The 257299-nt window shown below is 42.3% G+C and overlaps 1 non-coding gene and 1 pseudogene across 1 annotated transcript; both read right to left on the bottom strand.

Moving 5' to 3' along the window:
- Positions 1-56690: 56690 nt before the first annotated feature.
- On the bottom strand, positions 56691-243604 carry LOC133055034 (mitochondrial import inner membrane translocase subunit Tim29-like; annotated as a pseudogene).
- On the bottom strand, positions 69886-69992 carry LOC133055278 (U6 spliceosomal RNA). Its single transcript, XR_009692577.1, has one exon. It is a non-coding gene; the product is annotated as a U6 spliceosomal RNA (small nuclear RNA).
- Positions 243605-257299: the final 13695 nt, after the last annotated feature.

The following is a 257299-nucleotide window of genomic DNA, read 5'->3' as shown; positions in this document are numbered from 1 at the left end:
GGTGTGCAGTGTGAGATAAAGATCAAACCTTTTACTTCTAGCAATGCCCACAGGTTCCTTTTGTAAGCTGTCCATTTTTTTCTCCACGGTTTGAAAGATAACCTCTGTTTAATACTATATTCTGCCTATATATGTCTCTGGATTGCCAATTCTCTGGAATATTCTACTTGTCCAATACTACAGCATCACACTTTTTACCATTATAACACAAAAGTGAGCTTAAAATCTTATAATTAAAAAATAATCTCTATCAGACACTCTCATATTATAAAAATAATATATATTATAAATAGATATAATAATTATATATACATAAAATTTCAAAAGATATTTTAATGACTTATACATTTGCTTTTTCAGATAAACATTTGTGTCAATGTACAAATTTCATGTAGAAATTCCTTTGGGGTTTCAGTTGGGAATAGATTGAATTTATAGTGCAATTTAGGGGAAGGGATGAATCTTTCTAACCCTTACTCCTTATGATATCTCAGAATAACACCTCATCAATATCTGTTGAATGAATGAATATGTGCTTTGTTTTGGTTTTATAGACAAGGAGAGGGGGTAAATACTTGTTTTTTTTTCTAGATAGTTTAAAAATTCTTAAAATGATCTATGTCATTAGATTTTAAATTTATCATCGTGAAGTTCTATTATACATAGTATTTTCACCTAAAACATCTTCCCCATATTTCTAACTATGTACACTTTCTTAATCCAAATATAGTTTACTTTGCTTTCTGCACTTTTTATCTTTGTCAGACAACAGTTTTACTTTATTGGTCTATGTATATAGAAAATTTGACTTTATTGATATGCTCTTTTTCACTTGTTTTCCTTTCATCTTAATTCTTCCTTTTACTTGTTTTAGTTTATATGATTGACTTTTTCCTGGGTCTTTTGGCTGAATGTATAGTGTGTTTATTTTTTCCTCTCTGTTTTTAATATATACTTTTAGGCTATAAATTTTTCTTTGGGTTTTGCTTTGACTGTGTCCAGTAGTTTATATATATATTGCTTTCATTGTCTTTCTTAACTGAATAGCTTATAATTTTACACTTTAATTATTTTTTAACCAAAGATTTGTTTTGAAAATAGCATTAAAAAATAAGTGGTTACAGCAGTATTTTGGGGGGGCATAGGTAAAAATGAGAGAGCTATCCGTATATAGTTTATTTTAGGTTTCTTTTTTTTTTTCATTATAGGTTGAGAATAAAGCCTGTATCATTTGCCCTTTGGGTTGTATGTTGAGATTTCCTTTGTAGTCAAACAGTTCATTTTTGTAAACATTCTGCATATTTAAGGAAATATGCCTTCTCTCTTTAGGAAAAGTATCTTTAAGTTTACTTATTAAATCAACTTTGTTAATTATGTTTTTCAAATACTCTACATTCTTATTTTCCACATATCTTAACCTGTCAGTGCCCTAGAGCTTGTAGTTTTAAAACTTCTCCTGTATCTCCAATAATGTGTTTATATATTTTGAGGCTGTGTTGTTTCATAGAGTAAAGATTTGTTTCCACTGTATGTTCATGGTGGATTGTGCGTTTAATTGATATAAAATTTCTTTGTTCCCTTTGATTACTGAAGGAAACCTTTTCCCCAGTTTGGTGCTCCTTGTGATTTTTATTTTTTTTGAGAGTCCAGAGTTATTTCACATTTTTCCTGCTTCTCCCTCTGCTCCAGACCTCAACAGTGAGCCTTCCCCAGGCACACTCCTCCTTCCATTTGGTGAGCAATTCTCAGTAGCACACACTGTTGCTACAGTCCACAGTACCTGTGAGTGAGGGTGAGTGAGTGTGGGGAAAGGCTGGCACTCGGGCAGGCCAAGGGAGGCCCCGAGGGTGCAAAATTGAGGTGATCACTGTCAGTGACTGCAAAGTCAGGCAGACCTCGCATGATGCTGAGAGTGTGTGCTTTCCTGAATTTTGCACTCTAGGGAACCTCACCTGCCTCCCCAGAGTCCTTGTCCTGCTAACAGAATCTACTGTTCCCCAGATGGGCCTTTCAGTGACATTGAGAGACTGCCCATCACTCACTCTGGGTCTTTCAAATCTGTCATCTCTGAGCTTGCTCCATTGAGAGGGACAACTTCATTTCCATAGTAGTTATTCCTATACCTGTTTACAGTGTGATTTGGTCTGGAATTTCTATTAATCTATTCCTGTCTTTTTAATTTTTATTTTCATCAGGTTAACAATGATGAATTAGTTAACAGTGAACTAGCACTAGAAGAAAAACAGAAGGTCTTCACTTTGCCCTTCTTCATTCCATTCTACTCCTCAGAGATGACCCTTGAAAAATTTCCAGCTGTTTCTTCCATTATTTGCCTTCACATTTCTAAATCATATGATTTCTGCTTTGCTTATCAGTTAAAGGAGTGCTTTACTGACTTCCACTCATGACATATGAATATATGGTTTTGTTAGTTTACCATTCCTATTGCTCTAAAACTTTATTCTCCTAATATAATTATTGGTTAAATTTGCTTTTTACTGCTGGGCAACATAGTGTAATTAAACCTCCCTAATCATTTACACTTTTTTCCCTTGATGCTAATAATGGACTTGTTTCCATATTTGATTAATTTCCCTTTGTTCCATCCATTATTCACTATCAACAGTTTCTAAACAGTTAGATCTACCAGATAATAATTTAGCAATTCTCTTTTGGTTATTTGGTTTTTCTTTTCTAGGGAACTCTCTCTCTGGAAACTTTCTTTCCCTCCTCCTCCAGTTTGCATTGATTGCTTTCTTGCTTTGCCACCTGGTTGTCATCCTGAAACTTATATTTCTGCTGTCCTGTGTTACAGTCTGTGTTTTCTTGCTTTATATCTTCTTCTTTCTTGCTTCTCATTTTCATGGAACATATCCTTTCACAGATTTCTACAGAAGTATGGAAGGAAGTAAAATATTTTCATGTGAAAATGTCTTTACTGGAGGTGTAACACTTTTCTAAGAGCTCTATCTTATACCCTAACTGTTCTTGTTCTTTAACTGCATATTCTTGTTTCATTGATACAATATCTTCTCTTATTTTTCTGAGGTTGTTAATAACTTGATTTTCAGCACTATTTCCTTTGGTGCTCCACATCCCAGCTTCCTCCAGATCCCATTTTTTTATATGTTTAGGTGTTTTTCTTTTTGTTGGAGGATCTCCTCAAGTGTCTTGTGGTCATTAGCTATAATATTTAAGAGAAAGGTACTCAAAAGCTGATGGGAAGCTGTGTCTACCTTTGTGAAGCTTTGGTGGATGAATTGGAGGATCAAGTGGCAAGCCATTCTTGGCTCTGAGGAACCCTTGAACATCTTGAAAGTCTCCCTTTCTTTAGACTTGGGGCTTGAGAGGTGAACCTACCAATCTCCCCTTTAGGAGGTCTGATTTAGTGGCTGACTTGGGCTTTCCTGATGGCTTAGTGGGTAAAGAATCTGCCTGCAGGGGCAGGAGATACAGGAGGCTGGGGTTTGATCTCTGGGTCAGGAAGATCCCCTGGAGAAGGGAATGGCTACCCACTCAAGTATCCTTGCCTGGAGAATTCCATGGACAGAGGAGCCTGGCAGGTTACAGTCCATGGGATCACTAAGAGTTGGACACAACTGAATGACTGACATTATCACACTTTCTGGAAGCAAGGAGGAGAAAGGGCCCAGGGAGTATGCTTTAAAAAGTATGTGGCAAAAAAAAAAAAAAAAAAGCATGTGGCGGCTTTTTTAAGCCCCGTGTCTTGCATAGGTCTTCTCTCTGCATAGAATCTCTGAGGCTGGACCCTTTAATTTGATGTCTCCTGCCCCCGACCATTGCCTGGATACATAGGAGAGGGGAGAAGATCTGGGAGTCTTACTGCTGTGCACAGAATTTGAGCCTATCTCCACCTTAATCCTCAGCCCCCACGCTCCACCATACCTGCTTCCTCCCATTCCTGAGCCTTTAGATGCCAGGGGCTTCATTCTCATTTTCACTCCCCTTTGCAGAATTTAGATTCTAGCTTCCTTTGCTCTTTAAAGCCAGCTTATCACTTCTCCACACTCTCTGCTTTCGAAATTGTTTTGATGTCTTTGAAGATGATTTTGATATCTTTCATGCAGTCATGTCTTCCTTCTTTTTTCCTTACATACTTGCGTCCTCTTTGCCTGGAATGGAACCCTTATCTCTTCCTTCAGGTCTCAGCTTTACTGTCACCTCATCAGAGATCCCTCTTGGGGGTGTCCCCATTTTCTCCCTCTTGTATTGTCTTTTGGCCTCTCTAGGCTGAAAGTTCTATCTTTTATTACTCTTAACGCAAATCCTGGCACCTGTGTGATACCTATTTGCTGAGTAAATAGACACAGCAGAAATAGGTTGTTCTAGACTGCAGGAAGCACTCCGTTTTCCTTCCGCCTGGCCTGGAGGAGGCTGCCATCAGAGGCACCCATGTTGTCTTTCAAGTGCCAGATCTGGGACCACATACTGCTTTACGAAGGAGTGAAGCTGGATCCATGCGGAGAGGAAGATAATGTCTGCTCCTCACTCCCTCACATCTGTGTTCCAGCTGTGATGACTTAAGCCCTGTCCTTTTTGGAGAAGAGTGTGTATGTAGATCAGTGCTCTGGGGTTGGGAGTTGATTCATTATGTTAATAATGAGAGCTCACATTTATTGAGCACTTCCTACGTGCTGGGCACCATACTGCATGTGCAACATTTTGATGTTGTTTAGTCACTAAGTTGTGTCTGACTCTTTTGTGACCCCATGGACTGTAGCCCACCAGGCTCCTTTGTCCCTGGGATTTCCCAGGCAAGGATACTGGAGTGGGTTGCCATTTCCCTATATATCATCTCATTTAATTCCCACCAGGGGGTAAATTATCTCTGTTATTCCTGTTTTTATAAATGAAGAAACTGTGACTCAGAGAAGATGAATTGCTTGCTCCAGTCCACGGGATTCATGAATGAGAGAAGTCGGACTTGGACCTGGCTTTGTCTGATGCCAAAGCTTCTGTTGGTGTCATCATGTTCTACCGGTTTCTGTGATGCTTTCCTCTCTCTACACTTAAGCATCACAGAATCACTGGCTGGAGTCATGACATCTTAGAGGAAGACAAGATCACAAAGGTCATCTATTTGGTCTAACTCCTGTTGGCATTGAGGAGAAAATGTATGCCTGACACTTCCGGTCACCCATCATTTGCAGGGTGAGCACTGCATTTAGCATTGATGCCTCACAGGAAACAGCAGGACCAGACTCTGTAGCTCACCAAGGCACAGAAGGGCACAAAAGTGGGCCCCAGGTCATTCTGGGCAAGTGCACACAGCCCTCTGTCCACAGGCTAAAGGAAGCTATAGTCTGATGGAACTCAAGTAAATACAGTGCTTAGCCTGAGAATGGCACCCTGGGAATCTGCTCTGACATCGCCTTTCTTCTGACTTATAATTAACAAAAAACACCTATTAGTCAGTTTTCCAAAACCCCTGTGCCACCCCACTCATGCAGCCCAAGACTGCAGACTCAAAGGGCAATGCGGAAAAAAAAAACACAGTGGGATATGTTCCAAGATTCACCCAACAATACAAATTTTGGACTAAAATCACAGGCTGTTTCTCTCCACTCTTCCCCTACAAGTTTACCTACTCCCATAGTTCCCTAGGTTTGCAAAGATTTGAGGGTAAGGGGATTACCACTGAGGCAAGTAGATTTCACATCCTGATGGTGTTTTTGTAACTGCCACATGTGGCCCCGCGTTAAGTAGCTGAACATTTCTGTTTGCTGGCAGCCAAAGTCAGCCCTCACCTCCTAGGGAGCTCCTTCTGACTTCAAAAAGCATTCCACAGGGTTGTAGAGAACAGGGAGTGGGGGAGCGGGTTACCACTTATGCTGCCTGAACTCAAGTTCCATCTTTGTGCTTCTTGGTTATTAAAGCCTCTCAGGAGACAATGAAAGGCCAGAGGATTTAGAGGGGTTTCTTCAGATAAGGTGCTAGAAACCCCGATATTTGAATGAGAGATTGCATTCTTTTAGAAGCAACTTTTTATTGTTTAAAAAAAAAGCATAACTAAATATTCAGTTGGGAAGGTTCCTATCACAGATGTGCAAAGTATACTGAATCAGTTAAGGGATCCCTTGCTATCCATGAAAGCTCATCTTTTTGCATCTCTCAGGGAAAAAAGCAGTCATTTAGAATGTTTTCCACAGTATGGCAATTCTGCTGGTGGCAAGTGAAGCCAGCCTGAGGAGGCACTGCTTCCAGAATGGCATAAGAAATGTGTCATTTACAAACTGTCACTGTGCATACCGGGAGAGTATAAATGAAGCTAGAATAAATATAAGCTGGACACCCCTTGACTGGAGTCATCTCTTTTTCTGTTTGTTGATGTTTTTATTTTATAGTGACTTCTGACAATTTAGCTACCAACAGACTGTCATGAAAAGAATAGCTCTCTTTCTCTCTGAAAAGTATTATTCTTTAAAAAAGTTATTAACTAATTTAATATTGGGATTAAGCACAATGAGTTTCTAAATTATGGCATCATCTTAACAACAGCCTGCCTGCTGAATTTTTGAAAAAAAATTTATTTTTGCCTCTTAGAATTTCTTAAAGTTTGAAGAAGTCTTTAAAGTTTTCTAGATTGTTTTCACCATTGAAAATAAACCCACATAATTCTTATTTTGTTCTACTTCATATTTTGAGTGAAATTTTAAAGTAACGTAATAATTCTTTTTTAATTTACCAACTTTGGGCAGAATCCTTAACACAGTACAATAAGTTGCTTCATGAGCCAGCTTCCTTCAACAGATTTAATAGAGATGTGAGCATACTTTGTTCAATCGAATGAAAGTAATAGGCTGATTTTTATTTTGTGAAATGTAGCCAGTCAAAAGATACTTATTGCACATCCCTGTGCATAAGGAACTGTGCAAGATGCCATAGGCATCACATGTTTGGGATGCAATGACTGACTTAGAACATCACGCATCTTCTCTTATCCTTCTGCAGTGATACGGATTGAGTGTGGACTGCACATCTGTTGTGATGATCTTGGGGAGAAAGGGGGCGGGGCTCCCTCAGCAGCACCTGCCCTTTGGTGCTGAACCTGACTTGAGTCAGTCACCCTGTCCCTCTGGGCTTCTGTTTCTTTCCTCCCCCTAACTCACAGGGCGGACTGTAGTTGGAGTGGAGCTGGAGGTTTCTCTGCATGAAGCTAATTGGCCCATTTGGGGCTTAAACCCAGATTCTTAGACCTCTTAGCACCTTACTTTAGACAACTGGGCTTGGCACTTTGGATGCAAATGCTAATTGTTAATCATTAGGAATAACTTTCTCCATTGGGTTTACAGAGGAGAGGGGGTTGGCTGGCTACTGCATCAGCCTTGACTCACGCTTACAGTGGGAGCTTTGGTCCTCTGTGTAGAAACAAATGAAGTTCAGGTGTGGGGCCAACATGTCCCCTCTCACATTCCAGGGCACAGTTCAGTGGGTGACACATCCCACGACCTGGCCTCCTCCAAGATAACATGCGATCATCAGGAGTTAACTTAAACAGTAACTAGCTAGAGATTGATGCAAATATGTGAACCCCATGCCTATTTGTTGGTGGCAGCCTAAAAGGCTACCATGGTGACTTCTGGAGGAAAAACTCTCTTCCTCTTCTGATTCCATGGATTTGTCGGCTTGAGAAACCTGCACAGTGATTAGGTTGATGGTCTTTGTTGGCCCGAGGCAGTGTTCTCCTTATGTTCTTAAGTAACAAAGCTTAAATGTCTCAAGAAATAGATGTATAAAGGAAAATATTTACTTTTTAGTGAATTCAGAACTGCTGACTTACAGAATTGATATGCATTCAATATGCATAATAGCCTGAATCTGATAGGCCGTAAACTTAGAGTCAGAAGGATCCATCAACCAATTTCCAGCTCCAGAATAGTAGCTGTTTCTCCCCTTGTTCAAACAGCCATTCCTAATCCACCTGGCCCTCTTCCCCTAGCCCAGATGTGTCATTAGAACCTTCCTTAACACAAGTTTAAGGCAAGTGATTGGAACTGGTGCTTCAGGAGACATTTATAGACCAGCTCTGATCTAGGTAGCTTCATTCAAGGAAATGTCAGAGTTCTACGTTTTCTGGGAGTCTACACTGGTTTATGTTTGGATATTCTAACTCTCTTTCTGTCATGACTTTTGTGTATTACTCTCCAAATGGCATCAGTTTCCAGCCTAGACTTAACTACACATGCTGCGTGTAGCTACCAGGCATAAAGGAACTTTCCAGTCACATGCAGTTTTAATATCATAATAGGATGCCATATAATAGTAACTGATGCCATGTAATAGTAACTGACTTTCAATCAGTGTTAACTAGACTTAGTTTGAAAACTGAGCTATATTCAGTCTTTTAATTTTTTAAACGATTTCTCTGTTTATAATTTTATTTATTTTTGTCTGTGCTGGGTCTTCATTGCTGTGCATAGGCCTTCTCTAGCTGTGATGAGTAGGGTTTACTCTCTAGTTGCAGTGAGTGGGCTTCTCATTGCAGTGGCTTCTCTTACTGTGAAGCATGGGCTCTAGGGCACACAGGCTTCAGTATTTACCACATGCAGGCTTAGTTGCCCCATGGCATGTGGAATCTTCTGGGACCAGGGATCAAACCTGTGTCCCCTGCATTGGCAGGCAGATTCTTAACCACTGGACCACCAGGGTAATCCTTAGTTTTTTAATTAAACATCTCATGAAAAGTCTATTGTTTGGACAAGAGTCATTTTTCAGATTATGTACCTTAGGATACATGCCCCTTAAGTCAAAACAAAGGCTGTGAGTGTGTGTGTGAGAGTGAGTGTGTGTGTGTGTGTGTGTGTGTGTGTGTATTCACAATTGAACTAATAGTAAAACCATTTACTGAGCACTTACTATTTGCTGGATATTATAGTAGTTATTCTAAATATATTTGAAATATTTTTCAGGGCTGCTATAACAAATGCCACATTAAGTAGCTTCAAGAATAGGAATTTATTTTTCCATACTTCTGGAGGCTGGGAGTCCAAGATCAAGGTATTGGTGAGTCTGGTTTCTCCTGAGGCCTCTCTCCTGGGTATGAAGACGGCTGCCTTCTTGCTATGTCCTCACGTGGCTGTCCTCTGTGTGTAAGCCTCCGTGTGCCTCTGTGTCCCCATCTCCTCTCCTTATAAGGACCCTAGTTAGTTAGATTGGATTAACTAAGGGGCCACCCAAATGGCCTCATTTTATAACTTAATCACTTCTTTAAAGGCTCTATCTCCAAACCATTCCTAGAGATTAGGGCTTCAATATATAAATTTGGGATGGGGGAGAGGGAGACACATTCAGCTTCTAACGGGTGTTGAATTCTCACCACAGTTTTTATAATAAAGGTACTGTCATTATCTCCATTGTAGAGATAAAGAAACAGTGGTTCATAAAAGCTGAGTCACTGGCCTGATGACTTCCATGTAGCAAGCCAAGCATACCACTTACATGCTCTGTATTTCTTTTTCAGTGTGTGTGTCAGAGATATCATCTAGGTTTTGAAGTGAGTTTGAAAAGGCCCATTGAAATTTCTGGATTCCTTTAAAAGAAGGCGTATGTAGCCATGTTGCTAAAGGAGTTTCTGCCACTTTGCAGTGGTGTGACCTCTGGCAGGTTACTTCACCTCTCTGGCCTTTGGTTTTCTAGTCTACAAAATGGGGTGATTAATCAAACCTACTTGAGAGGGCTGTTGTGAAGAGGATGTGAGATAATCCATATAACATATGTCTGCACATAGCAGGTATTACGTAGATGTTAGTAGCTATTATTATACATGATTATCGTCATTCTGAGAAAGATGCATTCTCAGAATGGGACCAAATGATTACTATCATTCCATTTTAACATTTGAAAGTGATATTACCTGCTGGTTATTTGGATCTATATATTATCATAGTTTTAAATATTATCATTTTCAACACATTATGTCATTTTACATCAGTAACATGTCAGAGGCTGGTATAACGTGTCAAAAGGGATTTAACTCACTGGCTGTGTGTCATCACTGTGACACAGCTCTGAGGATCAGATCAACAGTACCTGCTTTTAACACACATTGGACATACCTGGGTGGTTTCCTTGGAGGCAGGTGACATGCTCAGCTGTTGCAGCACCAATTTTCTGGGGAGTTCAGAAAGACCATAAGAGATGACCAATAGTCCCTAAAAGCTAACTTTCAAGTAATCCCATTGCAAAATGGCTCTGCAGTCACTCCATCATGCAGAGGCCTAACCTAGGCAAATGGAATGCTGCAGAAAGAGTCCCCCCAGAGCCCAGCTGGTCCACCGGATGCTATGTGGCTCCTGTAGTCTTCTTTTGTTGGGTTGCATTGTCATGGGTGCCAGCTCTCTGGAGTGATGCTCCTTGTAGATGCTACCAGACATCCAATACTGCAAGTCATGCTGCACTGCAGGGCCTCATCCATCTCGTCTAAGGTACTTTGCAAGTATTCTTCTAGGTTAAATTCCTAGCAGTAGAGTCGCTGGATTAGAACTTATATATATATTCAGAATTTGGAGTGATACTACCAAAGTGCCCTTATAAACAGTCAGACCAATACATTCTCATCTACAGTGGATGAATGCACCTCTTTGATGTTATCAACTATTTTTATCTTTGCCGACACGATAGGTAAGATCCATTCTCCCATAGTTGCTTTGATTTGTCTTTAACTATCAATATCACTGAGCACCGTTTCATGAATTTGTTCCCTGTTTGTATTTTTTACTTCTGAGTGTGAATCACCTATTCATATCCTTTTTCCACTTTTCCACTGGTATATCTTTCTCCACCTGAATTATATGGACCCCTCTTCAATCAAGGAAATGAGCCCTTAAGGCAAATATTTCCTTCAGTTTACCCTTTGTCTTTTGTCTTTGTTTACAGTATTTCAGACCATCCTAAGTGTTTACACATTTTTAAATTTCTCAACACCCAGGAAATTTGTTGAGAGTTGGACTACATCCCAAGATCCATCCAAGTCTAAAGAAGATGCCACAAATACCATCAACTACAAAATGAAAGGACTGTGAGTCCAGTGGTAGATTTTTGTAGACTTTAGCAGATGAGTGAAAGCCACTTCTGTTGTCTAGGCCTTTCCAAGGATTCTGACATCTCTCCTGTAAAATACTCAACTCTGCCTTGTATTAGCAGAACAGTCAACATTCCAATCAAAATATGATTTTTCAAATGTTTTTATTAGCTATAAAAGTAACGTGGTTCACTACAGTGATTCAATTTTTTAAATCTAACAATAGGTTCTGGATTTTTAATATTCAGGCTTTACCCTTCCACCATGCCTACCCTTCAGGAATGTGCTGGACAACTGTATCAATGTTTGGGGTAAAGGAAGATGATTCATGAAAAGGATGAATCTCCCTTAGAAGGCTTGATGAGTTCAAGGATGCTCTAAGACTTTTTCACGGGGAGGAAAAGAAAGTAACAGCTTTAAATGAAGATACTAAACAACTTGGAAGCAGCTTTATAGAATTTATGATATAGTTTTAAACTTTTTGGAAAATATGGATCCTCTTACCTATAAGCTTTCTCCTCTCTAAAACTTAAACTATGAAGGTGAAAAGTGAAAGTGGCATCCGACTCTTTGTGACTCCATGGACTGTATAGTCCATGGAACTCTCTAGGCCAGGATACTGGAGTGAGTAGCCTTTCTCTTCTCCAGGGGATCTTCTCAACCCAGGAATCAAACCAAGGTCTCCTGTATTGCAGACAGATTCTTTACCAACTGAGCTATCAGGGAAGCTCAACTATTAAGGTAAAAAACTCAATCATCTAAATTAGAGATCCTCAAAACTTTATGTGCATATGGATCACTTGGGGATCTTGTTTAAACGCAAATTATGTGGTTCTGTGGGGGCAGGGGAACAGTGGTTTGGGCAGGACTGAGATTCTGCATTTTTAACAAGTGCTTTTTCCCAAACCTCTCAGTAGCTGGGCTCTAAAATACTTCTGTGAACACATTCCCCTTACTCATTGTAGTATTCTATATACATATACACATGCTTTATATATATCTTTATATTCTTGCTTTCTAAAACATTAATTGAGAAATAGGCCATTGTTACAGAAACCACAATGCACTTCATGAAAAAACATTGGGTACAAAGGCAAAACAGTGACAAATTGATACTTTCTTGCTTGGTCACGCCTGATTTAAGGAAATGAACCCCAAATAGGCTATGTGAATTGGAAATTGACTTCAACCACATTTAAATTGTTGTCTTTTAAAATATTAGCAGTTGAGTGTGTAAACCAATATTTATTTTCTAATCAAAGATTTGTGGCAAATGGTTTATAAATGAAAGAAATGAGGGAAGAATGCTTTGAAATGTTTCTCGTAATAGAAATGGAAATAGGATATTTTATTTCTTTAAATGGCAGGCACAGGCTTCAGCTAAAATTCATCCTGTTCTTGAAAGAGGAAATTATATGAAAAACTGATCATAGTATAAAAGCCCAGGCCAGCACCTCTCTGCCAGCGATCATAATAAATATCTTTCAGCAGAAAAAAAGTTGAAGATCCAGCTACATTAAGGAAGAATCTATTAACAGAATAATTGTATACTGAGGATCCCTTTAAGAAAAGCTTCCAAAATTCCATTATCTTAACTGTCACTCGCCACTTTGAGTTGTCTCAGCGCTGTGTGTTTTCATGAATTACCAGAGCTGTTTGTTTTTTCCTTTATCAGTCATCACCCTGTCAGCCGGGCCATTCATAACAACTTTTGGCAGCTCATCAGGAGAGTTCAGAGCTTGAATAGGACCCTATCAACTCTCACACCTCATTGTGTGAAACTGTTTACCAGCATTGCCTTTTTCTGTAAATATTACAAGCAGAGCCCTGAAAAGTGGAGATGCGTGAAAACAAAATGGACAAATCTTGTAGCAGTTGGTGGAGATGGCAGATGGGGGTGGGGTGGGGGAAGTGACTGAGAATTTACAAGTACTCATGTTTCCTTTATTGGGCTGAATCCTACCTAGTCACTGGGCTTGAATTCTTGTGTATGCTGGCTAATTAGACGATATTTAATCTGACTTAACATTGGTGTCAGTTTGGTGAAAGTGAGGCTCTGTGATTAGGGAGTACAGACCGGGCGTCTGCCACAGTTCTGCTCACTTCCTCTAATTTAATGCCCCCCTTCCCAGTGTATTGTTACCCTGGATGAGCTGAGCTCCCCGCTGTCTTTTCTGCTTGACTGGTAACAAGGTGGCCCCCGTGAACACCAACAGCAAATGGACCGACTCAAGTCTCCTGGTCTTAACAGCCTGAAGTTCTGCCAGATTCACCCATCAGAAATAATTTCCTCTTGAAAACCAATGGCAGTAAGTCTCTATGGAAGCTAATATCACCAACTTGCAAATGGGTATGATTTTTTGGTTATTGTTGTTGTTCTCTATTTTTACTGAAGTTATATATGCACAGATTTTTGAAGGGTCAAGTAGTTCCAGGTTTTGTGATTAAAAAATTAAAAAATTAAGCCTTCTCCCCAGCCTCCCACCCTACCCACCAGAGGCAACCACTTTCAATTCTTACAGCAGATTATTTAGAAAATAATGTCACAGGGAGAAATAGGTTGTTTTGCTTTACCAGTGTTGGGATGTTACATAAATGAAATCATTGCTGTGACTTGCTTAAGCCTTTACCATGAAGGTGGATTTTCTTTAATTACTTTTTTAAAACCAAGGTATAATTTATATAGAGTGAATGCACAGATTTTCAATGTACCATTCAACACATTTTCAGTTCAGTTCAGTCCCTCATTCGTGTCCAACTCTTTGCGACCCCATGGACTGCAGCTGCCAGGCCTCCCTGTCCATCACCATCTATATTTTAATGAAAGAATATACTGACATAACTGTACATCAAACTGCAGAACATTTGCAATACCCCCAAAAGTTCCTTCTAGATCCTTGCAATCAGCCCCCTTCTGTAAAGCAATCACCTTTCTTATTTCTTTCACTGTAGATCACATCTACCTGCTCTGGAACTTTCTGTAAGGCATTATATATCATGTACTCTTTTGTTCCTGACTTCTTTTGCTCAAAATAATATGTTTGAGATTCATGCAGAAATTCTTTTTAACTAGCAAGTAGTGTTCCATTGTATAAAAATACTGCTGTTTGTTTATCAATTTTCTTTATTAATGCTCATTTGTTTCCACTTTGGGGATGTTTTTATTATTGATTTATGGAAGTTTTATACATTCTAGACAACAAGCTCTTTGTCAGAAATTGACTTTGCAAATCTCTCTCCCAGTCTGTATTTTATCTTTTCATATTCTCAATGGTATTACTTGATGAGAAATTTTACATTTTGGTTATGTCCATCTTTTGATTTATTTTATGATTTGTGCTTTTTGTATCTTATCAAAGAGCTCTTTGCCAACCATGAGATCATGCAAATACTCTTCTATGTTTTCTTTTAGAAAACATTGAAGCTTTCTAGTTTCAGATTTTACATGAAGGATTCCTTTCCTGTCTAAATATAATTTTTGTGTATGGTGTGATGTAGAGGTCGAGGTTCTTTCTGTTTTAAATATGAGTATACAATTGTTCTAGCATCATTTGTTGTGAAAACTTTCCTTTCCACATGGGTGTGTGTGTGTGTGTATGTGTGTGTGTGTGTGTGTATTTCAGGACTTTATTCTGCTTCACTGACTTTTTTATCTTCCTTACGTAAGTAACAGTGTCTTAATTATTGTAGTTTTCAGCACAATTTAAAAGTACAGGTTTTCAAAATTTGTTTTTCTTTCTCAGGTTATTTTTACTATTTTTTTAGCTTTTGCATTTTCATATACATATATAATCAACTTGTTAATTTCTACTACAAGCCTCATGGAATTTTGATTGGGACTACACTGAATTTATAGATCAATTAGGGATAAACTGAAACTTTAGCAGTATTGATTTTTCCCATCCTTAAACATGTTATATGATTTAAGTTTTTATTTAATAACTTTCTACAGTATGTAGCAGTTTTAAGAATGTAAGTCTTATCTATATTTTCTTTGAGTATTTTATGCCTTTCCTACAAATGTAAATGAATTGCTTTTTAATTTCATTTTCTAATAATTTGCTGGTAACTTTTGAAATATAAATTTTGTATATTGACCTTAATTCTTGTGACTAAATTCACTCTTCAGCTCTAGTTGTTTTGGGGGGGGGGGTAGATTCCTTAGAGTGTTTTCTATATACAATCATGTCAACTGCGAAAGAAAAGACTTTTGCTTCTTTTTAATTTTTATACTTTTATTTTTTTCTTACATTCTTGTGCCAGATAGGGTTTCCAGTATATTGTTGAATAGATGTGTAGACATTGGGTATCTTGTTCCTGAACTAAGCAGCATTCACTATTTAACCACTAAGTATGACATTAACTGTTGTTTCTTCGTATATGCCCATTATCAAGTTGATGAAATTCCTTTCTTTTCCTAGAGTTCTGAGTTTCTTTTCATGAATGAGTATGCCATTTTGTCAAAAATGTTTTTGCATCAATTGAGATTTTTCTTCTCTTTGATTCTGTTAATGTGATGAATTACAACTATTGATTTCATAATGTAAAACCAACCTTTAATCCCGGCATAAGCTCCATTTATTAATAACATTTGTTCTTTTCATATAACACTGAATTTGATTTGTTAATATTTTATTGAGGACTTTGTATATTTATTCATGTAAGATATTGGTCTATAATTTTCTTTTCTTGTAATGTCTTTGTCAGGTTTTAGTAACAGGGTTATGTTGGCCTCATTAAACTACTTGAAAAGCATTTCCTTCTATTTTCTCAAAGAGTTTATATAACACTGGTATTAGTTTTGTCCTTAAACCTTTGATAGAATTTGTGAGTAAAGCCATCTGGACCTGAGGCTTTCTTTGTTGAAAGGTTTTTAATTATGAATTCAATTCTGAAAATGGATATAAAGCTCTTTGAATTTTTCTATTTCTTCTTGTGCTAATTTTGGTAAGATGTGCTTTTTGAGGGATTTGTCCACTTGTTCTAAGTTGTTGAAATTATAGGCGTAAAGTCATTAATGTTTCTGTCTTCTTGGAGAATTGAATCCTTTTTCATCAAGTAATAAGCCTCTCTATCACTGGTAATATTTCTTGTCCAATCTTGTTTTGATATTAATAAAGCTACTTCAGCTTTCTTTTGAGCAGTGTCTGCATGGAATACCTTTTTTCATTCTTTAATCTATTTATGTCTTTATATTTAAAGTGGTATTCTTGTAGCCAGCATATAGTTGAGTCTTGCTTCTTATCTAATATAACAATCTATCTTTGAATTAGTGTAGCTTACATTTAATGTGATTATCAATATGGTTGAATTAAAATCTACCATCTAACCAGCTGTTTCCTATTTGTTCCATTTTGTCTTTCGTTTCCTTTCATTTTGCCTCCTTTTTAATTAATTGAACATTTTCTATGATTCAATGTTATTTACATTATTGAATTATCATGTACAATTCTTTTTAAAAAATTGAATATTTTAGGGTTTACCATGTACATCTTATCTAATCAGTCTACTTTCACATTATATCCCATTTCATGTCTGCTATAAGGGTGTTCATTGGAAGGACTGATGCTGAAGCTGAAACTCCAATACTTTGGCCACCTCATGAGAAGAGCTGACTCACTGGAAAAGACCCTGATGTTGGGAGGGATTGGGGGCAGGAGGAGAAGGGGACGACAGAGGATGCGATGGCTGGATGGCATCACCGACTCGATGGACATGAGTTTGAGTGAACTCCGGGAGTTGATGATGGACAAGGGAGGCCTGGCGTGCTGCGATTCATGGGGTTGCAAAGAATCGGACATGACTGAGTGGCTGAACTGAACTGAAATGATAAGGACAATATATCCCCAATTTCTTCTCTCATCTCTTGTTCTGTTTTTGCCACATATTTATTCTTACATATGCTATAAATACACAATATTACTCTTTTTGCTTTAGGTAGTTATCTTTCAGAGCAACTAAAAGCAACAAAAAATTAAATTTGGACTTTGTTTACCTTTAGTTATTCCATTTCCAGGGCTCTTAATTTCTTTGCGAGGATTCAAATTTCTGTCTGCTATTATATGCTTCTGTCTAAAGCACTCTTTAACATTACATATAACATTGATATACTGGCAATGAATTTGCTCATATTTGTTTTATGGTTTTGGTTCAGAAAAGTCTTTATTTCCTGTTCCTTTTTGAAAGACATTTTTGCTGGGTATAGGATTCTGACTTGACAGGTTTTTGCTGTTGTTCAGCTACAGAGACCTCATCCCTTGCATAGTTTCTGGAAAAGTCTACTCTAACTCTTTAATTTTCATTCCTCTATATGCTGTGTGTCTTTTTTCCACTGACTGCCTTCATAACTTCCTTTGTCTCTGGTTTTCAGCAGTTTCTACGTAATATGCATATGGTGTGGGTGTATCTTGGGGAGGGGAGTATTAATTCTGCTAGGTGTTCTTTGAGTTGTTTGGTATCTGTTATTCATTTTGGAATATTCTTGAGTATTATTTCTCCTTATTTTTTCTTCCTGGGATGCCAATTATACATAAGTTAGATCTTTTGTTATTGTTTCACATCTCTTGGATGCTCTGTTGTGTTTTTCCAACCACTCTCTATCCTTCTGCACTGTTCTGCAATCCATGTCAGAACTGGTATAAACCCAGTTTCCATAAATGTGAGGGTTTGACTGAAGAAACTTCATTGCTGTTATATCCTCTCTTATTCTCCAAATCCCTATGGGTTTATCCCTTTAAAAGATTGCTTTCTGGGACTTCTCTAGTGGTCCAGTGGTTAAGAATCCACCTTGCAATGCAGAGGGCTTGGGTTCAATCCTTGGTGGTGGAACTAAGATCCCACATGCCTTGGAGCAACTAAGCCCACATGTGGCAACTAAGACCCAATGCAGCCCAATAAATAAGATTGTTTTCTGCCATTTTAGTGGTCTTGGGAGGGAGTGAAAGTAGATGCACATGGGCAGTCTGCCATTCTTTACCTGAAGTCAACTGTGAATTTCATTATTTAAGTTAAACTTAGTGGTGGTAAGGAACTAAATTTCCTATTATCTTTGAAGTAAGTCAATCTGTTATATCATCTTTCTCATTTTAAATCACTTTTGCAGTCTCAAAAATAAGAGAAAAGAATCACAAATAATGATAGCTAACATCTATTATATATTTACCATATGCTAGTGTTATAAATGCTATTAACGAAATTTTATTCTCATAACATGTTTATAATATAGACAATCTGTTTTTTTTTTCTTTTCATTTTTACAGGTGAAGATAAACTGAGGCACAGAAGATTAAGTAATTTTCCCCAAAATTCATAAATAGAAAATGACAGAACTTGGCTTCTTAACCACTATATTCTAACTGCTTCCAACAGATGGGAAGATGGTGGCTTTTAGGTACTATCTCTGTTTCTGTTTTCTGCAATCCTTCATGTATTACTGTTAACTTTCCAAGAATCTTAATCTATTAATCAGCAAGTACATATTCAGTGCCTGTTATGTGCCCAGAATTGTTCTGCTCACTGTATAACAGTATAAAGAAATACAGCCAGGCCATTTCCTTCAGGGAGTTTACATCTCTCCAAGAGAAGGCCCCCACAAATCTGAAAATAAGCTTAATGTACAAAGTGAAACCATCATTCAGAAAAATGAGAGCTTGATTTGATCTGGGTGCTCAGAAGCCATGAAAAACTCATTAAAAACCCTGATGGTTATTTAAGAGTTTACTTAGCTTCTGGCTTACTTGTGCTGCCTTTCATCTCTTCCCTCACCTCCTTTTTTTTTTTTGCAGCCTAATTTTAGCTATTGTACTGTTCATAAATATTTCTTCCACAGAGCAAATTTTAAAAAATCATTTATTTATTTGGCTGCATTGGTCTTAGTTGCAGCACAGGGAACCTTTGTTGCAGCACGTGTGGTTCTCTCGTTGCTACACACATGTTGCAGTGTGTGTGGGCTCAGTAGCTGTGGCATGAGGCTTAGATACCCCACAGCACGTGGGATCTTATTTCCCTGACTAGGGATCAAACCCATGTCCCCTGCATTGGAAGGTGGATTCTTAATCACTGGACAACCAGGGAAGCCCCCACAGAGCAAATTAAGAGGATTGTTTATAAGCTCAAAACATCTTTGTGAAAGTTTAAAGTGGGAAGAGTCTCAAATTCTTGGTCATATATATGGAGATATATATATATATATGTGTGTGTATGTGTGTATATATATATATATATAAAGCTTTATAGATATATATACTTTTATCTCAACTACCTCCTTTCCTTGTCAAGTTACATAACTAAGAATGAACATGTGTTAACATTAGGTGTTCTCTGTTATTTCTGGAATGGCAGTGAGTAAACAAAGGGATCATTGATGTAATATTGTCTTTAGGTTGGCTAGCAGAGTAACTGCCTCCCAATAAAAACCTAGCAAATTTTTGTTGTTTCATGGATTGAATGCATGAAATTAAAGAAATCCTAGGGTGACTCTTTTTATAGATGATGAAGAAAATCCTCATGAGTTTGTATTATAATTTGAAGGGATTTTCCTAATGCAATACATGTCAACACACCTTAGAGAAAAAGTTGTCACTGATCTATTATCCTGACACCAAATCTCTTTTAGGATTAAGGGACAGGATTCATTCACAGTGTCAGACCACTCCCTCCCCAGTGCAATACCTAGCAGACATTAGGTGTTTGTTGGTTGGAAATATTTGTTAGGTGAAAAAATGAATCATTTGACAGTCTCTAGTTTGATGGTGAAGAAGTCTAAGTGCTCAATAACCACTTCTCCCAGTGGTAGGTTCTACACAAAACTAACAGTAACAACACAACAGTGTTTGAGGAGAAACTTGATAATGTAGCAGTCAGACCATGTACTTTGAAGCCAAGCAGACTAGAGTCTAGTCCTATCTCTGCCACTTAGGAGCTAGCATGTGACCCTCAGGGAGGTTGCTTAACCTCTTCAAGTCTCAACTTCCCAATCTTTCAACTGGGAGCAGTAACAGTATTCCATATGCTTGTTGTGAGGATTAAAAAAGATACTCTGCACTGTGACGCATTACAGTAAGTGCTCAACACACAGTAAATAAAGTTATTATTCTACAAGGATTTTAGGAGTTGAGGCTGTGGCCATTTGGATCTGTAAAGAATCTTGACAACAGTGGGAAAATCTAAAACAGAGGAGCTTATATACTTCCTGTGTTTCTCTTGTCTTGCTTTAGGAATTTTGAGTGATGTATGTTTGGTAGTATGAGCATGTGAAAGGACACAGAGGTACAGCGGGACAGGATCTAGAAATTCTTTCTACCTTTAGAGAAATGCCCTCTACCAAGGATTTATGCTAACAGGGCCCACAGGCCCACCCTATCAGCTGAGGATGAAAACAGCCAGAGACAATGGGATATGACACAGTAATGAGTTCTCATTTGTCAGGTGTCTACTTGCCGATATGGTCTAAGGATATGGTGTTCAATAATCTCTAGAAATTGGTAATAATGATACCATTTACACGGCAGCTCCTCTGGCAGTTTTCAAAGTGCTTTCACATACACTCTCTGTTTAATTTCCACCACCGTGCTATGAGGAACCTGAAATAAATATTATCATTCCCATTTTATAGATGAGTAAATATATTCTGAAAAATGAAATGACCACGTCCAAGGTCACACAGCTGCTCAGTAATCAACCTCAGATTTAAACCTGAGTTCTCACTCAGGGGTCATTAATTTTTTTTTTTTTTTCCATGAAACTAAACAGCTTGTTTATTCTACATAACTCATGTAGTATTTTGAATATTAAGTGTACTTGCACCCATGCTCCCTAGTTTAGTCGGTAAAGAATCTGCTGCAATGCAGTAGACCTGGGTTCAATCTCTGGGTTGGGAAGATCCCCTGGAGAAGGAAATGGCAACCCACTCCAGTATTCTTGTCTGAAATCCTATGAGCAGAGGAGCCTGGTGAACTACAGTCAATGGGGGTTGCAAGAGTTGAACACGACAGAGCAACTAAATCACCACCACGTACCCCGGCTAGACCTTTAAGGATTTGTGTTCATAAGGTCATTTAGTAATAAGAATCTGCCTGCAATATAGGGACGCAGGAGACATGAGTTCACTCCCTAGGTCGGGAAGATCCCCTGGAGGAGGAAATGGCAATCCACCCCAGTATTCTTGCCTAGACAGTCCCATAGACAGAGAAGCCTGGCAGGCTACAGGCCATGGAGTCACAGAGTCGGACACAGCTGAGAGACTGAGCATGCACACATGGAAGAATAGCTCACCTTCTGTGTCTTTTTTGTCCTACAGAGAACAAAATTTGTCATCCAGATACACCTAGTGTTTAATGATGTCAATAAGGAAACAGTCCACCCTTTGGTGAAAAGACTCTTGAGTCTGCAAGGACCACTGGTTGTCCAGAGGAGGCCATGGTTATTCTGGTGAAGCACAAGGGCATGGTCATTTTGATCAGTCACTCTACAGAGGGTCCAAAGCTGTGAAGCAGAGTAAACTCAGGACAGACAGCTGGAATCCTGGGAGTGTAACCTCACCAACAGATAAGGTAGTGATGGATGACTCCTGGTTATAGTCTTTTCCCTTTCCCTCTCTCAATTTATATTCTGAGTTGTTACCTAGAGTAAATCCTACAGCTTCTAATTAATGCACTCATTGTCTTTGTTTTGAATGGAAAAGGGAAAAAATATGTTCATACCCCTGCTGGCAGCATACGAAGTATGCCTAAAGTGGAATATCTTTCTCCATCGTGAATAACATTAATCTCTGTAGTCCTCCAAAGTAACTAATTGCCACAGAGTTGAATTTCTATTTGTATGGATGGGTGGTATCCTTTATGAGTTTCCGGGTGACAGTTTGTTGCAGGAAAGATTCTCTCCAGAAACCCTTCTTAAGATTATCATCAAATTCCTTAATCAAGAAGGAGAAGTCAAACCGGTTAGGCTAGATGCACAGGCAACCAGTTGGCAACAAACTGAGCTCATCAGTCCTGGATTCTTTTTTTTTTTCCCCATTTATTTTTTATTAGTTGGAGGCTAATTACTTTACAACATTGCAGTGGGTTTTGTCATACATTGACATGAATCAGCCATGGATTTACATGTATTTCCCATCCCGATCCCCCCTCCCACCTCCCTCTCCACCCGATTCCTCTGGGTCTTCCCAGTGCACCAGGCCCGAGCACTTGTCTCATGCATCCAGCCTGGGCTGGTGATCTGTTTCACCCTAGATAATATACATTCTTAACTGTCAGAGAGGATGGGTGGATAAAGCTACAGCGGGCTTGTTGTCCATTACAAGTCTCCCAAAGGAAGGGGAGCAGCCACGCCAGTTTTCTTCTATCCTGAGCCTGTCTTGTGTTGTTCTAAGTGTGTGAGTGTGAGCTGCCTGCACACACCCATGCCCTCTGATGAGATGATGATGGGAATGGTGAACCTGAAGATGTTCTCAACAGAACCTCCTTTTGTTCCAACAATAACAATTTTCAATAAGAAGAATCATTACATTTTACACATTTCTGTATAAGGGCTTGGAGAGATACCTTACTTTGTTCGAGGTCACGCAATTATTAAATGGCAATGTAGGAATTTGAGCCTGGGTCTGTCTGCCCCCAACTCAAGGCTTTTGAGCATCACTCTTATTGTCTCTACTGGGATAATGGCTTCCTTGTGGTAACTGTTAGAAGCTGGAAAATGTGGGCCTGAGGGAACTTTTCAATATGAAATGCTAACTCTTTGCCTACCAAGATTCTTATTTTTAAAAACCCAGAGGAAGTTCATATTAATAGATTTATTTAACATTTATGTACAATATTTACATTTACAAAATGCTTTGCAGTGTAACAGAATGGGCAGAAATTTTTATTGCGGCATATAATTGTCTTTTCTTTCATATTCATTTATTCCTTTGATTTATTTCAAATGTTCTCCACTTGGTCTTCTGAGATCATGTACAATGGTAACAAATTTAAAATAAGATTAATAAAAGATTATTTTGTATCACTCCTAGGGAAAACTGAGCAGGGCCATGCCATTCTCTGTTCTTGATAAATGTTATGCAAAAGCGCATAATATCGTCCCCAGCACACTGCCTGTAACACCAGCTGTGCTTTTCATGGTGCTTTGAAACTGTATTTGGTTCCTATTCCTCATTTATTTTGTGGAGTTTGTTTTCTGCCCTTCAGCTGGTTGGGGCGCTCCATATTTGGGATGATAAGCTGCTGTTTGTCATCTGAAGAGGCTGCACTATGGCCTTTCTTCACTGATCACCAAGGCAGAAACCTCTGCAGACTTTTCTTGCTGATGATTCCCTCTGCCTGGAAAGCCTTCTTCCCCAGATGGTCCCATAACTACTACCTTCTCTTCACTTGAGCCTGAGATCAAATGGCACCTCTCCAAGAGGCCCTGCCTTGACCCCAGGTCCCAAAGAAACTCCCCCATCAGTGTATCCTGGCATTCTCTTTTATTTTCTCTTTTAGCATGTAAGATTCTTTAGTAAAAACCCTAGAATTGGGCTTCCCTGGTAGTCCAAGAATGGTTAAGAATCTTCCTGCCCGTGCAAGGGAACATGGGTTCGATTCCTGGTCCAGGAAGATGCCACATGCCGTGGGGAAATGAAGCCTGGGCACCACAACCACTGAACCAGTGCTCTAGAGCCCGGGAGTTGCAACTACTGAAGCCCTCACGCCCTACAGCCTGTGCTCGACAACAAGAGAAGCCACTGCAGTGAGAAGCCTGCACACACAGTGAAGAATAGCCCCACGCACCACAACTAGAGGAAGCCCGTGAGCAGCAATGAGGACCCAGCACAGCTGAAAATAAATAAATAAATAATTTTAAACCCCTAGAATTCCACTGTTTGATAAGAATAAATGTATATAATAGTTATTGATAAGTTAATATTTTGTCATTTTTAAGTTGCTAAGGAATCTCTTTAATATAAAGTACTCTGAAGGCTTACAACACATTGCTTATCTTTTTAGAGTCAGACCATCACTTTGGAGGGCATACAAATATATGGCTAGGGGAAAATGTCTGTATTTGGTTACCTTTCAGGTTCTAAATCTAAATAACTTCAGTGCATGATCAGAAGATTAAAATTTTACTCTCAAAATTTTTTCTCATCCTTGTATATGTGTGTGTGTGAATATTAATTTTTTTTTTTCTTTAAGAATTGCACGTAGGGTGCCTAACTAAACTGTGGTTTAGAAAGACAAGTGTGGAGGTCTGCCCTGGGAGGGAGGGTTGGGGGACAGACAAGATTGGGTAAGTGGTTCTTGACCCTGGCTGTACGTTATTAACAATGATCTATCCTACCAACCAGAACCAGTAAAAAAATCAGACCTTGGAGGGTAAGCCCAGGCACTAGTGATTTTTTTTTTTTAGTCTTTATTGAATTTGTTATAATAATAACGCTTCTACTTTATGTTTTGTTTTTTTGACCCGAGGCATGTGAAATCTCAGCTCCCTGACCAGGGATCGAACCTACACCCCCCTGCTTTGGATCACAGATTCTTAACCACTGGACTGCCAGGGAAGTCCCGGGCACTAGTGTTTTTTAAACTGTGCCAGGCGATCTGATCTGCAGCCAGGAATGAGAACCCTGGATTAGCAGGCTGCTATAGTCCATTCTTGAGAAAAGTGAGTGACCAGGGTAGCCGTTGTCAGCCCTGCCTCTCCCACGCCTGCCAGGTAGAGGCGCTTGATTCTCATCCAGCTCTGACCAAACCTGGAAAGAACTTAGAATCCCCCTCTTACCTGTGGGCGCTTTCTGAAACTGGTCTTGCTGTCTTCAACAATGTCCAATGAGCCTGGTGGTGCCATCAGGGCTCTCCACTCTTTTCCTTGTTTCGATTTCCTTTTTTTTTTTTTTAAGCTGTGGGGCTTGTGGAGTCTTAGATCTTGGTTCCCCCACCAGGGATTAAACCTGGGCCCTCCGCAATGAAAGCACAGAGTCCTAACCACTGGATCACCAGGGAATTCCCCTTTTTTGATTTCCTGTTTGGTCTCTAGCTGTTCCCCTGGACCCTCAGCCCAAACCTCTGCCGACTCCTCTGTTTCTGGCTACTCTTTGCTTAGCTACTGCTGACTTCCGATTCATGGTGGCCTTATACCCCACGTCCAAGCTGCCAGCTGGGGTCTGGCTTCAAAGAGATGAACTACCCAGAACCACAGTGGAGGCTCCCTCCTGATTCATTCTAGCCTGGCAAACTCAGCTGCTGCCAAATCCCCAAACAGGGCAATCTCCTTGAACATGGCCCCTCAACATGGCCTTCGAATTCTTGGAGAAATAAACCCCACTCTCTGAGTAGGAGGCTGTGTAAAGCCATGTGCAAGGGGCCAGGACACAGGGAGGGGTGAAAAATGCAGGCCATTAATGAAGTCAGCCAACCACAGATGGAAAGCAAATAAGGGAGATATTGATTGAGCATTTCTAGGAAAGAAGCAAAAACTGTGTGAACATCAGCTCTATGGGGAGTTTGATTCCATCTGAGGTGAAAATAAGGTGACAAAATGACAATTGTGACCACGTTGCCATGAAGCATCCAAAAGTTTGGCAACTCGGATGTGAGTTGAGAAAGGTGTATGAATTATTTAGACAAGTTAACATGGCAACTTCAGAGTGCTGCTCACAAGCAGGAACCAGGGGACAGAATGGGCTCAGATGAGATCTTGGCAAAGACTGAGGGGCCTGCCATGCAAAGCTGCCTCCTCCCAGGAAAGGAATGGGGTAGTCAGGTCTTCAGCAACTACAGTGGGGTTCTTGGGAGCCTCTGTGGACTTGGTTGTATGAAGCATGCTCAGTTCATCTTTTTATTTCTGGTGTAGGGGCCTCAACTCTCTGAATCTCCTCTCTTTAATGCACGCACTCAGGCAGATTGTACCTCCCTGCCCCTTTGAGACATGAGAGGAGGGGTCATACATCACTTCCTTGTGGAAGCCATGAAGAGCCACCACTGTATTTTTGATGTTATTGTTCTCTTTTCCTCTGATGATGAATTGTCAACCTTGTGTTGAGATGGTGGCATCGAAAAATGGTAGAATCTTTGAGTCCCTGGGTGACTAAATTAAGCACAGCCACCTGCTGACCCACAGTGGACAGACAGCATGAAAGAGACATCAATCTTCACTATGTTAACCACAGAGCATTGGGGGTTGTTATTACTGCAGCAGAGCCTAGCCTATCCTGACTACTGCAAAGGTTTTCCCCATGAAGGTGCTCCTGTTAACTCCCTAGAACTTTTACTCATCTCCAGCCTGGTAAAGTAGAAGGAGAGGGAAAAGGTTTCTGGCATTACTTTTCTGTGCTCATCTATGGTGGGTGCACTCAAGGGGATGGAGAATGGAAGGGAAATAATATTTGCTGATTTCTTGCTCTATACCAGACGCCTTGCCAGATGCTATGCGTACAGTCAGTCTTCAGAACAGTGTGGCTAGAGGATTTTTATTTTTATATTATTGATAAGGAAGAAGAGCTCCAAAGAGGTTAAATAACTTGTTTAAAAATCACCTAACTATGGGGTCAGTACAGTGGTTAGGACTCTGAACTTCCACTGCAGGGGGGGGAGGGGATGGGTTTGATTCCCTGATCAGGGAACTAAGATCTCCCATTCCATGTGGTCAATAAAATAAAATAAAAAATTTTCAGAAAAAAAAATTTTAACCATCACCTACTAGGAACTGACAGAGTCAGGACAAGAACCCAAGTCCATCTGACTATAAAACCTATGTTCTTTTCCTGTACTATAAGCATACAAGTAATGGGCTTTAACCCTTGATGGTGTTTATCCAACATTATCTCTTTGGTTTAGTTAGATCAATCTACTATTCCAAGCTATTAATTCTTAGAATTATTTTCTTCTTTCATTTCACTCAGATTTTCACTGATCTTTGACATCCAAGGTGCTACAAATCTGCATGTTTGTTTAACTCAAACCAAATGCACTCCGGTTTGTTTTAAGTTGGAATATCATCACCAGGATATCTGGAAATTCCTCCACTGTGGCTCCAGGTTTTAGAAACTGTGAGGTTTGCCCTTTCTGGCAAGGCTCTTGGAGGAGGGAAATAGAATGAGATGGGATGTGGAGGGAGAAGGTTTATTTGTGAAGAGGAGAGCACGAAGGCTGTACTCAATTAGCAGAGGCCCTTAGTACATGGGATCTTTGCAGCTGCCTCTCTATGACCCTCAAAAACGTAAGATCCAGCTACTTGAGGAGAGCCCCCATGACTCCCACTGTGGGCGTGCATGCTCTGATGCTAAATCATGTCTGACTCTGTGCGACCCTATGGACTGCAGCCTGCCAGGCTCCTCTGTCCATGGGATTCTCCAGGAAAGAATACTGGAGTGGGTTGCCTTTTCCTTCTCCAGGGGATCTTCCCAGCCCAGGGACAGAACCTGTGTCTCCTGCATTGGCAGGCAGATTCTTTACCACTGAGCCACCTGGGGGGCCTGTGACTCCCACTGGCCTTCACCAAAATGAGGTGAAATCTTGATGCAAACCCATGACCCACCCTCGACGCACACATGAGATGATTCCCTTGGCTTTCAGAGCACAGCCATGCCGTCCCATTCAGAGGTCAGCAGAGGGCATGCCTCGGCCTGCGTTCTCCGACTCACGACATGACTTCTGGATGGAGAGCTAGGGTTTTTCTCAAGTGTAACAATATTAATTATCAACTCACTTTAACACACGTATGATGTATGTGTGCATTTATTTCACAGGAATGGTATAAAGATTAAATACTTAATGAATCCATTTTTCATATCAAGGATATATTTGCCCTCCGCCTAACTATATCTCTCCCTTCTGTTTCTCATGAGAAATATAGCTATCTTTATTATGTAATCAGTAATATATCATTCCTTCTAAGCAGGATCTAATTTTAGCAACATGATGAATGGCCGGGGAATGCATTCCACTGCCCTCTGCAGAAAGGAATATATATCAGACCTGCTCAGGTGTATGTCACTTATTTATATTGGGAGCTTTCAACCTCCCCAAGTGGCAGCCTGGGTTTTTCTGGCTGATAGCCCCAAGTTCTCGGTTTTGGCCGTGCAGAAAGCATTAGGAAACAGCCATGTGTGAACAATGACCAGGCATGCTTGCTCAGCCAATGAGATATGCATCTCTCCTGCACCTGGAATTATTGCACCAGCTAGAAAATGACCAACTTGGGCTTTTCTTTATTTATGGGAAGGATCTGTGTGTATGGGACCATCCTCAACTTCTAACCACCACCTCCCATTTTTCCCTCTTTTGCCTTTAAGCAGTGAAATTTCTTTTAGGAATCATTCCAGTTTGACTAGCAGCATGAGGAATTAGTCACTTTTTTCTGAGCTTTTGAGAAGAAAATGATCATTTTCTTTCATGCTGCCTGTAAGTTTTATAGCTGCTTCTGTCCATTCATAGCACCTTACAACTTGATAGATAACATATTAATTTTGAAGTTATTTTGAATTCATTTTTTGATCTGTAGGAAAATCAAAGCAGTACCTTATCTACATTTCAGATGTGAAAACTGAGGTGCAGAGTTAATGATCAAAACCTCCATATTAATGATTGCCTATGTTTAATTAAAAACTTTTTTTTGGTCACACCCCACAGGGATCGAACTCAGGCCCCCTCTATTGGTAGGTGGAGTCTTAACCACTTGACCACCGGTAAAGTCCCTTAATTTTTAATGACCTCTATATAAGATGGAAGATAATAGTTATAGGTGTTTGCTTTTGCAACAACTGTATAGGTGAAAATAAGAAATTTTTTGTGCAACTACTATATTTGCTGATTCTAAGATGTACTTTTCTCTCATACTTGTGTTCCCCAAACGGGTATAGAGTTGATAATTAACGAAGTATCATAATCTAATTGGTACTGTTTTTTTCTTTCTTAGTGGTTGCAGCAGATTGGCACTTAAAATATCTCAAATCTTCACCCCTCTCTGAGTCCACATGCTTCACAAAGATGTCACTTTGTAACTCCTGCAATCAGCCAAATCTATTCCTCCAAGCCTGGAAAATGGGTTCAGTTCAGTTCAGTCACTCAGTGGTGTTTGACTCTTTGTAACCCCATGAACTGCAGCATGCCAGGCTTCCCTGTCCATCACCAACTCCCTGAGCTTGCTCAAACTCATGTCCATTGAGTCAGTGATGCCATCCAACTATCTCACCCTATGTCATTCCCTTCTCCTCCTGCCCTCAATCTTTCCCAGCACCAGGGTCTTTTCCAATGAGTCAGTTCTTTGCATCAGGTGGCCAAAGTATTGGAGTTTCAGCTTCAACATCAGTCCTTCCAATGAATATTCAGGACTGATTTCTTTTAGGGTTGACTGGTTTGATCTCCCTGCAGTCCAAGGGACTCTCAAGAGTCTTCTCCAACACCACAGTTCAAAAGCATCAATTATTCTGCACTCAGCTTTCTTTATAGTCCAACTCTCACATCCATACATGACCACTGGAAAACCCATAGCCTTGACCAGACAGACCTTTGTTGGTAAAATAATGTCTCTGCTTTTTAATACGCTGTCTAGGTTGGTCATAAGTTTTCTTCCAAGGAGTAAGCATCTTTTAATTTCATGGCTGCAATCACTATCTGCAGTGATTTTGGAGCCCAGAAAAATAAAGTCAGCCACTGTTTCCACTGTTTCCCCATTTATTTGCCATGAAGTGATGGGACCAGATGCCATGATCTTAGTTTTCTGAATATTGAGTTTTAAGCCAACTTTTTCACTCTCCTCTTTCACTTTCATCAAGAGGCTCTTTAGTTCTTTTTCACTTTCTGCCATAAGGGTGGTATCATCTGCATATCTGAGGTTATTGATATTTCTCCTGGCAATCTTGATTCCAGCTTGTGCTTCATCCAGTCCAGCGTTTCTCATGATGTACTCTGCATATAAGTTAACTAAGCAGGGTGACAATATACAGCCCTGATGTACTCCTTTCCCGATTTGGAACCAGCCTATTGTTCCATGTCCAGTTCTAACTGTTGCTTCTTGACCTGCAGACAGATCTCTCAGAAGGCAGATAAGGTGGTCTGGTATTCTCATCTTTTTAAGAATTTTCCACAGTTTATTGTGATCTACACAGTCAAAGGCTTTGGCGTAATCAATAAAGCAGAAATAGATGTTTTTCTGAAATTCTCTTGCTTTTTCAGTGATCCAACGGATGTTGCCAATTTGATCTCTGGTTCCTCTGCCTTTTCTAAATCGAGTTTGAACATCTGGAAGTTCATGGATCACATACTGTTGAAGCCTGGCTTGGAGAATTTTGAGCATTACTTTGCTAGCATGTGAGACGAGTGCAATTGTGTGGCAGTTTGAACATTCTTTGGCATTGCCTGTCTTTGAGATTAGAATGAAAACTGACTGGAAAATGGGTGGGCCTTACCTTTATTTGTTCCTGAAGAGGGTGTTTTTGGGGTTCACCCATTTCCCTTGTTCCACAAGGCCTCAGCCTGCCTGACTTGCATAGGCATCAGCATTCTTTGCTTGAATCTCTTTGCCTGCTCTGATAGTTTAAAATAAGTTCAGTCTTTGACAAGTCTTCCTATACTCCCCTTGAATGTGGGCCAGGCTTCAAGACTCGTTTCTCTCAAATGGAAGGTGGTGGAGGTCATGTGACTTTTAAGGGGAGGTTATAAAAGCACTGTGGCTTTGCCCTCTCAGATCACTCACTTTGCACTAAACCCTATACCTTGTCCTGAGGGCATTCAAAGGGTCAAAGGAATAGAGGCTAAAAGCCAGCCCTGATAGGCCAGCCATGTGAGAGAATCATTGTGGAGGCAGAAGTTCAGCCACAGATAATGAAATTCTTACCAATTCCCTAAATTTCTTAAACTGCAACCTCACGAGAAAGCCCAAACCAGAACCAACCAGCTAAGCTATTCCAAAATCCATGACCCTAAAAAAAAAGACTTTAAAATAAATAAAAACAAAATCATTTCAAGATATGGAAAAAGGAATAGTAGTCACAAACCAAGAATAAAACTATTTGAAAATGAGCAGACTTGGAAAAGAAATTCCAAAAAGGAAAAAATATACTAATTGAAATGAAAATCTAATAGACCAGTTGGACTGTAAGGCAGAGATGGCTGCTGAGAGGTGAAGTGAATTGGAAGACACATTACAGGAAATTATCCAGAATATAACATACAGGATAAATGAAAAATATGAAAACTGATCAAATGATAAGGTCCTACCTATGTCTATTAAGAGTTCCAAGTGGAAAAAAAAAAGAAAGAGTTGGAAGCAAATAAATAGTAGTCAATAATTTCCATTATCTAAGACAGGAGTCTTTAAAGAAGCACACCAGTTCTTATGCAGTATAACTAAAAACAAACCCATTCTTAAATACAGAAGTTCAACTGCAAAGTATCAACCTTAAGAATTACCAGAGAGAAAAAATAAATTACCTAGAAATGAATGACAATTAGACTGGGGGCATAATATTCAAAGCAAGAATAACTAGCAGAACACAGCTGTTGTGTTATAAATGTAGTTACAAATGCACAGGAATAATGCATTTAAATTACTGACAGAAAAACTATCTTTCCAGAGTGAAAGTTGAATAAAGTAAATTCCAGATACAAATGACTATTTTGGCCAGCAGTATTTGGCGTGTTGTACACGAATATTTACTTTGGCCAGGAAGTAAATTACCTTGAAAAGAAGAAGTGGGATGCAGGAATTATTTTTTAAATGGATAAGTATCTAAACAAACACTTCATAGTATAAAATGAAATGGCTACTTTATGACTGTTTAAAAATAAGTGAAAATAAATTTCTAAGTAATAAAATCATGGAACATGGGAGAGCAAATCATAGTTAAAGCATATATTATTTAGAAAGAGATCAGTGATATTGATCGGGCTTCCCTGGAGGCTCAGGTGGGCTTGCCAGGTGGCGCCAGTGGTAAAGAACCTGCCTGCCAACGCTGGAGATGTAAGAGATACGTGGTCAGTCCCTGGGTTGGGAAGATCCCCTGGAGGAGGACATGGCAGCCGACTCCAGGATTCTTGCCTGGAGAATCCCAAGGACAGAGGAGCCTGGTGGGCTACGGTCCACAGTGTCACAAAGATTCAGACATGACTGAAGAGACTTTGCACACATGCATGGAAGCTCAGACAATTAAAAAAAAAAATCTGCCTGCAATGCAAGAGATCCAGGTTTGATCCCTGGTTCAGGAAGATCCCTTGGAGAAGGGAATGGCTACCCACTCTAATATTCTTGCCTGGAGAATTCCATGGATGGAGGTGCCTGATAGGCTATACAGGCCATGAGGTTGCAAAGAGTTGGACATGACTGAGTGACTAACACTTTCACCCTCTTTCAAGTGATACTAATTAACTCTAGATGTTAAGTGTGAATATGAATGTATGGGTGGGGCTTCCCACGTGGCTCTAGTGGTATAATAGAACCTGTTTGCCATGGTAGGAGACATAAGGGACCCAGATTTGATCCCTGGGTCAGGAAGATCCCCTGGAGGAGGGCACAGCAACCCACTCCAGTATGCCTGGAGAATCTCCACTCATGCCTGGAGAATCCCATGGACAGAGGAGCCTGGCGAGCTATGGTCCATAAGGTCACGAGGAGTCTGACATGACTGAAGCAACTTAGCATTCACGCACGCATGAATGTAAGGGTAGCCATGACAGAAAAGAAATGGAATGCAGAAAAAAAAAAAAAAAAGAAATGGAATGCATAATTTGCACACAAGTAAAAGAAAAATATAAAATTATGAACTTGAATACTACCCACCAGAACAAGACAGTAGCTTCCTGTTGGGAAAGACAAGAGATGATGGTGACCAGGAGAGGCTAAGGTGGGGGTAAAGGAAATGTCAAATTTATCTGAAATGTTCTACAGTTTAAAAAACATTTAGATGTTGAGGTATGTTCCTTCTATACCTCAACATCATAAAAGCTATATATGACAAACCCACAGCAAGCATCACCCTCAATGGTGAAAAATTGAAGGCATTTCCCCTGAAATCAGGAACAAGACAAGGGTGCCCACTCTCACCACTACTATTCAACATAGTGTTGGAAGTGCTGGCCACAGCAATCAGAGCAGAAAAAGAAGTAAAAGGAATCCAGATAGGAAAAGAAGAGGTAAAACTCTCACTGTTTGCAGATGACATGATCCTCTACATAGAAAACCCTAAAGATTCTACCAGAAAATTACTAGAGCTAATCAATGAATATAGTAAAGTTGCAGGATATAAAATTAACACACAGAAATCCCTTGCATTCCTATATACTAACAATGAAAAAACAGAAAGAGAAATTAAGGAAACAATACCATTCACCATTGCAACAAAAAGAATAAAATACTTAGGAGTATATCTACCTAAAGAAACAAAGGACCTATACATAGAAAACTATAAAACACTGATGAAAGAAATCAAAGAGGACACAAACAGATGGAGAAACATACCGTGTTCATGGATTGGAAGAATTAATATTGTCAAAATGGCTATTCTACCCAAAGCAGTCTATAGATTCAATGCAATCCCTATCAAGCTACCAACGGTATTTTTCACAGAACTAGACCAAAGAATTTCACAATTTGTATGGAAATACAAAAAACCTCGAATAGCCAAAGTAATCTTGAGAAAGAAGAATGGAACTGGAGGAATCAACCTGCCTGACTTCAGACTCTACTACAAAGCCACAGTCATCAAGACAGTATGGTACTGGCACAAAGACAGAAATATAGATCAATGGAACAGAATAGAAAGCCCAGAGATAAATCCACGAACCTATGGACACCTTATCTTTGACAAAGGAGGCAAGGATATACAATGGAAAAAAGACAACCTCTTTAACAAGTGGTGCTGGGAAAACTGGTCAACCACTTGTAAAAGAATGAAACTAGAACACTTTCTAACACCATACACAAAAATAAACTCAAAATGGATTAAAGATCTAAATGTAAGACCAGAAACTATAAAACTCCTAGAGGAGAACATAGGCAAAACACTCTCCGACATAAATCACAGCAAGATCCTCTATGACCCACCTCCCAGAATATTGGAAATAAAAGCAAAACTAAACAAATGGGACCTAATGAAACTTAAAAGCTTTTGCACTACAAAGGAAACTATAAGTAAGGTGAAAAGACAGCCCTCAGATTGGGAGAAAATAATAGCAAATGAAGAAACAGACAAAGGATTAATCTCAAAAATATACAAGCAACTCCTGCAGCTCAATTCCAGAAAAATAAATGACCCAATCAAAAAATGGGCCAAAGAACTAAACAGACATTTCTCCAAAGAAGACATACAGATGGCTAACAAACACATGAAAAGATGCTCAACATCACTCATTATTAGAGAAATGCAAATCAAAACCACAATGAGGTACCATTACACGCCAGTCAGGATGGCTGCTATCCAAAAGTCTACAAGCAATAAATGCTGGAGAGGGTGTGGAGAAAAGGGAACCCTCTTACACTGTTGGTGGGAATGCAAACTAGTACAGCCGCTATGGAAAACAGTGTGGAGATTTCTTAAAAAACTGGACATAGAACTGCCATATGACCCAGCAATCCCACTTCTGGGCATACACACTGAGGAAACCAGATCTGAAAGAGACACGTGCACCCCAATGTTCATCGCAGCACTGTTTATAATAGCCAGGACATGGAAGCAACCTAGATGCCCATCAGCAGATGAATGGATAAGGAAGCTGTGGTACATATACACCATGGAATATTACTCAGCCGTTAAAAAGAATTCATTTGAACCAGTCCTAATGAGATGGATGAAGCTGGAGCCCATTATACAGAGTGAAGTAAGCCAGAAAGATAAAGAACATTATAGCATACTGACACATGTATATGGAATTTAGAAAGGTGATAACGATAACCCTATATGCAGAACAGAAAAAGAGACACAGAAATACAGAACAGACTTTTGAACTCTCTGGGAGAATGTGAGGGTGGGATATTTCAAAAGAACAGCATGTATACTAACTATGGTGAAACAGATCACCAGCCCAGGTGGGATGCACGAGACAAGTGCTCCGGCCTGGTGCACTGGGAAGACCCAGAGGAATCGGGTGGAGAGGGAGGTGGGAGGGGGGATCGGGATTGGGAATACATGTAAATCCATGGCTGATTCATAGCAATGTATGACAAAACCCACTGGAAAAAAAAAATAATAATAAAAAAAAAATAAATTAAAAAAAAAAAAAAAAAACATTTAGAAACAAGCCTTTCCCCCTCTCTGCCTCTGGGAGATGCTCAGGATTTTCCGTGATATTCACGGTCCCTGATAACATGCCTCTATGTTTCAGCCAGCTTAGCTCCCTCTCTACTTCCCAATGCATATTTTTCACTTCCATCAGGCCAGTCTCCTCTTTTTACATACATCATCTGACTTATTTTAGGATTCATGTCTCTGTTGTCCAAATCCTGCCAGTTCTTGAAGACCTTTCTTTGTATCATCCAGTACTGACAACAGCAAATAGAGCTGTCTGTAGCACATCACACATAATTGCACTCTGTTTAGCTCTCTCTTATTTGTATGTAACTATCTTACGTTTTCTATTCCCTTTTAATTGCTTTCTTTTATTCAGTATTTCCCTTAAAAGATTATAGAATCTCAGAAGTCAAGAACTGTGGTGTTTATTATACCTTGCCCTGGGATCCCTCATGGCATGTTCCACAGCTAAACACATTGTAAAGAATATGTTTGTTAAATTGAAAGCAGTCTCTCTGACGGAAAGGCAATGAAGAAAAGAAAATGAACAAGCAAGTTCTGACCATTCTTTAGTGGATAAATTGCACCAATGAAACAGTAAGTCACTTATTCCAATGTTATTGATTAATCTCAGTGATCTGGAATGTATTTGAGATTCAGAAAAAGTTGGTTAAGAACATGGGGTTTGGTGTCAGATACACCTAGTTTGAGGATCAGTTTAATCATATAATTACTATCTTTATGACTATGGATAGGCAACCTAACTATCCATTTGAGTTTTAATTCTTCACAGGGGAAACTATTAATAGTTCTTACATGGAAATCACCTGGTTCAACACATGGAACATAGTAAAATACTCATGACCTTGGATTATTATTACCTAAAATAAGTAAAACCAAAGCCATGCATGAGATAATGTCCACTCTGTTGCCAGCCCATGATAGAACTGCATTTATGTGCCCTCTAGAAGTTAGGTACGGCTATGTTCTTTTGTGCTTGCCAATGAAATGTAAACATATAAGACATATGTGATTTCCTACAGAATTTATAAGGCCTCCTGAGCAATTTACCACTTCCTCTTCCCCTATAAGAGCACCCTGGAAGCATGTGTTGAGACAGAGCCTCCGCTTACCTGGGTCCCTGAATGGCCATGCTGAGGAGAGCTCCCCTGAAACCCAGTGGATGCATAAAATGAATGAGGAATAAACTTGTGCTGTGTTATTGCCTCTGAGATTTTGGAGTCTTTTGTTCCTGCAGCAAAACCTAGCCCATCCTGACTAACATAATGAATTAAAAGTTGTAGTTGTTTTTCATCTACCCTCAACCCCCCCAGAAAAAAACTGTCTAAAGTCATGCTTTAGAACTCATTTGGTCTTACTTTAAAATACTTTCCCCCAACTTGTTTATATGTTTTTTTCCATCTTACAGGATGTTTGAAGCAAAATACTAGAGGCAACATTACCAGAGGTATGCACTGGTAGGCACAACAAGAAGGGAGAACTGCTGGGTAATAAAAAAGAAAAGAAAGTTGTGCTAAGAAGATAAGGAACTCAAAAAGCATTATAACCTGGGGTCACTTTTTTTTTAATTTTAGCTTTGCACTTATTTTAATTTTTTTCCAGTTGTTAAAATTGGAATATCATTGCTTTACAATGTTGTATTAGCCTCTGCTGTACAATGCACTGAATCAGCTGTATGTATACAAATATCGCCTCCTCTGGGACCCCCCTCCCACCACTCCCCATCCCACCCACCTAGGTCATCACAGAGCAGATCTGGGGCCATTTTGGTTAGGTAGAATGAATTATGCTTACTCTAAGAGGCCTTTGAAGTCATCTCTGTATCATGACAATGCTTTTTCAGTTTATTACAGTTTCATTACATTTTTATTTTGCTTATTCCCTTTTAAAATTTCATTGTACAATTTAGTTTTTACAATTTTTTTTTTAATGCTTAGCATCATACTGAACACTTTTGAATGTGTAGCAGGTCACTTACACCCTCAGCATCTCTCAGAAATGGCAGGTTTTATCCCACCTCTATGGACGCACTTAGAGATCTGTAATTGCCCCAGGGTTTCGTGGTCAATACTGCAGAATTGGAATTTCATGTGAACCCAGCCTGTCTGATTTCAGAGTCCTTTCACCATCATGCCTCTCAGGCATTAGCATAACACCATATGATGACCCTCAACAAAGGCTAAATTATGTTTCAGGGAAGTCTGTTTTAAAAGCCTGGGAGACATGTGTAACATTTTGGACATTTTTCTATCAAGACTAAAAAAAAAAAGATTCAGTTTTAACAAGTGCTGGTGCTTCAAAGAGTAGAAAGCTTGGGTTATCAGGAAAAGCCACATGTGGGAAGCAGCTCTCTCCCTAACAGTGCAAGACAAATGATACAGTCTTGAATTTCAATGATCTTATAAATGCAACAGGAGTGATAAATATAAATCTATTAAAGCTCTTTCATTTAGAACAAGGAATCTGTATTCTGTGACCATATAACTTTTTTTTTTTTCAACTGCATCTTTCAAACAGAAAAAGTTGCCGGGCACAGATGAGTCACTTCCTTGGTTCTTTACAATGTGAGGAGAAAAGGACCCATGATGGGAGGTGGGGAAGCTGGAGAGAAGGTGAATTTCTCTTGCTGCTGTCCAAATGGTTGCCAGAAAGGCCTCAGCTTGCCATTTCATCTCTGTAGTTGTTTCCTTATGCGAAGGATGGCAGCTGACACCCAGGGGTCTTCCCCATAAGCGAGAAAAGCAGAAGACAATCAAGCTGAAAGCTTAGAGACATTTCCCGCGTGGACAGGCACTTGGCAGAGAGCGTTTCTTAAAGGATATCTCACTCTTCACTGCCAGGCCGAATGAACCTGCTCTGGAAACCCAAGTTGTCCCTGCCTACCACAAGCAAGGTTTCACTCTCAGTGGAAATTTTCATTTTTATTTTTGTATGACAGTTCAACAGGTAAGCGACACCTCTGTCACAGAACTGCAGGGCTATTGTTTAAACATCGCAGTGGCAATTTCAGTTCTCTGGAAGGGCTGCTAAGAATGTTGGGCCCCCTTCCCTGACCTGTGTTTTTGTCCCCTGTTACTGTGGGTGCAGTGTATTAAACATACCTTCAGAGTGGTTCAGAGAAGCCAGAAGGGAGGGTGACTGCAAATGCTTACTATCAGGCTACTTCTGACAATTCCTAATGTAATCCATATACTACACATACATTCTAGTTACACAATTTATGAGGTATAACAAGGGGAGAGAAGTGAAGCTGGGATATAATTGTGACTGATGTGAAACAGACATGTAGAATGAATGGCCTTACAACATTTTCTTTGAAGTTTGTTAAAAGCAGTAAAGTGATATTCACTATAAGTGAAACCTGCTGTTACAGATATCCACTGGCTTGAGGAACATTTTCTTTTGACTTGATTTCTTGAATTTTAATTTGCCACTTGAAGTTTTTGAAATTTTTTTTTTTTTGACGTGCGATGGGAGAGAAAGGGAATAAAAATTGTGGAGGACCTACTGAGTGCTCATCCAGGCCCTTGACATCAGGGCTGACTCGCAAGTCACAATAGAGCACAGTGCCTAGGGCAACAGGGATGTTTTAACGTCTTTTAAAATCAGATGAAAACAATGAATATAATAATAATATAATTATATTAATGCATGATTGAGTCATATAATAACATTAAAATGTATTTATATATTAATATGTTAATTCATATAAAATTTAAATTATTATAAAGAATATATTAATATATTATTGATTCATACAATAAATCAAATATATTAATATGTTATTGATTCATATAATAAAATTAAAATTATTATGATAATAATTTGTCTTTTAACCCTATTTTATGGAGGAAGGAGCCAACAAAGGCAATGCAGCAAGGGTCCACAGATTTCTTAATGTGGTGACCCTGCTTAATAGGAAATTTCCTCACTTAATTCTGGATAATCCTGAAAGACTGGAAGACATGGAGAAAGTGATGTTTTGAAGACTTAAGAAATTTTCCTAAGGTCCAACAACTAGGAAGTGCTGGGGGTGGGTCTTAAGACTACTATCTCATTTTTTCCACTGAAGAAGAGCTTAATGCATAGGCAATTCTATATTGGAGCACCTGGCATTAGGAATGAAAAATGTCATTTATATATTTGGTACCAAGGAAACGAATGGAAAAATCAATTCTGAGGTTGGCATGTGTTTTTCCATACAATACAGGAAGATGTCTAGAAATATATGTAACCCAGATGTCCCCAAGTTTACCAGCTTTAAGGTCAAGACTTCCTTTCAATACTCAAATAATAGTTTATGCCCTGACAGGAAGTCCAGCCTTCGTCCGATCAGTGTCGCCTCTCCCATCGTTCTCTTGGGACCTGTGATGACCACTGACGTGCTACTCTAACCAGTCCAGCTTAACGCTCAACGTCTCCACTGACTGCTTCTCACCACATCTGAGGAGTCACGTTTGAGGCAGGTAGCCACTGCTCTCTCCTCACACATGGATGTGTGCCCCTCCAAAGGGAGGGGGACTAAAGGCTCCCCAGAGCACAGCTTGGACCTCCAACCAGTTTTTACTGAAGTCTTGGGGGCATCGATAGTACAACACAAAGGGGAACATCTGATTAATAGCTAGGTCAGCCAAGTATCCTAATTTGCCCAGAAAATGGGGATGAATTAGGAGATCGGGATTGATAATATACACTCTGTTTATGCTATGTATGAGATGGTTGGATAGCATCACCGGCTCAGTGCACATGAGTTTGAACAAACTCTGGGAGACAGTGAAGGACAGGGAAGCCTGGCATGTGGCAGTTCATGGGATTGCAGAGTCGGACACAAGAGGCTGAACAACAGCGATAAGATAGATAGCTAATGAGAACCTACTGTATAGCACAGGGAACTCAATGTTCTGTGGTGACCTTAACAGGAAGGAAATCCAAAAAAGAGGGGAAATGTACATATATATATAGTTGATACACTTCCTGTGCGGTAGAAAGTAACACAACATTGAACAGCAACCATACTCCAATAAAAACTTCAAAAATTTTTCTTTAAAGAAGGAGTTCTCTGGAAATTTTAGTTTGAAAATTGTGTCAGTCTTGGGCGAACCTGGACCAAAAAATTATTACAATAATTTTTGTTGACCTTACAGATGTCTCATCTTGAACGCACAGCCTTGGCCTCACTTAGGGCTTCATCTTGGTTACTGGTCTAGCTCCACTTGGCTAAGCTTTTTGTTTCTAACCCTGCCACCTCCAAGAAAACTCTTTCCTTAGATCCCAGACCCAACTTGGCCTCAGAGAGAGGAAGATGTCTTTCCTCAAGTTTAAGACCATCCTTCATCCCTGCTCCAGCCTGATTACTAACAGGAAGACCTCTTCCCTTCCTGGAAAAGAGCCATGCTCCTTCACTAGCATAACACTAAATTCTCAAGGCCTGGACAAGACAAACCCAGAAGTCCAGAGGACTGTTCCCAGACTCAAAGTCATTTGGTCTTCAATGACACCATCTATGGGACCCTGGGCTTCCCTTGTAGCTCAGTTGGTAAAGAATCTGCCTGCAATGCAGGAGACCTGGGTTTGATTCCTGGGTCAGGAAGATCCCCTGGAGAAGGAAATGGCAACCCACTCCAGTATTCTTGCCTGGAGAATCCCATGAACGGAGGAGCCTGGCGGGCTACAGTCCATGGGGTCACAAGAGTCAGACACGACTTAGTGACTAAACCACCATGGGACCCTAAGAGTCTAACGTGGGTAGTCCTGTATCAAACCCATGCCGTGTCTTGTCACAATCTCTTGGCCTGACGATGAACGGGAAATTGGGTCATCCTCATAATTCGTAATCTCTTGTGAGAAATGTTTAGGTTAGATCATAGACACATCTCCCAGGAAGGGAAAAAACAAAGTGATTTTTTAGGCAAGTATCAGTCTAAATCCAGATTTTATGAGAAAAGAGGTTTATAACTCCCAAGGTGCACAGTGCTGTTCAAACACACCACATTATCACCAAGTGGAGCCCTCGGCCCCTCAAGAAGAAGTGTCTCCATTTTTGTTATTCTGTGAATGCAGTACTTATGCCAAGAACAATGGGTGTGTGTATGTCCTACGTACACTGGTGACTTACAACAACATTTAAATTGGACTTCCCTGAAAAAAAAGGGAAAAGTTCTTTTCCAACACCAATTCCATATCCCATCCTTGTATTCAGCAATGTTTGTGACTCAAAGTGATAGGTTTCCAGTTTCGAAAATTTTAAACTTGGGTCTACATAGAACCCTGTTACAGGAAGGATCTGAGATTACCTGGAGATTACAAAATTTGTAACAATGTATTAAGTGTCGTGTGAGTTGACAATATTTATCACGAAGCTAAGAGGCCATCTGGGGCAAAGTGACCAGAAACTTAATATTTCTGAGAAGGAAGAAAAATAAAGTAAATGAGACAAAATGAAGTTAAGAAGGCTGATTTCAGAAGACTTTACAGTGAGTTGGTAAGGCTGTAAGAAGGCTTCCACTAGAGTCTGTAGCATTAAATTTACCATACTTGCATTTAAAAAAAATTATCATTGTACCTTCTTCTAATAGATAGCTGGTGGGAAGCTTCTGTGTACCACAGGGAGCTCAGCTCAGCACTCTGTGATAAACTAGAGGGGTGGGATGGGGAAGTGGGAGGGAGGGCCAAGAAGGAGGGGCTATGTGCACGTATAGCTGATTCACTTTGTTATACAACACAATATTGTAAAGCAATCATAATCCAATAATAAAAATTTAAAAATTAAACCAAAGAAAACCCCTTATCATTATTATGCCACTTGTTTTGGTTTTTTGACCAAAGATTATATGTGTGTGTTGTGCAGGGGATGTTAAACCTGAAATTAAAAATCAAACCACCTGCTTTAATAATCTTGCTTCCACTCTACTTTTTAAGTATCACTTTCTCTTTTTTTTTTTCCCTCTGTAGATAATTTCAAGAAATACAGGATAAAATAGGTGTTTAACTAAAATTCCAAGTTGACTTAAGAAGTTTGTTGTGCTGAGGCTGGGACAGACTTAAGAACATGTGAATCCAGGGGTTAGGGAAGAGGAGGATCAAAAGGGAAAAGAGTAGAGCTAGTTTTTGCCCTGGTGGGAAGTTGGAACTCTGTAAGCTGCAAAAGTGAGGTATTAGAGGAAATCTGGATTGCCACAGCAATCAGACAAGAAATAGAAAGAATCCAAATTGGCAAGAAGGATGCAAAATTGCCAATTTTGACAGACGACATGATACTACAAATAGCTGACCCTTGAACAACACAAGGGCTGGGGAGCCAATTCTCCTCATACTTGAAAATCTGTGTATAACATTTGGCTCTCTAAAAATTTAACTGTCAATAACCTACTGATGACTAGAAGCCTTACCAATAACATAAACAGTCAATTAGCATATATTTTGCATGTTATATGTATATACACTGTATTCTTACAATTAAGTAAGCTAGAGAAAATGCTATTATGAAAAGCATGAGTGTCTGCATGCGTGCTAAGTTGCTTCAGTGGTGTCTTTTTGTGACCCTAAGGACTGTAGCCCTCCAGGCTCCTCTGTCCATGAAATTCTCCAGGCAAGATTACTGGAGTGGGTTGCCATTCCTTTCTTCAGAGGATCTTCCCGACTCAGAGATCAAACCTGGGTCTCTTACATCTCCTGAGTTGGCAAGCGGGTTGTTTACCACTAGTGCCACCAAGAAAAGCATAAGGAAGTGAAAATACATGGTCTTCCCAGGTGGCGCTAGTGGTAAAGAATCTGCCTGACAATGCAAGAGAAGTAAGAGAACTGGGTTTAATCCCTGGGTTGGGAAAATTCCCTGGAGGGAAGACATCGCATCCCACTCCAGTATTCTTGCCTGGAGAATCCCATTAACAGTATAGCACTGAATTTTTCAGTACTGTTAAGTCTATGTCATTCATTTACAAGATGAACTGCCAGCACCCACACCAATACTGGCTTATATGATACAAAACACAGTAAATATTACACATATTACTGATACCATGGAAAGGGAAAAGACAAATTCACATTTATTTTCAGGGATAACAATTTCTGCACTGATCACCAGGAAGCAGCAACATGATTGCTTTACGTTGGCCTAGTGTAACCTGTGCAACTGCTTCATGGCTGCCTAACCTATGGGGTTCCCCAGGTTGCTCAACGGTAAAGAATCTGCCTGTCAAGCAGGAGATGAGGGTTTGATCCCTGGGTCGGGAAGATCTCCTGGTGAAGAAAACAGCAACACATCCCAGTATTCTTGCCTGGAAGATCCCATGGACAAAGGAGCCTGGCGGGCTACAGCTGATGGGGTTGCAAAGAGTCGGACACGACCTAGCAACTAAACAACAAACAATAAGCCTGATCTATATATTAATGAATGAATTTTTACAAAAGTGTTATGGTATACAGTATTACAGTCATACTTCATAATGCAGTATTGGAAACATTGTTACCTTATTAAAAAAAAACACCTGGGATGATAGACTGATATGCAGTGTCTCCAACTGTAAGAGAGAGAAGTGCACTGTACGGTAAGGTAATCCTTTGAAAGAACAGATATGAAACAGTAAGAAAACTAGCACATTATTAATTTTATATTAAACATCATCGATGCCTGTGTAAGAACAGGCTATCCACTTCAATACAACTCTTGCACGTAGATTTTTGTACATTTATTGGAAAAAACCCACATGGCCTTGTGCAGTTCAAGCTCACATTTGTTCAAAGGCCATCTGTATAGAAAATCCTAAAGACATCACCAAACAGCTATTGGAACTAATAAATAAGCTCAGTACATGTGCAGCATACAAGATACACAGAAACATGCTGCATTTCCATACGCTAAGAGCAAAGTATCAGAAAGAGACATTAAGAAAATAATCTAACAATTGCATCAAAAAGAACAAAATACTTAGGAATAAATCTAAGCAAGGAGATAAAAGGCCTGTACTTGGAAGTTATAACTTTGATGAAAGAAATTAAAGACAACACGAGCAAATGAAAAGATATTACGTGCTTATGGACTAAAAGAATACATGTTGACATGTTGTTAAAATGACCATACTACCCAAGGCAATCCACAGATTCAATACAATCCCTATCAAAATACCAATGGCAGTTTTCACAAAACTAGAACAAATAATTCTGAAATGTGTGTGGAAACAAAGAAGACCCTGAATAGCTAAAATAATCTTGAGAAAGAGGAATAAAGCACAAAGCTGGAGGCACCATGCTTCCTTATTCCTTATACTACAAAGATACAGTGATCAGAACAGCATGGCACTGGCATGAGATCAGACACGTGGATCAACGGGACGGAAAAGAGAGCCGGAAATGAATTCATACTTACGTGGCCAGCTAATTTACAACAAAGGAGGCAAGAATATACAATGGGGAAAGGACAGCCTCTTCAGTTAACAGTATTGTGAAACCTGGACATGCAAGAAGTCAAACTGGTTTACTTTATCATACCATATACAAAAGTAAACTCAAAATGGCTTGAAGACTTAACTGTAAGACCTGAAACCATAAAACTTCTTGAGAGGAACAGACAGTACACATTTAGAAGAACTGGTTTGGGGTATGTCTTCTCAGTCAAGGCAGGCAAAAGCAAAAACAAGCAAATGGTGCTGTGTCAAACTAAAAAGCACTGCACAATGAAGGGAAACTCAACAACAAAAAAAAGGCAGCTTACCGAGTGGGAGAACATATTTGCAAACAATACATCTAATAAGGGATAAATATCTAAAATATACAAAGCATTCATACAACCCAGCATAAAAAAAAAAAAAACAATTAAAAACTGGGAAAAGGACCTGAACTGAATTTTTTTTTCCCTCAAAAAAAGACGTACAGATGGCCAATGGGTACAGGTGTTCAGCATCAATAATCATCAGAGAGATGCAAATCAAAATCACAATGAAATACCACCTCACACCTATTAGAATGGCTACTATTAAAAAGACAATAAACAAGTGCTTCAGTTTAAGTATATAACCAGGCATCAAATTACTAGGTCATAGAGTAAATATATGTTTAGCTTTACAAAAAATTTCAGTGTCTTTCAAATGGCTATATGATTTAAAATTTCCACCACACATGTCAAACTCTGATCATATTGCCATCAACATCTGGTATTGTCAGCATTTTAAAATTTTGTGGGTGTACAGTGATTATACCATTATGGTTTTAGTTAATATTTTTCTGATGACTGGGTGTTTTTGTGTGTTTTTTCCCCTCACTTGTATCTCTTCCATCTCTGCCTCAATGAAAAACAAAAGGCAAAAAAGAAAAAAAATTAGTAAAATTGGAATAGAATACCTTTTTTAACCTAGGTATAACAATTTATCATGCATATAATCTCAATCAGGAAGTCAATATCTGATCACTGAAACCCATTAGGATCTATCATTATAACTGGAAGCAAGATATACATGTCCTATTATAGGTGATATATTTAAACAAGATTCTGCAAGTGCTCATCAAAATAAACAGTGAAAATAAAATATAACATCTCTGTATGAGAAAGGAGGTGGCCTAAAATATTGTTACTTATAGTTATTGGAACAGTGCACCTGAAAAACCAAAGAAATATAGAGAATTATTGGAACCAAGAGGGTTGACCATCCTAATTGTAAAGCCAATAGCTTTCCTATATAATAGTAAACACTATTTAAAAAACATAATTGCTCAAACAATATTGTTTTAAAGATTAATAAAAATACAAAATGCCCAGGACCAATGTAAGCAAAGTTATTAAACTCTACTGATGAACATAAAAATCACTTTAATAATTTGAGGGTTTCCCTGGTGGCTCAGACAGTAAAGAATCCGCCTGCAGTGCAGGAGACCTGGGTTTCATCCCTGGGTCGGGAAGATCCCCTAGAGGAGGGCATGGCAACCCACTCCAGTATTCTTTCCTAGAGAATCCCATGGACAGAGATGCCTGGTGGGCTACAGTCCATGGGGTCGCAAAGAGTTGGACACAACTGAGCGACTAAGCCCAGCAAAAACAGCACATCTTCACATGGATGGACTCAAAATAATAAAGATATTGCTTCTTGTAAGTTCATACACATATCTAGAACAAGCAAATGCCAGCAAAGTTTTTACGAACTTTGAAAGAAAAAAGGTTCTAAAACTAATATGGACTCAAATGTGTAAGAATAGCCAGTAGAAGAGTGAACTTTCTTCTAGCATATATAATAATCTGTTTTTTTTTTTTTTTTTTTTTTGCCAGGCTACAAGGCATGCAGAATCTTAGTTTCCCAACCAGGGATCAAACCCGTGACCCCTCACAGTGGAAATGCAGAGCCCTAAACATTGGACTGCCAGGCAATTCCCCAAGAACCCATTAATTTATGTGGATGCAGAACTGGTACAGGAAGAGGGGTACCTTGATGGAGGATAATAGAGAACCAAGGAGAAAACCTGCTTAAAATTCTCCAAGCCAGGCTTCAGCAATATGTGAACTGTGAACTTCCAGATGTTCAAGCTGGTTTTAGAAAAGGCAGAGGAACCAGAGATCAAATTGCCAACTGGATCATCGAAAAAGCAAGAGAGTTCCAGAAAAACATCTATTTCTGCTTTATTGACTACGCCAAAGCCTTCGACTGTGTGGATCACAACAAACTGTGGAAAATTCTGAAAGAGATGGGAATGCCAGACCACCTGACCTGCCTCTTGAGAAACCTGTATGCAGGTCAGGAAGCAACAGTTAGAACTGGACATGGGCCAACAGACTGGTTCCAAATAGGAAAAGGAGTACGTCAAGGCTGTATATTGTCACCCTGCTTATTTAACTTATATGCAGAGTACATCATGAGAAACGCTGGGCTAGATGAAGCACAAGCTGGAATCAAGATTGCCAGGAGAAATATCAATAACCTCAGATATGCAGATGACACCACCCTTATGGCAGAAAGTGAAGAAGAACTAAAGAGCCTCTTGATGAAAGTGGAAGAGGAGAGTGAAAAAGTTGGCTTAAAGCTCAGCATTCAGAAAACTAAGATCATGGCATCTGGTCCCATCACTTCATAGCAGATAGTTGGGGAAACAGTGGAAACAGAGGCTGACTTTATTTTTCTGGGCTCCAAAATCACTGCAGATGGTGACTCTAGCCATGAAATTAAAAGACGCTTGCTTCTTGGAAGGAAAGTTATGACCAACCTAGATAGCATATTAAAAAGCAGAGACATTATTTTGCCAACAAAGGTCCATCTAGTCAAGGCTATTTTTCCAGTACTCATGTATGGATGTTAGAGTGCCGAAAAATTGATGCTTTTAAACTGTGGTGTTGGAGAAGACTCTTAGGAGTCCCTTGGACTGCAAGGAAATCCAACCATTCCATCCTAAAGGAGATCAGTCCTGGGTGTTCATTGGAAGGACTGAAGCTGAAGCTGAAACTCCAATACTTTGGCCACCTTATGCGAAGAGCTGACTCATTGGAAAAGACCCTGATGCTGGGAAAGATTGAGGGCAGGAGAATAAGGGGACGACAGATGATGAGATGGTTGGATGGCATCATCAACTCAATGGACATGGGTTTGGGTAAACTCTGGGAGTTGGTGATGGACAGGGAGGCCTGGTGTGCTGCGGTTCATGGGGTCACAAAGAGTCGGACACGACTGAGCGACTGAAGTGAACTGAACTGAAGATGAAAACCAAAGCATGATTATGAATCAGGACAAAGTAAAGGTAAATTGAAATAACTAGAAAAAAAATTGGACCAAAATTTCACCAAATAAGGTTAGGACAAATGATTCTCTATCATCACATAAAAATGAATTACCTATTACACATCTTACAATAAAAATTCATGATAGACTAAAGATTAAATGTAAAGACGAAACCAGAAAAGTACCAGAAAAAAAAATAGATAACTATTTGTTAATTTTGGTTAGAGAAGGAATTTAAGGAGGCTGTTTGAAGTATATCATCAAAGCTAGACACTGAAGAGGGAAAAGAATGACCCCTTAAAAACAGAAAACTGCCATATGACAGAAATCTCCTTAAGCAAAATTAAAAAACAAACAATTGGGGGAAACACTTTCTGCATATGTGACAGACCAAATGTTACTATCTTCAAAGTGTGATATTGTATGGTTGCTCTCAACTGAAGAGTCCTGCTCAGACTTGCTGAAACATACAAGGGGATTTGCTAGTTTCCATAACTGGAGAGCCCAGGGATGGAGTAGCCTGAGGCTTTCATCATGAAGAAGCCATGAAGGTTGCCTAGAGCCCAGTCCCTCCTGTCCTACCAGCCTAACGACCGCTCCAGCAGAGAAGGTTTTAGAAGGATTTTGACCAGTTTGGGTCACAGGTCCAACCCTGCATAACCCCTGTGGCTGAAGGAAAGTTTCTTTCTCTTTTGCTCCTGTCTCTCGCTTGTTCTGAGATTCTAGAGTGTTACCCACTGATGTTTCTGGCCAGGCATGGGTCATGTGCTGCCCTTGTGGTAGGGAAAGAGGTAGGTCAGTGCGACACGAACTACCTGGAATGCATTCTTCCTAACACAGAGTGATTCTGCTCTCAGAAGAAGGGAAAAGGAATGCTAAGGGGCAAAACCAGCAGATTTTCACTAACATATAAAGAGTTCTCACAAAGCAATAAGGAAGTATTTTCAAAAATCCACGAGAAGCCATAACAATTCACCATCAATTAAAATTCACTTTTGAAAAAAAAAAATTCACTTTTGCTGAGTCCTATTCTTTTATATCTCTGCTGAATGCTTTCTAAGGTTGTAGTTGGCTAATTTGACAAATTAAGCTGTTATAATTTATCACAAGATGTTACTATGTTATAAGAAGTTTTCTCTCCTCTTAGGTAACATATAGAGTATGGGGGTTTTCTGCAGATAACATTTTAATTCAATGGATTGTCTCCGTTGTGAGAATTTTAGGCATGAAAATTAAGAAACAGTCCCTCAGGCAGAATGAATGCTCAAATCTTTATTTCACTAGGGTTCAATAAATCTTTTTTCTTTTATCTTTGATAAGCAAGGGAAGGCCTTGTTCTTAAGGTTTTTCTTGAATAACCTATGATTTTGCAGTTATTTTATGTGTGTATTTCTTAAATGAATTCAGGAGCCTAAACTTTACTGATTTTGTTTCAAATTTAGTTTGTCACATTGCAAGAAAGATTTGATTATTACTTTCATATAATTAATACTTTTTATAAATTTTTATCTATTAGATTTCAAGTTGTTGCTCTTTTAAAAATATAGGCTGTTATGTTTTAGACGCAAAGGAGAGTATTCATAGACGATAAAAAGTGCAAGTTTTGAGAAAACAGAAAGCTTCTATTAAACTTAGAACCCTGAAACTCAAGAAGCCCATTTATTTTGTTTTTTTGGTTGCTTTTAAATTTTGCATAGTTTTAAAAGATTTTTTTTTAAATGTGGACCATTTTAAAGTCTTTACTGAATTTATTACAATATTGCTTCTGTTTTATTTATTTATTTTTTTGGCCATGAACCATGTAGGATCTTAGCTTCTTAACCAGGGATTGAATACACAACCCCCCTACACTGGAAGGTAAAGTCTTAACAACTGGACTGCCAGGGAAGTCCCTTGCACATGATTTTTATGAGACAAGGAGATAGAGAGGGAACTTATGGCAGGAAGCTAATTCAAGAGAAGCTCTCAAGGTTACATTCCACGAGTAAATAAAAGTATATGCTCAACACTTTATAAACTGTGTGCTCAGAGGCACTGCTCACCTTCTCTGTGGCTTGGACACATCATTTATGAACAGGGATTACAAAAGAACCAACCTCACAGGGTGGTTAGGTGCAATGAATTGAAGTGCTTTGAAAAGTGCCTGGCCCCAAATAAGTGCACCTATGCAGTTGGCCTAGACTATTGTTTCATGTCATTTCTAACCAGAGCCCAACCTACCAACAGTTGTGTAGCTGACGCCGTTCAGAAGTCCTTGGGAGGTTTCAAAGTACCTCCCAAATGACAGACTGCAGCTGAATAGGGTTGATCAGCTTACTTCCTTGAACTAGAATTCTCTGGCAATAGATGTTTCATCTAAGGATAAAAGAAACGAGCATTGCCATTAATCAAAAACATAAAGAGTTCTCAGAGCTCCTTGTTACCTCTCTGTAACCCTTATTCTATGATTTATCCACTGATGTTCCTATTGTTGCTATTAATCTGTGAACTCAAAGGCGAGCTATGACTTATTTATTCTGTGGGGCTATCACAGAGAGGGGTCACTGGATATTTGTTGAAGGAATGAATGAATGAATCAGCTAATGAACAAATAATCAAACCGGCATACAGCTCTCCAACCCTCTTATATAAATACCACTCTACTGAGCAGTGTACAAGCCAAGACTAGAAGCCCCAGCAGCGAACTACCTGGAGAGCAATGGGACAGGTTTCATCTACTTACAATCTATTAAAAGATCATCCTTCAAAAATCCTTTAAGGTGTCTTAGAAGAGGAAATTCCATCATTATAGGTGCTTCAGCCATGAATTTCACAATTTCTTCTTTGAGAAAACATGAAATATTGTACCAACATAGATAAAATCTTTTGACTATTTTTATTGGTCATTCATGCTTATATGCTATTTGTTCTTTTTTCAAGTAGATAAATTAAGATTTTTATTTGGAGTTTCAATATCAAACTCTCAAAAATTAATAGAATGAATATACAGAGAAGTAGAAGGATACAGTGGACCTGAAAAGCACTATAAACTAACTCAGCATAATTAAGATCTATACAATTTTCACACAACACTAGGATACGAATTCTATTCAAGTTCCCATAGACTATAAACTAGGAGACACTGGAACACATCCAGGGACATGGAACAAGATGCAAAAATTTCATGGTCTAAAGGTACTGAAATCATACAGAGTCTGTTCTCTTATCACTGTGGAAATACGTTAGAAACCAATATAAAAAGGTATTTGAAAATAACTCATATATTTTCAAGTACAATGTGACATTTACCAACTTCAACTTAGCCATAGAAAGCCTCAGTGAAGTTAGACTAAAGAAAACACAGAGGGTGACTGCAGAGAAGAAAGCATTTAAATGAGAAATTAGTACCAAATGAAGAAAAAAACATTAGCTACTTAAAACAAAATCCCACATATTTGGAAATTAAACATCCACACTTAAATGATGAGTGTATCTAAGAAACCATAACAAGAAAAATTAGAAAATATTTGTAAGAGAATAAAAATGAGACCAGAATTCACTGGAATTTGTTGCATGCAGCTAAAGTTGCTCAGTGCAATTAAATAAACATGCATATATACTATGAAAGATGAAACAGAATTGAAAGGTGGTAACCAAAAGGGAAGGTAACTTAACAGAGAGAAATTAAAAGGATGAGAGGGAAGCAACAACCATGGTTGAGTTTGCTGCATATTTTTCTATGCTGGGAAAAAATTACCTGATAGATATTCGATACTTGAACAGAATGAATTACCAGTTCGATTCAGAAAATGTTTTAAAGCTTTGATTTTCTTTTGATGCAGTAGGTGAGGTCTTTTGATTTTTTTAAGAAAATAGCTAGTTGAGTTCTGTCTGAATGATCCTTTAGTATCTCTCTGCAGACATCTTGTTTTATTGCATTTCCTTTTATTGACTTTGTAGATACTATGTTTATTACAAATTGACGGTTTGTGACAACCTTGCATCGAGCAAGACTATTGGTACTATTTTTCCAATAGCATTTGCTCAACTTGTGATCTCTGAGTCACATTTTGCTAATTCTCATAATATTTCAAATGTTTTCATTATTATCATATTTGTTATGGTTATCAGTGATCTTTGATATTACTATTGCAAAAAGATTACAAAGAACGGTTAGCAATAGTGTTTTTAAATAAATTATTTACCTTGCTCAGTGGTAAAGAATCTGCCTGCCAATGCAGGAGACACGTGTTCAATCCCTGGGTTGGGAAGTTCCCCTGGAGAAGGAAATGGCAACCCACTCCAGTATTCTTGCCGGGAGAATTCCATGGACAGAGGAGCCTGGCAGGCTACAGTCCATGGGGTTGCAAAGAGTTGGACATGACTGAGTGACTAAACAACAATAACTTTGTTTTTATACATAACACTATCACATACTTAATATATTGCCATATGATGTAGAGGTAACTTTTACAGGCACTGGGAAATAAAAAAATTCGTGTGACTCACTTTATTGTCATATTTAATTTATTGCTGTGGCTTGGAACCAAACCTGCAATGTCTTCAAGGTGTGCCTTATTGCTTTTTTAGTAAAACTTTGCTTATTTCAGGTTGAGTATGATAAGCAATTGGATTCGGTTCAGCTTGCAGTTCACAAAGGTTATATGTTTCATTCTGGTAGGGCGGTTGCTGTCACCCTTTGGTTTGGCTGATACCTCCAGCTACTGTGAAACTCAGGATTCTCCCCCAAAACCGTAAATGGATATCCCACTTCAGATCAAACGAGGCAGAAGCCCTATATCGGAAGTGTCAGCTGAAGAAACAGCTTTTTCCCTGGGTTCCTGCAGTGAGTGGTCCAGGAGCCCATCACTTAATTCAGAGCTAAAAGAATATAAGCAACATGTTGGGTTTTTAGAAGTGGCAAATGAAATCCTTTCCCTTCAAATTTCAGAATTAAGCAGGAAATATCTACAAGCGTCAGGTAGATGAAGATCAAAACGTCATCTTTATTGCTGGCCTCACTCGATTCGCTACCCACTCCAGTATTCTGGTTTGGAGAAATTCCATGGACTGTACAGTCCACGGGGCCTAAAAGAGTCGGAGACGACTGAGCGACTTTCACGTCCCGTCACATCACATCACTCGATTAGAAAATGTGGTTGGAATCTGTGGCTCAGTAATTGGGTTTTCATATCTTGCCTCACTCTCTCCTCCGAGACAAGGTCTTAGGACTGACTGCCCCTTTGTAAAGCAACGTTGACCTGCCCTAGGTCAACGGCAGATAGGGTCACCATCTCCCATCTGAGAAATCTCATGAGTTCAGACAAATAGAAATGGTTTTCCAACCTGTCTCCAGAAAGGAGATGCCAGGCCCCAGACAACTTGTCCTGTGGGTGCAAGAACAAGAGGAAATGCCCCCCTCCAGGCAGACAGGCCTGAGAGCGAGCCAGGAGCAGCCCAGGCACGCTCAGGCCAACCAGGCAGGTGGCTCCTTCCCCTCTGGGAAGCGAGGCGAGGGGAGAAAGGGACCAGCAGCATTAGGGAGTAGCTGTCCACTTTCACACATTCTATCCTTGCCCTTTCGTCTCACGGTTCAAAACAGCACTTTGAAACTTCCATCAGAATTGAGTCCCTGAAAAAGGTGCCTTTATCCGTCACAGGAGCCACTCTCCTTGCTTCTAAGCCAGGAAAGTCGTGGTTGACTTTTTCTAGAAATGTTTCTATCATGCCTACCCCCTCCCCAGAGGTCCCTGTCCTTGTCACTTATATCATCCTTAACAACGGAAACTCTGCTATTCTGTCCTGCTAAGAGTGGCCCCTTTCCTGCTTGCCTACAAGTCCACGTGGTTGTCATCCATTTCAAGGCATTTTTCTCCTTGTCCAAATGCCTGTCCTCTATTCAACACACCCATTTCAGAAGCTCTGGTCTCCACAAAAGCCTGGGACCACTTGGATAGTTTTCTGAGCACTTACTGTAGTCAAAGCCTGTCTCCGAAGCCTTAGTAAAGGTAGGGAATTTGACTGTTCCCTGTATATACTTGTTTTCTCTATACATATTGAATATAAAACCCGAAATGCTGAGGCTGTCATTGATTTTGTTGTCATGTTCTGTTGATCAAGTTGCCTGTGAGTTCCTGGGCTGCTAAATTCATGAATTTAACTCTTTCATTTATTTATTTACTTACTAATCTTTACGGAGTATGCTTGGCCCTCTGCTGAACCCTGGGGTTACCGACAGGAAAAATCCTCAATTCCTATCTTTGGGAATTCATTCTGGGGGGAGGAATGGACATATAGATATTTTACAGTATAGCCCAGGAAGTTGAATTGTTAGAGGCACATGGACTCCTGTGTTAGCATTCTGCCCTACGGTGAGAGATACTTGGATATCATTGAACCAAAGTCTTGAAGGAAGGTTTCAGGGTGAGGGGGGCCTCCTACGGTCAAGATGAGCCATTTTGGCAGGGTCTGGTCTTCCTCAGTGTGAAGAAGAGCAGTGTGTGCCCCAGGAATTGTGAAAAGCAGGTTGGGCCCAGTCTGTGGACAGCTTTGTAAGACAGAAGGAGCTTAAACTTCATTCTGTAAGCAACAGGAAGCCAGCAGAGATTTTAAGCAGAGGTGTAACTCCATCAGCTTTTTATTAGGGAGATAACTTCGCATCGGATGGATGGGATTCATTCTTAGAAAAGTTTATCCTTCCAAGGCAACAAGCACTTGGCTGCTGAGAAGCCTGGCTTTTCGCTTAGTGTTTGGAGGGTCTCGAGCGATATTGATGTAATTGAGCTTTTAGCAAAAAAGATGAAATCGTAATAGCCAATATGTCTAAAATGAAAAGAACGTGATTTGCCTTATAATAATGTACCCCTCTTAAAAAATAAATCTTTAATTCAACCTATGAATCTTTAATGCCAAGAACGCAGCATAATACTTTGAAATTGAAACTTGAGATACAGGCATGGCAAAAAATCAGTCCTACAGTGGGTTTGGGGCATACAAATTGAGCAGTATGAACTATTGACACCTCCTGGTGGCAGCAGATGTGTGCTGTTTGCTCGGTCAAAACAAGAGGGAAATGAATCAAAGGCATTAAAAATAAATAACACTGGCAGCCCAGAAGGAAGGGATGGGAGGATGAAATGGCCCGGGTCTGGGGGCCAACCTGGCGAAGACCTCTGCCTGTTGGGAGAGAGAGAGATGGCAGAGAGAGGCCTTGAGTGATCAGGGCCAGACGCCACTTCTCCTGGTGAGAGGGGCTGAGCAAGGGCGCTTCTGACAAATTTAAAACCAAAAGGTAGATTACTGAGATCGGTGTTCCAGAATTGTCCGCTGGCAGTTTTTAAAGGAAATTGTTTTCACTTTTCAGTTCTAATCACCCAGCCTCATAAATGCTTTCTCCATAGTAACCCCTTTCAGGTCTATAAGCACTTTTTAACCTTCTCAAGACCCTTTCACACAAAGGGTTGTATTTAATATAAAAGGAAAGAACCTGTCCTCCAGGAAAGAACCACCCAGAGTCACTGCATTTCTCACTTGTACATTATTTAAAAAGGCACAAAGACATTAACTGTGACAGCTTGAATAGCAAAACACAAAAGCCGATCAAATGCATCTTAGATGGACACACTTACCTACTCCCAGTTGGAAAAACATCAGAAGGGCCAAAAAGAAGCATCATGGTTTCTGACTCATTCCAGATATAGAAACGGTTCAGAACTGAGATGGGAGGATCCAGGGTCCAGGTTTAATTATCACTGGCTGGAAGACGTACGACACGTCCTTTTCTTTCTCTCAGCCTCAGTTTCCCTCTAGGTAAAGTGTGAAGATGGGCTACAAAAGATCTTTAGCATCTAGTGGATGTTGGGCAGGTTCGTGACTTACATGCATTCTAAGCACTTTTGTCTTCATGGTCCCTTTTTGCTGTTGTTTCATCTCCTGGTTTATTAACTAACCACAGGCCATGTGGGTGACAGAGTTCATCTCATTCCTCTAATATTTTAGAAGTATGATTATAACCCAGCTATGTACATCAACATATTCCTTTCCATAGGATTCTGTGTTTTCAGGATGATTGAAGTGCAACATGACCAGAAGCTTTGATTCCATACTGATTTCTGGATCAGAAAATGCTTTATCCCTCCAAGTCACTTTAACATCACTATCAATACACGTAAGGTAAAAGCAAGTTGCTTTTGCAAAAAGTTTCCATGTAAAATCCAAAGAGTCAACCCAATGTCCATCTCCTGGTTTGGTACTGCTGATATAAAAGGTTACCATTTGGGGGAAGCTGAAGGAAGGGTATCCAGGATGTCTCGATTATTTTTCCAGTTTCCTCTGAGACTACAATTATTAACAACAACAACAAAAATTTAATACGTTGCTTATGGAAATAGAGGGTAAATTTCAGTTCAAAATTTAAAACGAAAATCTGAAAGTTTTTAGGAGAGCTTGGGAGTCACCTATCATCTGTGATACCTCAGTCAGGAGAACCCTGGAGTCCAGTTAAAAAGGGTTTATTTCCCTCCAAGGCTCCTTAGGTCACTGGGGCAGTGGTAAATACGGCATGGAACATGGCTCTCCCCAACTCCCAGACCAAGAAAGCTCTGAACGAGCATCAGCTCATAAGGAACAAGTGAGAAGGGGCCCCCTAATTTTGTGAAAACCCAGGGAGAGAACATGGCACATGATTAATCCCATCACTCCGTATCTGAGGCTCACTCAACACCAACTGCGCAATCGCAGGCCAGCCACCTGCCCAGGCTCAGAGCCTGGTCCCGACCCAGGCTGGGGTGGGGTTTCTTCTCGCGAGCTCCGCTGGCACCAGAGGGTCAGCCTAGCTCAGGGCCAGCTGGTCCTTCTTCTTCTGCAAGACCTGCTCCTCCCACCGCGCCTGGTCCACGGGCGGTGAGCACCACAGGCCTGCACGTCTCTGGAGGAGGCGCTTGGGCGCAGCTGGTCGGGCTCCACGACGCACAGAGATACCAGCAGAGCTTGCCGACACTGAGGTCGCAGTCGCACATCTGGGCCCCGGCACTCACCAGCGGCCCACGAAGCCCACGTGCAGGACGCGGTCCAGGAAGTGGGTCCAGCGGGGCTGCAGGGAGCCCCAGCGGGCCTGGCAGGGGCCGGCCTGGGCGTCGAAGGGAGCCTCGTACACCAGTGAGCAGAGGCCCAGGGCTCACCGCGAGCCCGCGGCCAGAGCAGCTGCCGCTGGGCCACTTTCAAGTGGCGGCTGCGCGTGGCGGGCGGCCGCAGCGGGAGGGTGCCGGCCTGTGGAGGCTCGCCCCCTGGAAGGCCGCCTCGCTCAGCTCCGGGGCGCAGGCCGCAGCCGCGCCCGGTGTACACGGCCGCCGACCTGCCTGGACCCGCGCTGCTGCCGCCTTGTGCCCACAGACCTAGTCCTGGAGCAGCGCGCGGGTCTCGGCGCCCGACCGCGCCCACACGCCGGGCTTTATGGTCACAGCATCACCCTCCTCTCCGCGGCTTTGAACCAACATCTCTCCAGAAAGGCCGCCTCCCTTCTCTTCCGCTTGCCCAGGTAGGTAGAGCAGAAGGCCGGGAGTCTTTTCTGCGCAAGCGACAACAGTGGAATCAAAATGTCATAAACTTTTTAGTTAGGCAAAAATCCCTAAGTTTTCTAAAGTATTATACATATGATTTATAGGGCCTTTTAAAAAATTATATTTAAAAAATTAGATCTTAGAACTGCTTAGAAAAGAAATAGAGCCAGGTCTGGATTTTATGTCTTTCTACCAGTGCAGTGACATTAGGCATTTTGCTTCCTGCAAGAAGCAGAGGTTCTCCTGGCGCCGGCCGCATGGGAGCTGTGCCCAGAGCACCTCAGGGAGAAGTGGGCCCCAAGTCGGGGCAGCTGGAGAGGCCAAAGATCACAGAGGTGAAGAGGTGAGCGTCGCTTTTAAGGAACCTGGGATCAAACTGGCACTCAGCCACGTGCTACTCTTTGGCTTCAGGCAAATTATTTAACCTTTCTGAGCCTCAAGTTCCTCCAATGAAAATGAGGATAATACATCAGAGCAGCTCCCTAGCATTGTGGTAAGGGTCTTCCAGAGTCAGGCCTTCACGGTCGCTCAGTGTCTGACCTTCAGTAAGTGCTCTGTAAGTGGCGGCTGAGACACTTCTTATTGTGTTGTTATCATTGTCTTCCCTAAGGGACTGACCCATTTGCTGAATGTGGCTGCTCACTTGAGAACAATCTGCCCACCAGCTTCCTCCCTACCAGGTGAGCAAGGATCCTTCCTCCTGTGGGCCTTGGGACTAATTCATGGTAGCCTGGCTTTGGGTTCCTTTCACAAAGGGCATGTGGGCCCATCGGGCTGCTGAGCCAGCTGGTGGTGGTGCCCACCCCTGGGCCCAAGCTGAGGAGCCTCGCCTAGGTTCATAGTTTAGGAGCGCAGTGATGGTAGCAGCCACTGTCCTGGTCTGTGGCTACTGAGATTATCACCTTCTAGGGTGCTAAAAACGACCGTAATCATTGTTTAACACATTTGGTTGAGTTTCAAGCCTTTTTTTTTTTTTTTTCCCACTATGTGCACAGATGACTATAGCTTTTTTTAAAAAAATAAAAAACAAGATTTAAGTACCTGAATCTCTCCTTACGTGTTGTTAGTAGAGAGCAAAAAAGTTCCATGAAATTTGCATGTGTGTGTTTGGGTCTTTTGCTAGCCTCAAGTTTCCATAACTACATCTGTTTAAGATTCTGTGGGTATGGAAATCTCATATTGTTGATCTAGAAGGGCTATTTTTGCTTTACCAAAGGCCAATCACACAGGTCAGTGGCAACCCCCCCCTCCTTGCTCAATTGCTATTCTTTGGGCATTAATTTTAATGTTTAAATAGCAAGTGCATTTTCCAAAGGCTGCATAAAGCACTAGATAAGCAGAGGACCACTGGCTTGGGAAGAGCAGAGTGCTCAGCGAAGCTTTTCACATAGAGAGAATGCTGAATATCTCCACCATTATTTAGCATCAGAATCAGTTATGGTTGTCTGACTGATGGACAATTTTTTCCCGACCTGCTCTCTTTGCAAGTGACCTATACTGTCTAGACAGTTGCATATTATTTATACATTCATTTCAGATTTTATGGGCTTTTTTTTTTCAGCAAAGTTGTGCAGGTTTCATGCAGCCACTATTGGAAATGTACTTCACGAAAAGCCATATAATTGCACTAGGTGAATGCTGCTTTCTTAGAGTTGTGTCACCATTAAAATAAAAAAAGTTTGTTTTTTTGTTTTTTTTTTAAGGAAAGACCATTATACGAATTCCGAAAGAAAATGAGACCAAACTTTGCAACTTCAGCTCTCACACAGACACACAGACACAGGCACAGACACACACACACACACACACACACACACACACAAATGCCCCTCCTATCTTCAGAGTACCAGCAGCAGACCATGGAGAGAATTAAAGACAGCTAATTTCAAAGGTTCTTAATCAATTCAAGTTGATCCCATTTGTTGATTAGGGAGTCAAAATGCATTATTTGCATTCTGTTTCAAATTCAGAATTTTCTTGAGGAGGTTTGAGGCTGGAGAAATCTCTTTCAGAGGGATCCCCTTGGGCAGAAAGGGAGTTAATTTGAAAACTCTGGTGAGTCTGATGGGTTGTGAAAGTTCCACATGAAACATTTATAATGGCTCCTTTCAGGGTGGTGGATTTTGGGTGAGAGAGAGAGAGAAAGAATGTGTGTGTGTGTGTGTGTGTGTGTGTGTGTACTCGTGTACATGAGGATTCTTCAGGAGTCATGAACCAGTGCCTGAAGCTTTGTGTAATTATCTGGGGAGTGAACAAAAGGCCCCATTTCCATCCATATACTTGGTGTTGTGTAGACCTCATGGCTGGAGAGGGGAGATAAGTATGAAATTTAGGATTAAATGGAGGGACAGTCCCTTCCTGAGGTGTGTCTGAAGCTGGGGGCTAGTTCTGTGCAGATCTCAGAGCCTGAGTCTGACCAGTCTCTCTGCTGCAGATGCCCAGTTTGGAACTCTTGTCTTCTCCTGGCTTCACTGTGGGGTGATTTTCTATAAGAGACTAAAATTAGAAATCAGTTCCTTCATGCCTGGTGAGCTCTTGGAGAGGTGCCCTGACCAGCCTCACAGGAAGTGAACCCAAGGACCAGTGCCCTGGGGAGGACATGCTCGATGTAGCCAGAAGTGAGGGCATACATCTGGAAGTCCCTCCCCTTGGATTTCACCTCCCCTGCCGCCCCCACTCGAGATGATTTTCGCTTGAAAAATCCCAGGCTTGCTTAGAAAAGAAGCTTGTCAATATGTGTGCCCTACATATTGGAAGACACTATTTCTTTGGGGCAAGATTATACATTAACCTATTTACATCTCATTTATGTCAAGTGGAGATGGTGAGGGTGAACATTTCATAGGAATTACTTCAAGGAAAAAATGTAGTTTCAGCTGGATACAATTTGTTCTGTGTCTTTGGAGTCTCAACCTCTAAGCCCCTCAATACGTACTTGCTTCCTATGCTCCTTGAGGAGTCACAGTTGACACCTTAAAATTGACCCTGGCCACCAAATGGTCCACCAGGTTCTGTTTATCAGCCAACACCAATGTTCAGTTGTAAACCTTACTAGGTGGCTCAAGTTATTTGAGGTGTAAAAAAAAAATCACAGTGGAGAAAGCAAACCATCCTCACCACTCTTGTAGAAGGGAAAAAAGTTTTACCTGTCTAAATACCAATTCTAAAGCACACCATTTCCTTCGATAATGCAAAGGGTCCTTTTCAAAGGCTGTTTCTTTCTCAGCCTTGATTTTATTTTCCGTTCCGCTCCTACAGTATAAGATTAATTCCCACTTTCTGCATATTGCCTGGAGTTCAGCACACATGTTCACCGAGGTGTACAGTCCTCAAATAACTTTGGTGCCTCTTTCACCCACTGTTAGGAAGTATATTTAAAAGAAATTGCCTTTTATAGATTTAAATTACAAAAGTACTGATATCATGCAAAAGGCAGTTTAACTCATGCAAGCATACAAATAGGTAAATCTTAGGGAAAAAGATACCAAAGCTAATATGAATGTAAATAGGATTAGCCGCCTGCATTAGCAGCTCCTGTGAAATTTAAAGTCCTTTCTGTTAGGTTATTCTTTAAAATACACCTATATTTCATGTGTGCATTTGTAGATATTTGGGAATATATTTTATTCTGTTTTGGGCTTGAGTTTCGTAACAACTATAGACAACAGTCTAGACCTCTGCTTATTGACAGCCAAAGTAGAAGGGGAATTTAACTTTCTTGATGATTAAATATTCATTGATATAGAATTTTCAATCTTTAGGACAATAGGACAAACTGTGACCAAGAAAGCATAGATTCATGTTGCAAAGAAATTAGAAAACTGAGTATATTGTGGTTTTATTTTTCTTTTGAGAAAAGCCTTGTCTGTTCCCAAAGATGATTTCAGATGTAAGTGAGCAGTTTAGAGCAGGGAGGCGAACAGTAGCCAATGGGCTGGATCCAGCTTTCTGCCTGTTTTTGTTCATCCTCCGAGGTTAGAATGGTTTTTACATTTTTCAATGGTTATGAAAAAGTCAGAAAAAGAGTACTTCATGACACATAAAAATTATGTTAAATTCAAAACTTAGTATCCACAAATAAGCTGTATTGGAATATGCACGCTCACTTGGTTAAATATTGGCTACTTTCTCACTCTAGTAGCAGATTTGAGGAGCTGGGGTAGTGACCTTATGGCCTCTAGGGTCTAAAAGATTTACCATCTGCCTTTCAGAGGAAAAGTTTGCAAAGTCTAGATTTAGAATAAAAGTATTTTTTGCACGTTATTATTGAGAATCACAATTACATTGTTGGAGTTGGAAATCAGTTGTGAAAAGAATATCATATATCTGTTTTTTGTTTAGATTATTTTCTTAGTTGGAAGCATCAGAAACATTATAGGTAATAAGGCTTTTTTTTTTTTAATTAAGCCACAAGCTAACAGAGCACTTCCAGGCCACAGGTGTGAGACTTTTGGAGGAGGTATGGTCAGCTGAGAGGGAAGAGTCTGGATTTGGGGGCCAACTTACTGGGCTCACATCGCTAGTCTGTGACATAGAATATTGTATATTACTTCTCTGTGCCACAATTTCCATCTCAGTAAAATGGGGGTTGGACTTTCGTAGCAGTCCATTGATTAAGACTGTATGATACTTTCAGTGCAAGGAGTGGGGAATCAATTCCTTGTTGGGGAACTAAGATCCCACATGCTATGCAACACAGCCAAAAAAATAGAAACAAAATTAAAAAATAAAATGGGGGCAATGATGACAATTTGTCTCATGGGGTTGTTGTCAGAATTAAATGAGATGATGTATTACTGTGTGTTTAAAAGAGTGCCCAGTCTTTGCAAAGTTCAGTTCGTGCTGGTTATTTCATTCTTTTGAAAAATAGGGTGTTGGCATTTAAATCTTTGTGAATTCTGAGAGTTGACTTCCGTGTGAGAAGCACTTACTCTTTAGGTCACAATATGTTTTTTAAACTTCTGATTTTGTACTGGAACATAGCCAGTGAACAATCTTGTGATAGTTTCAGGTGAGCAGTGAAGGGACTCAGCTGTACTTACTTACATATGTATCCATTCTCCCCCAAACTCACCTCCCATCCAGGTTGCCACGTAACCTTGAGCAGAGTTTCATGTGCTATATAGTAGGTCTTTACTGGCTAATCCATTTTAAGTATAGTAGTGTATACATGTTTATCCCAAACTCCCTTCCGTTCATTCTTCCCCCTGGCAACAATAAGTTTGTTTTTCTAAGTCTGAGGTCACAATGTTTTGAAAGGGTCCATTAGGTAATGTCACTTGAAGGTTTTGTTAGCAGAACACTTCCATGTGATGTTCATGTCAGCTGAGGATAAAATGCTCAAAATGCACCTTCCAAGAGTCCTTGATCAGTTTTCTCAGTCTATACTGAGAAATGGATAGGGCCAACAGGATCACTGAATTGATTTGCTTCAATCCAGTCTGTCCTATATTACCTAATTTTAGATCTAGTTAAGGCTGTTCATTTAGCCTGTTGTTTTGACCTTGAGGACATCAAGGTCCAGGGACTGGAATAGACTCAACCAAGCCACACGATAAGGCAAGCCCAGGGCCATGAGAGAACTCAGGACTTTTAAACCTGGAGCCTAACAGTAGAAACACCTGCACTCCGTACCCCTTTTCTTAGACCATGATACCCAGCACAGTGCCCAGCTCTTAGTACATATGCAGTAAATACAAGAACAACAAAAATAACAAAAAGGAATGAATAGAAGATCTGTTTGAAATCCTCAAAGTCCTCTAAAACACACACAAATATGAGAAAGATTTATTCCAATGGTTAAATGAAGAAAACTGTCCACAGAGAACTTTTTATGATAGATCTGCCCTGATATCTTATACCTGAGCACCTGCTATGATCAGTAGAGTCGAGTCCTTCCCTTTTTTTTTGCCAGTAAGAGTTTGAATTATTAGTGATTCAGTCCATATGTATTGAGTTTATGCTTTTTCCTTTGCATTTTCACCTACTCATAATTTATATTATAGTGGTATATTTAATGAATCTCTGTAAACCACCTCCAATCCATATTGGAATAAAGTAAAATGTACATAAATAAATGAATGGATATATGGGTGGATAAAGTACATAAAAGTGAGATGGGGAGTAAGTGGATAAAAAGGGTAAAAAGAGATGTTCAGTTAACAACTGTTAATTCCTTGGATTGGTATGCAGAAGGTGCTTAATGAGTATCAATTGACAGGACTGCTAGATTGATGTATTTTAGAAAGCTTCTCAACACACACAATTGCACCAAATTGTAATCTGACCATTAACTTGACCTAACTGGGCACATTGTTCCAGAGCCCTTGAGTGAGATGAACATTTCTTTTGTCTGTCCTCCTTAGGAGCCTCGGAATAAAAGGGCACCTCCTTCTCAGACCAGATTTGATACGTGAAAATCCAGATTCCCAAAACAGATCAGAGAGGGATGCATCTCACCATTCATGGAGTCCCTACATATTTGCCAAACCAGTAATAAATGTTGGAGATCCAAAACATTTTCCTGACCTTCATGGAGCTTATAGTCTAGAGGAGCAACTGTCATTAAACAGATAATCACAAACTATTAGCAACATAATTAACACTTCATAAAAGAGTGTGCCACATGATATGGCATGTGAAGATTGGTTTGGCTGAATGGCAACTTTATTTAGCAAACCTTTAGTGGAGAAGAGCTGATGAAGGACAGATTTAATAATATATGTTCTCCTGGGGTTTAGTGGTGTGTGAAGTCCTTCCCCGCTGGTAAGATGTATGATCACAGTCCAACTATCAGCACTTTGGGGACATTTCTGTTCTCAGTAGAAAGTTTGTAAGACCAAGAGCCAGAGCGATTCATCAATCTAGAGCTACCTTGATCCATACAGGCCTCATCTAAGACTGTATGCACAAAGCCAGGGTCATTTGGAAGAAGCAGGAAAGAGCTCAACTTCTGAAGATGCATCAAAGATTAGACAGCCCTGTTAGTTGACTGCATGTCTGGCTCATCATTTGGCTACTGTCTCAATGTGATTATGAATATTCATCGCTCATAAATAATAAATACTTGATATTTTTATAAGCATCATTAATAATTTATGCACTTGATAAGCATGTGGTGGAAGCATTTGATGAATGCCTGGATTGTACAAAACATTGATCTACATGTGGTGGAGGTGGGGGCCATGAAGCTGTGTCACTCACCTCTCCCTTCCAGAAAGAACTTGCCATCCAGCTTCAAGGAAAGCAGTTATCTGACAGCCTCTATTGGCCTTCAGAATCTGCCTCAGCTTTCAGCCAAGACCATGCTCTTCCTAGGCAGTCCCCAGACCTTGGTCGGTTTTTGCCCAAGGCAGAGCTTTCCAAATGGCATCCTTTGTTCTGGAGCTTCCTGTTGAGTCGGTTAAGACTTTATAGGATGAACATTATGTTCTGAGGTGAGTTCTTCCTAATCCTGCTTCCTCCCCACTTTTCCTTTCATTGGCATCAGATCTGCATTGTGGTCCAACCTTGCTTCCTCCTTGTATCAGGCTCCCTCCTAAGATGACTCCCAGTGATTCTGGAATCTCCTCTCTTTCGCTATTGTCTGGATGTAATGACTCTCTTTTAATAAAAGGAAGTCAACAGTGGAAAGTTACTTCTGTGACTTTGGTCCCACTAGGACTCTCTGGCTGTCTCCCTTTTGCTCTCTGGTGAATCGGGCTGCCATATTGTGAGCTGCCCTATAGAAAGGCAAGAAATTTAGTGCAGACTCCAGCCAGTAGGCACGGGAGGGCCTCAGATCAATAGCCTTCAAGGAACTGAATCCTGTCAACAACCATAAAAGTGAGCTTGGAAGCAAAGTCTTCTCCTTTGAACCTTTAGATAAAACCAGAACTTCAGTTCTGACACTGGTTGCAGCCTTGTGAGAGATCTTGAGTCAGAAATACCCAGTTAACTCATGCCTGTATTCTTGACCCACAGTAACTATGTGGTAATTTGTTATACAGCAGTGAGTAAATAACACACCCACTTTTATCTTTCATAGGCATTACTCCCAAGAAATCTCCTAACTCCATTTTAGCCTCTCTTTTCTGGGCAACCCAGCTAGCACATAGGTCATGAAATCTGAGGCTTGGGAGAAAAGTCAAGGTGGGAAATGCAGACCTGAAGTTCAGCTGCATAGATGTGGAACATGAGAGGCTGTTGTTTTGGAGCATGAGTTTGAGAAGAGATGGAATCAGGATGGGATCTGTGCAGAGCTTCAGGTATTGGAAGATGAGCCAGTCAGGTAGACAGAGGAAGAGTCAGAAAGATTCCTCAGCTGGGACATCTTCTGGGACATTCTTCCCCAACTCCTCCCCATCACTCTCCTCCAGAGGCTGTGAGATGCCCCCTGCCCCCAGATGCAACTTTCATGGAGCTGTATCTTAATTGTTGATTTCGGTGTCAACCTCCCTAAGAAGCCCTGAGAGATCCTTGAGGCAGGACTAGTGTTGTCTTCATTGTTGATTTCCTAGTGCCTCACAAGGCTGATGCTTAGTAGGAACCCATGTCAAGTATGAACCAATGTATGATGAGAAGGCATGAAACCAGCAAAATAGGATGTAAGTTTGATCATTAAAATATAACTCAGTGAACAGTTCTATATTAGAAACTTAAGGAGACAGATCTCAGATTTCTTACGCAATTTTAAAAAACACCTAACTCCCCCCTGAAAAAACCCACTATAGCTCAGCTTTGTCAGCATCTGCCCTGTAATACTTGCAAATATATGCAATTTTCTCATTTAACTTTCCTAACTCTGTGAGACAATGACTGCTACTTCCCACGTCACAGAGACGAGACCAAAATGATGTACTAACTATCAGGCAGCAAAGATAGAGCTTGAATATGGGGATATTAAGGTCCTGCTCTGCATAGGAACTAAAAGTTAGATGAAGGCCCCCAGCCTTCAGTCTGGACTTAGACTCTGCTTCTCGTGTCCAGGAGTTAGTCTCCAGCAGTAGAATTCGCCTTCTCTTCTCCCTTCAGTCATTTGGATCCTTGGAAGTTTAGTCCCTTTGGGCTGAGATCTGTGGAGAAACCTTGTGTGGCCAGGTTGGGTAAGATATCTAAGTTCAGTTTTTTGAGGGGAGAGGCTGGCCTGTAAACAACAATAATATTCTACATACTTATCACCCAGTATATTCTGTTTACCTGTGGTTGGTTTCAGTGTCATAAAATACAGACATCATCTGTATTTATCTGTAAATACATCATCTGTAAAATACAGATATCATCTATCCTTTGAACTATGTCACAAACATTTGTCGCTAAGTAGAAAGTTTCATCAATAAGCAAGTCATTTTTCTTCATTTTGGATCCTTCCTCCTTCCCCTTCCTTCCCCTGCCCTAAATTGACAAGGCCTATGGCTGTTATCACTACGAACAAAGCCAGTGGATGTGATGGAATTCCAGTTGAGCTATTTCAAATCCTGAAAGATGATGCTGTGAAAGTGCTGCACTCAATATGCCAGCAAATTTGGAAAACTCAGCAGTGGCCACAGAACTGGAAAAGGTCAGTTTTGATTCCAATCCCTAAGAAAGGCAATCCCAAAGAATGCTCAAACTATCGCACAATTGCGCTCATCTCACACACTAGTAAAGTAATGCTCAAAATTCTCCAAGCCAGGCTTCAGCAATACGTGAGCCATGAACTTCCAGATGTTCAAGCTGATTTTAGAAAAGGCAGAGGAACCAGAGATCAAATTGCCAACATCTGCTGGATCATCGAAAAAGCAAGAGAGTTCCAGAAAAACATCTATTTTTGCTTTATTGACTACGCCAAAACCTTCAACTGTGTGGATCACAATAAACTGTGGAGAATTCTGAAGGAGATGGGATTGCCAGACCACCTGACCCGCCTCTTGAGAAACCTGTATGCAGGTCAGGAAGCAAGTTAGAACTGGACATGGAACAACAGACTGGTTCCAAATCAGGAAAGGAGTACATCAAGGCTGTCTATTGTCACCCTGCTTATTTAACTTATATGCAGAGTACATCATGAGAAACGCTGGGCTGGAAGAAGCACAGCTGGAATCAAGATTGCTGGGAGAAATATCAATAACCTCAGATATACAGATGACACCACCCTTATGGCAGAAAGTGAAGGTGAACTAAAAAGCCTCTTGATGAAAGTGAAAGATGAGAGTGAAAAAGTTGGCTTAAAGCTTAACATTCAGAAAACTAATATCATGGCATCTGGTCCCATCACTTCATGGGAAATAAATGGGGAGACAGTGGAAACAGTGTCAGACTTTATTTTTTGGGGCTCCAAAATCACTGTGGATGGTGACTGCAGCCATGAAATTAAAAGATGCTTACTCCTTGGAAGGAAAGTGATGACCAACCTAGATAGCATATTAAAAAGCAGAGACATTACTTTGCCAACAAAGGTCCATCTAGTCAAGGCTATGGTTTTTCCAGTGGTCATGTATGGATGTGAGAGTTGGACTGTGAAGAAAACTGAGTACCGAAAAATTGATGCTTTTAAACTATGGTGTTGGAGAAGACTCTTGAGAGTCCCTTGGACTGCAAGGAGATCTAACCAGTCCATCCTAAAGGAGATCAGTCCTGGGTGTTCATTGGAAGGACTGATGCTGAAGCTGAAACTCCAGTACTTTGGCCACCTCATGGGAAGAGTTGACTCATTGGAAAGAGCCCTGATGCTGGGAGGGATTGGGGGCAGGAGGAGAAGGGGACGACAGAGGATGAGATGGCTGGATGGCATCACTGACTCGATGGACATGAGTTTGAGTAAACTCCGGGAGTTGGGGATGGACAGGGAGGCCTGGCGTACTGCAATTCATGGGGTCGCGAAGAGTCGGATACGACTGAGCCACTGAACTGAACTGAAAGCTGTTATATGGGCCTCCCAAGTGGCTCAGTGATAAAGAATCCGCCTGCCACTGCAGGAGACACGGGTTCGATTCCTGGATCGGGAATGTTCCCCAGAGAAGGAAATGGCAACCACTTCAGTATTTTCACCTGGAAAATCCCATGGACAGAGGAGCCTGGTGGGCTACAGTTCCAAAGGGGTCACAAAAGAGTTGGGTATGACTTGGTACTAAACAACAACAACACTGGCTATTACATAGAAACCATCTCAATAAGCTAATTTTCTTGGCAGTATCAACAATATGCGATGATGTGGGGATTATACATATGCAGATACAAAAGCCTTTTTTTTAAAGATACAAAAATCAGTTGTATTTTTATACAATAGCAATGAGCAATTCAAAAATAAAATTAATAAAATGATCTCATCAACAATAGCATCAAAAAGAATAAAATATCTAGCAATAAATTTTACTGAAGGAAATACAAGACATGTACAATGAAAACCACAGAAGCTTTTGAAGTATCAGGATGGGAATGTTTTCCATGTAATATAAAATCTGCATGCTGGGTAAACATCTGCTGGTCACTGTCTATTCATATTTTGGCAATAACCAGAGAGTTGCACAATTATTGGGCACATTTTGATTAGATGCATGCCCTGTTTTTCCAAGAACAATTGAAAAATACCTGGAAATGCTCATGGGAAGTGTCCTTTGTTGATCTGACTCAGTTAAACAGTGATTTTTGCATGACTTTTAATCTAAATTTCTGTACAGGGCCTCCGAAGAAGCCATTTTGATGACAAGCTTTATCTGTTTCTAATTTATAATAGAGCAAAATGAAAATTTATTTTAGGGGCCAGGAAATACTTCCTTAATCTTGATGTGTCCTATCACTGCAGGGAGTAGCTTTGAAGAAGTGAAGATATCAACGCAGCAAAGGAAACCAGAATAAGGCAAGGATGCTACTTTGATGGAAGATGCTACAAGGCAGTGGGACAAGCATAAATTTAGGAGACTTGCTTCTCTATTCAAAGTTTGGCCCGTGGATCAGCAGCATAATATCACCTAAGAGTTTGTTAAAAATGCAGAATCTTAGGCCCCATCTTAGACCTATGGAATCAGCATGTGCAGGTTAACAAGAGGCCTGGGTGATTCTTATGCACATTGAAGGCTGAGAAACTTTTTTTTTCCCATTTATTTTTATTAGTTGGAGGCTAATTACTTTACAATATTGTAGTGGTTTTTGCCATACATTGACATGAATCAGCCATGGATTTACATGTGTTCCCCATCCTGATCCCCCCTCCCACCTCCCTCCCCATCCCATCCCTCTGGGTCATCCCAGTGCACCAGCCCCGAGCACTTGTCTCATGCATCCAACCTGGACTGGCGATCTGTTTCACACTTGATAATATACATGTTTTGATGCTATTCTCTCAGATCATCCCACCCTCGCCTTCTCCCACAGAGTCCAAAAGTCTGTCCTATACATCTGTGTCTCTTTTTCTGTCCTGCATATAGGGTTATCGTTACCAAAAATATGGAACGCTTCACGCATTTGCGTGTCCTCCTTGCACATGGGCCATGCTAATCTTCTCTGTATCGTTCCAATTTTAGTACATGTGCTGCCGAAGTGAGCACTGAGAAACTTCTAAAGCACCAGCCTTACCTGTAACTAGACAGACCTGAGTATTATTCTCTATCTTTAAAATGAGGAATTTGGCCCAGAGCAATGCTTTCTAAAGTAGGATCCTTCACAAGCACTCGTATCATAAGACAAGGGGAAAAGGATTCTGTGGTCAAACGTGTTTAACTGCATACAGTTAATGAACAAGGCTGTTTGCCTTTTAAAGGCTCTGATAAGTCCTGCAACAAAGGTACGTTTTACAGCATCACATTTAATCTCTAAACCAATTTTTTACTAAAATGAATAACAGCCTATGGAATTAGTGTTCCACTGAGCATGCTTTGAGGGAAATTGTTTTTAAAGTTCTTTTCACCTTCACGATTCTATAAAATAATATCCTCCACAAATTTTACTTAGCATCTATATTGTGAGCTGAACTTAGATATCTTACCCAATCTGGCCACATTAGATTACTCCACAGATCTCAGCCAGAAGGAACTGAACTTCTAAGGATCCAAATGACTGAAGGGAGAAGGGAAGGCAGATTCTACTGCCTGGAGACTAACTCCTAGACTCGAGGAGCAGAGTCTAAATCCAGACTGAAGGCTGGGAGCCTTCATCTAATTTTTAGTTCCCATACTGAAAGTTGGTCCTTTCAGTAATCTTCAACCAATTCTAAATGTCTCTCTTCTCAGCTTGTTTGAACCTTTAGAAGGCTTGACCTGGAAGCATAAGTCAAAGAAAAATAGTACAGGGGGCCAACCACCTTAGGACTGTCCTAGTTTTAGCACTGAAATTCCTTCGTCTTAGGAAACCCCTCAAACCAGGGCACTTGGTAATCCTAGAAACTGATCGGTCTTAACAAAATTGACAAATGGCTCATTTTCCATCCCCCATCTCTCCTCTTCTGTCTATCTAGTTCCCCTCCCTACCTAGCTCCCCTCGATATAATCAGCACAGGAGGAATTAGGTGGTTTGGTCAAGTTGAAAGACACATTTAAAAAGAGAAATAGGTGTTGAGTTTGCAAATGCAAACCATGTGGGTCTCAGTTGCAATGAATGGAGTTGTCCTGTTCAGCCAACCTTATACAAGAAGAACCCCCCCAGTTTAAGTTATAATGTGAGTCTTTGCTTCCCAAACAGATTCATCATAATGTTGAAAAATGAAGACCTACCTTAGAGGAAACATTAATGCTAAACATGTCAGGTGTATTTTTGTATCTTTTATCAGTTCTTGAAGAAACACAGTATCCCCTATGGTGATGAAATCTAGATCACTCAAGTTTCTGGGTATGGAAATTTGAGGCAGGAAGCACCTAGACAGCCCCTGCCCTTGAATTTTTTTTTCCTGAGGCTTTCAAATATATTACATTTGATTGACAAGATCCATGCATGCGTACAAACTTCCTAGTTCAGAGGTTTTTTTCCTTGCTACAGTCCAGCCTCTATGAAGTATTCTTTGTTAAAGACTTGTGGAGCCCTCCATCTAATCCCTGTAACTCTAAATTCTAGCCTTACCTCACTGTGCATTGCATTTTGGTAGTTTCAGTTTGACAGAATGTTTCAAAAGACACTGTTGCAACCAGAACTGGATGCCTTATTTTTTGCAAAAGCAGAAACAAGTACCAGCATTCTTTAAATAACAATATTTTCTGATGTTAATGTTGAATTAATCCAAGAAATGAATATGTATTGATGGTATTCTTTGGGGTTTTGAAAATCCTTACAACCACATAATTAAATGAGTGCCTTTAGAAATACTGATAAAAGCCCATTGCCATTCAAATATCTATACAAGACAATGGCCGTAAGCTGTGGGTTTGGGAGATTAGTTTGGCCACGAGCCAGTGTTTATCACAATATTTCCATCTCAGCTGATAAAATTTAATCATTCTTATTTAAATAGAAATCAGAATTAATGCAGGTTTTAAAGAGAAGGAATAATAAACGAATCACACTATCTTTATTTCAGAGCTCCTGGCATATATTGTCTTTGCAGAATGGAAATGCTGACGGTTGTTGTGTTGTGTTTCTACCTTGGACTTTCATTCCAGAGTCCTCCAAAATAATGAGCTATTGCTTCTAGAATATTTCTTTCTTCAGCTCTGCTTTAAATACAGTGGTTCCCACCCTCCTCTCCTGTGGGATGAACAGCGGCTGTGTGATGGGTGTGTGACTTGAACTGGAAGCAGCGCAGTCTGTACCTGGGCTCTTTCTCCCAGAGGAGCAATGGGTTTGGACTGTTTGTTCACATCCCTTGCCTGAGTCCCTGAAGACCAGGAAGTCAGGAGGCATCCAGTGTGGATGGAGTGTGTGGCCAGATTTGGACCAGAACCATTGTGCTGCTAGAGGTCAAGTCCAGAGTCAAGTCATGGAAGCAGTTACAGCCTGAAGAAACCTTATTGGTCATTGAGTTCAAACCACTGGTTTTGTAGAAGAGGAAGCTGAAACCCAGGGAGCAGAATTGACTTGATTCTTCTGGGTCATTCTTCGAGTTAACAGTGAAACCATACTAACTAGGCAAGTCAGGCACCCAGACCCCAGCCTGGTGTCCTTTTGACTTTGTATGGTCCTTTTAACCCAGGGCTAGATCTGTGTGGGTGCAGTTCAGTACCATTTTGTATGACTTTCTCTTGACATTTTTGGTTCATGTCTCAAATGGGGTGTGCCAAACCAAACCTGTTCAAATTTAAATAACTTCCTCATCCACAAAATTAATCAACTAAAGGAACCGTGTTTTCCCCCAGGATTTTTACTTCTTGAGTGGAGAGGTATAGACAACCTTATTTCTCTCCTTCTTCCTTGAAATAATATTTTAAAAATTTAAATGTCTTATATTTAAATACAAAAAGAAAAAAAGTTTTTGTGTCACTTCACTGCGTACATAATATGTCTAATACTAAAAAAATAAAATAATTCCAATAGTTAAAATTTACTGATCATTTACTATGTTGTAGGCACCTTGAAAGTGAAAGTATTAATTGCTTAGTTATGTCCGACTCTTTGTGACCCCATGGACTGTAGCCCACTAGGCTCCTCTGTCCATGGAATTCTCCAGGCAAGAATACTGGAGTGGGTTGCCATTCCCTTCTCCAGGGAATCTTCCCAACCCAGGGATTGAACCCGGGTCTCCTGCATTACAGGCAGATTCTTTACCATATGAGCCCTTGGTATCTCATTTAATCCATACAACATCCCCATGAAGTGGATACCATTTTTATTCCCATTTTACAGGTGAGAAAACTGAGGCTCAGAGGGATCAAGTGACTTTCCCAAGGTCACCCAATTAGCAAGTGGTAGAGTTTGGAGTCTAATACCAGGAGTCTGGCTATAGGTTCTGGCTCTTAACCATGATTCTATACAGCCTAAGAAATGTAGATTCTTAATTTAGTCAGCACAAAGGACTTACCTGAATTTTTAGTTTCACTTCCTTTTCATACTTCATAATGAATCCCATTGTTTCCATTATCATATAGTCTCTCTCAGTTGGAATGAGGCTCTCCTAAAGTCATTTGGTATAAACAGTTACATTTGTTAGAAAAAGGCATTTTGGAATCCATTTGACTCTATTGCTTTTGACTTTGTTATGAATTTCAGTTTGGGTTAAGGGTGTATCAGACTTCAAAACATCTGGTTAGGTCATTTAAGAACCTTCCTGAGACTTCACAACCCCTTAAGACTTCCTTTCAAATGCAGATACTTCCTCTGTCACCAGGCTTTTACAGATGCTTTGAGAAACAATGAAACAGTGCTTTATTCATTTGAGATAACGTAAAGAAGACCTCCTTAATCTGGTATCAATGGGAGTAATATGTTTCACATGAGTACAATTTCCAGACAATTCGACTTTAGACATATAAGAGCTGGGAAATTTTTTCTCAATAGTTTTTGATCATTACACATTCCTTTTTCTTTTTGTTTTCTTTCTGTTTGTTTTCCTTGGGTTTTAACCTTACCTTTCTTGATACCCCAGAGCTATGGTCATGATCATTAATGGTATACTATGGGGCTCCTCTGGTGGTTCAGTGGTAAGGAATCCGCCTACCAGTGCAGGAGATGCGGGTTTGATCCCTGGGTTGAGAAGATCCCCTGGCTCTTGGAGAGGAGAAGGATCCCCTCAAGAAGGAAATGGCAACCCATTCCAGTATTCTTGCCTGGAAAATCCCACGGCCAGAGGAACTTGGCGGGCTCTGTAGTCCATGGGGTCACAAAGAGTCATGACAACTTAGCAACGAAAACAACAGTAACAGCTACACTAATTGGAGTGTCTGGGGAAAATGCCCTTTTGGGATCTGAGACTTGCAGACAAGTGTCACTTTGTAATGGAAGCATCCTTTAAGTTATCTGACACCTTTAGATCTTAAAATATAAGCAGGATGATATAATTTGAGAGTCAGGCAATCGTTTGCATGCAGACACTGTGCTTGCATTTTGATAGGCTTTTAGAACTATGAAGACAAGTTGAGAGGGTTAGTTAACTGTCATGGTGGTCTGGACTCAGCATAATGTCCCTCAGGTTTATCCACATTGTTGCAAATGGCAAGATTTCCATCCTTTTTAAGACTGAATAGTATTCCACTGTTTGTACATTTGTCCATGGGCATTTAGGTTGCTTCTGTGTCTCCAATATGATAATGCTTCAATCAACATGGGCATGTAGATACCTCTTCAATATCTTGATTTCAGTTTATTGGTCCTTTTGTCTGTTGCCCTTGGCTTGTGTGTTTTAGTCTGTCAAAGTGAAATTTCAAACGTCATAAGTTAGTTGAGAAACTTATGAGTGACATACATGGTCATCTATTTCCATTATTTTTGATCATGTCTCAAAAATTAACCAGGTAGAGAAGAAAGTTACGTTTTGCATGACATTGGGGGCTGTTCCAACCATTTAAAAGGAATATTGCTCTAAAAAGAATATTGGTATTTAGATGTCTTAAGTGTCCCTTTCAAAGCCTGCCTGACTGAGAACAAGCAAGTGGAACCTTAACTGAGGTCCCAGCAGCTCTGTCCTTCCCAACCCAAGTCCCAGGGGGAACAGCAAAGACCTCCAAAGAGGCAAAAGGCACTGGGTCTGGGCTTCCCCGGCCATGCCTGTCAGACTTCAGCTGGATCGAGTTTCCTCACCATCCGCATCTACTTACTGTGGCTCTATGCTGGTGAATACCATTCAGGGATGGTTCTCCTTGTTTCTTACCATGCGCACTGGAGGGACACCCTCTCTAGTCCTCTTGTATTTCTTGCTGCTGCCAAAGTCACATTGCTCCTTCTCCACCACCTTTGTCTTACTTCCCCAGAGACAACCTTGGATGCAGGACTCTTGAGAACCCTCCGTCTCTCTCCCATCCCTCCTTGCCAGCTCTTCTTGTCCCTCCACTTACTGACTCAGGCACTTAACCCCCCTCTGCCCAGCTGTGTGCTCAGTTGCTTGGTCGTGTCTGACTCTTTGCAATCCCATGGATTGGGGCCCACCAGGCTTCTCTGTCCGTGGAATTTTCCAGGCAAGAATACTGGAGTGGGTTGCTTTTTCCTCCTCCAGGGCATCTTCCCAACCCAGGGATCGAACCCACGTCTCTTGCTTGTCCTGCAAGCAAGGTGGGTTCTTTACCACTCAGCCACCTGGGAAGCCCCTCTGCCCAGGTGTCCTTCTGTTATTTCCACCACTCTGTCATCTTCCTCTTCGCCACCTTCCTCCCATCTGCCGATTTGGACCTGCCACCTGCCAGTTCCAGTCCCAACCTGCCCTCTAATGCTGTGTGATCTTTGGCAGCTTGCTTCACCATGCATACATGGGCCCCATGTATGCATCTATACAGTGAGAGAGCTGGATTGGATCAGCAGGCCCAAACACAAGTGCAGGGTTCCAAAACAAAAAATAAGACTGATGCAGTTGCTTGCATATTGTCAATAAATGATACTTGAAAAAAATTCAACCCTTTCGCATCAATACCTACTTGCTTTGATTTTTTGCTGAAACCCACTACCCTTTGTCTCTAGCTTTCACCTTCCAACCAAGGGGAGAGATGAAGGGATGAGAAGTAGGTCACAGTTCTCTTGGCTCTAAGAACAAAACCACCCAAGTGTGATGACATAGATCTAGTGATGGCAGCCTCTGTGCTGGGAGGCAGTAAGGAGCAGTGGGGACTGTGGTAACTGGAAAATGGAGGGGGAAGTCCTGTTGTGCAGCTGAGATGGGTATAACTTGGCTCTCCGCTCCCGCAAAAGGATTTGGATATTCATGTTTTCCATATAAAATCTCTCAGTGTTTTATTTTGTTTTTAAACATTGGCATCTAACTTCAGCTCTAAAATTAAAAAAAAAAAAAACCCATTATATTGGTGAGCTCTGTGCAAGCCTAACATATTTGGCTTAGAGAGACCAGTTTGCTTCCCAAGCATCATAGACCTCTTAAATAAGAGTCCCAGTGTGTTTCCAGTTAATAATTCAGCACCTCTGAATCATGTCTTTACTCCATGGATTTTCAGCACTTGTACATTCAACTTGCATGAACCCAGCTGTCATTTCATTCATTGCTTTGCAGTTCCTCTACCACTTTCATTTCTGTGTTTTATCTCGTTATCTGGATCATTTGTTCCTGAGGGTTGAGCCAGACGCTGGACTAGACTCCAGGGAGGGTTGCTAGAGTGAAAGGCCCTGGTCTCTCCCTTGAAAGGGAGAAGATGGGATGGAGCGTAGCTGACCTGGGCAGAGGGTCCAGGAGGAAGTACAGCCCAGGATGGGCCTGAGGGTGAAAGCAGCCCCTCCTCAGGCCTTTTCATGATTCCAGGCATCATCTCTAGCCCGAGTTCTGTAGTTCTTTGCCCAGACCACTGCAAAAGACCCCAGCTGATTTCCTGGAGCTAGACTGGTTCCCTGTAGGCCTTTGAGTTCACAACAGCTAGAGTGAGCTACTGTATTCCTCTGGACTTTTAAGGGCTTCTAATTGCTCTTGGATGAAGCCCCCAGGCCTTAATGGGGCCTAAAAAGACCTGCCTGGTTTGGTCCCCAGGGGCTTCCCTGATGGTTCAGTGGTCAAGAATCCACCTGCCAAGCAGGAGATCTGGGTTCAATCCCTGGGTCGGGAAGATCCCCTGGAAAAGAAAATGACAACCCACTCCAGTATTCTTGCCTGGGAAATCACATGGACAGAGGAACCTGGCAGGCTATAGTCCGTGAGGTCAGAAAGAGTTGGACACAACTTAGTGACTAATCAACAACTCCCCTGCCTCATCTCCCACACCCCTGTTGTCTTCTCCAGTCTCACCTTGCCTTTCCATTTCCCAAACACACTCTCTTCCCTCCCATCACTAGGCTTTTGCACATCCTCTGCCCTCTGTGTAGACCATGCCTGTTCCCTGGTTAAACGTTTCTCAGCATTCAGGTCTCATACAAGGATCACTTTCATGAGGAAAGCTTCCCTGAGCCCCCAGGCTAGGTCGGGCTTCCCCGTGGTCTGTGGGAACAGAGGTCTGAATTGCCTTCTTCAGCATTAAATTCCTAGAAGATTGCACAATGCCTGGCACGGGGATGGGAGAAAGTAAATGTTCACTGAGAGATGAGACAGAATAAGGAACTTCTGAAAAGGGGTGATTTCAGGAGTACCGGCTACATCCCTCTGTCCTCAAAATATGAGGGTCAGATGAGGATCTCACTCTTCTATCACAAGCTAAGGTCTTTTGTTTACAGTAAGAAATATGGGTCAAAGAAAAGCATCCTTCTATGTCCCTTTCTGGGAGAAGAGTTTAAGAATAGGCAGGGTACAATCCAGGTTTGAGGCATGAGACAGGGTGCTCAGGGCTGATGCACTGGGACGACCCTGAGGGATGGGATGGGGAGAGGGATGGGAGGGGGGTTCAGGATGGGAAACACATGTACACCGATGGCTGATTCATGTCAATGTATGGCAAAACCCACTACAATATTGTAAAGTAATTAGCCTCCGATTAAAATTAATAAATAAAATTTTAAAAAAAGAATAGGCAGGGTAGACTCAGGAAACCAGGAATGTCCTCTGTGCCCGATAATTTTTGACCCAATTACTGCACCGACTACCACCTGCAGAGATGGTAGGTGCATCCAAGAAAGGGCAGTTTCGTTTATGAGGGTGTGGCATTTAAGTACTCTGTATCTGGTGCCTTATTACTAGAAGCATGATCTGTGGTCCAGCCACATGGGCATCACCTGAGAGCTTGTTAGAATGTGAACTTGACGTGGACAGGCACTTTTTCTAGTTCACTGTTATATTCCAATGGCCTGGAGTAGTGCCAGGTACACAAAAGGTATTCAATGAATGTGTGAATGAATGAGCAATGGAAGGACTGAAAGCTGGAGTGAAGGGATGTTTGAATGTAGGCATGTTGCAGACGAAGGAGGGGGTGAATGAATGCTGGATGAATGGACACGTGAGCATGCCATCTTAGGTGTGTCAGTGACGGGTTCCTTTCCTGCGGGCACAGGGCCCTGAAAGGGAGGTTGAAGATGCCCTGAAGGCTTCCCCAGGAGAGGGCGTGGGCCATCGACCACTGGCCCAAGAGGTGGAGCTTTGGCTTTGATGGAAGAAAGGGCCCCGGGAAAGCAGCTGGACTTCTTCAGGGACATAGGGCAAGCCCATGTTTGGGGATTAAAATAAAACAACCAGCCAAACTGTTTGGTCTGTGAAACAGTGATCCTATTATTCCCGACCTCGACAAAGCTTGCTTAACTTGAACTTCAACTGTTGTCATTATTCATCAAGACAGTACAGCCCTAATCCCTTGGTCTTAGCCAAGCCCCAGTCTTGCCTGTGTTCCCTGCAATGAATCCCATGAGCAGATCTAAGCTACAGAAAGAGGAAAAAGCAGAGCAGATGACCACCAAGAGATTGGTGATACATCAATCAGGGCCTGCACGTCCAGGTCAAACTTCAGAAGAGAAACTACATTTTCTTATTAATGTCAAATTTCAAGGAAAAATAGGTCTGAAATATTAAATGCCGAGTGTGGAACATAGTATTTTGTTTGGTAAATTTTCTACGTCACGATGAAAGCAACAAAAGTTCATATTTACATAGCACTAATTCTGTGCTAGGCAGTGTTCCAAGAAACTTATAGTAACTCATTTTATCTTTGTAACCATCTAGTGAAGAACGATTATTACCCTCCCATTTTACAGATGAGAAACTGAGGCACTGAGATATTAACTTCACCCGAGGTCACACAATCATTGAGTCAGGAGCAGAGCTGTGATTCAGTTGGGGGCAGTCAGGCCCCCCTCCCCCACCAAGTGTATGATCTCAAACTCCCTATTACACAGCCTAAACTGAAGTCTGAAGATTGTTAAATGAAAAGATGCACACATTCATTCATGCATTTATTTGTTCTACAGATCTGTAAGCATCTGTCTTTAACTGGGCTCTCCCCATAGGGATCCCAAAGACAAAAATAGCAATTCCCTACCCGAGTACAGTGTTTTAGGAAGCACTTCCTTGAGGATCTGATGATCATCTTCACAGATGTGGACACCTGAAGCCCGGAGAGCTGACGTGCCTTTCTCAAGGTCCCACGATTAGAAACAGAGTGAGTTAGACCATGAACTTGGATGTTCTGAAACCAGACCCAGTGTTGTTTCCACTCTAACACGCTTGTTGAAAATGGTAGAGGAGATCAGACACACAGACGTGTGATAGGAATAAAACAAGATAGAAATGGTTTGTGCTTCTACAGAACATATTAAATACCGGGGGTAGCTATAGATAACCCTTGGGTAACAGCCTAAACGCTACCATTCATTCTAATGGAAGGGCTCACCTCTTTTTTCAGCATTCCTGGAGAGGAGTTGGAGGGTGTTGTTTTATTCAGCCTTAAAAAGGAACGAGACTGTACCATTTGCAGAGACGTGGACGGACCTAGACACTGTCATACAAGGTGAAGTAAGTCAGAAAGAGAAAAACAAATATCACATGTGTGTGCTAAGTCACTTCAGTCGTGTCTGTCTCTTTGCGACCCCATAGACTGTAGCCCACCAGGCTCCTCTGTCCTTGGGGATTCTCCAGGCAAGATTACTGGGGTGGATTGCCATGCCCTCCTCCCGGGGATCTTCCCAACCCAGGGAGTGAACCTGCGTCTCCATGGCTCATACACTGTTGGGGGGATTCGCTGAGCCACCCGGGTCATTAATGTTAATAGGATATTAATTAATATTAATAGGGTGTTCATATCCTATATTAATGCATGCATGTGGACTCTAGAAAAATGATATAGATGAACCTGTTTGCAAAGCGGAAACAGAGACACAGAAGTAGAGAGCAAACGTGTGGATCCCAACAGGGGAGAGAGAAGGAGTGGGATGAATTGGGAGGTGGGATTGACATATATAAATACACTACCGTGTGTGAAATAGGTGACTTATGAGAGCCTGCTGTGCAGCACAGGGAACCCTACTCAGCGCCCTGCGGTGACCTAGATGGGAAGGAAAACCAAAACAGAGGGGATATATGTATAGAGTGACTGGTTCACTTTACGGTATAGCGGAAACTAACATAACGTTGTAAAGCAACTAGAGTCAAAAATAAAAAGGAACACATGTAAACCATCTTATAAAATACACAGTTAAACAATTTCCATTCCAAACAAAGTATTGTCCTGAACCTCCTACTATTTGCTGAAAAACCCTACTTGCCAGTTTATGAAAATAATTTTGGGTCCACCCTTTTCCCCCTCGCGGCTTGACTTGCCCACTTAAAAGGTTGCCCTCTTGAAATGAACTCTCATTAAAATGCTCAGCTAGTGACATCGATAAGTTTATCCCTTGGCGAAGGCAAGCATGCTGGGGCTATAATGACATGGTCTTTCGGTGATCTTAAGACATTGATTAACCCTCACCTGCCAGAAATCATTAGCAGCCAGATTGCTATTTTCTGATAGTTTTGAAAGGAGGATAAGTTTTAGTAAATAATCATTGGCTACTGTCCCAGGGGGAAAACCAGGCTGGAGCAGCCCTGAAACGCCACATTGGTTTATTTTTTAGTGGGTGTATTTAGGGAGGAATGGAAATTGCATTCCTAGCAGCTAATTATAGGATAAGTGTGCCTACTTAACCAGGCAGCAAGCATGTCAGCTCTGCACAGAGCTCTCACATTATATACATTTTCTTTTCTCTGGATAATTAACAGGATCAAAATATTACTGTCAGATTCAAGGGGAAAATTAACACATTATCTTAATTGTCTTTTCTGCTCAGGTACAAGGCATTACCATTTCAAAAAGGACTTGTTTAATACATTGGAATTTTAAACTGCAATTCCTGAAGATGCCGTTAATCCCATTCCAAACTTTGATCTACTGTTGTGATATCTTTGGATCCTGATTTCTCTGTTTTACTTTTGAACTTTTCAAAAAGGTAAGAGAGGGTGCAATGACACCTGGACCTGGCTTGTACTGCAGGTTAGACATGCTATTAAAAGTCAGCTTTATAAACTTACAATTAAAGTGATATCAAGACAAAGGAAGTAAATACTGTACTTAAAACGTACATATCACTTTCTAATGATTTCACTACATGTTACTATTATCTATGTTATTATAGTTATCGTGATGGTATCTCTATGGTAGAGACTATATATAATGGGGAGCTGGTGCTTAATCCTTTCCCAGCTCTGCATTCAGTGACATTATACTAGCAGCTTGCTATCAACCATGGTGCAAGTACTTATGCCTTGGAAATTGGCAGATAACTACAAATCAAGGGCTTTGGCAAGGGCTTCCCTCGTGGCTCAGTGGTAAAGAATCCACCAGCAGTACAGAAGCCACAGGAGACACAGGTTCGATCCCTGGGTCTGGAAGTTCCCCTGGAGGAGGGCATGGCAACCCACTCCAGTATTTTTGCCTGGAGAATCCCTTGGATAGAGGAGCCTGGCGGGCGACCGTCCATAGGGTCGCAAAGAGTCAGACACTACTGAAGCGACTGAGCGTGCACACATGCAGGGTTGGCAAACTATAGCTTGTGGGCTGGATGCCTGTTTTAGTAAATACATTTATTGGAACATAGCAATTTCCGTTTGTTTCTATATTACCTATGGTTGCTTTTGTGCTACAGCCGCAGAATTGAGGCCTTCTTACTGAGACTGTATGTTCTATAAGCCTAGAGTATTTACTGTCTGGCTCTTCACAAAATTGTTGCTCTGGTCTATATTAAGAAAGTGATGGAGAAAATATTGATAATGAAGCTGCAATTTGTGTTATGTCTGTAGTCATGACATTTATGACTAGCTTGTGTAACTAAAGAAGCCAGGAATCTTGCCTTCAAATGGTTGCATCTAGGATTCTAGATGCCATTGATCTCTCAGCTTGGTTCTCTTCTCTATTAACTATTTTCAGGTAGGGTTTACCGTGATGTGATACAACAGCTTCTCAGAATCGCTGACTAATATCCTAGCTATAGTTAAGTGACCTCAGCTAAGAAGACTGCAGCAGCAAAAGCCCGCCCACGGGTACATGGTCAGGTTATAATAACCTGCCATGGGCCACATGATCACATATGAGCCAATCACAGAAATGGAGTGCCCTGATTGGTTAGGCCTAAAACATGGGCCCATTCTAAGAATTAGGGTTGAGGGTCAGCGTCAGTCCCATCTGGGCGCCCTAATTGCTAGAGAGTGTGTATGCTTCCCAAAAGAAAATCAGGTAGTTGATGAGAGAACAAAGATGCTCTAATCCTTGGATGCTAGAGATGAAGCAGCAGATGTTCACTGTAAACATCGTCTAAACCCTTGCGGCTCAAAGAGTGTGGTCCACCGGCCAGCATTATCTGGGAGCTTATGAGAAATGAAGAATCACAGATCCTTTCCCAGACTTCTCAAACCAGGATCTGCATTTTGACATGATCTCCGGGTGATTTGTCTGCATATTATGGTCTGAGAAGAGCGGCCCTAGGACGGAATTCTCACTCGGCAGGAAACCTAGGCTCAGAAGTTTTGGTGACTTTTCCGATGTCACCCAGATTAAGTGCTGATTCTGCCTCAACCAGCCCACTGTTGTCGCCCGTTCCCCAACACACCTGCCAACACATGATTCGCTAAACAGAACCTCTCCCTGACCTCTTAGTCTGAGGCTGTCTTGAATTCTATACCCTATCAAGAAAGAGGCTTTAAGACAAGACCAGGAAAAAAAAAAACAAAACAGTGTCTCCACAAAAAAAAAGAAAGAAAGAAAGAAAGAAAAAAAGGCCTGTCTTCACCTCTCCATTGGCAAGGAATACAAAGTTAAACTCCCAGACAGTTACTTAGGCACACGTTGATAGCGTCCCATTAGTCCCAGGCACCAGGTGGTCTTGTTTTATTTATGTTGGGCTAACAGGGAATCATGTGTATTTTCCTCATCATTACCATTATCATAGAAACAACAGCAGCAATGGTGATAAGAAATGCATACTTTTAAAAGCCAACAGTGTCCTTTGGCATCCTTGGAGCTGGAATGGAAATGCACAAGTGTTAGGTCTCTCCCATATTTCCTTACATGTTGACATCAGGAATGACACACATGGCTAACAGATTTTCCACATGTTTTTCTCCTTGGCTGACATCTCCCCACTCAATCAGAGTGAAGTCTGTGATCAGAGAGAGTGTTGATTGACTGCTTAGAGGGCATGAGCCTTCATGAAAACACCGGCATGACAGTTTATATAAATATCCTGACACTTTTTTTCTTATTCTCTCCTGTCCCTTAAATTCCCATTTTAATTTTTTTTCTTTGAGCTTAAAATTAATATTTTCTTTGTGGACATGTAATATCCCGGCATGCCTCAGAGCTCACTCAAGGAGCTTGTTAGCATTTCCTATTTAATTGGATCTCTTTCTCCCTCACCCATGTGGAATTCTCCCTCCATGGGTTTCCAATCGATCTAATGTCAAAAGAAAAAAAAGGAAAAAAAAAAAAAAAGACCATCTCCCTAAATTACAGAGTATAATATATTGTTTTCTTTAGTAGGATAACCGCAAAGATTCAGACTTAGGCTGATTTATTTGGGGGGTCTAAGACTCCAAAGTTCCAATTATTTGGGTAATTTGGGCATACAGACCCTCTCTCATTTGTCCAAATTAGTTGGCTAATTGCAGCTGTTTGGTTCTAACTTGGAGGGACTTTGGCTGCTTCCAAAGTACAGGGAAATAAATGATGTCGTTTCCTTTGGAACAACATTAAAGTTGGAAAGATTTTAATACGTGCAATTTTCCCACTGATAACATTTAACTTTCTGGACACGCTGGGGTGGAAGGAAGATTATACTCGATTGACAGAGGTGAAATTTTTTCAGTTTGTGATCTCAGAAATCTATCATAATTATGTAGTACATGTTCCCCAAAACTCCTTCACCGGGGGAGCCCAGTGAAATACTCTCTTCTAGTCATCCAGATAATTCCAGCTGGCAGCCAGCTGACCCCAAGCTCTGTCAACATCCACCCAAGATCTTATGGGATTCAGAATTCTCCCCAGGTTGGTCCTGGAATTGGAATTGTCTGTGACACTCTTTCTGTCCCAGGGCTATACTTTTCCCCCGGGGATAGAGCTTCTCTGTCCTTTTTCTCTGTCTTTACACTAAATGTGTGTCTCAGTGGTGCCATGGTCCCTGACATTCCGGGGACTTAATTACAAAAGGTAGATCCTTCTATCCTTTCTGAATGTGTGTTTCCTAGGCTTACTCACTCCTTCTGAGAGACCAAGAGGGCTGTCTCTTTGCAGTTCCTGATACCTGGGGAATCACATGACCCAAAATCAGCCCTTACTAGTGAAATTCTAAACTGCTCCCCCCATCCCTACCCCAGACCCAGGATACTTGACAGATACCTCTTAGTTCACCTTGCTTAGACACTACAGGAACAAATCAAGTCAGTAACTCTGCTTTCAAATCCCAGTTCTCACTGTCTTGCTATTTAACCTTGGGAGAGTGCATTTGTTTCTCTAGGCCTCAGTTTTCCCCATCTGTGCAATGGAAGGCATTAACTAAAGTCTAGGTTAAATCTAAACCCAAAAGATGAATCCATTTTAAGAGATTATCATACCTTAGAATTTAGAAGATGGATTTTCCCATCTCTGAAAAGGTGTCAGTTTTTACGCATCTATAAGAGCTTGCAAAATTCTGACTCATCTTAAAAAACCAGCAGTGTAGCCATTGCCCATAACATAAATAGCTGCTATGTCTTCCCTCTGCAGTGAGTGTTTTTGACTCTGCTCCCATGAATGTCTAAACACTTCTAAAGAGAAAATTTCGACTCTCGTTTTCCCCTTTGTGGGCCAATCTTTTGAACTGCAAATAGATGAGCAGAGACTATTTATGCATTCCACTTCTCCTGTACATGTTTGTTTGACTGGTAAGATGGAAGGTAAGGGACTATTTAAAGATATCTTTGAGAATAATATAAGTACACAAGGGGGCCAGGAATAATAGGTTAACATCACAGAAAATGTAGGTTGGGTATAAACTTCCCGGCAGTTTGCATGATTCAATTATGAAGTAGTATCCCATAGGAAGGGCTTTGATCATCTGTACTGGAGATGTTTGCAATTTCGCTGGATTTTTGAAAAATCTCTGAGAGTCATTTTTGCAAAAACAAGAGGCAAGGCACTGAATTTGGACTGTTTCTCTGCATTAATTTTTCCTCTCTCCCTCCCCCCAACTTGCTAATTTCTCTGAATAATCACTATAATGAAGTGTCACAAAGGATCCATTTAGAAGTTCAGAATAGCAGTAGCATATATGTACTTAGTAGAGGGCTATATATAAGCCTAATCTGATGTTGGCGTCTATGTGAAGTGAAAATATTTTAACTTATTACTCAGGACTTGTAAATGTATATAATTTGCTTATCACTACTTGAGCTTTCTTGAAGACCAGAATACGCCATTTTTCTTTCTTCTTGCTTTATTTTTGGTTAACTGTTTTAAAGTAAAATAGAAACACAGAGGAAAAAGAAAACACCAAAAATGAGCAATTTAAGGAGTTCTTATAAGAGAAACATCCTTGCAGTTGCTACCCAGATCAAGAAAGAGGACTTTGCAGACATCCCGGAAGACCTTTTATGTGCCCCATTGCAATCACAACATCTTTCCTCCCCACAGCCCTGACTTTTGTGTCACTTCCTTGCATTTCTTTATAGTTTTATTAGTTAATGGACCTCCCTTGACACTCATTTTAAAAGACAAAAGACATTTTATATTTGAAAAGTTTCTCTCAGTCTGTAAGTTTTCTCTCCATCTTTTTCTAGTCTTTAACTATTTGTGTTGAAAGAACTCAGGACATTTGACCTGAGAGTTTCACCCACTCTGAATTTTGCTGATTGCAATTCAGGGTGCAGTTTAGCATGCTGCTCTGTCTGTCTTTCCTATAAGAGGACCCAGAGGCTGGTCTGGACTCAGGTTTGATCTGTTTTGAAAGAATGTAGTTGGTAAGGTGTTCTTTCACGTGAGTGTGAAAAAAAATGCTTTTTTTGTGTGTGTTAAAAGACATGCAATGCTTAGATCCTTTCATTCATTAAGTTTGTAAAATGATAATACTTTGTCTGCCATTTTTCCCATGTAAGAGAGGTATGAATGTAAAGAGATGCTTACTCTCATCTGTATTTGATTGCCTGGTGTTGTTGTTTAGTCACTAAGTCATGTCCGGCTCTCTGTGACCCCATGGACTGCAGCACGCCAGGCTTCCCTGTCCTTCACTATCTCCTGGAGTTTGTTCAAACTCATGTCCATTGAGTCGGTGATGCCATCCAACCGTCTCATCCTCTGTCATCCCCTTCTCCTGCCCTAAATATTTCCCAGCATCAGGGTCTGATTACCCGGTAGCACAGTTTATATATGAAAGGTTGGTTAAAGGCTTAATTTACCCCTTTTGTTTATGAATTTTCAAGATAATGAATTGACTCCCTACATTCCAAAGATGACCAACCAGAGTCTTTAAAAACATCATTGTGAATTGTCATCAAAAAAGAGAGGAACAAATTGAGCACCAGAAGGAAATACAGAAGGGAGGGAGGGAAGAAGGGAAAAGGGAAAGAAAGAAAGGGAAGAAGGAAAGGGAAGGGGAGGGGAAATAAAATGAAAGAAAAAAGGAAAGGAAAGAAAAAAGAAATACTTAGGTATAAATCTTACAAAACATGTGAAGGATCCATATGCAGAAAACTGTAAAACACTAATGAAAGAAATCAGACAAGATCTAAATAAATGGAGAGATAGTTCATGTTGGTGGACTTTAGTTTGAAATAATGTATTTGTATCAGTTTATTAATTGTAACACATGTATTATACTAATGTAAGCTATTAGGAGAAAGTGGGTATGAGGAATATGGAAACTCTCCAGAATTCCTCTACAATATTTCTATGAACAAAAACTATTCTAAAATAATTATTTGTTAAATGTCATTATGATCTTAAGAGTTTAAATTTATTTGATGAGATTCAGTCAGTTACATTTGTTTCTTTTTGAAGCTTAAGTTGTTCTGTTGTTGGCCTCTTCAAAGGTGGCTCTTGAGTGCTTTTCACATGACCCAAGTCCTTGAAAGTTTTTGGGGTAGTTTGTATGACAAGGTATTCTTGGCTCACCTTTTACACTCCTGCCCCAGCCACAGAATCAGCCATTTCTCCAAGAAGCTCTGGTTTCTTCTGTTCACGTATTTCAAGATCACAATCTTCATGCTTGGGATAGTCATCTTTAGAACTCATCAATAGAGCTCATGAGTTTATACTAATGATTCCACTTCAAATTCAAGACCCCAGTTATTCTTTTTTTTTTTTTAAGTAACTTACCCTCTTCTAGAATATATCCATATCTCCTTTTCCCCCACACTGAGAACCTTGGTTCTCAGGGACACATAGAGAGATAAAAACCAGAGCATCGCATGCTATTTACTTTACCCCAAATTACACAACAGTTTCAGGACAATACTAACACTGTACCACCAATATAATTACTGAGCAAAGTCTAAAGTTTTTTCCATATGGTCTTCTCATTAATCCTATTTTATAGTTGTACTATAGATAGCCACAATTCCTGGGCATAATAGCCCTTACAAATTATACTCTTTTCCTTGGAACCGTCATTTAGCGTTAGTTCCACAAGTAACTATATGTTAAAGCTCATAAACAGTCCTTGTGTTGATGCCTCTCAGGTTGGTTGTCTGAAGCTTGTGTTCCAGAAGTTTCCATGGGAAGGGTACTGCGGAACACTATTCTTTGGGTTGATAACATTTGTCTGTGTCTTTTGCATTTTAAAGGTACTATTATTAAATATAAAATTTTGACTCATATTTTCATTCCTTGAATTTCTTAAATATTTCTCTCCATTTTCTTCTGTCATAAAGTTGTTGACATAAAGTGTTAAACTCATGTCTAATTTTGTTTGCCTTATAAATCACTTGTTCTTTTTCCTAATTGTCTAAAGGATTTTCCCCTTCCTTCCTTTTTTCTTTCTATGATTAACTATTTTACTAGAGTATTTCTTAATGTTGGTAGCTTTGGGTCAAGAGTCTCAAATATATATACAGTTCAATGTATAGTTTCAAATCTTTATTTTCTAAAGTTTTCCTGAATTATGTTTAGTATTTGTTCTCTTTTCCTTGTTTTGGTTTTCATTTTTGAAGGCATTCCTCCTATTCCTATGTTGGATGTCTTTGCCTGTTTTAAATATTTTTTACTTTTTTTCAAACTCTTTTAGTTCTTCCTTAACTTCTTTTATATTTTTAATGTTTTGTTTATCTTAAGGCATAATCTGTCCTGTTTATTCATACTTGTGTTCCTTCTAGTTTAATTTTCATTTCTGAAAATTATTTCAGAATTCTTCTCTTCTTGTATCTGTGATCTCACCTCCAAGTTTTTCAAAGTCTAATCAGTACTATTCTTTTGTGTCCTGCTTATTTTCTTATTGTTTTTTAGCTCTTTTTAAAGTAGAAACGTGTAGTTTTGATCAGTTTTGTGAGCATATTTTTCTGGCATGATTTTGTTGTCTGCAAGATTGTTATTCTGCCTCCTGTATTCTTTTTAAAATAATTTTGTGTGGGATTTATCTTTGGTACATGTCTGTTGCTCACTTTTATGTCAGATTGTTTTTCTGAACTTTTGGAAAGAAGTATAGTTTAAGATAGCTTTTGTAACTTAAAAACTTAACTTGCCTTTCCTGATGTTTTTGTATAGTATTAAGAAGTACGGTGACTTTTCTTGACTCTGTTTCCCTTCTTGACATTTATCTGGACTTTCTCCTCCCATTGCGTGTGTTGAGTCCTACTTAATTATGAATCTGTTGGCATTTCTACTAGTCTACTAGTTGTTCCTTGATGTGGAGTCCTCTCCTGAAAGGGAGTCCTGGCATACTGGCTTTGGATGCTGAAGGAAACTAGATTGTTACAGAGTCTTTGTTTCTCACTGTGGACCCTTCCTACTCACCCACAATTAGATTGGGCAGGTCTTGATGGGATTCCCTGGTGGCTCAGACGGTAAAGAGTCTGCCTGCAATGCAGGAGATCTGGGTTCAATCCCTGGGTCAGGAAGATCCCCTGGAGGAGGAAATGGCAACTCACTCCAATATTCTTGCCTGGAAGATCCCATGGATGGAGGGGCCTGGCAGGCTACATACCTGTTGGAAACAACTGAGTGACTTCACTTTCACTTGCAAGGTGTCTTGATATTCATAAATAGCCCCTCTCAACCTCAGCTAACTTACCACTAATATAGAAAGCATAAGGGATGAAGGCTGATTGCCAGGGGAACCAAACCATGTAATTGGAGGGTTGGAACTTTTAGTCTGACCCACCTGGCCTCCAGGGAGGTGATTGGGTCAATGATTTTATTAATTGTGCCTATAGCACAAAGCCTCCATAACAACCCAAAGGGATGGTGTTCAGAGAGCTTTGGGTTGGTGAATGCTTGGAGATCTTGGAAGAGTGCCATGCTTAGAGGGAGCACGGAAGCTCTGCCTCCCTTCCCACATGCCTTGTACTGTGCATCTTTTCCGTCTGGTTGTTCTCAAGTTATATCCTTTTATAATAAACTGGAAATATAGCAAGCAAAATGTTTCACAGTTCTGTGAGCCACTCCAGCAAATTAATCAAACCCATGAAGGGAATGGTAAAGAAGATGTAGTATATATATATATATATATATATATATATATATATTTACACACAAGGTGATATTACTTAACCATAAGAAAGGAATGAAATTGGGTCATTTGTAGTGATATGGATGGACCTAGCTTCTGTCATATAGAGTGAAGTAAGTCAGAAAGAAAAAAACAAGTGTTGCAAATTCACACACATATATATATAATATACTATACATATATATATAGTAGAAAAATAGTACAAATGAATTTATTTGCAGGACAGGAATAGAGACACAGATGTAGAGAGCAGACATGTGCATACAGCAGGGGAAGGGGAGGGTGGGACAAATTGAGGGAGTAGCTTCAACATGTACACACTACCATGTAGATAACTAGTGGGAAGCTGCTATATAGCGCAGGTAGCAAGCTCAGGGCTCTGTGATGACCTGGATGAATAGGATAGGGGTGGGGTGGGAGGGAGGCTCACGAAGGAGGGGGTTTAAGTATGCATATATCTGGTTCACACTGTTGTACAGCAGAAACTAGCACAATATTGTAGAACAATTATACTCACAAAAAGAAACAAGAAGGGGTCATTGGAACCTCCAGTCTATAGCTGGTTGGTCCAAAGCACAGGTGGCAGTCTGGACTTATGACTGACTTCTGAAGTTGGGGTGGTGGAAGTACCAGTCTTGAATAGCTGAGCCCTGCGTATCTACCTGTGGGATCTAACAGTATCTCCAGGTAGACAGTGTCAGAACTGAGTTGAACTGAGGACACCCAGCAGGTGAGCAGAATTATTTGCTGGTGTGGCAAAAGCACACACATTAGAGCTGGTGTCAGAATTTTAGTATTTTATCCCCACCCATTAGGTTTGGGGGCTTCTTGGGAATACTAGATGCATAGTGCAATTACAGATATTGTTTATAGGTCTTTGATTTTTTCATCTAGTTGCTCTATTTTTGTATTGGGAATTGGGGAGATTAAAAAACTATGCTACAGCTGCTCTCTTTTTCTCAGAATTTCTCCATTTTTTCTGACCCATTACTATACTGATTCATCTTTTGATACCAAAGGGGTAAATTTTAATACATACACAATATGAAACAGAGGACATTTCTAGTTATATTTTATTTAGAAATAGTCATATATAAGATAAGAATTCTTAACTTACATTGTTGTTCAGTCACTAAGTTGTGTCCTACTCTTTGCGACCCCATGGACTGCAGCATGCCAGCTCCTCTATCTTCCACTTTCCCCCAAAGTTTGCTCAAATTCATGTCCATTAAGTTGGTGATGTTATCTGTCCATTTCATCCTCTGCCACCCACTTCTCCTTTTGCCCGAACTTGCGTAATCTGGCAGTTTTGGGAAATTTAAAAAAAAAAATAAGGCAACCAAAGGAAAATAGACTCACAAGATTTTTACTAACCATACACTTGAAAAGCAGTTCATCTTAAATAATTTTAAGAGACTTTAAGAAAATTGGAAAAGCCGGTAAAATAAGAATGCTGGCAGGGCTTCCCTAGCAGTCCAGTGGTTAACACTTCACCTTCCAGTGCAGGGATGTAGATTTGATCCCTCATCAGGGAGCTAAGCTCCTACAGCCTTATGGTAAAAAAAACAAAACATAGAACAGAAGCAGTATTGTAACAAATGCAATAAAGATTTTAGAAATGGTCCAGATTAAAAAAAAAAATGACTTCCTTAACTCACAAATGTGGTAACTGAATAGTCTCTGCAGATCTAATTCCAGATACTTCTTCACTGAGAACTGTGTTGGTCACGGATAGTCAACCCAGGTTGCAGTGATCTGAATCCTTGTTTCTTCATTTTTTTTCTCTCCATATGCTCCCTTATCCAGGTTATTACCACTAGCACCATCACAGGTGTGCATGCTCAGTCGTGTCCAACTCTTTGCGACCCCATGGATGCTAGCCCTTCAGGCTCCTCTGTCCATGGAATTTTTTAGGCAAGGATACTGGAAGGGGTTGCTGCTGCCTCCTCTAGGGGATCTTCCCAGCCCAGGGATCGAACCCTCGTCTCCTGCACTGGCCGGTGGATTCCTTACCACTGAGCCACCAGGGAGACCCAGCAGCATCACAACTGTAATGGATATTCATTTAGACTGCACCTGTTTCCAAAGTGCTTCTCACCCATCCAATGCTCCCGAAGCCTTGTAACTGTAAAGATGTGTATCAGTTAGGGATACACTCAGTTGCACGTGACAGGAAGCCCAACTAAGATTGGCATTAACACATAGGAATTTATTTTCCTATAAACCAAAATCCAAAGATAGGTGATCCCAGGTTGAAAAAGCTGCTTTGCCTGACCATCGTGGACCCCGTTCTTTCTACTTCTCCACTTTCCCATTCTTAATGTGTAGCTTTTGTCCTCATGGTTACAAAATGGTTGCTGCCTTTCTAATTATTATATGAACCATTGTCAAGATTGGGTCTTTGGTGCTAAATGATGATAAAATTCAATACACATAACAACACACATAATTCAAGTACACATAAATATGAAAAGCACATATTCACTAGTCTGTAAATAGTTGAATCCTGAGTTTTTGTGGCCGTGCTTGTGAGATACTCAAACACCTGGTCAGTTTAGACACTTGGAGGGGGGAGAATGTTTAAATTAATTTTATGACCGCTCGGTATAGACAACATAATCCGATAATTGGCAGATCCTAGGTGATGGACAGGTAGGCCTGGCATGCTGCAATTCATGGGGTCACAAGAGTAGGACACGACTGAGCGACTGAACTGAACTGAGCCCCTATCTTGCTCCAATTTTTTTCTCTATTTATCCTACTTGTTCTTTTTCAAATGATGAACTCTAGCAGATTTTTTTTTAAAAATGACCCTCCTTCCTGAGCGTTTTTTTCATAAATGGTAAATATATGAATATAGATGAAGATATGAGTATTATGGATATGAATGGAAAGTAGGAGATCAAATGCAGCATTTTGAGGTTCTGTTGACCAGAAACTTGGAGTATTTTACTTCCCTGGTACTCCTTCAGTTGGGTGTTACATGGGCTCAGAGTTCTTCCTTTTTTCTAGTCACTTTAGTTCTTTCCCTTTGACTAGTGATGTTTATGCACAATGAGGGAGAGACTCAGAGACAGAGAGACAGATAGCAGGAAAGAGAGATGGTGAGGTAGCGAGAGAGAGAAAGAAAACCCCTGTGTGTCCATGGCTTGTCCATACAGAACACTTAAAGCCTAAATTTTTCCATGTGACTTTTGTGACTTCAGGGTTGGGAGTGGGGAGAGGTTGGACAGGGTGATAAGGAAATGTTTGTCCAGTCCCACTTTTGCCTGTCTTGTCCTCTGTGATTGCTCTGATTCTAAAAGTGGTTCCCTGACCCCTGGAATTTTGCCTTATCCATTCCCTGCCCATGCTTCGCTTAGAAATTCCCTGAGGAACTCTGCTGGTCATGGATGACAGTCACCCTTGGTGTCTCATTGCCCCAGTCCCTACAGGAAGTTGGCAGTCACAATAAAGGATGACTCAGATGCCTGGTGACCACACCAAGCAAGTCTCTCATCCGTTTCCTTGTTCTTGGCTCAGTTCTGGGCATCTCTGTTGGAAGCAGGAACTGGAACCGTGCTGGTTCTCAGGCCTGGGCACAGCTTTTGTGTCTCTCTTTGGCTCTTGATAACCTTTGCTTTGGTTCTATCTGTTTATCTTCCTCCGGAGGAGTTCTTTGATGTTCCACATGCCTGATAACAATACCAACAACAGTGATGAACAGTGCTGCCGTGTCCTGGGCACCCAACCATGTGCCACGTACCCCCCTGGCCCTTTTCTGTACCCTGTGTCCAAGCTCAGGGCAACCTTTTAAAACCAGATTGTATTATCTTCATTTTGCTGATGAGACAACTGCTGCTGATGAGACAACCGTGACTTTCCTAAGATTACTTATCCATTCTGTGACCATTTGGGGTTTCAATCTGGGTCTCACGTACTCTATAGCAAGGATCCTTTCCAGCGTATACCCCTCCTCCAGATATTGGACATGCAGAGCAGGGAACAGACACAACTTTCAGGCCTCTGAGTGCATTAGGTAACCTTGAATCCATGGTGACTAAGCTACTTCCTTTCATATTCTCCTTCAATACCACCACTTACATGAAGCAGGAACTCTGTCTGCTGATGGTGAGGCTCTGACACCTGTCTGACATTTGTTAATCTCCCCTTTTAATAAAGAGACAGCAGCCTCCAGCACTGAGCTTTGGGCAAGCAATTATGTCCAACTAGAATTTAATAGTACTGTTGTTTTTATACTTGTATTTGTTTTGTATGGCAACTTTCTTTTAATTCCAAGTGATATTAATTTCCCATTTGTAGTAGTGATGGAAAGTTTTCTTTCAAGATATATCAGTCTAGGTTTTAACAAGGGAACCCATTTGAAGAAAAATGTAAAACAAATAATGGTATGGATCATAGGAGGATAGAAAAATTATGGAAAACTGATACTCAGATGAATGAAATACTAGAAGCAGCGCCCTCCTCAATATTTCACTTGTTTGTGACCCACAGGAGGCCAAGCCCCCGTGAGGCACAGACGGACATGACAACACATTGGTGCTTATACTTCTGATGCATGGGCACTATTTAGTGATATTGTAGTTCTTTGACAGAAGTGAGTCATATAGCATGTTTGATGAACATATTCCCAAGTCTCCATCTTTTGTGGAAGGGAGAGGAGGTGGGTGCATCAGTAGGACTATCAGAGAAGGTGAAGTATAAGAAAGACTGGAAATGGGGCATGGACACATTGTGGTAGAGTCTCCAGGCATGTGGGGTCACTTCGGGGAGTAGGAATTAGGAAGGCTTCCTGTGGCTCAGCTGGTAAAGAATCTGCCCGCAATGCGGGAGACCTGAGTTCAATCCCTGGGTTGGGAAGATTCCCTGGAGAAGGGAAAGGCTACCCACTCCAGTATTCTGGCCTGGAGAATTCCATGGACAGTCCATGGAGTCACAAAGAGTCGGACACAACTGAGCGAGCTTCACTTTCACTTGAGGAAGAGGCATTTGAGTTAGGCTCTTACTTATTTGAGGAATAAGTAGCCATTGATTATATGGATATGGTGTGGGGAGATGGGAGCAGAGAGATAGAGTGGAGAAGTGCAATCTGAGTTTGGGAAACAGCTACTATCCATTTTGCTTGGAGCACTGGGAAATAGGACTGGAAGCATAGATTAAAGCAAAATCATTTAGAATCTAAAAGATAGGCCAAAGAGATGGGGCTTATTTTACAGTGGAGTTGGAATCCACTGAAGGCATCTCAGTAGGGAATGGAAATGAATAGGATCAGTTACTCGCAGCACTTGGGTGCCCTAGGAACCTGTGTTTCCCCAACTTTGTCTTTTCTTTGTGTAGTAGGTGAGCTACTTCTGAGACCTCATTTCCCTCGGGGAGTCCTGTCCAAAATGCCCTTCATGCTGCTTAATATTCTATCAATATAAATTCATCCCTCTAGGACTGACCAGTAGGTTGAAAACTGTAGAAGGGGCAACATTTCCAGTTCTTGAGTGCTGCATTGGGTAGAAAGTAGAGCTTCCAAGAGGGCAGTTACCCAGGAGTGGAGAGTTTGGAGATTTGGGCTTCCTAGTCATCTTCCCATCCACAAAAATGTGAGTTTCTCCTCTTCTCTGCTTCTAACCTGACTCCTTGTGTGGAGATTGCGCAAGGTCCTCCACCAGAAATCACATTCATGGGGAAAGCAAAACAGTCAGCAGGGTCTGTATAGCCAGGTGGTTCAGAGATTGTCTTTTTGAGGCCATCAGCCTGTTTCTCCCTTACTGCTAGAGGAGAAACTTTGAGGCCCAACTTTTTGGGTACCCAGGGGGTTGATTTTCCTTTCCCACGTTTTGTAGTTTTTCATTGTGACCTCATCATTAGTGGAGCTTTGTGGGAGGGAGTCTTGTGGGAGTTGGTTTAGGAGTATATACTCTTCTAGTGTGTTTGTTTATATCTGCCAACTGACCCTGGAGAGAGTTCCAAGCCAAAACTACTGAACTTGTAGATTCCAGGGTACCCCAAACCAGAGGTAAGAAACGTCTTGTCATTGTGAATTCTATTGGGAGATGGGGCTTCCCAGGTGGCTCAGTGGGAAAGAATCAGCCTGTAATGCAGGAGATGTGGATTCGATCCATGGGTTGGGAAGATCCCCTGAGGAAGGAAATGGCAACCCACTCCAGTATTCTTGCCTGGGGTATCCCATGGACAGAGGGGCCTGGTGGGCTACAATTGATGAGGTCACAAAGAGCCAGACACAACTTAGTGACAGAGCACACGCACACTCATGGGAGACATTGAATGCCTTTTCCCACCCAGGGCTGAGTTTAGACGATCAAACTGCTTTATCTCTTTTTGCTGAAAAGATGACCTAGTCCATCCTGTAACAGAGGATGCAGCTTTTTGAGTGTCCTGGCTTGATGTCTACATAAAGCCTTTGCTCCCATCCCTATATGGTGTAAAAGACCAAGCTCTTATTTTGCCTAGACTGGTGACCATGAACCCTACCTGGGGGCAGCTACAGTATCATCTCACATATAACCCTCAAGACTTCTAGTCCATTTTCGTTTTAATACTTTGGGAATTCCCCTGATTTTTTTTTTTTCTTTTTGCAAGTTCAGTTTTGCTGCACTTAAAAGGATGTTCATTATATGTCATCCAGTAGTTCTAGAGATTTTGTAATCAGAGACTCTTCAGGTTATCTAGTCCAGAATATTCCTAGAGATAGAGATCTGCCAAGGAAATTGAAAGCCCCCTCTTCATAGCTATACCTACCCTGCATGGGCCATGGCTGAGGTTTTGCAGAAAATAAACATTTTAAGGAGATTTTGCAAGAGTGAGGAAGAGAGATGAGCAAATCTGATAATCTCTTTTTTAGGTGAAGACTTAAGTGAGAGATGTTGCAGGCAACTGCACTCTCTGAAGAAACAATGGCATCCTTGGCAGGACATCTCATGATGTGATGTGATGTGATGTGATGGTTTCTTTTTCTTAAATCATGGAAGAATAATGCAATAGAGAGGAGGATATTTCATTTTAATCTTTTACATCTGTTCACCAGATATAAAAGGATAAAATAAGATAAAGCAATGCTCTCTTGAGAAGTCCATATTTTCAAAGGCTTTTGGCATTAATGTGCTTATTAATTGTCATAGATAGTCACTGTCATCAGAAGAATATTGTATAATATATAGTGGCCTTTATAGGACTAAGAGAGAGAGAATTTCAAGTTTCTTTCTTAATCTGAGCCACTTAAAATGAAAAACAAAGACCATTAAATCCTGTTCACTTGAAGGGGATCCTAAATATAGTTTATTGGGGCTCTTAATTCACCCTGAAAACTGCTGTAATTATTAAAAGTGTCCAAGCTGTTAACTCGAAAACAACATATGCCACATTTACATAATGATTTGCATATAATTTCCATGTAATTCATTTAATGTCAAAATGTACAATTATGCTTCCAGCCCCTCTGCCTTTTGCCCCCATGCCCCTTCCTGGCCCCACTGTGTTAAATCAGAATCTCTTCCTTGTTGGAAGCTATTTATGAATGGGTTTAGGAAAGATGGCTGGATGGAGGTCATCTGTTGTTTTAGTCCAAAAAGATCTTGGCCAAATGTATTTCTTCTTCCAGACTGGATTGGTTGTACTCTCTATTGTGAGTACATTATGGGGACCAGTTACTCAGTTCTTCTTGAGACATGGGCTCATTTTACAGATGAAGAAACTGAGGCTCAGAGAGGTTCTCCCTGGTGTGCTATGGTGTTCACTTGCTTTCTGTGTCCCAGAAATCCAAAGTCCCCCACCTGCCATACTAGAGGCTTTCTTGTGCATCTTTTACATGAGACAAATATAATTTATTTAAAAAAACAATCATTTGCCATAGCTCATGTGATTATTTGCTCTTGGGTTTGCCATCAAGGACAGGAAAGAATTCTTCCGTCAGATTCCAGAAACATATTTATCCAATGTGGGTGAACTGGTTTCTGTCTAAACTGACTGCAGCCCCACAAGCATGTCATGCTTTTTCTGGCTCCTACCTGTGTTTTCAATGTGGGCCCCTCTGCCTGCATCTCTGCACCCAGCACCTGGTCTCCCATTTACACATCACCAGGATGCCTTCTTCCATGCCCTGTGACTAGGTTTGATGCCCTTAAAGTGAACTCCTGAATCACTCTGTTTGACTTGAGCTCCCTGAAAGCAACCCTTGAGACAGACTAGAGTGTAGGGACTTCCCTGGTGGTCCAGTGACTAATACACTCCACACTCCCAGTGCAAGCAGCCTGAGTTCAATCCCTGGTCAGGGAACTAGATTCCACATGCTGCAGCTAAGAGTTTGCATGCCTCAACAAAGACCCAAGATCCTGCGTGCCGCAACTAAGACCCAGTGCAGCCAAACAAATAAATAAGTATTTTAAAAAGAGACTTGGGTATAGGTACTGCATTTGGGAAGTGACCCCTGGGTGCAGGGATGAGGGAGTTGGGAGAGTGAAACCAGGAAGGAAAAAGTTAGGGGGCATCACTGAGGATGCTACTATCAGCAATGGGAGCTCAATTCCTCTGGGTCCTCCTGGGAAGTGTCTGGATGGATTCCAGTATAACTGCCTGGAGGAGGGGAACTGGGGCATTTATCCACTGGCTCAGTTTCCATTGGCTGAGGGTTGCCCCAAGAGTTGCTCGTTTTCCTGCCCTTCCCAGCTGTGCAGCTTCACAGATGGACGAAGCTCTCCAGGGCTTCTGCTGTGTCTGGGTCATCCAGAAAACGCACCTGTGTGTTGCTCAGGCTGATAGCAACATGCCAGGCTCAGTCTTGGCTGAGATCGGAAGTAAGGCAAGCGTGTCCCCAGATGTGTCTAGTATTGCACTCACCACTCTATTTTGCATTTCTATCCTCCACTGGAGCTTAAGCATCCTGAGGACAGGTTGTGTGACCGCTGAGTCCTCAGCTAGACACTGTGTTTGCTAATAATCTGTCACACGAATACATCAGGTACCAAATTCAGTTCAGCTTCAGCAAAGCTATTTATCATTAAGTTTAGCAAAGTCAGAAGAGCTGGTTTCTTTAATTAGTCTTTTTTCCTCCCCAATTCCGTCCACCCTAAAAGTTGGAAGAAAGGAAATGAACCAAGGGGAATATTTCACATATACAGTATGAAATTGCCAGAAGCAAAAAGAAAATCAGGTCTGTCACGATTTTTCACTTGAAGATACCAGCAAATTCTGAGGCAAAATCATAGCTGATATTTGGTTTCATTCAAAGGAATAACATCTAATAAACTAAAGTTAAGTGGATAACAGCCAAAGCCATGGTTCAAGACACTTAGGGCCTTATCTCCTGGAAGTAGCTCCATCTTTTTTTTTCATCACTTCGCTTTGCCATTTCTACTCACCTCTTTGCTACACCCTCTGAGTTGGTTTCCGTTCTCCTTTGTTTCTTATCCCTCCTGTTCTTCCTCAGGTCTAGGACTCCAGCTGCCACATGGTGCTGAGCATGGTGACAGAAACACATGGGCAATGAGGCCCCTTTCATTTTCAACTGCACATTTTATCAAGACAGAAAGCTGGGTGCCCATGTGCTGTGCTTAGTCGCTCAGCCGTGCGTGTCTGACTCTTGGCAACCACGTGGACTGCAGCCCGCTCGGCTCCTCTGCCCATGGGGCTTCTCCAGGCAAGAATACTGGAGTGGGTTGCCATGCCCTCCTCCAGGGGATCTTCCCAACCCAGGGTTCAAATCCCGGTCTCCCACATTGCAGGTGTATTCTTTACCAACTGAGCCACCAGGGAAGACCAAGAATACTGGAGTGGGTAGCCTAGCCCTTCTCCAGGGGATCTTCCCAACCTAGGGATCAAAGCAGGGTCTCCTGCATTGCAGGCGGATTCTTTGCCAGCTGAGCTACCTGGGTGCTTGTGGTTCCTCCTCAAATAAACATGATGATCTGACAGCCAGGGAGCTGAGGGGAGGCTGTGCGAGAAGCCTCCTTGTCTAGCAGGAATCTGTCAGACAATGTCGGGTCAACAGAGATGGACAACAACTTGTGGTTACCAGTGGGGAGAGGGAAGGGGGAGGAACATAATACGAGTAGGGGACTAAGAGGTACAAACTATTAGGGATAAAATTAATAAGCTATAAGGATATATTGTACAAATAAAAATAATAATGTTAGATACATTAAAGCATTTTTAAGTAAAATACCTAGAAAAACTGGGAAAAAAAAAGAAAATGTCAAGGAGTCGATGGGCCCTCAGAAGTGGTATGGCAACCCCCATGGCCACCCCCCATGTCTCCGGGGACCTCTGGGCCATGAAAACCTTGCCCTCCAGCGATCCCGAGGAACTGCCCACACACCAAGGGGGTAGGCAGCTGCCAGACTGGACAAGAGAGGATCTGAGAGAGGAGGGGACATCTGGTCAGGAGGCAGAGCGGCAGCCTCTCTTCCTGCCTCCTTCCTCCTTCTGTAACTTTCAGATGCTCCAAGGGAATCCCTGTTGGCCCAAACACCTGTGCCTGGTGCATCCCTTTCTGGAAGCTCCATCTACATGTTCTTGTGATTGACACTGAACTGTGTGTGTGTGAGAGAGAGAGAGAGAGAGACAGAGACAAGGACACACAGACAAAAGAGATAGAGGTAGAAATATATTATAAATAATAGTTGTTTATAATAATGATGGGGCTTCCCTGATGGCTCAGATGATCAAGAATTTGCCTGCAATGCGGGAGACCCAGGCTCAATCCCTGGGTTGGGATGATCCCCTGGAGAAGAAAATGGCAACCACTCCAGGCCTCTTGCCTGGAAAGCCCCATGGACAGAGGCCTGCCCATGGGGGTCACAAAGAGTCAGACACCACAGAGAAGTCAACGAACACTATAATAAAGATGATGGCTGAATTTATCAAGATGTTTACAAGTTCAGGCACCATGCTGAGCTCTTCCCAGATATCCTGGCATGAGTTCTGTGAGTATTCCCACTGCACAGTTGGAGGACTGAGTCTCAGAAAGGTTAAGTGACTTACCCAGGGTCACGCTGAGTATATGGAGTATGCGGACCTCACATACAGGCTTCAAACTGCAGAAATCAAGTTGGTCATCACCACGGTAGGAGATTAGAGACCCGCCGGATGTGTTTTGGGCAGTGCATAAGTGTGTGTGTGTGTGTGTGTGTGTAGTGTATGTCTGCGTGTGACTGTACGTGTGTGTCCTCTTGTGTGCACATGTCTAGAGAAAGTGGTGGTTGAGAATACAGAACAGATCCAGATGGCACAGATTTGCAGTCCAGCCATTCTATCTCGTGGGTGTTATCTCAGGCAGGTCACTTACGCCTCTCTGCGCCTCAATTGCATCCTCTGTACATTCGGCACAATAGTACCTCACTTACTGGCTTGTGAATGCTTTGAAAGGTGATGTGTGTGAGTTCTTATGTAAATGCTGGATATTTGTGTTACTGGTAGTAGTCATTACATATCAGTGTTCAAGTGCATGAAGTGTTAGTCACTTAGTCGTATCTGACTCTTTGTGACCCTACGGATTGTAGTCCTCCAGGCTCTTCTGTTCATGGGATTCTCCAGGCAAGAATACTGGAGTGGATTGCCATTCCCTTCTCCAGGGATCAAACTTGAATCTCCTGCATTGGCAGGCAGATTCTTTACCATCAAGCCACCTGGGAAGCCAGTGGTGAGTAACATCAAATGTTTATTGATAAGAAGAATAATAAGAATGTTTACTGGGTGCCCACTTTGACATAGTGCTCGGAATACACTCCCTGATCTAGACCTCCCAGTTCTACCACGAGGTCAGTATCATTAGTTCCATTTATACAGGAGCAGTTGAGTCTCAGGAATATTAAACAATAGTCCAGACAAATATCTAAGAGAGGTCAGAATCGAGATGCAAACCTTGATAACTGTGCTCTCCTGTCTTACATACTTTTTGTGGGCTCATTTGTTCATCTGAACAAATACCTTTCATTCAGACTTAGATTTTTTTTTCCACATTAGGAACTGTGCCCATCTGCCTGCCTGAGAAAAGTTTGCACAGAGCTGCTTTTAAATGGCGACCCCTTGCAGCTTTTTAATTGCCACTATCTCTTTGAACATTTGGAATTTGTAATGAAATCACTTTCCACCCCGATTCATCCCAAATTCAATATTCTGTTTCCTTTCAGCTTTTTGTGAGTGTGTTTCCCGAGCAATGAAAAGATTGGTAACTTTATAAAACATCTAAAAGCGCGGTGGAAGTTTCCTGGGGCTTCAAGTGTTGTGTTATGTTATCTTTGGAATAACTTTGAAGTCCCACCGGTGTAATAGAAGCCGTTATTATGTCATGGAGCTGATTAGCATGCCTGTGGGAAACATTAATTCATGCTGACATCATAGCTGGGTTTGCAATCAACCAGTGTGTTTTGCTTCTCTTCGCTCCCCGCCTACCCCACAAGCCGCCCCCTGGTGCTCTTCATGTAAAGGTGATGGGCTGACTTTCTGAGGATAATGGTGGCATGTAAGGATGCCCCCAGATGAGGCCGAGCTGAACCACAGAAGCCACCACTACCTCCTGACGGCCCGGGGAGGAAATGGCGAAACAAAGCTTTTGGCAGAAGCAGGGAGAAGGCTGCCGGCCTTTTGATTTGCCTTGAAAGGTTTTGATTTAGTTGGCATTCAGACTCTTGATATATAAAACTTTTTAACTCAGTAGTCAGCATGGCTGCCTGAATCCATTTGGTTCCGGTCAGTTATGATTAAGCTGATTGCTGGTGGTTCTGGTGTGGCAGGCGCGGGGGGCAGGGCTGGCCTTCACCGGATAAGACCAGCACATTCCAAACTCTCTCTTCCTTCAACACAAGAGTACATTTCATTGACAAAGGAAGCCGTAAAGAAGAGACATGTAGATTCCTATTATCTCCAATTGTTAATATTTAACATGCATTAAAGAGCTATCTTTCTGTTCGCCACGTGCAATTAATTTAATCACCAATGCACTGTTAAGTATCTATCAGAAATGTGAATTTTTTCACGATGTATTAATCTGGTAATGATGTCTTTCCTTTTTACCTTTAGATTTAGTATTATTGTTTTACGTTACGTGGCGTATCCTCCGGGGAACTGGAGAGAAACTATAGGAAGTGTTGGGAAGAGCCTAATGATGGCTGATGTGGGGTCGGGAAAGTTCAGGGTGTTTCTATTTTGAACACAACTTGGGGCTCCCTTCCTCCCTCTAGGGTATGTGTGGCCTGCTCGGCTCCCCCTCTCCTCTGAACTCTCTACCTGCAACCTATGTAGCTTGGAAAGCTGGGATGATCATATCCTTGAGTCGGGTTTTGGCCTGAAAGATGAAAACCCTATTGTCTATGGTGAATCAAGGAAGGAGGAAACTGGGGAAGGGAGGTGTTATTTTAGATCTTAGCTGGGATCTTCATAGCCGGGGCCCATTTTGCCACAATTATAAGTGCCCCCCTACCAAAAGCTCCCTGTCTCCCCTTTTGAAAAGCTCTTCACATTCACAACTGCCCACTCAGAATCTATTTTCTCCCATTAGATTCAGGCTGTCTGAAGGCAAGAATGTGTCTGCCTTGTTCACCAAATTGAGAACCTACCACATGTTAGATACTGTTCTAGACCTCAGAGTTATAGAGATGAGTAAGGTATGGTTCCTGCCCTATAGATGTCTTACCTTATTAACAAAACATTCATTTTGTTGTTGTTCAGCTGCTAAGTCGTGTCCAACTCTGTGACCCCATGGACTGCAGCATGCCAGGCTTCTCTGTACTTCACTGTCTCTTGGAGTTTGCTCAAATTCATGTCCAGTCTTTCTCAGCATCAGGATCTTTTCCAGTGAGTTGGCTCTTCACATCAGGTGGCCAAAATATTGGAGCTTCAGGTTCAGCATCAGTCCTTCCAATGACTATTCAGTCCTTTGGGATTGACTGGTTGGATCTCCTTGCAGTCCAAGGGACTCTCAAGAGTCTTCTTCAACACCACAGTTCAAAAGCATCAATTCTTCAATGTTCAGCCTTCTTTATGGTCCACCTCTCACATCCGTACATGACTGCGGGAAAAACCATAGCTTTGACTAGATGGGCCTTTGCTGACAAAGTAATGTCCCTGCTTTTTAATATGCTATCGAGGTTGGTCATAACTTCTCTTCCAAGGAGCAAGTGTCTTTTAATTTCATGGCTGAAGCCACCATCTGCAGTAATTTTGGAGCCCAAAAAATTAAAGTCTGTCACTGTTTCCATTGTTTCCCCATCTATTTGCCATGAAGTGATGGGACCAGATGCCATGATCTTAGTTTTCTGAATGTTGAGTTTTAAGCCAACTTTTTCACTCTCCTCTTCCACTTTCATCAAGAGGCTCTTTAGTTCTTCTTCAGGTTGGCACTAATTCAAAAGGTACCTTGGGATTTCTCTGAGCAAATGAGGGGTGGTGAGCACTTCAGTTGGAAGAATACATAGAAAATCACGGAAATGTCAGGGTGTGTGGTTTTGGTCACCTGCAAGAAATCCAGAATGGTTCCATTACAGGGGTTACCCAGGGGAGAGGAAAGATAAGGAACGGATACAGAGTCCTGAAGCTTGAAAAGGCAAAATGACTTACCCATGGTCACATATAAAGCCAAGTCTACTCTAAACCCAGTGCTCTTTTGGCTGAATTATAGTTCACACGTGCTGCCCATGGTGAGAAAACACAGCCTTGGTATCGAGAGTCCCCCCAAGTGGTCCTGTTTGGCTGCAGTGGACTTTCAGTTAATGTATAACTTTTTAAAATGTATTTTATTTATTGAAGGATAATTGCTTTACAGAATTTTGTTGTTTTCTGTCAAGCCTCAACATGAATCAGCCATAGGTACACATATATACCTTCCCTTTGAAACTCCCTCTTAAGCCCCAAATTCGGAGTGCCCAACCTATGAGACAGACAGAGGGTTAAACAAAATTCGTAAGTTATCATGTTAGGGAATGGGACTTTTGCCAAAAAAGAAATGCATGATATAGTTAGAAACTGATTATAGAAATCCCCCTTCCCAGTTGAGCTGCTGGTCCACAATGACCTATTGGCCTTATTTTATTTTATTTTTTCCTTCAGTTTATGCCAGGGGTTCCTTTATTTTATTTTTTATATCCTATTCTATATTCCATTTTTAAAAAGTTTTACCCTTCTGCATCCTAGCCTCACTTCAAATCTCTAACTTCCCATACATGCATCCTTGCTGGTGAGTTTCACTGAGGCTCTCCTCATCCGTGCCTCTGTGCATTGACAGGTGCGTCTTCTGGAACTCATTCTGTATAGTTCTGTGTGTTAACATTAGGTGGTGTTGGATCCCCAATCTCATTTTGCAAGCCCTAGGTACCACTCTTTAATCAAACACATTAATTTAATTTCTGTATCTAAATGTATGAATAATCACACCAAGTGGAAGAACCTATCCTTCCGTCCATTCAGGTCAATTTCTGCTTCCAAAGAAGTGTGTGCCAAAGTTATGAAAAACTTCATATTTTCAGAGGTTTTTGTACTTAAGAATTGCAGATAAAGGACTGTGGACCATTTTACTCCTCCATTCTGCCTCTGATGGACTCCTCTGCATTTCTAGTTCTGCCAGTTCAATCAGTGCCTAGCATATACCCTGAAAAAACCATAATTCAAAAAGACACATGGACCTAATGTTCATTAACAGTAGCCAGGACATGGAAGCAACCGAAATGTCCATCAATAGATGAATGGATAAAGAAGATGTTGTAAATATATACAATGGAATATTACTCAGGCATAAAAAATAATGAAAATGAGTCATTTGTGGTGATGTGGATGGTCCTAGAGTCTGTCACACAGAGTGAAGTACGTCAGAAAGAGAAAAACAAATATTGTATATTAATGCGTAGATGTGGAATCTAGAAAGCTAGTACAGATGAGCCTATTTGCAGGGCAGGCAATAGAGAGGCAGGTGTAGAGAACGGACGTGTGGACACTGGGTGGGAAGGGAAGGGTGTGATGGGCTGGGAGAGTATCACAGACATACACACACTGCCACGTGTGTGACACACAGCTAGTGGCAAGCAGCTATATAACACAGGGGGCTCAGCTCAGTGCTCTGTGATGACAGAGGGGGAGCATGAGGGGTGGGGTGGGAGGGAGGCTCAGGAGAAAAAGGATATGTGTATACGTATAGCGAATTCACTTCATTGTACAGCATAAACTGACACAGTGTTGTAAAGTGATTATACTCCAGTTTTGAAAAAAAGCAGCCCATATCCTTGTCATCCTGTGAACCTTTCGGAGAACGTCTCTGGAATATTCACCCAGAAGAGGGTGTCCTAGGATCTTAGGATCTGTGCATTTTTCCTCCCAGTAACTACTGCCAGATTCCTCTGCAAAGTACCTGTAGCAGTAAACCCCCCACCAGCAGGATATGAGGGTGAGTTCCTATTTCCTAACACTCTCACCATCACTTAATATTATTACCTGACTGTCTACTTTTTTTTTAAATTGGAGAATAACTGCTTTATCATGTTGTGTTGGTTTCTGCCATACAACAACTCGAACCAGTCACAGTCATACATATATCTCCTCCCTCTGGAGCCTCCCCCCTCCTCTCATCCCCTCCTCTAGGTTGTCACAGAACGCCAGGCTGGGTTCCCTGTGTTATATAGCAACTTCCCACTAGCTATCTGTTTTACACATGATAGTGTATATATGTCCGATTGCCTGATTTTTTTCCAATTTGATAGGTAAAAAGTGCCATCGCAAGCTTGTTCTAATTTGCCTTTCGCTATCAGTGAACATGAGCTTTGTATATATGTTAGCTGTTCTTCTTTCCCTTTTTGGGAAACACCTATTCATATCTTTTTAGTTTCCTGTCTTTTCCCCTTCACTATATCATTTGTTTGTTTGGATTTTGACTACACAATCATTATCCACTCCAAGGTCACAAATACATTTATCTTATTTACTTACTATATTTCTTAAGTTTTACTCCTCACATCTCAGTCTTTAATTCATCCAGTTCATCTTTTGCTTATGTTCTTGTATATTGTGAGGTTATGATTCAATTTTTTCTCTATTCTATGAGTCAGTTTCTCTTTTTACCAAATAATCTGTACTTTCTCTATCCATTGGTGATGCTGCCTCTCTTAGATACAAATGAAATATAAAATCCTGCAAGAGTATTGATTGAAATTACAGTTGAATGTTGAATAACACAGAGATTAGGGGTACCAACCCTCTCCATAGTAAAAAATTCACATATAACATTGCAATTGGCCCCCCAATATAGATGTCATGGTTCTGCCTCCATGGATTCAGCCAACCATGGATCATATGGTACCGTAGTATGTATTTAGTGAAAAAAAAAATCTGTGTGTAACTGAACCTACACAGTTCAAACATGTATTTTTCCAAGGGTCAACTGTATCTATTTGGGGAGAGTCAACATGTTTTATAGCTCATTTAGTCCTCACAAGAACACAGTGAGTTAGATCTTATGTCCCCGATTTACAAAAAAGGAAAGAAAAGCTCCAGGAAGCTAAATAAGCCAGTTATTAAGTAATAGAGCAAGGATTCAAACCTAGATCTGTTTGACTTTCTGAGGGTTTTTATTGTTATTATTGCACCCTTCTGTCCTTGTGAATGTATATCCTTGCTTATTTATTTATGACCAACTAACCCCTCATAACCTGCTTTCCTTTAACTATAAAAATAACCCAACCTGAGGCTATCTAGCCTATAAATGTTTTTTCTTTCTACCTTAATCCCAGGGGAATCTCTTGGCTGGCTGCCACAGGAACCGAGAGCAATACCTCTGAGATTCTGTCTGACCTCAAGTAGGATCAGGGTCTTGGAGAAGTGACCTGTTTTACAAGTAAAACAAAAATTAATAGACTGTGTAAGTAATTTCCATTTTCCCTTTTGATATCTCTGATGAGTGAAAGAATATCTGATGAATGAACATAAAGAAATTTGAAGTTTGTAAAGAATCTCTAATTTGGTCTAAAAAAATCATAAAAGGTTTATGACATAAAGGTAAGTATGAAGGAATAAGAGCAATAGTAAATTACATTGTCATAGTTCTTTATAGTTTTCAGAACATACTAATGCTGTTCATTTGTTTGGGTTCTTTCAGTGCTCTTTTAAAGCAGGTAAACTGAGCTTACATGTTACAGACAAAGAAATTGAGGCATGGAGCTTTACCCAAGCTCAGGTGATTGCATGAATTCCCCCAACTGGTCACCTCTAACTGTATTCATTCTGCTAACAGGATGTTAGCAGACGTGCCTGAAGCAGAGGCCTGAAAGTGCCTGCATGCTTCTGATTGATCTCTCGCTCTTCAGACATTACCATAAGGACAGTCCAGGCTGGCCAACTGTTCCAAAGAGGAAGGTAAGAGACATCTGGAGCAAAGTTCCCCAGATACGATGCCCCGGCCAAGCTCAGCCTGGAGCGGAGCCTCCTTTGACCGGCAGATCCATGTGTGCTCATCCTCAGTCACTCAGTCACATCTAACTCTTTGCAGCCCACCAGGCTCCTCCGTCCATGGGATTTCCCAGGCAAGAATACTGGAGTAGTTTGCCATTTACTCCTCCATAGGATCTTCCCAACCCAGGGATCAAACCCCCGTCCCCTGCTTTGGCAGGTGGATTCTTTACCAGTGAGACGCTTGAAAGCAAATTCATGAGCTTTCATTAAATACAGTTTGTTGAACCATAGAGTTTGGATGATAATTTGTTACATAGCGATAGCAAGCTGATAGATACAACAAGATAAACCAGTTAGTAAATTGTAAAGCTGGACTTGGGACCTAGATCTTCAAACATATAGTTGTACACTTTCGACTCTGCTAAGTTGCTTTTCATGCAGACAGACGTTTGTTTAGACTTAAAAAAAAAAAACCAAAAAACTCAAGATGGAGCCTGTTCTGCTTCATGTCTCAGGGGCCATGTCTTCTCTGATTCCTCAGAGCCTAGTCCCATATCTTTCACATTGTAGGTAGTATGTTCATTAAATAAAGAAGCTATAAAAATATGAGGGTCATACCTCTATCCCCTTCATCTTATTTTTACAAATAAAATTTTTAATAAAAACAAAGTTAAACTGGAAGATATATTGATCAGTGAGAATCAACTTCTAAAAGCTGGTCCCAGCAACTGCACAAAGAAGACACAGTCATCATTTTCTTCTTCAGACATCTGTCCATATGCAGCATATTTCCTCTCTGAAGAAAGATCAAACCCCATAAAATGCATCATTTATATGCCACTCCCCATTATGAAACAGCATGGAGACCATTAATGAGAAGCAAAGGCTAAAAGAAGAGCCCACGAGTCAGGTTCAGGCAGACTGTGGCGAAAAGGCACCATCCTTTGGGAATTACACACAGGAAGAAAGAAGAAACATCGAGCCTGATTCTCTGCCCCCCACCCTCCCACCCCCATCCTCAACTCCATCCCCACTTCCCCCGTTGCTTCAACAGCTTGAGGTAGAGAATTTGTAAAACCCACACGGAGAGCTTTTTCCCCTGATTTTTTAATCTCAGAAGTCCGACAGTGGCGATGAAGGTAGCTGTGACATTTGCAATTTTCCATGCACCAGCCCATTCCATTTTCTTTCCTGGTGCTGCTTCCATGGTACAGTAAACCTCCAGCTCTGACAATAATTATAGCCGGAATAAAATGAAGGGAGTAATAGGAACAAAGCGTCGCTGTAATTGCCTTTTCATTATTTGCTAACAGTTAGTTATTCAGTCACAGGGAAAAATTACACAGTAATTGGTTGACAATGGGGAAGCAATCGCTGAATCCCACAACTATGATATTTTTGCTTGTTGGGCTTTAGACCTTTTATTCATATTTTGATTAAACAGCTGGAGCATTAAACTGACATGGAATGTATCCTTGGTCAAATTCCGATGTGATTGTTTCTACCCCATTCAAAATGTTGAATTTAAACTAGCACCTACAGTAGAGCTGTAAATAGTCTATTGACTTTCAAATAAATCCCTCCTCTTTACTCCAGTTCATAAAGAAAGCATGGTGAGTGTAATAGCACAATTTTTTTTTAACAAATCAGTTTTCAGTTGGATGTTTTCAAATATAAAAAAAGTATATGGAATCACATGGTGCCTTCTTCCGGCCTTCAAATTTTTCTTGAGTTTAACTTTCTAAACTCAAGATCTTCATGTGTGTGCTCAGTCGCTCAGTCATGTCAGACTCTTTGCAACCCCATGGACTGTAGCCCACCAGGCTCCTCGGTCCATGGCATTTTCTAGGCAAGAATACTGGAGTGGGTTGCCATTTCCTCCTCCAGGGGAATCTTCCCGACCCAGGGATTGAACTCGTGTCTCCTGCATTGGCAGGTGGATTCTTTACTACTGCGCCACCTGGGAAGCCCCAAGATCTTTATGGAGTCCTGAAAAACATTCACTCTTACTTGCTCCTACAGGTAGAAAAACAGGTCTGGAAAGGGGACTGAGCTGTTCAAGTTCATCCAGCTCTCTACTCATTTTAGGACTGGAAACCCAAATGATGACTCTTGGTACTTCATTTAAACTGTCTTCTGGCTCCACATTTGCATGTAGGAGGAGAACTAGAACAGCACAACAGGTAAGATCTGTGCCTTCATAAGCATACATCTCCATATGCACACACACACACACACACACACACACTACATGGTGTCTGCCTCATATTGATGATCTTTGTGGGTAAGCTTCATGGGTACCACCTTTCCTTGGCATCCTAAGCCACATCCTAGCCACACCCTAATGAGAAGGATGGGACTAGGCCACACCCTAGTCCCACACCTAGACTAGGGCCATGTGTGCCATGACGTCTTGGGAAATGTTCAATAGTGATAATAGAATGAGAAGATCTAATTATTATGGTCGGTCCAAGCTTAGGAATCTTTTTACTCTAGGTGATACAAATGTTATGTTGGTTAAACACAAGAGTGTTGAGTTGGCGTCCATGTTGCAATTGCAGAAGGGACTGAGAACGGTGCCTTGTAAAGAATGCATCCATGTTTGTATGTATGTGTATGCATGTATCAATATCAGAGCTGGTGATGAAAGATGAAAAAGCTACCACAAAGTCTTCTTTGAAAGATGGAGATTTTCTGTGTAGGAGATTTTCTGTGGAATGCCCGGGATCATATGCATGTGGCCTTGAATCCACTTCAATAATTTTAAGAGAATCTTAAAACCATGACTCGGAGAAAGTGGTTATGGGAGGAAAGAGGTGAAGAATAGGATATTTGGGGACAGAATGTGTCTAAAGCTGTAACTAACACAGAAAGCCAGGACATAAGCTTGGTGCTTCACACACATGATCTTATGTAATGCTCATAGCAGCTCTAAGTGGCACAGTTTCTCATCTTCCTTTCATAGAGACTAAGTCTTAGACAGATTAATGGATTTGCTCAAGATCACCAAGCCAGTGGGAGAGCCAGTAAATAAAATGCAGAAACTGGGCTTTGACCTTGAAGTCATTGGTGACCTTTAACTACATGCACGTAATCGCAACTTATCTAATTTTCCAAGTAAATCCACAATCAACCTTATTTGATGTCTACTGTCTAAGGGCCATGGGCTTCCCTACTGGCTCAGCTGGTAAAGAATTCACCTGCAATGCAGGAGACCCAGGGATTGAACCCAGGAAGATCCCCTGGAGAAGGAAATGGCATCCCCAATACTCTTGCCTGGAGAATTCCATGGACAGAGGAGCCAAAGAAGCTATAGTCTATGGAATTGCAAAGAGTTGGATTGTATGACTAACTTTCACTTTCTTTTTACTTTCTCTAAGTGCACAATGGGGATTCAAAGGCTAATGAAAAGTTTCTCTCCTTGAGATGTTTAACCTCTCCCAGTGGAAACCATGAACCAAGTCCAGCATGAAGGCCACTCCTATGTCTGTGGTGATCCAGTTTGAGTTGCCCCAGAAATAGACCCTGAGACAAAGATTCAAGTGCAACTAGTTGATTTGGAAGGTGATGCCAAGAAACATGGATACAGGGTAAAGAGTGAGACAAAAATCAGCAGGATGCTAACAGTGCATTAAAGGTTACTGCTGGGGACATTGGACCCCATTTTCCCAGGGGAATTGTAGGACACTTTGGAGAGCATATGTGTTGGGGAACATATTTCATTGTTATCCTGATCTGAGGGTGAGGGAATTGGTATATTTATCCTCAGCGTCCTGTCCATCACTGGTTAAGAGCTACTTCTGAGGGTATTAATTAACTCTTTGCATTTCCAGTTGACTTTGTGCACCAGCCCAGGGTACACCAGCAACCAGAAAGAGCCTTTGGTAAAGATTTGCAGGTGTTCTCACTGAGCATCCTTCTATATTTACAAATGAGTGCCAAGGTGATGTGGGTGGGCAGCTGATAGTTTCTGTCACCATGGTGACAGGCAAAGTGTGTCCCAGAGTGGGTAGTATTAGTGATCAAACTTCGAAGGTGAAGGACAGGGCATTCTAGAGCATGGTCCCCATCAAGGGGCATAACTTAAGGTCATCTATCTCTAAAAGACCCGCCAGGCTTTGCACCAGAGGCAGAAATTGGCTGAGATGCCAGATTCAACTCCAGTGAAATCATCTCCTTCTCATAACAGAAAGCCCATATTCTTGTCCTGGCATCCAAGGCTATTCACAGTCCAGCTTCAGTTCACTTCTTGACAAGTTCTGAGCCATCTACCCTGGGCTTTGATTCCTGCCCGTTTTTATTAATAGGTACTAGTGTTGCTGCCTAAGTCCTGCCTTTGAGACCCTGCCAATCCTTGAGGGTCTCCATTCCAAATCTGTCTCCTACACTCTTTCCCAACCAACCTAGGTGGAAGGGACCTTCCTCTGCCCCCCGGCTCCTGACCCAACACACTTATGCAGTCTCCATCACTTCCAGTGATAAAAGCCACAATCTCCTTTTTTGCATTTCTCAAATCCTCAAAGCCCCAGAAACTCAAAAGAGTTTTATTTTTGTTATCATTTGTTTGCTTTGCTCTTTAAAAAATCTTATAAGGTAGCAGAATCTGACCTGAACTGACATGAAGCTATTTCTAGTTCTTATTTGATCTAAATATTCACATATTTCACCACATAAATATTCATATATTTGGTTAGAGAATAAAGCCCCAGATCCTACTGTGCTTTTCTATTACACCATGTTTCTTCTCTAAAATCTTTATATCTGCACCTTATTTCTTTTGTACAATTTGTATATGTACATTCATATTTCTTCTCTAAAATCTGAAAATTCTGAATTATAAAACATATCTCCAGCTCATGTGATTCAGATATGGGCTTGTGAGCCTATAATATTAATAATAATAAGAAGAAGGATTTTCCCTGGTGGTCCAGTGGTTAAGACGCCAAGCTCCCATTGATGGGGGCCCAGGTTTGCTCCCTTGTCCAGAAACTAGATCCTGCATGCCACAGCTAAGACCTGGTGCAGTCAAATAAATAATAAAAATAATGTTAATAGGCAGTACTGAAGTCCATTCGAAGTGCTTTATATATTTAATGATTTTAATCCTCATAAGGACTTGAGAAGATAAGTTCTAATAATAACCCTATTTTCCTAACTTCCCTTAGGAAACTGAGGTTCAGAGATGTTATGTAACTTGCTGAAGGTCATACAACTTGCAAATGCCAGAAGCCAGGGTTTGAACTTAAGGCAGTCTAGCAGAGTCAAAGCTTTCACTTGCTACACTGTGCTTCTTCTAAGTCTAAATGCCCAGCCTTGAAATTGTACATAACTCCTAGCTCAGACTTACCATCTGTCTTGTTCATGAATGTTCTCTGAGGGACCCTCTCTCCTTCTGAGTCTGAATTTTCAATGTCCAAGCTTTAAACCATCAGCATTGAGTTGCTGTGGATCATATTTATCTCCGTGGTATGAGTCTCCGGAACTTCTTGCAGACTTCAGTGGTCCTCATGTTCACCCTCAGTCCCTAAGATGTGTCCAGGTCTTTGAGACCCTATGGACTGTAGCCCGCCAGGCTCTTCTGTCCATGGGATTTCCAGACAAGAATATTAGAGTGGGTTGCCATAACCTCCTCCAGGGGATCTTCCCGACCCAGGGATCCAGCCCACATCTCCTGTTTTGGCAGGTGGATTCTTTACCACTGAGCTACCTAGGAAGCCCTCCTTTCAAACCACAGCCTCAGGAGGAGCAACCTGTCTGTTGCAGTCCAGCCCCAGAAAGGGCTCTGTGTATACCCTGGATCTGTAGCCCCTCCCTGTGTATCTCCTCTCTGCCCCCAGAGCCTCACCCCCACCTCTCCTGTGTCTTGGAACCCTTCTAAGATTAGAGACCACAGAAGTCTGTGTCCTGAGAATTATCCCAGGACCTTGCCTAGCATAGGGCCTTAGTGATGTATGGAGGCAAGAATATATAGCTGAACGAGGAGGTCCAGATTTAGGCTTCTTTGCTAGCATAGACATGTCTTGGTTTTGAAATTACTCTCACACTTGACTTTCCCCACCAGCCTAATCTGTAGCAGATTCATAGTGCCAGGAGTTGAACCCACCCCAAACTGGATTCAGAGTTCATTCTTCTAACTGTGATGACAAACTATGTTTAAGTGCTTCTGCCTCATTCACCCCTATGAGCTACTTAAATGCCTTGTCTCTGTTGATCCTCACAACAGCCCTATGAAGAGGTACCTTTGCTGTATCCTTTTACTATATGAAGAAGGGCTTCCCAGGTGGCACTAGTGGTAAAGAACCCACCTGCCAATGCAGGAGACGTAAATGATGCGGGTTCGATCCCTGGGTCGGGAATATCCTCTGGAGGAGGGCATGGCAACCCACTCCAGTATTCTTGCCTGGAGAATCCCATGGACAGAGGAGCCTGGCAGGCTACAGTCGATGGGGTCGTGAAGAGTCGGACACGACTGAAACGACTTAGCACCCATGTATTCACTATATGAAGAAACTGAGGTGGAGAAAAAGGAACCTCCCCGAGGCCTCATACCTACAATACCCATCAAGTGTTGTCACAATAGCCTTGTAACAACCCCGTCCTAAACTCAGTGGCTTAAGATAATCATCATCTACTCTTCTTGCTTACATATCTGTTAGCTTTCTTGATCTCATCTGGGCTCCTACAGGCTTAACTCCAAGCAGCTGTTGAGTTCAGGTCTGCTCATATGCCTTTTATCCTCATTGGACCAGAGGCGAGTTTGGGCATGTTTTTCCTGTAGTGATGGGAGACACAGTGGGCAAACCCGATCTCTCAAACACAGTCTAAACCTCTAGCTGTGTCAAAACCACTAATGTTTCATTAACCAGTGTGCAAGTCACATGGTCAGGCCCCACATCAGGGTGGAGGGGAATTATGCTCCTTCCAAGGACATAGGAACATAGGGACTCAGAGAGAATGTTTGTCAAACAGTAACCTAGGACTTCCCTGCTGGTCTAGTCAAGAATCTGCCTGCCGATGCAGGGGACGCGGGGTCGATCCCTGGTCTGGGAAGATGCCGCATGCCACAGGGCAGCTAAGCCCACGTGCCACAATTACTGAGCCTGGGTGCTGCAACTACTGAAGCCCGCAGTAGTTCCCAGAGCCTGTGCTCTGCAACAAGAGAAGCTACCACCAAAAGGAGAAGCACCCCCACCCCCCGTCCCGGCACCTCAACTCGAGAGAGCAGCCCCTGCTTACTGCAGCTAGAGAAAAGTCTGTGCACAGCAACAAAGACCTAGTGCACCCAAACTAAATAAATAAATACAATTTTAAAACCCAGTAATCTAATCCACCATACCCACCGAAAAGTAGAGTCAGAAGTCCCCCCAGGGTTTCCAACTCTGAAGCCACCTTTTCTTAGCACTCTCTTGAGTAACATCAATTACCCAGGGCACAGCTTTTGGACATGTAGAAGAAAAAAAAAGCCTGTTTAATCAGTCTATTGGGAATCTGGCTTCTGATTTGGAAGGTGTAAGGCTGCTCCTAAAGGCATGTGAGAGATGGTGGGAGAGCCTAAGCAGTGGGTGGGGGGGGGGGGGCGGGGGGCAGGTGAGTGCCTGCTCTGCCAAGCTGACATCCCCCCACCCCCACCTACACGCATGACCCTGTGATGAGGCTTCCCTCTGGGCCTTAGACCTATCATTAGAGGATTAACTTTCTCATCACTCTCCTTACACATGTCTCCATGCAGCCTCGGAATGCATCATCAAAGTCCAAAGCAAGGGCATTTGAATTCTTTGCCTGGCAGACCTGTTTTCTGGTGTTTAAAGAGATTGCTAGAAATTCCTAAATTTTGGAGCTGTCCCCCCCACCCCCACCACCACCACTGGGAGAGAGAAAGGAATAGCAGAAGCTCCCAGTGGATTAATTTATTTGTATTTTATTCTAGCTCCTGACATTTGGAGAAGGCTTGAAGAGCTTCCTAATGTTTGCTGGTTTTGATTTGCTTTGCAGGATGCTAGATTAAACCTCAGAATCCTGGAAAATAGTCTTGCTATTTTCCTTAGCAGAGGTACAAGGTCTGAAACTATTCTCTCAAATGCCAGGGTGGCCAGCCCCAACTCCAGAGCTGTGGCTCGCCTGTACCCTCACTGCATCACACATTACCAATGTAGCCCAGTGCTGCTGCCCTTGCAGTCCAGAAACGACCCTAAATCCTCCCAACACAACCCTCCAGGCAGCCAGTACTACTTGATCAGAGTTAATGCGACTGAGTTCCCATCCTAGCTCTAAAACTTCCATTTTTAACATGCTGGGCTTCCCTGGTGGCTCAGTCAGTAAAGAATCTGCCTGTCGTGCAGGAGACCTGGGTTCAATCCCTGGGTCACAAAGATCCCTTGGAGAAGGGAATGGCAGCCCACACCAGTATTCTTCCCTGGAGAATTCCATGGACAGAGAAGCCTGGTGGGTTACAGTCCATGGGGTTTCGAAGAGTTTCAAAGAGGACTGAGCGACTAACACTTAAAATAATTTTATCCAGCTCTCCTGTAGAGTTCTGATAAAGGTGCTGCCTTTTCCTGTTCTACTTCTCATTATGCTACTATTCGACTTAAAAATCCTCAGTCTCCAAACTCCTTGTCTTGCCGTCAAGGTCCTCCATCATGTGACACTTTCACTCCCCACAACTAATCGAATGCCCCTTGAATCCCTTTATCACCCCTTGTGGTAAGAAATATTCTACTTTGGCTGCCAACATTCCTATACCTGCCTCCACCCCTAGTATATGTGCTTGATATAATTTTCTTGTTTTAAGTATGGGAGAAACTGGAGAATGTGATTAGGTTACTAGTCAGCTGACTCGGAGTTCATCAAAGGAGAGTTATCCTAGGCGCCATGGGGCCGTGCTCCGTGGCTAAGTCGTGCATGACTCTTTGGGACCCCATGGACTAGCCTGCCAGGCTCCTCTGTCCATGGGATTCTCCAGGCAAGAATACTGGAGTGGGTTGCCATGTCCTCCACCAGGGGATCTTCCCGACCCAGGGATTGAACCCTGGTCTCCTGTGCCGGCAGGTGGGTTTTTTACCATTGAGCCACCAGGGAAGCCCTATGCTAGGTGGGCATGACCTAATTAGGTGAGTCTTTAAAAAGAAGGACAACCCTATATGCAAAACAGAAAAAGAGACACAGAAATACAGAACAGACTTTTGAACTCTGTGGGAGAAGGTGAGGGTGGGATGTTGCGAAAGAACAGCATGTATACTATCTATGGTGAAACAGATCACCAGCCCAGGTGGGATGCACGAGACAAGTGCTCGGGCCTGGTGCACTGGGAAGACCCAGAGGAATCGGGTGGAGAGGGAGGTGGGAGGGGGGATCGGGATGGGGAATATGTGTAAATCTATTGCTGATTCATATCAATGTATGACAAAACCCACTGCAATGTTGTGAAGTAATTAGCCTCCAACTAATAAAAAAAAAAGAAGGACAGATCCTTCTGGAAGACAGAAGAATTTTGCTGGCCTTGAAGAAGAAAGCTGCTGTTTTGAGAGGGTCTGTGGAGGCGGCCATGAGGAAAGGATCTGAGGGTGGCCTCTAGAAGCTAGGACGGGTCCTTCCCCAGTAAGTAAGAAGAAAAATACAGAAACGCACTCACACAACAGCAGGGAACTGAGCTCTGCCAACAACCACATGAGCTTGGAAGAGGAGCTCCCCAGAGGAACACCTTGATTTCAGCCCTGGGAGATGCTGAGTGGAGAACCAGCGAGGTTGAGCCCAGACTTCTGATCCATGGAAGCTATGGGATGATAAATGATCATTATTTTCAGATGCTAACTGTGTGGTGATTTTTTTTTTTTTCCCCACACAGCCATAGAAAACACACACATTCATATTCTCAAGCCATGTGCACATGGTGAGTTTTTCTATCTCAGGGAAAACTTAGATCAGAGTCTTTTCTCAAACTGGGAGTCCTTTCTCATCCTTCTGCTTAAACCTTATCCAAATGTAAACCCTTCCGAAATGTACCCTCACCTCCTCCCTGAAGCCTTTTCTTGGTAGGCTCACACATAGATTACCTGGTCTTTTCTTTTTTTTTTTTTTAATGCCATAATTGATTCTCTTTGAGTTTCATAAAATCCCCCTGCATACTTCCTTTGGGAGGAGTCCATATCTGCCTAATCCTTGTAGCCCATTGTAATTCACTGTACCCAGCACACAAAAGGTGGTTAATACACACTTATTACATGCATGAATGTTTTGTGAATTACAGTGTGCATCTGACTAACTTGTGTATTTGACAACTTTCCTAACCTTAATGTATCATGTTTTGATGACATTTAAAAAGTTTACATGACCAGGAACCAAATGAAGAGCTCTTCACCCTATATGTCCAAGTATAGTTACACTCACATTCCTCTCTCTCCTTTTATTTAATTCAAATCAGTACTCATCTGTCATGTGCCAGGTCTTTTGCTCAGTGCTTGTCCTTGATGAACCTAAAGTCTAAGGGGAGTGGGTCCCCAACCTTCCCCGTTTGCCTGGGACCGGAGGGTTTCTTGGGATGTGGGATCTCCAGTGCTAACACAGGGACAATCCCAGGCCTACTGGGATGGCTGGTCACCCTAAGGGAGGGAGACACACAAATCAGAAGGCAAATTCAGTAGGGAGGGCTCACTATGCTTTGGGAACTTAGAGTAGCAGATGATGATCTTATAAACTGACTCCTAAAGAGTATCTAGGAATCATTTAGAGGAATTGCACTAACTGGAAGGAGGAAGAGGAGGAAGTAGTAGATGTAGAAATTGGAAACAGAATGAGCAAAATCCTGGCTCTGAGAGGTGGCTTCTTGAGAGAAATATGGATGTATGTACACGTATGTTTAATTGCTCAGTCGTGTCTGAGTCTTTGATCCCATGGACTGTAGCCCACCAGACTTCTCTGTCCATGGGATTCTCCAAGGCAAGAATACTGGAGTGTGTGGCCATGCCCTCCTCCAGGGGATCTTCCCAACCCAGGGATCGAACCCAGGTCTCTGCATTGCAGGCAGATTCTCTACCATCTGAGCCACCAGGGAAGCCTTGAGAGAAATATAAGTGGTTCCTATTCGAGGATTAGAATCAGCTGCCAAGCCAAACTTTTTGATTGTGTGTGTGAGTGCATGTGTGAGAGAGAGACCTACCACATGGAAGGTCTCCCTGCCCACGAGGTGGGTAGGGAGAGAGAGACAGGCAGGGAAGCAGTGAGAAAGGAAGGACATTTCGGGCACAAGGGATAAGCTGTGTAAAACCTGACTTGACAATACCGGAGGCTGTGCATAGGCCTCGGTGTTGGAACACAGAGGTGAGAGGGGGTGTAACTGGAAATGAGGCTCGGGGAGAGGTGGGCCCCACTCTGGAGGACTTGTGAGCCTGGCTGAGTAGGGTGGGCCCAGCTGGTAGGGTGGGTGGGAACCACCAAGTGGTGATGTGGACCCATGTGTCCTTTAGATGAATGATTTGAGTCTCTGGGTTCACGACAGACCTGAGATTCCCAAGACAGGCATCACGGTGACAATGAGGAGGCTGTTGACTGTATCATGGGGAGGTGACCATGGCCTGAACTGGACAGTGACAGCGGAAATAGAGGGAATAGACATCTTTCTTTTTCTCTATCTATCTGCATCTCTAGCTACCTACTCACACTCACGAATACATGTGCATAAACATATACAGTGATGGAAAACATTTGTATGGACATTTATCTGGGAAGCATGTGCATATCTTGTTAGGTTACAAAAATGAAATGGGATCACACCATACATATTGTACCTTTTAATGCATTTAATAGACCTTGAACATCTTTGTATAAATGCACATATAGGTCTCTTCTCTGTGTCTCAGTGTCTTTCCCAGTTGCCTAAGTATTCTGTTATAATGGATTTATCAGAAAGTATTTCTGATAAAAATTGGCAATGACAATTCAATTATTTATTTTACTTATTCTTTCTTTGTTTTCTCTTCCCATGTTGTAATGAACATCCTTACATGTTATTTTTGAGTGCTAATGCAAGTCTGTCTGGCTTCCCAGGTGGCATTATTGGTAAAGAATCCATCTGCCAATGCAGGAGATGTAAGAGACGCAGGTTCGATCCCTGGATTGGGAAGATCCCCTGGAGGAGGGCATGGCAACCCACTCCAGTATTCTTGCCTGGAGAATCCCATGGACAGAGGAGTCTGACGGGCTACAGTCCATGGGATTAGAAAGAGTCGGACGTGACTGAAGCAACTTAGCATGCACACACACACAAGCCTGTCTACAAGATAAAAATCTCAGAAGGTACGCGGCTAGGTCAAAAGGATATAGATATTTTAGCTTTAATAGTTATTGGCAAGTTGCTGTCTGAAAAAGTACCAATATGCATTTCCATCAACAGTGTATGAATGTCTATTTGTTTTAAAACCATTTATAAATTAAGAAGAATTTCAACATCTTGATATAGAAATACATTTAAGAAGGAGGGGAATAGTCACCACATTATGTATATGACTCTGACTTTGGTTTCTTTGGAATTAACCTTTAATATGCTATATTTATCTAATGTGAATCTCAACTGATTTGGAAAAGTATTTTATAATATACATTTTAAAGTCTGAATTGGGCTATAAGCAGTACTGCGTGGCTCATATGAAATCAGATCAATATACAACTCACTCTACCTTTAAACATGACAGCCACAAAAAAGGTATATTAAATGTATCTATCATGTGATAAATGAAATGTTTTCTATTAAAAAGTGTCTACCACACTTGGTTCCATTGCAATGCAAATTTTATGTTATGGCTCTTAGTAACAGTTTTTCTTGCAGCTAGATCTTTATTAAAGTCAGTCAAAGGCTGTGCTTCTCATGTTATGAATAGTCATCATAATTATCTAATGCAGCTACTCCAAAAATCAGATTAGTAATTAGCTGGCCCAACTGATTGGTATGACTTCCTGGATGCAGCTCTTTAATGTTGAACATTTACTTTGTGCTTGAAGGATTTGTTTGTGTGTTTCCTATGTGTGATGAGAGCTTTTCGATAATTAGCTCCTAAGGGATGTCGTATTCCAATAGCTAAAGAATAATTACGGCCTTATGAAAAGTGAAATGACTTCGGCTTCCTTTTGTTGTGGTTTAATTGTAGGCAACAAGTCCAAGAGGCTTCTCATTTCAAATTGTGATAGTGAAGATGTTGCTTTCATAAAAAAAAAAAAAAAAAAGGATGTGAATTTGGTAAAATGGCAAATTGGTATAATTTTGAAAACAAACAAGCAAAGCACCCTGTTTAAACAAGACTTGTGTTATTTCATTAGTTCATAATTTTGATTACAAATTAAACTGTGGCAGAGTGAGGAGTTGGAAGGTTTTCACAACAAAGGGCATGGAACTTGAAAAAAGTTCACATCAAAAGGCATCAGCTGGGGGGACGCCATTGTAATGGACTGTTAATTAGTGCCAACCACTAAAACAAAGAATAGAATGACAGGTCCGTTCTCACAGATTGTATAGTTTGGGGTTGAAGTGAGAATAGAACACATTAAAAAGAATATATCTTCCTTGAGTACACTTCTTGTTAGTTTTGAAAAATTGACTTTTGGGGAAAAATGTTTCAAATCCAACTGTACCAAGGTTATTTTTCATTCTGAACAAGCATGAGGAGTTAAAGGATGCTTGTTTATCCAAGAAAGTAATACGTCAGCCAGTTATTGCTGCAATAAATGCTGTATAACCAACCACCCCCGAAATCAGTGTCTTAAAATAACAAGTATTTATTTGTCACCCATGGGTTTGTGCATTGGTTGCCATTTTTTACAGATTTTTGCACAAATGCTTTACTGATGCCTTTCTTTTTTTATAGACATTATCTCTGTTTTAATTTTCATTTTCTATTGGACTGTAGTTGATTTACAATGTCGTGGTAGTTTCAGGCGTACAGCAAAGTGATTCCATTATAAATACACATATATCTATTTGTTTTCAAATTCTTTTCTCAAATAGATTATTACAGAATATTAAGCAGAGTTCCTTGTGCTATACAGTCAGTTCTTGTTGGTTATGTTTTAAATATAGTAATGTTTATATGTCAGTCCCAAACTTCTAATTTATCCCTTCCTGCCACCTTTCCCCTTTGGTAATCGTAAGTTTATTTTCTAAGTCTGTGAATCTGTTTTGTAAATCAGTTCATTTGTATCACTTTTTTAAGATTCTGCTTATAAGTGATAACATGGTGTTTGTCTTTCTCTGTCTGATTTCCTTCACTTAGTATGATAATCTTCAGGTCCATCCATGTTGCTGCAGATGGCATTATTTCATTCTTTCTGCCCTGGTTGCAACTTGATTGGACTAGGTTGGACTTTAGGCTCATGACTCCAAGATCCAAGGTGACAGTTAGGGGTTCCTCCATATACCCTCTTTGGACCAATGGCCACCCACAATGTAATCTTCTTATAGAGAACAGCAGAAGCACAAGAGCCAGACCAAGATGCACAAGACACATAAGGTTTCTGTCAGTGTCATGTCTAAACTTCCGCTTGCCAAAGGAAGTTACATGGACCAGCCCAAGATCAACGGGATGGGGAAGTGTGCTTTGCCTAGAATGCAAGAAAAAAGTATAAGTCGCTCACTTGTGTCTGACTCTTTGCGACCGCATGGACTATACAGTCCATGGAATTCTCCTGGCCAGAGTACTGGAGTGGGTAGCTGTCCCCTTCTCCAGGGGATCTTTCCAACCCAGGATCAAACCCAGGTCTCCCGCATTGTAGGTGGATTCTTTACCAACTGAGCCACCAGGGAAGCCCTGTGCTAAACAATCATTCAGATTATCAGAGTAACATGTGTTGATCATCATAGTTGAGATTATTTCCTCCATCAGTAGGAATTGAGATCTTCCAACATTTTGATCCATATACATTGATTGCATCAGGCCACACCTAAATTGGAAAGTATTAAAGAAAAGAAAATATGCTAAGACCATTTTCCTTGCAGCATGGATGTGACAGACATAGTATAAAAAGTCATCCTTCTTGTGCAGTGAGGTATGGACCACTGGAAACATGAAGTCAACAAGTTAAGGGAGTATTTTCCATCTGTCCCTCTTGAAAACCCTCTAGTCTGAATGGTGTTAAGTGGAAAGTATACTTGTTTTGAAAATACTGGAACTTTACCTAAACTTGCATTTGTTGTTGTTAAGTCACTAAGTCGTGTCTGACTCTTTGTGACCCCGTGGACTGCAGCATGCCAGGCTTCCCTGTCCTTCACTATCTCCTGGAGTTTACTCAGATTCATGACAATTCATGGTGGTCCTATCTAACCGCCTCATTCTCTGCCGCCCCCTCCTCCTTTTGCCTTCAATCTTTCCCAGCATCAGGGTCTTTTTCAATGAGTCAGCTCTTCACATCAGGTGGCCAAAGTATTGGCGCTTTAGCATCAGTCCTTCCAATGAACATTCAGGGTTGATTTCCTTTAGGATTGACTGGTTTGATATCCTTGCAGTCCAAGGGAAAACCTGCCTTGTTTCAAAGCACCCTATGAGATTGCTTATTTCAGCATCCATGGAAATATCTACATAGTTGCGACAGCCTTATTGAAGCTGTGTGTCCTGGAAAGGATTGAGCTACAGTATGGATTAGAAGGAAGAATAAAACTGTAAAACTGCTTTGCTCAGACAACATCACCCATTCCAGAATCACTGATCCACTTTCCACTATTTCAAAGTAGATCATGGAGGGATCTGTGTCCCTCCATCACTCTGCATCCCTTCATCAAACAACTGGATTAACGATGCCCTCTGTACAGCCTTGTTTTGGTCCATTATGTAGAGAACAGTGTCAACAAGGAAAACACATTGCTGGTGAACCTTTTAAAAATTGCAGCAGCCTCTTAGAAATGGTAAAAATGTCACCTGGAAGGAAGCTCAAAGTATCTGTGTGTAGCAGACCCTGTCTGAGTCCTGCCCGAATCTCCTTGCCACTCACCATCTCCTGAATTCCGATGGCTTCTTGCTGTAAACACCTGCCACTCTCAACCTAAAAATATTTTCAGAAGGCTGGAGTAGGCTCAGTCCATGCACCAAGCAGGATCAAACTGCTGGAATAGTTAATATTTCCAGGGGAGCAGCCCCCAACCAGTGATGAATGGGGGTTGATGCTGAAACATCCCTCAGTTGGGACAATTCTGAAGCATGTTCTTCACTCTCTCCCAGGAGGTGCCAGCAAGACTGCACCCGAGTGGCGCACACACCCTTTAGAATCTTCTTTCCATTTCCTGACTCACTTCCTTACGGCCCTACAACAGCTGCTTCCTGGAATCACCTCCAAAATAAACTACTTACCTTCATATTCCCATGTCATGTCAAGGACTGTTTTGGGGAAAATCCAAGTAAGACCTGTACACCTGCAAAGCTGACATCTCATCTGGTTTTGCTACTTGGGTGAATAAAGAAGTTCTGTACATTATCCTAACTTGCTGCTTTTTTCTTTTTTCAGAGGATTCCACTAGTGTCAAAACAGTCTGCCAAATATGCTGACAGGCAGCTGGTCAACTACAGGGTAGGGTCTCCATGATATTAGAGCTAGGTTCTGTTCACCATCTTTCCATGGGGCTTGTCAGAAAATGGAAACAGACTGAAGGCTTGCTCCAAAATCTTGAAGTTCCCTAGTTTTCAGGGGATAATGCATTTGATTGACCACTGGGCAGAAGATAATGTCTATTCTCAAAACAAATTGGTAACATCTAAAGCTTGGCATTCTTGGCAGATTTTTTTAAAGAATCAAATGAATGGGATAAATGTCTTAATTCAAGGTCTTGCCATCCTTGTTATGGAAGCTGTTGCAAAAAAAAAGCTCTGTACCCTATAGCCTTCATACTGTGGGTGAGACTGGTGGCTGAGAATTTACCCATTTCTTCAATTTTAGGGTGAAATCTACTATAAAATACACCATTACTTTACTAAAAGTTCAAGTGGACAAGGGGATATTGCCACATCCAATGTGCCCATCAACTTTAAGAGGGAAAATTTTAACATGTACATCTGAGAACGGAGGAATTATGAGGGAACACCTGGTCAGTGCTAGTGGAATGACCTCACAAATACACTTGACAGTGGCAAATCCTTGTCAGTTTGAGGGCAGGTGGACATTGATGGACACCTGGAAGGCTATAGGGACTTTTAGAAATTTTCTTATGCTCGGAGAGAGAGACTTAACATGGAAATACATAACCTTCTGCTGCTGCAGATATTGTCAACATAGCAGGTCCTGGTACACATGACCTGTCCAACCTGAAAAAAAGGGACTGATGTAAAACACATTCCACTGGATGTCTTGGGGAATCCTGGTGTTTCTCTGGTCAGCCTCCTCCTTACCTGGCCACAGGAGCAACAGGAATTCTGTTAGTGCTTGTGCACCTAACAGTACATGTCCTTCACAGAATGAACTAGAAATGAAATGGGTCAGATGGCAGCGATGGCCATGCCAAAGACCCATCCACAGATTGACCCTCCCAGTCAATCCAAACCAAAGAACCTTCCAGTGGAAATTTACTTTCATGCAGAGTTATAGTTGCCTTTCTGTTCTATTTGTGTAATCTGTAACTGTTTCCTTGTGAAGGAGGGAGAAGTAGCCATTCATTTTTGTCTGGAAAGAAGTGAAAGAGACAACATTTTGACAAAAAGTGATCTTACTGATGACTATATGAAAGGGATCTATGTCCAGTGAAAAAGAGTGATATGTACAATTTTGCACATATGTGGATTTTTCGGAGGTTTATGGATCCCCTTAGACTTTTGAATGGCTTTACAATCTCCAAGAAAAATTTTTTTAATTACTTTGGAAACTGAGGACTGAAAGAATGTAGGCGGTTTACTCCACCATAATTATATAGTAAGATATTTTTGAAGTTATTAAAAGAAGCGTATTTTTTTCTTGCAGTTGAACAAGTCCTTCTTGCAGTGTTGACCTAACTATTAATTATCTTAATAATCCTTACCACCCTTCTTATACAGTGGAAAAACACAAAAGGTCCACTGTTTGGTCTAATCACAGATGCTCACTTAGTAATTGATAAATTTAAGCTAAATAAGATTTTGTAGTCCCTGTCTTATTAAACTTGCCTAAATCTCAATTTCAATTTATGTCTTTGTAAACAGTGGCTAATCTTGTAGCACATTTCTCTCTCTTGCTTAGGCATGATTTATCTCTTCCATCCACAGTGTCTCTCCTCACCTCCACCCCCCCAACTCCAAAAGTCTTAACATATTTCCTTTCATTCAGAATCTATATAAATATATGTTTCTTTGTGATGCTAAAGACTAATCTTTGTTTTTTCAAGCTTTTAGGAGGGATACTTACCTTAATCCTCTTAGGTCCCTGTGCCTTGAAGTGATAGCACTTGGCAAGTTTCAGGTTTCAAGGAGCAGACTCTCCTAGGACTCCGGTTGAATTGACCTTCCCTGAGATTCCTGCCCTATCACCCTTTTGGGGAACACTTTAAAAAGATTTGTGGCTCCCATTATTGCTCAGTGCTTGGATATCTACCAATGGTGCGTTGAACAAAGAGGAAAGGGTGAAAAGAGAGAAAAGAGGCAAGGGGAGGGGGCCGGGGGAGGGGGGAAGGAAGGTTGGGAGGAGGATTCAAATTACAATACATTGTTTCTGCTCTTCTACTCTTTATTCTCCTCATTGTGGAGGTGTTTTCTTTCTTTTCCTTTTCTTCCCTCTTTTCAAATTTTAGAATACACTTATTTTGTTAAACTACTATATTCCCATTATAAGACTCATACATTCGGTAATAAGCTCTAGTGTTTCTGATGGGGCATTCAAAGCTGTCTGTAAATCCCCTGTCTTTCTGTTACCGGCAGGCAAACCAGCCCTCCGTAAGTTGCCTTGATGAAGATGCCCATCTCCCAGAGCCTTTTGTAAGCAGCTGGCACCTGGCGCTCACTGCCCAGGAGGTCGCGAGAGGTGTGGTAACAGAGAGAGATTCACAGAGAGCAAGTGTCAAGATTTATTTTCTTTGTTTTAAAAGACTCCCTCTGGCTATTATTTTGGATTTAGTGAAATTCACTTAATATTTAATAACTGGTCTACCTTCCTAGGACCCAAACCATGTCTCTTGAAATACAGTTCACAGGTCTTCACCTACATTACATTTAGGGGAGCAGTTAAAAATGTGAATTCTCATGTCCCAGATCTGCTGAATTTCTGGGTGTGGAGTATAGGAATCTGCCTTTCTAACAAAACGCCCCTGTGGATTCTGTAGTAACTGAAGTTTGAAAACTACATCTCTCGGCTTCCCACCCCTGACTGTTTTAGCTCCTGCGTACCCACTGGAGGTACCCGCTCTAGTCCTTGTTATGTCTCGGAGACGGCAGTGTCTTAAGAGATGGGAGATGACTGTGAGCACGTGTTGATTTTTGCTTGTTCGGCGTAGATTTCCCACCACTTCCGGTAACAGCACTCAGATTTTCCTCCAGAGGAACCGCCCATCTCCTCCTCTTCATTCATATGACCAGACAGGATCCTAAGTCCTCACACTTCTTGTGGGCATGTGACCCAGACCTGGCCAATCAGCACATTCCACCCCTGTGGCTCCTTTGTGATTGGTTCAGTGGTGGACACGTGACTGTTAGGCCTACAAGACCCAAACTGAGGCTGCTCTTAGAAAAGTTTAAAGACACTCTTTTTTTTTTTTTTGCTGGGGTTATTGGCAACCAGAAGGATGGAAGGGTTTGGGGGGCAGGGGAGGCGGCGGTGGAGCTCCGTGTGGACGGGTTCCACTTAAGAGCCACACCAAAGAGCTTAAAAGGAAAAGGGAAGGACTGAAGTCCTGTGGTTTCTGTTTGAGTGCCAGGATTCATACATATCTGCAGACAGATTTGCCTCAGGAGTTTTCAGGTCGCTAAGACAGTGTATCCCTTTTCCGTTTCTGCTAGTTTGACTCGAGTTTCTGACACTTTTCACAGAAGGAGCTTCATTAAGGAAACACAATGAAAATAACTGATCTCTTCCACATTCAGAATTGATTTTGTTTAAATCAGACATGGGGTATTTGGTGTGGGGCAGGCCTTAGACTAATGGTATTCAGTAAAGTGTGTTTGGAAGTCGAGGGGTGTGGATTACTTTTTAAATTATTTATTATTATTATTATTTTGGGGGGTGGGGTGCTGTGCTGGGATTTTGTTGCTACATGCAGACTTTCTCAAGTTTCAGCAAGCGGGGGCTTCTTACTGCAGTGGCTTCTCTTGTTATGGAGCATGGTCTCTAGGGCACACAGGCTTCAGTAACTGCAGTGCAGGGGTTTAGTTGCCCCAGGCATTTGGAATCCTCCCAGACCAGGGATGGAACCCAGGTCCTCTGCATTGGCATGTGGATTCTTAACCACAAGTGGATTCTTAGCCAGGAAAGTCATGGGTAATTCTTGAGTTGACTCCAAGAGTCTCAGACTAAGTCAAGGCCCTGTACATTCTGTAAAATAGTTATGAACATACATTTTATCAAGAATGAAGGTCTTTATAGGGACAAAGGACCAGACTATTTGAATCGGGTCTCTTGAAAAATTCCAGACCGTTGTCATTATACCCTTAGCCCTGATAACAGACTCTCTCCAGACTCCATGGCTTAGGTGTGACTGGTAGCTGATTCACACCCTCAAAATCATGATCCTGGTAGGTTTGTCAATTTATAATTGTAGCTACTTGAATTCATGGAAAAGAAGCAACCTCTATAGTCATCAATATTGGGAGGATGTTCAGCATACAGTTAAGAATAAGAATTTTGAGTCAGAACTGACTCCAAATCTTGACTCTGTCAATTGCTAGCTACCTAAATTGGGCAAGTAGCTTAGAGATTTTGTCTATGAAAGGGGATAATGGCATCCTTGTGCAAGAATTAAATGAGATGATATATGTAAAGTGCTTGTCACAATGCCTGCCCCAATTAATTAGAATTACCCAATTAACCTAGGGCTTCCCAAGTGGCACTAGTGGTAAAGAACTTGCTTGAAATTCAGGAGACGTAAGAGATGCAGGTTCAGTCCCTGGGTTGGGAAGATCCCCTGGAGGAGAGCATGGCAACCTACTTCAGTATTCTTGCCTGGAGAATCCTATGGACAGGGGAGCCTGGCGGTATACAGTTAGTTCATAGGGTCACAGAGTTGGACACCACTAAAGCTACTCAGCACGCACACACAGTTAACCTTAGTTCCTCTTATTATTGACTGCTGTGTGCACTTTCAACATTTTTATCCCACTTCTACAATATGTTGATATGTTTCATGAATGTTTTCCCAACTACCCATCCATCAGCTCAAACTTCTAAGCTCTTTGCAGCAGGCGCTTCTGTTAACCTACTGTGGTTGGCTTTAGGTCTTTGGGTCTCAATTTACCTATCCAAAAATGGAGGGAGGAGGGGCAGTAGGGGCATTGTTAGACTAGATGTTTACTAATGTTTTTTCTACTTTTAATATTTCTTCTGTGATTCTGAGGACCTACGGACTTGGTAACCAGAAAACTAAAAGTTCCGAGGAAAACATCTCAGTGTTGTGTCGCTTAATCGCTGATTTGGTCAAAGTCCTTTAAAAGATGCTTTTTATTTTCTGTGTGAGGAGCTATAGGTGTGACTCTATAGGTTAAAATTTGGTCAAGAATCAGAATGACTTCTACTCTGTACTTGTAGTTTTACTGCAAACGCTATCAATTTGGTAAGTATATTCTTTTGAAGCTTCCAATCCACAAGATAAATTGCATTTTTAAAATGCTCAAAGATTCCCCCCATTTTTTCATTTCTTTGATGCATGTAATTCTTTTGACTTCAGCCCAATTCTCATCTTTTGGCAGATGACCAATTTGCAGATTCCAAGCAATATTCAGAATGTATTCAGCTAAAACAAATCAAGTCAGACAGTTGTCACAGAAGCATTTAACCAAAATTACTTCAACATTTTAACAATGCTTGACGTTTGCAGAGATGTCTTTGAAGTACAGAGATCCCCAAATATTTAGTGTTAACAGTTTTAGACAGGTGTTTTGCCAAAGACATGTAAAGATGTGTTGAGTGAAAACTATTATTTTGCAGTGAGCTTAGCCTCTGGAAAAATATTTATGTCTTAATTGGATGGAATTCCACCTGTCATTTTATCAAACACTTTGCTTATGGTCCATTTTGCTTAGAGTCCAAGAAAAATGAAAGTATTTTAGTTGTGAGCATTAACGTGACACATGTTTGGGCTTTGTGGAATCACTGCGTTTGTTTGGTGATAATTATAAGAGAGTGCTTCAGGAACTTGAACTGGAGTTTGCAATTAGAACATACAGAATTGGGCCTGAAAAGAAAGCTTAAGAAAGAGGAAACGTGACAAAAATTGTTGCCAGGGTCCTTTTATAGCTCAACAAAGTTATAGAACAGGAAAAAAAGAAATCACTCAATGAAAACTCCAGTAGAAAAAGGCAATCAACGCATTTTCTAGGAACATCTGTTTATTCTAGGGATCTCTTGTCTTACTACCTGGCACATAAGAGGGAGCTTCCTGCCTTTCTCTGCCTTGCTGTTCCCTTCTTTCACTTTGTCATACTTCCCTCTATAAGGTTTTTGGTCATTTACAACATGATTTCAACAAGGGATACTGAAAATAGGAAACAGAACTCAGCTGATTGTGAATCCATCTTGAGATCAGAGCTAAGAAATCTCCCTCCTATTCCTTAAAAAACTGGAAATAGAACTGCCATATGACCCTGCAATACCACTGCTGGGCATACACACCGAGGAAACCAGAATTGAAAGAGACATATGTACCCCAGTGTTCATCGCAGCACTGTTTATAATAGCCAGGACATGGAAGCAACCTAAATGTCCATCGGCAGACGAATGGATAAGAAAGCTGTGGTACATATACACAATGGAATATTACTCATCCATTAAAAATAATACATTTGAATCAGTTCTAATGAGGTGGATGATACTGGAGCCTATTATACGAGTGAAGTAAGTCAGAACAAAAAATACCAGTATACTAACGCATATATATGGAATTTAGGAAGATGGTAATGATGACCCTATATGCGAGACAGCAAAAGAGACACAGATGTATAGAACAGTCTTTTGGACTCTGTGGGAGAAGGCAAGGGTGGGATGATTTGAGAGAATAGCATTGAAACATGTATATTATCATATGTGAAATAGATCGCCAGCCCAGGTTCGATGCATGAGACAGGGCGCTCAGGGCTGGTGCACTGGGATGACCCTGAGGGATGGGATGGGAGGGAGATGGGAGGGAGGTTCAGGATGGGGAATACATGTAAACCCATGGCTGATTCATGTCAATGTATGGCAAAACCACTACAATATTGTAAAGTAATTAGCCTCCAATTAAAATAAATAAGTTAAAAAATAAATAAATCTCCCCCTGCGCTCAGAGAAGTTCCTCATGTGAATGTAGCTGATGAAGTGTTGGCATATTGACTCCACTATTGGGTTGAGTAAATCTGGGTCACACGATGGACCAAGAGAGACTGTGAATGCACCTGAAATATTCTGTTTAAGCCCCAGTAACATATTGGATGAATGTTAGCTCTGGGCAGGTCTTGGTGAGCTGCATTGTCACCTTAGAGATGAGATCCTGAAGGGAGAAGTGGGTCATAGATGAGGTGTTTGGGGGTGGGGCAAGAGATTGTTGAGAGCTACTTTCTGAACCTCTCACTTTGGGTTGTTGTTGTTCAGTCACTAAGACATGTCCGACTCTGCAACCCCATGGACTGCAGCATGCCAGGCTCCCCTGTCCTTCACCATCTCCCTGAGTTTGCTCAAACTCATGTCCGTTGAGTCAGTTGTGCCCTCCAACCATCTCATCCTCTGTCATCCCCTTCTCCTCCTGCCATCAATCTTTCCCAGCATCAGGGTCTTTTCCAATGAGTTGGCTCTTTGTATCAGGTGGCAAAAGTATTGGAGCCTCAGCTTTAGCATCAGTCCTTCCAGTGAATATTCAGGCTTGATTTACTTTAGGAAGCCCATTTTGGGTTGTAGTGTGCCAAAATCCAAGCAATAAAGGTCCAACTTTAATCAAAAGGAAAATTCTCACTCCTGCATGGTGGGATCTAAAGAAACAGAGTGAAGGACGAATTCCACTAGAGGGATGGATTCGGAGATTCATAAAGCCTTGTAACGGCACATGCACCCCACCCCTACTTTGTTCTGTAGACAGTCATTCTCAGATAGTCCCCAGATAAACAAATGGAGAAGTTGTCATTCGCGAGATCTCTCCTCTACTTTTCTTGTAGCAAAAACGCTTAAAGTACTTGGGCTAGAAATTGAGGCTGAGTAGGTTGTCACGGAGGAGTTGTCATTCAAGAGATCTCATCTCTTCTGTGCCTCTTTTTACTAGGGAGTGAGCCTCTAGATCACAACAAACTGTGGAAAATTCTGAAAGAGATGGGGATACCAGACCTCCTGACCTGCCTCTTGAGAAATCTGTATGCAGGTCAGGAAGCAACAGTTAGAACTGGACATGGAATGACAGACTGGTTCCAAATCAGAAAAGGAGTACATCCAGGCTGTATATTGTCACCCTGCTTATTTAACTTATGTGCAGAGTATATCATGAGAAAGGCTGGGCTGGATGAAGCACAAGCTGGAATCAAGATAGCCGGGAGAAATATCAATAACCTCAGATATGCAGATAACACCACCCTTCTGGCAGAAAGTGAAGAAGAACTAAAGAGCCTCTTGATGAAAGTGAAAGAGGAGAGTGAAAAAGTTGGCTTAAAGCTCAACATTCAGAAAACAAAGATCATGGCATCTGGTCCCATCACTTCATGGCAAACAGACGGGGAAACAATGGAAACAGTGACAGACTATTTTTTTGGGCTTCAAAATCACTGCTGATGGTGACTTCAGCCATGAGATTAGAAGACGCTTGCTCCTTGGAAGAAAAGTTATGACCAACCTAGACAGCATATTAAAAAGCAGAGACATTACTTTGCCAACAAAGGTCCATCTAGTCAAAGGTATGGTTTTCCCAGTAGTCATGTATGGTTGTGAGAGTTGGATGATAAAGAAAGCTGAGCGCCAAAGAATTGATGCTTTTGAACTGTGGTGTTGGAGAAGACTCTTGAGAGTCCTATGGACTGCAAGAAGATTCAGCCAGTCCATCCTAAAGGAAATCAGTCCTGAATATTCATTGAAAGGACTGATGCTGAAACTGAAGCTCCAATACTTTGGCCAATATATGCTCCGATATATGTGAAGAACTGACTCATTGGAAAAGACCCTGATGTTGGGAAAGATTGAAGGCAGGAGGAAAAGGGGATGGCAGAGGATGAGATGGCTGGATAGCATTACCGGCTCAATGGACATGAGTTTGAATAAATTCCAGGAGTTGGTAATGGACAGGGAGGCCTGGCATGCTGCAGTCTATGGTGCTGCAAAGAGTCAGACACGATTGAGCGACTGAACTGAACTGAACTGAGCCTCTAGCTTCTCCCTGATGTGGGTAATGTCCTTCTCAATGCCCTTTCTCATTCTCTGGCCTCTCATGCTATGATTTACTTTATTGTCCAATTTCTTTTGGCTGCTCTATGCACAATCTTGGTTCTCCAACCAGGATTAAGGTGGATCCTAATCCTATATTGCTGTTGTTTAAGCCACCCAGTCTGTGGTGCTTTGTTCTGGCAAGCTTAGTAAACTGACATACTCCCCTTAGTAAACTGACCATCAAACAGGTAGATGGTCTACAAATAAAGACACATGACTGTGCAGATAGCTGATGTTGGGGAAAAAAAGAGGTACAGTCAGGAAAGGAATTGCAGCAGCATTAAGAGCTCCAGCAAAGATCTGGAGGTAAAGAAGGAGGAAATTATATTTGATACTGGAATATGGAAAGGAATAAAGAGCAATAAAGCTGATAAGGTGAGTTGGTCTTGTAGGATCAAGGTCAGTGAATTCTAGATGGAGAAGTCTGGTCTCCCCAGCCCTCCTCTGGACCCTCAGTAGACCAAGAGAACCAGGGAATAGATGTTGGATGAAAATTGAGGGCATGTGGAAAAGTCCAGCATTTTTTTTTCTTTCTTCCTCTTTGCCCATACAAGCTATTACTTTATAAGTTGAAAGAGATTCTGGAGCCTAAAAAATGTCTATAAAATGAAGAGAGAAATCGAAAGAAAGTTTCTTTGCTTCAGGGGCTTTGGGTGAAAATTTTTGTTGGCTTGAAACTTTTATGGACACAAAGGCATTTCATGCCCATTGACTTGAGTGAATTTGGGGGCATTCTCCCAGATGGGATACATTTATTGGCCGGAAAGGGATGACGCTTCTGACTGGGTCCCTGCAGTGCAAGCAATGAAATGACTTCAAGTCTTTTTGCACAGGGGAGAAAATTGGGTTGGGTCACTTTCCACTTGCAGTGGTGGGGGAGGGCTGCTGCCCATGGCTCTCAGGGAGGGGGGGCTTCTCACGGGGCCCCCTACACGGCAGGCTTTTGTGTCCTCAGAGGAGAGAGAGCTTGGAGCACAGGGACAAGGTGTGGCTGATGCGACCTGATAAACCCCACACAAAAAGCCAACTGTAGTGCTGAAAGGGTCTCCAATGTAGCTCTTTAATTTCCTCGCTTAGAAATGTCTCTCCTCTTTTCATCCCCAGCCCTTATCTTAACTTCTAATCGGAGCAAAGCGGCAGCCTTTCAAATTGAACAAATAGGTTCTTCTGGCCGTGACAAGATGTACCTCATTTTCTCAGCCAGCCTTCAGCAAGGTCACACCTTTTTAATTTATTTTCTGTAAGAAAAATCTACTTGCTGGGTAGAACAAGGGCCAGATCTCGCTAGAGGTCATTGCTCGAGCTAGTCATAAAGTAGAATGGGATTAGAACCGTTTAATATCCTCGCCCTCAGCTTGCTGCCCACCGCCGGCATGGAGGGAGCCGGTGGGAGCTGGCCGGGCGACAGGGACATTCCACCTGGATTGTCCTGTCCTCTTCTTGTGCCGAGGGTCTTTCCCCTTGTAATTTATTTGTTTTTCCCCCATGACTTTTACCCTCCAAAATGTACTTATTTAAAAATGCTAATGAAAGATCACTGGTTTAACATCTTCTAATATGAAAAAAGAAGACATGGAGATAGTTTGCATTTAATTTATTTCAGCTAATTTGTTTGTTAATGGACCTTGTCCACCACCCCAACTTTAAACATTGTTCCCCAGACATTTGTTTTTTTCCTGGTCATTTAAAAATGGAAGTGAATGATTTTACTGTGAAGTCAAGGCAATCTTCAGTCTTTAAGTTTTAGTGATTGGATAATTTACTAAAATATCCATCTGGTTTGTTTTGTGTTAAGTAACTTCGTTTTTCTGATTGTGACATTAGTTGCCATGTACATTCATATATGTAAATAGATAGAAAAATATCGGGAAGAGCATATACCAACCTTTAGTAGTAATTCCTTCAGGGGAGGCAGGTAGGGATGGTAGGGGAAGAGGACTCCATATATAAACTTGAATAATTTACAATGATAATGCATTTATGTTAAAAACATTTTTGAAATAAATGAAAATAAATTTTTAGAAAACTAAGACCATGTTACAATTTACAGCAAGTAGATTTGTTGTTGTCCAGTCACTGAGTTGTGTCTGACTCTTTTTGACCCCACGGACTGTCGCCCACCAGGCTCCTCTGTGCATGGGGTTTTTCAAGGCAAGAATATGGAGTGGGTTGCCATTTCCTTCTCCTGGGCATCTTCCCAGATTAGGGATCGAACCCATGTTTCCTGCATTGGCAGGCGGGTTCTTTACCACTGAGCCACCAGGGGAGTAAACTCAAGTCACCTATAATCTTACCTTTCAGGGAAAATAGTTGATGACATTTTGTTGTAATCCTTCCTACAGTTTAATCCTGTATATTTTTCTAACTCTATTTCTCCATTTCATTATATATTCTTTTAAAATAGGGTATTCAGCGCCTGCAGAGTATTCCATCATATATGCATACCTAATGTGTTTAGACATTTTAAAACCTGCTTGCTGTTTTCGATTTGTGGCTACTATTAAATGAATCGCTGTAATAAACAGCCTATCGAGACACATTTGGGTATATCTCAGATCATTTTCTTAAGCTGGAGAAAATTCCTAGAAGTGGAGTTACAAGTTCAAAGCAGAGAACATGTTCAAGAATATTGATTCGTTTTGCCAAATTAAACTCCAGGAACATTACATTCATTTAAATTACTACCAGCAGCATTTCAAAGTGTCTATTATCATTTTTCCTTTTTCCTGACTCTTTGAATTTGATAAGAGAAGTAGTTATTGTTTTATTTTGTATTTTTTTATTATTAGTGATATTCAACACTTATCATTAGTTTATCAGTTATTGATATTTCTTGTGACTCAGCTGTCTGGATTCTTTAACCATTTGTTTACAAAGTTTTCATTTTTGCTTACTGATTTGTAAATGCTTTCTAAAGTTTAAAGATATCAACCCTTGGTATATATATTTTGTGTTCTAATGTAATTTGATACCTGTGTTTTGACTTTTTAAAAAAATTTATGTTTTTTTCCTTTTTTCTCCTATGTGGTGTTTTCTGCATTTATGCTTAAAAATGTGTTTTCTATCCTAAAATCACACCTATTTCATATTCTACTCAGATACTTATCCTTTCATATTTTTACATAACCCTGTACTGGTTCAGAATTTATTTTTACATAGTATAAAATAGGAGGCAAACTCTATTTCTCTAAATAGAAAACTAATTTTTCTAAAACTGCCAATTGCATTAATTTTTCTCAAGAATTTAGAATTCTAAAAATCTATGTTGATTTCTTTTTCTATTCTTACACTGACAACATGCTGGTTTAATAATTGTAGTTTTATTATATGTTTTCACATTTGTCAGTTTATTGGTCATTTTCTTCTTTTTCACAGCTTCTTCCATAGTCTTGTCTATTTAATTTGTAGATCAATTTAAAAATTTTCCTGTCATCTGGTGCTTACCAATAAACAGTACTTAACCAATAAAACATTGTTTATTTTGCAAATGAATAATTAACTTGATTTGAACTAAATTAAACCCCTAAGTGAGCTTCCTTGGTGACTCAGTGGTAAAGAATCCTCCTGCCAGTGCAGGAGACCCAGGTTTGGTCCCTGGGTCAGGAACATCCACTGGAGAAGGAAATGGCAATCCACTCCAGTAGTCTTGCCTGGGAAATCCCATGGACAGAGGAACCTGGTGGGGTTGCAAAAGAGTGAGACATGACTTAACAACAACAACAAACCTCTAATTGGGAAGTACTGACATCTATGCAATATTAGCTTTCCCATCCGTGGACCTAATTTGTTTAAAAAATTGTGTTCCTTAATGATTTTTTTTTTTTTTTTTTTTTATGTAGGCCTCAAATATTTGTGATGGTTAGAGAGGGAACAAATGGATTTGAAAGATAGATAAGATTCACAACTCACAGGCTTTGCTGGTAGATCAGTCATGGGAGGTTAGGGAGAAGGTTCTTGGCTTGGATCACAGGAGAATGGATGGTGTCATTCACTAAGATAAGGACCATCAGAAGAGAACCAGATTTTGGAGAGAAGGATCCAATTTGGTTTTGGGCATGTGAATTCTGAGATGATTCTGTGACATCCAAGTAGAAGCATGCAGGTTATCAGATTGCAGGTTTGGAGCTCTGTGGAAAGCGCTGAGCAAAAAATCCACATTTATGAGTCTTCTGGAAATGGGTGATAATTAAAGCCAGACATTACCCAGAGAGCGAGCATGGCGTGATAAGGGAAATATGCATAGTACTGAGCCTTTATGGCTAGGAAGATATTGAACCTGCAAAGGAGATAGGGAGAAACCAGAGTGAGTGTGAAGTCAAGCTAAAGCAAGACAATCTCAATTATTGGGTTGGCCAAAAAGCTTGGGTTTTTCTGTACCATCTTATGGAAAACCCAAACAAGCTTTTTTGGCCAACCCAATACACCTACAGCTAACTAATTTTTGACAAGGAGGCCAAGAGTGTTCAATGGGGAAAGAGTAGTCTCTTTAACAAATGAGGCTGAGACAACTGGATATTTACTTACCAAAGAATGAAGTTGAACTTACTTCATTCCATACAGGAAAATTAACTCCAAATGGACCTTTTGTAAAACATCACAACTTTGTTTTACAAGAGAAGGAAGAGAAAGAAGGGGAGGCAGAAGGACCCCTACCAATTGAGTCAGCAAATTTTTAAGAAGTCACAGAAACTCTTCCTAACAATGGTCACTTACTTTTTGTCTCTAGAACTTAGTCATGAGAAGATCCTATCTGCAAGAGAGGCGGGGAAATGGAGCTTTTGATTGGCTACTATGCTGTCTTTTCCTTCAGATTTTCTATGGAGAAGGAGAGATAGGATACTGAGTTGGTATCCAGCAGTTATCTTACCAACTTTGCTTTCTTTGACATTCTTTGGTTTCCGCATTTGCATTAATGATTCCCCCACAGCTGCATGCTGCTCTGTTCCTTGCATTGAGAATTATCCATTTTTGTGATTTCCTGTGTTTATTCATCTAACTGATACCTATTGAGAACCAACTGTGTGGCTGCACTTGGAGCTGTGGCACTGAACAAACTTTTTTAAAAAATCTCAGCTTTCACGGAGTTTCATTTTTAGTGAGACAAAAGATGATAAATACAAAGAATATGTAAAATAAATACCCTGCTCAGTGGTCACAAGTGCTAAGGCAAAGAAAAGACATGGGGGCAGTGGGATGGGAATGAAACATTGGAGTAGTAATTGTTGAGATTTTAGATAAGAAAACAAGAAGATCTCGTTGATTTTTGGAATGCAGGCAGAAGGAGGTAATGGAGCTAGCTTCAGGAAGAGCATTCTAATCAGAGGAGACTGCATGTGCAAAGGCCCTGTAGTGGGAGTCTCTGTAGCATGTCTGAAGAAAAGACAGGAGATCAGCGTGCTTAAAGCAGAGTGCAGGGAACGTTGTTGTTGAGTCGCTCAGTCATGTCCAACTTTCTGTGACCCCATGGACCATAGCCTGCTAGGCTCCTCTGTCTATGGGATTTCTCAGGCAAGAATACTGGAGTGGGTTGCCATTTCCTTCTCCAGGGGTTCTTCCTGGATCAGGAATCAAACCCATGTCTCCTGCGTTGGCAGGTGGATTCTTTACCGCTGAGAAAGAAGTGGGAGACAGAGCAAGGGAGAGCAGGAAGCTGATCACTTGGGCATCAGAGACCCTCTGAGGGACGTCAGCTCATTATTTTGCCTTGGATCCCTACTTGGAATTTCTATAAACTGATAAAGCTTTAGCTTTAGTTTAATTTTGCTATTTTTTAAAAAATTTAGTTTATTTTAGTTGATTTACAATAATTCATTGGTTTCAAGTGTACAACATAGTGATTCAGTATTTTAATAGATTATATTCCATTTAAATATTTCACTATTTGTTTAATGATGTATCAGGCTTATGGACTGATGACCAGCATTGGGTGAATATTTCTGCTTCCATCTCATCAATTTTAATGACATTAGACTCATACCTTTAACTGTTCTCCCCCAATTACACATGTGTACACACACATTTGCAAATACTTTTTACATTGACTTTTTAGTTTTGTTTCTCACCAGCTGGCTATGCTGGTGCACATTTTTATATTCTCAGTTCTTTGCAGAAATTGAGCGATATGGCCGATGTGGTTGACATGAGTGGGTGAGAGGATGATGATATGTGAGAAACATATTCAATATGAAGGCGATCCTTGTATAAAGGGATTTTTGACCAGTGGATTTAAAGATGGGAACCAACCCAGCGGCAGATGGAGTTACTTAGAAGTAGTTAGAGAAGGAATTCAAAGTGCAAGCTGAAACACAAACCTGGATTAAACCTCCCAAATACGAAGGAACTTTCATGATGAAGTTTGTTTTCATTTGTTTTTTCTTTCTCTCTCTCTCTCCAAATCCCAGCCCCAAACTGCATATCTCAGATGAATAGGGAGCAAGTGTAATTAACTGAATAGAGCAGTAAAGGGAGAATTATGGGATATGGAAAGCATTTAAATATGATTCATGGGTTTGGAGAGATTGCAAACATGTGATAGATGCTCGGAAGAGGCCATCGGAGAGATTGCACTGAGAGTTCAGTTGGGAAATGACTAAAGCCTGCCCCTGAATCTTGGCAGTTCATATAATTAAAAGACTAAATATTTTATAAAGATGAAGCAAGTCAGATTTCACCAGCACCACACTGTGCCAGAAGTGATTAAAAACAAACCAAAAATGCATGCTTCTTTTCTCCCTGGGTAGCAGGATGTGCTTCTTCTTGCCGGAAGCTAGGACTGGAGGGGGCACCCTGCTTACCTGATTGCTAAGTGGATTGCTAGTGGCAGGAATACAAAAGTAGGTGGAAACCAAGTCCTTAGCTCTATGCTGAATGGAACCAGGACGTGAGCTGGCATTCCACAGGAAAAAAAAACCACCTCAAAGCTATCATGTCACTTACTCTCTCACCACCCCCAGGATATTAGCACAAGTCATACCCATAATGAGAAAGTTGAAACCATTTAGGCTTCTTAAAAGAAAACAAAGGCGGCTAACTTCATCATCTTGGGGTTGGCCAAGATTTGTTAGATAGGATGCAAGGAGAACTAATCATAAAACAGTCGATTTGATAAATTGAACTTCAGTCAAAATGAAAGTGTCTTCTCATTGAAAGAAACTATTGTGAAAATTAAAAAGCTAACCATAGAGTGGGAGAAAATATTCATAAAATATCTATTCATACCCACAATATATAAAGACCTCTTATGACTCAATAACCAAAAGCTGCAAACAATTCAATTTTTAAATTGGCAGAACAAAACAGAAACGAACCAAGAAGTGGCCAAAAAGCTTGAGCTGGAACTTCATAAAAGAAGACATACAAATAAGCAGTAAAGAAAGGCGCTCAATATTATTACTCATCAGGAAAATACAGATTAATACCACAAATGGATATCAGCGACACTCAGCTCAACTAAAGAAGTTTGGAAAGCTATCTCTATGGTCACTCTCATCTGCTACCTCCAGCTGGTGTTTTTCCCTCTTCGTGTCACCACTGACCGATTCAGAGCCTTAGCTTCTGCCTAGGACAGTCTCTCCCCAACTCTTCCTTCCACTCTTGGAACAGTTTCCTTACTCCTCGCCCTGCCCATCTTCCACTCTACTTCACTTTGTTGCAGATATGATCAAATCCTTTCCCGTCCCACATTCTTGGTGAGTTCTCCAAGCCTACGGGTAGGATACACCCTCCTCTAAGCATCTTTGCCCCTCCAAAACCTCCACCTCTGGCTTTATCTCAGGAACCTGCTCTGTTCCAGACATATGACAAATTACCTCTCCAGATTCCCAAGCACACTGTCTCTGTACCCATTTGTTGCTGTTGTTGTTGTTGTTGTTTATTCCAGGAGGTTCTCCCAGCCTATCCCCATCACCTTTAGGATAGGATAGACACCAAACTCCAAGAACCTGCATGGCCCAGCTCTTCAGGTAGTCACCCACTTGGTCGCTCTCTTTATTCCAGCCAGGGTTGGGGGTGGCTTATGCTCTGTCCTCCCCCCATGCAAAGGGACTTTGCGTGTGCTAATCTCTTTGCCTGGAACACTCTACTCCTTTCTATATACATCAGATTAATTCCTACTCAGGCTTCTGCTCTCAGCTCGGTTTTTCCCTGCCCTTACCTGGACTGATTCAGATCCCTCTTCCTATCCTTAGAGCATGATGGACCTCTCCTTTGCAGGGCGTGTCATAGTTACAGTTTTAAACGCACAGTCTCTATCACCACATAGTAGACAGGAACAGCGTGTTTTTCCCACCATTATTCCCAGTGCTGACAGCAATGCCTGGCTCGAGGAGAAGCTCAGTAAGCCTTTGTGGAGGGCTTGATGGTGTGCTCCGTCTTGATCCAAATCCTGGCAGCATGTCAGCAAGTTACTAAAACTCTTGCTTCAGGGCTAGGACTAGAGAGCGGAAAGGTGCCTGGGGTGTAAGATATAAAGAGGCATTCACTCCAGGACCTGCCCCGGTCCCGGTATTGACAAGCCAAATTCAGGTCTGCTCGCTTGTGTGCAGTAAGGCCAATCTCGAGGCACCAGGTTGTGGTGAAGGAGGGTTCAGCATTTATTGCAGGTACCAAGCAAGGAGTCAGGGTAGCTAACCCTCAAAATACCCAAACTCTCTGATAGGTTTCAGCAGAACATTTTTAAAGACCAGGGGAGAGAGTAGAGTTGCAGGGTACATACATGATCAGCTCCTGCGTGATTCTCTGATTGGTTGATGGTGAGGTAACAGGTGTCATGGGGGTTAACATTATCATTCCTTAGGCTCCAGGAGGTCAGGGGGCCTCGGGGTCATCAAGTAATTGACATCCTCCTTTTGGTGGAAGCTTTAGCATCTGTAAAAACAACTCAGGAAATATGGACCAGATCCTGTTATCTAGGTACTTCTGAGAGGAGCTGAAGCAGGTAATATGGGGGAGGGGTCAGTCCTGGGAACACCCCATAAGGTCCTGCTCCATTTAACTGGTTGTCTCTCAGTGTCCTCATCTGGGATAATAGTTGTTTCTGCATCACAGACTTAACCAAGATGAGATGATTTCATGGATGCAAAGCACCAGTACCAGTTCCTGGCCCAGCATCGTCATCATTTATCAAGTGGCTCAAGACTTAGTTCATCCCTGTTCTGCCACCACTTTCTCCTAAGTCAGACCCACCTCTCCCTCCCTCGGACCCCTACTGTCACTTCTGAAAAATGGCACTCATAATAATACCAAGGTATGTAGTTCTCATGGCACTCAACACATCGGTCACTCTCTCTACTAGACAAGAGTGCTTTGAGGACATCTAAATCTGAGTATTTCCTGCACTAGCTCAGGTTCCAACAAAGAGGATGTTGTGCCTGGAAACTGGTTGAATGAATATCTATTTGCTACTCTTGTTCAAGGCTGGGTCTAAGAGACCCTCGCACCCTGGAGTGCATGAAAAACTGACTCCTGGTTGTTTAAGTTTTAGGATTTGAAACTGGCAATAGGGGGAGGGGGAAGAGAGTGCAAATTGAAGCAGGATCTGTACTGGTCTCAGAAAAGCCCAATTTGCTGGCAAAATGAGCCCACAACCCATGAAAGAGCAGAAATGTTCAGAGAAGTAAACATCCCCGGAGATGAACTTTTTGGCAGTGGGGTTATTGTGCTAAGAAGTTTATACATCAGTTTATCTCGTAGCTAAGCTTTTTGCTTGTTTGTTCCTTTAGTGGCTTGAACTATCTAGGAAACACTGCATACTTTCAAGCAATAAACAAGCCTCTTTTCGTTTTCCACGTTCCCCCTTGTCACTCCTGGCCTATCTCCCATGTTCTGCCATCCACACCTGCCCATCAGCAATACTGAAGGATCCCAGATTCCCATTCCCTCTGAAGAAGACGAGGATAGTGGCTTCTGTCTGTCTGTCCGCCAGTTACCCTCACACTGAAATTCTGTGTTGCAAAGCCCTGGCCAGACATCTCACAGCCCGTGAGGTCCGTCACGAGGGGGCTGTGGTCAGGGGGAATGGGTTTTCCAGGCCTGGGGGGTGCATGTCCAGACTCGTGCCCCACAAATGGCCCATCGTCTTTAGAACAGTAGAACAGTATGTGTCTTTGTTTGGTGGAGGATAAATCCATCAGGAGACCAAGCTCTGAGGCTGATGGTGTGGTGACTCATGTCCAAATGCTGTTTATTTCCAGCCTTGTGGGAAATGCCAAAACTGACATAGGTTTTCACACAGTCGGACTCTGGTTTGTCTCCTCCATCTGCTCCTCCACCCCTTTTCTTTCCAACGGGAGAGACTAAGGGCAAGAAGAATCCTAAGGTCATTCTCATTGAACTGAGAGAGCTATTTGGAAGGGTTAGAATTTCATAGGCAAACCTGGGTCCACTGCAGCAGGTTGGGTTTCCCATTTCCTCCACTGTGGGCCCTGATTAACCTTGCCTTCTTAGTCTGCATCATTCTATCTGGTATCTGCAAAGGGAGAAAGCCAAGCAATCCAGAATATTGTCAGTTACCCAGAGACAACGGAGAGTTAAGAACAATCTAGAAAGACATAAAATGGTACATATCATACACTGCAGAGTAGATTCACTTCCAGTTAAGTTACAAAGGCTTCTGTTGCAATTATGACTTTATTCAAATCAATACTTAAACGAAGCTTGGAAATAGAGATGGAGAGGCCAGAAGGCAATGCACAGCATGCCACGCAAAGCACCTTTCCAATAAATATGCAAGAGTGTCTCTGCCACGGAATCTATTGCTCCCGTGAAGTCAGCATAAATATGTGAAGTACTTAACAACACTGGCTGCATGTATATTGGCAATTTGTCAGCGTGCTAGCAGCAGGAATCGAATGCCAAGTGCCTGGTGTTGGGCTGGTGTCGTTTTTCAGAATACCAGTACAGGAAATTGCTAACTCTAGTTAATTCTTTTGAATTAAAATTACCCACATGTTTTCCTGAATGAACCACCAACGATTCGGGGAAACCTCCTCTCCACCTTTCCCCAGCCCTACCATGCGCCCCAGGGTTCCTCATATTCTCCGCTTCCTCTCCAAAAGCTAGCCAGAGTTTGATGGATATCTTTTGTTCCTTTCATCCAATCACCTCTCAACAACCATTTTAGTTTTCCTCCAGGGTAATTGATCCTCCCAAATCCACAGTCAATGGTAGTCTTGGTGGTGTTGACTCCACCCTCAGCCTGTATTTTGATCTGGCCAATCAGATAATAACACTCCTCTGGCCCCAGTGATTGGTTCAGAGGTAGGCATGTTACTCAATTTAAGTCAGTGGGAGTCAGACCTTGGGATTTTTTTTTAAAGCTGATTGGAGAAAAGAAACTCTCTTTCTGCAGGGCTTGACGCTGTGAAGATTGAGCTGCCTGTGACCAACTCATGAAGAAAATCTGCCTGAGAGTAAAGCCAACACAGAGAGAAGTGAAATCAACTGAGTCCTAATGACAGTGTTTGAGCCCCTGGATCAAGCCATGCCTGAAGGCAGTGATCTTAACGTTTTTTTAACTATACGAATATATTTTAAAATTATTATTTTCTGTTCAGTAGATTGAGTTGTGCTTTCTGTTACAACTGAAAAACTCCTAAATTATATGCCCTAAATCCTAGGAACTTACACACTACTCATGAGAAGATGTCAACATCACAAAACAAGTTAAATGTCCTTCTCTTTTTGCAGCATAGAGGAGCTAAAATTCATGTAAAAACTCTAATTTTTTTATCCTACTCTGTCTGCATCAAGTATCTTCCATGGGAAGAAAGACTTGCTTTAATCAACACTTTCTCAAATTCCCTTTAGGAGAGGCACTACTCCTTGCCTTGTTCTATTGCAGTCCGTGAGTTTGTGTTTTTCTGCAAAGATGGTCACTGCAGTGGAGGAGAGACTAACTCTCATTTGCTCTGTGTTAGTGAAATGTCTTAGTTCTCTCAGCCACAAAGCAGCTAAAAACTCCCACGCTGGATGCACCCATCTCTGGAGCAAAATGAGGGTCTGAGTCCGTGTTAAGGTTATGATCATAATCATAGCAAATAACTGCTTTGCTATTTTGCTGTCTGTACTGCCTCATGTTTCAGCTCTGAGCTATCAGGTTTCCTATTACCCCAGTGCCATCTCGCTAGCCCACTGGGTTCAAAATGGCACCACACAATGAGCTTTAAGGTTGGGTCTTCACTGTTGGGGCAGAGGTAACTCTTGTCCAATAACATGCATGCCCCTTGAGCATCTCCTGGTGACTTCAGACTGAAAGGACGGGTTAAGGACCATCACTCTTTGCAGGGAGATATTTCACCTGCTAAATCGTTTTCAGTGAAACAATCAAAGCTGCTGTGTATGGCTCCAAAGCATGGGCAGGGATGAAGCGGGGGATGTTCTTTGGTTGATATGCAATCTGACTTGGGTTTTAGCTATGCGTAGGCAAAATGCAGCTCCAGAAATGACTGTGAGATCCCTGATTTTGATGCAGAAGTGGATAGAAGTTTGGGTAGCTGGCAGAGCCGGTCCACATTGAGCTCAGCTCTGAAGGATGTTGGTCTATTTTTCAGGGCCCGCCCTGACTCCTTTTATCAATTTCATTTTCCCAATTAAGAGGTAAGTCCCAGGGACTTCCCTGGTGGTCCAGTGGTTAAGAACCTGCCTTGCAATGCAGGGGACATGAGTTTAATCCCTGATCGGGGAAGTGAGATTCCACATACTGCAGAGCAACTACGCCTTAGTGCTCAACTATGCCTTAGTCCCACAACTACTGAGTCTACGAGCTTCTCTCAACTAAGACCCGATGCAGCTAAATTAAAAAATAAAAGTAAGTCCCACAAAGGCAGAGAATTTTGGTCTTTTTGTTGTTGACTATTATTTCCCCAGTGTCTGGAGCAGTACCTAGCATGTAGTCAGTGCCCATAAATTTTTGCTGAATGAAAAAATAATTCAGTTGACAGACTCAAGTCACCTTTGGGCGCTTACAATATTGAGAAGGAAAACTACAACGCAGAAGGACTAATTATTTGACATCCCGAGAGAAGCGTAGTATCTTTCTGCAATCACAGACTTGGTTTTACATGTAGATTTCAAGACTTGAAACACTGCCATCACTCATAAGTGCCAAGTTCACAGTCATAAATAGCATGACAGTGCTTGTCTGCTGACCACACTCCGTGTTCTGGTGACCTATGGGCTGGGTCCCTGAAGCTCACACATGTGTGAATCCAGCCTGTGTTACATTTACAATATAATTAAACTAGTTGGCAATGTTAAAAAGCTGGGAGACTTTTAAAATTTTTCATTTATTTATTTTTTAAATCTGGAAGATTTTAGATTACAGTATGAATTGCTGGGTTTCCCTCAATAATAGAAAGGCATTAACCTTCCTGCAGGGCAACACTTGGCTGGAGCTGAGATGTGGATGGTCCCGTGAGATGAGCCATCCTCTGACATCCAATTTGCCTGAGGTGCCTGGGTCACCTCCCTTGCTCTCATAACCTACCTGCCCCTGAAGACTTTTGACTTTGCTGCAGGGAACCCTAGGGTGTTATGCAGGGAGAATTATGTCCCTGTGAATCTTGGATGTGAGACAGTCCAGAAAAATGTATCCTAAAGTAGCTTGATTATTTGTAAAAAGGCAAACACATTGAAGATTAGGAAGACAAAGCAGCAGGATTTCAGAAAGAGATGCCACTGAATTCTTGAATCAATAAGAACAAGTTTGAGACTTCACTATGGATCTATGACATAAAAATTGAGGGCAGGGCTTCCCTGGTGGTTTAGTAGTTGAGTCTACCTTGCAATGCAGCGGACACCCATTCCATTCCTGGTCCGGGAAGATCCCACGGGCAGTGGGGGAGGCTGGGCTTGTGCACCACAGCTGCTGAGTCTGCGAACCCATGCTCTGCCCCGCAGAGGAGAAGCCCACACACCACAACTAGAGAAAGCCCGCACAGAGCAATGAAGACCCAGTACAGACAAAAATAAAAAATATTAAAAAAAAAAAAATCAAGAGCAGATCTTTCTCAGGGCACTTCGAGGTCACAGACAATGTCCCCTTCCAGGTTAGTTTGTAATAGCAGAGAAGCTGATATGTTTTTTTTTTTTTTTTTTCCTTCATTTTTTTTTCAGTGGATTTTGTCATACATTGATATGAATCAGCCATAGATTTACAGATGATATGTTTTATAAACAGACACCTTTTAAAACTTTGACTTGGATATGTGCTGTGAAATACATTTGGGGAGTAAATATTATTTGGAATATTTGGATGAAGAATTTAGTCTTCTTAGTTGTGGTTGTGCACAACTGTTACATATTTTTCTCCTCCCCCTAGAACTATAACCCCTGTCAACAGGAGCTGTGTGGAGTTCAAGGTCAGTTGCAGAGTTCAGACTAAAAGTGCTGCAGGAATTCAACAAAGGTTGGAGATTGGAGTGGACCACGGTTTTGGAGGAGGCTTCAAGGGGGTCAGGAAGCTGGATCCTGAATTGCCAGGATGACAGAGGATTACACTAGTTGGGAGGAACAGTAGGAACCAGAGAGAGAAGATAGGATTTAGTACTGCATTGGATACGCTTTTAGAGGCAGTACAGTGTAATAGTTAAGGACCCAGCTTCTGGAATCAGACTGCTTTCAAACCTCAGTGCATACACATACTATTGACAGTATGTATAAAATAGATAACTAATGAGAACATATTGTATAGCACAGGGAACTCTACTTAAGGCATGGTGACGACATGAATAGGAAGGAAATCGGAAAGAAAGGGGGTATATGTATATGTATCTCGTTCATTTTGCTCTACTGTAGAAGCTAATACAGCATTGTGAAGTAACTATATCCAGTAAAAATTAATTAAAAAAAGAAAAAACACTGTATTCAGATTTTCTCCTGCTGTATTACTCCAGGTTAGTTACTTAACTTTGCTGAGCATCAGCTACCATATGTGAAACATGGCTCCTCTCCCAAAGGGTGTTGTGAGAATCCTGTGAGTCCAAGTACACACACCGCACTGAAAAGAGTGCCTGGTGTCCTATAAATGCCCATCACCATTGCCAAAATCCGGGTAGGCCTGGAGGGCAGACTTGTCCTGGGGAGCAGCTGGAGCATGAAGCTTGAGGCAGGTGTCTAAGACTCTGAGAGTTGGTCTTCCTCGTGTTGCATCTTCCCTTTGGGCTGCAGATGAGGCCTTGACACAGCTTTGCTGCACTGGATAGTCTATCGCTTCCTGGAAGGTCAATCACTAGGTCCTGGGAGGACCTAGTCTCAGGGTCCTTTGTGTCTGTCACAAGGTAAATACTTAGTACCTGTGATTTACTCACCGAATAGTGGCTAGTTGATTTATTTCAAAGTCTCCAATCCCATCCTAGATCAATTAGATCAAAATTTTCAAGAGGGTTCAGAAATCCTAATTCTTAGGTAAAACTTTCAAAAGTTAAAAACAAAAAATGTGGTATGCATCAACCAAAACACACCTGCAGGCTGCATTCAGTTTGGAATTTCTAGGCTAGCTCCTTGGAATGAATGCTAGTGGTACTTGTGGGGTCTTATTACTTCAGGACCCTTGGGGATGCTCAACACCTGTATCTCTTTGCCTGGGGTCTTTCTGAGGCCAAAACATTCACTGGGCTCACAGCTCAAACTTCAGTGCCAGGGAGCTGACCCTTTTCAGAAGCAGCTCGCATTAATAATTGATGGGAGTGGTGGATAAATACCTCAGCTCCCTCACCCACAGGACAGGATAACTCTGAGACCTGTGTATGTTCTACAGGGGCTCTGCATGCTCTCCAGCAGGATTGAGCCCCAGTTTGATTGGCTTAATCGTACACCCCTTATGGGCTGGCTGTCTTCCTTCCCGTGTCTCACTTCTCCCTTCTACAGCCCTGTTTCCTGAGCCCACTTCCCTGTAGCTTACACATGAATTCTTGTCTCCAGGTCTACTTCCCAGGGAACCCAAACTAAAATAACTCTCGTGGGCACCTGTCACTTGGGAAAACTGGGTCTTCCTGCTTATCTAGTCAGTGTCATGGGCCAGGCATTGCAAAATGGAATGGCTTTGGAGCCCAAGGGCCTCTTGGGGGGCCACAATAAGGTTTCATGACCAGCCTAAGCTTTTAGAGAATCCCCTTCAAATTTTGGAGGGGGTGGGGAGGGAGATTCTTCTGATACCCATACAGTCATTTGCATTTAAATTTGCAGTTGAAATTAAGGCTTTTAGAAACTTTTAATTTCTATTTAATTATAAGAATTTCACTGCAGGGTATCTATCTGATTTAAAAGAATAATTAAAATTAAGTATAGCTGCAATGATTTGCCACAGTGTATGTCTATCCTTTAGAACGTTAAGCAACAGAGAATTATCTGTGGCCGGAGGTGCTCTATATGTAAATTCCCATAAGAATAGAATTTGGTGATAGAGAAATTCAGATTATGAAAATCACATTGCCAGTTTGAACATCAGTGCTTAATAAATGCCTTAGTTGTTACCATTACTTCTCTTAATATCCTCAATTAAATGATTTAAAATAGAACAATAGATAACCAAGATCAATTAATTTTATAAGATGATCAAAGGAATGTGGTTCAGCATTGTCAAAGCCGTAAACCTGATAATGGTTTTATCAGACAAGAAAAATAACTCAAAGTGGCTCGAACCTCATTCGTTTATGCTCAGAGGGATTTTATTTGTGATTCATCAAATCATCTTTTGTCATAGGGAGAGTTTTAGGATCTTGCCCATTAATTTGAGGAAAAAAAATAATTCAAACATTAAAATAGATGCTATTCTCTGATGCTTGTATGTCAACCGTAATAAGTGATAACAACCATCAAAGTGACTTGATCCTGTAACCTGTTGGAAGGAGACTGCAGGAGGGGCCAGGGAACTGCCAGTGGCAATAACATTGATCCTCCTGAGGACTCAAAGACGGGCCCTAATTCAGCTTGTGTGTTTGAGGTCTAGGCTGGAGGCCAAATGCAAGGAACAGAATCAGCCAGTGATTCTCTGCTCAGATGAAGGATGTGCCATTGGGAATTTGAGAGCAGCAGGGTGAAGAGAGGGATCGTTTCTGAAAGGCTACATTTATCTGCAGTGTGTATTGGGGTTAAGAGTGATTTCAATTATTTATACTCCTCTGCCTTTCAAAAAGGAAATAGGTAGCTTTCCTCTCCCCCAAAAGCACAGAAACAGTAAAAAGAACAGACAGAAAGCAAAGCTGAGTAATAAGGGGGTGGTGGGTTAGGATTACTGTGGCTCAACCTAAGTTAAGGGAAAATGTTTGCAACTAAAAAAAAAATGGGGGTTTTTTGGTTTGGAGCTTCCTGGCAATGAAAGCAAAAAGGGAAGCACTGTGAGTGATTATTTAAGGCAGAAAAGAGATGACTTTTAATGTCTAAGAGGATTTTTTTAAACAAGAGTAAGAAAATGAACACAAGCATTGTTTGTAAAACAAACAAACAAACCCCCCAAAACACAAGGAATAGTGTTGGAAACCCATAAATAATCCCTCTGTAAATTACCTCGGTTCATTTGGACCAGAAGGCTTCTGTCTGGATGAGACCACATTAGCAAGTTGTGAGAAGGCTCACAGACAATGTAAGCCAGTGTGGCTGATGACCCATCAATATGCACTTGGCCGCAATGGGGTTGGATGGCCAGGTATCAGTTTCGTAACTGTGAGGGGCAGTTCAGTGGTTTCTGAAGACAGAGCAGGACCCAGGGTGGCAGGCAGGGGCCGGCTCTGGGACCAGCGAGTGGCTTTACGGCTGCCTTTCCCCACCACTGCGAGTCTAAAGCCCGCTCGTTAAGCGGCTCATGGGCTGCTGCCTGCCCTGCATTAGCACAGCTATCTGGGGCTTACTGGAAGGACTTTGGCACGCTTGCTGTTTAAGCAGGCCATGGTGTTCTCTTCCTTCTCCGCCGAATTTCTCGGGGCTAATCTCCTATGGTTCTCAGGTCTAATGGCAAAAAGGTGCAGCACACTGCCATGGACCAGTTCCCATTGGAAAATCGGCAGGGAGAAAGCTCCTGGACTCAGCTGTTATTTGAGATTTCTGGAGGGTAGCTACGCCAAGGAATTTTCCTGGCTGGTGGTGGTCCCTTTTCCAAGCCTTGAGGTACTTCAAATACAATTGCTGTAGGAATGTGTCATTTTCTGCCTTACATTACATTATTTCTGGGTGCGATACAAAAGGTTTGGGTTTGGGAGACAGATCTGGGGCCAAATCCCATCCTGCTACTTACTGGGTATGAGATCCCAGGTAGATGATCTGACTTTGTGGAGTTTATTTTCTCATCTGAAAAACAAATCTCCATGAGTTATTAAAAGTGAAGCATGAAGATTCGTCGTTGTGCAGAGACAGTCCTCCAGTCATAGTTCCATTTTTAAATATGCGATATACTCTATGTTCTAGATGTTGAGAATACAGAGAGAATAAAACACAGTCCCCTGAAAAATTCCGAGTCTGCAGGGGAAACACCAAGACACAGTGGCACGTGCAAGCAAGGAAGCCTATGTTGACAGGGCTAGAGAAGGAGGAAGTCTAGGTTAGTGGTTGACCCAAAGGCTGTGGCTGAAAGCAAAAGAGATGGTCTCCAGCTACCTAAGGTGTGAGCCATGGCCAGAGATATGCACTTATATTTTAGTTGCTTCATCAATTAAAAAAAAAAGGGCTCATCTGCAGGTCCCTTATGTTCCTTAGTAGCCATTTGGAGGCTGACCTTCAGGATACACTTGGAGAAAATTACAGAGCTCAGGCAGATTTGAATGTTGGAAAATTTACCCAGTCTCCACCCAGAGTTCAACCTGGAACTCTTCTATGGGAGCCATTGCTTTTCCATTAGCTAATCCCTGGTACCCCCCAAAAAAAAATACAAAGAGGGGAAGCAGGGTACATAACGCGTCGCTGTAAAGTAGTTACTAACCTTGCATTACAACCATGTTTACAAGGTGACTGGGATGCCATTCACATGAAGGATCCCATCCAGCCTGGTGGTGATGATTTAGTTCATGGAAGGTAAGCTGTAGAGGTGCCCTGTGCTGTCTTGAGGGCCAAGTACACTGAGTCAGGTCACTCAGCCAGCCTTGTGTGTGCTTCAGCTTAAGCACTGAACTTCATCAGCAATGTAATTCCATTTATGCTATTATAAAATTAAATCGAGACTTGAGACTTGAATTGTGCTTTTTAAAAGATTATGTGACCATATGTACCTTGAACGAGGGCCAACTTTGAAAAAAGTGGTCTTTGCACAATTCCTTTCTATTAGGTTCGGGCTTCATTTTTTCTGGTTTCCTTTTTTTCTCCCATAAATTTGACTCGAACCCAGTCAGTAGTTAATACATTGATATGATTACAGCTTAAACTATTTTTATTTTAAAATATGCTTTCAGTATGGTTTAAAACAGAAATGAAATCTCGTGGAATCCAGATCGTGTATGGAGCATGGAGTATCAGCGTTCCCACACTGAGAACAACATGAGCTAATGTTTCAAATGGCTTTTTATCAAATCAGGTTTTAAACCAAAAGTTTTAGAGTCAATACTGAGTAATTTAATTAGCAAATGGTACACTTAATTCTTAAAGTAAGTCAAGTTAAGGAAAACAAAATCTTATTTTTAGCATAAAGCTACCATTTTTTGAGAAATTATATCTTATTTAGGGGAACTGATCTTCTGTACTCAGTAATACTATGGAACTCAATTCAGATGTCTAAATTAAGCCAGCAGAGATTTTTTATAGCAATTAATTTTATTGATAAACAAAAAAATTACTAATAGTTTTAAATGAAATCCAACCAGTATTTTAAAGCCCAATCATATCTGGAAAAATTAATAAGAAAAATAACCATACTTGAAGTCTAAGGAGATTGTGGCCAGTTTTCATTTTTCTTAATCAGTGTAAACTATTCCTTGTAAAATCTGGACTGGTCTATGCATATGCAACAGCTCTTATTAAGATGCATTAGAAAACCCAAGTGCCATTAGATAATGAAACTGACCAGAGGTATTTTCTAGTGCTTCAATTAATACCCTAGTGGTTAAACTCTAATGACCAAACTTAACTGGCATCAAATTCAGATGTGAATTGTACTTGAGGACCTTAGAGTCACTTTTTAGTGGATTGGTTTTGAAACAGAAAAGCACTAAATTAAAATAATTGTTTTGTCTGTAAGTTGTTTTTTTTTCAGTGATCTCCAAAATGGGCGTTCCCTCAATCTCAGACATTAGCACAGAACATAGCAGGGTATTAGCATCTTCCATCCTTATTCCATGCCTGGCACATACTTGGTACCCAGTAAATACACCGAGTTAAGTACATAACTCAATATCAATAACCTCAAATATGCAGATGACACCACACTTATGGTAGAAAGTGAAGAAGAACTAAAGAGCCTCTTGATTAAAGTGAAAGATGAGAGTGAAAAAGTTGGCTTAAAACTCAACATTCAGAAAACTAAGATCATGGCATCTGGTCCCATCACCTTATGGCAAATAGATGGGGAAACAGTGGAAACAGTGTCAGACTTTATTATTTTGGGGGGCTCCAAAATCACTGCAGATGGGGATTGCTGTCATGAAATTAAAAGACACTTACTCCTTGGAAGGGAAGTTATGACCAACCTAGACAGCATATTAAAAAGCAGAGACATTACTTTGTCAACAAAGGTCCATCTAGTCAAGGCTATGGTTTTTCCAATGGTCATGTATGGATGTAAGAGTTGGACTATAAAGAAAGCTGAGTGCTGAAGAATTGATGCTTTTGAACTGTGGTGTTGGAGAAGACTCTTGAGAGTCCCTTGGACTGCAAGGAGATTCAACCAGTCCATCTTAAAGGAGATCAGTCCTGGGTGTTCATTGGAAGAACTGATGCTGAAACTGAAACTCCAGTACTTTGGCCACCTGATGCATAGAGCTGACTCATTTGAAAAGACCCTGATGCTGGGAAAGATTGAAAGCAGGAGGAGAAGGGGACAACAGAGGATGAGATGGTTGGCTGGCATCACCAACTCAATGGACATGAGTTTGAGTAAACTCTGGGTGTTGATGATGGACAGGGAAGCTTGGCATGCTGCAGTTCATGGGGTCACAAAGAGTCAGACACGACTGAGCGACTGAACTGAACTGAAGTACGTAAAGAATGTTTTCAGAAGCTCAGTATGATCTGATCCAAAGCACTGTGCTCTTTGCTTTGAGATCTTCAAGTCCATAGGCCTGTCTTAAGTTCACTGTGCTAAACTCAATCTTGGTTTTAATTTTAAAAATCTTGAAGGTGAGGGCACACAATAATACTTATAATTTCAGAAGTTTCTAAATAACATCCATATTCAGTTTTTTTATTCTCACGGTGTTTCTATCCTAATTTTACATAGTGAAATTAGATAACTTCCTGAAGGTTGATGGTAGAACCAGGATTGAACCCAGTCAACCTAGATCCTGAAGCCATTCTTTTGTCCTCCACATCAGAATTCCACAAACTATGGCCCAGAGGCCAAGTCCAGGCTACTTTTATTAAGAAACTTTTCTTGGAACATACTCCCCCCTACCCATTCCTTTGGGTATTGTCTATGGCTGCATTTATGCTTACAAAAGCAGAGCTGAGACGTTGCAACAGAGAGCATATAGCCATAAAGCCTGAAGTGCTTTCTATCAGATTCTTGAGGAAAAAAATAGGCTGACCCTTGTTCCCCACCACTTACTTAAGAGTAAAGAGGAGTCAAGGCAATGGCTCAGAGGCTTCCATTGAAATGAATCGGAACCCACTGTCAGGAATAACAGTCTCTGTCAACCAATTCAAGATAGTGCGGGGTGGTGAAAGGAAAATGAGGCTCTGAGGCCAGGTCAAGTTTAAATATTAACTCCAGCAGTTAATAGACGAGTCTCTCCTCTGGGTCCTGATTTTCCATCTGTAAAACTGGGCTGGTTTATTCTTCCCATGCTGAGTTGTTTTAGTGAATTAAATAAGATAATTTATGTTGAAGTCTTAATGCAATGCCTGGCATATAGTAGAAGGTCAGTAAATAGTCATGAATCAACAGGGATTTATCCTTGTGTTTCTTTTTGCCTATATCTAGTGGCATTCGTATATCTGTTATCAAGTGGAGGAAGTCACAGTCCCTAAGCTATAATTTTTCCAGAGTATTGGTGACATCTAGGAATATTTGGAGGAGCTGTCAATCATAACAAAAATCTCTTCTTTCCCAAGGTTCTGCAGGGTGTTTGTGGTCTGGGCTTCTGGTCCTTTCCATCAGAGAGGAGTCTTCTAGAGGACTGTGTCTTCAGCTGGGGTCAGGCAAAACAATCTATTGCACATCCCTAGATGTGACTGCCTTTTACGAATACTATTGCCACGTGCTGTGATAAAGCTCACTCTGCAAGAATGTGATTTCTCATTAGGGTGTTCCTGGGGCCCTGGAGGGCATTTAAGAGGCTTGAATTCCTCTAATCTCTGGGCTTTGGGGAAAATACTACCATGGAAACTTGAAGCTATTCTCCTCTGCTGCTTCTCTGGCCCAGATACCTCCATCTCTCGGTGAATGGACTTCAGTAGCCTCTTACCTGAGTGTCCAGCTTCCACCAAAGCCCCTGATGGTCTGCAGACAATGAAGAAGCCATAGGGATCCTTTATGCCCTAAGTCAGATTTTTGTCACTCCTCTGCACAAATGCTTCTCTAGCTCCCCATATCTCTCAAAGTAAAAGCCAAGTGATTCCTTGGGACTTCCCTGGTGGTCTAGTGGTTAAGAATCCACCATCCAATGCAGGGGACTCAGGTTCAACGCCTGGTCAGGGAACTAAGATCCCATATGCCACAGGGCAACTAAACCCTGGCAACAACTGAGCCCTCAAGCTCTGAAGTCCACACACCACGTCTAGTGAGAGACCCATGTGCTGCAACTAAGACCTGATGGCCAATAAATAAATAAGCCAATTCCTCATGAGGCATTTAAGACCCAACATCATTTTTGTTCCTTCTCATCACTCCTCCAACCTCTCCTGTGATTCTGCTCTTGTACTTACTTTATTCTGTCATGAGGTCTTTCTGAGGCCTCCTAAATGAGCCGGGCACACTCTTTCCTCAGACACTTTGTATTTGCTATTTCCTCTTTTCCGAACACTATTTCCTCATCCCTCTTCTCCTTCAGATCTTTACTCAAATGTCACCTTCTCAGGGAGGCCCCCCAACCCTTTGCTCCCAGATGTCCTCCTCTTCCACTACCAAATACTCACATATACTGCCTCTTCCCTATCCTGATGTTTCTTTTCAGCATTTACCACCATCTAATGTATTGTATGGGCTTCCCAGGTAGCTCAGTGGTAAAGAATCTGCCTGAAATGCAGGGGATTTGGGTTTGATCCTTGGGTCAGGAAGATCCCCTGGCGAAGGAAGTGGAAACCCACCCCAGTATTCTTGCCTAGGAAATCTCTTGAACAGAGGAGCCTAGTGGGTCTATGGGGTCATGAAAGAGTCAGACATAACTTAGCCACTAAACAACAACAACATACTATATATTTTTACTTAATTATCTTGTTTGCATCTGCTTCTCCTAACTAGAATATAAACTCCTTGAGGGCGAGGCATATCTTTCCTTTCTTTTTTTTTTTTTTACTTTTTGGCCACACTTCAAGGAATGAAGGATCTTAGTTCACCAATCAGGGATTGAACCCAAGCCCTCTGCATGGAGTCTTTACTCCTGGATCACCAGGGAAGTCTAAGGGCAAGGCATCTTATCCAAGTTGTTTACTGCTGTTTCTCCAGCATTTAGAACACCACTTGGCACAAAGTAAATGCTCAGTAAATATTTTATTAAGTGAATGAATGTAGATAAAGTTATAGGCCTAAACACGGAGCTGCTTCCCAGGTGGCACTAATGCTAAAGAACCCACCTGCCAATGCAGAAGATGAAAGAGAGCCAGGTTCAACCCCTGGGCCAGGAAGATCCCCAGGAGGAGGAAATGGCAACCCACTCCAGTATTCTTGCCTGGAGAATCCTAGGGACAGGGGAATCTGGCGGCCTATAGTCCATGGTTTGCAAAGAATCAGACACAACTGAAGTGACTTAGCATGCAAACACTTGAGAGGGGAATCCTTCAGGCTTCACCCTTAGAAAGCCATCTCCAGAAAGCTATGTGAAGTAATAACCAGATGTTACAAACCACAGATGGTGGGAAATCTTCTGAATTCTCCAGAAAATAGCATGGTCATGTCACTCTGTGCATGTTGCTTCATTCTAAGGAGACTCTCTGTTCTTGACTTATACTCAGATAGTGTTGTTTCTGTCTCCTGGCATTATATGTCAGGTGAGACATCTTTAGTGAGTAAAAAAGTGTGCTGACAACAGCAATGTCATGGAACACATCTTTCCAATAACTGATGAGATTTTCCGAGTTGCATTTTTTTCCAGAAGGAAATCAGTACAGACGTATCACTAGGGAGACTTGAAGTTCTTATTTTGTTTTATTTGGGTACATGAGGAAGATGATGATGGTGATGAAGATGAAAATACCTAAGAGTTACTGAGTGCTTGCTTGATGATTTTTCTTCCCTTGTTATACTGTGTGGATTTTAGTGTCAACTTACTGCTTTCTGAGAAAGACTTGGAATTTTCATCAGAATTTAATTGAGTGTATTGATTTATTTAAGGGTGATTGTTACACTGGTCTTCCTCCCACAAACATATTTTGAACTTATTTAGACACTATTTTATAATCTTCTGTAAAGTTTTTATCATTTTCCTTGTAAAGGTCTTGAAGTTTTTTGGATATGTTTAATCACAGGTAGTTTGTAATGAGAATTTTTTAAATTACATTTTTAAAAGCTTGTTACTGTGTAGAGGTACTTAACTGCTTTTGGTATAATAATTTTGTATTGTGAAACCTTATTGCACTTTCTTACAGTTTATTCATTCTTTTGGTCTTCTATGTAGACAATTATATTAAAAATTGCCATATAAATAATGTAATCTTATTTCTGCTTTTCAAATGTTTGTTTATTTTTCTTATTTATTACACTTTCTAGGACATCTAGAGCAATACTGAATAAAAATGATCATAGAGGTGATTTTTGCCTTGTTATGACTTTAAAATGTAATGTTTCTATGGTTTACCACCATGTATAGTCCTTCATTGGAAGGACTGATGCTGAAGCTGAAGCTCCAATACTTTGGCCACCTGATTCAAAGAGCTGACTCATTGGAAAAGACCCTGATGCTGGGAACGACTGAGGGCAAGAGGAGAAGGGGACGACAGAGGATGAGATGGTTGAATGGCATCACAGACTCAATGGACATGACTTTGAGCAGGCTCTGGGAGATAGTGAAAGACAGAGAAGCCTGGCGTGCTGTAGTCTATGAGGTCACAAAGAGTTGGACACGACTGAGGGACTGAACAACTATCCCTTAGTAGCTAGGATCATTGAATAGTAACTCTCAGTCTTTGTTTGAAAACTTTTATTTGATCCTCACTTTTAAGTAATTTACTTTTTCAACAACTTCAAGATACTGTTCTATTATTTACTAACCTTGATTGCTTCTCAGAAGCCTATCATCATTCTAATTAGTCCATTCCCCTCCATTTGCTTTTAGGATTTTTCGTTTGTTTTTGGTAATCTGCACTTTCATTCCATGTGAAGGAGTATGGGTTTCTTTAATTAATGCTCCCCCAATATTTATTTCTTTGTTTGGAGTCTCATAACTTTTTAATTCTAGGAAGCCGTCAGCCTTCATTTACACTTGACACATGCTGTTTTTTCCTGCCCTTCCTATACTCATCTCTGGAATTCCAGTTAGATGTATTTGCATCTTCTGATCCATCTTTTGTGTTTCCTCATCTCTCTTCCATATGATCCATCTTTCTCTAACTTTACACTCCATTCTGAGAAACTTCCTCAGATCTCTCTTCTGACTCAGTAATTCTCTCCTCAGCTGTATTTAATTTGCTACTTAGTCCTTTGAAGTTTAATTGCCCACAAGTATATTATTCACAAATATGAAGTTATTAGTCAGAGAATTATTTATAATTTGAAAATGTAGAAGCTGCTGAAATACTCAACAATTCAACAATTATAAACTAAATGATCATCAACTAAATCATAGTGCATATATCTGATAGATAATTATGTGGCCATTAAAACTATAATTACAAAGACATGAAATAAATGTTAAAAAAAACTTATTAAAAAACACAAAATTATATATACGCTATCCTTATGAATATATGTTAAAGTAAAGGTGAATACACAAGATACATTGTGTATTGCAGTAGGGTAATTTCATTGGAGATGATCTTTTCCTCTTCCAATCTTTCTACAATAATTTCTCATTATTTTTACTATTAAAAAGTCCCTTAAAACATATTCAACTTCCCAATAGAACATCTGAGTACAGATTCTAAATATGAGGTCAGAATTAGCACCTGCCTAAATATGGCCCTCCTGTTACATACTTCTAATAAGCAGAAATCCATTTCTGGACACTGATGGTCAAAATTTTATTAATTGTTTCGAATCCATACATGTTATTTCTGTCCTAGATTTGAGTTCAGAAAATTAAAATTCATGTGCTTCTATCATGACTAGGGTACCCTGAATTTGCTTCTTGCTTTTCTCTCAAACATATTTAAGAGTTTGGTTCCGAATATTGTCAATTAAGAACTGAAAAATGCATTTGCATTCTACAAATGGTGCTTTAAAAAAAACAGTTAATAAAGCATGATCCAGGCTTAAATAAACTGAGGACATGTTTTTAAAGCTTCAGTTTTTGTTACTTAAAAAAACAATTTTACAGTTTTAAGAAAATAGCTGTGTATTTGCCAACCATACAAATTTCTTACACTGCAGAGTAGGGGTTTTTCCTTACCTTATATGAAGCTAAGATTTGGCATTCAGAAAAGCTGTACACAAGTGACTCTAAAAATATCTGCAGCCTATCTGACCAAATATTTTAATTAGGTCAGTTCCCTTCTTCCTAGTGTTTATGTAATGTTTTCTCTGCAGACTCAAGATGCCCATTCCCTGCTACATGTTCTCCACCATCACTCTCTCACCTGATTAAACAACAGGACAGCAGGGGCCTTAAAAACTGATAAAGGGGTCTTCCCTGGTGGCCCAGTGGTAAAGAATCTGCCCACCAAAGTAGGAATCATGGACTTGACCCCTGGGCCAGGAAGATCCCACAGGCCTCAAAACAACTAAGTTTGTGTGCCACAACTACTTAGCCTGCGCTCTAAAGTCTGGAAGAAGCAGCAACTCCTGAATCCATGCACCACCACTACCAAAGCCCGTGTGCCCTAGAGACCATGCTTTGCAGCAAGAGAAGCCACTGCAGATAGAAAGTAGCCCCTGCTTGCTGCAACTAGAGAAAAGCCTGCATAGCAACGAAGACCCACTACAGTCAAAAATAAAATAAAAAAGAAATCTTTAGCTTCATCTTAAAAAACCGATAAAAAGCTTCTCTAAACTTTTGAGATTTTTGACTCTCATTGGCCTAGGTTCCTGTCTTCAAGATGCTTCTTGGGTTTGTATCACCCCCTGTTCTAGACCATAATCCTTAAAGACAATGACCAGCATAAATGCTCTTCTGTTTCCATTTATTCTGAGAGGTCAAAAGATGCAGCTGCTTTATGAGTTTATTCTGCCATGTATCACTACAGGCAGGTCAGCCGGCCAGTGGATGGATGGGCAGTGCTCACCTCCCCATTTATTACTCTTGTCAACTTGGAAGGGATTTTTTTTTTCCCTTTACCTTGTGAAAGGCCCATCAGCAATGAATCAGTGAAGTGAAGACGACAGTTGATTTGTGAATTTAGATTCTATAAAGTGACTCCGCTTTGGTGGGCTGTGTAGATAAAGCAAGTGTCATGATAAGATGCCAAGTGCAATTCCACAAAACCAAATTTATTGCATATTGGAGGAAATCATCCTATTTTAAAATGCCATAAATTCTAAATTGAATATTACTTATTCCCATGAATTTTGATTTATATTTTGAATATTTTTAATGGGATGCTAAATAGCTTAGGTTCAAAGTTATGAGTTTATGCATTTCCTCTTGCAGGCTATTGTGACTTGGCGCAGAATATATTGGCCATTCTTAGGATTTTATTTGTGTGGACCCTGGTGGGGGTGGGAGAGAGGATTCTTGTTCCTGCTGAAGGCACCCTGTGGGGAATGATATGGATGCTGGTTATAAAGAAAGGGAGCTGACTGACTGCAGCCTTCCTTCCCCGAGCAGTCTCATAAGGAACTCAGAGAGCGACCTTTTGCACCAGCTCAGACAAGGCTGACACAACCATGAGAAGGGGCAGGAGTCCTGACTCCCCAAGTGTGCTCGACCCCCATTAGCCACCCTAATTAGGACCCCTGTACTTGGGACTTCCCTGGTGGTCCAGTGGTTAAGAATCCCCCTTGCAATGCAGGGGACGTGGGTTCAATCCCTGGTAGGGGAACTGAGTTTCCACATGCTGCGGAGCAACTAAACCTGCATGTCACAACTACTGAGCCTGCATGCTCTGGAGCCCAGGTGCCACAGCTCCCGAGCCCACATGCCGCAAAGAAAGATCCTGCATAATGCAGTGAAGATCTTGCATGCAGTACCTAAGATCAAATAAATAAATGAATAAAATTTAAAAAACAGAAAAGAATCCTCATACTTCTCTGTAACACTTAATGCCGCAGTAATGAACGATTTCAGGGCTGACTTATTCACAAGTTGTGTCTCCTGTCATGGGTCGCATCTCCTGGCTCATGACTGTAACTTCACAGATCTTGATAAGCAAGTGGGCCCTCCAGCCATGATGACAAAAACCTCCCTTGCCTAGAATGCTTTAGGCTACGACCTTTCCTGTTAATTCAGCTTTCTGCTTAACTGAGAGTTAAAAAAAAAAACAAAAAACAAGAATAAAACCACCTAATTTCAACCCTGGCTATTAGAGCACTTAAGAAAAGGAACACCCAGTTTACTCCCTCCAAGGAGAAAGATCAGGAAAGATTCTTTCGGCCTATACCTGAAAATTGACAGCTTTCCCAGGTCCCCACAGGGTAGCAGCCCCTTTGGGACCATTTACCTGGCTCACAGTGCAAAGACAGCTGGGTTGGACGGTCTTGAATGGCTTCCCCATTCTTTGTGCAGACTTCACCCAGCACCAGGCACTGTGAGGAGCAGGTACTGAAACCGTCAGATCACGTGGTCAGGGTTTCTCCAGCCTAGACTGGAGCTGCCTTGTCGTGAATCCCCCAGGGATTCATGACAGTTGAGAAGATTCAGCAGAACAGATTTAATATGCAGATGTGTGTGCATGCATGCTCTTCTTGTCCAACTTTGCGACCCCGTGGACTGTAGCCTTCCAGGCTCTTCTGTCCATGGGATTTCCCAGGCAAGAGTACTGGAGTGGGTTGCCATTTCCTCCTCCAGGGGATTTTCCCAACCCAGGGATCGAACCTGCATCTCCTTGGGTTTCTACATTGGCAGGGACAGATTCTTTACCACAGAGCCACCTGGGAAGCCCAAATATGCAGATACGGGCCTGGTAAAGCCACGAAGCTCTCTAACTTCTTTTCAAATACTGTTAATCACTGCTGTGTTTGGAACATGGGTGGAGTTTGCATGGCACCTGCTAGAAAGGTTCTAAATCTCTTTGTAAGTTGAAACCTTCTAACTTTCACAACCTGAGCCCTCTTAGGCCCCCGAGCCCCCAAAGAACTGTGCTGTTTTCTCTTTGCATTTTACTGTAGTTTCTCTTCCCATGAAGCATAAAGAAGAAGAGTAACACACAAATACACTTTTTTAAAAAAGATAGGGGAGTTATTTGGCATACTCTATTACCCGCTCTCTGACCACCACCTATGAGACTGTAGAGCTAAGTTTAAGTAGCTTAAATACACAAAACAATGTGATTCCACATATGACTGCATTTACTGAGACCTGAGCTAGGGATGTTTTGGGGCGGGGGATGGGAACACTGCCACATGGCCTCACAGGTACCCTGGACAACATGGTATGCATGCGTGCTCAGTTGCTAAGTCATGTCCGACTCTTTGAGACTCTTTGTAGCCTGCCAGGCTACTCTGTCCATGGGATTCTCTAGGCAAGAATGCTGGAGCAGGTTGCCATGCTCTCCTCCAGGGATCCTCCCAACCTAGGGATCGAACCTACATCTCCTGCATTGGCAGGCAGATTCTTTACCACTGGGAAACCCTTTACACATGTTAGTAGGGTCCAAAAGTGAGTGTACAGAGTGGGAGAAGATAGGAAGAGAGGGGCAGACAGAGACCGACAGATCAACAGACACACATACACACATATACGGACAAGAAAACAGAGGCAAATGCAGAGAGAGGGAGAGAAGAAAGGGAGGGAGAAAGGGACAGAGAAAGGGACAAAAAGACAGAGAAACAGAAGGACGGGGAGGAGAGAGAGAACTTGGCAGAAGCTTATCCTTTTTACGAAAAGCTCCATGGAGAATCACTCTGTCCCTTCCCATTCATTAAAATCAAGTCACTACAGAGAAGGAGAAATATTATGCGACTTCCCTTACATGCAAAATCTAAAAAGAAATGATACAAATGAACTTATTCATGGAATAGAGACTCACAGATTCAGAGAACGAACATATGATTGCCAGTGGGAAAGAAAAGGAGCAAGGGATAGTTAAGGAGAATAGGATCAACATGCATACACTGCTATATTTTAAGTGGATAATCAAGAAGGTCCTACTGGGAACACAGGGAACCCCATTCAGTGCCACATGGCAGCCTGGATGGGAGGGGATCTGGGGGGCATGGATACGTGTATATGTCCCTTCCCTGTCCACCTGAGGCTGTCACAACATTGTTAGTCAGCCACACTCCAATATAAAATAAAAAGTTAAGAAAAATAGTCTGACCCACATTCAAGTGGAGGAAATTAGATTCCACCATTTGAAGGCAAGAGTGTCCATGAATGACCGGACCTATTTTAAACCCACCACATAGAGTCATTGTGGAAAGCAATCTTGCCCTTGATGGTGGTGAGATCCGGTCTGGGTGGTACCTGAGACCCTGCCAAACTCAATTAGCATGTTTCAGAAGCAACCAAGGGTTTGGCAAACCACCTTCCTCCCTGGATGGATACTCATGGCATCTCCTGCAGTGCCATTTTCTTGGTTATAAGGGCTTTGAGAGATAAGTTGGCAAGCGAGTCTGAGGCCTCCTCTGGCTCTCCAAATGCCATTTAGTACTTTCTGGAACATCCCTATGGGGGGAGTAAAGGTCACTGCGCTGTGCCCCCCGCTTACAATGCCTCTGTCCCCTTACTGTGTGTGACAGGCTCTGCGCTGTGCTGTGCTTAGTCAGTTGAGTCCAACTCTTGCCACCCCGTGGACTATAGCCCACCAGGCTCCTCTGTCCATGGGGATTCTCCAGGCAAGAATGCTGGAGTGGGTTGCCCTCTTCCAGAGGATCTTCCCAACCCAGGGATCGAACCCAGGTCTCCCACATTGCTAGAGGATTCTTTACCAGCTGAGCCACTAGGGAAGCCCAAGAATCCTGGAGTGGGTAGCCTACCCCTTCTCCAGGGGATCTTCCCGACCCAGGAATCGAACGGGGGGGTCTCCTGCACTGCAGGTGGATTCTTTAGCAGCTGAGCTACCAGGGAACTAGTCATCCTTTAATGCCCACACTTCAAGCCCATCTCCTCTTTTAAGTATTCCAGGGTGCCTCCAGGTATTATTAAATCCCCCTGTCTCTCTGCTTGTGCCACGGTCTGTTATTCTCAGGTCTGTCACAGCACCAAAGTGTCTGCCGTCTTGTCTTCTGGACGGTAGGTTCCCCTAGGGCAGTAATCCTGCCCTTCCCCAGCCACAAACACAGCTCCTGGAATGTGGTGGGCGTGTATAGTCCATAAATGTTGACTCAGAGGGGCTTAGAAAAATGGGCAATTGTTCTAGTTCAGCATTTTCCCACATGGGACATATGCAAGCTAAACTTCACGAGATCCTATAAAAGGAGGGTTTTGTGTCAAATAAGTTTGAAACAAATCTACTTTTTCTCATTTTCCCTTGAAAGCTCATAATGCATATCAACACTCAAATGGTGTTGAGTGTGGTGTAGAGCTAAAAAAAAAAAGAAAGAAAAAAACAACTCTACACTTTGAGGTCAACTTGGATTTGAATTTTGGCCACACTCCCATGTGCCATAATTCCTTTGACTATAAAATAGGAATGATATTATTATTCCTTACCCCCTGGTGATATTGTTCTTGAGAGAATGAACTCGGTTCATGAAAGGCACTTAGATGGGTTAGGAATTGAATAACTATTGAGTAATATAATTATCAGTACAGGCTCTAAGAAGTCTTGTGACAATCACAGCGTTTCCCAAACTTATTTGACAGTAGACTTTTTTTCGCTCATCACACTTACTAATTTACACCCACATTTTAGGATATATGGCAGCAGATTCAAAACTATTGGAAATTAGTCTCTGCAAATTAGATGATACTTTCAAGCTAGAAAATCTTAAAGATACCATGATTCTTGAAGGATTGTTCCAAGCGATGAAGCTAGAATTAGTCAATGAATGAGTAGCTGACACCTTTGTGTCATTCAGATTTCTTTAACTTAGGGCCACCACCATTTGAGAATTGATAAAACACAACTTCAGTTCTATTTGACCACGTGTTTCAGTAGCCTTCACTGTGAAAAAGGAGTTAAGAGCATGGTGGGTGGTAATCATGCTGAGCTTAGAGGATGTCCTTTCATGAAAACTCAGCACTCGCTCTGTCATCCTTGGAGGTATGTTCAGAAAGAAATGCAATGCTTCAATTGCAGTCAGGATCTTTGGTAGGGAGCATCTTCGCATCTTTGGTAGGGAGCTTCCAGCTCCTGCGTAACACAAGCTGTGTTGAGTACTTACCCTTTGTAAGCCAAGAGGCTTATAAGTTTGTTTCTTAGCTCCTCACAGAGACTTGAGGCTGTCAGGGGCTTCCTGAATCCTTAGATGGGTCTGGGCTCAAGGTGGCTACTTAAATACCTGTGGGTATCTGGGTCCTGAGTTGAGTCTTGTAAAGTGGTTTTAACTGTCCCACAGACATGCCCCTTTTTTCTGGTGATAAACTACCTTGTTCTTTCTTTGAGAAGCCATTCCTCTCCACCCCCTGGCTATATAGCTGAGTTAGGACTAACTGTAACCCCTGGCAACAGACTGGACACATGCCCCAGGTCTGGCCAATCAAAACATCCCTTTTCCCTGCTTCAGAAAAAGACATGTGACCTAAGTGGGCCAATGAGACCCCTGGGTGGAACCATGGGAAGACAGTCAGTCTGGTCAGACTAGGAAGGTGGAGGGAGCAGTGTGGGGCGATGCCAAAGTGAGTGAAGACGCTCAGTCATGTCCGACTCCTTGCAACCCCATGGACTATAGCCTACCAGGTTCCTCCATCCATGGGATTTTCCAGGCAAGAATACTAGAGTGGGTTGCCATTTCCTTCTCTAGGAGATCTTCCCGACCCAGGGATTGAACCCGGGTCTCCCACATTGTAGGCAGACGCTTTACCGTCTGAGCCACCAGGGAAGTCTGTTGTCCAGGGAAACTCAGACATCAAACTTGTTTAAACCTCCTTTTTGAAAAAGCATAAGGAAAGGGACAACTTGCATTACATTACAGCTCCTCTCCAGAATAATCATTAATAATATAGTATCTGTTTTATTGAATATTTACTACGTGCCAAGCTCCTATTTGTCCTCAGTTCTAACATGCAACTTTTCTATTTGAAAATCTCCAGAATCAGGATCCATCTTCTCTTTGATGGCCTCTTACAACTGCTTGCAGCCAAGCAATGGTCACGACCTAGTTGTCATTGCATTAACCAATATAACCCACTCCTGTCTTGTATGAATGCTAAGGGTAAACTTGGTGAAAATCTATGTTAAAATAAGTCTTCAAAAAGCTTTTTCAATAAAAACTCCAAGTGTTAAGAAAGCTTTGGGATATGGTTCCATCACCAGTGTTTTTCCTTTCTTGGAAGACACAAAATAATATTGCATCTTGGGACTTCCCTGATGGTCTAGTAGCTAAGACTACATACTCCCCCATGTTGGGGGTCTGAGTTTGATCCCTGGTCAGGGAACTAGATCCCACATGCTGCAGCTAAGAGTTCACATGCCACAACTAAACAAATCATTACTAAAAGATCCTGCATACTGCAACTAAGACCCAGTGCAGCCAAGTAGATAAAGTAAATATTAAAAATAATAATATTGCATCTTGCAATTGATGGCATCTCCATTTCTTCAAAATATGAGATTATCTTACTTAGCATTGGACTTGGTGTTATTTTACATCTAAGGAAAGCAATGCTTGGGAAAGTTAACTAATTACCCCAATCCACCACCAAGTGCCAAGCTGAACCAGTATGTATAAAGCACATAAAACTGGGCCAAATTAGTTCAGTTCAAAACTCAAATCATAAATGGACTTCGCCTTCTGGGCAGATTTCTAATTTGCAATCATAGGCAGAGGTCATCTTTTCTTATTCCAGTATCAAAAAGAAAAGTTTTTTTCGGTCCTTTCCCAAATCCAAACCTTCCGTTAGTGTTGCTGCTTTAGATAATGCCTTCTCAGTACAGTAGCATCATGAAATAGTTACTTGTAATCTACAGGATTAGATGAAAGTCGAGTTCCCGGTCTGTTGTTTCTCTACCAGAAAATTGATACCAGGGACTCTCAGAGCTGAAAGAGACCAGTGAGCTTGCTTTAAAAAACCAAGAACCCAGTTGCCACGATGTGGCAACAATTAGAATATGATTTCCTTTGGGAAAACGGCACTCAGTTCAGCCAAATGCCCCAGTTGTTACATTTTTTTCTGCACAACCCACCCACTCCCAAATTTTTATAAATTATTATTTATTTTATTGAAGTTGCTCAGTTGTGACTGCGATCCCATGGACTGAAGCCTACCAGGTTCCACCGTCCATGGGATTTTCCAGGCAAGAATACTAGAGTGGGTTGCCATTTCCTTCTCCATTTTATAAATTAGAATCATCCAATTTGGCTTCAGAGTTTGCTTGCACGGGCAGTGAGTTTCATTCTGGAAAAAAGCGTCTCGCAGGAAGAAGGGTCTTAGCACAGAGGCAATTTCTTGATGGTGTGGAGGGTCTGGGGGCATTGTGAGAATTTCCTTCTGAGGTTGCTTTGAACCCTGGCTTTCATGTGAATATCAGACGCTTTATTGCGTTGACTCGGGTGACCTCATCTACCAGAATGAAGTCATCCATCCCACCAGGGAGGACAAACCTTCGTTCCAGAGAATCAATTGGGCCCATCGAGGGCCCTGCTCACCCCGTTATCTCCAGCCAGTGAGGGAGTACACAGTTATAAAGCTGACAGGCCCCAGCGAGCCCCTGGTCTGCATGTCCCACTAAATCAAAGAGGAACCCAGAAAATCACACAGTGCCAGCTTGCTACTGGGTAAGCACTGCTTGACTTCATTTCTGACTTAGGGGAATTGTTTTGCATCGAGGTGTTTCTTGAGAACAAAACCATGGCATTCCACTGAACTTTGGGGTTTTCTCCTTCTTCTTATTAAAGTATTAGCTCCTGCCAGATAGGAATGCCAGGCACATAATTGCTCGCCCGGCCTTTTTATCCCAGGCTGTTGCACAACCCATAAACAGTCCAATTAGGAAACCAATTAAAACCAGAAAGAGGCTTTCTGAATTACCCAGTAGTTGAGGCAGCGCTGCCTTTTCGTTGTCAAGCAGTGAAAGGTTTTTATTGCATCTGCCGAAGAGGTGAAAGGATGAAGGAAAACCATGGCACTCCCCCGCGGGCTGAGCTTCAGCAAGAGGGGAACCCTGGGCAAACTCAGGGATGCTCTGGTGGATGACGAGGCCGGTGTCAGAGAAAGGGGAAGCTTTACTTTGCTTATTGGAAGCGAGACAAAAATTATAAATAAAAATGAAAAACCGGTCCATGAAGTTTATTCCTTTATTTCTGCAGAAGCTCTGGTAAATATGGATGATTTCAGAAAGTGGATGATTTCAGAATATGGATGATTTCCCTAGGAAGTGGATCCTGCCTTGCATTCCTGGAGGCCTCTCATGTACACTGAATGCCGAATCCTTCTTCAAGGCAGCCCTCTCAGTGGTTGAAGGAAACTTACACCACCAAAAAAGAAGTTGACTTTGGACAAGGTCACATACCCCTCCACGCATTTCTTCAAGAGACACTTACTGTTGGCTGACTGCATGCAATAGGCACTACTGGGCCCTGGGGACCTGAAGGGTGAAAGGACAGACTCCTGCCTCCCTTGACCTTGCAGCTTGTAGACACATCCACTCACTTCTCCCTGGGCTCACCTCCAGTTTAAACATTTAGTTTCAGACCTAATCCCAGTGCTTGACACACAGTGGATGCTCAGACAAGGGGATGATGGGAGTGCCCAGACTCATAGCCTCTGCTCATCCCCCCTGACTATCAGCATTCCATCAAGAATCCTTGAAAAGATGGGGGCTACTGATTCCTTTTTCTGAGATGGAAGCTTGCATGTGTGTGCATGCAGGAGTACCTTTGTACATGTGTGTATGCAGGCTTGTGTGTGTGTGTTTTGAGGAGATATAGTTAATAAATTGAGCGTTCCTTGTTCTCCAGAGTATTGGGGTCTCTGTCAATTCCCAGGGCCACTCAGAACTCCAATTGTGAAACTGACTTTGTTCTTTGCTGCCTATAGAGCCGGAAGAAGGAAAGTGGATGGGGGGTGTCATAGATCTCTGAAATGCCAAGAAGTGGTGCCCTAGAAAAGCCCCTCAGTGGTAAAGAACCCGCCTGCCAGTGGAGGAGATGCAGGTTCAGTCCCTGGGTTAGGAAGATCCCCTGGAGGAGGAAATGGCAATCTACTCCAGTATTCTTGCCTGGGAAATCACATGGGCAGAGGAGCCCAGGGGTTCGCAAAAGAGTCAGACACGACTTAATAACTAAACAAACAACTCTGTAATGGCACCAACAGCCTTCTCCTTTGCTCTGAGAGATTTTGTTATGTCTCCTTCCTCCCTGCCTGGACCTGAGCTCCTTGAAAATAAGCATGGGGGCCTCTTTGCTGCTCCAGCCACCCCGCCTCCCGGAATCTCTGGCTCAGGGGCTGGCCCATGGTGGCTCCTCCCTGTATCACTGACAGGAGCACACAGGTTTCTTGAATGTCTCTGAGTTCCTCTGTCTTCTCGCTCTGTTGGTCCTATAAATCCCTGACCCACTTCATTTCTGTTTTAGATGAGATGGTGGCTTCAGGACTAGGATTGAAGTCTGTACCTTCAGCCTCCTTGGATAAAAAATTGAGTCTCATCCAAGTTCCTCCAATTAAGTCAAGTTGCTTAATCTCCTTAAGCCTCTGTCTCCTCATCTGTTAACCGCAAACAATAATAGTCTGAGTCAGGTTGCTGGAGGATTGAACGAGTTCACATACGCAACGTGCCCAGACCAGGACCTGGCACATGGCAGGTGCTACACGATGTAAGTTGTTAACTATTTCTGTGCTCTGGTGCTTATCCAAGCTGTTTGCTTTCTCCTGGCAAGACTAGACCTTGAGTGTGCAAAGCTACACTTGCCCCTTTTTAGGGGGCTGATAGCAACATCAGTTTCAATGGGCTTTGGGAGAATTCACGTGTGCCCAGCATCCATGCTGCAATCCCCTGGGAAGCTGGTTGCCATGGATGGCACATCTCATACGTAGCAAGCACCATAGTCTGTGTTTTCACAGGTCCCGTCTCATTTAGTAAAATGGCCAGCTTTGGCTTAAACTTCTGGTGACTGGGAGCTACTGCATCATGAAGTTTCTATTGAAAGGTAGCATGGCAGAGTAGTCCAGAGTCTGACTGACTCATGTTTGAACCCCACTTCTACAGCTGTGTGTGTGCATGCATGCTAAGTCACTTCAGTCATGTCCCCATAGGCTGTAGCCAGCCAGGCTCTCTGTTCATGGGATTCTCCAGACAAGAATACTGGAGTGGTTTGCCATACCCTCCTCCAGGGGATCTTCCCAACTCAGGGATCAAACCTGCGTCTCTTATGTCTCCTGCATTGGCAGGCAGGTTCTTAGCACTAGTACCACCTGGGAAGCCCACAGCTGTGTGAACTTGAATGAATTACCTAAACTCACTCTGCCTTATTTCTCCATCCATAGAATGAGGGTAATAATAGTACCAACCATTACAGGTTTTATTGGGATTAAGTGAGGGAATATTTATAAGGCTTCTTGAAGAATGTCTGCTGTGTGAAGTTAGCATGAGGCTGGCTCAGAAAGAGTGTAACCTCTGCATTCAAGATTCAAGAGTTTCTGCATGCTAAGCCAGACCAGGGTACCCATTTTAGAGATTAGAAAAGGAGAACTCAGACAGCAGAAGTAACTTCCCAAGACAGCACAGCTAGGAAATGGTCTAGATGATAAGGGTACCAAACCCAGAACTTTCTAAACTTGACACCTTTTGCTTGGCTCCACCAAGGGGCAAATATGGATTTCAGATCAATAAAAGAAAGAACTATCTAACATTGAATCATCCTGAAAGTGAAAATTTTTTTTTACCATAGTCTTACGTAAGGAAACGTATCAAAATATTTTCAAATAAAAGGACATGATGTCTTCCATGCGCTTTGAAGTAACTGGGTATGAGGAAGGGGTGGACAGTGGGCAGAGAAGGATGAAACAATGGCTAGGTGTCAATGGGCATTAAAGCTGAGAACAGCAGGCTCAATCCATTATTCTCCCTGCTTCTATATACTCTTGAAAATGTCTATAATAATTTTAAAATAAAACAGGATAATTGATAGCATGAACAGGGTTAGTGATAGAGAAATCAGGGAAATCTCACAAGTTCAGTGGCCAGAAGTCAGTCACATGGGGAGAAAAGGTAGGAGGACAGGCAGAGGGAACAGCAAGTACATCACAAAGATTATTCAACTCTGTCTAAGAACTAACCCTATAAAGCCTTGGAAAATGCCACTTATACATTTTCTGAATGATCACATCAGCCAAGAGAAGATGTCTAATTAGCAACTGAAAATATTGCTGCTTTGAAAATGATGCTAATTTTCAGTAGGGTTTCTTCCTTCCAAACAGAGATAATGTGTGCAAACCTTATGCTTTGGATTAAATTTTCAAGTGTGTTTTAAATTTTGATTAGAATTATTTCAATTTAAAAAATTTTAATTGCTTTATTGTCTTCATTGCTTGCCGTCTGACTCCACCATTGGGACCCATTCCTGCACCTGCTGGAGTTCCATAGGCTGCCAGTTCAAACAGCCACATGTCAGTGAATAAAAGGAAAAGACAGTTTTGTTTTGTTTTTTTATATTTGTGAAATACTGCACCAATGCATGTAGTGTAAAATAGCCCAGTGTGGTCCCAGCTGAATAGTAAGAGGGTGATTTATTCCCAAGGCTCTGTTTCCATTTTTGCTGTTTACGATGGCATATCAACGGAGCTTTTTGATTGAATTACCACCTTGTGTTCAGGCTGGGACCATGCATTATTACATATGTAAGTATAAATGTTGATGCAAATGAGCTTTCCTAATGAAATGAGAGGCAGTTTATTTTTCCTTGCATAATGGGTGATTCTGAGGACCAGATTTATTTTCCAAAAGTGAGTACATGCTTATTTTTCAATTTGTCATCCATTCTTAGCATGAGCACCCCAATAATTCAGATCCACAGATCTTTAAGCTTTCACATGTTAATGTGGAAGTTTTTTTTTTTTCATTTTTAAACTGAAATCAATTTCAGTGTGATTTATCATCAGAGAATTACCTTATGTAAAATGCTTAAGTGAATGAAGTAATAACTTGAAGCCTATCAGTTAGAGGGCAATTTTCAGGTTCTCAGTTCTGAATAAATGGGGAGATCTTCGGGTCACCTTTTCATTTCATTCATGACACTGTGTGCTTTAGTTATTATTGAGTCTAGGCCTGTTTAGAAGCTTCAGATGAGCTGAATTGCATTTAAATATTGCTGAATTTTATTTTATACAATTTGAGCTGTCCTGCTTGGGGGTTTCTTGCTCTGCTGTTATTCCCTTACCTGAACCAGCTGGCCATGTCTGGAGTTTATTTCACTCGTCATAAATTAGTATACTAATGCAGAGCCCCGGGCTCTCTCTTTGCATAGGAAATTAACCACAGCTTCCCTGCTTTGAAATTTGGATTCAGTTGAGGATTTGCTTAGTAAATACTTGTCCAGAATTGCAGAGGGAGAACCAGACTGAAGGAAGTGCAGGACAAAAGTGTTTCTCTCCCAGCTTTGAGGAGGTGAAGGTTCAGGTGAGCACATGCCGAAGACAGACAAGAGTGTGCCTACCAAGGCTTCTACATGAAGTCTCAGTCTGGGGATTAAGTAGGTGGCGCCCCTGAGAGCATAATGAGTCTGGGGACAATGACAGCTTTGTTTTCACAGGTCAGACATCTCCTAATAAGAACAATAGTGTTCAATAGTAATCTTGTTTCTTTATTATACTTACATATGGTATGGGGCTTTCCAGGTGGCTCAAATGGTAAAGAATCTGCCTGAAACTGCAGGAGACGCAGGTTCGATCCCTGGGTGAGGAAGATCCCCTGGAGGAGGAACTGGCAACCCACTCCAGTATTCTTGCCTGCAGAATTCCATGGACAGAGGAGCCTGGTGTGCTACAGTCCATGGGATTGCAAAAGAGTTGGACATGACTGAGCACACTTGCGTGCACGATAAAGAATATATAATAATAAATATATTTATTTATTTAGCTTACAAATAGCTGTGAAAAGAAGGGAAGCAAAGGCAAAGGAGAAAAGGAAAGACATACCCATCTGAATTCAGAGTTCCAAAGAATAGCAAGGAGAGGTAAGAAAGCCTTCCTAACTGAACAATTCAAAGAAATAGAGGAAAACAATAGAATGGGAAAGACTAGAGATCTTTTCAAGAATATTAGAGATACCAAAGGAATATTTCATGCAAAGATGGGTAGAATAAAGGACAGAAATGTGTGAACCTAGCAGAAGCAGAAGATATTAAGAAGAGGTGGCAAGAATACACAGAAGAACTATGTAAACAAAAGATATTAATGACCCAGATAACCACAATGGTGTGATCACTCACCTAGAGAAAGACATTCTGGAATTCAAAGTCAAGTGGGCCTTAGGAAGCATCACTACGAACAAAGCTAGTGGAGGTGATGGAACTCCAGTTGAGCTATTTCAAATCCTAAAAGATGATGCTGTGAAAGTGCTGCACTCAATATGCCAGCCAATATGGAAAACTCAGCAGTGGCCACTGGACTGGAAAAGATCAGTTTTCATTCCAGTCCCAAAGAAAGGTTATGCCAAAGAATGCTCAAACTACCACACCATTGCACTCATCTCACATGCTAGCAAAGTAAGCTCAAAATTCTCCAAGCCAGTCTTCAACAGTAGGTGAACCGAGAACTTCCAGATGTCCGAGTTAGATTTAGAAAAGGCAGAGGAACCAGAGATCAAAGTACTAACATCCGTTGGATCATAGAAAAAGCAAGAGAGTTCCAAAAAAACATCTACTTCTGCTTCACTGAATACGCTAGAGCCTTTCACCGTGTGGATCACAACAAACTGCGGGAAATTCTTCAAGAGATGGGAATACCAGACCACCTTACTTGCCTCCTGAGAAATCTGTATGCAAGCCAAGAAGCAACAGTTAGAACCGGACTTGGAACAATGAACTGGTTCCAAATTAGCAATACGTCAAGGCTGTATATTGTCACCCTACTTATTTAACTTCTATGAAGAGTATGTCATGTGAAATGCCAGTATGTCAAATGAAACACAAGCTGGAATCAAGATTTTCCAGGAGGAATATCAATAACTTCAGATATGCAGATGACAACACCCTTATGGCAGAAAGCGAAGAGCAACTAAAGAGCCTCCTGATGAAGGTGAAAGAGGAGAGTGAAAAAGCTGGATTAAAACTCAGCATTTAAAGAAGAAGATCATGGCATCTGGTCCCATCACTTCATGGCAAATAGATGGGGAAACAATGGAAACAGTGACAGAATTTATTTTCTTGGCCTCCAAAATCACTGCAGATGGTGACTGCAGCCATGAAATTAAAAGAAAAGCTATGAGCAACCTAGACAGCATATTAAAAAGCAGAGACATTACTTTGCTGTCAAAGGTCTGTCTAATCAAAGCTATGGTTTTTCCAATAGTCACATATGGATGTGAGAGTTGTACCATAAGGTAGGCTGAATGCTGAAAAATTGATGCGTTTGAACTGTGGTGTTGGAGAAGATGCTTGAGAGTCCCTTGGACTGCAAGGAGATCCAGCCAGTCCATCCTAAAGGAGATCAGTCCTGAGTATTCACTGGAAGGACTGATGCTGAAGCTGATGCTCCAATACTTTGGCCACCTGATGCATAGAGCTGACTCATTTGAAAAGACCCTGATGCTGGGAAAGATTGAAGGCAGGAGGAGAAGGGGACGACAGAGGATGAGATGGTTGGATGGCATCACTGACTCAATCGATGTGAGTCTGAGCAAGATCCAGGTGATGGCAAAGGACAGGGAAGCCTGGCTTGCTGCAGTCCATGGGGTTACAAAAAGTCGGACACGACTGAGCGACTAAACAGCAATAAATATATGTATTATGCTAATGTATATAGCATTTATATCATCATCATCATAATACTCATTTATTGAGCACTTCCTGGGTCCAGGCAGTATGCTAAGTATCTAACATGCATTATCTGATTTAATCTCCCAAACAACCCTACAAGGTAAGAACCACTATAATCTCCATCATACAGATGAAGAAGCAGAGGCTCAGACGAGTTAAGCAAGTTGGCCAGGGTCACCCAGCTAATAAGCGGAGGAGCCAAAATTTAAAAGCAGCCTGGCCTGAAAGCATTCTTCACTTCACAGGCATTTGACTTTAGCAAGGTTTCCGCCCGTGGAGGAACGCTTCTCTGCACAGCGTTTCTTAAAACCCCCATCATCTCCCGTCCTGCTGAAGGGAAAGGAGATTGTGTAGCCTGGTGGTGGGTGAGGTGAGAAGGCTAACTTTAAAAGTCGGACAGACCTAGTTAAGCTCCACCTCTGGGGCTGTCATTTCAGCTGCATGGCTTTGCATAAGTTGCTTGACCTCTGTCTGCCTTGGTTTCCCTGCCTAAATTCTGGAGATACTAATGATAATATTGTGATGGTGAAGAATTCGTGAAGCAGGGCCCACATCCAGTGGGTCAGAACAGACTGGCATTAGCTATCCTTACACTAAAATCTTAACACCAGATTTACTCAGGTGGGAGCTGCCTCTGGGAGCTGTTTTAAAGGGGCTTATCCATTTGCATTTCTAATTACCCTCTAACTACCTGCCTGGCCAGTCCTCTGAGGACTTGCTTGGTGATTGATATGATGCCACTTAGAAATTTCTTTGAATTCCTTAGAAGAAAGGTTTTTCTGTACAGTCCAGCTGGTGGTGTTACCATTTCGAGGCATCTGAAAACCTAACTGTGCCACTGATACGCTCGTAGGGAGTTGAAAGGGGGATTATCTTTTAAGACTTGAGAATGTTGATGTTTGCAAATATTTTCTTGCTGCCTCTCCTAATACTGCAAATTGACTGCAGAGATAATGGGCAAAGGATGACATCATATGAAATAGCAGCCTTTTAAGTGCAAGAGCTGGAGAAACCACTTAAAGTAATTAGGAAATCCTTAAACAAGTGTTTGCAAAGTATTGGCTCACCCTGAAGGCTGGCCTTTTTTTTTTTCCCCCTGGCATCCAACTTGAAAAATCTGACCTTGAATAATTATCTACTTGCTGGCTTTCAGCACCAGGAGAAGAAGGGTTCTGGGTCACCGTCTGGTTGCGTGTGGACGACACCGCTGAACCCTAGTGCAGTTAATAAGCGAGGAGATGTTTGGGAGACGAGCTCTCAGATGCATTGACTATGCAGAGTGGAGTGGCAGGGGGCCCCTGCTGGATGCTCTGGGAGAAAGTGCCAACTTTCTTTCCTCTTGCTTCCATTCCAGAATGGCTAGCTGGCTCTTTGGAAAGCTTGGTAAAATATCTTTCTGTTGAAACTGGCTTGGATACCTAGAGTCACTGTGACCACAACGAGAAAAGCTGGTTTTCTCAGGATGGTCCTTTGAACTTCGGAGAAGGAAGAGAATGATTGGAAATCCTGTCTTTCGGAGCATATATCTTCAGTGAGATGGGGTGAGCAAGGAGGAAACTAAGCTTGGGGTTGATATTAAATCTTTTATTACCTAGGTCAATACATAATATCTTCTGGAAACCAATTTTCTTGTCCTAAAGAAAGAGAAACGCAAATCAAAACTATAATGACATATCACTTCACACTGGTCAGAATGGCCATCATCAGTCTACATGCTGCTATATTCAAAATAGATAACCAACAAGGGCCTCCTGTACCGCATAGGGAATACTGCTCAATAGTCTGTAATAGCATAAATGCGAAAAGAATTTGAAAAAGAATAGATTCATGTATATGTGTAACTGAATCACTTTGCTGTGCATATGAAACTTTCAGAACATTGTTAGTCAACTATACTCCAATATCAAATGACAGCTTTTAAAAAAGACGGTAAGCAGTCTATGCCAGAGTGGGTGTGGAGAAAAGGGACCCCTCCTACCATGTTGGTCGGAATGTAAATTGGTACAGCCACTGTGGAGAACAGGATGGAGGTTCCTTCAAAAACTAAAAATAGAACTACCAAATGATTCAACAATCCTACTCCTGGGCATATATCCAGAGAAAACCATAATTTGAAAAGATGCATGCACCCCAAGGTTTATTGCAGGACTCTTTATAATAGCCAAGACATGAAAGCAACCTAAATGTTTATCAACAGAGGAGTAGATAAAGAACAATGTCTGTTGATGGACATTCCACATACAATGGAATATTACTCAGCCATAAAAAGAACAAAATAATGCCATTTGCAGCAACATGGATTGACCCAGAGATTATCATACTCAGTGAAATAAGTCAGACAGGGAAGTACATATATCATAGGATATCACTCATATGTGGAGTCTTATTTTAAAAAATAGACAAGTGAACCTTTTTGCAAAACAGAAACAGACTCATAGACTTCAAAAACAAACTTACCAAAGGGGAAACATGGTTGGGGGAGAGGGCTACGTTAAAAGCTTGAGATTAACACATACACACTACTATATAGAAAGTAGATAACCAATACGGACCTACTGGATAGTACAGGGAACCCTACTCAATATTCTGTAATAACCTATATGGGTAAAGAATCTGAAAAAAAATTCTTATAATATATGTATATATGTAACTGAATCACTTTGCTATATATTTGAAACTAACACAACATTGTAAATCAACTGTATTCCAATAACATTTTAAAAAATAACACCTCACTTAGCATAAAACCTTCAGGGGCAAGCCTTAGTCCTCAAAAACAAATAATGGGCCTCAATGGAGTTCAACAAAGAGGAGATCCACCCTCAGTCATTATCTTTTCATATTCAAAATGATCTAAATTCCAAAAGAAACCAAAGGCATACAAAGAGTTGGGGAGAAAATTTTCCAAATAAATTCAAGCACAGGAATTTAGATTTTCCATGTGTGTGTGTGTGTGTGTGTGTTTTTTAATGGTGCTCAAATTCCACATGGTAATTTCTTCATACTGTGTCTTGTATTTATTCCTTAAGCTCCTAGTAAAATGCTCTGTGTAGGTTCTCAACGATGTATTGAGTTGCTTATGTGCCAGGCACTGTGCTGGGTGATGGGGCTACGAGACTGAACAAAATCAACAGTATGCCTCCTCTTTTGGACTGTGCAGTCTCATGGAAGGCACGTGTTAGACGAACGTAATCACACACACTTATGTTATTATAACTCTTGGTAAGAGCTAAGAAGGGAAAGTGAAGATGTTCCTGGAGATTTGATTTAGGTTTGAGGTGGGATAGGGTGGCACAATGAGGGCTGGTCAGAGGGGATTTCCTTAAGAGATGGTGTTCCAGTTGACACCTGAAGGGTACATGTAGAACTTAACCAGGCAGCAAGCAAAGGTTCTCCAGCAATTGATAACGTATGCAAGGACTCCTAGAAGAGAAGACTCCTAGAAGAGAAGACATTGATCAACTGGAGGAATTCTCCATCTTAAGCAGCAGGACATGGGGTCAGCAAGACAGGCAGGAGCGAGATTAGCGAAGTTTGCCAGGCTATAGGAAGGCATTGGAATATTATTCCGAAGTCAGAGGGAAAGCATTGATGTGTGTGAGAGTGTGGGTTTCATTTACTGCTTTTACTTATTTTCTATGTTAAAAAAATTATTAATTTTTTTATTAAACATTTAAAATATTTATCTGTTTAACTGGCTGTGCTTGGTCTTCATTGTGGCATGCAAATTCTTAGATGTAGCATGTGGGATCTAGTTTCCTGACTGGGAATCCAACCGCCTGCTTCGGGAGTGTGAAGTCTTAGCCACTGGTCCACTAGGGAAGTCCCTATTTACAGCTATTAAAGCAGTAAAGTTACACAATCAAGTTTGTATTTCACGATCCTTTGAGATGTATTGTAAGAGGAAGTGAAAGGTGTAAGGGGGCCAACTGAGACAGAGTCCAGATGAAAGATGGTGGTCTCAGATGAAGGTGCAGGAGACAGCTACTGGAGAGATAAATCAGGAAGGGATTATTTTTGCAGGAGGAACTGGCAAACCTTGGTAAGACTGAATGGAGGTGGGGACTGGTGACAGAGACGATGAAATCAAGGATGAATTCTGGATATCTGCCTTCAAGTGGCCATTTACATAGAAGAAAAACCCTAAAGGCAAGCAAACTGGGAGGTGGAAGATAAATATGAATGAATGAAGCATCATAATGATTTCTTTACTGCCTATTTAAGACTCTGACAGAAGATGAGATGGTTGGATGGCCTCATCGACTCAATGGACATGAGTTTGAGCAAGCTCCAGGGGTTGGTGATGGACAGGAAAGCCTGGCGTGCTGCAGTCCATGGAGTCACAAAGAATCGGACATGACTGAGCGACTGAACTGAACTGAAGACTCTGACTCACTGAGTATCCTGAGAGTAGAAGACAGGACTCTGGGCCTCCCTGGGGGTTCAGTGGTAAAGAATCCACCTGCCCATGCAAGGGCCAGGGGTTCAATCCCTGGTCGGGGAAGATCCCATGTGCCCCGGAGCAACTAAGGCTGTGTGCCACAACAGTGGAGCCTCTGCTCTAGAGCCCGGGAACCCCAACTACTGAGCTCTCACGCCCTGGGGTCCATGCTCTGCAACAAGAGAAGCCACCACCATGAGAAGCCTGCACACCACAACTAGAGAGCAGCCCCTGCTTGCCACAACTAAAGAAAAGTCCACACACAGCAGTGAAGACCCAGCACAGTCATAAACAAATAAATTACATAAAGACAGGACCCATGTAGATGATCTGTTCTTGTGCTTGGTAGTTTACAAGGACGTGGAGGTGTTTTACAGCATCTGCACCTAAATCCCATTTCTTAACATGTGCTCGATTTCTTCATATCTCTCCTGATGGCAGCCTAAGTGTATTCACTCCCAAATTTCTATACTACGCAATGGCTTTTGATAATGAATATAAATCATCCATCCACTCACCCCCCAAAAAAATGGGGGATTGATCTCTTTTCCATCCCAAGTTGAGCCCTGTTATCCACAATCTTCTCCTGGTAACCACGGAGGGTGCAATTCTTAAGAGATATTTTAACAAGGTTTCTTGAGTCATTTCAATAAGTTCTTTAAAAGAAACAGTGTATATTTTTTTTTTCAGGAAGTAAACGAGGGCATTTGTACCATTATAAATCATGATGGATTTCCATATTCTCTGCCATAAAGAACCTTTTTTCTCTTAGAAAGGAAAATTAAGGTTGCTGTACCAAGGGATCACTTTCATTATCTTTAGCATACAAATGATCTTTTAAAAAGATTTTCTTCCTCTACATATGTACAGTATCAATGATATAATTTACATTGCATCCTTCATATTAACACTCTGATCCATCATCGCTAACAATGCAGGGTCTTTGTGTGAGGGGCTGTCGGACAAATGTTTTAGCTTGTGAGAAGAAAATTGTTAGCATTTGAATAGAGAATGGTACAGGAAGGATTAATAGCCTACTTTGATGGATTAGAATGTAGGGAAATTGCTCAATATTAATATGAAAATGTTTGTGAATTGGTTGCAAGGTGCTGTCAATGGAAAATGATTATGTCTCCAAGGCCTTATCAGTTGAGACTTGACTCTTACCAAAGACTTTCACACAAAAGACTGATGAGGGGTGTGGAAGATGGCTGGCTCTAGGAACTGGGACAAAAACCCACCATTCAACCAGTGAAGTCCTCCTGTCACTTTGGGTGCCCTTTCTGTATTATTGTACATCTTTATATTAACATATCTGAATATGCATTTATAATAGAAAAAAAAGGAAAGTGTAGGCAATGTTGTTACATCCATAGTTTAGCCTTTCCATCCTTGGAAACCCAATCAGAAACAAGCAGGTCACTGTTGCATAGACAATCCCTTTAGCTGAAATTTTGGTCTGAGTACAATGGTTTCCCAGATGGTAATTTGTAAGGATGTTCGACAGTTCAGAAACCATGATATGGAAATGACTGTTTAATAGTAGCATCTACCAACTCGGTCAGCACCAGCCTAATTTTCTAATGATGTCTTGAGGTTTGGGAGGTGCGTATTAAAAAGTCTTATCTGCAAAATTGCACTCTGGTGTTTTCAAGTATCTTAGGTGTTCATTTACCTTTGAGAATAGATTGTGGACTGAAAGTTCAAATTTGGGACAAAAGGGAAACTAATAAAGCTTTGTTGCCTCTACAAAAGTCTGAAACAATAGCCGGCCCTTTTTGCCCGACTGATGGGGTACCCACCAGCGTGGGAGGGCAGCCTCATCCTGCAGCCGGGCAGCAACGCTGTCATTCATCCTCACTGACATCAGAATAGAAATGACAGGCTGGGCAGCGGGAAACGCTGCTCTTAAAATCAAGGCACTGTCTCTTCCAAGGATGGAATGCTCAACAGCATCCTTGGAATAAATTTTTCCTGTTTAAGTTTCATATTGAATGCTAGAGCAGGCCTTTTCAACCTCAGCACTAAATAGACTTTTGGGACAGAATAATTCTTTGTTGTGGGGCTGTCCTGTGCATTGTAGATGTTTAGAAGCATCTCTGCTCTCAATACATTAGATGCCAGTAGGTTCTCCCCCAGTTGTGATGGCCAGAAATATCTGGCAAATACCAGATGTCTGACATTTGCCAGACACTGCCAAATGTCCCCTGTGGGACATCCCCACCCCCAACAGTTGAGAAATTCTGAGCTAAAGAAAAGAAAAGTAATTGAGTTATGTAGAAATATTACTGTTGGGATGAAAAACTTATATAATGTAAAATTTTTTTCACCTTAAAATAAAAGGTAAGATTCCAGGATGTTTATTTATGCATTTTTAAAGTCAGTAATACTAGCAACTATCTATTGAATGCTAGTGATTTCCTGGGCATCAAAAGTTTTGACATCACTATATGGTCCTCGGAATAACCTGATGAACTGGGTCAAATGATTCCCCTTTAAAAGAAACTGAGGCTTCAGTCATTAAACCACTAGCCCTGGATCAATTTGCTGTGTGTATGTGCTCAGTCATGTCTAACTCTTTGCAGCCCCAGGCTCCTCTGTCCATAGAGTTTTCCAGGCAAGAATACTGGAGTGGGTTGCCATTTCCTCCTCCAGGGTATCTTCCCGACCCAGGGATCGAACCCGAGTCTCTTGAGTCTCCTGCGTTGGCAGGTGGATTCTTTACCAGTGAGCCACCTGGAGGTCAGTTTGCTAAGATGGCACAAATGATGGCCCACTCTGAGTCACCCTCACAGCAGTGCCTGTTCACCGCTCCAAGCATTCCTGGAGGTGAGGTCCGCACTACAAATAGCTGCAAGGTGCCCCCTACAGTCTCCTGTGCGGATGAATCTCAGTCTCCACCCCTGCCCTCTAAACAGAGCTCTGAGAGGTTGCCTCCATCCTAGGCTGCTGAAGGGTCTCCAGGCAACGTGGCAGTGGGGAAGGGGGTGGGGCGAGTGTGTGGTAAACCCCAGGGTCCTGTTGGAGAGGGAGGCATTGTTCAGCTCTCCATGATGCTTTGCACCATTCCTGCTGCATTAAGCTGACATCTTTGCTGTACGTGTTCCCTCCTGCAAGATGCAGAAACCTGAACTAACAGCTCTTGGAATGATATAGAAGCCTGGGAACCTGTGCAGTGCTTCCTCTTTCCCCATAGACTTTATAAGTGAGATGCCCGAAAATGGTAACATTTGATCCTGGCCTGATATCTAGTAGTTTCAGCCTAGTTGGCACAGCTAAGTATGGAGTCTGCACAAAAATAAATGCACCTCTGGAGAAATAATTGACATGGGTTTTTCGGGGAGGTCATAGAACCCGCCAGGACTTTTTTCCCTAGAGTCAGATTGTGGAGTCATTTCCTGATGAGTATGTGGGTTCTCCAAGAATTTTATCATAACTCAGAGTAACACCTTCTTCATTTAAAAAAAAAAAACCAAAAAACTGTTTTGGACATACTGGGATCTAATTTGTGGAAATGAGCAGTTATAGTAATCAGCCAGTGTGTGCTAGGCAGACAGGTGACAGCCTCCCCGGGCCTGGCAATGTGCATTTAAGAGAGCTGACAGCTCGCAAGGCCCGCTGTGGCAGATGCGTCCCCCGCCTGCCCCCGGGATTGGCAGCTCCATTATTGCTGTTGTCAGTGTTTGTGGAGTGTCGGCCCTGTGCGCCAGCCAGGCTTTCCCAGGTAGAGATGTTCCTTGTCACCTATTAATTCCCAGGCGAAGACAGAGTTGCAATAGAGGGCTGGCGGCTCTTGATCGCTCCGTTGGACTTTCTGCTTTAATTCCTCCTTGTCTGTGGTTCACGAGTGCCATCCTGCATCCTGTCTGTTGTCAGCTTGGCCCAGATTCCTCTCTTTTCTTTTCGAATTAAAAACATCTCCCCAAAGTTACATACATACCTTCCTAGGTCTAAAAAAATTCAATAAAGCTCCCCTTTGCCTCCTCAAGTTCCTTCTTCACCCACCCCAATTCCACTGTCTACAAGAGACTCGTTTCTTTCTGAAGTATCTCTGTGCACATATTCCCTTGTTTCTGAATCACATGTTTGTATAGCTTTTTCTTCATTTTTAAGTCTAGGTACTGTCTGTTAACTCCCCACTGTAAAAGATGAGCTTCTAGCTCTTCATGTATTTCCCTACCACTGCCCCCAGGACACAGCTGCCTGGCAACACAAGCCCCTCTTCCAACCGCCTTCCTCACAACAGAGTTACATTACAGTTTGCATTTAACTCAACATTCGACATTTTCCTTGTTTTGATCATGTCAGTATAACCCATGACTGAGCCATTGATTATATTACGATTACTTTCCTTCTTGTGTAACTTTCTGTTTTCCCTGGAGTTGCCCATAGCCTTGTTTTCTATGTACCTTTCAGTCATTCATGTGCAAAACGGTGACTGTCTTCCCAACATTTGCAAACACATCTGCCATTTGATCAGTTTGGGGTTCTCATAGCTGACATACCTGTGACCCCCAGCACTAGCCCACTCTCCTGCTGACAGCCTCCTGGGTCTTTCTTCACCATCATTCCGGGGGGCGTGGAGGGGGGTTTTCGTCTCTTCATTAAGTTAAATCTTTGCTTCCTGTCCTTGTCTTTCAGTGGGCATCATCTAGTGACTTCTGACCATAGGTTCATGTCTTATACTTCTCTGACGCTGAAAATGTCTTTTCCCTAATGTGTCAAGACTTCCCATCACTTTTCCCTAATGTGTCAAGACTGCAAGTGACCCCATTTCAAACCATCATAAAAACCTCTTACAGCTTCCCCTACCTTATTGCTCCCAAGGCAGCAGCATGTTTTTTGGAGTCATAGACTTTTTTTCCTAGCTCTCAGGAGCATTGAGTATATCCCTGTAATCTATTTCCCACTGACGTCTCAAGATTAATAACAGCCTGCATTGGGTAGCCCTTTACTGTGTAGCAAGCACTGCCATAGACATCCCCCACTGCAGGAGCCAGGTAAACATTACGAATGTTGCGTCTGACAAAGCTGAGCCTGACTCGGGACCACACTGCACATAACTGGGGTCTAGGACACAGGCTTCTGACTCTAGGCGAGTGCCAGAGAGCTTGAGAGACCAGCAGTGCATGTGCAGGTAGTACCAGAGAATCAGAGGCACCATAGAAATTTTTCCTTTGATGGGCTTAGCGAGAAGTTTGCATTAAGAAATTCTTCCAACGAGCTATTTTTTGTATCAGCCAAAGTGTTTTGGATAAATTTAGTATGTTATGGTTTAATAAGGGTTTCCCTGATAGCTCAGTCGGTAAAGAATCTGCCTGCAATGCAGGAGACCCCAGTTCTATTCCTGGGCTGGGAAAATCCCCTGGAGAAGGGATAGGCTACCCACTCCACTATTCTTGGGCTTTCCTGTGGCTCAGCTGGTAAAGAATCCACTTGCAAAGCGGGAGACCTGGGTTCAATCCCTGGGTTCGGAAGATCCGCTGGAGAAGGGAAAGGCTACCCACTCCAGTACCATGTGCAGGTAGTACCAGAGAATCAGAGGCAAAATCAGAAAATTTTGCTTTGATGAACTTAGCCAGAGTTTGTATTAAGAAATTTTTCCAATAAGCTATTTTTTTTGTATCAGCCAAAGTGTTTTGGAAAAGTTTAGTATGTTATGGTTTTATAAGGTTTTTTTAATAATTTCATTTATTTATTTTTGTCTGTTGGTGGGTCTTCATTGCTGCAAGGGCTTTTCTCAATTTATGCCAAGTGGGCCCTACTCTCTAGTTGCGACTCACGGGCTTCTCATGACGGTTGCTTCTCTTGTTGCGGAGCACTGGCTTCAGTAGTCACGGCATGAGAGCTCAGTAGTTGCAGCTCCTGGGATCTAGAGCGCAGGCTCAGTAGTTGTGGCTTACGGGCTTAGATTCTCCATGGCATGTGGGATCTTCCCTGACCAGGGATTGAACCCACGTCTCCTGTATTGAGCCACTAGTGAAGACCCTGGTTTTATAAGTTTTTGAAGTCTATATATTCTGACTGTTTGCCACTCTATGGATTGTAGCTGGCCAGGCTTCTCTGTCCATGGGATTTTCCTGGCAAGAATGCTGGAGTGGATTGCCATTTCCTTCTCCAGGGTATCTTCCCAACCCAAGGATTGAAACCTTGTCTCCTGCATCTCCTGCATTGCAGGCAGATTCTTTACCCACTAAGCCTCCTGGGAAGCCCATATGGTAGGTCAAGGGAGCCCCATAATATTTTCAGGGTTTAGGGCTTCTAAAGGTCTTAACCGGTTTGTTTAGATGATTTGCTCCCCCACAACTTTCCCACCCACTTACTCTACTTTGATTAAATGAAGTTAATTTCTATAATGATTCTTAAGTTAGGTTTACCCTAGGAAACTAACTTTTAGGCATTGACCAAAAATTCCTGTAAGAATGTTCTCTTGACTAAACAGCTTTGTAGTTGAAAAAGAGGATTTTATATCCAAATTAGCAGGAGAAAAGTTTCAGCCTATGCTGTCTCTCTCCTTAATATATTCCCTTGAACCTTACTCCACTTCCTCCCACCATGCTAGGAATAGAATGTTACTGATTGTGGTAGGTGGGAAAAGAAAAATCAAAACAAAAGGATTCCACTGACCTTTATCAGAGTTTGTGAACCATTTTTGGTTAGCCCATGCAAAGGGCCTGTGGCCTTTTTAAGTCTCCCATTCCCTCAATGCTGTGCTTTCTCAGGTGACAGCTAGCTAATTTTTAAAGTACTTTTTTTTTTTTTTTGGCTGTACCACACAGCAGTTGGGATCTCAGTTCCTGACCAGACTAAGGATTGAACCTGTGCCCGCTACAGTGGAAGTGCAGAATCTTAACCACTGATAGCCAGGGAAGTTTGGGAAGTACTTTTAAAAGTAATTTTAAAAATAATTCCTGATGAAATATTCTGGATTGATGTGGTTTAATCAGTTTGGAAAAAAAAAAAAACATGTTCTAGAGACTACTCCTTAATCCAAAGAGGGAAGAGAAGTAGTGGAATTTCTGATTCTGGCAGGCAGGGGACTTCTGTATTTTTCAGCCATGGAGAACAGCCCACCTGGAGAACCAATGAGGTACAGACAAAACAAGGAAGCATTTGAGATCACTCCTTACTGTAAATTGAGATAATATAAAACATGCATGCCTTAACCTGCTACAAACATAGAGGGGATAGCAAAGTGCTTGGTAATGGAATACAGCATCTGAGAGACCTCTGACTCCCCATAAGTGTGTTAGTTTTTACCAAACCAATTTCATTTCTTAACATTTCCCTGCCAACATATGGCACTCTCACAAAACTCCCTTGTGCATGCATGTTCAGTTGCGTTCTACCCTTTGCGACCCCATGGACTGTGACCTGCCAGGCGCCTCTGTCCATGGGATTTCCCAGGCAAGAATACTGGAGTCAGTTGTCATTTCCTTTTCCAGGGGATCTTCCCGACCCAGGGATCAGCCCTACATCTTTTACTTTAGCAGGTGGATTCTTTACCACTGAGCCATGGGAAGCCCTCATAACTCCCTCACAGAAGGTATAATCCTGTGCCTCATTATTCCATGCCTGCCCCAAACCAGATTTTATTTTCCTCGGGCACAGTCTGCATAAAATTAAGTGTGTAAGTGTGTGTATCAGTGAGGACTTGGGGTTGCAAACAAAGAGGTGGATTCTATTATCTTAAGTAGGAAGGGGAATTTAGTCAAAGTTTATCACACTGTGTAGCATTGATATTCAAAATAAGTAGCTGATAGGGTCTGGTACTGGCCAATCAGAAGTGGACTGGAACAGGTTCTTAGTGGCCTCCTGCTGTTCTGGGAGTTAACCCTTAGCTTTCTCTTGATGGGGAAAGCTAGACAGGATGGTGGGGGTGGTGGGGGGCGGGAAGGAGGGGGGAGGGCAGGGGGTTTTTCAACTAGAGCAGGAGGAAGATGCAGTCAAGGAGCTTGGAGCCACAGCTATTTACTGATGGGAGCAGGAGTACCTTGACATTTTCACCACTGGCACAGGCTCAGTAAGGCAGACCCGCTGAACACTGCTGGCTGCAGAAAACACGAAGAGAAGCAGATTGGAGCAGAGTTCAGAAACCCAGATAGTAGGAATGGTGCCCACGTATCCTTTGGGGCTTCCCAGATGGCACTAGTGCTAAAGAACCTGCCTACCAGTGCAGGAGAGGTAAAAGACACAAGTTTGATCCCTGGGTCAGGAAGATCCCCTGGAGGAGGAAATGGCAACCCACTCCAGCATTCTTGCCTGGAGAATCCTATGGACAGAGGAGCCTGTCAGGCTATGGTCCATAGGGTCACACAGAGTCAGGCATGACCGAAGTGACTTAGCATGCACACACGCATGCTCCATATCCTTTACAAGACCTACTGGGGAGGCTCCAGTTGCTGATTCTGAGCATCACTGCTGTGAGGGAATTCCTCACTGTGCCTTCATCTTTGTGGCAGTCATGCAGGAAGCAAAGTCCTGCATGGGAAAGTCCAGGCTGGCCAACGGTAGGCATGCCCCCTGACTGCCAGGGAGTGATGAGGGCAGTGCCGCTTCCTGCTACACAGCCAGTGGGATTTCTTCCAAGGAGAAAAGGGCTTTTGATGCTGTGTATCCATCCCACTGGGCTTCCCTGGTGGCTCAGATGGTAAAGAATCCACCTGCAATGCAGGAGACCTGGGTTCGATCCCTGGGTTGGGAAGATCCCGTGGAGGAGGGCATGGCAACCCACTCCAGTATTCTTTCCTGGAGAATCCCATGGACAGAGGGGCCTGGTGGGCTACAGTCCATGGGGTGGCAAAGAATTGGACATGACTTAGTGACAAAGCATAGCCCTGCATCCATCCCACTAGGATGAAGGTTTACTGTTGGGACAAAACTGCTTCCTATAAGATGGTCTGTCTCCAAACTTGTTTCTCTTTCTTTTCCTCATCCAAAGAGGAATTTTGTAAACAAATCATCTTCGTCGTCACAAACACACACACAAAACCCCTTAAAACAACTGCAAGGTGATCGGCAGTGTGTTGTCAAGTTCAAGGTCACCTTGAATTTTCATCCTGACTGCCATGCTTTTCTTCTCATTAAAATATTTGACAAGAATTCTTTGCATGGATGAGCAGCTCCAGCCACCCCAGCCCCACACTGTTCTCACAAAGATGTTGCCCTGTCATAGTAAATAATTGTGCCACCAGCTGAAAACCAGTATCTGTGTTATGCACACATTGACACAGAAATCTGACATTCATACAGGTACGATGCCAGAAGATACCACATGATTTTTTAATGAAATAACATGGATTTCCTTCCCTTTAGGTTACTTATGACTGGCCTAAAAAGTAGGGTTTTATATCTTTATTCATTTCCGGATCCTTGTTGCACTTGGCAAAAAGCTTTGATCACAGTTGATGGTTGAAAATGTTTATTGAGTTGGACCAGCGGTGTTGGAAATTGCAAGAATATGACTACGTTCTAAGTCTCAATAGCTGTATATGGGAAGAGATCAAGTGCAGTGGTTAGTGTTACAGGATGACCAACTGTCCCCACCTGCCTGGAATGGGGAGGATGCCCAGAACACAGGATGTGCAGGGTTAAAACTGGGAAAGTCAGGGGCTAGCTAGGGAACCTGACAACCTGGATTTGAATTCTAGTTCTACCACGTATCAGCTGTGTGACTCAGTTTTATACCTGTAAAATGTCAATAATACCCCATTTATCACTGGGCATTGGAAATATGCCAATATGAATAACATATTTAATTAGCATATGTAATATGTATAAAGGCCTTAGGATTATGGTGTTTCATAGTACATACTCAGCCAGTGTTGACAAATAGTAAATTATTGTAATGTCCGACTCTAATGTCTGCCACCAGAACCCAGAAGATGCTTCCATGAATATCTTTCTTAGCATTGGTAAGTCTTTTTACAAAATTGTGTGTCATAAAAATTTTTAGATGGTTGTTTTACTAGCTGACTCTATCACATACTCCAAAACACACACACCAGCATGCACACACACCCACAATGTTGGCTGTTTTTGTACTGTCAACTTGAAGATTTCCCAAAATTACCCAGCTGAAAAGAAAAGGAAAGTTGGGGAGGTGAGGTGAGCATAAAAAGCCTCAATAAATACCATCAAAATGCCACCAAGGCTCTGCACTCTTTAATTCCCCCCTCCCTCTGAGGGAAATGTTCCTTCCCCAATTTCATGGACAAGCTTCAATCAGTGTGTAAATATTTTGCCATCACTAGGACCTGATTTCTTCATCTAAGTATTCAGAAGTCTTTAGTCCACATGTGAAAGAACACAGAGGCGTTATCATCTTACATGGAAACCAGGGTATGTGCTGAAAGCTAACCCAGGAAAGAATAATCATGGTCTGTAAGGCAAAGGCTTGCCAGTTCTCTGAGCTAGCGCTCCCCTGAGCCAATGGGGCCCAACTGCTGTTAGCCCAGCCTCGCTTTTAATTGGGTTTTGGCTCTGTGAGCTCAGATCACGAGGATGAAAAGAAGAAATGGTCAATAATCTGAGTGTTTTGTCTGTGCTGTCAAGAATGTGGGCGTGCAGCTGAGTTGTGACTTTCTGTTAGGCCTGAATCCTTTTTCTTTCTCCTTAGACTGTAAGATCCACTCAGGGTAAATTACACTCAGAAATGTAAAGTAGCTACAGTGTTTTCTTGTTTCCCTCTGCTTTTTATAATTTTTTTTTTTTTCGGCCGAGCTGTGTGGCATGCAGAAGCTTAGTTCCCCCACCAAGGATCAAACCCGTGTCTTCTGCATTGAAACCTCAGAGTATTAACCACTGGACTGCCAGGGAAGTCCCTCCTCCTGCTTTTAAGAAGGAAGAAGCAAAGCAACATGAAGTAAATGAATAGAAATCTTTAGTTAAAATGATGTTAAAGAAACAGGATATGATATAGTGTCAGTAAGCATTGCCTATGTTGGTGTTTCCAGGTGTGGGACACATGTCCCTGAATGTGGGTAAAAAGATTTTAGGTGTGGTATTAAATAACAAAGACTTACATAGTGAGAAAGACTCCCTTTTCTAGTCTTTAATCCCTTTATCTCCATCTGGAAGAAAGTCTCAGCTGCATGCTAAGAGTGTGTCTTTTAACATCTTGCTAACCTGCCCCTTTCCCAGAGATCAGTGGCCTAAGGTTCAACTCTTCACAGGGCAATAGAATCTCTTTGGAATTTAATAACATGGCTTTGCTTGCATTTTATTTACTTTTTGTATTTGTCTTCTTTTACACTTATAGCACTGGGTGAAGTTTTTTTTGTTTGTTTGTTAAATAAAAGTGTGCGTATTTAAAGAAAGTCATTAATTCATTGTAGTAAGGTAAGTGTATATATATGTCAAAACGACTATCATGAAAATAGTCTGTAAACAGTCCAATTTTAGGAACCAATGACCAAGACCTTCACTGTGAAGGGACAGTATAATTCTTTCATTCATCCATCCATTCACTTGTGCACCCATCCATCCATCCTCTACCCATCCTTCCACCCATCTTTCCATCCATCTACTCATCTTTCTATCCACCCATACATCCACTCATCTGTCCATTCCCCCATTCGTCCATTCATCCATCCATCCATCTAACAATTATCTATTGAGTATCTACTATGTTGTGTCGAACCCTGTGGATCAGGACGGGGGGTGGGGCAAAGTCCTTGGTCTTAAGGAGTAGTAGGTGAGCTAGATGGCAGTCAAATAAATAAATAAGCACATAACATAATATCAGAAATAAGGTGAAAGACAAGAACACCAAAGGACTAGAGAGTGACAGAACTGGAAGTTCTATTTTTGACTGAGTGGTTAGGGAACAGCCCTCTGGGGAGATGCCTTCTGAGCAAAGCTGGAACGAAGACAGGTGTGAATTCTCTGGTGTCTGGAGGAAAAGCATCTCAGGTAGATGGAACAGCCAGTGTGAAGTCCTGAGGCAGGAGTGTGCCTGGGCTGGAGGGGCTGCAGCGAAGTGAACAAGGGGCCTGGCACACGACGTGACCGGAGATCTCTAGGCAGGACTGGAGTCTCACTGGGCCTCATCGGCCCTGGTGATAATTTTATTCCTAGTGAAATGGGGGCCATTTGAGTGAAAACATGATCTGATTTACATTTTTAAAGGTCACCCTGGCTGCTGTGAGGAGACGAGATGGGAGAGGCTACAGGAGGAAGGCCCTCCAGGCTCTTCCAGGCCGTGGCTTCTATTAATACCCAGATGGTGGTGATGAGAAATTTAAGCCCCCCAAAGCTGGGGACCCTTATTGATCACTTCTAAGGGATGAGTGAAAACTGCATGAGAGTCTCTCGTCTTTCTCGTCTGAATGGTCCCCACAGATCTCCCATCTCAGACACGCAGTGGACTGTGTGTGTGTACTAAAAGTCACTTCAGTTGTGTCCAACTCTTTGTGACCTCTTGGACTGTAACCTGCCAGGCTCCTCTGTCCATGAGATTCTCCAGGCAAGAATACTGGAGTGGGTTGCCATGCCCTCCTCCAGGGGATCTTCCCGAACTAAGGGTCGAACTCATCTCCTGCATTTGCAGGCAGGCTCTTTACCACTTGCGCAACCCCATCTCACTCACTCAGTGGACTGAACCACCTAAAATCTAATTGTTACAGTCTCTCTGTCCTATGCTTCTAACTAGGTGTTCAAGAGAAACCACATTCTCCTCTCATCTCCGCAAAGACAGCCCAAACCTCACCAAGGACAGAATGAAGTTACTGGGAGACTGCATCCAGTTCTCTTAAAAGAACCTGTCATATGATCTACCATCCATCAGGCCCCACCCTCTGGCATGCTAGTCCATTCACTGCTGAAAATCATCATAGTCACTCTTAATCTACTTCCTTGGACTTATCTTTTTGGCTCCATTGGCCAGTTCTTATGATCCAATGTCAAAAGCTAGGCTCTGCAAGCTGAATGCCAGAACTGCCAGCTCACCACATTAAAACAGAATTATCAGGCTGAAATCAGAAGCCATCTAAGGCTTCAACAAGCTCTTCCTGTGGCTGTTGATTCAGGAGACTATGTTTTCCCGGACAGTGGTGGTATCCCTAGTAGATGTTTTGCTTGTATGGAGGAGGTCTCTTCGGAGGAGTAATTTCCCAATATCCACTGAGGCTAAAACATCAAGAATCTGCAAATCTCTTGATCTCATTTCTTTGGAAGTCCCAGAAGACAAAAATGCACACAAAGTGCCCTGGAGGTACATCTTACCCTTCAAGGGAGAGCAGGAGAAGCCCTCTCAGTGTGTTTGCTCTGAGAATATTCCCCAGTAAGCTCTACAGTGTAGTTGCTTCTTCAACTGGTGAACTGAAACATAATCATGACCATAGCAATGATAACAAGAGCTATTCTATTTTCAACCCAGCAGCCTCAATCATCCTGGCATTAAGTAAGTCACAGCAGCTCCCCTCTACTCTCCAAGCCTGCCAGTGGCTCCCATTTCGTAGTAACATCCAAAAGTCTTCCTGAGACTCCGCTGCCTTCGCGAATCTGGTCTGCTGTTCCCTCGCTGATGTCATCTCCCACCACCCTTGCCTTCCCTTGTTTATCTCCAGTCACGCTGGCTCCGTTGCAACTCCTCAGCAACTCTGGGCATGCTCTCATCTTAGGGCTCTGCGCTGCCCCCATGCTTGGAGCAACCCCATCCACCATATCCTCTTGGCTAATTCATTCAGCATCTCCAGGTCTTAGCTTACATGTCACCACTTTAATGCGTCTGACCCTGACAATCCTGTGCCCCCCTATAGCTGTTCTTTTCCCATGACCTTTGTTTTTTCCATACTACTTTCACCTAAATTCCATAGGACTGTCTTGTCATTTATTATTTATTATCTTTTATCCATGCTAGATTATCAGTTCTACCAGGTCGGGGATTCTGTTATTGTTGTTCTCTTGTGTTCACCAGTGTATCCCGTGCACTTCAGATAGAGTCCAGCATGTAGAAGGTGCTCTGTAAATAGCTGCTGAGTGTTAACTGGCTCATATTTTTTGGGTGCTTACTGGGTACTCTTATTATATTACACTTGAAGATCCCCTGGAGAAGAGAATGGCTACCCAATCCAGTATTCTTGCTTGGAGAATTCCATGGGCTGAGGAGCCTAGCAGGGTGCAGTTCGTGGAGTCACACAGAGTCGGACATGACTGAATGACTGACACTAATACTTTACATGTACACCTATAATCCAGGGAAAGGTAATATTATTAACCACATTTACAAGAGAAGAGACTGAAGCAGAGAGAGGTAGATTAACCTACAAGGGTCATACAGCTAGTAGATAATGGAGCTAGGATTCAGACCCAAGTAATCAGTCCTAGAACACTGTTAAGAACTCTATCGACTAGATTGAAATAAGCAATGCCACGAAGAGGACGCGCACTCAGCCGGCAGGCTTTGCTTGCGGTAGACATCAGTTTCCTGCTCCAACATTCATTCTCGGCCTGGCCGTTGCACCCAGTTCTCCTCTAGGGAGTCACTCTTTCCTCCGCTTTCAGTCTATGGGACTCTATATTCCTGACCTGGGGCAAAGCACTTGACAAGAGAAAGCCAATCAGCCCTCGGGATCCTCGGGTCTTGGTGATTGGTTCAGGGGCGGTCATGTGACCTGATCAGCGCTGGGAATGCTGGAACAAGATGGCTTCACTGCTGCAGGACCTGGAGGCTGGGAAGGTAGAAAGCCCATAGAGGCCCTGGGGCTGCCCACGGGGCTTGACTGAGGCCCTGAAGGGCTCTCCTTTCTACTCCAGCATCCTCTGTGAGGAACAGTACCTCTCTGCAGTAGAATACCCCTTTGGTTTCCCACCTTCATTTCTCTTTTTCTTTCTTTCTCTTTACTTTCTTCTTTCCTCTCTTCTTTCTTTTCTTTTTTCCCCCTCTTTCTTCCTTTCTTTTTCTCCCTCTTCCTTCCTTTTCTTACATTAACTGAGTGATTACTGTACACCAGAAACTATCCTACACTTAAATACATTATCCCATTTCTACAACAACCATACTAGATAGCAATGTTTAATATTCCCACTCTATAGAGGAAGACAGACTAGAAAATCTGCACAGGGTCACCCAGTTGACAGAGTCCAATTTCAGACCCAAGCCATCTGTTGCCAATCTGTGTGCCCTTAATCATTTGGAAACACTGCCTCCCTTGTGGAGCACAGGGGTTTGTGTTGGGCAGGCCAGAGTGAATAGAAAAGGAAAGGGTGGCTACAAAGTCAGCTAGTGTGACTTTAGGTAACAGTATAAGAGGCAGACTGGCATCATGATTAAGAACTAAGCTTTGCATTCAGGCCAGCTCTGGTTTGAATTCAGCCTCTTCCATATACTAGCTGTGTGGGCTTGGCACATTCATTAGCCTTTCTGAGTTCTTGAATCCTCATCTGTACCATGAAGGTACACGTTAATCCCTGTCTTGAAAATATGTTGCCTGATTTAATTGAAAAGATGGATACAAAGGGTGATCCCATTATTTAGTACATAAGTGAAAGCTGATATAATAATAACATTTACACATAATTTCTGTTAATATTCTGATTATTATTAATCACCCTTAGGCTCCTCAGTCCCAGCAACAGTCATCTGAAGACAGAGAGCTAAGTCTATTTTCTCCCCTGTGACATTAGCCAAAAGTCCCCTTCTAGCTGTACCCTTGGAAGTGAAGACTACGTATACGACAAAAAGATCCATTTAAACTATGCCAGTTGAATTTTGTCAACCTTGGGAGGGAAAACGTATGATGTGTAGCCTTCAGGATGTGGCTGTGTTTAAAGAGATGTTCTCAGAAATATGCATGTGCCCCAATGAGGGGCAAATTAGTCTGAGTCCTCCCCAGGTGATGTCAAGCAGACACCTCTTTCAGAATTAGCAATCTGGCTATGAAAAGCACTGGTATTGTGCCACAGGCATAAACCTTCACAAGCAGGGGGGGATTGTACAAACAGGAAACATCTCCCAGATCTCGGATTAATGCAGCTGTGAAAAATAGCATTTTAATAAGTGTGTTCTCTGTAATGGAGGCACTTTTCTTGCAAAGCCTCTCTTTTCTATGCCAAGAAACATGGAAAGTTTGGCTAAGCAGAAGTCATGGTGAAAATATTGGTTGGCCAAAAAGTTCATCTGACACACAGAATACACACATATTTAGAAAATATTGGGATGGGATGGCCAAAAAAATTCTTACGGGTTTTTAATATTTTCTGAATACACGTGTATTCTGCATGTTAGTTTCATTGCATGTTGTAGATACCCTTTGAGGCTCCATGGGCATATGAGCTCCACGGAAATGCTTCTCTATCTTGAACCATCAGAAGTCACCAAACCTATTTTACACTTGGAGGTTTCCAGCTTCCCACCTTCCTTCCCCACCTTCTATAACTGCACAGTTGTATTTACGTTTATAAAAGAGCTTTACATGTGTGTGTGTGTGAGAGAGCACCAACCAGCAGACTATTTGAAGTTAAAGCCCTTCACCAGGTTCCATTTTCTTCACAGCATTCCTTTCCACCTCTATTTTTTTCTTAAAAAAAAAACCAAAAAACAAAACGAAACCTGATTTGAGAAAACTTGATGCAGTTGGAACAGACTGGCCCCAGCAATTCCTTCCTGTGCTCCCCAAGACAGAAGGAGGAGTGGAGGCAAGAGAGCCCAGAAGATTCTGGAAGGGTGGGAGGTGGGAAGATGCCAAGAGAGGGCAAGGGTGAATGGGGCCATAGCCGCAGGGGATGTTCAATAACTCTCTTACCCTTTATGCTGTGGGACAGGGGCTCATTTGCTCAATTTGGGGGTGACAGTGGCCATTTTTGCTATAGTGGAGCCAGAGTTTGAATTAAGTACAGCTCTCAGAGGTCGAAAGCCACATTCGTTATCTTAGCCATGGGAGGGCATGGAAATCAGAGGCGTTTTGGCAAGGGCTACATAAATCCAAGGTTTGTCAGGGGCCAATCCAGCCAGGAAGGAAGGAATGCAGTTTTCCTCTGACGGTGTGACTTCCTGCTTCTTCTTGGCGTGGTTGTCTGGACTCAGGCAGAAGCAAAATCGGCATCAGTTACTTGAAAGGAAACCAACCTTATTCCTGAAGGTTTGGCAGCAGAAATATTCATTGTTGAGAAAGGGGAAGAAAAAAAAAACAGCCTAATGAACTCTCCTCTCTTCGGTATTTTCAAAGGCCTCTTGTGTGGTGGCTGCTTTTTTTTTTTCTTCCAGAGTTCTGAGGAACTCTCTCATTAGCTCCTCAATAAATGCTACTTTAAGGGCTTGTAGCTTTGTCATTAAATCTTCACTCCAAGATGAATTAAGGTGGCGGCCAAGAAGTGCCCTCCCCACCCCGCAGCCCCCAACGAGCTTCTTTACAATTACCAAAAAGGCAGGAAAATAGATTTGTGGGCGATTTTTAGTACTCCTTTACGCGCCTTCCTGTCAAACAGTGATTAATTCAGGGCCACTTAAGTTTTCCAAACTTTCATCCATAATGGGCACGTTGACATTTTTATTTGAATCTCTTTACGCCATCCAAAATAATCTCCTTCAGCAACAGAAACTGCTGGTTAATTGCCACAGAGCAGCTGTTACCGCCTCTCTGTCGACAGCCTCTTTGGGGATGGTTTTGAGTTTGGTGCCTGCGGAACACACGAGCCTGCGACAGCGGGTGTCAGGTGGATGGGTTGAATGGCCCCCTTGTTCCTGACTGTCTGTGTCTACACCAGTATCAGGGCCAAACAAAGCCCTCTGCATCTAAATATAGCATTTTCTTTGGCCCCAGGCCCTCACTGTCTTGTTTTTCCATTCTTCCACACTCTAAAACATATTCAAGTGAGCCCCCTGCCCCCGCCACCCTCTTAACATGACTGATTTTTTTTTACCCAGATTTGCATATTCCTTGGGTCAGACCACATACTGGAAATAGAAGTTCATGTGTGGTTATTCTGATTTTCTGGTTAACTGAAGGCTGGCCGCAAAATGGCTTTGAAAATTCTCTATTGCTGTGAAGACTTTTGAGAAGGTGTTGAGACAGGCTCAGAAAAGCAGAATCTTAGACCCAAAAGGGAAACAGGTGTCCATGTACTCCGATCCCTGTGAGGTGGAAGGCAGCACCTCTGGGTCCAGCTGAGTTACTTGGACTTTGCATTTTCTGCACAATCCATAGCAGTTTTGAAAGCTTTTCGTCCTTGGATATTTCTGAGAGCGGTGTTATTCAGGGACATCTAAGGATTGTGATGGCCATACACCCCTCTAGGCCCAGAGTTCTATCCTTGGATCAAATTGGATACTAAAATCATGCTCATCTGTGCTGGATTTGCTTGGCCCAAGGTAAGGAGTTCCACGACACACATTGGTCATCTGCCCTCTTCTCTGCCTGGCTTCCATGTGACCTTGAGTTCTTGTATTTCCTGCCTTAATGTTTAGCGAAGTCCAGTGAATGTTGTTGTTGTTTTAATTGTTCACGTGATGATGGGGAAGCCTGCAGACCTTCAGGATCCCATATTGACCCCTGTCCTGTCAATACGGAGTCATCAGTACCTGAGTGTGACTGAGTGGCCCTTTTGGAGCTGTGAACCACGTGTATCGATCACAGACTCTCCATATTTGTTGTCTTATCATCTGCTCTTCTCCAAGAGTAGGCAGATCTCCAACAATCCAGATCCTGGGAATCCAGTTAGATGAAATCTGTTCATCAATTTTGCCTTCTAGGCCACCAGAAGGATAGCCCTTTCCAAAGGTTGGTATGACTTGAGGCCAAAAAAGAAAAGCAAGGAAAATGGCCAATTTAAAATGATCGATCTACTCTTTTCAGATGGTAAAATAATATGTGTTATAATAAGTTCACACAATACAGAAAAGTAAGAGAAATCCAAAGTTCCCTGAAGTCTTACAGAAACGTTTTGAAATGAAAAAAAAAAAAGCATCTGGCCCAGGCCAGTCCCATGTGGAGGTGGTATGGCCTTGAATCTAGATGTGATTACAGGTCGGGCTTCTACAATTTAAACTGTCAACCCCACCACCTGCTTCCTCTGTCGTCCAAGCCTTGATAGAAACCCCAGGCAGCCATCCAGCTCCCCTGGAAGGCCCAGCTGAGAGCAGTGTTATTTAGGGACATCTAAGGATCATGATGGCCATACACCCCTTGAGGCCCCAGAGTTCTATCTTTGGATCAAGTTGGACACGAGAATCTTTCTCATTTGTGCTGGATTGGTGTAGCCCAAGGTGAGGCGTTCTGTAGCACATGTGTGTTCAGCCACCTGCCCTCTTCTCTGCCTGGCCTCCATGTGGCCTTGAGTTCTTCTCACAAGAGGCTCTCTGTGAACCAACCAGGCAGCTGGAGTGGGTACTAGACAGGTGCCCATTTGCTTTACTTTTGTACTCTGGCTCTGGAATTTAACAACAGCATTTGCTCTCAAGTTGACGTTGAACTTGGGTTTCCTGACCCCCTTATGAAGAGCCTTGACGGCAAAGTTGCTTTGACAATGAAGTGCCCGGAAAATGTTTCTCCCCACTGAAGACCTGTATGCTTAGGTGAGGTGAGGTTTTGTCACTGGTGGTCATTCCCCTTTCACTCTTGCTGCCAGGAAGCTCTGAATCAGGTCTCAAAGTTCCACATGTATGTGTGCTCAGTTGTGTCTGATTCTTTGCAATGCTGTGGACTGTAGTCTGCCTAGCCACTTTGTCCATGGGATTCTCCAGGCAAGAACACTGGAGTGGGTTGCCATTGCCTCCTCCAGGGGATCTTCCCAACCTAGGATGGAACCCACATCTTTTGCATCTCCTGCAATGGCACATGGATTCTTTCATCGAGCCACCTGGGAAGCGACCAGCAATGAGCTTTATGTTTGCCCTGTTCGCAAATTCCTTTTCTCTTGTCCAGAGTTTCTGTTTCTATCCTGTGTTTTTTTTTTGTTGTGAACTGCCTTACATCAAAGAGACAAAAGTCTAATTTTGTACACAAATTTAAAAAATCATGCTGCCTGTTGCGTGCTTTAGGAACACAGGCCTCGGTCTGGGAGCTCATCTTGTTTTCCTTCATGCTTAAAAACACATCCATGGCTTTGGACTCTATCTAAGATGAGAGATTGGCGCCAGAACAATGTAATCAGAGCTGGAAAGAGGAAATAAAACTGGGTCGATGGCCTGGATATAGGACGTCTTTACTTTCGGCCTTTAGAGGTTGCTCCTGTGACCCATTTTACAGATAAACCAGGGCAGATGTGAAGGAGGATTCGGCTTCCAGGGGCCACTAGGCCCTGCCTGAGTGGCATATCACTCCAGAGACCTGCCTCCAGGCCTCTCTGTCTCACAGCCTCCCGCAGCCTTGTCCATTTCCAAAGTGCTTCTGCGCTACAGGTCCTTCCAAATGCTACTGGTGAGCACACTGAATTTCTACTTTGTTTAGCAATCAGAATCACTGTGACTTTTGAAAAGCATGAAATCTCCAAGGAAAGGAACATCCTTTTAGGTACTTAGCTTCCCACCTACCCCCATGCACCTCCCCCCACCACCACCTACCACCCCCCCGCCGCCCCCTGCCAATATGGAGAAACAATCTGAATACACAAAATTAGAAAAACATACACAGAATGGTTGTTTAAAATTCACAGCTGTCCACACCAAGTATTTGGTATGAGACAAAGAAGGTAGGAAACATCGGGTTAACAAAATAGCTGCAGATGGATGGGTTCGAGGCTGGGCCGAGGCTGCCCTTACTGTGGGCAGAGGCTCATTTGCATGCCAGGACAAAGGTTCCCTGTTGGAGACCCGTTCTCTCCATCTTCCTCCTCAAAAAGGCGGCTCACCATCCGCAGTGAAGATCGCCTGCCTCCGTCCTCCCATCAGAAACCTACAGGAACGAACACAAATCTGTTCTTTTAACACAACGTGGGCACAAAGTGGTGTTTTCACTGCAAATAAAGCCAGGGGAAGCTGAAGAATGGGGCCTTTTATTTGCAGGAGATACTCAAAGGAAGCCAGATTGAACTGTAGGCCAGCACGTATGAATAAAGTTGTTAGAGAATTTGCAGCCTGTGGTCTGGGAGCGCCACTGTAAGTTTGCCTACTGTCAGCTTGAAGCACTTTGCATCAGAATGCATAATTGCCTCTGTTAATGACATTTTTAGCCCAGTTCTCCAACAGAGAATAAATTCATTTTCCCTCCACTTTTCATACTGCCTGGGAGAGAAGACATTTTTTCTTTCAATTTAATAAACATGATTGACAACAGAAAAATGCAGATTTGCTTTCATTCTATTATAACTGTATTTTGGAGGCCAGAATGCACACATGTATTCTTCCGACAATTACACAACAGCCTATTAACAATGGCATTCATTCCGTGAATTCTGAAGGCCCTCTCTTATGACTCTTGTAAGAAGTAGCTGGAAAGTGGCACGAAGAAATATTTAAAAATACACCGAGACTAAGGACATTTTAAACACCATATCTAATGGGAAATGCCAGGGTAGAAAGGGCATGTCAGTGGTGAAGGCCAGCCTCTGAGCAGGGGGCAGCTTCTGAGAGCATCACTCGAAGCGCTGGGGCTCCAACCCCACACTTTCAGGGGCTTCCCAGGTGGCACAGTGGTAAATAACCCACCTGCCAATGCAGGAGGAATGGGTTCTATCCCTGGGGCGGGAAGATCCCCTGGAGGAGGAAATGGCAACGCACTCCAGTATTCTTCCTGAAAAATTCCATGGAGAGAGGAGCCTGGCAGTCTACAGTCCCTGGGGTCACAAGGAGTTGGACATGACTGGCCATGCCGGAGTTTCCCTGGTGGCTCAGATAGTAAATAATCTCCCTGCCATTGGGGAGACCCAGGTTTGATTCCTGGGTCAGGAGGATCCGCTGGAGAAGGGAATGGTAACCCACTCCAGTATTCTTGCCTGGACAATCCCATGGACAGAGGAGCCTGGCGGGTTACAGTCCGTGGGGTTGCAAGGAGTCGGATGTGACTGAGTGATTTAACAACAAGGTCAGAAGGATTATTAGTAAGAGGTGTGAGACCAGCACCCTGACCTACCTGGATTATGTGAAGGAGCCTGGGGTTTCTCCTCCCTTTCTTCTCTCTCTCCCCTACCCCACCTTCTCAATCCCCGTGCTCCCAGGAAGAAAGGTTGAGAACCTGCCTTTCCTATATGGTTGGGCAAGAACAGAGGAAAGATGACTGTCACTGAGGCTAAGAAAGCCAGAGGACAGGGTGATTTCTGAGGCTGTGGCCTGAGGCGCCATGAGGCCTGGGGGTGGTGACAGTCTAGCCCTGCTCTAGGGAGTGACCCCATGATGTCACTGAGGGTCTTGACACCAGCTCTTTAAATCAGGGGCTCCTTTAGGGGCGCCCCCACTGCCATGGTTTCTAATGGCCTTAATCCCAGGCCTGAGGGGCAGGTTAAATAATTTTTCTTTTCTCACTACCAAAGACACCCTCATGTGTGAGTAAAAGAGAAAGGGGAAAAAAGTAAATCTCCCAGAGCATAGATAATCTCCTCTTGATCTGGTCTCCCTGGGCCTCTGGCTGGCAAAGCTAAGCTGTCATGATGGTTCCAGAAAAATGAGCGTGGGAATGCCCCTCCTTGGGTTTGGGAGAGCCTACTGTGGAGGGGTGATCCCTGTAGCATCTTCCGGTCCCTAAGCCTGCACCCCCCGGTGACAGCTGTGTCGCCTGGTGCAGACTCTGCTGCAAGTGGGCCCTGGTACCATGTGGTCACATATCCGCATCCAAACGAGAGGTCGGATTAGATCATTGGGGTGAAAGAGCTTTGTAAACTATAAAGCGCTGGACAAACGTCTGTGAGTTTTCATTATTAGTAACACAGGCCCTCTTCTGCCAAAAAGACTATTAAATGCTTTTTATCAGATATTTTTAAAAATTGTTAACAGATCTTTATCGAGTAGGAAATGGCAACCCACTCCAGTATTCTTGCCTGGAAAATCGCATGGACAGAGGAGCCTGGGGGATTATAGTCCACAGGGTCACAAAGAGCTGGACACGACTAAGCATATTTCTCGAGAGCCTGCCACCTACTAGTCACTTCAGTACAATAAATCAGAGCATGTCACTCCCCAACCTGATCCACTCCAAGGCTCCTCCTTACATGTAGAATAACACTCATAAAAGAATCCTGGCCCTGTAGGCTCTCCCCCCCTCCCCTCCATCGCCCCCTTCCCTCTTCTGCTCCAGCTGGGGCACCCTCCTCGCTGATCCTCAAACCTGCAAATCTCATTTCACCTTAAAGCCTTTGTACACGCTGTCAAATCTGCCTGGAAGACACCCACTTTCATCCATTCAGGTCTCTGTTCAGATGTCACTTCTTCTGAAGGTTGCCCTTTCTGCTATACATTGAAGTGAACCAGCCATATGTATACACGTGATGGTGGTGGTGGTTTACTCCCTCAGTCCTATCGGACTCTTTGTGACCCCATGGACTGTAGCCTGCCGGGCTCCTCTGTCCATGGGATTCTCCAGGCAAGAATACTAGAGTGGGTTGCTGTTTCCTTCCCCAGGGGATCTTCCCGACCCAGGGATCGAACCTGGGTCTCCTGCATTGCAGGCGGATTCTTTACTGACTGAGCCATCAAGGAAGCCCAATGTATACATTCATCTCCTTGCAATTATACTCTGACATAAATAAAGAAATAATAAAGAATATTTGTTTAAAAAAAACAAGGTTGCCCTTGACCATGCTGTTTGTAGTCACCCCTTATACCTGATGCTTGTTTACATCTCACCTTGCATTAAGGTTCTTCATAGCCCTCATGATGATCTGAAATTGTTGAAGGTGTGTGTGTATGTGTTGCTTGTCTTCCCTACCAGAATATATGCTCTGTGAAGTGCATTTCACTCTTGGCTCTGTGGCCCCGATATTTGGCATACAGTAGGTGCTCAGCTGGAGAAGGGAATGGCAACCCACTCCAGTATTCTTGCCTGGAAAGCCCCATAGGCAGAGGAGCCTGGCGCATTACAGTCCATAGGGTCACAAAGAGATGGACACGATTGAAGTGACTTAGCACCCACGAATGCACACAGGTGCGCAATAGAACCTGGCACATGATGGGTACTCAATAAATGTTTATGAGATGAATGCAAAGGGGATGTGAAGATGAGGAAAAATGTCAAGGGACTTAGTTAGCATCCTGCCCTTTATCTCCCGGGATTTGGTTTAGAAAGGAAGCAAAGCATAAGAACACAATATTGACTTTATGAATGAACTTGAAAGACTTAGACACCCAATTTCTTTTTCTTTTTCATAAGAAGACCTGCCCAGAAGACCTGGTTTCTAAGGTCCCCTTGGGGCTAGGACTTTTGAGGGGAGAGATATAAAGACCAGGGTCCAAAGAGCCAGGTCAGAGAGTTCAGGGGTAACACACAAGCTGGGAGGGCCGCCCAGCTCCCAGTGCCTCCCAGTGCCTCCCAGTGCCTGGGCTGGTGCTGCCACCTCTCTCCCACCTCCCCCTCCGTGGGTCCAGTGAGGGCCACGCGGGGCCTCCTCTCTGACTGCTTACAGAATGAGCCCCTCAGCGGAGCTGAGCCCAGGAGTCTCCTTCAACCCCAGACCGTGGGTGGCTTCGCTAGACCAGTTCGGGCCTCCCTTAGGGATGTTCTAACTGACCCTAGAGAGGAAAACCATTTTCCTTTCTAGCCACAAAGTTATGGGGATGTGAGGCTGGAAAGAGGGATCAGTGGACGTTGTAGCCTCGTGGCAACAGCTGCAGGAAGCGAGATGCAGAGACGACAGGCAGTGGTGGAGGTACAGAGGTACAGAGAGACAGAGAGAAGGTTCAGCCTGGGTCTGCTTCCACGCCCTTCCTTGCCTTCTGCCCTGAGCCACTAAATCCCGCCTGTCTGCCTCTTGGCTCAAACTCCTTTTTTTCTAAAATTAACAAATGTGCCCTGATGAGTCTATTTTTATACAAACTATTATTCAATTATTATAACATAGGCACATACATTGAGTCTAAAAATGCAAGCCCTCCAGGAGATTATTAAATGAAAAGTGGTCTTCCTCGTGTCCCCCCCTCCCTCCTCCGCCTCACCACCACCCCCCACCCCACCCCCCAGTTTCATTCCCTAGAGGTAACCGGCAACCACTTGTTAAACTGATTATCCTTCTTACTGTCATTTGACCAACTTCTGGCAAGCATTTTGAAAAGCAGCAGAAAACCTTTTGTAATTTTGATTTATCTGATTGTAATATATATTACTCTTGTAGATTTTCAAACAATGGGTTATTCAGTCATTTATTTCAGTCAGCTCTGTCTGCATTAGTAAATGTTTTGACATTAGCCATTTGTTTCAGAGATGAATGATTCATTTGGGTATTTCTCAACAACATAAAAGAATACTGTGGGTGAGGGCATTGCGGACTTTTTGGCAGGGACTGAGTTATTCCTTTTCACATTCTTTATAGTGATCATGGCATTTGCGTAGCGCAGGCACACAGTATGTGTTGGAATGGATGAAGAATTGGGTGAAAAGGAGCCCAAGACAGAAGGGGAAAGAATGAAGCTTTATTGAGTGCCTTCTAAGGGTCACGGGCTTGGCATGCTTTATCTCTTTTAGTTATTGTTGTAACCCTGAGTGACTGTAGGCCCTATCTCTCTCCAGCTGGTTCTTCTTTCATTTCATAATGAAATGAAACTCCGCATCTCTCCCACTCATTTGTTTTGCTAGGCTAGCCAGGGCTGCTTTCTATTGCTTGCACTCAAGAACCCTAACTGAGAAATGGGTGCCTCCAAAGCGGGGCACAATGGGCTGGACAGGAAATAGATGTATGCCCATTTAAAAAACAGAACGATGAGGGTACAGACCCATTCAGTGCTTTGCTTCAGCCCACATAGCTAGGGAGTGGCTGAACAGGAATGAACTCCGGCCTGTCAGGGCACAGACATTTGGTCCTTTCTGCCTCTCTGCAGCTAGTGCCAAGGCTCTGGCATAGGAATAAATTATTTCCAGAGGCCAAAGAAAGCATGACTGAACTTGCATGGTCCTCACCTAGAAGTCAGCTTACATTTGTTTTGCAGAAGGTGGCCTCTTCCTCTTCCAGAAGTCTGTAGGCTTTATCCTTGGAGACTTTTCTAGACCCCTCTTGATGCAATGGCATTTCTTAGACACTTAGAAAACAGTTTTAGATAAGGGAAGTCAGGCACTATTCTCCTATTTCTCTTTCATATCTCCAGATGTTTCATATGTGTCCCATTCCTCTTCTGCTGCCTTCACTACATAGTTAAAAAGAAAAGAATAGGGATCTGCCAGCTATGGTGAATATTAATCATTTGTTTGTTTTAGGTCTGACTCTTTATCTCACAAAATATTACAAAGTGGTCAAAAGCAGAGACTCCAAAGCCAGATCTTCTACGCTTGAGTCCCAGTTCTGCCTCTTGTTGTACAACTCTCTGATATGTGATAAATTACTTACTATCTCTGTGACTCTGTTTTCTCATCTGTAAAATGGGTATAATAATAAATGCTCATGTCTCCCAGGATTGTTGTCTGGATTAAAAGGTCAACATATCTAAAATGCTTTGAACAGAGCCTAGCACATGATAGGCATTGTGTTTGTTATTACTATTTTTCCTTAATTTATTATTTGAATTTTTAATTACATTTTAAGGTTTGAGGGAGCCTGAACAGATGAAATGTTTTGAATTTTGCAGGTACATGTGTGTGAATCTTGCCGTTCAGGACAGAGGCTCAGAACCTGTGAGTAAGGTGTAGGTCTGAGAGAAACAAATGACTGGTAGCTGTGGGAGTATAAATAGAATCCTTCTTCATGGATATTCTAATTATTCTTTCCTCTTTGACATGATTCCATGTTTAGCTGCATAATATTAAGCAATACTTATACAGTTCGGAAAGGGCAATTTAGAAAGATCAGACCCAATGATCTTAAAGCCATGATGTATGGTTCAGTGAAAGTATAAGTAGGTCAAATACCTCTAACAGAATTAGCTGAAATTATGCAAGCTATTATATTGGATATTACTGTTTGAACATTTTGTATAAACGGCAGTAATACACATTCGTCTTTAGAGGATGAATCAAGACTTAAAACTAATTCTGGCGAATTAAGAATTGTATTTTCCAAGAATTAACTACCACAATTTGACTGCAGCTGTAAAAATTTTATTAGGCAATACATCTGACCTCAAATTGGAAATTTGTGTTGGAACCCAGTTTAGGAAATAATTATTGCTGTGTTGTTAATTTTATATTTGCCTAATAAAACATAGCAGGAGCAACAGGGTAGGGTGCATGTAACAAAAGAAAGCCCTTGGACATGCTTGAAACAAATGTTTTCAATCCAGCTGGAGCACCTAGGAGGAGAGAGTCTATCTGATAAACGCTATCCTGGTGAGGTCATGGAATTAGCAGTTCGTGGCTATCAGACCGTGAGAAAGAAATGCATTGATGTTGTTTGTATCATTCACACCAGCCAATAAGAAGCATCCCTCTGTGTGTACCTTAAACCATCTGCCTTGGTTAAGTTTAACTTCCTCACACACTCCAGCCTCACAGGAACGCACACGTACATGTTGGCGTTGACACTCGGCCTACCTACATGTTCCTATGAGCAGAGAAAGACCAATTCTCTTGGAAGCCTGCAGCCGCCGTCAGCATGGAGAGAGGGCTCATTAATTCATGCAGTCGTGTGAATGTATATTATGTTTCCTTATGCTGGTATCAGCTTCTAGTATCTTCCAGTAGCATCTAGTATCTTCCTGTTTCATCTCAAAGACATAACTTGAGGTTATGAACTATGTCCATGGCTCCTTGCTCCTGGTTGCTGGTGGGCAGGATTATCCAACAGTTGGGACACAAACTGCCTTTGAGGTGGAGTATCAAGTAACGTAGATTCTCCCTATGAGAACATTATTCCCTTAACAATGCTCTCATGATCCTTCTGGTTGTATCAACCAGGATATCTCAAGTTACTGGTAGGTTGTCTTTAACACCTTTTAAACTCTTGTTTACCTCCATTTTTACCAAAGTTTGGGGAGGACATGGGCTCAAAGCCATGGAGGCAATAGTAGCTAGCTATGGACTAGTGATGTTGATTTGTTTGCCCTCCTTTTTTTAAAAATTAATTAATTAATATGGCTGCATCAGGCCTTAGTTGTGGCATAAGGAATCTTTGTTGTGTTGCATGGAATCTTTTGCTGCAGCGCACATATTCCATAGTTGGGGGCACAGGCTTAGTTGCTCTGCTGCATATGGGATCTCTAGTATTGTTGCCTGGAGAATTCCATGGACAGAGGAGCCTGGCCGACTACAGTCCATGAGGTTGCAAAGAGTGGGACGTGACTGAGCGATTAACACTTTCACTCCTTTTTCACTTTTTTCATGTGAAATCTTAGTTCCCCGACCATTGCAAGGCAGATTCTTAACTACTGGACCACCAGGGAATTCCCCACCCTGCTTTTTTTTCTTTTAAATGATTGTATTTGATTTAGGATAAATGGACATGGTTTTCCATTTATGATAGGGATTGAGTGTCTACTTTAAAATAATTGAAACATAAAACAGTGTAATTTATTTAAAAATATATTAGATAAATATAAATAAGTAGACCTTAGGTAAGGCAAGGACTTGGATAGGCAAAATCAAGAAGATTGTTCTAAGTGGCATGAAAGGCATGCTCAGAGAATTAACTGGAAAGGGATTAATGAAATGACTAGTTAGAGAGTTGTGAGCAGGGTGAAGGGGACCAAAGAGAGAGGGTGAACACTCAGGACTAGCAACTGTGGGAGCCATTAGCCTCTGAGGGCTGAGTGTGAGGGAAGGGGGGTTTCCCCAGAGCCACATGAGACCTGGGACTTAGGAGGTGGGAGACAGCTGCCTCATTGGGAAAGTGAAAGTGAAAGTCGCTCATCTATGTGACACCGTGAACAATACAGTCCATGGAATTCTCCAGGCCAGAATACTGGAGTGGGTAGCCTTTCCCTTCTCCAGGGGATCTTCCCAACCCAGGGATCAAACTCAGGTCGCCCACATTGCAGGCAGATTCTTTACCAGCTGAGCCACAAGGGAGGCCCACCTCATTGGGAAGCAGAGAAATAAACACCCTGACGTCTCTCTGCTTCCATCTTCCAGCATACTGCTGGTGACTTATATCAGCCCAACCCAACCAGAAGCCAAAGTCAAGGGAGTCTGGGAGATGCGGTTCTCGGAGGTCAGCCTCCTAGGACAGAGAACAGTGTGGGTAAAGAAGTCGGTGCTTAGTCGCTTCAATCATGTCCAACTCTTTGTGACCGCATGAACTGTAGCCCACCAGGCTTCTCTGTCCATGGGCTTTCCCAGGCAAGATTACTGGAGTGGGTCACCATGCCCACCTCCAGGGCATCTTCCTAACCCATGGATCAAACCTGCATCTCCTGCATGGCAGGTAGAATTTTGACCTGTGATCCACCAGTGAGGCCCTGAAGGAAGGAGTAGCGGCTGGCCAATGGAGAAAAGCCATAGCAATGGTGCTGAAATGAGTGAATTCGGGAGATGCTGCTGGGGTGTTAGAGAGAAAAGGAAGATGGTGATTAGGGGAAAGGGAATTGGCTTTTGAGATTCTACCCTGTATTTTCCACGAGTCAAATATCCTTAGCCTGCTTTAGTTCATTATTTATATCATGAGTAAATGGAAGAGATGAGCAAAATTCATCTCTGAAATTCTTATACTGCTAGAGAACAGAGCCAGGTGATAAGTTATTGGCAGATGAATGCTTCACTTGAAGCCCCTGCAGCATGCAGCCCCAGTCACCCACAAGCTTTGTAAAGTAGAGCACAGAAGTTGAGAAGAGCAGCTCAGGGATCCATCTGGCTGAGGTTCAAGTCCCAGCTCCATCACATACCAGCCATCTGATAGTGAGGGAGTTGCTTAATCTCTGTGCCTCATTTTACTCATCCACAAAATGGGAACATGACAGTTCCTACTTCTTAGGGATGCTCTAAGGATTAGGTTGGTTAATGCAGATTAAGTTCTCTGAGCAATATCTGGCACAGAGTAAGTCTTCAATAAGTGCTCTGTAGCAACGTTATTGTAATTGTTTTGTTTCTGTTTTGTTTTGCAGGTGATAATGGTACCCCTTCTTTCTTTGGCACATAAGTAACAGTACTAACGCTGAGGCATAAAAAAGTGGACTAAGGAAGGATCTTTCCTCCTTATTTCTTCACTGCAGTAAAACCTTAATAGATCAGAAGGTGCGATACTCCAGTAACAAAGACCCTGGTTAATCAAGGAAATCAGAACTCCCTTTTTGTTCCAGTATCTGTTGAAATAGTTTCTAAGATGGACCAGTCCACTTAGATCACCTAGTGAAGAGAGTAGTGAACATAGCTGGAGACCCTTGTAGACTGAAAACCTGAATGAGCTGAGATTCATCGTTCAGAAGATGTGAACTTACCCTTCTAGCCTGTGGATCAAGACTAGGTATTAGGCTGAACATTCCAGGTACTACTTTTAGAGGATTTGTCTTTAATCTACCATGTGCTATTTTATTTTCATTTACTTCTTTCTGATAAGATGAATAAACTACCCTGAAAAGTTAAGGTTCTCCTAGCACAAGCATGCTTTAAGTGGTAAAAATTCTTCATTTAATTTGTGTGTGTGTGTGTGTGTGTGTGTGTTAGACGGGGTTTGCCCAGGATAAGGCATGGCTCTGGCCCTTGGGGAGATTTTGATTATAATGAGGAGCATGAGACAATATCCAGGTGAGACTCTCCGACTGCCTTTGGTAGGTCTAGGGTACAGAAGGGATCCCCCAAAGACCCTTTCCCTTTCTGCTAGAGATAGAAGGTACATTGGACCAGTGATTACCTGGGGTAAGGACTCATTTCTGAGCTGGATTCAGAGGGAAAGTAGGATATTGAGAACTGGAGATGGATGAGAGGAAACCTTTATGATAGAGATAATTCTACAAGTAAAGGCTTAACATGAGGGAATTACTAAATAGGATTCAAAACCAGCAAGTATCCAGCTTGGCAGCCATGTGTTTTGCATGTTGTAAGCAGCCTCTTAATGTGTTTGTTTTATTGACTATAATATGGCCTCCACAGTGAGAAATAGACCAGAAAATATGGTTGGGGTTGGATTATAAAGAGTTTTAAATGTCAAGCCAAAGAATGAACATGCAAGATTGTGAGTTGATTTTTTTGACTTTCAATCTTGAAGTGAAAAGGTAGAGAGCCTTTTCAGTGTCTCAGGTCTTAAAGTTAAGAGATGGATGCTATCTTGCCTCTGTAGAGTTCACAGTCAGACACAGAAGATGGTCACTGCATGATATCACAAAGGTCACAGCGAAGGGACCATGGTGTTGAACTCAAGGTGGGTCAGAGAAGCTGCCGAAAGTGGGGGATTCCTGGGGGAGACACAGGCAATTGATTCAGCGAAGTAAGGCAGAGAGAACTGTGTGTGCAAAGATCCAGAGATGAAAGAAGATGACTGTTGAGAAACAGCCAATGGGCTTCTTCCAAGGATGACTAGTTGGGATGATTTTGATAGGAAGGCACAACAAGCCACTCAAGTGGATGCCAATAAAAATATGGGGTCATTAGAAAAGACCCTGATGCTGGGAAAGATTGAAGGCAGGAGGAGAAGAGGACAACAGAGGATGAGATGGTAGGATGGCACCACCGACTCAATGGACATGAGGTTGAGCAAGCTCTGGGAGTTGGTGATGGACAGGGAAGCCTGGCATACTGCCATCCACGGGGTCGCCAAGAGTCAGACACGACTGAGCGACTGAACTGAACTGATTATAAGGGTACTAAAGGCTCCTGGACTCCAAGTACAATACAGCCAAGTCTCAGGGAACTTATTGACTTCCAGGAACCAAATATTCAAGCCCTCCCCCATGGGCTATGTAGTTTCTCATCTCTGCTTTTTCTTATCTTATCTATTTCTGTCTCCCTCTCTTCCTTGTCTTTCAAGATGGCCACCAGCCCACCACACCATGCAACCTGTCTGCACAACCCTAACTAACTCAGCCTCTCAGCCCAGAGTCCCAGGAGAGAACTCCGACCACCTGGACTCAGCAGAGTTCTTAACACCAGACTATGTCATTGGACTGTCCAGAGATTTATTATCTTTGGGTTGGGATCTCTGGTCCAATAAGCTGTGGCTGGGAAGGAAGGGACCAGGTCATACATGTCCACTCATCTGGGGCCATGGGTCTTAATGCCCAAATCTCCAAAGATTCTAAGATACCACGGAAGGTAGTTTGAATAAAGAACCAGCCCTTGAACTGAACATTTTGCCCTGCAAAGCCCCTCCCCCCAACACCTTCACCGCCTCCCCCTCCCCTCCCCCATCCAATCTAAGTGTAATGACCTGAGAGCCACTTCCTTGATTGACATTCTTGTCAAGATCCACTCTTTCTGGACCTAGAATGTTAATTTCTTTTGGAACAGCAAAGAAATAAATAATTCAATTAGGCGTTTTCCTGCTAGACCTATGGAGAGAACTAAGTGATAGGAATCTCTCCATCAAGTTGTCAGTTTTATCTTAAGCACTCAGGGACAGAAAATGGTGGCAAATAACAATTTGTGATCGAGAGAAGGTAGAAAGTGCAACCCTCCAGTCAGAATGTTAATTCTCAGAATTTTGTGTTTATCTTGGTGGTGATGCTGCCTTCAATTTTATTAAAAGTTTAGGACTTTCTCTGATTAAAAATGTACTAATATGCTAAGAAAAAAAAAATTCCTCTCCCCCGCCATATTAAAATTTATTTCCCAGGAGAGAAAATAAATTTCTGTGAAACGAAAGAAAGAATTAAGATGCTTGTTTTCTGAATCAGCCTGTTTTCTTCTTGCAAAGAATGTGCTTTTAGGCAAATACATTTGTGTGCCTCTGGAGGTATGTGATGTCAGCTGCTGTAAGACAATAGTAATTAAAAAATTAAACAATTAAAAGAGGGAAAAGTTTGTCATCAATTTTAATGTTATGTTATGTGAATTAATATTTCTTCTTATAATGCAATATTCTTCAATTTATCATGCAAGCACAGTCCTTGCTTCTGCATGGTAGATAATTAGTTTACATTACTCTACAGAAATGAATTGTCGCTGGTGATCTCAAGTGCCTGCTAACAAATCATTTTTGTTGGGGGCTTCATTGAGATTCTACTCAGGCCTTAACTATAGCTATATATGGCATTATCCTTAAATGTTAAATATCAGCCTCCTTTAACAAGTAACAACAAAAGCAAAAAAGAAAGAAAGAAAGAAAGAAAATTAGACTCCTAGACCAAGAAGGCTAGAAACCTATTCTTGTGACAAATCAACACTTTGTCCTCTTACTTCACAAAAAAGATTTGTGTTCTCAAGTATAATTTTCATGACCAGTTTTTCTCTCCTCTCCCACCACCAACCCAGCCACTAAACCAACCAGCCCGGACAGTGAAGACAAGCTGTTAGTGAGACAAAATTACTCATGAGTCTTCGTGCACCTCCTCCTCTGAAGCTTGATGTCACCATGAAATACTCATGGAAAAGAAAATTGACCTCTAGATCTAATTCAAAATTCCAGTCTTCGTCATCATGTGTACGAGAGCTATATTATGGATCATTTTCATCACAGGGAAGAAAGAAAATTGGATTGTCTGCTTGTGTCTGGTGAGCCCAGTACTGCAGAGTGGATCTGTCTCCCGGAGGCTCCTAAAGGCCAGTGCCCATGGAGAACACCGTCTGCCACGCGGGGAACTGAGCAGGAACTATGGAAGGTGTGACTTGCAAGCATCTCGTCTTAGAGAGAAGATGATGACTTCTGAGAATCTGATTCACTATCGTCTAGAGATTCTCAGGAACGTGGTGAGAGTCCTCCAAATGACTCTAGAGAAATATCAGCCCTGCCTGCCAAGAGTTCCAAGCCTAAGATTCAACTAGATTTGATTGGGCCAACAAACATTTATGGAGTGCCTATTAAGGGCCCCACCTAAGAAGTGTGGATTCTTAGGTAGAACTATTAAAAAGTACAAGTGTAGCCTCTGCCTTAAAGAGAGTTACAGTCTAGTTGGAGGAAGAAAAGGTGAGCATAGGGCAAAAGGAAATGAAATAAAAGGGCACAAATATTGATTATCGATTAGTTTGTTGTTCAGTCGCCAAGTAGTGTCTGACTCTGAAACCGCATGAACTGCAGCACACCAGGCTTCCCTGTCCTTTACTGTCTCCAGGGATTTGTTCTAACTCATGTCCATTTGATTAGTTTAGAATTTCCCAAAGTTCAAGTGACTTTGGGTGGTACATGGGTACAGCACTAATTAATGAATTAATGAGAAAATTAACTCACTTTAATCTCTTCTCAATCTTTCCATACCAACAAGAGAAACTCTAAGTTTGGTTGCTAATATGTCTTTAATACTTTGCTAACTTTTCCAAGCTTTCATTTTAATAACAAAAGAGCAGGTTCTAGGGTACAACACTAGGCACAACCTTAATAATAGCATATTTTTAATGTTATTTTTTATTTTCTTAGATTTTTTTTTTATCATGGACTATTTTTTTAATAAGTCTGTTGAATATGTTGCAAAGCTGCTTCTTCCTGAGATGAGAAGCAGACAGATGCACGTGGGTCCTTACAAAGATTTGTAACGACCAGAGATTCAAGCCGGGACAAAGGATCATCACTGTGATTATGGCTCGTAACCCATTATCCTGTGGGCCCACATCCCTGCTGTTAACTCTGACTTGTGGAAACCCCATTTTCTACCCTGGGTATAAGGGAAAGGGCTGGTTCTAGGTGAAGTCTCACTTCCTTTGGGGGGAGAGAGTCCGGGCTTGGGTTATACAGACTCTTCCTATCCCATGGTTTAAGGGTGTTATGGGTTAAATCGGCATTTGAGGATTCACTTTGGACATTCACCACTGGAGTTTCTGTGGGAAGTGGGCCTGGCTTCCCTCAGATCCCCAGCCGCAGTGCATGTGTGGGGTGGGATGTGGGAGCTGCCATCACCAGGATGCACCCGTTGGAAAGTGTTTCTCCCAATCCCAGCTGCTTAAAGGCTAATCTTTCTGCCTCACATGGGTTAAGAGTGCAAAGTTGAGTCCAAAAAGGGCTCAATTCAATCTCATTTCCTCCTCCCTTTGATCTCTTCATTTCCTATTTCACTTCCTCTGACAATTTCCTCCTTCCATTCCCAGAACAAACAACTCTCACTGTGGCACTTGGCCATTTGCAATCATTTTCCCAGATGCTGATTCTCTTTTGGCCGCTGTTCACTATGGACCTTCTGATAAATATCAGAGGCAGGGTTGGGGGCACCTCACGTCGTGCTTCATGGATCCTCGTGCCTGAGAGTTGGGTATAGCTAGAGCTATCAGCCTATGAAATCTTGGATCCCCCAACAGGGAAGTAGCACAATTATAACCAAGAAGTTGAGTATTTCATAGTGAACAAAGATAGGTTTCTACCTATGGATCCCTCAGAAAGGGCTAATGTCATGATTTCAGCAATTTGTGTTTTTCTTTTCTAACTGAGCTCATGGGTGAGAACCAAATATTCCATTCTAAAAAAAAAAAAAAAAAAAAAGTCAAGGCACAGAATGTTCTAGAAACTTCTGTGTTTTTATTTTTATGTCTGCGTCTCAATGTGCAATGGTTCCCGAACTAATCATATTAGTAAAACTGGCAAGATTAAAAGAGCCATAAACACACACACTCAGTGTTTCAACGTCCATTAAAATGTATACTGCAGCCTCCCAGAATATTTAATAGGCTTATATGATGACTGAATATGAATTCATTCATCTCAGTCAAGTTGGGTTATTAAGATACACATGCTAAGTGATTTGTCCTGTATTTACCCTTTGCTGGGAAAATGGTATCTGATTTTGAAAAGGGAAAAAAAAAAAAACAAAGTTGTTCTTTGTTGAAAGAAATGGGAGTCAGGACCCAACCTCTGCCCCACCCCCGCCCCAGTTTTCATACCAGCTCTATCACAAGCAAAATACTTAGTCCCTGTGGGACTCTACTGTCCATCTGAGAAATTAGGAGGATTGCCTAAGTGATCTCTAATGTTCCTTCTACTTCTAGAAGGAGTAGAGGAGTGTGGGCTCTGGCACTGGACCACCAGGGTTCAAACCCTGCCTCCACCACTCAGTTTCCCCATCTGTAAAATGGGGATGATAATAAAAGAATGTTAAAGCGAGACAACTAACACAAATCGCGGTACCTAGGGAGTGCTCAATAAATGTTGGTTAACTTTAAACATTAATGCAATTCCCTGGTGGTCCAGAGGCTAAAACTCCGAGCTCCCAGTGAGGGGGCCTGGGTTCAATCCTTGGTCAGGGAACTAGATCCCACATGCCACAACTAAGAGTTCACATGCTACAACTAAAAATCCCTCATGCTGTTGAAACCGGAAAAAAAAGAAAGAAAGAAACTAATGTAACATCTACTGGGCAGTTTGAAAATGGATTTCATTCTTGAATTTAAGAATATCACACTTTAGCTACATTATTAAACTTAATCCTCCCCACCACCTTGCAAGGAAGATGGAGTTAACCTTGATTTAAAGATAGGAAACTGAGACCCAGAGAGATGAACTAACCAGCCCAGAGTGATACAGCTATTAAGAGATAGAGCCAGGATTTAAACTCAGATCCTCACTGACTCCATTGTGGGCTCCCCTCCCACCCAATCTATTCATCTAACTTCTGGTTAAGTTCCAGTGCATCCAGCGTCCCTCAGGGATTCTGAGTACATCTCTAAGTATTCAGCCTGTGGCCATAAATTTCTCCACTTCGGGAAAACGGAAAAGAGCTGGACCATGTTCTGATCATTTTGGTTTCTCTGGAGTTTAGGACTGAAAAATCAAAGTTGTGTTCTCAACACCTGTTTTCTCTCCTCCCTCACTGAAGCTTAGTCAGCCAAGAGCAGCTTTTGTTCATTATTATGTTTTGGTTTTAATTTGCTGAGATTCAGGCTCAGTGATATCACATCTCCAACATTAATGTGTACCTCGGCCAAGTTGAGCCACGTGGAAAACCAGAGTCACACTTTTGAGTCTAGATTATTTTCCCAGCTTCATCACTATTGACATTTTGGACCAACAATTCCTTGCTGTGGGAGGCTGTCCTACACACCCTGTAGAATGTTTACCAGCATCCCTGGCCTCTACCGATGAGATGCCAGTAGCAATCCCTCCTGCCCTCCAGAATGACACTCAAAAATATCTCCAGACGTTGCCAAATTTCCCCTTGGGAGCAAAAATCCCCATTTTGGTTGAGAACCACTAGGCTAGCTGAAAAGGATGAAAAGCTTAAGCTTAAGTATCCTTTTCATTCTGCCTTTGCCTGCTTCATCACATGGCTGTTGGAGTTATTTAGGTTCTGGTAAGCAATTGTTTTATCTGGCAACATCCTAGCAGGCAAAACATCAGCCATCGGGAGATGCTTTTGGTCTGAAGGCGATTTTGCCTGGATGGAAATACATGTTAGTTTTTGTCTCTGTGGCTGGCAGGCGTGTTTTTTTTTTTTGGGGGGGGGGTGCAGTTAAGGCAGCCATTTTCAAAATGGTCCCCCCAGCTCTCCATGGGTCCAGTGCCCTCTGCTGGAAGATTTGCCAACCTTGTCTCAGAGTAGGTTGGGCCACATGGTTTGAGAATTTGGGAAACGGCACAAGTACAAAAGAATAAATGAAATAATCCAATTCATAGGAAACTTTTGCAGTAGCTTCCTTTGTATCTAGTCATTTTTTCCACAAGCTTTCTAATTTCTTGGCAGAAAATTTTTTTTTTTTTTTGGTAGATTAACCAAAGCTCTTTCCATCCTTTCATCTGTATACCCATATGGTCTTTCACTGATAATTGTAATAACCACATCACCAAAAATTTACTGATGAGTTAATCTTGTGTCTAGTCACTGTGTCCCCTGTATCAGAGATGGCCAACATTTTTGGAATCAGGGATCAGTTTCGTGGAAGACAGTGAGGGGTAGGGGATGATTTCAGAATAATTTAAGTGCATTAATTACATTTACTATGCACTTTATTTCTGTTTTTATTGCGTCAGTTCCACCTCAGATCATCCAAGCATTAGATCCCAGAGGTTGGGGACTCCTGCCCTATATGCTTCCTCCTCTGGTGTTCTCAATAGCTCTCTTGGGACAGAGGGTATTATTACTATTATTATTCATACACATTGGTGGCTCGGAGGTGAAGAATCTGCCTGCAATGCGGGAGACTCTGGTTCAATCCCTGGGTCAGAAGATCCTTTGGAGAAGGGAATGGCATCCACTCCAGTATTCTTTTTTTGTTTTTCCCATTTATTTTTACAAGTTGGAGGCTAATTACTTTACACTACACTGCAGTATTCTTATCTGGAGAATTCCATCAACAGAGGAACCTGGAGGGCTACAGCCCATGGGGTGGCAAAGAGCCGAACACAACTGACTGACTAACACTTTCACCAAGACTTGAAGAAGCCGAGAGACCCAACCAAGGTCACACAGCCTATAATGGTGGAGAAAAGGCCTCAACGCCAGATCCCACATGTTTAACCCTACACTACACTGCTTTATTCTTTTATTCCTCTTTTCTTTTCCATTCCACCCTAAAGTTCCCTTTCCAAATGTGACTCATTATTGATCTAAGGAAGCAGAGTATGGATGTCTGGTGTCATTTTGAATTTGCTCCCATTTATTTAAAGCATATTTTTCACCTAATTACCTCTTTTAGCTTCCGAAACCACAGGAAGATAAGTTGCTTTTTTCCCAGTGTGAACTCTAGATGCAGAATTCTAATAGAGAACTAGAGTCTTAAGCGTTCAAGGGCTCATGAATCTCTCTAAAAATATTATATTCGAATAACATTCATGTGCATCAGAATACATCAGAATAGATCCAAGACCTTGTAATTTATGGCCTTGCTTATTACTTTAAAAGCCTGGGATTCTTGTAGAATATGGTTTAGTGGGTCAAACATTCCCTTTCCTCTCATTTATCAGGCTTTTGATCTCATGTCAGTCCTGAATGTCGGCTTGCCTGGCCAGGAACCCCGGGCTAGGAGATCACATACACAACAGACCCCCTTCCCTTTTAAAAACTTGTGGGGATGAGGGTGCGACAGCCCCGGCTGGGTAAGCAGAGGAGGTATTGAGTTCCCTGAGTCCTCACTGCCCCTTTGTCTATTATTATTTTATAGTTTTGTTCTGCATTCCTTTCATTCAACCTCCAGTCCATAGAAGCCTGTTTCTTTATTAGTTACATATGTCTGCACCCTTTTACCCCAGCAGGGAAAGACAAAATATTCTGGAGGGCTCAGAGGCCTGGGATGGACAGCTAATCCATCCCCACCTTGAACTAATCGGCGAGCTGATGTGCTATTGTACTGGGTACTGTGCTGTGTAGCTGAGCGGTGGGGTTTCAATTTGTAGGAGCATAAACAGATACTAAAGTTGGAAGAACGGCTCAGTCATTTGTTAGCAGAGTTCAGATCAAATTATCACAGCGGTCCCCTGCTGACAGCCTGAACAATTACCTCCTTTTTTTCTTGATCTTTAAATGTTTTCTGTTTCACTTAAGCCTCAGTAAATAGTTTACTTCTCATGGGCTTCATTTATTGACACAGAGAGGCTGATTTATTTAATTTTGTTTCTCTGCTGCCTTCCCAGAAAGGAGTCCGTAATGCTTTGTTGAAATCTCCCCCCTTCCCTGCCCCAAATGATAAGTTTATCATGGTAGACTGAGGAAGCGGTTTAATGACGTGACTATAAATTATCTGGCTTTTTAATGAGAAGTTTAGATGCCCGAATTTGAAAGCCGATTTTTAAAAGGCTTTAAACCAGAATCCAGCGTCTGTTACTCGAAGAGGTTGAAATCCAGAGTCAGAAAGGGACCTAAGGAGCGATCCTGGGACTCTGGGATCTGAATCCATAATTGGATTATTCAAAACCCAGGAATTTGATTATTCTTTTAAAGAAAACGGTGTATATTGTGTCTCTTACCTCTGTCCCACCTTGGCATAGATTCATTGATGTTCTGAGTGAGTTCACCGGAATTAACTCCAACATTTGTTTTCACTCTTTTTCCCCTTCCCCCATTTTCAACCCTTGACTTTCACTCTTCCACAGTTACATTTGTCTGCTTCTTACAGTCCTACTGGGACGGATTTATCATCATTTGCTAACATATCTGTCTCAAAATCTCAGCTTTGATCAGCTTGTATTTTATAACTTACATCTGTTCTACATTTAACCTTTTGTAATGCTGTTTTTCAAAAATATTACCTGAGCTAACAAAAGAATTGTACCAGAACATGAGCATCAGAGTGGAGACTTTTAAAAAAAAAAAAAAAAAAAGCCACCAAACATACCTGCCTACATGATCATATTTTTATTACTCTTCCAGAGGTGACTTTTCATTAAATGTATCAATCCATCATTTCTCCCCACTTTGTGGCAGGACCTCTGTCGATCCAAGGGCTTCATGCTCCCCATCTGCACTAGTCCCATCTTCTTGACCCTTCCTCTGCCTGGAATTCACGCCAGAGCACAGGATTGTGAACAGAGTTCTTTTGCTGGGGTCCATGGCTGGACTTGGAGCTGGCTTTTCTGTCCCATCTGCCTGACCTGGAGGTGGACCCGGGGTCTGTGCTGACCAGGGCAGGCTGCCATTATAGCACATGTGAATTCTTTTCCAGCAGGTCTGCCTTCCATGAGACTTGAATTCAATTTCATTTGTTTATTTTAAGAAAGTCAATTTATTTTTACCGATGAATTCTTGACACCCAAAAAGTATTCTTTCAAAAAGTATAATAAACATTCATGTACCCACCACCCAGCTTAAGAAATAAAATATTGCAAATACAGTAGAAGGCCCTTGTGTGTCTCTCTTCATCACATCCTTCCCACCACTCCTTGGAAAGAAAGTTCACTCTGAATTGAAGGTATGCATTTCAGGGTATTTCTCTATACTTTGGTGGTGATTTAGTCACTAAGTTGGGTCTGACTCTTGTGACCCCATGGACTGTAGCCTGCCAGGTTCCTCTGTCCATGGGATTTTCCAGGCAAGGATACAAGAGTGGGTTGCCATTTCCTTCCCCAGGGGATCTTCCTGACCCAGGGATCGAACCCGGATCTCCTGCATTGCCGGCAGATTCTTTACAGACTGAGTTAAGAGGGAAGCCTTGTTTATACTTTAACTGTTTATATATGTCCTTCTACACAAAATTTTTCATACAGTTCTGAGATATGCTTTCTTCACCCATGTTGATATGTGCAGTGCAAAGCCATCGTTTACATTGTTGTTGGACGTTCTGTTTTCTCATGAACATTTACATGATTTTCAACTTTCTTACTATAGACAGCAATGCTTTATGAAAATTCTTACAAATGTCTCCTAGGATGCCTGTGTAAGAGTTTCTCCAGGCTCATCACTGAGAGAGAAAGGCTGACTCACAGGATATACATTGCTCGATTTTAGTAAATATTGCCAAACTCTTTCCCGACACAGTTGTTTGATTTTACACTCCTGTCAATGCTTGCTATTGCCAGACATTTTAAATTGTTGCCAACGTATGGGAATGTAATGGTATCATGTAGCAGTTTTCATCTGCAACTATTTGCTTGCTAACAAAGTTGAAATGAAATGGTAAATAGTAATACAGTGCCTTGCACATAGTAAATATTCTATTAATGAAACATTGTTGCTATGATTACCTTACAGAGCAATCCTATGAGGTAGTATAAACAGTGCTTAACCCCATTTTATAGATGAGTGCCCAGGACCTGGAAACACACCAGCTGTAACAGGATAAATCCAGAGAAAGATAAGCAGTGGAGATGACGGTGGTGGGCAGTAGCCTGTGATCCGTGTATCACTACCACATGGAGAGACCATGGCCAGTGATGGCCTACCATCTTGAATGATGCTTGCTAACTTTCCTAATGATTTTTACACCTACTCTGAGTCAAGGTTCACCATGGGAATGTGAAGGTCAAGGACTGGGTTCTCTTTTTTTTTGGTTCGTGGCTTGGGGAGGGGACAGGTGGCCCTTGGTTCACCCCTCTAGGTGGCAGGGATCTCCACAGAATCAATTGAGTCAGACCTTTGGAGCTCCCGTTCCCCACCACAAGCTTGCACCCTAAAAAGCAGCCCTGGAGACCATGGACTTCTTTACTAGCCTCAGAAGGTTAGAACTGAGTCCTCTTCCTCCAGTGAAACTGGAAGAAGCCATATATTTGGGGTAACATATATAAGTCATCTTGATGACTGATGCTAATGACATCAGTGATGAAGATAATGATGAAGAGGAGAAAGAGGAAGAGGAGAGAAGCTAACTTTTTTTTTTCTCTTTTGTTCACATGCAGTATGCTCCTTCTATATGCCAAGCACGTGTGGACATCTCACATACATTCTCTGTCATCTTTGGCGCTCATGAAGAACTCTGTTAAGGAGACAGTGTTAACTCCATTTTACTGTTCCAGTAGGATTGTAAGAAACATGAACAAGTGAGCTCCAGACAGCCTGGTTTGGGAGAAAGCGGCAGTCAAGTTGTCCCATTTTTAACTAAGGCTTTCTGTGCCCCAAACTCTCTCCCTTCTTTAAATTTGTGCTCAGGCCCCTCAGTCGTGCCCCGACTCTTTGAGACCTTATGGACTATAGCCCACCAGGCTCCTCTGTCCATGGGATTCTCCAGGCAAGAATACTGGAGTGGGTAGCCATGCCCTCTTCCAGGGGATGTTCTCGACCCAGAGATCAAACCCACATCTCCTGCATGTCCTGCATGAGCAGGTGGGTTCTTTACCACTAGTGCCACCTGGGAAGCCCTGTTCTTTAAATTACTAGATTTATTTTCTTCTGCAGCGTCATCCTTGCATTCTTTAAATGAGTCCTCTTTGGGCTTCAAACATCCAGGGTCCCAAGACAAACCAAGTTCACCATGAACTTGAAGCGTCACGTCTAGGCTCTCCATCTCTTTTAAGGACCAGTGTCTGGGAAGTCAGGTGGTGGCTTCAGCTCTATAAAGTAACATTTTGGGTTAAGAAAGGCAGCTGCATACCTCTGCTACCACTGTGAGGTTAAGATCTGGTCATACACCTTTTTCTCTTTTGATTTCCAGAAGGCATGGGAACGGCTAAGGTTACCAAACACAATTCTCTTGATGGAGAAAAAAAAATTTTTTTTTTTTTGGTTTGGTTTTGTTGTGCCAAATTCTACCCTTTGAAAAATGCAGAAGCCCTTTAGAGATTAAGACTACAAACAAGCTTAAAACACATCTTAACAGCATTCAGAAATGTCCCAGGTGTAGGCGGGTCAAAGCGATATCTTGTTCTCCTAAATATTTCAACAGATAGACAAACTTTTGATTGCGATATCTGCTCGAAAAATGACTTTGAACTCTCCGCCAGTACCTCCCACTTGGGCTTTCTAAACCCCACAGAGGGCCAGTGGCTGATAAGGGGCTGGAGTGGTCCCGGGCGGCGGGGGCCTTTTATCTCACCTTGCTGTGTACACGAGCTGGAGCCGTTTGCTTAGCTTGGCTCTGCTATCCTGAGGACCTTTTAAAAATCCTCCCGTTTATTAGGATCTAACACCCGATCTGTAAATAAACCAGCAGAGAATGTAGATTTCAGCAGTTGTAGGAGGGCAGTTCACTCTCAGGTGGGCTGAGTTCTCCTTCTAGCTGGTTCTTCCTGTCTTGTTCATTCCTTGAATCCCCTCTCTCCTCCTCTCCCCTTCTCGGTTCTTCACTTCCTTTCCCCTTTTCTTCCCTGCCTTCCTTCCTTTTCCTGCAGCCGCTTGCAGATAACAAAAGAAAAATCAAATAGATTGACTGTAGTTTTGATGTAGGCTTTAAGTTCACATATCGAGAAATAGTAAGAGTCTGGTGGTTACGAGTCCAGACTCAGAGCCTGGGTTTGACTTCTGGTCTGAGTGGGTCCTTGCTATATGATTTTAGGCAATTTACATAACATCTCTGTGCCTCAGTTTTCTCATCAGTAAAATGGGAGCAATAACAGCCCATGGGGTTGTTCCAGGAACTAAAATTCAGAATGGGCCTTGGTACAGAGTACACCCCAAGTTTCAGTCAGTTTTCAGATGGTAAAGAATCTGCCTGCAATGAGGGAGACCTGGGTTTGATCCCCAGGTTGGGAAGACCCCCTGGAGAAGGGAATGGCAACCTACTCTGCTATGCTTGCCTGGAGGATTCCATGGACAGAGGAGCCTGGTTGACTACAGTCCGTGGGATTGTAAAGAGTCAGACACTACTGAGCGACTTTCACTTTCACATTAACGTGCAGGAAGGTTTGAGATGGTTTTCATGGCATCATCTCTGGTCTCAAAAAGAGTTGTCTTCCACTGACAGACCTTGGGCACATAGCTCCACAATAAGGACGTGAGCCCCTTCACAGCCCAGATTTCCCACAGGTGAACCTAGGGCCCCTCATCCCCTCCAGGACAGATGAGGGAAGAAGACGGTGGGTCTGTTGCCCTGAGCTCAAGAAGCCGACACTGATGCCTCTCCATCCCCCAGCACCCAAGGATGGAGGGTCTATCTGGTGGCACTATCTCAAACATGTGGAGATGCTATGATTAGGCTGATCCATCTGGCCCTGTTGAGAACTTTTGGTGATACAGGTCTTATCACTGGGAGAGAATGTAATCATCTCCTGGCCATTCTGTGCCCCTTGTGAGAGAAGGCTGAAATCCATCCTGCTCTCCTGGGCCACAGGGTAAGGCTAGCAGGAAATAGGACCCAAAGTCCTCCCCTTTCTGTTATGGGTCCACCCTGAGGCCTCCAGATTCTCTGACAGGTCCAGGGCAGTTTGGAGGCACTGTTGCTTCCCCTTACTAGGCCATCAGGTGATTATAGGAAAGCCCTGTGCCCCTTTCTCAGAGAGGCAGAGCCAGGAGAGGTGGCTGACCTAGCATGTGGGGTGGTGGGGGGGGAGTGCAAAGAACACAAAGTATCTTCATTGGAAAAGACCCTGATGCTGGGAAAGATTGAAGGTGGGAGGAGAAGAGAATGACAGAGGATGAGATGGTTGGATGGCATTGCTAACTCTATGGACATGAGTTTGAGCAAGTTCCGGGAGTTGGTGATAGACAGGGAAGCCTAGTGCCCATGGGGTTGCAAAGAGTTGAACACAACTGAGTGACTGAACTGACTGAATTGAAGGAGAAGCCTGGCACACAGAAGGCACGCTATAAAATGTGACGATCCAGCAATCCCACTTTTGGGTGTATCCCCAAAGAAAATGAAAGCTGGATATGGAACAGCTATCAGCACCCCCATATTCACTGCAGTATTATTCATAAAAGCGAACACGTGGAAAGAGTCTAAGTGGCCGTCGGGGGTGAACGGATAAAGAAGATGTGCTGTGTACATAAACAGTGGAATATTACTCAGCCACGAGAAAGCAGGAAATTTGCCAAGTGAGACAACATGAATGAACCTTGAATGCATCAGGCTAAGTGAGGTAAGTCAGACAAACAGAAGTACTGTATGATATCACTCATGTATGGAATCTAAAAAAACCAAACTCATAAAAACAGAGAAAAATGGTGGTCAACAGGGCACGGGGGTGAGAGCATAGGGCAGACACGTCTTAAGGATACAAACTTGCAGTGAGTAGTAAGCAAACCCAAGAGATCTCAAGCACAGTAGAGTGAATATTAGTGACAAGGCTACATTATAATCATTAAACTTGCTAAGAGGCTAGAACTTATTTATTCCAACCACTAAAAGGAAATGATATTTATGGCACAGATAGAGGCTCTAGTTATAGCTACAGTGGCAATAACATAACAATATATAAATGGATCAAATTAACCTGCTATACACCTTAAATTTACACAATATTCTGTGTCAAATATATTTTAATTTAAAAAATGAGTTGGAATGAATGAATGAGCTGGAGCGAAGAAGAAAGCCAAGAGAAGGGAAAGGGAAACCAGGGTACTCTTGCCAATGTAGAACATCAGATGAGTTTGTTTTTTTTTAATATTCTATTTATTTACTTGGCTGTGCCAGGTTTTAGTTGCAGCACACAGGATCTTTGATCTTCATTGCATCATGCAGGATCTTTAGTTGTGACATGCAAACTCTTAGTTGCAGCATGTGGGATCTAGTTCCCTGACCTGGGATCGAACTCAGGTCCGCTGCATTGGGAGCATGGCGTCCTAGCCACTGGCCCACCAGAGAAGTCCCAACAGATGAGTTTTGAAGGCAGAAAAACCTGGTTCTGGTACACTCAAGCTGTGTGGTGTTCAGCAAGTCATTTTACCTCTCTGAGCCTTACATTCTTCATCTGTAAAAAGGAGATGGAAGGACGGAATCACGCAGCATTGTCACAGTTAGAGATAACAAGAATAGAAGGTATGATGGAGAAGGCTTGGCTGTTGTTGTTTGCCATTGTGGATGTCAGCCGTGCGGTGGTTTCTCTGCCATCAGCTCTGAAGGGAGTGAAAAAAAGCAGGGACCCCTGAGAACCTTTCCAAAGTTCTAGAAGTAAATACCACTTATAAGAGATTATCTCCCTCTCAGTCATCAAGTTATCCTCTCAATTAATTTGTACCCACAGACCTCAAATGATGAGCAAGATGGTGCAACTACTGGGGCAGTCATAAGAACACAGGGCGTGACAGTTGTGTTTCCTACATAATAAAAGGCTTGCTTTGCTGTGTAAGAATGTGTTTGTTTTGAACAGCAAGCATACAGCCTGAAATTCTATGATTCTGAAAACTTAGTGAATTTCTGCTTGGCCTCTCCGGTGGGAGGAAGTCACCAAGTGTCATACGACAAGTTCCATGTAAGGAGATGACAAGAGGTGTGTGTAAGCATTAGGAAGACAGGGCATCTGGGGCAGGCGGAGGGGACAGGTGTCATCAGGGGCAGATGTGTTGAAATGGGTGCATTTTGAGTGGTACAGTGTGATGATCCAATTAGCTGTCCTTTGCTGGTTACTGAAGTGTTCCAGAAGTTGCAGTGGTGCTCTGCATTTTTAGCCAATATACAAGGTAGCTGGGCTTCCCAGATGGCTCAGTAAAGAATCTGCCTGCCAATGTAGAAGATGCAGGAGTCCTGGGTTCAATCCCTGGGTTGTGAAGATCCCCCAGAGGAGGAAATGGCAACCCCCTCCAGTGTTCTTGCCTGGGAAACCCCATGGATAGAGAAGCCTGGTGGGCTACAGTTCACGGGGCTGCCAAAGAGTCAGACACAACTGAATAACTAAACAACAACAACAAGGTAGGCATTAATGATTTTCCACCTTACACAGATGAGGAAACTGAAATTAGGAGAAGGGGAGTCACTTGATTTGGAACACGTGACTGATAACAGTGAGGCCAGGATGGAAATCCTGGTGTGTGGGACTGTAGGACCCACAGCCTTGTCTGAAATACAGCATTTTATGGGACCTGCCCCCTCTATGATCCAAAGCCACAGATAGTAGGCGATGGCGGATATACTCACACGTTTTAGTCATGTATTTATTTTAACATTTATTTGGCTGCGTTGGGTCTTAGCTGTGGCAGGTGGGATGCTTCATGAGAGATCTTTCACACTGGCACACAGACTCTCTAGGTGGGGAGTAGGCTCAGTATTTGTGGCATGCTGGCTTAGTTGCTCCACAGTGTGGGATCTTAGTTCCCTGACCAGGGATCAAACCCACGTCCCCTGCATTGCCAGGCAGATTCTTAACTAAGAGACCACCAAGGAAATCCCTACACTCACACTTCAAAAAATTTAGTCACATGTATTTAAAAGCTAGAAGATTTTATGTTGAACTCTAAATGCAGGGCTTCTTGTGGCCAGTGAGAAGATCTAGCAACATAATATGTGAATCGCCCCTCAACTGCAACTGGCTGGAACCCAGCAGAGAATGCTCCCTTCGGGAAAGACAAAACCAGATCCAGTTGGCCACAGTCCCCGCTAATCTCTATTGTCTACTCTGCCGGCTTCAGTCATTTTCTTTCCTTCCTGGTCCCTGTAGACATTTGGGTTCAAGATCCCTGCCGTAGAGTTTTGAAGCCCCTATCTCCAGGGGGCAGCTGAAGGAAGCAATGGAAGTATTACTTTCCCCTTAGAGCATGGGGACATGAGGCTGGGTTTTTGCACTCTAGGTAAGTGGCATAGTTTGTTCCAACAGGCGAATGTCTTTTCTTGAGTCAGAACCACCTTGCCTTCCCCATCCCGCCTCCCCTGTGCAGGGGGGCTCAAGAATCTCTGAAAGCATCTTGTTATCCCACTCCCCTTCACCAGAAGCCCCCAGTGGCTCCTATTGAACCCATTTTATTTCACTTGATCTCCAAAGAGTCCAGACTCATTATAGACCTTGGTAAATGCTTCCCAACCCCCTACCAACCAACCCGCACAGCTCTATGGGGAGATCCACTAACTTGATCAATAGACCCAAACTTTAATTTTTCTTCTACAGCTAAGGCTATAGGGTGGGGATGGAGGGGAGGAGAGAGGGGAAAAGTCTTAAAACAGTATCGTTATGATTTCCCTTTGCCTAGAGGAAGAAACAATGTTGCTTCAATTTTGGCATGAGTTAAACTTGATGCAAACATCGCTATAAATGGGTCAGGCAGTCAGGAAAGCCAGCAGTTGGCCACATTTGTGCTAACTCCAGTCTTTTTGTTTTTGCCAGAGGAAAAAAAAAATTCTAATTTCTATCAGTCTAAATTGAGTTGGGGAGCATTATCAGCTGGAAGGACCCTTCTGATTTGACAGGCCCCACTGTATGATGATTAATTACTTCTCAGCTTCATTGGACTTTTCTAATTTCCTTTTGCCACTGGCTGGAGGCACCGTGCGATAAGTACTGCTCTTATTATTTTGTGCAAAGGAAAATGTCTATTACAGTCTGTCGTACAAGCGAGCAGAATAAAAAAGACAGCCGCTCAGGAAACTTGCAAGCGCCTCTCTCTTTATTTGGTCTCCCCTGGCCTCCCTGATTCGCTTGTTCTAGAACAGAGGTGACCACACACGGTTTCCTGTCAAAATAAGAAGATAAAATCATAATCTCTATCAGAGTACTTGACATTTGGAAATTTGTATAATGATTTAATGGGATTTAATCCCTCCGCTCACCACAAATCCTCCTCCAAACGCAAATGCAACTAAAATATTATACTGAGAAAAACAGGGTCATTCTTCTTCGCCGGTGCATTTATTCGGTCATAAATTCAACTTGGGGGATTGCCTTACTGTATATAATACTGCAACGAGAACAATAATAATGATGATGATGATCATAATAATGATGATTAAAAAGCCATAATTGAGTTTGGAAAGAGAACGCTTTTCTAAGCGGACCCAACACCTAAATTAGAATGTGTTGGTTTCCAGAGACCGCTTGCCTCAGCAAACGATGGCTTACGTGGCCGGCGGGCTGGCTGTCTCTAGAATGATCTCAGGCTCAGTCGGAATGGACAACTGAGACCCAGCAGTGGCTGCCTGTTTTCCTGGAGAGGAGAGAGATGAAGACATATAAAGGATCCCGCTTCTGCGGCCCCTTCTGCCTGCTGATGCGCAGGCCAGGGCCGAGACTGAGTTCGGAGACCCTCAGGACGTGTTTACTGAGGCTCACGCAGGAAAAGCTCCATTGAGCAAGTCACGGCAGCATGTCTCTGCATCCCTGGCTGCTGAGGAGGCTACTGATTTCCCAAGGAGTCTGACTTCAAAGCAGGCGTGGGACAGAAAGCTGAGAGCCCCAGAGGCAGGGCTGGTGGCCCCAGGCCCTGAGTTTTGCCACAGCCCAGCTTTGGCTTCTGAATTCTGCCTGTCCACTATGACCACTTTATCTGTGGAGGGTGGGCAGCAGGCTGGGAACTGCTGAAGGAGAAAGAGCCATTTAGCTTCTCTCTCTCTCTATTTATTAAAAATTTTTTTTGGCTGCTCTAGGTCTTTGTCGCCACGTGAGCTTTCTCTAGTTGCGGTGCACGGGTTTCTCACTGCAGGTGCTTCTCTGGTTGTGGAGCACTGACTCTCGGGGTCTCGGGCTTCAGGAGTTTCAGCGCCTGGAGTCCAGAGCGCAGGCTAAGTAGTCGTGGTGCACAGGCTTATCTGCTCTGCCACATGTGGAATCTTTCCAGACCAGGGATCAAACCCATGTCCCTGGCACTGGCGAGCAGAGTCTTCATCACTGAGCCACCAGGGAAGCCCAGCTGCATTTTTAGTAATAATACTAGAGACTATTTAGCGAGCACCTACTACATGGGGGCACCGTGCTAATTATGTACATTATTCTACATAGTCCGCACAGTCCACTCGATGTTGGTGCCGTTATGAACCCATTTTTACAGACAGGAACATTTGAGCATCAGTGTCTTGCTTGGGATCACGTAGCTAGGAAATGACAGAGCCAGCATTTGACCCCAAGAGTGCCATTCTCTCAACCTCTCTGCTCTGCTGTCTCTTATTTCTCTTTTTCATCTTTTGCAAAAACCCTGATGATAGTGTGTGGGTGAAGAATACTGGCTGGATAAATAGGATTTGCTATTTTATTCTCATACTTCATTCATGATTCTCTCAATTGTATCTCTATTTGTTCCCTAAATGTGTAATGAGCAGTTATTATGTGCTAGCTCTTTTACTAGGTTCTAGGGATACCCAGGAAAAATCCCCATAGTACTTGCCCTCAGAAAGCTCCCTCTAACAAATGACTAAAGGTTAAACCCAGAGCAAGAGATGCTATAATACAGTTGCATAAGAGAGGACAGATCCACCAGAATCTAAGACTGGGAAAGTATCAAAGGCCAGACCGTGAGGCCGACGCTGGTTTAATCTCTGAAATGGACTGTTTGTGATCTCAGGCAAGTCCCTTCCCATCTCTGGGTCTCAGTTTCCCTAGCTATGCAATGTGGTCATTAGCCTAGACCAGAGATTGAAAACCAGTGACCCATGGCTAGATCCAACCCACAGGTGAGCTTTCTTTTGTCTGCATGTCTGTTTCTTGAACAGAAACCACCATTCAAAAGCACATCAAAATCTAGGTTTCCAGCTACTTTTGAAAATAAAGCCATGAGAGATGGCACCCACATCCCCACCCAGCCAGCGGTGGCTGGAGTGAACAAGCAGATGCAATGCATTATTCAGATGAATGGAGTACTTTTCCAGTTTGGTGCAGTCTCCACCACTCCCTATCAATGTCCAACACCAAGATCAACTAAATATGGTCCTGTGTCCTCACATTGATATCGCTGATTAGTGTTTTCTTCTTAAAGGAAATATACCTCTGTAACCATGATGCTAACAAAAGCAGGAAACAACATCAAATTTAACAAAGAATCACATTTTAAGAAAAAAAGAGTAGAGAGCATGTTTCCATATTGAATTAAAGAAAATTTCTGTGTATTTAATATACAAACAAAAGCATACCTGTGTTGAAAGAATGCAACTGTATTTATTCAGTGTTCCTTCTGGCATCTGAGTTTGAACCCTGGGCTTCTTACACCTCCAGAACTTCACTCTGGGTCCTGAGGGTGCCTGTTGTGGAGATCTGGAGTTGGGGCTTGGCCACCAGCCCAACCCCAGCACAGGGCCAGTGTGAAAAGCAGATTGTCAGTCACCTGTCCACCTGCCCTGTATGTGTGAACTCTCCTTGGCTTTCATTGAGAGAGGTGTTTAAGTCTCTTGGGTGGGGAGAGTCTCCAACCACTGACTGATCTTTCTGTAAGAAGGAATCCCTTATCCACTGGTACACGGTACCCAATCCCCCAGCAGCCCAGGAAGAAAGGGCAGAGCTTGGTATGGCATGGATTATGCATCCTGCATCCGCATGGTCTGATGAGGTGAGCTCTGGCAAACTTTAGCTTTGCAGCTTGTCACTTGTCCCTTGTGAACCTTCACCATCCCTGGATCCTTGCTCTGGGCTCTGTAACCTTGCAGTGCCTGGCCTTGGACTCTGTGACTCACATTGGTCACTAAGAGATTAATAAACACAAGGCAAGCAGGGGCTTGAAAGGTGTTGGTACATCTTCTCTTCCGCTCCTGCCCCTCTGCCTTCCACACGAGAACACACCCAGGCCAACCTGTTGGAAGATGTGACTCATGGAACCGAGCCCAGAACTCCAGTTGTCCCAGGCAAAGTCATCCTAGACCCACAACAACCAGTCTACCCTGAAACCAAGGAGAGAGCCAGCCCCAATTACCAGCAACCCTTAGCCAATCTATAGCTGATGTCATACTCATGACTTGGGCCAGCTGAGAGCTAAAGAAACTCCCCATCAACCAGCAGACTCGGAAATTTAAGAAATGCTTATTCGTCAAGCCATTTTTGCAGTGTCTTGTAACACAGAATTTTTATGGCAACAGATAGCTGATCCTCCCTACAAGGATGTTTCTTTCCCAACAGCGCCATCCCTCCCCCAAGTCAGCAGCTTCCGCCTCTTGCCCACAGGCTGACTCCTAGAAGATGGAATTGGTCCAGAGCCTCAAGTATTTGATGGCTTCCAGAGACTGGTCTGGGGCTAAACTCTGCCCATTCCCAGCCCTGTTGCCTTTCACCGGCACTTTGTTTTTTGAAGCCTCCATTTCCTCATCTGTGTAATGGGAAGAAGAATAATACAAACCATGCTGGATTCACAGAGTTGTTAGGATGATTAAATGAAAAGGACAGGTGGAAAGAATGTTCAACCCAGTGCCTACCATAGGGTATATGTTCAGTAATGATCAACAAGTCTCACTCCTACCCTTTCCCCTTTGCTCTTTCTATTACTCTCTCAAACTTTCGGTGGGATCTCAACCTTCCTGCACACGGCAGTGGACAATCGAGCAACTCTTTCCACCTGCACAGAGCATGATGGTGTCAGGGCACAGGCCTACAGAATTTCCCTCCGGCAAGAAGCACAGAGGATACCCAGTTACTATGATCCCAGGACCTCCCACCCCCCATCGCCTTCCTCATTTGCAGCAGGTCACTGGAGATGGCCATAAGCGCACTCCGACACGCCAGACATCACTTTGCACTTAGAAAACATAATCAGTGACGCATCTAGAAGACAAGGTTTGTCCCCCAGAGAGGCTGATGGTGCAGAGAAATGAGATTCTTTGTGTGGTGTAAAATACCATCACTTCCCAAAGTGTGCACTGAGAGAGTGTTTCCACATGGTATCCTCTAAAGAAATAAATGATAGATAGATAGTAGATATAAAGATAGATAGATTGGGACAATCCAGGGAAAAATAAATTTGATAAATTCTGAGCCAAACAGGCTTATGGAAAGACTTCTTGGAGATGTTCAAGAATAACGTGTATTATTTCTCTCCAGCAAGGAGGCAGAAAATGTTGTGGTTTCTTTCTTTTTAAAAGTGATTAGGGAAGTCCAAGAATATTGGAGTAGGTGGCCATGCCCTTGTCCAGGGGAATCTTCCAGACCCAGGAACTGAACCCAGGTCTCCCACATTGCAGGCAGATTCCTTACCATTTGAGCCACAAGGGAAGCCCAATTTGACCACAGAGCCCCCCATTTTGGAGTCAAGTTTTTTGGGACCATGAGCTATCCTTTGCGGAAATGGCGACTTGAACTTCACTTTGGTAGCACGGCTACCATTGCAGGCAAACCATCCCCACAAGCAGGTACTTCTCTGCCTCATGGAGGGAGCCACAGAGCGCAACACTGCTCTCCCTTTTACTGTCTTTGCCTCTTTATTTTGGTCTGTCCTGACCCCTCTGTTGTTTGGCCGCCAATAAGAGCTGAAAGTTTGATGTTCCTTGGTTATGGCTTTTTTCTCCCTTTTCTTAGCATGAACTGTGCAGGCAGATGTGGGCGATTCCAATTCACTATTCCTCCCTGGTAATGTGAATGCACAAGAAGGCAGAAGTCCCTTCTTTGTGATGGAATAAAGCAGAAATGCTAGAAGCGTTATTCCTTCTTCATCATGCCCCCAGTCAGCTGAGGTTTAAATTGAATTCTGTCAGGGTCACCGACGTGATTTTTTTTTTTTTTTTTTAAGCAGGCATACAAGATACCATTACATTTCATTTTAGGACAATTGCTCTCTGAGCAAAGTGTGTTATTTTCCTGTAGGTAATCCCCTTACCAGACTGTGGATTTGCCATGTTTAACATCATCTACGACAACCAAAAAGCAATGAAGTGTGTTATTGACAATGTTTTAATTACAATACGTAAAAGATCCAAGACAGCAAAGATGAGAAAATTATCTGCCTCTAGTGGCATTTGTATGTTTAAGAAAATTCACAGTGGTGGTCCGAGCATGATGTGTATATATATATATACGTGTGTGTGTGTATTCCTATATATATATATTCCTGCTAATGACTAAAAGTTTTAGCAGCATGTATGGGATTGCTTTAAAGAAATAATCATATTGATAGAAATGATTGTCTCTGGCAGCACGACAAATGAAATTAGAAGCCCTTAGAATTGTGGGCTTGCAACAATGTTAGTGTGAAATATAATCGTTGGATGGCTTTGTTCTTTTTCCCAATAAAAGGTGGAAGCTTTTGAGTATTGTTATTAGGCGAGCTAAGCTGGGCTTCTGTATAGCATAGTTTTGTGTGTCTGAACCAGCAGAAGCTTTTGAAGTCCCACGATTCCTTCTGCTTGCTAATTCTTCCATTTGTTTGATTTTTGGTACAAAGAAAATGAAAGAATATGATGAGATTATGGCATTTTAAGTCAATATTTATTAAAAAATCAATCTAGATGAAAATCTGCCCATCCCTCTAATTAGATGAGGCAACTTGAGGTTGATTTTTAATTGCAAAAGTAATTACACGGAGCAGATAGCCAGTGACATTTGATTATCTAGGTGATTGATTAAAAAGCCGAGCTCACCAAGCAGATTGCCAGCCAGGGAATCCAGACAAAAGAGCAAATTAAAAAAGTTGTCCTGTTAGTAATCACAAAATTCAAGGATGAAATTACAGAGCCAAACACCTCCATTGCCCCTTCATCATCATCACTCACTCCACACGCATTCACTCCAACGCCTGATAAAGAAATGGATTAGTGTGAAATTAATTGAAGAAGGGGGGAAAAAAAGGGAGGGGAACCAAATTCACCACTGAGCATAGGGCTTTTTACAAGTTGAAACAAATTTCTCCAGTTTTATAATAAACTTTTCCTTTTGGCAAGAGAGATGTTTTCACAAAGGATCTTTTCAGAATGTTTGATGATATTAATTTATCTATTAAGAGAGAGGGAGGGGGAAAATCTCACTTTCTAGTAGAATAGGATATTAAGATGTCTTGCTTGTTCTCCATTTCATTATAACGTGAAAGCCTGGGGAACAGGCTGTACATTTGGCAAGAGAATCCTTGGATTTGTACACAGCCCTTGCTGACATATTGGGCAGAATAATGAAGGGGTTTCTCAGTCATTCGGGGAGACCCTGCTGGGATCCTCTTGAGGATATTGGGGATAAAAGTGGAAGGGGCATATACTAGAGCCACCCCCAAGAGGACCTTGAATCTGGATCACTGAGATAATTCTGAGTCCCCAGGAGTCTCTGAAAAGCAAAAAGGAAACTGAGGCAGGGCCACTCCAGTGCAGCTTGGGTAGCCCTGTGTTCTGGCTGCCTGCTGGTGACTGCTTGTCAGTACTGCTCTGGGTAGAATGTAATGAAGCAGTCAAGAGATAAAGTCCACATCAGTGCGGACATCTATTCTTCTGCTTTGTCAGCAGATGCCATCCAGTCAGAGTTGGATGGGTGTGATGAGTTCCTTACAACCCTCCAGGGAAGCTGATTTCAGCTAATTCCGGGGTCCACAGCCTTCAGGTGCCACAGGGAGATGCTCCTTCAGTAGACAGATGCTTAGATTCCCAGCCTCTGATACTAGGTAATGCAACCCTCCTCCTCCTTGTAGTCATTATATTGCTTTTTTGAAATCCCATTTATTTCTTCAACACATCCTTTTGGTAAGGGAGTTTGATATTATAGTTAAGATTTCAGACTCTTAGAAAACAATTTGGCATCATCCAGGGTCTTCCCTGGTGGCTCAGTCGGTAAACAATCTGCCTCCAGTGCAGGAGACTACCTGCAATGCCACAGATCAGGTTTGATCCCTGGGTCAGCAAGATCCCCTGGAGGAGGAATTGGCAACCCACTCTTACAACGTCCCATGGACAGAGGAGCCTGGTGGGCTACAGTCCATGGGGTCACAAGAGTTGGGACATGACTTAGCTACTAAACCACCACCAGCACAACCAGAGTCATATACATCCTTTGATGTAGCAATTCTTCCACTACGCACGTGTCCTAGAAAAGTACGTGCAATATAAACCAGCAGACATGGGCAAAACACTCAAAACAGCAAGGTTCTTGTAGTTGGTGCAAACTGGGAAGAGATCAAATGCCTATGCCTTGACAAATGGATAAATAAATTGAGGTATGTCATTCAATGGCATGGTATGCACACATACTATTTCAAAGTTACAACATCATGCCTGAGCAGCAAGACAAGAAAGAATACTTACTGAGTGATTCCATTTACACCAAGGTTGAAGTCTTGAAAAGCTATATTATATTGTCTAAAAATTTATTGGTGATCAAGGAGAGGAAAGATTATAACCAGGGAGGAAGTGCATTGAGTCTTTGGGGTATTTTCAGTGTCTTCTCTTTGTCATTGGTGGTAGATATTAACCACTTGTCCCCCTGTACACATATATTGCTTGGTTATTTTCTGAATGCATGTTACATTTCATACACACATGTTGGTAAATAGACACATATGAATTTAAAAATCGATCTTCAGAATGCTCAACAGATTCATGCCAATGGGCAAGAAGGGAAAGTGGACTGCAGATGTGGTACTTCAACTTCACCTGTGATTTTTTTTTTTTATATCTTTTATTTTAAAAAAAAAACCCTCTAGGTTTATTTATTATGTTCAAGTTCTTTGTTTAAACAACTTTTATGGCTTTTAAATAACTAATATGGCTAAATGTTAACAAACATAAATTCTAGTTGATGGGAACATGAATATTTAAAATGTATCTATTATGCAATTGACTTTTTCAAGAATTCCGAAAAGAAAGAAGAAAATACTTACTGCATATGAAAAACAAACTAATAAGGACACAAGCTGAATTCTGTGGGAACCAAAAGAGGAAAAACATGATTTGCCTGAGGTGATGAGAGAAGGTTCCCAGAGAGGGTGCCACTTGAGCTGAATCTTGGCCAATAAGTAAAAGTTCATCAGATAGACTCAGAGGATAAGACTGTCGAGTGGAAAAGAACATAGCATGATGCAGACAACTGGTGCTACTGAAAGATCCCTCTGGGCCTCAGTTTCCTCATCTATAAAATGGGCCATTTTCCATCTCTCACATACCAGGCTCCAGAAAATACGGAGACTCGATTTAACAAAAACATTTAAGATCCTGGGCTTTTGACACAAACTGCCCAGGTTCAAGTACAATTCTGTTCCTTATTGGCCATGAAACCTTGGGTGAGACAGTCAATTTTTCTTTGCTTCTCTGCCTTTTCTGTACAAATAGTGGTAACAGGATTTCAGTATTTACCTCGCAGGACTTTGGTAAAGATGCAATGAACTCATACACTTAAAATATATCCATCAGTGTCTGGCAGATCATAAGAACCCAGTTTGTTATCATCATGGGATTGTTGATTTATTATTATATTATGGGATTTGTTGATTCTCAGGTATCTGTGACATTCTTTCATGGCTTTTTCAAAAGTTCTGGCCGTTTCACTGCGTCTATCCACAATTTCACCAGCTCAAGGATTCTGCCATGTTTACTAGGGGAATTCTCATAACCTGCTGCTCATCTCATCCGAGTCACCTAATGGCTGTGCATCAGATTTGCCCCGTGTTCCCTCTCCATAGCTACCCCTCCTCTTCTAATAGCTCTTGTGTGCTGGGATCCCATTCATTCTTACTTGTCTGAGTTTTCCCTTCTGATTACTACTGTCAGCCAGATTCTCCAAAGGCCACAAGCAAAGCTCCCCCAAATCCATACTCAATTATGTTGCCCTCCTGAGGGGATGGGGACTAGTCCAGGAGATAACAGGAAAGATTCTAGTGTTGGCTTTTCCTTTATTCAGGGCTTTGGAGAAAGGTTTCTCTTTGTTAGGCAGGGTTAGGTAAATGCTCCTGGGCAGGTGCCCTCTGTCCGTGGGCAGGAAGCAGTTATTGGTGAGGTTGAGGGTGAAATCCCCATAGGGTCAGTGGAGGAGTGTCTTTTCCTGATTCAAACTTAGACACTGGAGAGATGGGCAGGAGCCTGGGGCTGATAGTTGTTCAGTTTTTCAGTCGTGTCGGACTCTTTGAAACCCTGTGAACTGCAGCATGCAAAGTTTCCCTGGCCTTCACAGTCTCCCGGAATTTGCTCCAACTCATGTCCATTGAGTTAGTGATGCCATCCAACCATCTCATCTTCTGTCACCCACTTCTCTTCTTGTCCTTAATCTTTCTTAGCATCAGGGTCTTTTCCCATGAGTCAGCTCTTTGCATCACGTGGCCCAAGTATTAGAGCTTCAGCTTCGGCATCAGTCCTTCCATTGAATGCTCAGAGTTGATCTCCTTTAGGATTGTCTGGTTGGATCTCCTTGCAGTCCAAGGCTCTCAAGAGTCTTCTCCAGCATCACGGTTCAAAAGCATCAATTCTACGGTGCTCAGTCTTCTTTATGGCCCATCTCTCACAACTGTGCATGACTACTGGAAAAACTATAGCTTTGACTAGATGGACCTTTGTCAGCGAACTGATGTTTTGGCTTTTTAGTATGCTGTCTAGGTTTGTCATAGGAACTTGATCCCTAACTATCAGAGCTGTGGGAAAACATAGCAAGAGCTGATCCTGCACCCTCACAACACAGATAAGGAAACCAAGGCCCCGTGAAGGTAGAGTTGGGAGTAGAGCCAAGCTTCCTGTTTTCTAACCCATCACTCTCTCTCTGCCATGTTGAAGAGCTCAGCTCTTCACACCCATCTCTAGGGGCAGTAAATTGACGGCAAAAACAACCCTAGTTTTTCATGCCTCTCTATTGAACATGTTATTTGCAGTGTTATTGCAGCACCTCCTCACGTCAAGAAGTAAAGTCTGTTGCCCAGCCAAAATCTGTATTAGTTTGTAGGGCCACCACAACAAAGAACCATACAGACCAGGGGCTTCAACAATAGAAGTGTATTCTTTCGTATTTCTGGAGGGCGGAAGTCCAAGACCAAGGTGTGGGCAGGGTTGGTTTCTTCTGAGGCCTCTCTTCTGGCCTTGTAGATGGCCATCTTCTCCCTGAGTCCTCATGGTCTGTGAACATCTGTGGACATCAGGATGTCCTCTTTTTATAAAGACACCAGTCATAATGGATTAGGACCCCACCCATATGACCTCATTTTACCTTAATCATCTTTTTATTTTTTTAATTAAAACTTTAAAAATTGATTTTTTTATTAAAAAAATGTATAATTGATTTACAATGTTGTGTTGGTATCAGTTGTACAGCCAAGTTAATCAGTTATACATACATGTGTGTGTGCTAAGTCACTTTCGTCCTGCCTGACTCTCTGCAACCTTATGGACTTAGCCTGCCAGCCTCCTCTATCCATGGGATTCTCCAGCTAAGAATATCAGAGTAGGTAGCCATGCTCTCCAGGAGATCTTTCAGACACAGGGATTGAACTTGCATCTCCTGTAACTCCTGCATTGCAAGCAGATTCTTTACCACTGAGAAACTGGGCAAGCCCCATACATAAACATATATCACTCCTTTTCAGATTCTTTTCCCATATAGGCCATTACAGAGTATTGAGTAGAGTTCCCTGTGCTACACAGTAGATCCTTATTAGTTATCTGTTTTATGTATAGTAGTATGTCTATGTGAATCCTAATGTCCCAATTTATCAACCCCCCCCCCCCCCCCACTTTCCCTCTTGGTAACTATAAGCTTCTTTTCTATACTCTATGTCTGTTTTGTAAATAAGTTCATTTGTACAATTTTTTTTTCTAGATTCCACATGTAAGTGATATCTTATATTTGTCATTCTCTGACTTATTTCCCTCAGTCTGATAATTTCCAGGTTCATTATCTTTTTAAAGGCCCTATCTCCAGATTGGGAGCTTCCCTGGTGGCTCAGTGGTAAAGAATCTGCCTGCCAAGCAGGAGACATGGTTTGATCCCTGGGTCAGAAAGATCCCCTGGAGAAGGAAATGGCAATCCCTTCTAGTATTCTTGCCTGGAGAATTCCATGGACAGAGGAGCCTGGCAGGCTACAATCCATGGAGTCACAAAGACTCAGAGATGACTCAGCGACTAAACAACAACAACAAAGACCAGATATAGTTGCATTCTAAGGTACTAGGGTTTAGGACTTTAACGCATAAATATGGGCTGAACTTGGGTCTGGCTTTGGCCAACAGACTATAGCAGAAGTGATGGTGCCGGCTCCAAATCTAGGTCTCATAACACCTTGCATGCTTCTCTGGACTCTGCCACCACCAGGGAATGTGCCTAAACAAGCCTTCTGACCGCATGGATCACAGAGGGAGGCCATCCTAGATCGACCAATAGCCAGTCAACTCCCAAGACGTGAACAGATATGGCCAAGGGCCACAAAATCAATCCACAGGTGACCTATCAGCCGACCAGAGACCCCTGAGTGAGCCTGGCCCAGCCCAGCAGAATCACCTATCCTCCCATCAGACCCATGAACTTTTAAGCCACTGGGTTTGTGTTTATTTAGTATGTACTATATTATGGTAGATAACTGAAACATTAGCCCACATCAGTTTCATCTGTTGAAGAGTTTACTCTGGCCAGGTACTGTTCCAAGAATATTGCATGTATTAGCTCATTTACTTCACTCCCATTTTTCAGATAGAGAACCTGAGGCAGAGAGAATGTATGACTTGCCCAGGGTTGCTAAGTTGTGTTTGCTGAAAGAATCAAGATTGGAACTCAGGCAGTCTGATTCTAGAATCCATGCGCTTTGATCACACTCTATGGTGCTTTTATGTTATTGCTTAGGGTGAATTATTTCTCTTTTGTTGAAGTTAGAACTGAAGTGAAATGTGAAAGTGTTAGTTGCTCAACTGTGTCGTTTTTTTTGCAAACCCATGGACTGTAGCCCACCAGGCTCCCCTGTTCACAGGACTCTCCAGGCAAGAACACTGGAGTGAGCTGCCATGCCCTCCTCCAGGGGATCTTCCCGACCCAGGGGCTGAATCTGTGTCTCCTATGTCTCCTGCATTAGCAGGTAGATTCTTTACCACTGAGCCACCTGGAAGACCCCAGCTTCTTCCATGGACCCTCTTAAATGGACATTGTGACCACGAGGTTAAGGACCTCAAAGACAAAAAGAACCTCTGCAGAGATGCCACATCTCAGATCTTTTTCTCTTAAACTAACAGGACAGTGAGGCTCAGAGAAGGCACTCTGAGTTTGAATCCCAGCTCAGCAGAGCACGAGCTCTGTGACTTGAGGGTGTTACTCAACCTTCCGACCCACAGATCCGAGTCTCAGAGACAATGATAGATGTCTCCCTCATAAAGGTATTGGGAGGCCTAACTGAGATCAAGCCTGTAAAACTCAGTATCTGGGGCTCACCAAGCCCTCCTTGAGTGCCGTTTATGACTTACATCAGATAAGTCATCCTGAGGCTAGAACCTAACCTGAGGCCAACCTCTCCCCAAGAGGTAACCTAACTTCTCTGTACCTCAGTTTCTTCATCTGTAAACTGGAGACAAGAATGCCATCTATGTCTTAGGGTTACTTGAAGGATTAAGTGAGGAGTGGGAGAAATGGGGAGATACTGGTTAAAGCGTGTGAACTTTCATTTAGAAGATAAATATGTTCTGGAATCTCAAGTACAACTTGTTGATTACAGTTAACAATACTTATCTTGTATACTGGAAATCTAGTAAGAAAATAGATCTTAAGTGTTCTCACGACACACACACACACAAAATCGTCACTATGTGAGGTGATGGATATATTGATTACCTTGATTATTGTGATCATTTCACAACATATATTAAATCATCATGTGGTACACCTTTGAAAAAAATCACATCATACAGCCTTAATAGATACAATTTTTATTTGTCAATCATACCTCAATAGAGTTAGAAGAAATACAATTTTAAAAATTAAAAAACAATTTAGAGGGAATTCCTTGGTGGCCCAGTGGTTAGGACTGAGCACCTTCACTGCCTGAGTTCAGTCGCTGGTCGTGGAGCTAAGATCCTGCAAGCCTTGTGGCATAGCAAGAAAGAAAGAAAGAAAAATAATAATTTAGAGAAAAGAGCCAATGAGCTAATCAGGTAAAGTGCTTAGAATAGCACTCGGACAAGCAAGTACACAGAAGCCTGAACAAGTATTATTTGAAATGTGTGAATTGTGAAAATGGGGCAAATGTATTTCAAGTTTAAATAGCATTGTGCATGGAGATATAGGAAGCCATATATTAAACATGGTATCTTTTTCCTGGAATGTCAACTTGATGATCTAAGAATAAAAATCTGATGGATATTAATGGACCAGCGTGCCTCCAACTATGTTGTTCTCTAACAGTCCATGGTTGATACCTAAGGATCCCAAGAATTCCATCCTCTCTCCCAAAAGGGATGTTTGGACTCCGGGGAGAGGGGAGAGAAGGTGGCTGGTTGACAGGAAGGCACCTGGCCGCCCAGAGACTGCAGGCGCAGCGCAGTCACAGCCCTGGCTGCCTTCATCCCCCGGCTGCCTCTAGCACGGCCGTTTTCCACATTCCCCTTCATTAAACAAGAAACTCAGATGTTGGTAATTAGATCGCCATCCCCAGCTGCCAAGTCACATTCGGTTCCAAAAAGCCCTGTATACAGCTACTTGTGTGTTTGTTAACAATGTCCCCACAACAGGTCTGCAATTAGAGCCCATCTGTTGGGTTTCTCAGAAAGCACTGCCAATCGGGCTGGTGAACTTGGAGTCCTCATTGTTGTGAATTTCTGACCGGAAACCCTGCAGCGGAAGGCCACCTGTCCCCGAGTGAGTGTCTGGGGCTGGAGGCCCCTGGATACCAGTCGTAATGAGCGCACGTAATAAATGTGAAGGAAGGTGGGCACAATCAGATGATGGCATATATGACCATCGTGGGGTGTTTGTGCTGGTCTCCTCAATCAAAGCAGACCCCCTCCTTTCTCCAGCTGACCCATCCATCAGCCAGCCACACTCTGCATGTCTGAATGCTGCTATTTGTGCCCAGGGGGTCATTTCCCAGCCTGTGCTATTTGGTTGAAATCAAGTATCGTTGCTTTTCAGGAAGGGGGGTGGGTCCCCAGTCCCATCCCAGTAGGAGATGCTCTGTAGCCAACGTCAGCTACCTTCCTGGATGAATCCAGTCTTTCAGAGGAGTCAGTGATAAACAGGCCATCCCTCCAGGAAACAAATGGGAATATGAAAAAAAGTTAGGGGGTAGGAAGAGGACCACCATCAGCGTGCAGGTGCAGCCTATTTGAAATCTAACAAATTTTAAAATGTATTTTCCAAGAAGGATGCTACACATGCATGCACCAGAAAACAGTTACTGACGGCCATTAAAAAAGAATGAAATAACGTCATTTGCACTAAGATGGATGGATCTAGAGATTATCATACTGAGTGAAGTAAGTCAGACAAATACAAATACCATATGATATTACTTGTATGTGGAATCTAAAATGCAACACACATGAACATATCTATGAAACAAAAACAGACTCACAGACATAGATAACAGACTTGTGGTTGCCAAGGAGAGAAGGGGTGGGGGATGGATGAACTCGGAATTTGGCATTAGTAGGTGCAAACTATTACGTATAGAGTGGATCAACAACAAGGTCCTACTGCGTAGCACAGGGAACTGTATTCAATATCCCATGATAAACGATAATGGAAAAGAATCTGAAAAAGTATATGTATGTATATGTGTGTGTGTGTGTGTGTGTGTGTGTATATATATATATAGTATTTGTGTGCTTATTTGCTCAGTTGTGTCTGACTCTTTGCAACATCATGGACTATAGCCGGCCAGGCTCTTCTGTCCATAGAATTCTCCAGGCAAGAATACTGGAGTGGGTTGCCATTCCCTTCTCCAGGGTATCTTCCTGACCCAGAGATTGAACCCGGGTCTCCTGTGTTGCAGGTAGATTCTTTACCATTTGAGCCACCAGGGAAGCCCATACACACACACATACACACACACACACACAGAGTATGTTTGTGCTTAGTTGTTCAGTCGTGTCGGACTCTTTGAGACCCCTGTGGGCTGTAGCCCACCAGGCTATCCTTTTATACTGTATATACATATATATGTATATTTATACATATATATATATATCAATATAAAAGTATATCCATATATGTAAATGTATTGCATGCATATATATGTATGAATATGTATAACTGAGTTACTTCACTATGTACCAGAAATTAAACACAACATTGTAAATCAACTACACTTCAATAAAATAATTATTAAAAAAAAAAAAGTTACTGAGCAATGACTCAAGGTGAAGGTCCTTGCCAGCTATGGAAACAGGGAGTATGGGAGAGATCTGCTTCCATCTGTCAAGCTTTGACTAAAACAGTGGTTTGCGACCCCAACTGCATATAAGCATCTCTTAGAGAGCTTTAAAAAATGCTAATGCCATTAGGAAAGCAATTCCACTTACATTAGCACATAAAATAACTAAATACTGAAGAATAAATCTAACCAAGGAGGAGAAGGACTTGTATGCCAAAAGCTACAAAAATAGGTGGAAGAAATTAAAGATTTAAATAAATGGAAAAACGTCGTTTGTTCATGGATAAGAAGATGTAACATTGTTATGATGTCAATGCTTCCTAAAATGATCTGCAGATTCAACACAAACCCTATCAGAATCCCAAGTTTGTTTTTTTTTTTTTTAAAAAAAAAAAAAAAAAAAAAAACAAGAATAGAAAAGCCAATCCTCAAGCTTATATGGGATTGCAAATGACCCAAACAACAAAAACAATCTTGAAAAAGAAGAATAAAGTTAGAAGAATAAAGTTTCACTGGACTGTGAAACTTACTACAAGCCTACAGTATTAGAAAACAGCATGAAACTAGCATCAGGATGGGCAGATAGACCAATGGAATATAATAGAGATTCCAGAAATAAACCCTCACATACACGGTGCTATGGACTGAACATTTGTGTCAAAATTCTTAATCTTGAAGCGCTAATCCCAATTGCAATGGCATCTGAAGGTGGGGCCTTTAAGAGGTAATTCAGTCATGAAGGTGGAATCTTCATGAAAGAGATTAGTGCCCTTAAAAGAATGGACAAGAGAGAGACGACTTCTCTTTCTGCCTTATGAGGATATAGCAGGAAGGCATCCATTCACAAACCAGGAAAAGAGCTGTCACCAAGAAGCCTACCCTGAACTCAGACTTCTGCCCTCAATAACTGTGAGAGGGACCCATTTGTTTTTAAGCCACCCAATCTATGGTATTTTGGTATAGCGCCCCAAACTAAGACATTTGATCCATTGATTACTTTTTGTGGGTGTGGTGCTCCGCAGGATGTGAGATCTTCCTGGATCAGGGGTCAAAACTGTGTCTCCTGCATTGGGAACATGGAGTCTTAACCCCTGAACCACTAGGGAAGTCCTGACACCGGATTTTTAATGTGAGCTTGAGCGGGGCTGAGGATGCGCCTCTAAGCATTATTTCAAACAGAAGAGATGCTTCAAGGGTAGATTTTAGACATGTTTTGCCTGAGCTGCCAACATGCCTTTCACTGTTGAGAAGTTATGTGGTACCATTTCTCCACGGTGGGCCTTGGACATAATCCTCAACCTCTCTCACTGATCCTTGGTTTCCTCATCTGTAAAATGGCGGAGGGGGTGGGGCGGGATGTGATGATTGAACATTTCCATCTGGCTATTGAAAATCCAGTGACTCTGTGTGTTCAGTGGGCAATACTGGATTAACAGTGTGGGAAAAGATTATTGGTCATTTCAATTGAGTGTCAAATGAAGCAGTTGCTTTGTGTTCAGAGGCCAAGCTCAAGTTTTATCCTCCCAATATATATATTCCTATTCTAGAAAATATGCAAGCAAAAGACCTACAAAGTAAAAGACAGATTCCTGTCACCCATCACACCCTCTCTTGAGCATACATTATTAGAGAAGGCAGAATCTCCAGCCCCATTCAAATGGTTAACTGCCCCCACCCCCCACCCCCCTGCCATCATGTGGCCCACGGGAAGACAAGCTCATCTCCATGTGGGCCACCAGGCTTGACTGCCAATGACCATGGCCAATGGCAGAACCCAGCATGGACAGCTACTGATAAGGAGGGACCAGAGGCCTTTGTTGGATGCCTCAGTGATTGACAAAGCCCTCCTGGCTCCCAGAACTGAAATCAACCTTGCCAAGAAGGAGAGAAGAGGAGAGAGGGGAGGCCCTGCATTTGCCTGGGTTATTTATCCAAAAGGGACTAAAGGGAAAATCCGAACTGGGCTTATCTCTGTTTCCTAAATCACATTTTCTGCTCTTGGGTAGAATTTGGGCTGGAAAGCAAAGTTTGGTTCAGTTATTGGAAAATAAAGGTCCATTTTCATATATCTGAGTTTGTGGCTGTGAAGAGTATCCCTGCTACACTGGCAATTTGCTACAGAAAAGTGAGAGAGGACACTCCAGATACGTGATTGGGGTCCATAGACATGTATGAAACATTCTCCCTTGAGCAAAATGAGGAGGGAGAGTGGCAGGTGCTGGTTTAAAACAAAATAGTTAGGTCATGGGGAGTTTCTTATACCATCAGGTAGAGCAGAAGCTTAGTGAAAACCTTGTCATTTCCTGGGCCATTTCCTGGAAGAGGTGCCATCAGATTTGGGACTTGAAAGAGAGGCTACCCTGAAAACCCAAAGACACAGTTTTGTTTTATTTTTCCCTAAACCACTGAGAACTGAAGGTCTCCATGATGAAAGATAAGACTTGGCCACCTGATGCAAAGAACTGACTCATTGGAAAAGACCCTGATGCTGGGAAAGACTGAAGGTGGGAGGAGAAGGGGACAACAGAGGACGAGATGGTTGGATGGCATCACCGACTTGATGGACTTGAATTTGAGCAAGATCCAAGAGTTGGTGATGGACAGGGAAGCCTGGCGTGCTACAGTCCATGGGGTCGCAAAGAGTTGGACACAACTGAGTGACTGAACTGAACTGAACTTCTAGCTCAGCCGTGAGGGTCAGGCCATTCTAGCGGGACCATACTCTAGTGTGAGCGCCAACAGAGAGAGTGGTGTCTAAGAGCAAGGGCTCCACCATTGGAAAAGCTCTGCTTTTGGGCAAGTCACTTAACCTCTCTGAACCCTTTCAGTCTATAACAAGAAGATAGTAACACCAACTCTGTAAAATTCCACTGAGGATAAAAGAGAATTGTGTGCAGATAGAGACACAGACCTGGGTAGGATCCCAGTGCAGCAGAAGGCTTCTGCTGCCTCTCGCAAGTAGCCCCACTCCCCTCCTAGAACCCTGCTCCTCCAGAGATGATGAAAATTTGTGAAGAATTTCCCAGGCTACTCTGGAGCTCCTGTCAGCCTGCTGTGATCTCAGGCACAGGTTTAGTCAAATCCACAGATGGTAACTGTGAGTCTCGGGAGGGGGAGAGGGCCACTCTTCCTTTGGGGGCAGGGAAGGGTCCATCCTCCTTTCAGTATCCATCAGGGCCGATGATGGAGAAGCTGAGAAGCTTCAAGGAGCCTTCTCTAACTGGGGAAAAGGCAAGGCGGGGAAGAGGGAACTGCGTGTGCAAAGACTCTGGCATACCAGAGGAACAGAAAGCAAGCCTGCCTGACTGAAGTCAAGAAAGCTTCAGCAGAAGGCGGGAGAAGATGGTAGTAAAGTATCATGAGAACAGACTTGCTGGGTGCCAGGCAATCCTCTAAGCCTCTGTTGACCCATTCAGACCTCACAAAAAGCCCATATGGTCAGGACTAGCATCTTCTTTCCCTTTTACAGTTCATGCCAAAGAGAAGGTTTCTGTTAAGAAAGTTGTGGTTCATATACACAATGGAATATTACTCAGCTATTAAAAAGAATGCATTTGAATCAGTTCTAATGGGGTGGGTGAAACTGGAGCCTATTATACAGAGTGAAGTAAGTCAGAAAGAAAACACCAATACTGTATATTAACACATATTTATGGAATTTAGAAAGATGGTAATGATGACCCTATATGCGAGACAGCAAAACAGACACAGATATACAGAACAAACTTTTAGACTCTGTGGGAGAAGGAGAGGGTGAGATGATTTGAGAGAATAGCATTGAAACATGTATATTACCATATGTGAAATAGATGACCAGTCCAAGTTCAATGCATGAAACGGGGCACTCAAAACCTGTGCACTGGGATGACCCAGAGGGATGAGATGGGGAGGGAGGTGGGAGGGGTGTTCGGGATGGGGGACACATGTACACCCATGGCTGATTCATGTCAATGTATGGCAAAAACCACCACAGTATTGTAAAGTAATTAGCCTCCAATTAAAAGAAATAAATACTTTTTTTAAAAAACAGAGGGTTTCTGGGACCTGCCCAACATCATACAGGGAGGATTTAAAGCCAGCCCGCCTGGTTTCCCCAGGTACCCCTCTAATCCTTCTGTCTGCTGTCCTAGGCGCAGGCTGGGTATTTATTAGTGGGTGTTGGTGTTGTTTAGTCGCTCAGTCATGTCCCACTCTTTGTGACCCAGGTTTCCCTGTCCTTCACTATCTGCTGGAGTTTGTTCAAATGCATGTCCACTGAGTCAGTGATGCTATCTAACCATCTCACCCTCTGTCGTCCCCTTCTCTTCCTGCCCTTACTCTTTCCCAGCATCAGGGTCTTTTCTAATGAGTCGGCTTTTGGCTTCATTTTTAAAGGTATCAGGCCTTATCCTGAGAGCAGTCGCAGCTTGGTGGGAGCAGCCCAGATGGTCATCTGGATCTTATGACAGGGGAGAGTCCTCTGGCTGCTCCTAGAGAACAGATCTGAGGAGGCCAAGAGTGAAACTGAGGCCACTCGCTTAGAGACCCTGAAGGTGCTCCGGAGCACTGAGATTAGGGGCCTTGGCTGGACTGCTGCTGAGGGAGCTGGGGGAGATGGGGGCGATTTAGAGATGTTGGGAGTTCTCAACACCATGCTTTACCCTAATTGTGGAAGAATTAGCTCCTACCCAACTCCCCTCTGGGAGTATCGGGGGAGGGTGCTGGGGAACAGGAGCGGGGAGGTGTCAACTCACCAGAGAGCCTGGCAGTCCCTCCAGGGACCCAGCTGTCACTTCCCACTGTCAAAGTTAGTCCTGGGAGCTCCCACCCTCGAAGCTAGGGGTTGCAGGAGTTGGTAGATCCCAGGGGACCCGCATTCAGATGGATTCCCTGAGAACCAGGCAAACAGGGAGACAGGCCTCCTGGGGCGCTGAAAGCCCTCTCCAGACCCACAGAGCCCTCGCAGGCCCCCTGCCTCCCACCCTGGGGGCTGGCGGAGACTTTAACCTGAATCCCCAGGAACAGCGGGAGTTCTGACACAATGGCTTTCACCCTCAGTGTGGCTGGTGTGCCTTGGCAGAGGGAATCAAAGGTCACTGGAAAGAATGTGCCCAGAGAATCAGACAATTCTCACTGTCTGGGATTGCTCTGAACAAAATCCTCACCTCCAGGTAGTATTTACCTCCAGCGCACACACGGCCTGGGCTCCCTGCCACTACAAATGTTCTGGCTTCCCAGGGCAGCAGCCCAGGCCCTCAGAAAAGCCAAAAAAACATAATGTTTTGCCCTCTAAGGGCTGCTCTGGTGGCTCAGGCAGTAAAAATCTGCCTGCAGTGCAGGAGACCTGGGTTCAATCCCTGGGTCAGGAAGATCCCCTGAGGAGGGAATGGCAATCCCCTCCAGTGTTCCTGCCTGGAGAATCCCATGGACAGAGGAGTCAGGCAGCGGTAGAGTCCATGGGGTCACAGAGAGTCAGACTTGACCGAGTGACTAGCCCAAACACTTGGCCTCTAAGCTTCACACCGCCAAACATTTACGACCAGGTAGAAGGGGATCCAGCCTTGGGGTGAGGCAGGGAGCGTCCAAACTGCCTCCCTTGAGCACTTTGAGGTCTCTGCGATTTGCATTCTGCCTCTCCCTGTTTCCTGCAACCACTGAGAGTTAATCTCCACAGCCCAGATTAGTTTATTCGATTAACTCTGCTCCCTGTAGACCATCCTGGGCGCTCTCCGCCACGCATCCAGCACCGACCTCGCCAACATTTTACCAGCCTGAAGAAGATTCAATAGAATAATCTCTTTCCTTTCTTCCTTTCATATGATTGGAAAATAAATTGAAAATGAATTTCAGGCATTGCTTGTGTTTTAAATATGAGATAAAGGGCAGCCCCTGGTGCCAGCTAGTTCAATAGATGGTGGGAGTGGCTTCCATTATAAAGCAACACAAACAGGCTCTCCCAGGGAGGCAGCGGGCTCTTAAGCACATGTGTTGGGTTGCCGACGATATTTGTGCAGTTAGGTTATTACATTTCAACACCTTTAACTGATGATTATTATTTTTGTTTGTTTGTGGAGAACTCCAGCATAGCCATCAAAAGTCGAAGTTCTAAAAGAAAACCGTTCCCTCCAGTATCTTTTTTCAAAATGTTTCTTAAGCCACTGGTACTCCAACTTGCCTCTGTATTGAACTAACTGGGGAATGTTTTATTTATTTATTTATTTTTGGCTGTGCTTGGTTCTTGCTGCTACATGGGCTTTTCTCTAGTTGCAGGGAGCAGGGGCTATTCTCTAGTTGTGGTGCACAGGCTCCTCATTGCAGTGGCTTCTCTTGTTGTGGAGCACAGGCTCTAGGGCACGTAGGCCTCGGTAGTTACAATTCCTGGGCACAGACTCAGTAGTTGTGGCCCCAGGGCTTAGTTGCTCCACAGCATTTAGGATCTTCCTGGACCAGGGATCGAACCCCTGTCTCCTGCATTGGCAGGGAAATTCTTTACCACTGAGCCACCAGGGAAGCCCCACGTGGGGAATTTTTTAAAACTCGGGTGCTTGGGTCTTACGCCCAGAAATTCAGATTTAATAGGTCAGAGGTGTGACCTGGCTGAAGGAAGAAGATTTGTAAAGTGTGATGATAATGATGATTTTCATTTTAAACTTGCTTTCTGATTTCTAACAATTCTCTTAAAAGAGGATGCCAAAGGGGAGCCCCATTTGAGAAATTTCATCACCAACTATTCTCTGGTGACTCAGATGGCAGAGAACCTCCCTGCCATGCAGGAAACCCCGGTTCAATCCCTGGGTTGGGAAGATCCCCTGGAGGAGGAAATGGCAACCCACTCCACTATTCTTGCCTGGAGAATCCCATGGACAGAGGAATCTAAGGGGTCGCAAAGAATCGGACATAACAGAGCAGCTAACACACACACACGTTCTCTGCTGGTATCCATCTCAGGAAAACTGAAGGGTATCACCACCTCATTAACCAGCCTGTGAAACAGGGCACCCTCCCACTCTTCACATCTTGTTAGAAACTTCGAGTCAACATGCTAGTCCTTCTTAACCTTCTTTTTTCCAATGGATTAGGTGCCTGCCAAGCAGTAGGTATCTTGGTGGGAGGGCCCTGGGTAGACAATGACCCCAGTGTTTCTAAGGCCACGTTCACGGATGTATTTATACAGGGCCTGTGTTCAGCGTTTGTCATCACTGTCACCGAAAATGATTTCCTGGGTCATAAAAATGACTATAAAGCTTGACCCAGAGAGGCGACTTGCCTATTTGCTTATTCATGTTCAAAATGTGATGTCAAACACTGTTCTACTAGTGGTTGCTTTTCACACGGAATTCGCTCGGGCTTGATAACAATGATGACTGGAGAAGCAGCTGCATTCTGATGTTGGTCCAGACAGAAGGGTGGTGAGATGCCTAGAGCAATGGTGCTGACAAGGCAGATGAAGCTGGGAAAAGATGTGCCAATGTGGACGTTCCCTTGCCAAGGCAGCACCCTTTCATCACCGCATGGGTACTTCATCACCGCATAGTAACAACCGCGGGATCCCTGGGACAAGGGTCTTCCCTAAGAGATTTCTGGCTCTTACACACAATGCGGCCGCTGGTTTCACCCAGTCGTCCTCATGCCTGTTTGAAAAATGCGCTGAGATCTAATTAAAGTGGACGGCCACACTTCTTTTAATTATTCATTACAGCTCCAGTACACGGAGACTCTTTCTAAAGTTAGAGTAATTGTCAAGTAATGAGGCCTCACACCCCCTCCCACTTCCTCATCAAATCAGGCTGTAGACTAGCTTACCTCCTAATCATATTAGCTCAACATTACTATGGGTGGCAGGAAGCATGGGGGTCAGACTCAGATATTTTCAAAGAAGAATCCTATTTTTAAATTAGATTATTAAAACCCTCGGACAAGAAGACACGCCTAGATACATGTCTGATCAATAGCTGGGCGCTGGTGCAGTTTTTGAGAGATGGAGTGCATCTACCTTCATTAAATTATATGATTGTGTAGGATGGGTTATTGCTCAGCTAGGAGTCTTCAGCTAAGTCACATTAGAGCCAATATTAGGAGGTTGGTGACTTTTTAAAAATAATAATTACAAAACAAAATTGTAAACACAATAAAAAAAAATCTGAGTGTGTGATTTCATTCCCACACTAAGAAATAAAAATGTTCTAAACTGAATGCTCTCGATGTCTTTATTAACCAAAATTATAATAAATAGATTTCACATTGAGGTTATTTTCTTCAAAGTCCTTGAAGGGCTTTTTCAATGAATATGTTTGCAGGTTCTGCCTTGTGGAAACCTGAGAAAGGACTCTGTCCTCAATTTACATTTCAGCCATTTGGAATTCTGAACACTTCTGCTTTCTCCTTCGGAATATTTTACAGTAAGCCAAACGTCATCTATTTGGAATCTGTGATATTTTACCTTTGGAATGTGGGATTCCTTTTGTTAAAAGAATCCTCTCCTCTGTCCATTTCCAGAGTTTTAAAGAGGCACTTGGTCCAAAATCTATCACAATATAGTAACAAGTTCTCGTAAAATTGTTAAATCCTACAATTAAACCTTCACGTTAACAGAACACAGAACCACATGCTTTTAAATGGGATTCTCTGATGACAACTTTCCCTGTCATTCTTCCCCACAGAGTGCTGGATGCTGGGTCTCATGCCTTTGTGTCTTTGTGTTTCAATCATGTCTGACTCTTTGAGACCCCAAGGACAGTAGCCTGCCAGGCTGGCTCCTCTGTCCATGGGATTCTCCAGGCAAGAATACTGGAGTGGGTTGCCATACCCTCCTCCAGGGCATCTTCCCCACCCAGGAATTGAACCCAGGTCTCTCATGTCTCCTGCAGGTTCTTCACCACTAGCACCACCTGGGTCTCAGGCCTAGATGATTCCAATTTCTCACTGACAACCCCTCCCAAAGGGTGATGCTCCATTTAGTAGATTACTCCGCACATAGTTGTCACTCAATAGTTGTTCCTGGGGTTCACAATTTGGCTATTCGTTTTCCATCCTCCATGCTGATTGTAAAAGAAATTCATCATATGTGGGCGAGCATGCCTTCAACAGAGCAGCATGGGGTCCCCCAGATCCGGCCTTCAGACACAGCCCCAGGAACTCTGCTTCAGTCTGGGGAGTCCATAGATCTGCAAGTTAGCTGCCACACTGGGCTCCACCCTCCTGCAGCGCATCACAGCTCCCAGGCCCTACCCGCCCCCCCCCCATCTCCTTTCTTCTGACAAAGTACAGAATATCAATAGCATTTTAGGCTTAGAAAGTTCAAGGGTCAATCTTCAAGGTGCTTAAGACAGGGAGGGGGGAACTCCCTGAAGACTTGAAGCCAAACTCAGTCCACAATAGCCAGGCTGGTGTCCTTGGGGTGCCTGACAGGGAAGCCATCTCCAAATAAATAGAGGCATCCCCGTGTGAAAGCGCCAGTGTTCCTCATGCTAATTAAACAAACCAATTATGGTAATTAACTGGCACAAATGTTTAAATGGCTGTGAATCAGAGTGAAGGGGGTTCCCACTTAGCCACCACACAATTATCCTGGTAAAAATGGATCTCTAAACAAGTGTGCCCGAAACATTTCTGATCGCTTTTAAAATCTCTGTATTGAAGTTCTTGAGAAGGATCTGTCATTCTATTCCAGCTTTACACCATTAAAGACAAGAAATATTAGGAAAAAGGGAGAAAAAGAAAACATAAACCAAATTTTTAAAACACTGCTACCTTGACAAGGTTGTTATATGAGATGTTTCCCATCCCTTAGTAATTAAAGAAATTCCGTTTTGGTGAAGGTCACCTTGACTTAGGAAGGAAAGAAGGCCTGAATGATATGCTAATTAGGACACATCTCTTTGGAAACTGTCTAAATGGCTGAATAGATATTTTTAGAGCCAGCCTGTGGTTAAAATAGTTTGCACCAAGTTCTCACTTTTTGTTTTCTTCCTAAAGAGAGTTGGTTGGTCGAGTGGATCCCTTGTTGTTGAAATTCAATCAAGGGCATTAAAGTGTAAACCAGTTGGAAAAACAAAGAGCTTGAGGGAAATTAGTTGCTTCAACAACAACAAACAAGCACTTGGTAATCTTCTTAGAGAAATTAATGAAGAGCCAACCCCCCTCAACCAGGGAGAAGAATGAACTTTGGCTGTCAAAGCGCAGGCCTGGGAGGTTTAGAGAGAAGGTGTGAATGAAGAGAGAAGGATTAAATGGAACTTCAATGAGAACACAAAGAAATTTAGGGGATCTGAAAGCACAGCGCACCCATTTTCAGATGGAAGAGTATTTTGGAGGGCCAAGGGGTCCTAATCCTTTATGCAAATCTCCTTAGATTGAAGTTTGCTTAAGTGTTTTATTTCTTTGCATACAATTAACATTTGAAGCTCTGAAATGCTAACCAACTTCAAAGAAGCCTCCTGGTCAAGAAGCATCTTGAGTTATCAGACATGCTGCATTTCATCATCTTCCCAAGTTTTCTGATTCTTTAAGGTGAAATCACATATTTCAGTCTTGAAGGCCTTCCATGCACTGAAAAAAATAAAAAGCTACTTTCCCCACCACCAAACAAACAAACAAAGCACCCTCCCCATCAGCTTTACAGGCCAGAATTTTATCTTCTCTTTGTTAGTTTGAAGGTAGGTAATTTAATCTCCTATTTTACTTCCAATTTGATCATATTCCTTACACTCCTATAAAACACTGATCTACGAGCATTATTTTGTTATTTTTAAATATTTATTTGAAAATAACTTCAAATTCACAGAAAAGTTACAAAACTAAAAACAATATAAAGAACACCTTTTCACTCTGGCCTAGATTCACCTATCACTAGCATTTTCCATTGTTGCATCATTATACATGTCACACACACACATACACACATACCCCAAATTTGCTTCTTAAACTACTTGGGAGTACATTACACACCTCAAGTTACACATCCCCAGATGTCTCCATGGGGATTTCCTAAGAAGAGGAATATCCTCTTACTTAACCACAATATCAATAGCAACTTCAGTGAACTTAACCTCGATACAATAACTTCTATCTCGTTGATCATTTATGTTTCAATTTTGTCAGTTGACCCAATAATGTTTGGGTTTTTTTAAATACTTTTATTTATTTATTTTCACTTGTGCTGAGTCTTCACTGCTGTGAGGGCTTTTCTTTAGTTGCAGCGAATGTTACTCTCCAGTTGCACTGCCCGGGGCTTCTCATTGTTGTGGCTTCTCTTGTTGCAGAGCACAGGCTCTAGGGTGCGAGGGTTTCAGTAGCTGCAGAACACGGGCCCAGTAGGCGTAGCTCCTGGGCTCTGGGCACAGGCTCAGTAGTTGTGGCACACAAAAATAAATAAAATAAGCGGGTGCACCGCAGCATGGGGGATCTTCCCAGACCAGGGATCAAACACCTGTCTCCTGCCTTGGCAGGTGGGCTCTTTACCCCTGAGCCACCAGAGAAGCCCAGTAATGGTTGATAGCATCCCTCGCCCCCCACTGCAGCATAGGACCCCATGTAGGAGCAGGTACTACTTCTGGTTGTCATTCGTTTTATAGTTTGAAAAATGTTTTTAAAGGTATATAAATTTTAAAGCATTCAGATGTTTTTAGTAAAAAAATGATTAGATTCAATAAATGACTGCACTATTTAATATAGACACCTTTAAAAAAATATGTTTTTCTATTTATTTGGCTGCTCAGGGTCTTAGCTGTGGCACTTGGGACGTTTAGTTGCAGCACGTGGGATTTAGTTCCCTGATCAGGGATCGAACCTGGGCCACCTGCAGTGGAAGTGCCCACTGGACCTCCAGGGAAATCCCAATATAGGTACCTTAAAGTACAAATTTTTGCCAATGTTTGTAATTGATGTATGTGGAACGAGGGCCAGAGAA

This window comes from Dama dama, chromosome 4 (assembly GCF_033118175.1).
Source record: "Dama dama isolate Ldn47 chromosome 4, ASM3311817v1, whole genome shotgun sequence".
NCBI classification, from domain to species: domain Eukaryota; kingdom Metazoa; phylum Chordata; class Mammalia; order Artiodactyla; family Cervidae; genus Dama; species Dama dama.
This window is presented reverse-complemented; position numbering and strand designations above follow the sequence as displayed.